The sequence below is a fragment of the Amblyomma mixtum genome, chromosome 8 (genome assembly GCF_055824585.1).
Source record: "Amblyomma mixtum isolate Tamu chromosome 8, ASM5582458v1, whole genome shotgun sequence".
NCBI classification, from domain to species: Eukaryota; Metazoa; Arthropoda; class Arachnida; order Ixodida; family Ixodidae; genus Amblyomma; species Amblyomma mixtum.
In genome coordinates this window covers 133,552,836-133,798,537 of record NC_143019.1, presented here as the reverse complement: position 1 = coordinate 133,798,537, position 245,702 = coordinate 133,552,836, and the positions used below count along the sequence as shown (strand labels likewise).

The 245,702-nt window shown below is 48.7% G+C and overlaps 2 protein-coding genes across 2 annotated transcripts; both read right to left on the bottom strand.

The window, feature by feature from the left end:
• Positions 1-41,927: 41,927 nt before the first annotated feature.
• LOC149334524 (saccharopine dehydrogenase-like oxidoreductase) lies at positions 41,928-127,825 on the bottom strand. The gene is made up of 13 exons (XM_089555160.1): positions 127,293-127,825; positions 105,052-105,158; positions 95,225-95,305; positions 70,923-71,052; positions 68,337-68,386; positions 63,706-63,848; positions 52,573-52,690; positions 50,886-51,005; positions 49,248-49,304; positions 45,860-45,983; positions 44,799-44,880; positions 43,218-43,349; positions 41,928-42,202 (listed from the first exon to the last, which is right to left on the bottom strand). Exons 1-12 carry the CDS (start codon positions 127,468-127,470, stop codon positions 43,247-43,249), a joined length of 1,293 nt encoding a protein of 430 aa, XP_089411286.1. The 5' UTR covers positions 127,471-127,825; the 3' UTR covers positions 41,928-42,202; positions 43,218-43,246.
• A 17,644-nt stretch (positions 127,826-145,469) lies between these two features.
• LOC149334523 (saccharopine dehydrogenase-like oxidoreductase) lies at positions 145,470-224,766 on the bottom strand. The gene is made up of 13 exons (XM_089555159.1): positions 224,390-224,766; positions 184,398-184,504; positions 174,571-174,651; positions 172,112-172,241; positions 170,706-170,755; positions 169,396-169,538; positions 164,132-164,249; positions 160,864-160,983; positions 157,075-157,131; positions 153,345-153,468; positions 150,029-150,110; positions 148,761-148,885; positions 145,470-145,779 (listed from the first exon to the last, which is right to left on the bottom strand). Exons 1-12 carry the CDS (start codon positions 224,565-224,567, stop codon positions 148,795-148,797), a joined length of 1,281 nt encoding a protein of 426 aa, XP_089411285.1. The 5' UTR covers positions 224,568-224,766; the 3' UTR covers positions 145,470-145,779; positions 148,761-148,794.
• Positions 224,767-245,702: the final 20,936 nt, after the last annotated feature.

Genomic DNA, 245,702 nt, shown 5'->3' with positions numbered 1-245,702 from the left:
ACCGCTATTGCGATATACAGCCACCTTGCTATATTTTCTCGGTATATCAGTTACTCAGTTCCATAAACGTATGCACCACAACACGATGAATCATTTGACACCATCCAGAATCCCCTGCGACAAACAGTTCGGCCGTAATGGCCACCTGAAGGTCCTCGGAATGCATGGTTTGGGGGCGGAAAGGTATTCATACAAATCTCAAACATATTTCGGGCTTCATCTCAATTAGTAATTTTATCTTCGGGGACATGCCAAGTCATTTGAAACCACTTGGAACATTATTTGTCAAACGAGTGGCCCCCAAGTTTTATGCAAATGGCAGTAACAAGGGAGGGGGGATCCCATTTCGATGGTCGCTGTACTGGCTCATATACAATGGATCCGAAGTATAGGTATCAATTGAGGCGCTACGCGCCTACTGTTGCTGTGTGATATATTTTGGTCACGTGGTTATTGTTCGGTCAATTTGGCCACAGCAGACAGACGTGTCCCTGACAAACGTAAGTGTTAAGAGCTAGCGCTCTTAAAAACAAAAATTGAGTTTTGAAAAAATAGGAGCAGTAGCTATCGCACCACACTGAGGGCATCAACCACGCCGTGAGGAAAGGGAAAGTGGGAATGGAAGAAGAGATGCACCGTAGCGACCGTAGTGGAGGGCTGCCGTTTCTCACTCTTGTTTTGCCGGCGACCGGGTTCTTGCTCGGCGGCGAGCACAATAGCGCCATCTCTCGACGCTCCGAGAACTAAGTCCTCCATGTTGGTACGGTACAGAAAACGGAACCGCTGCCCAGCGTTGTGTTAAAACGGCTGCGCTTCGTTTGAAAAGTAAAATGCGGATGCAGTGTTGCGCATCCTTCACTGTGAAAAGACACTACGATGCGCGTTCCAGCTTTTCGCTTTTCTATTTTTTTTTACTCCGTCCCAACGTTTTAGTAACACAAAACGTCATGCGAGGTATCGTGTCAGCACGCGAATCGGTGCGCAGCTTCGCTTTCTGCGCTGATTTTTGACAAATCTCTCGAGGTGATTTACGTTTAAATTAAGATATGGACCACAGCCTTTGTTGTCTCTGATCAAAATTAGAAGCCGATTTCGTGAATTTATCAACTCTCCGGTCGGGTGTGAATATATATAGACGTACGTAATAGAGAAGGTAATTATTTTAAGCGGGCCAATCGCCCGTGCCGTGGCGAAATAAGTTCACTCGAAGAACCATATGCCGATTACTGCTTAGTTTGCTACGTGTTCAGTTTTTCCCGTGTTCAATTAGTTTTAGAAGGGCGAGCAAACTCTCTGGACCATATGTTATGCGCGTTAAGGAGCCTTTGTGAAGAAATACACCCTACGTAACTGAGGTGCGAATGCTCTATTTCTTGAGGATTCCTGTACCTTCGATATCTGCGGCGACGAAAACCTAAAAAAAAAGAAGCGAATAATATAGCTACTTTATTATGAAGGAGGGACGCATTTCTAAGCTAGAAAGTACGTGCAACAGTGTTCTGCAAACGCTTCAGGCCATCAGATTTTATTATCGTTGTGGCAAGCTCCAACGTACAGCTTGCTTCGCAACAAAGCCATTTGTCCACGTTTGGGAGTAAGCTAATTAAGTTTCGGAAGCAACCGAACATGCTAATTTCGCCCCTGCACACACAGCTTGACCAGCGTATCGAGCCCGTGCATGCACCTACAGCGCTGTAGCATCTTTCTCTGATCAAGGCGCCACTGTGGCTCAGTGCTTATCTGAAAAAAAAAAGCTGCGTCTTTTGCATGCCTACTTTCCTCTTGTTGATGTCGACTGACTGACTGCGTAAGCAAAGGAATCGAATTACGCAGCTGGTCGAGGGTCTTGTGATTATACTGCAATGCACGAAGCTGGCGTCGGCGCGAACGAAAGTTCGCACTGTCACAGAAGTTCGTCAACATACGTGCGCAATCACCGCAAAATAACCGCTCGCTACCCTACCAGATGAATTCGCGTCCACCTGGGAATAAAATAGTCATGATAATGCGTGATGCTTGAACTGGTGCTTTAATGCGAGCATTAAAACGACAACAGCACACGGTCACGGTTCGACTTTCCAACCCACTTTCGAGTGCCGATTATTACGATCATCAGCGCCAGACTTCAAGCGAAGCTGAGGACGCGGTAGGAGTAAGCTGGCGCTTATTGAAAGCACCTACATTTGGTCAAAGATCAGCTGTGAAAACAACGCAGCAGCTGAAGCTTTCCTGGTGAAATTCCACTCGCAAGAAGAAAGTACGCATAGCAAAAGATGCACCAGCTCGACGAGCTCGACAGAACAAGGACTATGACAGAACCAAGATGGAAACCGGAAGTTGTGGGCGCGGTGTTGCCAGACCACCAAGCAATTTCGCATATCATCTATTGATCTTTTGTAGCGAGAGCTACACTACGCCAGCTCTTCGAGCCTTCAGCGTGACACCCCTTGAGCTCAGTTGCGGCGTCGTGGCCTTGAGTCGGTTGGTCACGTGGTGCGGAGCAGCTGCTGCATACGACCGCGGCGCGCCGGCAAATCCGAGCTGCAACAGCTGTGCGCATGCTCCGTGTCGAATGAGGGGGGGGGGGGGGGGGGGTAGAGGTGTCGCAGCTTTATAAGTAGGCGGCTTGGCGGACCCGCCTGGGTGAAGTGAGGTGAAGAAACTTTATTTCCCTCATAAGAAGACCCGTGCCCCTCTGGGTCCGCGCGCAGGCGTCCTGGGAGGGGCAGCGTCGCAGCTGGAAGACTAGCAATCCAAGCAAGCGCCGATATCCTTCGGACGGCCGACAGAGGTCTGTTTCGGATGTTCCGTACGTCCGCTGAACATCCGCAAACAGCCGGTAGACGTCCGTCGGCCGTCCGAAAGGAAGTCAAAGGTATACGGTTCGCCCGCCGACGGACGTCCAGTTGAGTATGTCCATTGGCGGACCTTTCTCGAATACTCGCATATATGGTGCATGCGTGCTTTTTTCACTCCGCGCGATGCAATAAAATGATTTGAGATTACAAACATCTTTATTTCACCAATATTCTCAGAACATGTGGGTGGGCCGTCTAGTCCGGTAGTCCACTGGCTGCTGCTGCTGCGCTGGCCCTCCCCACCAGCCAGTGCTGACGGTCAAAACAATTTGATGCATAGCAGGCATATTTTATTGTGGTTTATGATACATCAGCAGAGCTATGGGTTATATTCGGAAAATTTCTTAACTGTGACTCTTCAAATGTGGCAAGCTAGGGACACACATCCATAACCTTCCTACCCACAGGATTTCTGAAAAAAAAAAACGCGGCAAACATCAGTCATGTGAAACAAATGGAACAATGTAGTAGCCCAAGTAAAAACATTGGAACCAATTAATATAAGTGTTTAATGCTGCAAGTATAATAGACAATGCACTTTAATAAACACCTCAATATAAGGCAATAACAGCTCTCACCTTTCCACACCATATTTGACAATGAATCTGTTCTTCATTTATTCTCATGGGCCTTAAGGCACTAACCTGCGCAGCACTGTACGCGACTGTGCACAGAAACCCGCAAAGCTTCCGTTGCGAACCACTGCGAACTACACGTGCTCCCTATGGTCAGCCTTTTGCGCGTTGGCTCTCTTTACATAGAAACAGTGAACCTAGCAATGCGTTAAAAATTAACAAGATGCGAAAATACTCCGTCCCGCAACTTTGAAGGGTGGGAATTAGCCGCGCGAGTTGGCTCCCGCAGCTGTGGGATGTAGGCTCCCGAAAGTGTGAGAACACTTGTGGAAGCCATCTCCTCGCGCTTACTGCTCCCACTGTCCCGTGAACGAATGTTATACGATCATGCTGTATTGTCCTAAAAGCAAGTTCTAAGAAGTGTACATACCTTCGTAGGCAATCACATGTGCACTAAGCCTTCTTTAAACCAAGGTCGACGCTGTACGGCATTCCGGTGTTCCAGAAGAGTTTCAGGCGCTTCTCGTACCTTTCGAATTGCTTAAGTTACATACTACTTTCGTCCACAGACCGAACAAAGCCACGCATTATACGCAACAAATCAACAGCGCTACGAAGCCGCACTGATGGTTTGGATTGGATTGGATCTGGGGCTTATCCCTTTGTAACGGGCGGACATTACACGAACGTCCTAGCCAACTTTGTGACGCTACGGTGAAGTCTGTCCCGCCGTGTCGTCACCACCACCTAACGCTTCAGTCCACTCCAATTTTCAAGGCGGCGCTTTGTTGTTTCGACCGCCCTGGCCTTGAGAATGGCTTCCTGGTTGTTCATTTCACTGTCGCGCTGCCGGTTGCCCTGTGTCAAAACCTAGCGCCTGCGGAAGGGTGCATCCATTCGGTTGGCAGGGGTGGAGCGATCGACATGACAGCACCACATGCTCGATCGTCTCCTCTTCCTGCCCACACATCGTGCACAAGAAGACCGCATTGTCCTGGCCGGCAATCCGGGCTTGCCACTTCTTCGTGCGCTGCACTCCCGCCCGAGCCTCGAAGAGTAGGGCACTGCCGGGAGTTGTCGTAGAAGCGCTCCTGCGCAATCTCTCGTTTGTGCGCAGAGTACAATCCGAGAGCTGGCTTGGCTTCTGCGTTGGTCTTCCACAGCGCTGTCTCCGTCGCCACTACACGCTGCCGCACCTTCCCTTTCTCCAGCAGGTGCCCTCGGTGTCGGTGATCGTAGGCAGTGGCATACCGTATTTGCTCCCCAACGCTCGTATACCTCCTCTTCCAGCGCATGCACATACCAGAGTACAGCAGACACCGCTGTACTTTATGGGCCCAGCGTTCCTCCCCAAGCGTCCACGAGCGCATCTCGAAATTGAGCTTCGCCGTCGCCTCCCGTGCCTCGAAGGTGGACCACCCCACGTCTCCCTGCACGGCCTCGTTTCGGGACGTACGGTAGGCACCCAGAGCCCGCCGTCCCACCTCTCTGTCGTCGCTCCAGAAATTCACGGGTCCCCGATGAGACACATAGCACAGCGTTCGCATAAGTCAGTCCCGGCACCATCACCGCCTTCCAAATGGTGCGCAGTATTTCCAGTCTGTTGAATGACCATATATAGCGCCTTGGCTCTCAGGACACATTGGTTCCGAAGCGCCTTCGCGCGGAGGCCACTCTCATATAGCTCCAGGTATGCCCGCTGTGTCGTGAGCATTCCAAGGTATCTGTAGGAATGCTCCCACGGTAGCTCACGTCCCTGTAGCAGCAGCTTCGGCTCCACGCCCGTCGGGGCACGGGACCATGCACAACACTGCGCTCTTCCGTGCGCTGCATTGGAGACCCAGCAGCTTCTGGAGGCCTGGTTCCGAGCCCGCTACCAGCACGATGTCGTCAGCGTACAACAGGCCTGGGAGGACCTGTCGCACCACCCGCCCATCGCTCATGTAGGTTAGGTCGAAACCTGCACCACACCGCTCCAGTTCGCCTTCCAGGTCGTTCAGGTCGCATAAAGAGCAGAGGGGAGAGTGGGCATCCTTGACGAAGGCCCCGCTGTACCTCAATCGGACGAGACCGGAGGCCCTGCCACTCTACAACAACTTTAGTGTGTGTTTAGAGCGCGCGCAGCCGGGAGACTACCTCTTCGGGCAGTCCTTTGAGGCGTAGCCTATTCCAAAGGATCCTATGGTCTACGCAGTCATAGGCCTTTTCCGCGGCCAGGAAGGCCGCCCACAACTCTCTACCCTAACCTGTCGCGAGTTCTATGCACTGGGTCAGGATGAACAGGTTTTCCTCCAACCGCCGTCCCTGGCGAAAGCCGTGCTGCAACTCGCCCAGCACCTTTCTCGCTCCGCCCATGCTTGAATCCGTCTGCGCAGGACTTGAGAGAACAGCCTGTATAAAACTGGATTCACCGTGATCGGTCTATAGGCCTACTGCGGTCGCCGGAGCCCTTGTACAGGAACAGCATTCTTCCAAGTTTCCAGCCCGCAGGTATGTATCCCACACAATACACTGACAAATGCCCTTGGTGCCAAGAACCACCCACGCTGTACCACATAACGTGGGCATGCCAGAGGATAAGCATGGTACCAGTTATAACAAACCCGAGTGCGGAGCAATGGGAGGGAGTGCTCTCCAGCGATCGCCGAGTCGACCAAGAAGGTCTGATTCGGCGAGCACATCTAGCAGCAGCTTCCAGCGGAGCCCTGGACTAAAGGCAGCCGACCTTTGTACAAGCAGATGGACGAAGCCATCTGACAGCCGCAGAAGAAAAGCAAATCTAGAGCTTAATAAAGTTGTTCACTCACTCACTCACTCACTCACTCACTCACTCACTCACTCACTCACTCACTCACTCACTCACTCACTCACTCACTCACTCACTCACTCACTCACTCACTCACTCACTCACTCACTCCTGACTCCAGGCAGGTACTCAGGGTTTCTTTCAGTGCCTGTCGCTGTACCGGGCCTAACTTCTTGAGAAGCGACGCTGGGACGTCATCCGTGCCAGGTGCAGAATCAGTTGAAAGTAGCCCGATAACATTCTTCAGCTCCTGATCCCCGACTTGTCCCGACCATTCTCGTACGTCCGGCCCCGGTCCAATTTCCGGATCCGGCCCCTCTTCCGGTAATCCACTGCTGCTACAATTCTAGTACACTATAGCTGCTACTGAACTTTGCTGTTACCTGCGTTGCCACCAGCTCCATGCTGTCCTCGGGTGAGAGCAGTTGAAGTGATTGGCGGTCGCGTAACTACTGATATCTATGATGATGGTGATAGCAGAATGCGCGGGAGTTTTGATATTTACGAATGGTTTCCATGGCAAGTTTAGCTAGCAAAACGGTGGACATGTCGCACAACTCCACTAATTTGTAGAAGTTTTATAAATATAAATCTAGTCATTGAGTTCCTGCAAAATTCTGCAACACCTGCTTCTCCTCTTAGATAAATTTAGCCCGTTGGCGGCTCTTGCACTGCAGGTAGGAGTGGAATCGCACCAATTTACAAACATCTTCGCTTCAAGCCCTCCAACTGATGTAAACAATTTCTTGACATAAGATTTGCGGATAAGTCTTTCGTCGTCAAAAAAGCAAACTGCATAGTATACACACTGTACATACATGAAAGGCGCAAATTTTCAGCGGAGAAAAAAAAAACGTCCATACTCATGGAGAAAATACTCTTCTTTACATCCTTCGGATGTACATCTCGTCTCTCATATTTATATACAAAAGTGGACACAGTCTGTACCTTCGACGGACGTACAGAAAATGATATCCGAAGCCGAAATGCGTTCGTATGTCCGACGGACGTCCGATCTCGGCGCAGGACGTTAGGATCTAGCTCGGACGTACGACGGATATCTGTGGTTGCTTGCGAATGATATAGTCGCGCAGCTTCTGCTGCCAGGCGGGTAGTGTATCGTTGTATGCTAAGGTCACGAAACGGTTACAACATCGCAAATCGAAAGGCTAACATCCACACCCGCAGGAAGGAAGTATACCTATAGCTAGCGGAATGGGTAATCGTAGATAACACAGTGAACACTAGAACAGATCTTCGAAGAGAAATAAGAGAGCATCTTATTATCGCTCCCATACCCAGACACATGCATCCCATCCATGACACAGGCAGAAGGAAAAGCAGGGTTGCACAGCTGGCTGCTAAGCTGGGCAAGATGTCACTGGAAACCGTGGCCTACACTGAGGCCGCGGTAGGCACGCTAGGAGACACCGTCTCCGTAGCCGTCGGAGACGCAGCAGGCCGCCTCCATAGTCGATGCATATGCTGCCGACTGTGGTCTCCAATGTGCTCCCGCCAAATCAGAGCTTCTACACGTCAGGACAAACCACAAGGACAACACGTCTCTACACATATCTCTGTCGGGCGGTCCCACCAGAGAAGTGGCAGAGCTCTGGATCCTGGGCCTGTTCATCAATAATAAGCTTAGGCCGGACTTTACTATAGCGAAACTCAAGCGCATAGGTGAACAGGTAGGGCACTGCGGCGCCTGCAGACAGGAACTGTTCTCTGCCCTGCCATAGCAAAACACTTTGTTCCGAACACAGATGGGCGCTGCCCGCACTGTGGAGAGATCTGCGATATCTTTCACATGGTGTGGGCATGTACTCAGAATCCTCACCTTCCCCCACCCCCACCCGAGAGGCATGGGAGACTGCCCTCCTCAACTGCTCCGCACTGGAGTCCCAAAGGGCTCTAGTAAAGCGGGCGCGAGACGGGGCCTCGTCCTGCGGTGTCCCGGACTAAGGATACCGATCATGCAGCGGGGTTTTCTGACCCCCAAACTCTCTCTGAGTATTAAAGTTTTTCGCCACCACAGGCAGAACTTTAGGCGTTGTAGAGACTTAAAACCAGTTGTGGAGGAGGAGGTTGCGATAGCGATCGCTCTAACGCAGCCAGGTACCAAATGCGTAGTAAGCGACTGCAAAGCCACAATTAGAAATTACATCAAGGACGCATCCACGAAATGGCGGCTAAATATATGAAAGACTTCATCCCAGCCCACAATATTCTAATCATCTGGACCCCAGCCCACTCGGGTCTGGTTGGAAACGAGGCCGCCCACAGGCTCGCCCGCTCCTCTTTACGCCGGGGGGCCATGGACACCTCATACAAATTCAGCACTAAAGAGGAAACCAACACCTTTAATAGCATCACAAAGAGCAAAAGGATCTATCCTCCTCCGGATAGACCGCAGCTCGGCTGAGGCCTATGACTGAAGGACTCCCGCCTAGAAACTTCGCATCCCCGCTCTGGAGGAGCTGGACAGGAGGTGACAAAAGGGAGGATGCGGAGGTCTGCGAGTTCTACGGGCATACCGCTACACTCGAACACATATTATGGAGATTCCGCAGTGCTCCAGGATATGGCAGAATTAATAATGCAGACGAATGGGAGACCATACTCAGAAGTGCCGAACTTGCCGGTGAGGGGTTTCTTTCACTCTTTCCTCTCATCTTTTAACTCTCCTCTATTTGCACGTGGCATTGGTGGTGGCTTGGCTCGAGCCAGTCGGCAGGCTGGTCCACTTTCCTGTTCATCCTTCTCTCAGTCGCAGCAGCAGCAACCGCAGGGGCAAAGATGGAGAGCGGACGAAAGGACCAGCTGAGCTCGACGGCTCCGAAAGAAGCCAGGGCTCGGCGTTGGAACGAAACCAAGAGGAAACGGAGGAAGAGCGTGCGGTACGCCTCGATAAGCGGCGTAAGAACGACGCGGTTGGGAAGGCGCGCCTAGCCGCTTTTGAAGACGAGGGGGGTCCTGAAGATGACTGACTCGTTCAGCCCCGCAGGTCCCGGCTCCGAAGGACGGAGTCGAACTGAGTTATCGAGGAAACTGTACAGAAGGTTTATTTTACACATTTACAGTCGAGATGGGAGTGTCCCGGTCACAAAACAACATCCCGTTAAATAGGGTTCGTATTCCCCAGATCCCTGATTGGGGAAAAATTGGAGGCTTATCAAGGTTAAGCCCAGTGGATGCGAAGCATGTTAAGCAGCTGCCTCAGTGTGGATGGGGCTAAGTAACGGAGACGTGGTTTTAGGTTAATCGTCGTACTTTATTCTTTGCAGCCCGACAAACACACTCTTATGGTCCGTAAATGCATGACTCTTGGTTTGCACGTCACTTATTCTGTATTGTCTTTGAGCATTTCTACACAACACCAAGTCTAAACTGTTTCCCCACTGATTCGTTTTGCATTCCTATTATTAACGTCCTTAGCGTTTGGAGGCATCTTGACCGCATACACGCCCGGCTCAAAGACGCTGGCGCGGTTGCGGGCACGGAGACTGACGCGACAGCGGGCGCGCGCCGCTTCATCCCTGGCGTGACGTCACATATCAGGTGATGCAGCGATGGTGGCGCCGCCGCCGCGTCGCGCGCGACGGCGCGAACCGAAGCGTGGAGGCCTCCGCCGGGCGACGTCCGACGGCGCGATATGAGGCCCCATCTGCAGCCGGTGTGACGTCATCACGTGACGTCACATCATGTGATCTCACTTCAAGGTCAATGGTGGCCACCGCCGGGCGTCGCGCGAAGGCCCGAAACCTACGTTAATATGCTTCGCATAATAAAGTTCGGAGAACGATGACCAATCAGCAGGGCAGATGTAGACACTGGTGGTAAAACCCACGGCAAGGGGCAGTGCTGGGCTCTCTTGCTCTCTCGCAGTTAGGTCGATGGGAAGGAGAAGCCAGAGTCATCAAACACTGATGCGTCACCTTGACCACTGCGGCAAGTCTTCTGTGCGCTGCCTCCGCGGGAAAGCAGTCTCTTGCAGTCTCCCCGCAGGTGAATGAAGGTCCTGAACTCCCCCGCCGGATGTCCGAAGCACGAGACCTCTGTCGAGGACACAGCCGTCTTTCAATTAGCAGCCTCAGCTCGACCTTGTGTAGCATCACCCCGTCCGGGGACCCGAGGACAGACTCGGCCACACTACCACAGTGGCGGTCATCTCTGCTTCCGCCGCTGCTGCCGCCGGCGCCAGGCCTCGTCGTATATTTTGCTTCGCGATGAGTCACGTCCAGTAATAATTCTTCCCAGGACTGCGTTCCCCGATCTTAACACCACCGATAGTGAAACCACGTCCAGGGACGAAGATGAAGAAGGAACGCCCAGCGAAACGGAATTTTATCACCTAGTTAAACGATCGGTGTGAGCATGCGGCTGCTTCGCCCCCACGCTTCCTACACTCTTGCTCCAGCGCGGCCCTCCTAGCACGAACCTCCTCCGTGACCCAAAAGGCCTTGGTTCACCGGACGCGGGCGGCGTTGCTTGCCAATGGGGCCCCGGAATAGGGGCTCCACCTAGTATTGTTAGGGGAAAGGGCCAATAGGGCCTACCCCAATCACCTCTCTGTAAATATTTATTGCATTATAAATGTTTTTCACCACCACCTCCGTGACGGCAGTTCCGAAAGTAACGTCCGCCCTCTATGCGTCGTCGCCGCTGTTGCGTGGCCTTCGTCGCACGTCGTTCCTCGTTCCTACTTTGCTGGCGATCGAATTCTCGCTCGGGGGCAAGCATAACTGGATCTTGTCTGCGTCGAGCTTCACGAGCACCCTCCGCGTCACCCTTAGCAGTGCGGCACGGCAGCTGCTGCGCCATCCGCACGCACTGGTTTTATAGCGAAAGCTCTATTACTACGTCTCCCCAAGGTCAGTCTTGATGCACGTTTGACCTTGAGGCTCCGGAGCGCAGGAACCACGTGACTTGCCAGCTCCGCCGCTGTGATACCACGTGATTACGAGAGGGAGAGGTGCAGCTGCGCGCTTTAGTTCACAGGGGCGGGTGAAGGCACGGTGCGGCTGCTCAAGGCGAATTTCCTGTGCGTGCATAAGCTGCACAGCACAGTGACAAATTTCTGCGTAGTAAAAATTATTGCGATCGGACCAAGTGCTTCTCTATCACGGCAGAGCAATGCGCCCGTGTGAAGGCTCACTACGCACGCAGTCTTAGATCGCAGCTCCTAGGCGCCCGTTTCTGCGTTTCGCGGCGTTGGCGTTGTCCTTTGTAACCAGCAGTGGACACCCTTTAAGCTGCGAAAGCAATGGAACGGGAGCTTGGAAAATAGAAAATACAAGTGCAACATCCTCCCCTCCTTAGCAACCGGCGCGCCAGTGAGGGGCGCAGCTGTGCATAGCAACCAAGACGTCACACAGTAGAGGTAGAACGAGCCCGCGCGCGTCAGCGGTGGCAGCTGCACCTCCGCTCCTTTGCCAGACGTCTCGTTGCAGTCGAGTGAGTGAGACGGATGGCTCCGGCCGCTCCTTCGCCAGACGTCTCGTTGCAGTCAAGTGAGTGAGACGGATGGCTCCGAAGTGGCCCAGTGTGATTCCGCGCCAAGCGGTTCGGGCAAGCGGCAGTGGGTTGACCACAAGGCTTTCGCCAAGCACACTTTAGAATTTCCAAAGTGTCTTCGGTATTTTTTTGAGGAAAGGAAATGCGCAGTATCTGTATCCCACAGCTGCGAAATCAATAGAGCGAGGGCTTGGAAAGCAGAGGGTAAAATTTGCAAATTGGTTTTTGAGGAAAGGAAATGGCGCAGTATGTGTCTCACACATCTTGGTGGACACCTGAACCAGAGGGAAGGCGAATAACTGCCCTCTTGGAACAGTGGACACCTCAATCGTGTTTTAAGCTACGTGGCGGGAGTGACAGATGTGCGCTGCATGCTTTGGCATTGACAACGTTGTACCAGAAACGCTGCCACCTGCCAGGGTGGCAGGGTGGGCGGGGACTTTAATGTAGATATAAAGACAAGCGGGAATTTCTTACCACTTAGAGGAGGGGAGGCATTCGGTTTGCAGCCTTCGGGCTACGGCCGTGTATCTGTTTTTTCAGCCAGCGTCCGTTCCGCCGGACGCGGTTGTTGCGACGCGCGTCTTTTCTCTCTTTTACTCAGTCCTCTTATCTTTCAACTCTCTTCTATCTGCACGTGGCAGCGGTGGTGGCTCGGCTTGAGGTGGTGGTGGTGAAAACATTTATTAAGAATGAACAGGAGGTATGTTTGGATCAGCCCGTAAGGAACCGATCCTTACAAACACTAGGCGGAGGTCCCTAGTATGGGACCCCAGTGGCGGTTGCCGCCGCCCGGGCGCGCCCGACTAAGGCTTGTTGGGCCTGTAAGTCGTGGCAGCCGAGCAGGGTGGCCTCCCAGTCTTCCCGGGTTGGGTTGGGGATGGGGGGAGTAGCGGGGTTGGAGGGGCAGGCCCACACCATGTGATAGGTGTCAGAAGACACTGCACTACAGTGTGGGCAGCTGCCGCTAAAGGAGGGGTCAAAATGTTTTAGCGCTGCCGGGCACAGCAATGTATTGGTGAGAAGGCGGAGAAGGAGCCGCTCATCCGCCTTCTTCAGGCCTTTACATGGGCTAGGGTAAAGGCGGTGACAATTTTAATAATATGTTGTAATATCTTTGAATGTATAGACCGGATTGAAATCGGGTTCCTGATCGGATGGGGAGGAGAAAACAGCCCGGTGAGAGAGCGCGCGGGCGGCTGCGTCTGCTGCCTCGTTTCCTGCCAACCGTGATGAGCAGGGGCCCATATAAGGTAATGGTGTGCGGGGTCCGTATCCCGTATGCAATTTTGGTAGATTCGATAGGCTAGGAAGGGAGTGCAGCCTTGTTCGACGTTCCGACAGTCCCCTCGCGAGTCGGTGATTATGTATTTTGAATCGGAATGTGAACCCGCGAGAGCAATCGCGACCTCTTCTGCTTGTGTTACACTGCTGGCTCGGAAGGTGAGGCCGTTAACTGTGTTGCTGCTGTGAACTACCGCGGCCGTGTGCCATCCCCCGTGGTGAGGGCCGGATGCGTCCACGTAGTATACACCTGTTTTGTTGCCATAATGTCGGGCTAGCGCTTCCGCTCGTGCCAGGCGCCGACCATTATGGTCTTCGTGTGACATGTTTGCTGGAAGAGGCCGCACGTGGAGGGCACGTCTCCACAGTTCTGGGATGCGAAACCTGTCTTCCACTGGAGGGGTGTGTTGGATATGGAGTCGAGCAAGAAGGCGGCGACCCGACTCCGTTAGCGACAAGCGCGTGTACTGGTTTGTAAGGTGCGCCTACCGAAGCTCCCGGAAGGTATTCACCACCCCTGGAGTCATAAGCCGGCTGTTTGAAGTAGTGATGGGGAGGTCAAGGGCGCGCTTAATAATTTTGCGAAGGATGACCTCAAGCACATCCTCCTCTTGTTTCCGTATAGGTGGAGATAAGGAGTCGAATAGAGAATTCGACTGGTTACAAAGGCGTTTGCCAGCCGCAAGGCATCATTACTTCGTAATCCCCCGCGTTTGTTGGAAACCCGGCGGACCATGCGGCCCACCTGGTCCCCCACCTTACGGAGTTTGGCCAATGTAGTGTCTAGCCGCCTGTGTTTGTGGATGTAGAGTCCTAGTACCCGTATCTCGTCACTTTCGTGTATGGGACCACTCTCAAGATAGAGTTTTTAGTTGTGCACTTCTGCGAGGGGCGGAGGTGCACAAATTCCGATTTTTGAGGGGAACATTGAAGACCGCAGAGACGGGCGTAGCGGTCTACTATCGTCGTCGCTGTTTGGCAGGCCCGTGCACTTTTCCTTTTCATCCTTCTCTCAGTCGCAACCAACCTTACCACTTATGCGGGAGAACATCCCGTTCCCCTCGCTCGTAACGCCTCCCTCGGCTGTGACAACTTCGCGAAATACTTGCGCATGGATGGATGGATGGATGGAAAACTTTATTAAGCAAGCGAGTTTGGACCGTGCAAGGTCTCAGGGCCACCGCACAGCCCTCACATTACGCGCATGTGTCCAGGCCACGTAGCGCCATGGCACTGGCACCCCGGTTCACACAGCGAAGTTGCGCGTCCGGGTCGTGCGACGCAAGGAGGGCATCCCATTCCTTCCATGTACCGATGGCGGGCTGTCCCTGCGGGGGAGGATCGGCAGGGCAGCCGAAGAGGATGTGGTCCAGGGTGGCGTGCGGTTCTCCGCAGAGAGTGCACTCTGGGGAAACATGGCGGAAGTAGGAGAGACGCTGAGGGGTAGGAAGAGTTCGGGTCTGGAGTCGCCTCCAGAGGATTTGTTGGGAGTGGGATAGGCGGGGGTGGGGAGGGGGATAGAGTCGACGGGCAAGGCGTGCTTGTTGAGTTAGTTCTGCGAACGTGTGTGCCCGCTCCCTCGAGAAATCCCGGCTGTGGTCGCCATTTGCCCGGCAAATAAGTCCTCGGGCTATGTTATCGGCGGCCTCATTTCCGGGATTGCCAGAGTGAGCCGGCACCCACACGAGCTCAATACGCCTATCGGGATTTAGGGTGCACATTCTCAATATCTGCCACGCGGGGGGATGGATGCGTCCGCGGGCGAAGTTAAGAATGGCTGTTTTGGAATCGCTAAGTATATAAGCTGCATTGGTTTGGGCAATGGCTATTGCTATAGCTGCTTCCTCTGCTTCTTCCGGGGTACAAAGGGGGTCTATGAAACGGGTAAGTTGGGCGGCTGCTGGATGGTAAGCCACAGCTACTGAACGGTCTGGACCACACGCGGCGTCCACCCAGCGCACATCCTCTGAAGTGCCATATTTTTTATGGATAGATTCGGCTCGCGCGACTCGACGGGATTGATGGTATTCAGGGTGGACATTCCTAGGAAGGGGTTTCAGCATAAGCGCGGTGTGTATGGGGCGAGGAAGAGAGATGAAGTCTGTCGTGTGTGCCGGTATGCGAATTCCCAGAGAATCCAGTATATATCGTCCGGTTTCCGTGCCAGCAAGACGAAGGTACTGTGTGTAGCGATGTGCATCTATAAGTTCTTGTATAGTGTTGTGCATTCCTAATTTGAAGAGCCTGTCCGTGCTAGTGCTCTTTGGTAGGTTTAGCGCTGCTTTGGTAGCCATGCGGATTAGAACATTGATCTTGTCTTTATCTGCACAGGAGAGGTTCAGGTAAGGAGTGGCGTAAAGAATGCGGCTAAGCACAAAGGCATGCAGCACCTTGAGATTGTCTGCTTCGTCTATACCGGCTCGTGAATGTGAAACCCTTCTAAGAAGATGTATGACGGAGTAAGTGGACTGTTTTAGTGCTTTCAGGGTAAGGTTGTTTTTCCCCGTGTCCTGTAAATGCAGGCCAAGAATGCGGAGGGTAGGTGTTTGCGGTACGGGAGTGTCATGCAGGTAGATCATGATGGGGGAGGTAGGGACGTGCCGCGGGCGGATTATGAGGAGTGCTGACTTTGTGGGGGAGCATTCAAGCCCAATGTTTGCCGCGTGAGTAGCTATAGTTGTGGCGGCTTCCTGAAGGGTCGATTCTATGTCGCCATCCGAGCCGTATGTGGTCCAAACCGTTGTATCATCCGCGTAAATTGTGTGTCCTAAGTGCGGAATGCGGCTGAGAGCCTTGGCCAGGGGGATGAGGGTGAGGTTGAAGAGGAAGGGAGATAACACCGCCCCTTGCGGGGTACCAATGTTACCAAGCGTGAAGGAGGGGGTCTGTATATAATCTATATGCAGGGAGGCTGTACGACCGTTTAAGAAGGCCCGGATATAGTTGTAGGTCTTAGGCCCCAACTGCAGCTCTTGGATGCCCTGCAGGATGGCGCTGTGCGTAACTTTGTCGAATGCTTTGGTGAGGTCGACTGCCAGGATTGCCCTGGTGTGATGTAACATGTCATTGAGGATAGCGTGTGAAATCTGCAGTAGGGCGTCCTGTGCTGAGAGGTGGGCTCGAAATCCTACCATAGTATGGGGATATAGTCCATGTGATTCCATGTGTTGCGTGAGACGGGTGAGGATGACGTGCTCAAACAGTTTGCCCAAGCACGAAGTCAGCGAAATGGGACGGAGGTTTTGGGCGTTAATGCGCTTATTTGGTTTAGGAATGAAAATTGTTTTCCCGTGGTTCCATTCAGCAGGTAGCGCCCCCATTTCCCAGCACTCATTGAAGTAGTAGGTGAGAAGGGAAATTGAACGGTCATCTAGATTTCTGAGCATGACATTTGTGATTTGGTCCTCCCCAGGGGTTGAGTTTCGGAGCTTGATAAGGGCTGCTCTTACTTCAACCTCCATAATGGGGGCGTCGAGGGAGGGTTGATCGGGGCCTACATAGTCGGGATATGATACGGCTTGGCCCACAGTGGTATAAGTTGATTGTAGTTGGCGTAACAGTGCTTGATGATTTTGTCGATTTTGATGGGTAAGTCTTTTGAGCGTAAGCCGAGTTTGCGTTTTAGCTTGAGTGGGGTCTATCATATGTCACAAAAGATGCCAGGCCCTGGTGGAGGAGAGATTACCTCGTAATCCGTCACATAATTGGTGCCAGTTAGATTTACTGAGTGCGGCACTGTGCTCTTCTATTTGTTTCTGTAGTTGCGCTAATTTGAGCTTAAGTTTCCGATTTTGCTTCTGGGTTTTCCAGCGTGTGAGGATACTGTTTTGAGCTTGGAGTAGGTGCGCTAAGCGACTATCTGCATATATCCATCTATTTCTCCGTCCACAAAACTATCCTCCATGACAGTCAAGAACTGTTAGTGGAGTGTTTCTTGAAGAAGGAATATGTGTGACTAATAACAAGTTGTCTGTAATTGTACATACATGTCTTGCTCGAATTCTTTGCCTCAATCTATCGAAAAGCTAAACGCTGCCGCCGCGGTCGGGTTCGAACCCGGGTACTCCGGCTCGGTTGACGAGCGCCTGGCTCAGTGGTAAGGCGCTCGTCTACCGAGCCGGAGTACCCTAGTTCGAACCCGACCGCGGCGGCCGCGTTTCGATGGGGGCGAAACGCAAGAGGCGCCCGTGTGCTGTGCGATATTTAATGATCCCCAGGTGGCCGAAATTATTCCGGAGAACTCCATTACGGCACCTCTTTCTCTCTCTCTTCTTCCACTCCTACCTTCCTCCTTTCCCTTACGGCGCGGTTCAGGTGTCCGCCGAGATATGCGAGACATGCACTGCGCCATTTCCTTTCCTCAAAAGCCAATTTACAGTTTTATAGCTGAAACAGCTGATGAGCTATACTTAAATTTTGCATTAGGAAGTAACGTAATCTTCGGCAATTTTTTTTTTTTCCAACGCTAATTTCCATTTCTTGGTTTTGAAAAAAGTAACAGGCTCAGTAACTGCCTCTTTTCTCGGTGCACACATCCTTCGCGCCATGATTGGGAAGGAGAAAAAGAAATAAGAGACAAATGTGCACCGTGCAGTAGAGGTCTCCAGAATAATTTCTACCAGCAGGGGACCTTTAATGCGCACTGACATCGCACATCACATGGGCGGCTTTTACGTTTAACAATACATAATAATAATTGTTTTTTTTTTTGGGGGGGGGGGGGGGGCAAGGAAATGGCGCAGTATCTGTCTCGCATAGCTCGGTCAAAATTCTCATCGCCTTTACCCTAGCCCATGTAAAGGCCTGAAGAAGGCGGATGAGCGGCTCCTTCTCTGCCTTCTCACAAATACATTGCTGTGCCCGGCAGCGCTAAAACATTTTGACCCCTCCTTTAGCGGCAGCTGCCCACACTGTAGTGCAGTGTCTTCTGACACCTATCACATGGTGTGGGCCTGCCCCTCCAACCCCGCTATTCCTCCCATCCCCAACCCAACCCGGGAGGACTGGGAGGCGACCCTGCTCGGCTGCCACGACTTACAGGCCCAACGAGCCTTAGTCGGACGCGCCCGGGCGGCGGCAACCGCCACTGGGGTCCCATACTAGGGACCTCCACGTATTGTTTGTAAGAATCGGTCCCTTACGGGCTGATCCAAACATACCTCCTGTTCATTCGTAATAAATGTTTTCACCACCACCACCGGCAAGGAGAGATTATGGTTTATGCTTATGGGGTTAAACGTCCTAAAGCGACTCAGGCTATGAAGGACGCCGTAGTGAAGAGCTCCGGAAATTTTGACCACCTGGGGTTCTTTAACGTGCACTGACATCCCCAGCACACTGGCCCCTAGAATTTCGCCTCCATCGAAATTCGACCGCCACGGCCGGGATCGAACCCGCGTCTTTCGGTTCAGCAGCCGAGCGCCATAACCACTGAGCCACCGCAGCGGCCTAAGCAAGGTGGTGGTGGTGGTGAGAAACCTTCATCGTGCAATAAATTTTTACAGAGAGGTGATTGGGGTAGGTCCGGCCTATTGGCCCTTTCCCCTAACAATACTAGGTGGAGCCCTTGTTCCGGGGCCCCATTGGCAAGCAACGCCGCCCGCGTCCGATGAACCAAGGCCTTTTGAGTCTTTAGGTCCTGACAGCCGAGCAGGGCCGCCTCCCAGTCCTCTCTGGTGGGGTTGTGGGTGATAGATGGGTTTGATTGACACGCCCAAACCATGTGGAAGGTGTCAGCCACCTCCCCACAGAACTGGCACGTGCCATCAAAGGATGTGTTGAAATATTTAAGTACCGCTGGGCGCAGTACAGTGTTAGTAAGAATTTTGATGAGTTCGCGCTCGTCAGCGCGATCCAGTCCCTTACAAGGGGCCGGGTAGCGCCGGTGCTCCTCCTTGTAGTAATCGGTGATGTGTTTGAATGTAAGGGCCGGGTTGCTTCCAAGGACAGGGAGATAGCCCGGGGAGAGAGTGCGCGGGCGGCCTGATCGGCCTGATCGCTTCCTTGGAGTCCCTGGTGACCGGGGGCCCAAATCAGGTTACGTGGAGTTGGATCTTCGCATCGGCAGCTATAATTATAGTATGCGCCAGGCAAGCGGGGGAGCCCAGCCGAACTCATAGTTCCGACAGGCCCCTTGCGAGTCGGTGATGATGTGTTTTGACTTGGAAGTAGTGAGAGCCAGAGCATCAAACACGACTACCATATTGAGGAAAGGGAGAGAGTGCCAGAACCCTGGAGACACGCCCTCCGGGTCCGACCCCTTCCCCGCAACACGTCCAGAGAAGACCATAGCGGTCGTCGCCAGGCGCGCGTGGAAGCGTTGGCGCGATACTATGGTAACCAACAACATGTGTATTACGTGGACGTTGCCGGCCCACACCACGGGGGGGTGGTACACGGCCGCAGTCGTACACAACACAAACACAGTTAACGGGCTCACTTTCAAAGCCTACAGCGCAACACACGCGGAGGAGATTGCCATTGCGCTGGCCTAAGCAAGGAGAGATTATGAGTCGCTTATGAGGAAATAAAATACTCAGTGACTGTAGCGCTCCCAGTGGACACTTCAACCACATGGGGAGGGAAAGAATGGAGGTAGAAAGATGCAAGATGTTCGGACATGGTAGTGAAGGGTTGCCCGTATTTTTGGTGACGTCGGCGCCTTTCATGTACACTGACACAAGCTGCCTCCATCGAAACGCAGCCGCCGCTGCCGATACTGCATTCCGTGTCCTCGGTGTTTTCAGCAGAACTCTGTTACTGACCCACAGCAGTAGCGCAAACTTCCTGAGCAGCAGCTTCGCAGCCGTACTTCTACGCACACCTCAATAATTGTTGTTGTTGTGTTGTTGTGACTGAGAGATGGATGAAAAGGAAATTGTACGGGCCTGCCTACTGGCTCGAGCCAAGCCACCACCGCTGCCACGTGCAGATAGAGGAGAGTTAAAAGATCAGAGGAAAGAGAAAAGGAAAGGAAAGACGCGCGTCGCAGCAACAACTGCGTCCGCCGGAGCGGACGCTGCTGAAAAAAAAGTTGGAGGCTTATCAAGGTTAAGCCCCGTGGATGCGAAGCAGCCTTCGTTTTGCATTCTTATTATTAACGTGCTGAGCGTTTGGAGGCATCTTGACCGCATACACGCCCGGCGCGAAGACGCTGGCGCGGTTGCGGGCACAGAGACTGACGCGACGGCGGGCGCGCGCCGCTTCATCCCTGGCGTGACGTCACATATCACGTGATGCAGCGATGGTGGCGCCGCCGCCGCGTCGCGCGCGACGGCGCGAACCGAAGCGTGGAGGCCTCCGCCGGGCGACGTCCGACGGCGCGATATGAGGCCCCATCTGCAGCCGGTGTGACGTCATCACGTGACGTCACATCATGTGATCTCGCTTCAAGGTCAATGGTGGCCACCGCCGGGCGTCGCGCGAAGGCCCAAAACCTACGTTTCGCATAAAACAGATAAGCGGCCGAAGCCACGCTCGCCGAAGCGAGGACAGATCCCTCCCTCAATAAGGGTACAAACCATAGGATTTTTTATATTCGTAGAAGCGTAGGCAAGCGTAGAAGGGGGCGGCAGCAAGTTAGGTGGGTGGATGAGATTAAGAAGTTTGCAGGGATACAGTGGGCGCAACTAGCAAAGGACAGGGTTAATTAGATCTGGGAGAGCGTAGTCAGCATGATGATGATGATGATGACTATTGCCACGTACCATTCTATATTGTCCGTTCGTTCGCGCCAAGGCCGCAGGAACGCGGTGTTATCATTTTTGTTCGTGACGCGAGAAGCGACCGGACTAATCTGGATTGCTCACAGCCATGAAGAAGAACATCTACGTTTTTCCAGATTACTGTAGTTGCTTTTCCTTGCGGGCTTTAAATTGAGCGATGCAGCGAGCGGCGGGCATTCGTAGTTCGACGACTGACGAGCACGTTTGTTGCTAACTTCTCTTTCTACGCCACTGCCGTGCTGTTTAGTTCTTGTGCGGGCGCAAGTCAACCCATATGAAGAGCTTCGTTTGCAAGCCTTGTTGCTATGAGCCTGACCGCTGGACTGCCGCCACTACAACGTGGCATTATGCACAGATTTTCAGGTGGTCTTCTGTGCTGAGCTTGAATTACACGAAAAGGGCGGCAAGGACGACTGACAGCCTTGGGGCTTCGAACAAAACGAAAAGGCCCGCAATGAAAAAACAATTAGAGCTACGAGGGAAACATTTAATTCCAGAAGATACCTCGCACATCGCCAATGGTGCCAAGCAACCAAAGGCACCTGCGACTTCACATCAAAACGAACTTAATAACAGGCGTTGGTTTTAAGTTTTTTCCTCCCTGCAGTAATAGTTCAAATAGATATCGGCTTTCCAGTTATCTACAGTCTTCAGATGTCTTCCATCATTGAGCGTTCGGTTGTTAATTTTTAGAGTATGCAGTCGCACACTGCAGTGGTGAAAAAAAATTTGCTGTGGCTTAACAGAGTTATACCTGGATGTGCGCAGCGAGAGGTACGGTTTATAGGTTTATAGGGGTTTAACGTCCCAAAGCGACTCAGGCTATGAGAGACGCCATAGTGAAGGACTCCGGAAATTTCGACCACCTGGGGTTCTTTAACGTGCACTGACGTCGCACAGTACAGGGGCCTCTAGAATTTCGCCTCCATCGAAATTCGGCCGCCGCAGCCGGGATCAACCCCGTGTCTTTCGGGCTTTATTGTTTAGATTGGTTATCTCTACGGTTACATATTTATCGTTTAGCTTGGTACGTCTCAGTGTTTAGGTTTTGTTGATACCAATAGTTAAGTTATGGTTATATTAAAGACTAGACATTTTAAAAGTGTAACGCATTTGTCTTTAAGTCTCCATCTTGTTTCTCAATTGCCACAAAGACGGCCCGATGGTCGGTGAAGTAGCAAGCAGCCGTCTCAATCGCTCCGACACAGTACTGGCATCGGCCCCGGCACGACATGGCGAACTAGACGCTCATCTGAATCCACTCGCCTGGCCGTTTCGTACTTACGACGCTTCTCGAGCCTCCGCCTCCGCCTCCTCGGCTCGCTGCCTCCTCTTGGTTTCGTTCCGACGACGAAGCCTGGCTTCTTACAGTCTCTCCGAAACACTTTCCGTATCTGGCCGGCTCCTCCTCTGTTGTTGCAACGCGGTTTCACCAGCTCCTCCCCGAATTCCTGTTGAAATAATGTTTTTTTTCTTTCTCTCCGGCTCCTCCTCTGACATCATGCGAGATGGCGTGGCGAACGGCGCTGCCAGCTGCGGCGGTTGCTAGGCAACGGCTCAGATCGTGGTGCGGCCACCGACCACAGCGAAACGGCGAGAATACGGCGAAGAGAGAGAGAGAGAGAGAAACAACTTTATTGCCATAGATTGGCGGTATTTAGGGCAGGTGGGCTTGGTGTGGCCCCCAGGTGGGGGCGACTTCCTGGGCCCACGAAATGAGTGACAGTTGGATGCTATTGTCTGGCCTTCTGAGGAGTTGGTTCCATCCTTCTTTGGAGGGAGCTGGCAGTAAGGTTCGAGGGGGCGGATTTCCCGCGCAACCCCAGAGGATGTGTGCCTGGGTGGCGATTTCTCCCTGGTAAGAATTTTGGCAGACGGGGTCGTATATCCCGTCTGTGATGAGTGAAAGTCTAGAATGGCTAAGGATAGAGTGTGTCTGCAACCTGCGGAGCAAGGTGTCTTGCGCTCGATTCAAGTCAGGGTGTGGAGGCGGGAACTGGCGTCTCATCTCTGTGTAGAGGCTGGTAATTTCGGCAAATGTCTGGGGAGCCTCGGCAAGAGCATCTGGGTCCGTGGGGCCGGCCGCCCGGTTGGTTAGTCCTCGGGCTAGTCGGTCGACCCCTTCGTTTCCAGTTTCCCGCGTGGGCGGGTACCCAGACCAGGTTGATCTTATGATCGGGAGTGCAGCCGCGAAGGATGCGTGCAGCGGGGTGGCAGATAAAAGCTGCCGCGTAATTTTGTATCGCTCTTTTGGAGTCGCTTAGGACTGTGCGCGTACGTGGGTCAGCGATGGTCAGCGCGATGGCGGTTTCTTCTGCCGCTGTGGGAGAGTGAGCTACTACTGTGGCGGCGGTGACGAGAGTAGATTGTGGCGTGGTTGCAGAAGCCACGTATCTGTTTGCACTTTGCCGTGCAGCATCTACGTATATTGCGTGTTCGTCGGGAAGGTATATGGCATCTAGTGCTTGGGCTTTCAGCTGACGGCGCGTATCATGGCGGCCAGGTAGCATGTTTTTGGGGATTGGTTTTATAACTAGGCGGCTATAGACCCCTATCGGAATGGGCGTCGTGGGATGGACGTCGCCTATGGGGTTGATGTTGAGACGGTCAAGTATGAGCCGCCCGTGTTTAGTGCGGGAGAGGCGGTGGATTTGGGCGGTCTTGTGTGCCTCTATGAGTTCTCTGAGCGTGTTGTAGATGCCGAGTTGGAGGAGGTGTTGTGTGCTGGCGTACTGAGGTAGCCCCAGTGCCGCTTTGTACGCTGAACGTATAATACTGTTCACAGCTTCCTCGTCCTTCCGGCGGAGGTGATAGTAGGGGTAGGAGTAGACTATCCTGCTAATGAGGAAAGCTTGCGTGAGCCGACAGAGGTCATCCTCCTTCATACTTCTGCGGCGAGTGCTGATGCGGCGGATAAGGCCGTTGATCTGATTGGCTGTGGTGCGGAGGCGCTGAATGGCCTCCGAGTTTTGCGTGTTGTTCTGTATTAACATACCCAGAACGCGGATGGTGCGGACCGGTGGTATGAGATGTGTGTCGACTTGAAGCACAATAGGTTCTTGCGGGTCGGGGACGGGCAGGCGAACTCGTCTGTCCCTGTTGACTAGTAATTCGGACTTCGTAGAGGAGCATGTGAGCCCGTTCGCTTGTACAAAGGAGTGTACTTTATCGATTGCTGTTTGGAGGGAGTTTTGGATTTCCCCGTCAGAGCCAGAGTTGGTCCACAGGGTAATGTCATCGGCATATATTGAGTGTTTAATGTGAGGTATCTCTTCCAGGAGCGGAGGGAGGCCTCTCATTGTAGTGTTGAAAAGGAACGGAGATAGGACTGCTCCTTGTGGTGTTCCTTGGGTGCCTAGTGTCATCTTCTCGCTGTGGAGGTCTGCAATGTGAAGTTCTGCTGTACGGTTATGAAGAAAGTCGGCGATGTAGTTGTAAGTGCGAGTGCCTACATTCATTTGTGAGAGGTTTGCCAGGATGGAAGCATGTGACACGTTGTCGAAAGCCTTGCTGACATCTAGGCTTAGGATGGTTCGTGTAGCTCGGATGGGTCTCGGATCGAGGATGTCGTGTTGGATTTGCCACATAATGTCTTGAGTGGAGAGGCCGGTCCTGAAGCCGATCATAGTGGGGGAAAAGGTCCTCTTGGTCACGTGAGTGTGGAGTCTATTGAGTATGACGTGTTCCATGACCTTTCCCAGGCAGGACGTGAGCAAGATGGGCCGAAGGTTGCCCAGCTCGAGTCGTTTGCCTGGCTTAGGTATGAAAATCACTTTGGCATGCTTCCAAGTGTCTGGAAGGCGACCCTCATGCCAATGTTGGTTGAAGAGGTCCGTGAGTGCTTCGACGGACTGATCTTCGAGGTTAGGAAGCATCTTGTTGGTTATGTGGTCATCGCCAGCGGCCGCGGTGGTTTTAATCTGGTTGAGGGCGGCGCGGACTTCTCCTGCCGTGATGTCGGCGTCCATGTTGGTGTTCTGAGCACCCGTGTATCCTGAAGGGATGGGAATTTCAGTGGAAGTATTGTTGTACTTATCTTTCAGGGTAGCGAGGAGTTCCTCATTGGTTCCCTGAAAAGCGTGTATGACACGGGTGAGGTTCTTGTGAGATGTGGATTTGGTGTGAGTTGGGTCCAGTAAATGTCTGAGCAAGAACCACGAGTTTTTGCATCCTAACTGGCCTTTAAGATGGTCGCAGGTTTGATGCCATTGCTCCTGACTCAGTTTGATGGAGTAAGCTTCGATCTCTCGCTCGAGGCGAACGAGACGGAGCTTGAGGGGTCGATTGTGTTTTTGGCGGAGCCAGCGAGTGCTAAGACTGCGCTGGGCCTCCCACATGTGTATGAGTTTGGCAACGGGAGAGAGGCCATCCTCGTCCTGGGTAGTCGTGGAGGTAGCATTGGCGGTGTCTTCGAGCAGCGAGTGTGTCCATGTGTCCAGGTAGTCTATGGGGGCCGAAGTGCGTTTGGCGCGCACGTATCGGAAGGCGTCCCCGTTAGTGTGCCTGATTGTTCGGTTGGGGGCTTTGCTGTGTGTAGCCGTGAAGGTTGTGCTGAGAACATAGTGGCCGCTACCTATGTTCATGCCGAGGTTTTCCCAGCGTGCGTCTGGGATGTTGCGGGCGAAAGTGAGATCGGGGCAGCTGTCCTGTGTGATACTGTTTCCAATGCGAGTAGGCCTGTCGGGGTCTAGGAGTAGTGTCAGGCCCAGTGTTTGGGCTGTCTCCCACACTTTGGCTCCCTTACGACCGCATGCTTTGCGGGGGTAGCCCCACTAGGTATGCGGCGCGTTGAAGTCACCTGAGATGAGTAGCATCCCTGTTTTGTAGCTCTCGCTACAAAATTAGCTATGGTTCATCTACTGCTGAACCTGTTAGAGAGCGATATGGCGCATCAGGCAGCTGTACGCGGTTTGGCATCTGTAACGTTGAGGGCGTTCCGGACATTGGATAGTGGTGGTGGTGGTGGAAAACATTTATTTACAGATAAACTTCGGGAGGTGAGGTATGAGCTGACCCAAAGGGGGCCAGCCCTCACAAGTACTAGGTGGAGGTCCCTAGTTCGGGACCCCAGTGGCGTCGGCCGCTGCCCGGGCTCGCGCGACCAGGGCCCGTTGGGCCTGCAGGTCAGAGCAGCCGAGCAGGGTCGCCTCCCAGTCCTCCCGGGTTGGGTTGGGGTGAGGGGGGATAGCAGGGTTGGAGGGGCAGGCCCACACCATGTGGTAGATGTCCGAAGACTTCTCCGCACAGTGCGGACAGCTGCCAGAAAAAGAAGGGTCAAAGTGTTTTAGAGCTGCCGGGCACAGCAAAGTATTTGTATATAGGCGAAGCAGAAGCCGCTCCTCCGCCTTTGAGAGACCTTTACACGGGCGGGGATAAAGACTATGGCCAGATTGATAAAGTAAAGAAATGTCTTTAAATGAGTAAGCTGGAGAGAATTCGAGTTCCTGATCGTCGGGGTCGGAGGGGAATGTCCGGTGAGAGAGCGCGCGGGCGGCGGCGTCAGCTGCCTCATTTCCCTCAAGGCCCATGTGAGCAGGAGCCCAAACGATACGCCGGTGAGCGGGGTCCCCGGTATAGACGCTGTTTTGGAGAATGCGGTAGGCTAGATACGGTACCCAGCCCTGCTCGACGTTCCGACATGCCCCTCGCGAGTCGGAAATAATTGTTTTTGAATTGGAATGAGATGCAGGCAAAGCAATGGCGACCTCCTCCGCTTGTGTTATGTCACGGGCTCGGAAAGTAAGGCCGTTCACTGTTTTGGAATCGTGGACGACTGCGGCCGTGAACCATCCCCCATGGTGGGGGCCGGAGGCATCCACGTAGAATACGCCGGGTTTCGATCCATAGTGGCGGGCCAGGGCTTCCGCCCGCGCCAGGCGCCGGCCATTATGGTCCTCACGGTTCATGTTCGCGGGAAGAGGGCGCACGTGGAGGGCGCATCTCCACTGGGATGGAATACGTACGCGCTCTTCCATAAGAGTGGTGTGTTGGATGTGTAGTCGGGCAAGAAGGCGGCGACCCGACGATGTCTTCGAGAGACGTGTGTATTGGTTGGTCAAGTGAGCTTCCCGGAGCTCCCGAAATGTGTTCACCATGCCCAGCCCCAGGAGGCGTTTGTTGGAGGTGGTCACGGGGAGGTCCAGAGCCCGCTTAATAATTTTGCGGAGGATGACTTCGAGTGAATCCTCGTCTTGCTTCCGCAGGTGGAGGTATGGAGTCGAATATAGAATTCGACTGGTTACAAATGCATGCGCCAGCCGCAAGGCGTCCTTACATCGTAACCCCCCGCGCTTGTTAGAAACCCGGCGGACTAAGCGGCCCACCTGGTCCCCCACCTGACGGAGTTTGGCCAATGTTGTTTCTGACCGTCTGTCTTGATGTATAAAGAGCCCCAGTACCCGGACTTCAATTTTTTCAGGGATTGGACCTGTCTCAAGAGACAATGAAATTTTGGCTGTGCACTTTGGTGAGAGGCGTATGTGCACAAATTCAGACTTTTGGGTGGAGCATTGGAGGCCGCAGCGGCGAGCATAACGGTCCACTATGGTCGCCGCCTCCTGCAGGTTGGCCTCAATGTCTCCAAGGCAACCCTGTGTGGCCCACAGGGTGATGTCATCGGCGTACAGCGCATGCTGTACACCGGTGACAGCGCCCAGCTGGGCCGGTAGGCGCATCATAGCCAGATTGAATAAAAGGGGAGAGAGCACCGCGCCCTGTGGTGTACCCCTGGTTCCTAAATGAAAAGGGCCATGTTCCTTATCCTGGATTCGAATGTAAGATTGTCTGTCTGTCAAAAATTGCCGAATGTATTGAAAGGCGTTTCTGCCGCAGTTAGTTTCAGAAAGTGGGTGAGAATGATCTCGTGGGTAACGTTGTCGAATGCTCCCTTCAAATCCAAGGCGCGTACGACCTTGTCATTGTGAGCGCATTCGACGGGGTCAAGGACAGCCCGATTGAGTTGTAGCAGGACATCCTGTGCAGATCTCTGTGGGCGAAACCCGAACATGGTGTCCGCGAAAAGATGTTTGGATTCTATGAACTCGGACAGCCTGTCGCGTACCATCGTCTCCATGAGTTTGCCCACACAAGAAGTCAGAGAGATGGGGCGGAGGTTGTCCGTGTTGATGGCCTTTCCAGGTTTAGGAATGAAGGTGACCAGGGCGGTCTTCCAATCGATGGGGAGTGGTACTTCCCCAAGCCAGATTGAGTTAATGTAATTCAGTAAAGACAAGTATGTCGGGTCGGGGAGGTTGGCTAACAATTTGACTGTAATTTTGTCCCGACCCGGAGCGGTGCCACGTTTCATTTTTGCCAGGGCCGCCCTCAGGTCATGGAGCTGGAACGGTTGATCCAGCTCAACGTTCTCAGAACCTGCATAAGAGTACGCTGGCCCGTGTGGGTCCTGGGTGGTGCACAAGTACTGGTCCCGGAGCTTGTGCGCCAACTGAGTTGTGTTGCCCTGAAAGCTGTGTATGGCTCTTTGGAGGTGTTTTTGAGTTTCCGTGCGTGTTTGCGTGGGGTCAATTAGGGCGCGAAAAAGTCGCCACGTGTTCCGGCTGGACATTTGCAGCGCGGCCGTGTTGCATCGTGCCACCCAGTTGGAGTCGGCGAGTTAGCGCACCCTCCCTGCCACCCTGGCAGGTGGCCGTTAATAGTTGATCGTGAGAGTTTGCTCACCCAATGAACGCTGCGGCCTATTGCTGCAGCGCCGCGTGTCTGCCACAGCGTTGTCGGCGCTAACGCATGAAGCCCACCTCTCTCACAACACCCCATTCCTCAAAGCGCGATTGAAGCGTCCACTGACCCAGGGAGCCAATTATGCGCACCTCATTTCCTTAAAATGATCGGAGTGTAAAACGCTGTCAATGCCAACTCCAATGAACACAACGAACACAAGACAATGAACGCCGATGGCCTCCGGCTTCAGCGCCGCGTTTCTGGCACAACGTTGTCAATTCCTGCAGCCCACATCTCCCTCTCTCGTCACCCCACGTACCTCAAAGCGCGATTCAGGCGTCCACTGACCCAGGGAGCCAGTATGCGCAATTCCTTTCCTTGAAATGGCAAAGGAGGCAGCGAGCGCAGCTGGTGGTGGTGGTGGTGAAAAACTTTAATCAAAGAGAGTTTGAGGGTAAAAAAACCCTGCTGCATGGTCGGTATCCTTAGTCCGGGACACCGCATGACGAGGCCCCGTCTCGCGCCCGCTTGACCAGAGCCCTTTGGGACTCCAGTGTGGAGCAGTTGAGGAGGGCAGTCTCCCATGCCTCTCGGGTGGGGGTGGGGGAGGGGGGAAGGTGAGGATTCTGAGTACATGCCCACACCATGTGAAAGATATCGCAGATCTCTCCACAGTGCGGGCAGCGCCCATCTGTGTTCGGATCGAAGTGTTTTGCTATTGCAGGACAGAGAAGGGTTCCTGTCTGCAGGCGCCGCAGAGTTCGCTCCTCCGCCTTACTCAGCCCCTTGGCAGGTGCCGGGTAGAGACGGTGGCTGTCGCAATAATAAATTAGGATTTCGCGGAACCGCAGAAGCGGTTTATGAGCTTCTGAGCCATGAGAGCTAGGATGAGGAGCCCGGTGTGTGAGCGCTCGGGCGGCCGCATCAGCGGCCTCATTGCCTCGTAGACTCTGGTGGCCAGGAGCCCAGATCACTTTTGTGCGAGTTGGATCGGCGAGAGCGCGTCTTAGAATTTGCGAGGCCAGAGGTGATATTTCGCCTGCAAGATAATGTTCACAGGCCCGGCGAGAGTCTGTGATAACCGTTTTCGATTTTGGATCGGCGGCAGCGAGAGCTATTGGACTTCCTCCGCTCGTGTTGAATTTGGGGCCCGAAAAGATAGCCCATCGACATTCATTCCCCGGTGGACTACGGCAGCCGTGAAGAATCCCGCGGGCGACGGCCCTGTGATGTCCACGTAATAGACGCCCTCGAGCAGCTGCGGCGCGGCGGCAAGTGAGGCACGTGATTTGACGCCACAGCCACACCTCCGCCCCTTCTCCTGGTTGAAGGTCATTGTGAAGCGGTTTTGACCTTGAGCTTTGCATGCGGAGAGTAGAGTTTTTCGCTCTAATACATCAGGGTTAACTTTTCTTCAGATCTTTCATGGTCTTTCCATGGTCCTTCCATTTAGATACCCGTCTTCAGGGTGTCTAGACCGTAATCTCAAAACTTCTCCCGCTAGCATCCGTAAACTACCTTCGTTTACTTTTATTCGTTTACAACTTGAGTTCGCTTCCCCCATTTGGTCTCCCTATTATAACAAAATGGTCACCATGTAAGAGTCCGTCCAGAACAGGAGCTGCATAATTCGTTTCAAGAAATTATAACTACCATTCCAGCATCACTCAGATCAAAATCGATCTTTCAATACACTCTTTAACCACGCGCCGTGACATTGCTCACTTAACATATTTCAGAAGTATGTTCACCTCGTTAGATCATGTGCGATTCACCTCAATGTTTTTCTCGCACGTCTAAGAGATTGCAGAGTCACCTCAGCGCCACACGGATATACGGTGACACATTAGCTATTAATGTATCGGCACCTCCTTGAGCGATCCGATCATGGAATGCTATAGTCAAAGTGAAAGTATTTTAGTCTGGCAAGTACAGATCCCCAGGAGGCAGACATAAAGGCAAGTTGATGCCTGACATAGTGTCGGCCCCCTTTTGCCCCCTCCTCCCCACACGACACTCAACAGCAGGTAGTAATATCCTTTTCCGAGAATATTTCTCGCAGTGATCACCGCAACACATCAAGAATAAATAAAGGATAGGAATAATTCATATAACGAAGAAATACACGACTGTAAAAAAAATTGACTGTGTTCTAAAAACACAAGCTATAAACGGATTCATAACAGAAACTACTGTTGCGTTAACAGCCTGAAAAAGAAAGAAAATATTCAAATTGTGTGCCCAGAAGGGATGCGTTTATGCTCTGTTTAAATACTTGGGCTGAGGCACTTCCAGTAACGATGCTCATAGCCGTGGGGTGCTTATTCAATAAATCGGGAATCTCATATGTTAATCTTGTTTTCCGGTACATTGTAAGAATCCTATCTTTGTTATAAGTGGTATGCCGGAAGTCATGGTGCTGTTTATCAACACATTTCTCTAAAAGGAATGGAGTATTCTGTTTGATTTGAGAGTATACAACTATTGCTAGATTTTTACGCAGGATATTTGGGATGATCATGACTCGGTGCTTTTGGAATAATGATGCGGAGTGAGGTAAACGCTGGGCATTATCTATTTGACACAAGAATTTTTTTTTGCAATACAAGTACGTTCTTTAAATTTGTTCTTGAGGTCGTACCCCATACAAGAATACAGTAGTTCAGACGGGAGTGCAATGAAGTACAGTATAACAGTTTTTGTTTAGCCGAAGGGGTACCAAATACTTTAGTTAGCAGGTGATTCCGATTGTTCTTCAGATACCTGTTTGAACTTTTGCGACGTTTTCAGACCAGTTTAGGTGTTCTTCAGAAACTAAGGTCAAGAAATTTATGTGATGTAACGCGTTCGATTTGTTCATTACCAAAGGGAATAAGGTCTGTTATAGATATATTTTTTGGCCGAAATACGACATATTTTGTTTTGTTCGTGTTTAGGGCTAACTCGTTTATGCCGAACTTCCACCGTCACCAATCGTACCGACACTGGTGCCCACGTGCCGCTGCGGCAGCGCCCCTATCGTGTGTCTGCAACCGAGCACCAGACTATTGAAGAGCAAGTCGACGGAATGCTTCAAAACGGCGTCATTCAGGCCTCAAGCAGCCCTTGGGCATCACCTGTTGTCCTTGTGAAAAAGAAAGATGGCTCCATATTCTTATGTGTCGATTGCCGCTGTCTTAAAAAGATTACGCGCAAGGACGTCTATCCCTTCCCACGCATAGACGGCGCTCTGGACTGTTTGCAAGGGGCACAACTCTTTTCATCCTTCGGTTTACGTTCTGGGTACTGGCAGGTCACCATGGAAGCGGCCGATCGCCCCCAAACGGCTTTCGTGACCCCCGACGGAGCGTGTGAATTTACAGTGATGCCGTTCGGCCTTTGTAATGCCCCTGCAACCTTCTAGAGAATGATGGACGCCGTTTTGCGTGGACTAAAGGGGAAGATGTGCTTATGCTACCTCGACGACATTATGATCTTTTCCCCCGAGTTTCAAACCCAGGTACCCCTCCTGAAGCACGTTTTGGCCTGCTTCTCTGACACCGGCCTGCAGCTCAGCTTGAAGAAATGCTGGTTTGCTGCGCGTCAGCTCACCATGTTAGGCCACATTGTCTCCAAGGAAGGCGTTTGTCCCGACCCAGCCAAACTTCGTGCTTTCGCTGCCTTTCCCAGACCTACTTCCATCAAAGACCTGCGCAGCTTCTTAAGTGCGTGCTCTTACTTTCGGCGGTTTACTCGCAACTTTGCTTCGTTTGCTGCGCCTTTAAAACAACTGTCCGGCAGTTCTTACTTATCGCCGTGGTCTCCAGTGTGCGACGATGCATATAACACCTTGCGCCGCCTCCTCACGGCACCGCCCATATTGCGGCATTTCGACTCGACCGCTGGTCCACACGGACGCCAGTGGCATTGGCCTCGTTGCCGTACTCGCCCAGCTCATCTCTGGTTTCGATGAATACGTCGTTGCTTATGGAAACCGCACATTTACGAAGGCTGCATCTCATTACTCCGTCAGTGAAAAAGAGTGCTTGGCCGTCATGTGAGCCCTTGCTAAATTCCGCCCTTACCTCTATGGCCGCTATTTTGACGTTGTGTTGGACCACCATGCGCTTTGTCGGCTTTCCTCCTTGAAAGACCCATCTGGCCTCCTTGCCCGGTGGGCTCTTCGTCTGCAGGAATGTGACATCCGCGTCGTCTATTGCTCCGGCCGCAAACATCAAGACGCTGATGCCCTGTCTCGCTGCCCACTTCCAGCCGAGATCGTCAGCCTTTCTACCTCTGACGCCTCCGCGCCGTCTCTTCACATAAGCGGCATTCCCTCAGCGTAACGTACCGACCCCGGGATCGCTTCTCTTCTCGACTTTCTCTCCAGTCCCATGGCTGCAGCTCCGTCACGTGCTTCCCGCCGTCATGCCTCCCACTTCGCGATTCGTGATAATCCCCTATATCGCCGGAATTACAGCTCAGACGGCTGCAAGTGGTTGCTCGTTATTCCGCGCCATTTGCGCACGCAAATATGCGCCTATTTCCACACCGACCCACAATGCGATCAAGCGGGAGTTTGCAAGACATACGCTTGCACCCGGCTGCGCTACTACTGGCGAGGCATGTACACCTTCGTACTTAAATATGTATTGTCCTGCCTCGCCTGTCAACGTCGCAACATATCTTTCATCGTTCTGCTGGACAGTAGCACCCGCTCCCTTGCCTACCACGCCCTTTCGACCGCATCGCCATTGATTTGTACGGCACGCTTCCATACACTGCGGCAGGGGACGTTTGGACTATCGTTGAGGTTGCTCATCTGACGAGGTATGCCGAAACCGCCCCCCTTCCGTCTGCTACAGCGACAGACGTTGCCTCCTTCCTTTTGCAGCGTTTCATCCTTTGTAACAGCGCACCCGTGAAATGCTTAGCGCCTGCGGACGCCCCTTTTTGTCCGATGTCGTCAAAGCCATGCTCAGCCAGTGCAACATATTATCGACCTACCTCCGCCTATCATCTGCAGACCAACGGCTTCACCGAACAATTTAATCGCACCCTCGGGGACATGCTCTCTATGTACGTCGCTTCCGACCACTACAATTGGGATCTCGTCCTTATTTATGTTACTTATGCATACGATACCGCTCGGCAGTCCACTACCGGCTTCTATACTTTCTTTCTTGTTTACGAACGTCATACGTCTGCTACAATAGATACCACTCTGCCTTGCCAACCTGACGTCTCCCAATATACTCCTGTTTCCAAAGCCGCGAGACACGCAGACGACTTTTATTTTTTATTGGTGCTTTTTTTGCTGTAAAACTGTAAAATGTCTTAATTTTTGCTACCACTAAAGGTAACGTCTTTTCCAGAATTTTAAAAAATTGAAAATTATTAAACTGAACATGTTTTTAATCTGAGTGTGTTTGAAATTTTTATGTTTAAAACCTGATGTGTTCTAGAATGTGTTTCGAATGTATTTAAAACTGCATGTGCTTTCATTTGGAGTGTTTTTGTTCTGTAGGGTGCAAAATTTTAGGTCTGAGATGAAGTGTGAAATTGAATTCTGTATGTGCACGAGCAATACTGCCGAACTGTACATAGAGGGGGCCGGGCTTTGTCAAGCCGCAGTTATGCGGCTTTTACCCGTCACCCCCTTTTCTCCTTGAGAGAGAAAATAAAGACGATTTGATTTGATTTGACTGTCGCCAAATCGCCCGCTCATTCACGACTGACACCCAGTATAACCAGAAATTCCGCCACGACAAAGCCCACACCACATCGGCCTTCTCTCCTGGCACTCTTGTGTGGCTCTGGATACTGACCAGTACTCCTGGACTGTCCTCGAAATTTCTCGCTGGAGCGCACATCTCCTGATAATTACGTCGTTGAACCCCTCATGCTGTCGCCTGATCTCCGCGTGACAGTTCAGGTGCAGCGCCTCAAGCCTTACTACAACCCCGCCATCTTACCGTCGCCGTAAGTTGCCAGGATGGCTCCTCTTCTCCCCGGGGGTTATTGCAACGAAGAAGGCGCACATTCATCACAAAGACGAAAATGGTCATCCGCTTCAGCCCTATCGCCACGCATGTCTGTGCTCGGCCTGGCTGACCTCGGACTGTTTCCGTCTTCCCAGTTCCTTTCAATAAACCCCACTCATAGAGTGAACGGAATTTTTTCATATAATGGAAGACTTCGCTATGACAATCAATATATCCGCAGAGCACCCGACGACAGACTTGCATTTTTATTATTAATGTTTTTGCTATCGTCAAAAGCGTTCTCCATTGGTTTTCTATGGCTGCCTTAACAGTTCGATGCGATTGATGGAAACACTTTAAAAGAAAGATTTTGCTAGATATCAGAAGAATGGACCATTACCTTCAATTTTGCCGTAACCGTATTTTACAATTTTTCAGTTTTAAAAATTTTTTTCCGAGAATGTTGGACATGTTTCCCAGTCGTTAGGTTTATTACACCGTGTTCATTTTTTTACGCGTTCATGTAATTTTGCTATGTACTGGAGTTTTCTTTTCGTTCGATTCTGCTTATTCTGTTACAAATTGTTTCAATTTGACGCCCCCTTTACAGAATGCCCTAGAGCCTGTAAGGTATTTCAAATAAATAAATGGATATACCTTATTCCGACCCCCTCACTCCCTTGGGAGTGGAGAAAGCCGGCCACTAAACGACTACCCCACACTTGCTCTAAGGTGTCGGGCATGTAATCTATAAGTTTGCGACAGCTGCTGAGACGTTCGACGCACCGGTCACTTCGCCACCTCCTGCACGTGCCTCAGGCTACTTTCGCTATCTTCGGGTATAAAGTGAGCTCCCCTACGGCTGTTGGCGCATGGCTGGTGGTGGTGGTGAAAAACATTTATGGGAAATTAAGTTCTTTACAGAAAGGTGATTGGCGTTGGACCCTATTGGCCCTTTCCCCTTACAATACTGGGTGGAGCCCCTATTCCGGTGCCCCATTGGCAAGCAGCGCCGCCCGCGTCCGTTGAACCAAAGCCTTTTGGCTCTTTAGGTCTTGACAGCCGAGCAGGGCCGCCTCCCAGTCCTATCTGGTGGGGTTGGGGGGGATAGATGGGTTTGATTGACACGCTCAAACCATGTGGAAGGTGTCAGCCACCTCCCCACAGAACTGGCACGCGCCATCAAATGATGTATTGAAATGTTTAAGCACCGCCGGGCACAGCACAGTGTTAGTAAGAATTTTGATGAGGAGGCGCTCGTCAGCGCGATCAAGACCCTTAAAAGGGGCCGGGTAGCGCCGGTGCTCCTCCTTGTAGTAATTGGTGATTTGTTTGAATGTAAGGGCCAGATTGTCTGATTGGGAGTACCCTTCCAAGGACAGGGAGATAGCCCGGGGAGCGAGTGCGCGGGCGGCCTGATCGGCCTGTTCGTTTCCCTGGAGTCCCTGGTGACCGGGGGCCCAAATCAGGTTGAGTGGAGTTGGATCTTCGCATCGACAGCTATATTCCAGTATGCGCCAGGCAAGCGGGGGAGCCCAGCCCAACTCGTAGTTCCGACAGGCCCCTCGCGAGTCGGTGATGATGTGTTTTGACTTGGGATTAGTGAGAGCCAGAGCAATGGCAATCTCCTCCGCGTGTGTTGCGTTGTAGGTTTTGAAAGTGAGCCCGTTAACTGTGTTTGTGTTGTGTACGACTGCGGCCGTGTACCACCCCCCGTGGTGTGGGCCGGCAACGTCTACGTAATACACGTGTTCTTGGTTACCATAGTATCGCGCCAACGCTTCCGCGCGCGCCTGGCGACGACCGCTATGGTCTTCTCTGGACATGTTGCGGGGAAGGGGTCGGACCCGGAGGGCGCGTCTCCAGGGTTCTGGCACTCTCTCCCTTTCCTCAATGTGGTAGTTATGTTTGATGTGTAGCCGGTCCAAGAGGCGGCGACCGGACGTGGCTGGTACGCAGTGGTGAGGCTGTAGAGGCAAGCAAACAAGGCGGGCTCAAACTGTGGCCCATAATCTGTTGTCACGTGCCGGTACAATCAAGGCGAGACACCCACGTAGAGACGAAGGCGCGGGAGACAGTCTCACCGGTGATGTCGATGACTGATACTACTTCTGCCCAGCGTCTCAAACGGTCGATCATAGTGAGAAACAACGATAACCCTGATATACAGGCAGGTGTCCACGATGTCGAGGTGCACATAGTCGAAGTGACGGCCTGCTGGAAGAACGGCCTGGTGTGGCATCCTGGTATGGCGGGACACTTTCGTTGTCTGGGACGGTAGACACGTGCGCGTCCACTTGCGCATATCACTGTTAATTTTGGGCCATAAATAGAGCCGAGTGACAAAGCGCTGAGTGGTCCTTGTCCTGGATGACAGATGTGGAGAGAATGGAAAATTGCGTGACGGAATGGAGCCGGGACAAAAAGGTCGGGGAAGCATCGCTGAAATGTCACCGCGTAAGCATTCAGGCGTGCATGAATGAGGCGCAAGCTGCAGTCAGAGAGAACGGGGTTTTTCATGAAAAGACTTTAGTTCGCTGTCATCCTGGTCTGTGGAAGAGAATCCGGCGGAGTCGACACTGGATGGCGCACTCAACCGCAGCAGTACGGGATAGGAAAACGCTACCCCATCTAATAACGTTGAGGAAAGGGATCAGAAGCGCTGATTTCGGAACTCTTCACGTGGTGGATGTCCGTAATGTATTCAAAGATGAAAGCGAGATGGCAGAGTTCGCGAGACCCGCACTTCGACGAGTTTGTCCGGAAAACGTACGCCAGTGGTCAGTGGTCGGTCAGCACGTAGAACTGGTTTCATTCTGGAAAGTGTTGTAAATACTGAATCGGAGCGCAGATCGCCAGAAGCTAGCGGCCGAAGACATTGAAGCAAAAGACAAATGCTGCATTCGGAGTTAATTTATTGCTTAAGACTGCCCCGATAGCCACCATCGAGGCATCTACCATCAACCTAGTCGAGGCGGTGCTTCTGGGGTTTATCAGAAGCAGGGCGTCGGTGACAGTTTGCTTGGCAGCAGCAAAGGTGGCCTGGACTTCTGATGACCAGGACACGGCAGCTTGACGGACCGCCGGTTCTCTGAAGCAAGTCGGTGAGCGGGCAGAGAAGGTCGGCGTAGTGCGATACGAAGCGCGTGAAGAATTTCAGCTGCCCCAGGAATTCGCGCAACTTGCGCAGCGTAGTAGGCTGGGGGAATTTTCGTGTGGTCTTGAGTTCGCCCTTCATACGGTGGTTACCGAGCAGTGATATGTTATAACCCAAAAACCCGAGCTCAAATGCGCCGAAGACATTTGTTAGCATTCAAAAGGCTATTTCTGTAAGCGCTGGGAAAGATCACGCAGGTGGCTCTCGTGACCTTCAGACGTAGCACTGACGATGAAGACACCATCGCTGTATCCGGCCGCAACAGGCAGTCCTCTCGTGGCCTCAGCGATGAACCGCTGGAACGTTTGAGCAGAGTGATGAAGCAAAATGGCATCCGCATATACTCGAACAATCCGAACGACGTCGTGATGGCTGTCTTGGCAATGTGGGCGGGCTCGGGTTTACATTAACCAGGTCCACCTTGCTAAGATGGTGCCGCCGTCCAAGTGCGATATAAAGTTTTTGATGTGAGGCAGCTGGTAACTGTCGTAGACGGTTTTGCCAGGTCATAGCGGCATTGATGGTAACGCCTTAGCTGACGATGCTGCTCGATCGGCTCACGATACAACCAACACTGCCCGGATACCACTGACAAGAGCTGACGCAGCAAGGCACCTTCAACTGCTCGCCCGAAACCTGACTGTAACGTCGTGTTCTGCCCCTGGAGGTTGGACACCCCGCTCGCACCACTTCAACCTCTTGCTTCAACATCATATACCATTCGGCCTCCACCGCAGTGATACTACGCTGTTGTGCCGCCTGCGGCTGGAAGTGGCGTTCACGAACGCCTATTCCGATCTCATCGCAATGGCAGACTCTCCAGCGTGTGACCAGTGCGGTTGTGATGAAACGATCGGACACCTCCTCTGTGACTGCCCTCGTTTTGAGCGAGAGCGCGGTTTCCTAATTGCTACTCTGCACCGCTTGAACTCGCGTCCTTTAACAGAGTCCAACGTTCTGGGGCCTTGGACACAACCTTCCTCACAAAGGAAAGCGGTGAAAGCGCTCCTGAGATTCTTAAGGGGCTCGGGGTTGTACTCCCGTCTATAATTAAGTTTTCAGTACGCGCCCTCTGTCCCCGTGACATAGTGATCGCTGAACACTTAGAAAACTCATTTCATTGCTGCTCCTTTTACTTTTTTCCCCTTTGTTCCCCTCCCCAAGTGTAGGGTAGCCAACTGGGCATCGCCTGGTTAACCTTCCTGCCTTTCCGTCCTTTTCTCTCTGTCTCTCTATTTGGAGTTCAGCGCTCGATAGTCCCACACGGACGCCAGACGTCTGAGTCTCTCTTGGGAACGAGACGCAGCCGTGAAGCCCACACTCTGGATGTCGGGCATATAATGCCTAGCAGCAACACATATGGTCTAACTCACGTTCGCCTAAAGCCAGGTGATCACCAAAGAGGCGGCGCGGTCGTGCTGCGGCTGGTGACCGTGAGTGACAATGTGGAACGTCACTGTATGTTTAGAGGCAGCTGGGTGAAGTTTCACGGCTTCAACACCTCCGGATATTGTACCACGATCATCTAGAACGAAGACAAAGGTATCAGCGCACGAATGTCGGTTTGGGCAAGGCCGGACACGACTCTACAGACTGACAGACGAGTCAAACCGTCTGTCAGGCGATGACGCCACACGCTGACGTCCAAGTCGAAGTGCGGCAGGAAATCCGAGCCGATTATCGGCTGAACGACGTCAGCGATGACGAACACCGATTGAAAACTGCGACGGAGTTCCAAGTCGAGCATGAGAGAGCGAAGTCCGTAGGTCACTAGTGGAGAGGCGCTGGGAGAACGTAGCAACTTTTCCGTCGACTTGAAACGATTAGGTCTGGCTGGTGCACGACCAGGCAGGACTATACGCTCTAGTCTCGGTGAGAAACCGACCGTCGGAGATCTTGTCGGTTGCCATGGAAAGGCAGCCGGGACGAGGCGCACGCTCACATGAAGCTATCGTGATCTCGACGGGCGTTTCCCTACCAGAAACAAGGAGGCTTGCAATTTGTGACGCGATGTCGGAATCGCCGGTGGTATACCAGCAGACTGGCTGTTACGCTCGACGCCTGCCGGAAGGTCACCTGAGGACCAGAAATGAGCGGTTTCCTCGAGCCAGCCTCACTGCAATGGAAGAAAGAAAGTAGTGAACTTTCCCCCACGGGTACGGCCGGTCAGCGGAGGACGTGGCGACTAGACGCACTCGATCGTAGGAGCGAAGGAGCGTTCGTAGAAAGGCCCTTGCCCGGACGGCACTGCACGAGGAGAGCCACCTGCCTTGGCGCAGCTAAACAAGTTACAAGCCATCTGGATAGTGTGGCGGCAAATGCACAGTTGCGAGTCGTCGCCGGAGTCTAAAGGCATCAGCGCTCGTGTCACGCAGTTCGGTAACCCCCCTCCCCCCCTCCCGTGTGCCGTGCGTGGGCGCGATTCGTGTGTCATTCCAGCCAGCAGGCTGAGCGGTTGTGCCGTTCCCGCAATGCCCTGTGCGGCGGAAATTGGTGAAGACTCCAGCACTGATGTCCTTGCGCTGGTGCGATATGCGAAGGTTCACGCCCGACCTTGGTGGAGACGGCAGCTGGGCTGGCGGTGGTGATGACATCAGCGACGGCAACACAGACTCTTCCCAGAATTGGAGAACACGCAGATGAGGATCAGTTGTGCGATGGTGTCACCTGTGTAGCGAGGGTGTGTATCCGATGTAGATTTGCGGCCATTTCCGATGGAAAGGAGGAACATTGCCGGAGGGCGTGCGTCGCTGTCTCGGGGCTGAACCTCGGATCCTATTGGTAGGCGTTGTATGTGAAGGGTATTTGGCCATGTAGCATGCAAGGTTGGGGGGGGGGGTGGGGGGGGCTTTTGATTCGGGTGATGATGTGAACGAATAAACTTCAACCTGTAACGCGATGCCTCTCTGCGAAGTTTTTGCATCGTGTCGGCGTGTGGAAAGAACGTATGGAGAACTATGACTGTGGCTGAGGGCGGGGGCTGCGTGCTTGGCTTGCGATGTCTGCGATAGGGGACAACCACATTTATGTGGGCCTTAAGGCTTGAAATCGCTGGATGGGGAGGGGGGGGGGGGGGGGCTAGGCCTATCGATAGCGGTAACCAACGGGGAGGCCACCTCATTGTCGGCCAGCTTTGCCAGGCGGTCAATGGACAAGGCGAATGGGCTGCGGAAAGCGCTGTAGAAACAGCTCTCGAAGCAGCGCGGCATTCGTAGCGACATGGAGCCTTTCCAAGAGGTGTCGCATATGCGGTGCATCATCTGGGAAGGGCTCCGGTCCCCGAGGTCCTAGTCGGCAGGAGCTGCTGCAGGCGAAGCGTTGACACCATGGTTCGCGCCAGCACCTTGGTCTCGCGGCGCTGGTATGAGTCATACGCGCGCTTTTAAAAAGAATGTCCGCAGGTCGCTGGCCACTTGGGAAGTAAGCGCGGACACGACGTGTCAGTAGTGCGTCGTCTCAGAGGTGACGCATGGGAATGCTGGACCTTGGTCCAGAAGGGCAAGAAGCGAAGCCGCAACGTCGAGACTTCCTCCCGGTACGAGATCTCTTCTGAGGATGGGTTGCAGGTATCGGTTGTGGTGCTAGTTCTCGATCACCATTTGTGGGCGCAAGACTCAGGCATGAAGCGAAAAGAATGGCTCACACGCATCGAGGCTAGAACAAAACTTCCGTGCCGTGGTATCACGTGTGCACGACCCGGCATGTTTTTTAGTTTCTTCTTCGTCGTCCGACCGCGCTTTTTAGGCGCAGCGCAAGGGAGCTGCAAATTCATACACTACGCACAAAAACCAAGCATGACCCTTTTAATAGCCCATCATTGAAGACACTGTGTCAACAGTCTAAATAGTTTCCACATGAACGGTCCCCACAGTTAACATTTCTGATGTATACGGCCGTTGAAAGGCTGTGGCCACTTATGCTTTGATCAAGCATCTCTTTTCATTTTTGAAATAGTAGCCAGCTGCAGACCCTGGTTCAGTGCATACTTGTGGCGTGTCTTTATCCTAAACGAGCAGATGGTCCTTATCTTCGCGGCCCACGCTACTGTAGTCTCTTCTTCTGCGACATCAATAGTTCCTGCTTCAGATGCAACTGCCTCAGTTTATGATTTCACTACTTGCAGTAGCTCGTCTTTATCAAGTTCAGCCCGCCGTTGAGATGCACCTTCTGCCGACTGCTGGCACGCCCGGTTTTACTGAGGGTGCATGGCATTATTTCACATTTCAGTTCTTTTGCCAAATTGTTGGAAATATAACTGCTATGAACGCAACGCTGATGATGATTAGCGGTGATTACCGGTGGCATATAACGCTACATATAACAAATATCTACAAATACAACAAAGCATAAGAACAACTGAACGGTAGCCGCAGCAGTACGCATTTATTGGGGTGACGATGGTAACGGTGACACATTCTTCTTTGTCTATCTCAGAGATGAAGATAAAACAGTACAAAGTAAAAGGCGGTAGGATAAACACATCGTATTACTCCAACCAAACGCGATAATACATAAATGTCCAGCGTCATTACTCGGATGACATCCTGAAATGTAAGAGGCCTACTGGCGGCATCACGACGACAAGGAATGCCTACTGCTCCTCCTTCAGCACGTCTGATGAACACTTGTCCTTGCCCCGATCTGCACAGACAAAAAGATCATCAATGCCATCGCTGCAACACTCACTGCCACCTAAATGATAACACGAGAATGCTTAGTACAATTATTTCTGCGACATGAGGCAACTGCTGCAAAGGCTAGGGAGATGATGTTAATGGACAAAGCTGAGCTAGTCGTTGAATCTTAATGGTAATGTTCAAAAGGGTTGAGAATTGGGCGAGTTGGTACGAATTCACACTGCTGTAGCACCACGAAGACAGGGACGGAGACGGAGTGACGACAACGCAAGTGCTCACTAACAACTGACAGCTTTATTAAAAGCACAAAATATATAAACAAAACCAGCGGTTACATGCAGTCAGAACACGGTTACAAAGGCGCCAGGCAATAACACACGTTATATCACGACGAACCTACCTGTTATCATAGTTTAATGCTCTTTGGGCACTTGTGTTGTTGTCACTGTCTCCATCCCTGTCCTCGATGGTAATTCCCGACATGCGAGGAGACAACCACACTCGCGGATCTTAAACATATTTTCGTTTTACCATATGATGCCATGAAAACTTTGATGGAATTGCCCATGTTTTTTTTTCGGAAATTGCGCTCAGTTCAGGGAAAGCAGGCAGCATAAAAGGTTGCGGCGCCGCGACAGTGGAACAGGCAGACAGGAACCCGCCAAAAAGTCCTACTACAAGAACAAAATGTTGCACATCTGACAAGAAATTAAAATGCAGCAGGTCTTTGCCGTGGCAAGAAATGAACGCTCAAATACACACCAATCATTTGCACTCTGGAGCTATGCTAAACCTTGCCTGCCACTACACGAGAGGTGAGGAGTTATGTTTGGTTATGTATCTGCGCTTGAACCATTCGTGTCTGCAAACCGCCAGTCGACTCGTATGTGTACGAGTACGAGTACACCAGTAGGTGAGAAAGACTGCCTGCAGTGTGTGAGGTTGGCGCACCAGCTTACGGTGCCCATGCGACACAGCTATGGGTCAGAGACAATACGAACATAGAAGGCGCAGAGTACCTTGTGCACACTGTCAGGATGCACATCCCTCAGCTATGGTCAGAGACAACAGTCACGTTAAATACACGCTGCTGAACCCTCTGCAGATAGGACGTCCCGTCCAAGGCCACACCGGGACTCAGGACGCCACCTCTGAAAGAGAAAAAGCCAACATGTGAGAAGGCCAGATTTGCAAAAGTGCATTCAACACAGTATGGTTTTTAAGGCGAAAGCCTTTAATGCCTCATACTGTCGTTAGCAGCCGTGTCGGCAGATGTGTCCGCGTTTCGGCGTCACTGCTTAAAAAAAACTGTGTCGAGGCTGAGAATCGAACCAGGGCCTTTGGCATTTGAAGTCATTAACTACTCATTTGCCATTTTAACTAGTCATTAACCACTCATGAGTAGTTAGTCATGATTGGTTAATGACTAACCATGACCAATGACTGACCAGTCGTGACTAGTTATGACTGGTTAATGACTGGTTAGTCATGACTAGTCATGACTGGTTTGTCATGGCTGGTTAGTCATGACTAGCTAGTCATTAACCAGACATGACTAGTTAGTCACCAACTAATTATTCATGACTAATTAATCATTAGCCAGTCATCAACTATTTAGTCATGGCTAGTTAGTCATTAACCAGTTACAAATAGTTACTCAATAACCAATCATGAGTAGTTAGTCATGACCATCCAATCCAATTCGCCCCATAGCCGCCTCGTGTGTGCCAACGGCCGTGCGTCCAAAGTTGCGTGGAGAGGCTTTCCCCTCGCGCACTTCAGATCGTCAAAGTGGCCCCTGAATTTCTTCTTCCCCTGAATTTTTTGAGGTAACTTCTTCCTCGATGTGATGCGTGCAGAAAGTGTGAGCTGTGCCATGCTTACGTGATAGTGTGGCAGGTATGGTAGTTTATACACACAATGAACAATCCAATTTAAGGTGAGCATTGCATCAAACGATAGCGCTAAACAATGCTAACCTTCGTCATCGCAATTATCCTGAATGCTGGGAGCTAGTGGCCCAAACATGTGCGGCAAGCACATGTATACTAAAAATTTTTAGAAGCAGCAGGGATATATGGTGAACAAGAAAACAAAATCGAGGTTAAATAATTTCGCTTACTGCACGCTGTCATGAAAGGAGAACAGCAAGGGGTACACATTCCTGCTGTAGAACATGGCCACACACCACATTGAAACCACAGGTAGCATAATACAGAGATTTTGTTTCCTCTCCTAGCACTATTGCTGATAGGGAGTTTATCACTTCTTCTGTCGAGGACTAGGGTCGCTGTGCAGTCCCTGTAGATGTTTTATAGCACCTTTACTCGAGCATTCTATGCCCCGTTTATGCAATGTCTGTGCAATCATCTGGAGAGGAGGAGGGAACACAGTGGCGGTTGTCTTGTAAACTAGTGTACTGAAAAGGTAATTCCTGGCATGCCAGAATGCCTGTGATCAAAAAATTTATTGGAAAAAGTGAAGCGTCAGCAGCGACAGTTCGAATGGCGTGAGACAAGTTTCCCATGTATAGTACATACACGTGTACACAACTCCGCTTGAGGGGAGGTAGACTCCAAGCAACCAGAGCTAAAACTCACTTGACTATCATCTTGTCTTTCTCCTTCAGCACCACCACGGCCACTTGCACCATGCAGCTGGAAGTGGTGACATAAGTTGGATCTGCACATGTTGCGCAAAATTTAGTTACTTTCGAGAATATATATAACAGTTTCAACTTGCAAATGGACGGAGTTAGAGGTAAAGAAGTGATCAATTTGCAGGTGCTTCCCACGCATTAGTAAAATACACGCAAGGGAAACAAGTGAGATGAAAAGAAGCTTCCAGATATACAACAAGAAGGAAAAGAAATGCAAGATACAGCTTCAGTGGCTGCAGCGCAGGCAACATCGGCAGCAACATATTCATGCGCTTCGTTGGATAGCAACAACGGGAAGAAGCCATTTCTTCTAGCTAGCTACTACAGCGTAGCCACGAGCATTTTGAAACGCTGACTAGCATCCCGGTGTTCCAGAAAAAACCACCCGCACAGGTCTTCTCAGTGTCACATGTGGGCCGAATCGAGCGCTATTAGCATCTGCTTGCTCGCGTCAGTTCCTTGCGCAGGGACTAAAATGAACTAACTGTTGAAATGTTAGCAAGGCCTGCTCTAAAAAATGTTTGCATAATGGTATACTCAGTCGTGAAAAAAAAAGGTAATTACTGTTGTTAATTTTCGCCTGAGCACAGCCCTCTAAATGGGTGGCCTTCCTTGTAAAATGATTTGCAGCCTGATATGCGCATTCAAAGATACCTCTCTTACGTGCTCCATCATCATCTCTGTGGGTTCAATACAGACCTGGAGAATGTGACGGCCACTTGGGACAGCCCACAAACCCACACCGCGGGAGGCGCCCTCACTGCACCACCGGGACGATGCACCGCAACAGTTATGGTCAACGGAAATACTTATCCTGCCAGCTTCGTAGTTCTGTCGCGATGTTCCCGCAACATATACTTCCTGGTCGAGCACCAAGCGATCACCGACCTTCGATCTAGGCTCATCACACTTCGTCTGGTTGAAGCCAAACATTCGAAGACAACGTAGGAACAGAAAGTTGTTTTACTCCCCCTCTTCACTAACGAGATCCATCGTATGTACCTGGTCCATCCAGCCGGATGGTCATGGAGTGGTCCATCTGACCTTGATGCCGGCTGCTAGTCTCGGCCATTTTCTCCTTCCAGCCACGGCCGCGCATGGTCATCGAGAACGAGGCGGCCAGGGCCTGCAGGGACAACACGCTGAACAATGTCCCATTCCAAGAAGGGAGCACATGCTGACAAAAGAAAAGAGTTGCTACAAAACTTGTTCATGGGATCGCTCGCCCACAATTGCAGTGAAACGAATAGTTGGAAGGAAAAATTACGCCGGCACTTAACTATCATTATGCGAAGTGCATTAGAATTAGGTCTTCTTCTTACTTGAAATAAAGCTACCAGCTTGGAACATTGATCAGCCACAACTAATTTGAACTGATTGCTACAACCTCCACCTTCCACTGTAGCTATCTGTCTGATCGTTCCCGTGGCAACCACTCTATAGGGTTGAGCATTCCTCTGCTTGCTTCAGACCCTCCTTAGTCCACGGTAGCCACCCTCTCGGTTCTTCACGTGGCGGCAACCTTCCAGCCGCCTTCCTCTTCCATGCAAGTAGGGAGGAGGATTTCCCTCTGTGTGCGCTTCGCCGCCTGCCAACAACGGCAAGCGAAATGTGGTTGCCAGGTGGCTGGTAGTGTACTCGACTGTACAACGCCGGACGCATCTCTTTTCTACGGCGGGGCTTCTAGAAGTCGGCACCTCTCCTCATCTCTCCATCAAGTGGTGAACGGGACTTCTCACTCTTCACTTTGCCACTTGACAATCATGTCATATTGTTGGCAGGCGGCATGTGGTGTACACAGCGCTACAACGCCGGACGCCGCCGTTTCTTAGCGCTGAGGCGTCTAACGCTCACGCATTTAAACAACCGACTAATGTGGACAGCGTAAGCATGTTCTGCTAGCACTGTGAGAAGGGCTAGTTGAAGGCAGTTCGCGACGAAACACTTAATATTGTGCAAGTAACCTGACGATTGTAGAAGAAACGCATACATACATGCATACACACACACGCACGCACGCAGACACGCTGCCTCTGAACTATAGGGGCAGGTGCAAAAATCGAAGGCAAACCATGTGGTTAAGCGCATGAGTAACTTGTGCTAAAAGGCACCATGAGAAGCATGCCGTATCACTTAGGTTATTAAGATCTTAGTTAAAAGTCAGGGCCGTTGTGTGCCTAGTCTTCCTTTTGAAGCGAAAAGCTTCACTACGCCAGTGAACACCGCGCTTCGCGTGAGTCGGCGTATGTCAGAGCACGAGTGACGTCACGCACGGCGCAGGCTACTGCGCATGTGTGCCGCCGCTTCTCCTCGCCACCGTTTGACCTTTCGCCGCAGGCGTGCGCAGTGCACATTTGAAAGGAGGGGTATATAAGACACGCTTCCCGATAGAACAGGCGCACGCTGCCGCGCGCTATGCGTCGTCGTTTGAAGTTCGGCGCAAGCGCGTGTTTATCGCGGATCACCGCAGCTTTTCGCTTCGAGATATCCTGGCTTAACCTTAGCTAAGCCCCAGCCAATTTTTGTTTCCGTGCGTGAACTCGGGTTCTAGAGACTAGTAGCAACCGGCAGGTCAATGGCAACAGCGCAAAGGGTAGTGAACCTGTGACACATACGGAGGTTGGAGAGTGTCAATGCGAATAAATGGTCTCTGGGAACAGCCAAGTTGGCTTAAGGTCGCTCGATTTTCGGCCAGTACTTGGATTATTCAAAGCGCGTGCAAATTTGTGAAGAGCATTAAATTCACCAGGAAACTATTGCGCGATATAAAACAGGCGCATCGCATGCCGGAAGAGATAATTCGCAGTGAATTCTACGACAATGAACCCATCTAGCCAAGAAACATTGGCCCGCTATAGCTGCTCTAGAGAATTTCTCAACACTTAGAGGAGGTGCATACAAGTTGATCGACTTGGTCAGACAATTCGCAGCACTATTTAATAAGGCGAAGCATAGCATACAAACGATTGTACATTAAGCAGGGACCGCTCCTGACAGATGCTTAGAACGCAAGTCATACACAACAAACGGCAGACAAACGAAACATGTGCTTCGTTTCTGTGCCATTTGTTGTGTACGTCATGTGTTCAAGTATCTGTCAGGTCTGTACCTGTACAATGAATCACCAACAAGCTCCTGTTATGGCCGTGCATGCTAAGGATAGGTGTTGAGGCTCACGCTGTATCTCAAGATATCGGCCGCCGAAAAGCACTAAAACAGGTTTCCACAAGCAACGCTGTGAGTTTGTAATTGCTTCTGGCTGTTAGCGATATTAAAATTGCCCATACTGCGGGCAATTCCTCCGCTACTGCGGCACTCAAGTAGCAGAGTAAGGCATTATGCTCGAACGCTACATTTTTTGTTGGACTTAAATTTTTAACTGGGGCAGACAAAAAATTGCCACAATCATGACACAGTAATTTTTCTACACCTGGCGTGCAAATACTTCTTTTTCTCTGCCGTCATCGTCAATCGTCGCCCAGTTTCGCTTCGCACGGATATCGAAGCCGGGAAGCCTAGTATATCCGGTTCCGTCGCGAGCGAACGATGCCTTCCATTTCGGTACGTGACATTCGTGCCCTATTGAATAGCGAGCAGGACATCTCTTTCCGCGCCATGTTCTGAGGAACACTTAATATAGCGGCGTAGATTATCATAAAGACTGCACGTAGGTGGCAACGACAGCTTCACTCCCGCACTACAGTCTGAGTCAAGCCCATGCAGACGCAGTATTAAAATGCTCCTTGCTCTTTTCAGGCCCTTGGTTATACATAACTGGTTAGGCGGGGACCCCAGTGCTCTAAAATAGTTTGTCACCCTCTTTTGTGAAGCGCCTCTTGTTATCGTCAGGTGCTTTCTCTGCAAGCTCAGCGGACAGCGTTTCATGGACGGGCTGCGCACACCGCTAATAAACCGTTCCAGCACATGCTTACTGCTCAAGGTCTTTCATTGATACATTAATCCTACAAAAGTATGCATCATGAGCTCACTATTAGGAGACATTCGAGCTACGAACGATGTAAACGCAAGAACACAGCTGAGCTGGCGAGGGAACAGTGGCGGATGTACCTCGCTACGACTTAAAAGTGGCTTCCCTTTCAGTCTATGCGTGAAACATTAATGTGCCCCCCCCCCCCCTTACACACAACACATTTCATTTACTGGAGACTTTACTTGTGATGTCTCTCATGCAGCTGGGAACATGCCAACTAGTTGCAGGAAGATCATTCCAAGTCTCAAAGACCTCCATTTGGCTGTACTTCCCCCATTTACGCTGTCTTTCAGAGTGTCATCTAACCCACTACATCAATGTGGTCACCACAATGTTGTGGGTAGAATGCACCAGCTGAAGTCAACGAAAAAGGCAACGCGAGGCCCGATTTGTACCGACCTGTTCCCTTGTGGGTCCTCCTCTCTTCACCAAGCCTCCCGAGAAGAAGCCCGGGAACTGCATGCGAAGCCATGAAATACGCCAAGAACATCATTAGAACATGCTGTTGCACTACTTATTTAAGGCATAAAAATTTAAACACCTTTTGATAACGTTTCCAAGCCAACACAACCATAGACAAAGTGCCATCGCTTGTGCTTGTATCAGGCTTTGTTCATTTGTTCGGGTGAGGCTGCCAGCGATAGAGGAATTTCTCCTCTATAATTTTAATGCATAAATTAATTGTAGTCAGGGAACGCATTGCTGCCTTTCGACCGCACGTTGTCTACGGTCACTAGTGTTAAAGTCCGCGAACTTTTGCAGCAGTTGGTCGACGTAAACACAATTACCATAGATATAGAGAAAAAAAGAGGATAAAATGCACTTTCACATTTACGAAGATAAGAATCAATATTTTGCTGTTATGCTGATGGCCTGCAAATATTGCAAGAAAACAACGGTGATTTGTTGAACCCGAAGCCCCCAGAGCTAACAAAGCTTACAGGCAGAAAAAGTTGGAGTTTGGTGAAAAGACACATTTGCCACTATATCAAGGTGCATATAGCAATAAGGAGCTCAGACTTTTTCTTCCTAATGATGAATATAGCGCATTGCTAATGACCTTTAAATGCTAGCAGCAGAAAAACGAAAATGCCACAAGGTGAAAAAAAATCAATACACGTTCTACAGCAGGCACGCTGCTTATTTTGTCGCTGTCAATGTGGTAACATTGAATGCGCTCATGTCTATAAAGGAAATATGGCATTAAATGATCGTTTACAAAATGATCAAGAAATATTTACTGTTCAAGTTAATATAAGAAAAAATTGCTGGAATATGCCCACACACTTTTAGCAAAGCGTGGAAAAAAAATTCAGGGGGCACTTCTTTGGCTGTGTAAAGTGCGTAGAGGCAAAAGCGTTTTCCGCACCACTTTGACTGCCTCTGTGGCACTGGTGATCATCGCTGGATGACGTGAATCTAATTAATGACTAATTACCAATTAATGACTAATTCACTCGCTGACCTGACACCTAGTTAATGAATATTCACCAATTAGTGACTAATTACCAGTTAGTGACTGATTACTAATTAACGACTAATTTCTAATTGATGACGCTTAAGCTTCGCCTTTAGGAGTGGAACGCGAAAGCGCGTTGCAACGCTACCAGGGAGTCCACGGAACGCCACCGCCCGTTCGGCGCGATGCCTTGGTCGTTGGAAACACCTTTGAACACAACGCATCTTTGAGGAAATGAAATGGCGCACAGTAGTTCTTTGTCATGTAGGTGGACACCCGAACCGCACCGTAAAGGAAGGGAGGAACTGGGAGTGAAAGTAGAAAGGGAAAGAGGTGCCGAAATAAATAAATTGAAAATTGCATTTGAACGGAAATGACGCAGTAACTGTTTCAGATATCTCGGTTGACACCCGTCATCCATTTGATTGGCAGGTATAGTGTGACAAAATTTTGGCCAACAATACGAGCCATTAGAGGCTTTCACCTCAATAGTCGAGAAAGTGTTGCCCTCCGACCGTGCGTGCACGCACTCCCTAATGCAGAGGTTTAGTGTGTGGATGGACTCTGTGGGCACTCACCCGTTCAAGAAGCCAGCGACCACAGCCGCACATGGCGAAGAGACCAAACATGGCCGCCACGACGAGGAGTCGCACACCGGCACAGAAGCCGGAGAGCCGCAGGTACGTCTGTACTTGCACCTGCAGCCATATGGGGACAGAGCTGCACCCTAAAAAAACTTGTTTGCAGCGTGTACTTCACGAAATAATTCATCCGACATCTTCTAACTGGCTGCTTTACGTTCCGGTCTGCCCTAAATTCACTTTTGCAACCACAAGCCCATACGAAGAACAAGTCAGACTTTCGGTGTAATGAACTGATCAGTCTGTATTAATAATATGCAGCATGTAATGAATTTTGTCGCTTAATGCGCAGTTACATTCTGTAGAACTTACCGCTGCTAAACAGGAACATGATTGTTTGGCAGTTGTAATCTTTTGGATCTGTTTTAATCATATCCTGTGTTTTAATCTCTGTTCTTGCCCCCGCCTTATGTAATGCCCACGGGCCCTTAAGGCTTCAATAAATGAAATGAAATGAAATATGTATTACCTTTAAAATGCTCAACAGTGAAACACCTTACCATGTGTGTGATGTGAATCCTCTTTGTAAAGGTCTCGGAATTTGAGAGTCAGTAAATAAATAAACTACCTAGAAATGAAGCGAGGTATTTAAAGGGTGTTTAGGCCAGTATTTCAACGGCTTTGCACTTCGGTCGAAATTGTCCTGTTTCAGAATTCAGTGCTGGATGGTTTCAGTGCGAAAGCACAGGACTGACTGCACGTCGCTTTGGAACTGGAGCCGCATTGGGACGTTAAGCCCCAGTAAACAAACAAACTGCACGTTTTGTTTTTGGAATGCTTGTTTTGGACCATTTCTAACAATTTTGAAAGCATACTAGAGCTTCTATATTAATTTTCTCATCCGCATTTGGTTTCAGTCCCGTCGCCACTGCTCATGTGTTCTGGACGTCTAGCGCGATGTTCGGAACACCCATCATGTGCAACATTCATCCGCAAAGAACAAAAAAATGAAGAATAATGTAGCGCTCGTAACACAGGGACGATACAAAGAGGGCAACGCATACAACATCTTCGTTCCTTCCATGTGTTATAAGCGCTATATTGCTCGTCACGGGCAACCAACTCATCCAAACACCTGCCCTGACAAAAGAAATGAGATTGCATAACGGAAGACATTTCTGTCTTGAACTATCTACGCAATACACTCGATAAGACCTTCGCTGGTAGACTGGCCAAAACATTCATTTAAAAAAAAGTAAAAGGCCTTGGCGTTACCCTGCATACACTTTCTTTTTCATCATTCTGGCTCTCACTTGCGGAACAGGTACATGGTGACGCTTAGACTGCAACAGAATGCACTTCACATACAGACCATTTTCAGTAGGCCTTTTCAACAAATCCGTGCTAATGAACGGACAATTAGTAATGATGCGAAAATGTAACTAACTTCAAATTCGAACTACAACAAAAATAAAAGTTGTCAGGAAGGAAAAATAAAAATTATAAAACAAAAGCTCTTGGTCCAAAGTAACAGGTTCAGGGTTTATTCAAAAGTTCTGGACATGTAAGCATAGAGCATGCAGAAGCAGGTTCATGCAATGCTACAGCTGATCCGTTGCTAGACAGCCAACTTGGAAAGATTTGGTTCAAAGTGAGTAGTAGTGAGTAAAAGCCAGCGACTTACCGGCTTTGTGTCACGCAGCTGATATCGGAACATCTCGCTGTTCAGCATCACAGACCGGTCGGCACCCAGGAATGGTATGCACCAGCCCTCGGCCACATCGCTCCAGAACAAGGCATTCCTGAAACACACGGGTCCCTTTTTCTAGTAGAACAACTTAGGACATCAACTTTCTCTGTAGACTTAAACATAACTCACTGACCACTGGCAAATGCACCGCAATGCGCACTCTGCTCACAGCGTATCTGAACTGTTCTGGCTGGCTGGCCGCCTCCTGCCTTCAAATACTTCCCTCTGAGTGATTTGGAACAGATCTGTACTCGATGCGATGGTCGTGGCCGGCGGACACGTGGACAAAAAAAAAACTTCATCGGTCTGCAGCAAATGTGTTTTCGATGCACGTAGTGCTGCTGCTTGACGTCTCACCTACTCTTCCTACTTCACATACATAGAGCTCACCACTACAAAATGCCGCTCGCAGATTTCACCTTCCTTGACTTTGCCAATCAAATTGTAATAAACTATGATGAGTTCAATGTTGATGAAATTATCAAGTTTCCTCGCCGTTTCCGGTCTTCCAACTTCGGGGTTGACCAAATAGAAACACATTTCCTTGGAATCACTCCAGGTATCACGGCATATGCTTTTGCCGTGTATAGGGAGCATATTCCTCATACTTGGCTGACACGTTTGGAGGGTCTAGACTATCTTTCCTGCGAACCTGCGGTTCTCAACAAACGGCAAAAGTTCAGAAGCCTATAAAAAAAATCTCTGGCGGTTTAGCATTGCTAAGCAAGAAATATTGTGCGAAAGCACAGTTTTTTGCAGGTGGACGCCAACGCCATGTACGTGAAAGCGATTGAAGTGTCCACTGAACCATGGAGGGAGCCAGTTATGCAAGTCAACTTATTCATCGTCAATGCCAATTTAGACAATTTAAACAGGCGGCCTATGCGCCAGTGCGGCGTTTCTACACAAATGTTGTCAACATCAACGCGCATTGCGCTAGTGCCGTGTTTCTGCCGCCAATGCATGCAGCGCACACCTCTCTGTCACTGCCGGCACATAGCTCAAAGCGCAAGTATTGGTTTGTTGGTAGTTGGTTGGTTAGCCTCAAATAAAATGGTACATACCCACTACGGGAGAGTGGCCAGCAATAGTTCACGAAGAAGACGATGTGTAGGGCACAGCGCGAGATTGTGTTGCAGTGTAACACGAGGATTGTTCGTCTGCAGCAAGCATAGAGTTTCTTACTATTACCTAGAGGGAAAGATGGCAGCCCGTCTATGGGAGTTTGCATGGCGACCCCTCGAGACCACTTCAGCCACCATGGGCGCTCAAAGCATCATGGGGCGGTGAGCTACTTGTGGCGGAACTGCAACTTTTGGCCAAAAATTAATAGAAAAATAAAGCTGTTTGATAACTACAAACGTCCTAACATTCAATATCTTGTCTAATGATTGCAACAAACGAGCAGAAAAGCATTTAAGTTGTGGGGACGCCTTCGTCCCCTGCGTTCACTTTCCCGCACTACACCCCACTGTTGTTAGCTGCCCCCGAAAAGCACTCCCTTTAGTTTGGTTACTCTAGCTAACAGGGGAGGGCGCTCGCGTCGCAGCGACAGCAGCGCCACGGATGGCGTGTTTGGCCGCTCGCGCGCGGGGGAAGGCTAGGTCTCTTCTGCTCGGCGTCGGGAAGCGTGTTGGACGTTCACGCGCAAAGCTCCGCTCTTGGCCGCGGGCGTCCTCGTGTGGAAACTTCTTCCCCTCAGCTCGTTCCGTCGGGCCTCGGAGTTTATCCCTTTGCCCTACCGTGGGCGGACGTTCGCTCGTAGCCGTGCTGGTGAGTCGGACATCCTAGATTCCTCAGTGTATTTTGTTGCTAGCTGGCGTTATTGTTGTTATAGCAATAAATGCCTTGTTTGTGTCAGCCAGTGTGTCGTTCCTTTGTTCCCGTAGAGCACGGCCCGCCGTGGTCGGCGTGCGCTCAGTAGCGTACGCGACCACGGGGTGGGGTCCGCGCGGTTTTGAACTGTGTCAGCCGCGCTTAAACGGGGAATACGTGTTTATCTCCCCCATTTAAACCCCACATCTGGCAGCCCAACGTGGGGCCTGCTCTTGGAACATTGGACGACAGTCTGTTCGGTTCGAGGAACGCTCTTTGTCCGGACTTGACAAGTGCTAGGCCTAGAGTGAATTTTGATCGCTAGGAACTGCGGCATGCTTTCTTGAGTGCGAGGTCTATTGCGCTGCAGCATGTTTGAACTTTTCGACATGCTCAGCATGTTTTTTTGTGAAGTTTTCTTCCTGGAGTTTCTTCAAGAACCACTTGGTCCGCATCGAGGGAGCGCGAGGCCTAGCGCCCGCGGAGTTGCCGAGCCCGAAGCGAGTGAGTACGGAAGCCGCGTGGGTGGTCCGAGTTTTCTGTATATATTTTCTCGCTGTCTCTTTTTCGACTCTGGGAGTCGCGGCTCTGGGAGCCGGGTGGCCTGGGGCCACGGGTGCCGTAACGAGCTCGCTGGTATTGCAGCTCGGCACCGGGCGTTCCGACACCGTCCGATACGGTGGGCGCCGATCACTCAGCAGCTGCTTCGTGCAGTGAGCGGGGAGGACCACCCCACAACGCTGATGTCTCCTCGCGGCTGCGCGCACGAAACCCGTTTCGGGTCTTTCTTTTGTTGGGGGTCGTCGACCTTCACAGTGGTAGTGAGGCCTAAGGCTATTCATAGCGGCCTGCGCCATGTCAAAAGTGACACGACCACCGGACCGTGGTGTTGAGAGGGGGCGCACTTTGCTGGCCGCCTGTTTTTTTAACCTCGCATGAACCGAGCATTCTCGTTCAACTCAAGAAAGGGCTTTGTTCACTCGAACTTTGCGTTGCACAGCCGCCCGACACGTTTTGCTAGCGAGTTGAGCATTGAGCCACCAGGCCCTTGTGTACACCGTTTCCCCTCCCGTGACCTACGTTAAAGGCATGCGGAGTGTGTTTCGGAAATTTTACAGATCTAGAGCCACTGCGGCTTGCTGTCCTGTGCACATCGTCTCGCTGCCGCCTGCTGCGACGGAGCGGCCTGTAATCCTGTTCGCCGCATCCATCCGGGGCAGCCGTGGCGAGACCAGACAGCAGCCACGTCTGGCTGCTGCTGCCCTGGCGACTACTGCGGAATGTTGGCCTGCAGTGGTCAACCGGCCCTCCTCTTCGCGGGCCTGCGGGCACATAGCCCGCGGGCCATGCGAGTCGTCCCAGCGGAGACCTTCACGCCGCCTTCGGAATACCGCGGAAGACTGCGTGCACCCTGTCGGCGTGACCTCCGCTGCACGACCTGCCTCAAGTGCATGAAGACCAGGAGACTCCTCCATAGCATGTAACTTGCAGGCGCGTGGGTCTATTTAAGGTTGGGGGGATGTGGGGACGCCTTCGTCCCCTGCGTTCACTTTCCCGCACTACACCCCACTGTTGTTAGCTGCCCCCGAAAAGCACTCCCTTTAGTTTGGTTACTCTAGCTAACAGGGGAGGGCGCTCGCGTCGCAGCGACAGCAGCGCCACGGATGGCGTGTTTGGCCGCTCGCGCGCGGGGGAAGGCTAGGTCTCTTCTGCTCGGCGTCGGGAAGCGTGTTGGACGTTCACGCGCAAAGCTCCGCTCTTGGCCGCGGGCGTCCTCGTGTGGAAACTTCTTCCCCTCAGCTCGTTCCGTCGGGCCTCGGAGTTTATCCCTTTGCCCTACCGTGGGCGGACGTTCGCTCGTAGCCGTGCTGGTGAGTCGGACATCCTAGATTCCTCAGTGAATTTTGTTGCTAGCTGGCGTTATTGTTGTTATAGCAATAAATGCCTTGTTTGTGTCAGCCAGTGTGTCGTTCCTTTGTTCCCGTAGAGCACGGCCCGCCGTGGTCGGCGTGCGCTCAGTAGCGTACGCGACCACGGGGTGGGGTCCGCGCGGTTTTGAACTGAGTCAGCCGCGCTTAAACGGGGAGAACATGTTTATCTTCCCCGATTTAAACCCCACAAAGTGCAAAGTTTGCCCAAAATAAGAGACGACTCGCTCTCCTATTGGCCAAGCATTGAACACTATAAAAGCTAATATTTCGTAATTAACAGGCACATTTTTAAAAGTAGATATGTTTTCAAAAAAAATGCTGTTGCTTAGATACTTCAAAAAGTTTTTTAATGGCATTTCGGAAAAGTGAAACCTTTTATTGGCGTTGTGTGTCTATGCGTTTTTACTACTATGGTTTTTGCACACTGCGTTCGCGTGAAAGTCGTCTGCGCACACACGAACAGCGTTTTCGGAATGAAACATCTCAGTAGTGCCACTCCGTGTTCCCGATAAACTACGACTGTCTCGCAACAAGTAGCTCACCGCCCCATGATGCTTTGAGCGTCCATGGTGGCTGAAGTGCAGCGCCGCCAGCTTTCCCTCTAGGTAATAGTAAGAAACTCTATGGCAGCAAGAGCCTATAGTATACTCTGGCCAATCCCCCGCCGTGGGTACGTGCCATTAAGCCTGAGGACATTATCATTATCATCAGTACTCTCGCACAGTGGCCAGCGAAGCTGATCTGTTCGTGCCGCCGCGGGCTCGAATCCCAGTCGCAGAAATTTATTTTATTTCTTCTCACAAACACCGCAAGACCTTCCTCGGGAATTGCCCGTCGAAATAGTGTTTTCGCATTGATAAACACGCCGCGCGACCTCCCTCTCGGTGCGAAGGGCGCACCACCCAGCCCCTGTCCATAGACTGGTTCCCCATTTGGGAGAGCTGGGTGCCTCGTGGCGGTTTGCGGCTGTGCGTACCAGGTCTGGGTTTTAGGAAAGTCACCAAGGGCACGAAGCTGTCGAACGAGGCCACGGCGGAATCCAGTCGGGTGGCCAGTAAACGCCTAAACTGGGGAAAGCCTGGCAGTCAACACCAAGTAGCGGTTAGTAAGCCCGCCGAAACACGCACTGGAGCTTTAGACTGTCAAACAGTCCCGGGAACCCGTACCTTTGTAAGTACGAAACATGACCAGCGAGGACAACAAAAAAAAAAGGAAGCCTGTCCGTCAATACTGGTGGAAGGTGGGGTGGCTGAAGCCGGTTCGTGGCTCCTGTTAGGGTTCTATGTGCCAAGGTTCACTTGTGATCGGAGTAAGCTTGGAGGCTGAGGGCCGCAAATTAAGGCGAAAGCCTTTAATGCCTCATCGTTGTCGACAGAAGGTTGTGAGCAGAGGTGTCACGCTTTTTCTAGTCAGACCAGAAAAAAAATCTTCGTGCACGATGGGATTCGAACCACCGTCCTTCTGTTCCGCAGCCGAGCGTGCTAATGGCTATACGCTACTTCCTGCCAACGCACATGTAGTTCTCCTTGTATAGGACGCTGGAGAGTGTTTGCAGAAAGGCGTCGAATCAGACGGATGCCGCCCACACACCCTCCAGTGTCTCCCAGCATTTAAGATTCACAAACAATTGTGTACTTAATTAACATCTTAACCACACATCACTGACACAAGCAGCAACACCATGCTAGAGGCTTTCGCCTCACCGCACTTTAGGTCAACAAAGTGCCTTCCTGAATTTTGTCTTCACAGAGCGAGTGTTCGCCGTTTGTAGAGACCTGAAGGGAGCTCGACTAAATTACCATGCTCCATTTAGCAGCATGGTAAATTACCATTTACCATGCTCCTGCGCTCTCACATCCTTCCATAACCGCGTCTATCACCCCAATTCCGTTGCATTACAGCCTATCGCCGTCTTCTGCTTCCCAGGGGAGATTAGGGGAGTTTCCCAGGGCCTGATCTTCAGGCTCCGGTGTCGCTAAGCAGCATTGTCTCTATCAATACGGGTGCGTTAGGGGTCCTGCTCAGCGGAAACCTCGGCGGCGACGGCGGCGGCGTGGGCGAAAAATTCCCAAAGAAGTCCCCAGACGTCACCTTGTGATGTCACAACAACCTGCCCACAACCTGCCACGGTGAGCAATGTGCCCACCGTGGCAGGTGGCAGTCAAATTAGTGATTGGTTGTGACAGGTAGCTCGGAAAGAGCAACATGAACCTCACATGCCCTATCGTGGCTGCGTTTGAAACGGCCGCCTACTGGGGCAGTGGCGCGCCGCTTTACCTCTGCACTACTGTTCAAGGAGTGGTTTGAGGACTCACGTCGATCTATGAATGTAAGGCTAGCGAATGGTCAATTCCGCCTATATGGGCGTAATAAATTTAACGATGGTTCGTTTCCTTTGTTTGTAGAGGCTGAATCCTCTCCAAAGAGGAATAGAAGGCGCAGATTCAAATGGTGAAGCGAAGAAATGTATTTACAAAAATATACAGTAGCAAACTGCAAGTTACAGAAGGGAGTCACACAGACAATTTCAATAACAGTGACTTAAGCGAAATATTCTCACAAAGTGAAACAACTCTAGAGATCTTTACTTTTCGTCTAACGGTTGCAGTTAAGGGCTGTGTGCTGTAAACTTACGTGCTAAGCACGGAGCACTAACCTAGACTGGCTGTTTGATTCTTTTAACCCAATCTACTGCATCAATCCTTGATTTACTGATTACAAATATTGACACACATGTTTGTCACTCCGGTACTATAGCATCACACATTAGCGACCACTGTCCCGTTTTTATGACTTATGTAGCGAGACAAACACACAAACAGATGCGCCCTGAGCCCCTTCAGATTCAGTGTGTATCTGAAGCAGCCCTGGAGTCTTTTAAGGAAGAAATATTGCAGCATGATTGGTCGTTTGTATCGCGAATACAAAACGTAGATTATGCCTATGCCAAGTTCCTGGAAGCGTTCACACGCATTTATGCTAAGCATTTCCCAATGAAAATTCTTAAACCATCCAAAAAAATAAGAAAACCATGGGTTACTCGGTTTCACTTAGAAAGAATTAAGAAGAAAAATCAACTATACCATTCATTCCTTCGCACTCGATCTCCGGTGGCATTGCAGGAGTTTAAAACGCACAGAAATAAACTTAATAGCGAACTAAGGCGAGCGAGAACAGCTTACTATATCAACATCTTTGCTGATATCAAAAGAAAAGAACCGGACGCCACGTGGAAGGTGATCAATCGTGTTCTAGGCCGCGAAAGAATGAATTTGGCACCTGAAAAGACAACAGTCAATAACCGAGATATTGCTGGTCAAGAACTGGCGAATGCTTTCAACACGCAATTTTTGGATAGCACTGCAACTCCCACTGCTACGTCTTTTTCTAATAACGCAGACCAGACCTTATGTGAAAGCTTGTTTCTTGCGCCTACTGACGCGCGTGAAATCACTGAAATATTCATGACATTAAAGAATAGTAAGGCCTTAGACATTAACGACATTCAAATGAAGCCAGTGAAGTATGTTTTAGAACTTATTGTCCCCGCACTTACTTACATATATAATTTATCGCTAGAGACTGGGGTATTTCCAACGTTAACGAAGATAGCTAGAGTGTCCGTTGTACACAAAGGCGGTGAAAAAAATCTACTATCCAATTACAGGCCCATATCCATTCTCCCAATTTTTTCCAAATGCCTTGAAAAAATTATTTTTTGTCGACTAACAGATTTTTTTACTAGGCATAATACACTCTCCGAAGCACAATACGGTTTCCGTAAAGGACGATCCACAGAAACAGCGCTACTAGCTATTAAAGAAGACATACTACTAAATATTGATAAAAATGTTTGCACGCTGGGACTTTTCATAGACTTCTCGAAAGCGTTTGATTCTTTAAATCATCACATTCTGATAAAAAAGCTTGCGTTTTCGGGAATTCGTGGACTACCTTTAGAACTGTTAGAATCATACTTGAAAAATCGCTCACAATCTGTGTGTTTGGGACGCCACCGATCGCATGTTCTCCCTCTCTTAAGAGGTGTGCCTCAAGGAAGTATCCTGGGTCCTCAGTTATTCAGTGTTTACATCAATGATATAGTGAATATCGACGAAACAGCTAAGTTTGTCATCTACGCTGACGACAGTAGTAAACTGTTCTCAGGACCTGATATTAACACATTAGCAACAAAATGTAATAGCGTGCTTTCAAATCTGTCCTCGTGGTCGCAAGCCAATCATCTTACCATTAATGCAAAAAAGACGAAGATAATAATTTTTAGATCAATAAATAAGCACCTTTATCTACAACACGCTATTACATATGAGGGAAAGGTTACTGATATCGTTGATCATCATAAAATTCTAGGCGTAACCTTTTCCTCGAACCTTACTTGGGACCTACACATAACTCAGGTATGTAAAGAACTTCCATCGGTCACTGGAGCATTGTCTCGATGCAGATCGTTTCTTCCGGTCCAAATCAAACTGCAAATTTACTATGCGTTGTTCGCTTCATATCTTAACTATTGTAGCCTAGTTTGGCTCACAACAACTAAACAAAATATGAATAGAATAAATGCTCTGCAAAAGAAAATCGTTCGCATAATCGCAAACATTCCATATTCCGCGTCCACATATGCTTTATTTCAAAAATACGGGCTAATAAAGACTGAACACCAACTCACATATCGCATTCTAGCATCTTTTCATTCCACGTCTACAGCACTAAAAGGCTTTTTAATAAATACTGCTTGTCTTACAGCTGGTGTAAATGATGCGCGTACACGTAGCACAGAACCATGGTTCGTGCCTCATTTTCGCACTAACTACAAGCGACAAACACTGCACTACTCTCTTCCTACCATTCTTAACAAGCATCAGGACACAGAACTTCTCACAATGAAACAGTTGCAGCAGTATTTTGTAAATATGTAACGTTTTTTTCTTACTGTGTCTTATGATTTCCTGTGTTTTTTTTTTATGTGATGTTAATCAGAGTACGACATCGTTCAATCTATTGTGTGTTGTCAGAATAGGTTCTTCAATGTTAAAAATCTATTTCTCATTATAAACAGTGATTCAAATCATCTGCTTTTCAGTTATATCTTGTATTGTATTATATCTGCTATTGTTTTTGTGATCTATTTATTGCGTTTCCACTGTTTGTCGTTCTGTAAAAGCCAAGTGAAGGCTTCAGTGGCCACGTCAAGCTGCCCAGAGCAGCTTTTAGCGCTGAAAGCCTTCCAGTGTAAACTGGAAAATAAACCTTGAAATTGAAATGTTGCATCCCATTTTAAAGGTTCTGTAAATAAAAGAGTTGGGACGGTCATTCCCGCTAACCCAACCCAGGCTTCCTTAGACCAATGAAATTCTCATACAACCCCTAGGGGTTGGGCAAAACCTCGAAGCAAGACCTCTCGTGATAAAAACAAACAAACAACAAAATATTCGAAACCCCTTTACAATAGTGAGTTTGTCCCTTTCTACTTCGCTGCCGGATGCCCTTTCCTCTGGCATACAACCACTCCTGCCCCATCAGCCCAGGAAATTGACGGCATACACTTACGTGAGACTTGCGGCAGTTAGCCAAATTAGCTAACTAGCGCCGATGGCCCCGGCGCTGTGGAGGAAGCAGCCATGAGGCGCTAGGATCGCGGCGCATTGAACGAGGGAGACGTTACGTGAATGACACAATACAAAGGGGACACTATTGCGTTCCTCGCTGTTCTCGCGGCTCCGACGACAAAGCCACCAACAAGTATTTGGCAACGTTGCAGCGGGCCGCTTGGACACAGACGATCAACAGCCACTTTTCGTTGCGCTTCGTTCGCGTTCGTTCCTTAGCGCTAGCGACGGACCCGCTTTCGTTGTGCAAGACGGGCTATTCCGTCATAGCAGCGCCGCTATGACTTCGGAATGCGGAGCTCTTTTGAGTACGCTTGCGCGGGCCGTACGGGCAGGGAGCTTCGAGAAGGTTCTGTGAAGTCCAGAGAAGTACAGTGGCCTCAAGCAAATATAATTAAAACAAAGCTAACGAGGCTGTAAATGAGTCGCGGCCTTACAGACATTCACCCATTAACGCTATTGCGATTGCGTCATATCGTTAATGCGCTGCTTAAGCGCTCGATTCGTTTTTAATTTATATCTGCACCTTCCTAAGCGCAAAACTCGTTTTTTCACTCTCGTATATAATTCTTTATCATAATTAGCTTTAAGACCGTTATCGGTCAATGGTGCGGGCGAGGCAGTAGTTTTCTTACTAATTTAAGAAGCCTTATGGTAATTTGTGTTGTTAACCACGCAAGAGGGTAGTTACGAGGCCTCTTTCAGAGTGCTTCCATAGCTTTTGAATCGAAATAATGTGCGACTATACTTCAGTACCTGTGTTCAGCTGCGGCCAAGAAACTTCGTGACCAACTTTATGGTCCCTTGCATTGTCTTCATTCGGTCTGCTCTAAAAGCATGATTCTTTCAAAATGCTAGCAGTAACTTCGCAGTGCTTACACAGAAAAAAAAAACAGAGCGAGAGACCTGAAGTAATGATGCATAGCTAGTATTCGTTCCTATGCTCACGCGAGTCATTTATCCCCAGAAAAACTTCACTGGGTAAGCACGAGATCGACAACTTTTCCCATATTCTGTTCCGAAGAGCAAAATGTGGACCAAAACCACTCCTTCGGGAGCAGTACCGAGATGGGCCGAGCCACTTTACAAATTAACTTTTCACAGCAAGACTGGTTAAATCCGAACAAACTTCAAGTTATAAAAGAACTTCAGTGCCCGGGGTGGAGCAGATAACGTCTTCAAAATGAAAGGCAACCAAAAAAAGGTTGCTTTGCAGAACTGTGGATGTGATGATACCCATCACCCAGTCGAAAAAAAAAGACGGAACCAGGTCATAAATACAACAAAATGTTTTCTGGTTTTGTTTTAACGACAGATTTTTTTGTAGTATTCTTCTGTTGTACTGTAGTTATGTCTGAAGTATTTTTTCTGCATTCTATAGTTCTATAGTAATTTCTGTAGTAACTACACAGAATTCTGTTGTAATTACTATAATTCAAGTTGTTTCTGTTGTTAGTCAAATACATTACATAATATCTGTTGCGAAGACAGAAACTTTTCAGTTGTGTTTTTCGACTGGGCAAGTCCTGAATGTTTTTCGTTTGATGAAGTTCCCAGCATTGGTAATATAAAGCTCACATTTGAGCCTTCTTCTATAGTTTTCTACTGTCAGCTTATCTCTCGCATTGCATCTTGGCTTGCATGGTGTGCTTGTATTCACAGAACATGCGAGCAACACGCAAGCAGCCTACCTGCGAGCCAGGCGTGATTGGCGTGGCGGAAGTGGCTTGGTGAAGAGCTTTTCACGGGTCCGCCTCCGCAACTCGGCCAGCTCAGAACCGTGCGCCGCAACATGAATGGCACTCTGCCAGGTGCCAAAGTTCAGCTTCGTGCCCTGCGTGCGCACAATGCGTATTTGTTGCTGCTCAGACTGTAGCCCAAGACAGTATCTGAGAGAGGCAGAGACACTTATACAGGGTGTCCAGGCTAACTTTAGCCATGGGTTAAAAAATAAGATATTTGAGGTAGGCCAGGGAAACCACTTACATACAACTACCAGCCGGCTTGCGCATCTAGGCATTTTTTTGTAGTGCTATTAATGAAGCAGTAATTAGGATATTTTTTCTAAATGCGTCAATATTGACTTTAGATGGCAGATGTGAATACCAAAGTTGGAGAGCGCCTTCAGAAACCCCCATTCTATTCATTTGCGATAAAGAAAGCCTCACTTGTATCTTTTTTCGAGCTCCAAAGGAAATTCGAGAAATACAAAAAAAAAAATCACCTGCCTAGCGCATTCGCGCGCCACGATTGTGCTGCTCTGAATCCTGACTTGAGTGAATGAAATCAGCTGCTGGCAAGGCGCGACGATCTCAATGTGCCGGCAGGCCGATATGTCGACGGTGGTTGCGACACCGTGGTTGCGCCGCAACTTGCGCCGTGATGCTTTCAGACTGGCTCGCGCGGGTGATTTTTTTTTTCTATTTCGCGGACTTTCTTTGGAGCTCCGAAAAACGATACACGCGAGGCTGTCCTTATCGCAGGTAAATAGAATGCGGGTTTCTGAAGGTGCTCTCCCACTTTGCTATTCACATTTGCTGTCTAGAGTCAATATTTACGCGTTTAGAAAAATTATCTTAATTGATAATTAATTAACTGCAGAACAAAAAATTGCCTATGATGCGCAAGCCAGTTGGTAGGTGTATGCAAGTGGTTTGTTTCCCTGGCCTACCTCAAATATTTTATCTTTCAACCCTTGGCTAAAGTTAGGCTGGACACCCTGTATATTAAGGCACGTGTGAATTGTTCTCTTTAAAATCGAATCGAATACGAATAGGGCATAGCACTCATCTACAGAATTGAGTGCGCATCGAACAGTGATAGAACTGAATCAAACACGAATCGAATATTTTTTGGAAGACACGCAAATGTTGCGCATATTCGTACACAAAGAATAACCGTACGAAATTGCGAAATGGTAGCGGCAGCTCTGTGGTGCGCCGTTATAGCTAATGGAGTTATATCTATAGCTGTCAAAAGACGCAACACTGATATCCTCTAGAGGGTACACAACAGTAAGTAGATGCCACTGTGACTTCACACGATAATGAAAATTAACATTTGCCCTTGATGACGACGGCGAATAACCTAGCGTCACATTACAACAAATGGAAGGAGCTAGAGTCACAATATATGAGCGGTGGTTTCCCAGATGGGGCATCAAGGCACGGGTTGCTAAACCTGCCTGAGCATTTCCCCGTAAGCTGTAGCCTAGCCTTGGAGGTCATGTTCTAGCATTATGCACGCCGACACACAATGGACCGCGTCGCGGAGCTGAACCCTCCATTACGCGCAGGTCGGTCGAGGTAGTGGAGTACAGGGACTTCAGAGCTTTCTTGAGTGCGCCGGCAGGAGTTCGACTTTATTTATTCATTTATTTACGGCACGTTTTATTTACTTAACAAATATTGTTGCGTTTATATTTCTTTCATTTTGCACTGTTCAAAGGTGTATTTGTTAATGCAAAGGAAAAAATGAAATACACGGTAGAGAGAGGGCAGGTAGATGGGTTTCTTTACGTGAACAAGGGAGGGTGAAGCCTCAGGATGCTTTCCCGATGCAAGCTTTATAAGATGAGCAGCTTTATAAGATGTGCACACTATATAGGAGCGATTGATTGCATTAAAAAAACTTTGTGCATAGTCTGTTTCAGTTGTGCCAATCATGACCATAAACAGGGGTCAGACAATCAAAGACTTCTGTAGGGACATGAATGGTTTAAGTTACTCAAACGAAATACTTTACGACTGGCTACGAAGCCAACTAGTTCTGCCGCATTGTGCTTTACTGTAATGATGTCCCAGAAATGAAGCATCTGTCAGAAGTCTGATTTGAGTGCACAGCACCATAGGAGGACGGGGGGGGGGGGGGAGGGGGGGGGGTTGCGCTGCCCCCTCGGAGAAAGGAGCAGGAAAGAAGAGAGATTGGCGGACTCCTCAACCCCCCCCCCCCCTTTCCTACTCTGGGTCCCTTGTTGCAATGGACACTTTTTAAAGCAGTCTTCCAACAAAACTATGGCGTGCCTTCTTCGAACCTGGTGCCAAGTATGCGCAAACTTTTCTAGAACTTGTAATTATATTCGATTAGCTTCGGATAATTCTTCAATGTGCACTACTTGATTCGTTCAGCGGAATAGGAAGGCATTCGATTCAATATACGGAAATTTAGAATATTCACGCACCTGTGTCATCTAGCATCCAAATTTTACACACCGGTGCCCTTTGATGGTGCTGAAAGTAAATCTAGTGGTGGCGCTACTCTGAATTCGATACAGCAAATAGTCGCAACAGACATCATACCTCAGCTAGGTTTAGGGAAGTGTTGCTTGAGCAAATCAATGTAAAGGTGGTGCAATTCAACCTGTGCCAAGAAGAAAAATGTGCCCTCTATTCCATTGCAAAAAAGTGGGCAGCGAAGCTCAATTAGAATGCATGATTAGCTCGTTCTGTTAAATTAGAGCGAGCAAAACGTAAAGAAACCAAAAAATTGCAAGGTTAAAAACTGTGGTTTTTAAGACTCCTCTTTTGACCCTTAGTGGTAGTCTGTTTCCAGAGCGCTACTGCAATGTAGCTTAAGTAGTCATGTGCTATGATGATGATAAAATACGAAAGTGATTTCAGAAGTGACACGCTGGTGCTATAATGGTATGACGAACGAATAAATCTAGGGCCGTAGTTCTGTAGAAGTTCTAGCGTATTAGCCAGACAAACTTGATGTGGGTGCCAAATGGGTGCTGCATATTCTAATTTTGATTTCACGAGTGATTTTATAGGCTAATAACTTGACATGCTCGGGCGCATCGCCAAGATGACGTCTTAGAAAAAAAAAGGATTTGTTAGCTGAAGATATGATTTAGTCATATACGCTTTCCTGGAGAGGTCAACGCACAAGGTTGCGCCCAGATATTTATAGGATTGCAATAGCAGCACGGGAACGGAAGCAATATGATAAGAGACATGAGCGGGTTACGGCGATGAAGAAACGATAGTATATTTCATTTTTGAGGGTTAAACTCCATTAGCTGAATTTTACACAAATCCTGAATCCCGATAAGGTCGTTTTGGGTGGATAATTGATCAGACATGTTAACATTTTGAGAAGGAACATAATAATCAGCAAACATACGAATTTTACAGGTCACTTACGAGGGTAAATCATTTATGTATATGAAAAACAGATGAGGGCCTAGAACGGAACCTTCAGGGACGCAAGATGTTATAAGGAGGGAGTTGAAAGTGTGTTCATTTATGAAGAAAGACTGAGTAAGGTTAGTTAGGAATTGGTTAATTAATTTAACAACATCAGAACAGATGTTAAGACAAGGTAACTTGCGTAAAAGGCTGTTGTGGGAAACTTTGTCAAAAGCCTTGTTTAAACCGACGGAACACAGCGTCATTTTGGAGGCTCAGAGGAAGATTGGCATGCATGTCATGGATAAAAAGGGATAGTCAAGTATCGCAAACAAAGCCTTTCCGGAACCCGTGTTGCGCAGGATGAAAAAAATTCTAACCTAAAAGGGCAATGATGTGGGAGAATATGATGCATTACATTACGTCCACCGCCACAGACAAGGGTAGCGCTGGTGAACTCTCAGGGTTAGGTTACATGCAATACGTAAAATACCCCCAAAAGCACTGAATAGCCGTTATACCGCCGTCGCCGTAGCTCAGTAGAGCACCGGGCACGTAATTAGGAGGTCGTGGGTTCGGTTCCCACCGGCAGCTTGTGGTTGTTTTTCTTGCGTTTTCCAATCAATTATTTTCATAAATGATTAACTTATTAATCTCTAATTGATGAACACCGCAAATATAAAAACGACCCCCATGCTCCTTGGTTTCTGTCACTGTTGGCTTCCGTCCTGTACATCATAACAGCACCTCTTTTCCCTTCGTTATTTGCTCATCATTTTGCAAGGCACACTCGTTAAAGAAATAAAGCGATAATTTAATGGATAATCGGTTCTTATTAATCTCGATCGAAGAGGTATGTCTACCGAGCCCGGTCAAAAATGACAAACTGGAAATTGTAGAAACACGTTTAGGCTCCACTGGAAATATTTTATTTAATCCCGCGGTTTGAACTGTTTGTGAAATTTCTATTTCTTGCCGAAAATGAACCTGCTAACATGACAAAGGTGCCAAAATTAGACTTGCATGTATCACATTTAAGGCGTGTAACACCACTGGACTGGTTGCTTATTTGATAGGTCAAGAAGTCATGGCTGCGCAGCGTCTGACGCCTCCCTGAAAAAAAGCGGGCGGAGTGCAAGCAAGATTGTCCAGCGTCTTCGAGCACACCAGCCCCGAACGTAGCTGCTCCTCACCTCTGGGCCTGTCTTGAAGAACACGAATGACTCCACCTGGTCCAAGTCACCTGCAAGCCAGCAGCGAAATCAATGGAACGCTGGGCTTTCAACAGAAGCCAGAGGACAAAAAAAAACTTGCCACTACTCTCAGATGACATTCTTAAGGTGAAACGTGCCAGCTGGGCAACGTTCAGGTGGAATAGCATTTGAACCTCACACACTGTTTGCAGCCCGTGTGTGTGTGCAAACAGTGTTTGTTTATATCACTTCTTCTCTCAATAAAGATCCCATTTTAAAAAAACATGCAAGTTTGCGCGCAATAAATCATTCAGCGCGAAATATTCCAGGAAGACAAAAATCAGCACAACTCGCAACGCCCCTTTACATGCCACGTATAGCAGCAGCAACCTGAGCCCAGGTAGCGATAACTTGTTGGCCTTTTAAAAAATGCATAAATGATGCGGAAAGAAGAAGCCAGTAGCGACACAATTTCTGCGTCGCCCACAGCAGCCGGCGTCCGCAGTTTTCTAACTTAAGCATTGTTCATCTGTTCTATGCGTTTTTGAACACCCCGTTTTGATAACTTTCAGAATAGAACGCAAACGTGACACAGAAGTGGTTGCCGGTGCCGCGATGTTATGCAGCAGCTATGAGCGTTGCTTCCCGCCTAGGTAATTAAGTAAAATGGAGGACATGCGCGGAACTTGTCTATATACAGAGACAAGCTTATCTGTGTACTTTGGTATTCAGCACAGCGCGCACACAAACGTGCGCTCTGAAGCATACAGCAACGCTAGAGGAAGCGAATACCGGCACTAATCGCTTTCCTTACGGGGGGTCAGCTGTTCGCCCACCTGAACACAGCAGTATCCCTACGTATCCACTCTTGTTCGCTCATAAACCACCCCACTACGCTCATGGCGCTTTAGGATGGAAGCAAAACGCAAAAGGTTCCGTGTGCTGTGCGATGTCAGTGCACGTTAAACATCCCCAGGTGATCGAAGATAATTCGCGACCCTCCACTACAGCCCCCTTTTTCTCTCTCTTCTGTCACTACCTCCTACATCTCTTCCCTTACGGCGCGGTTCGCACCGAGATATGTGAGACAGTTACTACGCCTTTCATTTCCTAAAAACCAATTTCTCTTCCACCACCCTTCACGCTCAGAATGACTCAGCAGTTAGTGCGTTCGGCTACTGCGCCGGAGTACCCGGGTTCGAATCAGGCTGCGTGAAGCCCACTACCTCACTCGCTCAGTGGTTAGTTCTGCTCGCCTTCCAGCAGAGTCCAAGGTTCTGGGGCCTTGAACACAACCTTCCACACAAAGGAAAGTGGTGAAAGCACTCCTAAGATTCTTAAAGGACTCGCGGTTGTATTCGCGTCTTTTAAGTTTAATCTTTAATGTTTAAGTTTAATCTTTAAGTTTTTAGTGCGCGCCCTCTGTCCCCTTGACATAGTGGTCGCTGGACACCTGAAAAACTCATTTCAGTGCCGCTCTTTTTCCTTTTTTCCCCTCTGTTCCCCTCCCCAAGTGTAGGGTAGCCAACTGGGCATCGCCTGGTTAACCTCCCTGCCTTTCCGTCCTTTTCTCTCTCTCTCTCTGTGCTCGCCTTCCCTGTAGGATGGCAGGTGACGCTGGCCATCGAGGCATCCAAGCACCCTACTCCCCAGTCTTCTACTCCACCCGCCGCGGTGGTTCAGTGGTTACGGCGCTCAGCTGCTGGCCCGAAAGACACGGGTTCGATCCCGGCCGCGTATTCGCCAACTGCAGCCTGTACAGCCACATGGCTTGAAACCACGGTGAATTGATCACGGTGACTGAAGATTGTCACAAAGGGTTACCTAAAAGGGATAACAAATCCTCTTAAACGGCGTTATATGCCACTAAGCATCACGATTTGCGACCTAAAAGGGAAAAAATTGAAAAAAAATGAAATTAAAAAAACAATAAAATTACAGTACAGAGAGCGGAGTCGAACGGCCGACCTTCCATACGCAACACGTGCCTCTAATCCACTGCGCCATAGCGGCGATGTCAACCCCTCGTTCTGGATGAATATTTATAACCAGCCTTAATGTGGCTGCTACCTGCCGGTGGGCGGCGCTGTCATCGCTGGCTGTACCGGCTGCATTTGGCGAACACGCGTCCCCGGCCGCGGCGGCTGAATTTCGATGAAGGCGAAATTCTAGAGGCCCGTGTGCTGTGCGATGTCAGTGCACGTTAAAGAACCCCAGGTGGTCGAAATTTCCGGAGCCCTTCACTACGGCGTCCCTCATAGCCTGAGTTGCTTTGGGACGTTGAACCCCAATAAACGAAACCAAACCAATCTTCTACTCCCTTCTCTCCATCTTTATTCCCTCAGTGGATCGCGCCGCGACCGTGGAGGTGGTGGTGAAAACATATATTAAAAGGGACAAGAGGATGTTTGGATCAGCCCTTAAGGGACTGATCCTTGGCGCCGCGATTCTGCGTGGACGTTGCCGACGCGAAGTCCAGAAAAAGCAGACCACACAGCTGTCTCGCTGTAACACTACTGCTCAAGTGCCTGTTTTTTTTTCTGCCCTTGCCTCTGAGCGGAAGCCGCAAGTAAAGAGGATACACACCCTGGAAGTGCTGCCGCATGTAGGAGAGGCACATCTCGGCTGGGATGCTGTCGAAGCCGCACGCGCCCAGTACCACGACTCCCTTCTCGCTGGCCTCGTCGTGGAAGTCGACCCGCATCTGCTCCAGGTACTGCAAGAGACGTGGAAGAGAGGCAGCAATGGAGTGGGCATCCCAATATGCTAGTTCATGATCACATCGCCGAAAAACTGCAGTACATGGTTCTTCCCACAGCTTTGGCGCCACAGTTCAGGACGAAGTTATTATCGTACAAATCTTCCACTGCAAGTGACAGGAGCTGCTGCTATCAAAGCTAAGTCGCGTGAACAAGTGCTTTATTTGATTTTCCTGTTTAATCCTCCTTCATTTTCAGGAATAAGAGAAAAGCAAAATCTAAGCGGATAAGTGTAATCTTATTGTTGTTCGTCAGCCACGTGGAGAGTTCTTTTTGGGCCGTAAATAAAATTTGCTGTAATATTGATGTCCTTGAAGCTATTCCTGCACACGTCTTCAGCAGGTGACGGGCATTCCCTTCAGTGGTCGGCACGCAGCATTTCGGGGCGTCTGCCGAGTCCTGCATCTTCTTGAGAGCCCCATTGATAAGTCACCGTGGGAGTAAGTACCGCCTCAGGCGTTATCCTGCCAAGAAACTCCTCCTCCAGCCTCATTAAGTTCTCAGGGATAAGGAAAGTGCACGGAGGAGTCCGGACATCACTACTTTTCCTTACAGAGAGTGTGAAGACGGATGAGGTCCTGCCTTGGTGTTTGAACTCATACCTCATGCCTGGTCGTAGTTGGGCTTTTGTGGCAATAGTTGAAGGCCTGCTTAATGGACATACTTTTCGAGTGTGTTTAAGCACTCTTGTAAATGTTCTGCATCTCTATAGCTGTTCACGAACAGACAAAATCGTGACATCATCTGTGTAAATAATCAGCGGCGCCTGTTGTAGGCCACACTTCCCCGGAAGTATTGTTGACTAACTCAACCGACACCCAAGACACTGAAGAACGAACCTTTTGTCTATTCAACAGAAGAAGTAGTCTTCTTTGTGGACGCTCCGGGTCCTGTACAAGGAATATCAACAATCTCTGTGGTGCACCAAATGCAAGTCGTGCACGGTGTAGTGCCGGCGCCCACATTTCGCTGGCTGGCCTCTCTGGAAACAAGCTCTTCGCGCTCGGACATGTCGCAACGTGCAGCGTGACTCATCCCGCCAGGCCGGCGCCGACACGGACCCTTCCTCCTCCCCTCCTCTCCGTCGGTGCGGGCTCCTCCGACGCGTCATCGGCCGTCGCCTCTCGACCATTGCTCTAATTTGAACGGTGGCCAGTGGCGTGACCTGATTGGAGGATTTGAACTGCTGGCTGCCGCAACTGACAGCGGTGGTTTTAAAAACGGAGCCGCGCTGAGCCCGCGCAACAGACGGGCAGCAGAAGAGCCATCACGCCGGAGCTACGCTCGCCGCCGGGGCCGCCCTTCTTCTTTGTGCTAGCCCGTGGTGCTCTTGACCCTTGTATCATGTAAAAGCCCTTGTACATACTGTACATAAAAGTCACTTTGACTCACCGTCGCCTCGACCGTTTCCTGGCTCGGACACGCAGTCCCAACAGTGGTGGCAGCGGTGGGATGCCAGTCCCAACAGTGGATGGCAGCTGTGGGATCGACCGGCGTCAGCTACCTCGGCGCGGTGAGTGCCTGATGTTTTCCCCTCAATTCGCCAGACTGCTCTAGCACACGTGATTGTAGTTTAGAGTAGGGCTGTGTGTTTCACTGGAGAGAGCTTTGCTGTTTCGAGCCAAGTCGGAGCGCTTTGAAACGAAAGCTGGTGCAGAGGGAGTAAACGAGGCGTTTTGGAAAGAATTACTTGCGCGTGTCATGCTTGTAGCGCTATAGTAGTGAACGGCAAGGAAATTCTAAGAAAAGGGCAAACTACAAGAGGCTATTGTGAGCGATGGAGAACTTCAAAGTGAAGGAACTCATCGAAATTTGTGAAGAGTTGGGCATTGATTTGGGCCCCGCAAAACGAAAGCATGCGATTCTTGAGATCATGCGGGCAGAGGAGGTAACGGCTGAGGAAGCCAATGAGGCCTGGGGTGGGATGCCAAAGTCCCAACAGTGGTGGCAGCGGTGGGATGCCCCAAAACCCAACAACGGGCTTTCAGTTCGTAACGGGGATACACAGGCTATGGAGGAACTAGCGATAGCCCTAGCCGCAACGCACTCCGCATCGAAATACATCGTTACAGATTCCCAGGCGGCTTATAGAAACTATGTGCGTGGCAGAATCACGCCGCTAGCCTGCAATCAGCTGAACGGAAGGAATTAATATGGGTACCAGGTCACCGGGGAGTTGAAGGAAACGAGCACGCACACGCTTCGGCCCGAGCTTTTCTTCCCCGGAATCCTTCTACGTCCTCCCTTCCTGATTCAGGCTCCCCCTCTCCGTTAACAACATATTCAGAAGTATTACAACATTTGCGTCTTGAAAGGCAGACACTCCCGAGGCCCGCTAAAGGTCTTAGTAAATCAGAAGAATGTCACCTTCGCAGGCTACAAACTATGTCTTTCAATAATCCAGCTACACTTCACGCCATTGAGCCCGAGTCCTTTTCGGCACAGTGCAAATTTTGTGGCCAGAAGGCAAACTTGTACCATAAGGTATGGGCTTGTCAGAAAAATGACAGCATTGACATTATAAATCAGCCAACGCGGGAGGGCTGGGAGGCGGCCCTGTCCAGCTCGGACCTCGAGGAACAACGAGCCCTCGTCGCCAGAGCACGGGCAGCGGCTTTTACCAACGGCGTCCCGGACTAGGGACCCGATCAGCCTTCCCTTCAATAAGGCATTGTGGCTTTAATAAACGTTTTCATCATCATCCTAAGTAACATGAACAAACGTGGCTATGGTGGAAATTTCTTTATGTACAGTCGGCTAAACTAACGCTAAGAAAAAAAAAATATCATGGCTGAGCAGTAAGGAACGAGTAACTAGACCCTTCTGCAAGTCATCAGATGAGTGGCAACAGGGCCGGATTAAGAAAATGGGGGCCCAGGGCTAATGCGCATGTAGGCCCCCTCTCCCTTTCCCTCCACTGACCCCCCTGCTACACTACTGGAATATATCCCATGTTTCATTTTAATTCCATTTTAATTCCACCTAATTAAAAAGAACGAAGTGCGATCAATGGGATTCATGCAACAGTAACGCAGTAACGTTAGTTTTACAGCGCACAAAACACAACGTCATTCTGAAAAACCTAACACTCGCCAAGAAATTCAAGAACAACAGGGTAAAAACCAAATGACGTTTCGGGACCCCTACGGATCACTTGTTCACATATGAAAACGAAAAACTGTTCGGCCGTGTTTAAACGAGTGAAGGTCGCTGTAATGAGCATGCGTATGCTGCAGGCATGGGCCCACGTGTCCGATTAAGAGTGTGTGGAGTTGATTGGACATGGAATGACTTTAGGAGTGGGCGGGATGATAATGACTTCTCTATGGATATGATACTGGCTGCGTCCCAGGCCATAATGTGACCGGTGCTTTTATGGTCATCTGCCAAGGCGTTTTCCTCAGTGCGCCCCTAGGCAACGTCATTTTTATGCTCCCTGAGCCGTCTCCTGTAATCCCCAGTTTCATAAATGTAGGCTGCGTCGGAATCCTGGCAAGGAATCTTGTATACAACCCCGGGGTAACTATTGGTTTCCAGCTTGTCTCTCACTCGCACAAGTTGCTGTCTGAGCTTGTTTGTAGGCACGTGACAGATTTGAATATCGTAATCACTGAAGATTCTTGCCAGTGTTTCGCACACACCAACCGCGCAGGGAATGACGGCTCGCTTCCGTTCTGTCTTCGGTGCCGTGGGTGGATTTGAACATCGGCGTTGCATTGGTCGAAATGGTCGTAACGTCACAGTGCATGAATTTCAAACGAGGCCAATTATACTTTGCCTTGTAACCATGCAACCAATTAAAGGAATCGTATAGTGATGCTCCAAGTAAATTCGTGAGTTTCGTTAATTGCTTAATTGGGGGAATCGAACGACGGTCTCCGGAGTGCGAGGGGAGCACGCTAACCACTCCGCCATGCCAGCTTTTAAGCATGAAATGCTTTTAGCTCCCGTTGTCGGCAGTGAGGTGACGTCACGCCGAGACCGAAATCCACTCATCCGGGCTCTGAAACGAGAACATCCGGGCACCGCACGAGACTTAACGAGATTTAACGAGACTCTCTAAGCCCTCCTACGCGACCGGCATGCAAGCGCCGGTTGGTCTCCAAACGAGTCACAAAAAATAATTGCTGCCAGTGCGTTCTCAATGTTTATGAAGATATCAGTCGAGCTGGCATTTAATAATGCACGGAATTATAATTTCCGATTTCTAATACCGCGTGCAAAAAGCACATACATGCCACAATATTTAAGAATGAAATGCTTTACGGTGCGGTTCGGGTGTCCACCGCGATGACAGAGAATTACTGCTCCATTTCCTGTCCTCAAAAAAATCTCTGCCTCTCCCATAACCGAGAGTAGAGTAAGCATGAAATGTTTACGGGCCTAATGTCATCTCGGTGGACACCCGAACCGCACCGTACAGGAAGGGAGGAACGCCACCACCCGTTCAGCGCGATGCCTTGCCATTTGAACGCAATGTTTTTTGAGGAAAGTAAATGGCGCAGTAATTCTCTGCCATCTCGGTGGACACCCGAACCGCACCGTAATGGAAGGGAGGAACGCCACCACCCGTTCGGCGCGATGCCTTGCCCTTTGAACGCAGCGCTTCTCCCCCGGGCGCCTGTGCGCCTGCGCGGCTTTGCTTCGATGCGCGAAGCCCCTAAGAGATCACGTATGACAACGAAGTGTAACGTAGCAAAATCTCTGCCTCTCCCGTAACCGAGAGTAGAGTAAGCATGAAATGTTTACGGGCCTAATGTCATCTCGGTGGACACCCGAACCGCACCGTACAGGAAGGGAGGAACGCCGCCACCCGTTCAGCGCGATGCCTTGCCATTTGAACGCAATGTTTTTTGAGGAAAGGAAATGGCGCACTAATTCTCTGCCATCTCGGTGGACACCCGAACCGCACCGTAATGGAAGGGAGGAACGCCACCACCCGTTCAGCGCGATGCCTTTCCATTTGAACGCAAGGTTTTTTGAGGAAAGGAAATGGCGCAGTAATTCTCTGCCATCTCGGTGGACACCCGAACCGCACCGTAAAGGAAGGGAGGAACGCCACCACCCGTTCGGCGCGATGCCTTGCCCTTTGAACGCAGCGCTTCTCCCCCGGATCACGTATGACAACGAAGTGTAACGTGGCATTTATGTGCTTTTTGCAAGCTTATTAGAAATCGGAAATTATAATTCCGTGCATTATCAAACCCACAGCTCCACTGATATCTTGATAAACATTGAGAAGGCACTGGCAGCAGTTATTTTTTGTCTCGTTTGGAGACCAACCGGTGCTTGCATGCCGGTCGCGTAGGAGGGCTTAGAGAGTCTCGTTAAATCTCGTTAAGTCTCGTACGGTGCCCGGATGACGGGAATTCAGTGCCCGGATGACGGGAATTCAGTGCCCAGATGACGGGAATTCAGTGTCCGGATGAGTGGATTTCAGTGCCCGGATGAGTGGATTTCAGTGCCCGGATGATGGCTCTAGGTCTCGGCGTGACGTCACCACACTGCCGACAACGGGGGCTAAAAGCATTTCATGCTTAAAAACGTTGCGTTCAAAGGGCAAGGCATCGCGCCGGACGGGTGGTGGCGTTCCTACCTTCCTATAAGGTGCGGCTCGGGTGTCCACCGAGATGGCAGAGAATTACTGCGTAATTTCCTTTCCTCAAAAAGCGTCGCGTTCAAAGGACGAGGCATCACGCCGAACGGGTGGTGGCGTTCCGCGGTCTGCCTGGCAGCGCTACAACACGCTCTCGCGTTCCACTCCTAAAGGCGAAGCTTAAGCGTCATTAATTAGCAGTTTATTAGTATTTAGTCATTAATCAGTCATTACACACTAATCAGTAATTTTTCATTACTTCGTCATGAATTATGTGTGACGTAATCCAGTGGTAACATCACCAGTGTCACATACGCAAAGTGGTGCTGGAAACGCTTTCGCCTCTACGCACTTCGGACAGTTTCGAACGCGTTGCATGTAGCACATTCTTGTCAGGCCTGCGTCTCGTCGAGTCCGCGTGCGCTTCGCATTATGCCCGTAAACATTTGATGCTTACTCTACTCTCGGTTACGGGAGAGGCAGAGTTTTTAAGCATGAAATGCTTTTAGCCCCCGTTGTCGGCAGTGTGGTGACGTCACGCCGAGACCGAGAGCCATCATCCGGGCACTGAAATCCACTCATCCGGGCATTGAAATCCACTCATCCGGGCATTGAAATCCACTCATCCGGGTATTGAAATCCACTCATCCGGGCATTGAAATCCACTCATACGGGCATTGAAATCCACTCATACGGGCACTGAATTCCAGTCATCCGGGCTCTGAAACGAGAACATCCGGGCACCGTACGAGACTTAACGAGATTTAACGAGACTCTGTAAGCCCTCCTACGCGACCAGCATGCAAGCGCCGGTTGGTCTCCAAAGGAGACAAAAAATAATTGCTGCCAGTGCCTTCTCAATGTTTATCAAGATATCAGTGGAGCTGTGGGTTTGATAATGCACGGAATTATAATTTCCGATTTCTAATAACGCGTGCAAAAAGCACATAAATGCCATGTTATACTTCGTTGTTATACGTGATCCGGGGGAGAAGCGCTGCGTTCAAAGGGCAAGGCATCGCGCCGAACGGGTGGTGGCGTTCCTCCCTTCCTTTACGGTGCGGTTCGGGTGTCCACCGAGATGGCAGAGAATTACTGCGCCATTTCCTTTCCTCAAAAAACCTTGCGTTCAAATGGCAAGGCATCGCGCTGAACGGGTGGTGGCGTTCCTCCCTTCCTGTACGGTGCGGGTGTCCACCGAGATGACATTAGGCCCGTAAACATTTCATGCTTACTCTACTCTCGGTTACGGGAGAGGCAGAGATTTTTTCATTGTGAAAACAATACTACTCGCACTTTCAAGCCTTCGCGTGACACGGTCGCAGTTACGTTTGACGTTTAGCGGAGTGAATATGGGCGACCAACTCGCTCCTTCAGATAGCCCGGCTGCAGTTACGCCGCGCACCTGTGGCGCTACTGCCGCTGTGACGTCATACCAGCTGTAGATTATGGGCGACCAACTCGCTCCTTCAGAGAGCCCGGCTGCAGTTACGGTGTGTGTTTGCCGCGCTGCGCACCTGTGCCGCTGTGACGTCATACCACTGCCGCTCTGACGTCATACCAGCAGTAGATTATGTTTTCTTTCTCTCAGTCGCCACAACATCAAAAACAAAGTATAAAAAAAAAATACCGAAGACGCTTTGAGTCGTCGCGCAGCGGCGGCCGGTAGCCACGCGTGACCTGTAGACGCGGCGCACTGCGTTCCAAGACGCTTTGAGTCGCGCAGCGGCGGCCGGTAGCCACGCGTGCCTGTAGACGCGGCGCACTGCGTTCCAAGACGCTTTGAGTCGTCGCGCAGAGGCGGCCGATAGCCACGCGTGACCTGTAGACGCGGCGCACTGCGTTCCAAGAAGCTTTGAGTCGTCGCGTAGCGGCGGCCGATAGCCACGCGTGACCTGTAGACGCGGCGCACTGCGTTCCAAGACGCTTTGAGTCGTCGCGCAGCGGTGGCCGGTAGCCACTTTGACCTGTAGACGCGGCGCACTGCGTTCCAAGACGCTTTGAGTCGTCGCGCAGCGGCGGCCGGTAGCCACTGTGACCTGTAGACGCGGCGCACTGCGTTCCATGACACTGAGTCGTCGCGCAGCGGCGGCCGGTAGCCACGCGTGACCTGTAGACGCGGCGCACTGCGTTCCATGACGCTTTGAGTCGTCGCGCAGCGGCAGCCGGTAGCCACGCGTGACCTGTAGACGCGGCGCACTGCGTTCCAAGACGCTTTGAGTCGTGGCGCAGCGGCGGCCGGTAGCCACACGTGACCTGTAGACGCGGCGCACTGCGTTCCAAGACGCTTTGAGTCGTCGCGCCGCGGCGGCCGGTAGCCACGCGTGACCTGTAGACACGGCACACTGCGTTCCAAGACGCTTTGAGTCGCGCAGCGGCGGCCGGTAGCCACGCGTGACCTGTAGACGCGGCGCACTGCGTTCCAAGACGCTTTGAGTCGTCGCGTAGCGGCGGCCGATAGCCACGCGTGACCTGTAGACGCGGCGCACTGCGTTCCAAGACGCTTTGAGTCGTCGCGTAGCGGCGGCCGATAGCCACGCGTGACCTGTAGACGCGGCGCACTGTGTTCCAAGACGCTTTGAGTCGTCGCGCAGCGGCGGCCGGTAGCCACTGTGACCTGTAGACGCGGCGCACTGCGTTCCATGACGCTTTGAGTCGTCGCGCAGCGGCGGCCGGTAGCCACGCGTGTCCTGTAGACGCGGCGCACTGCGTTCCATGACGCTTTGAGTCGTCGCGCAGCGGCGGCCGGTAGCCACGCGTGTCCTGTAGACGCGGCGCACTGCGTTCCATGACGCTTTGAGTCGTCGCGCAGCGGCGGCCGGTAGCCACGCGTGACCTGTAGACGCGGCGCACTTTCAGTCAGTTGGATTCGCTGCGCTTTTGATTTCGCAACCTACCAGGCTTAAACAAAGCTAAGGCTCCGCCAATTTTTCTCGATGGCTTGGAATGAACAAAGGCGCGTCTAGTGAATACGGTGTCTTCGTTCACTCCCGTCTTGCTCCCTTCCCGTTACGGCGAGGTTCAGGTGTCCACCGACATATGCGAGACAGATACATTTCCTTTCCTCAAAAACCAATTTACCGTTGAGCAAGGCATAGAGCCGAATGGGCGTTGGCGTTCTGTGGACTCCCTGGCAGCGTTGCAAGACGCTGTCGTGTTCCACTCCTAAAGGCGAAGCTTACCATCTTAACCACACATCAGTGACACAAGCAGCAACACTTAACGCTTTCTCCAGGCGGCCCCATACCTCTACCGCACTACACAGGACAAGCAAATCCCACACTCGACACCGACATCACGGAGACGGAAGTCAGAGCGGCCCTCCTGATTCTCCGAGCCAACTCCGCACCTGGTGCAGACCAGATCACAAACTCGATGCTCCGTAATCTGGATGACCAATCGATCACCCACATTACGAAATACTTCAACCAGTGCTGGAGGGAGGGTAACCTCCCGCAGTCCTGGCGCCACGCGAAGGTAATATTCATACCTAAACCCAACAAACCACTTACACTTCAAAACCTTCGCCCGATTTCGCTAACCTCATGCCTCGGGAAGCTCCTCGAGCATGTTGTGTTAGCGAGACTCAAAAGTCACATGGCGGACAACAATCTTTACCCGCATACCATGGTGGGATTTCGCCCCCATCTATCTGCACAGGACGCCATGCTGCAACTCACACACGACGTTTTCGACCGGCTTCTTCCAGGTCACACCAAGGCAGTCATAGCTTTGGACCGCTCCAAAGCTTTTGATCGCATTGAACATCAGGCGTTCATGACTGCTCTATCCCCATTGAATGTGGGTGCGCGCACGTATGCCTTCATTCAAGCATTTTTCACTGACCGCAAGGCTGAGATACACTTCGGCCCTCTGTCTTCCCCCTCCTACACGCTTCAGAGTATCGGCACCCTTTGAGGGCCCGTCCTTTCCCCCTTTCTCTTTAACATTACCCTCATCCCCCTTGCCCGAATATTGGCAACTATTCCTCACCTGAAGTACACTCTTTATGCCGACGATATCACCCTGTGGGCCACTCAAGGCAGTGACGGCGACATAGAGAGCACCTTACAGGAAGAAGCCACCCTCACCCAAAATTACGCACGGACCGTCGGACTGTCTTGCTCGCCAGAGAAGTCCGAACTGCTCCTCATCCGTCCTAAAAACCACCGCTGTCCCCGCTCCCCCATTGCGATTGAACTGAATGGTGACCCAGTACCTGAGGTTGGCACCCTCCGTGTATTGGGCCTGCACATCCATAACGATGGCAAAGACACCACTACCCTCAAGAAACTCCAGCAGGTTGTAGGCGCGATATCGTACCTCACCCGCAGGGTTTCGGGACGTCATAGAGGCATGAAGGAGCGCGACCTATGTCGCCTCATTCATGCCTTTGTCCTCAGCCGTGTGCTGTACACCACCCCATACTTACAACTATCCAAACATGACATAAACGCTTTGAATGCTTTGATTCGCAAGGCATTCAAAGTAGCACTTCATCTTCCCCTCAACACACCAACAGAAAGATTACTAGGTGTGGGCCTCCACAACACTATCGGGGAACTGGTGGAGGCCCACCGACAGGTCCAATATATCAGGCTGACACAAACTTCCACAGGTCGGTATATCCTGGACTCAAAGCGTCCACTCTACAAGTGGCCCGCATGATCACGCGCATCTCACACAGACGTCATGGCATGCGAGAGGAGGACACACTTAAGTTGGTCAGAAGCCTGGTAGTCAGCCGAGTGACATACAGCCTCCCCTACTATAATCCCATCAAGAGTGAGGTACAACAGGCGGACGTGATTCTACGCAAAGCCTACAAAACCGCACTCCACCTTCCTCACAGCACTTCAACTGAAAAGCTCCTAGCCCTAGGACTACACAACACTTTCGATGAATTGAGAGAGGCACAACTAGTCTCCCAACTGCGCAGACTACAACAGACCCCATCTGGCAGGGAGCTCCTAAAGAAACTGGGCCGCGCCGATCAAATTCAAGAAATACAGAGGACAGAAACAATTCCGGACGAATATCGCAACACACTAAAAGTAACGCCAATACCCCGGAACATGGATCCCAACCTACACAAAGCACGCAGAGAGGCAAGGGCTGAATACCTACAAAAGACATTAGCACCCCAAGAAACGACGGTATACGTGGACGCAGCCACATACACCAGAACAGCGGGGCAGCACAACAGCAATGCGGTAACAACGGTGATTGACTCAACCCTACGCGAGATCACCAGCGCATCACTACAAGACTGTACGATAGTCGAGGCTGAGGAAGCGGCCGTCGCTCTAGCGGCAGCGGAGGGCTATCGGTCTAAACGGTCTCTAAAAATCCTTACAGACTCACAAACAGCATGCCGCAACTACCTACGCGGCAGAATAGGGCACAGAGCGCTCCGCATACTCCGCTCTGGGGGCCACATAACACAACGACAAACAAACGGAGAACCAATCAGGCATACGATAGTATGGACGCCGGGACATACGGGAGTAACAGGGAACCAAGAGGCGGACAGGATAGCTCGAGGGTACACTTATTACCGAGCATCCAACGTAGGCGACCTCGAGGGGAACGAACCTGTACCCCAAGATTATTCGGCGATTCTAAATTATTACAAGGGCTGCAGAAAGCGGTATCCACCACCGGACAACTCCCTTAGCAGAGAGGACTCTGTCGCGTGGAGACAGCTACAGACGGGCTCCTACCCGAACCTACACGTACTCAACAAAATATATCCAACACAATACAATGACAAATGCCCTTGGTGCCAAGAACCCCCCACGCTGTACCACATAACGTGGGCATGCCAGAGGATAAGCGTGGTACCAGTGATAACAAACCCGAGTGCGGAGCAATGGGAGGGAGTGCTCTCCAGCGATCGTCGGGTCGACCAAGAAGGTCTGATTCGGCGAGCAAAACTGGCAGCAGCATCCAGCGGAGCCCTGGACTAAGGGCAACCGACCTTTGAGCAAGATGGACGAAGCCATCTCAAAACCGCCGAACACAATCCGAATCTAGAGCTAATAAAGTTTTCACTCACTCACTGGACTCCCTCGGCATCAGAATATCGGCCAACGACCCAACCCTCCTCGCCATCCCACGACCCCTTCAACGGGAGCTTCTCATTAGGCCGCTCCCGAGGAATATGCACCCGTCCCACCATGAGCTGCGCCGCAGAGCCAGTGCGAATGCACTCCATCGAGCGTACGGCCCCGAGCCGGACGCCGTATGGGTGGACGCTGCCTGCACGGGTGATGAAGCGATAGCAGCTGTGGTGGACTCTTCATCGACCCACCTCACACTACCTCTCCCTCCAGACACGTCCCCAGAGGCTGCAGAGGAAGCGGCCATTGCACTTGCCATCACTCGCACGGAATTCCGGTATATATTAAGTGACTCTAAAACTGCGATCTTAAATTTTGCTCGAGGCCGAGTTCATGTCCCTGCTTTTGGCATACTGGACTCGCCCGATGCACCCCCGCCCCGCCATGTGGAGCTGATATGGGTTGCTTGCGCACTCCGGGAATCCCGGAAACGAGGCTGCCAACCTTTTAGCCCGAGGTTCTTTAAACCGGGCTCAGGTGGCCTCGGATCGGGGATTCACGAAGGAGCGCATGCACACATTCAGTGAGCTGACCCAGGCATACAGAGCCTCACGCCAGCTCTACCCCCCGCCCCACCCCTCCCTAGATAACAGACACGCAACACTCTGGCACAGACTACAGACGCGCACTCTCCCCTCACCCCTTAACCTATCCCACTATCATCCCTCCTTTTCCACTTCCGCATGTGCCCTATGCCCAGAACCCTTCGCTTCTTCCCTCCACATCATTTCCCTCTGCCCGGCGGACCCTCCCCCGCGGGACCTAGAGAACCTCAAGACCTGGGAGGACTGGGAGACCCTGCTGCGCTCGGAGGACCCGGCCGTGCTGACCATCGCCACCGGCCGTGCTGCCAGTGTTATGGACCTCAGGAACATAAACACTTCAGTGCAGTGGGGTCGTGCGGGGACCCTGGGGCGTGCCCTGAATTCCTGTGTAAATAAAGTTTTTTTTTCTCTCTCTCTCTCTCGCGTCACCGCACTTTAGGTTAGCAAACTGCCCCCCTGAATTTTTTCAATATCCATGGGCGTGCACCACAGCCTGCTTTAGAAGCAAAATATGCCCAATTTTAAAAACTAATGGGAGGCTTGCATATTTTTCACAAAAAGGCCGCGCACATAACGAAGGAAAACGTATTGCATTAGTAGCAAGCATTCTTCTAAGAAGACACGGGAATTTTTCGCGACTCTAGAATGAAAAACCAGGTGCATATGTTTATGTCCTGAGCACTGGCGTTTTTCGTGATGTTGGCTGTTCGCCACCGCTAATAACAGTCAGGGCGTGTCTACTAACTGGCGCGTAACGTGCATAAGAAATCTGTAATTCGAGACACCACGCTATAGTCGTCGACCCATTTCGCGCAGCTCTGGAAAGGCCAAGCTGCGCGTGGAGCGGACAGCTGGCGCGCCGGGGCCGCCGCCGCGCGCTCCCTATCGCCTCGCCGACAGTCTCCCTCTCTCTCTCTCTCTCCCTCTCTGATGCGCAGTAGCGATTGCGCAGCACCAACTGCGTGGTTTCTGGTTTATGTAAAATTGGCAGTGGCTTAGCTCTGCTATGCCAGGGTATACGTAGCGTAAGGTGAGGGCGAGGCGTCCACATCTCAGTCGACACCTGAACCAGAAGGAAGGCGCATAACTGCCCTCTTGGAACAGTGGACACCTCAACCATGCTTTAAGCTAAGTGGCGGTAGTGCCAGGTGTGCGCGGCATGCGTTGCCATTGACAACATTATGCCAGAAACGCGGCGCTGAAGCCATAGGCCATCGGCGTTCATTGTGTTCATTGGAAAAGAAGGGAAGGCGAGCGCGCGCGGCGAGGCACGCCAGCTGTGCGTAGTCACGTCACTTGCTCCTCGCGCATGTGCAGTATGATCGTGCAAGAACACGCGAAACCGCGAGACTGTGGGCAATGTAGCTCGCGCAACAATATATGGCTACGCTCAGATGTTGCTTTCGCAATCGTCCAGATTTAGCCAGAGATAAACCACAGCCACTTTTTGCAGCTCGAGACAGAGAGAGAGAAAACTTTATTTCAACAGGAATTCGGGGCACGCCCCAGGGTCCCCGCACGACCCCACTGGACTCAAGTGCTTATGTTCCTGAGGTCCATAACACTGGCAGCACGGCCGGTGGCGATGGTCTGCACGGCCGGGTCCTCCGAGTGCAGCAGGGTCTCCCAGTCCTCCCAGGTCTTGAGGTTCTCTAGGTCCCGCGAGGGAGGGTCCGCCGGGCAGAGGGAAAGGATGTGGAGGGAAGAAGCGAAGGGTTCTGGGCATAGGGCGCATGCGGGAGTGGGAAAGGATGGATGATAGTGGGCTAGGTTAAGGGGTGAGGGGAGAGTGTGTGTCTGTAGTCTGCGCCAGAGTGTTGCGTGTTTGTTATCTAGGGAGGAGTGGGGCGGGGGTAGAGCTGGCGTGAGGCTTTGTATGCCTGGGTCAGTTCACTGACTGTGTGCATGCGCTCCTTCGTGAATCCCCGATCCGAGGCCACCTTAGCCCGGCTTAAAGAACCTCGGGCTAAAAGGTTGGCAGCCTCGTTTCCGGAATTCCCGGAGTGCGCAGGCACCCATATCAGCTCCACATGGCGGGGCGGGGATGCATCGGGCGAGTCCAGTATGCCAAAAGCAGGGACATGAACTCGGCCTCGAGCAAAATTTAAAATCGCAGTTTTAGAGTCACTTAAAATATACCGGGCTTCCGTGCGAGTGATAGCAAGTGCAATGGCGGCTTCCTCTGCAGCCTCTGGGGACGTGTCTGGAGGGAGAGGTAGTGTGAGGTGGGTGGATGAAGAGTCCACCACAGCTGCTATCGCTTCATCACCCGTGCAGGCAGCGTCCACCCATACGGCGTCCGGCTCGGGGCCGTACGCTCGATGGAGTGCATTCGCACGGGCTCTGCGGCGCAGCTCATGGTGGGACGGGTGCATATTCCTCGGGAGCGGCCTAATGAGAAGCTCCCGTTGAAGGGGTCGTGGGATGGCGAGGAGGGTTGGGTCGTTGGCCGGTATTCTGATGCCGAGGGAGTCCAGGATATACCGACCTGTGGAAGTTTCAAGCTCTCCCCAAACTGATTAGGCTAAACGAAGTTACATAAGGTGGGGACCCATATCCTCGTTCTGGTTTTCTCGCTTGATACGTGTCGCTGAAAGTTCCATTGCCCACGGTTTCATATGCTAAAAAAGTTAGAATAAATGGGCCCCTTCTCCTGCTGTCGGAGGTGAGGACTTGGGCTGCAGCCCCCTTAGACCCCCCCCCCCCTTAATCCAGGGCTGACTGGCAAACTTCTGCCTCCGACTGACACGTGCCTTTGCTGTGACGCTTCACCCGACCTGTGCCATGTGGGACACTTGTCGCGGACGTGCCCAGCCACGGCTTTTGCGCGAAAACGTTTTTTCTGGAAGCTGGGCTTGGTGTGGAACAGCGAAGTGACCACGATAAGTAGAGCATGGACAATCGCTACAGTGGCAACCTTTGCGACTACCTGAGCAAAACTTGTCGCCACGCCTTCTTCTTTCTCCTATATTCTTTTTTCTGTTCTCACTGTGCCTTATGACAAAATTTTCAGATAATAAATAACTAACCTAACCAACCAACTTGCGCAAGATCACATGTTGCACACCAGTCTCCTCTGTCCAGCTCTATCTAATGCACGCCAGACATGTTCCTATATCACTGAGGCGCCCCATCCCTCTGCGTTAGCAGAGCTCATTGCCATCCGTGACGGCTTGCCCATCTTAAAGGACCTCCTCTGTACTCCACCGAACTGTCACCTCCTATATACTGAACACGAGCAATAGGGGCTCTACGACACGTAGCCTGTCCCCTGGGCATTCTTGCCGATGTGTGCACCATTGTAAAATCATATTCATGAACTGTTCGAGTTGTGCGGGCTCGGCGCAACGCGCAGCATCTTAGGGAAGCGGACAGTGCTACCCATCCACTGCAAGTGCCAAACCCGCTTCATCTACTGAAATTATCCGCAGGAGACGGCGTACTGCCTAAAAAGGAATTTCTCCGCCGCTTCACGCGTGCTTGAATTCTACCGTGTAAATCCAACCTTCCCGGCGATTTAACTCGCCATGAGGAGGTGGCGTTTGAGGAGAATCCGGGTGGATGCCGCACTCACGCCTGCAGTCGGGGCCTCCGGGACATCACAGACCCCGCATCTGAACTGCCCCTTCTGCCCCGCTTCTGCTACAGAGGTGACGTTAGCTCACTTTATGCTAACTTGCCCCGGACTTTGGAAGGCACCCAAGCGACACCTTCACATTCAGGGTTAAGACCCCAGCCGACCACCAGACACTAGAGTCTGGAACCATAGGCACCATTACCGGGCCTTGTTGGCATTGGTAGCCGACACCAGCCTTCACATGTCCATATAACTGGCGTATTTGCGCAGTAATAATAATAATAATTCTTCAAGTCCTTCACATCTCCTTTCTTATGAATTAAGATAATGTTAGCGTTCTTCCAAGCTTCTGGTACTCTCGAGGTCACAAGGCATTGCGTATAGAGGGTGGCTAGTTTTTGTAGCACAATCTCTCCTCCGTCCTTCAACAAATCTGCTGTTACCTGATCCTCACCAGCTGCTTTCCCTCTTTGCATTGCTCCTAAGGCTTTCTTTACTTCTTCCTTCGTTACTGGCAGGATGTCCCATTGCTGTGCTTGACTGCCTCCCTCAGTAACTTGATGATTACATTCGCTACTGTATAGATTTGTGTAGAACTCTTCGGCTAATTCAACTATCTTATCCATATTGCTGATGACATTGCCCTGTTTGTCTTTTAGCGCATACATCTGGTTTTTACCTATGCCCAGTTTTCTCCTCACTGATTTTAGGCTACCGCCGTTCCTTAGAGCATGCTCAATTTTCTCCATGTTAAACTTTCTTATGTCGGCTACCTTGCGCTTATTTATTAACTTCGATAGCTCTGCTAGTTCTATCCTGTCTGTGGAGTTAGACGTCCTCATGCTTTGGCGTTTCTTAATCAGATCTTTGGTCTCCTGAGATAGCTTGCTGGTATCCTGTCGAACCATCCTACCACCTACTTCTGCGGCGCACTCTGTAACGATAGCTGTAAGATTATCATTCATTGTTTCAACACTGCGGTCGTCTTCATCAGTTAAAGCGGAAAATCTGTTTTGCAGCGACATTCTGAATTCCTCTACCTTCCCTCTTAATGCTAACTCGTTAATAGCCTTTCGCTTCACCAGTTTCCTCCGTTCCCTCTTCAAATCTAAGCTAACACGAGACCTTACCATTCTGTGGTCGCTACAACGGACCTTACCGAGGACCTCCACATCCTCTACGATGCCAGGGTGTGCGCACAATATGAAATCTATTTCATTTTTAGTCTCACCATTGGGGCTCTTCCAAGTCCACTTCCTGTTTGCTCGTTTGCGGAAGAAGGTATTCATAATCCGTAAATTATTTCTATCTGCGAACTCTACTAATAACTCTCCCCTACTGTTCCTAGAACCTATGCCATAGTCACCTACCGCCTTGTCTCCAGCCTGCTTTTTACCTATCTTTGCATTAAAGTCGCCCATCAGTACAGTGTACTGTGATTTTACTTTGGTCATTGCCGATTCCACATCCTCATAGAAGCTTTCAACTATCTGGTCATCATGGCTTGATGTAGGCGCGTAGGCCTGCACCACCTTCAGCTTGTACCTCTTATTAAGCCTAATTACGATAGCTGCCACTCTCTCGTTAATACTGTAAAACTCCTCGATGTTGCCAGCTATATCCTGATTAATGAGGAATCCCACACCTAGTTCTCGCCTATCTACTAATCCACGATAGCACAGTACATGCCCGCCCTTTAATACTGTATACGCCTCATCTGTCCTCCTAACCTCACTAAGCCCTATGACATCCCATTTAATACCGGCTAATTCCTCCAATAGCACTGCTAAGCTAGCCTCACTTGAAAAGGTTCTTGCGTTAAACGTTGCCAGGTTCAGTTTCCAATGGCGGCCTGTCCGGAGCCAGAGATTCTTAGCACCCTCCGCTGCGTCACAGATCTGACCGCCGCCTTGGTCAGTTGCTCCGCAGCCGCTGGGGACTGAGGGCCGAGGGTTAATTGGTTTGTTCATAGAAGGTTGTGGCCAAGTACTACACACCAGGGTGGCCAAATCCTGTTCTGGTGAGGAAGTGCGTTGTCGGTTCTGGTCACCGAAATCAGGCCGCACTCCAAGCCTGGTTATGCAATTCCATCGACACGCGGAGTTTCTTTTTTTTTTGAATCCGGTGGAGAATTGCATGGCACCGGGATTCGAACCCCGGTCCTCTTGCACAGAAAACATGCAGAAACATGCAGAAAACCAAAGAAATGTTCAACAGCCTAGCAAGGGAACAGCAGTTCGCAATTGGTAGCGAGGTGCTGGAAGTAGTAAGAGAATATGTCTACTTAGGGCAGGTAGTGACCGCAGATCCGGATCATGAGAGGGAAATAACTAGAAGAATACGAATGGGGTGGAGCGCATATGGTAGGTTCTCTCAGATCATGAATGGTAGCTTACCAATATCCCTGAAGAGAAAAGTATACAACAGCTGTATCCTACCGGTACTCACCTATGGGGCAGAAACGTGGAGGCTAACAAAGAGGGTTCAGCTTAAGTTAAGAACAACGCAGCGAGCTATGGAAAGGAAAATGATAGGTGTAACGTTAAGAGATCGGAAGAGGGCGGAGTGGGTGAGGGAACAAACGCGGGTTAATGACATCTTAGTTGAAATCAAGAGGAAGAAATGGGCTTGGGCAGGGCATGTAATGCGAAGGCAAGATAACCGCTGGTCCTTAAGGGTAACGGAGTGGATTCCAAGAGAAAGCAAACGTAGCAGGGGACGGCAGAAAGTTAGGTGGGCGGATGAGATTAAGAAGTTTGCAGGGATACAGTGGCGGCAACTGACAAAGGACAGGTTTAATTGGAGAGACATGGGAGAGGCCTTTGCCCTGCAGTGGGTGTAGTCAGGCTGATGATGAATAATAATAATAATAATAATAATAATAATAATAATAATAACTATAGCAGAACGGTGACATGTTGGTTCACGTAGGTTGACGAAGGTGACGTACGGTAGCACTTTGTCCCAGGTTTTATGCGCGACGTCAACATACATTGAGAGCGTTTTGTTCAGTCGTTCGGTTAAGCCGTTCGTTTCAGGATGGTATATGATGTCCGCCGGTGGGACGTATGACTGTGCAGCAAAATCTGCTGCAGCAGTTCAGCCGTGAATGCGGTACCCGGTCGGTGATTAGCATTTCCGGGGAGCCACGACGCAGAACAATGTGACGGACGAAGAATTTTGAAACTTCCATGGCAGAGCTGAGGTTTCCGCGTATCGGGTGAGGTAGTCCATAGCAACGATGACCCAGTTGTTTCCCGAGTGTGAACGTTGGACGGGTACCAGCATGTCCATCTGCTGGAAGGGCCTCAGCGGAGGTTCTGTGGGCTTCAAGAACCCAGTGGATTTTGTTGGGAGCACCTTGTGAAGCTGCCAGCTGCGACAAGTCCTGACGTAGTGGGCAACGTCTGCGTTAAGTCGAGGCCAGTAATGCTTTTCCTGGATCCGCGCAAGCGTACGGGCGACTCCTAAATGTCAAGAAATGTCCACAAGTTGGTTCATCGTGGGAAGCTTTTAAGATCTCATCGCGCAGACTCGCAGGTATAACTATCACACACGGCATATAGCGTGCAGAGAAATTTTTCTTCACCAGAACACCGTCGCGAATGCATAACGGTGGCAGCGCGCGCTTGAAAGCTCTCAGGACACACGCTCTTGTACCGTTTAGAACGTCCATGACGTGACGAAGTTCATCTTCGGCAGACTGTTGCTCGGCGAGGCACGCTGCGCTGACGGCGTTCAAAAGGATGACGTCGCCGGTAGTGTCATCGGTGGGGGATCTACAGGGGCGCGCGAAAGGCATTCGGCGTGATAGCGCTGGCGCCCACACCTGTGACAGTTATGTCGAATTCCTGAAGTCGTAGGCTCCATCTCACAAATGGCGGGCTGACGGGTCCTTGATGGTCGCCAGCCAGCACAGGGCATGATGGTCAGTGACGACATTGAAAGGTTTCCCAGAAGGTAAGGCCGGAATTTAGACGTCGCCCAAACCATGGCTAGACATTCTTTCTCGGTGGCGGAATAGTTAGATTGGGGCTTTAGACTAGGAATGACTTGCGCAAGCGATGACACGTTCGTGACAACCCTGGATTTGCACCAGGATGGCGCCCAGGCCTACGTTGCTTGCGTCGGTATGAAACTCCGTGTCGGCGTTTTTGTCGAAGTGGGCCAGTACTGGAGGTGCTTCTAGGTGGCATTGAAGATCTTCGAATGCTTTGACCTGCGGGGGGTCCCATGTGAAAGGAGTATCTGTCCGTGTCAGTCGCGTCAAGGGCTCAGCGATTCGAGCGAAGTCTTTTACAAAGCGCTGGTAGTGAGCACATAATACAAGAAATCGTCGGACGGCCTTATGGTCTTGTAGTGGAGGAAAGTTGGCAATAGCTGTTGTCTTCTGTGGATCGGGTCGAACACCCGCGTGACTGACGACGGGCCCCAGGGACGTCAGGTTGGTGTAAGCAAAATGGCATTTCTCATTTTTTTTAAGGTAAGCCCAGAAGACTGAATGGCTTGAAGGACTGTTCTGAGAAGCCGAAGGTGATCTTCGAAAGCTGGGGCGAAGACCACAACGTCGTCAAGATAGACGAGGAATGTCTGCCACTTGAGATCTGCAAGAACTGTGTCTATAAGCCTTTGGAAGGTTGCCGGTGCTGAGCACAGACCGAAGGGCATTGCCTTAAACTCATAGAGCCCATCAGTAGTAATAAACGCAGCTTTTTTTGCTGTCTCTTTCACTGATCTCAATTTGCCAATATCCGGATTTCAGATCCATCGAGGTGAAATATTTTGCGGAGCAGAGGCGATCTATGGCATAGTCGATTCTTGCGAGAGGGCAAACGTGTTTATTAGGAATTTTGTTGAGCCGACGGTAATCGGCCCAAAACCTCAATGTGCCATTGTTGTTCATTACAAGAACGACAGGTGCCGCCCACGGACTACGAGAGGGCTGAATAACGTCGTCGCGAAGCATCTCTTTCATTTGGCGGTTGATAGCTGCGCGTTCGGTGGGAGACGCACGATAAGGTGTGTTGCTGAGCGAGTTGGTTGGGGTACATCTTGAGAAAAGCAGCGCTTGCATACAAAGGACCAGAACGAGAAGGACACACAACTTCGCAGTTGTGCGTCCTTCTCGTTCTGGTCCTTTGTCTGCAAGCGCTGTTTTTCTCAACACGATAAGGGTAATGTCGAAAAGGAAGCACGCTGTCATCCGTAATAATGCAGTGCTTGGCTAAGTGTGTTCTGCCACCACCGGAAGGTGAGAATAGCCACATAGCGTTCGAAGAGATCTCGCGCTTGACGATGATGCCGTTCGGAAAGCGCGGAGTTAAATGTCGAACTATGAATCGGCGGCAGGCCTCTCTGGTTCGATCGACGACACCGTGGCAAGACCAGCGGCGTTTCGGATGTCAGTGATACCGGTAATGTGAGCCACGGCACTCCCAATACTCAGATGTTGATACGCGCCGCCGAAATTTCTCAGGAGCACGTCTGCTTTGCCGTCATGTCGAACGACCGCTCTGTCGACAGCATGGCTTCGCTCGAAAAGCAGGACCTCTTTGCCTTCCACGACGCCTTCAAAGTTGAGCACTGCCTTCGTGACGACGGACGTCATCACACTGAAATGGCTCGGGATGGTGACGTGATTGTCAAGGATGTAGAGTGCCGTCGGTCGCTCAGAAGCGCTGTGTGTTGCATGCTCCGTCGAGAAGGTCACTGACTTGGATTGAAGATCGATAACGACGCCATTTTCTGTTAAGAAATTAATGCCAAGGATGGCGTCGCGGAAGCACTGGGCGAGTACAAGCACGGCCGGTCTCGACGCGCTCGCTCGCTCGAGACCGGCCGTGGTACAACAAAGGTTGCCAGCACGAACTGATGGGCGAGTTGGTTATACATGGTATAATTTAAACAGCGCAAGGCCGAAGGCCTAAGAAGAGAGCAAAGAAAAGGAGGAAATGGACAACACAACGCTGAACTAACAGCTTCGGCGAGGTACTCGCATAGGCTGCTGGTGAAGTGATTGTCTATGTGAAGTGGACTATGGACAATCATTTCACCAGCAGCCTATGCGAGTACCTCGCCGAAACTGGTCTACACTCCTTCTTTTAACTTTCTGCAACCTACATTCCACTCCCCCTTTTCTCAACTTATGCCTCAAGGCAGACTTCACGAATAAAAAAAAAAAACTTATTTTCTTTTTTGGCACGCTGTGCGTATAAATACATTTTGACGCCAAAATAGGAAACACCGCAAAGAGCACATTCATACGCCCGGATCCCTGCGAGACGACACAAGCTAAGATGTGAAATTCAGGAAGCAAAATTCTTTTTGTGATAAAGGTACCGATGGAGCACTTACACAGGAATCACCGTACTTCTTCATCTTCGAGGCTTCGATTGTCTCAAGGCCGATTATATCAGAGGTTTCCAGGTACGTTTCTTCTTGGACCGTTACCCTGGAAGTGCATGTGCCGGTCGGCGTGATCAAGTGACCTCCGGCAGTACGAAGTTGCGGGCCCGTCCAAGGCGTAGTCACCTTTTTCAGAGTTGTGGCGAAAGGCCCAATAAGAACAGAGTAGTCGCCCACGAGCGGTGTTACGCCGGTTCCGCCGATGTAAATGTTCAGACCGATGGTTGCAGCTGTCAAAAGGCAGGAACGTCGCGGAGTCCAGTCACGGCTGCGGTGCGGCACTAATTGCATGGTTAAGTGGTTGTGGGGGGTCGGAGAACTGGGGCGTCGAGGCGGTGTATCAAGATCGTGAGTGTCAGGGCGTCGTGGAATTGTGCGGCCGTCGAGTTGCAGCAGCGGTAGGGGATCTTTGACGTTTCGCCACTGAGCAACCTCACCCCCCCCCCCCCCCCCCCCACCCTTAAGGTTGCCGCTTCTAGTTTTCCCGACGGGGACTAGGCGACCGTCTCCGCGTCACGGTGGAACATGGGCGTCGCCGAGACGAGAAATGTCGGGGGGACGGCGACTGGGTGTACTGATATGGTGCCCGAGACGCTACGGACAGGTAATCGCCAATCTCAGGGGCCCGCTGATCACGCTGCGGTCGTGGTACGCACGCCCTAAATCCCGGCAGGTATAGGCAGTTGCGGTACATGTGACCAGCTTCGCCGCAGTAGTAGCACAGAGGTCGATGATCAGGAGTGCACTAGACGCCGCTTTCGCGTGGGCCCATCGGAGGGGGTCGAGCAAAGGATGCTGGGCGGATGTAGACAGGGGCCTCCTGGCGGCGACTTGCAGGTGGGCCGGTACGACGAACGGCTGCGGCGTATGTCACTGCCTGTGGCAGTTTTGATTGAAGAAGTTCGAGTAGCGAGAGCGCTTGCTGTACCTCTTCACGAATTGTGCCCAAAAGGGATGGCACTTGCGGCGCCTGAGTCGTCGAAAAAAGCTTCTGGCGCTCCTCGCGTACTACGGCCCGTATGGTCTCACGGAGCACGTCAGGGCTACCAGCGTCGACGACGGCGGTAGTCACTAGGGAGGACGGACGCTCGTACTGCTTGCATTGTAGCTCGAGCGTCCTCTCTGTGGTAGTCGCATCAGACACAAATTCTGCCTTGTTAACAAGTTTCCTAACTACTTTTAATTAGAGTCTTTTCATTCCGCACACATCGTTTGGGTTACCGAAACATGGTTCCACGGCAGCGTGTATGACTTAAATTACTTCTCCTGGTTTCGATTTGGCTAAAGCAGGTAGAACACAGGGCAGAGGTGGCGGTGTCAAACATGTCAAATGCTGCTGATTGTTCCGATCTGTTTGTGTCTATTTTTTTTATCTCCTGCAGCCATAGCCCCATGCGAGCTGCAGTATGTGAAAATAAATACATAAATAAACTTCGCACGCACTTGTACACACTGATATAATTTAACAGCACGCTGCATTGGGCGAGTTCGAAGTAGTTCATATTGAAGACCAGCGCAAAGCATACAAAGGACCAACGAAAGAGAAGAAGACACGGGCGCTGTCCCACTCTAATATCGGAGCCAAGTGTCATCAGCTTACCCAGGCGTCTACAGGTCTCTCGTCTCTTGGGCAGAGTGGGCAAAACCAACCTGCGACCAATCAAGCACCGACGAATATTAGAGAAAGCGCCCGTGTCGTCTTCTCTTTCGCTGGTCATTTGTCTGTTTTGCGTTGGTCTTCATAATGCACACACGGATGCGTGGTTTCTATTCGGATCACTGTTTGCTCACAGATAATGAGTTGGCTCAGATATCGGACTAGATTGCACATGGCCAGTTGCAAGAGTTTGCGGACAGAAGAAGCAAAAACAGAGTTGAATTCACCTGAGGTTCTCCGCTGATGTCAATGTGATGGGTGCCATTCTCGACGCACGCTTTAACCACCTGGCGTCCAAAGAAGCGGTACTGGATCAGCAAATAAAACGATGGAAATAATTACAGCTGGGAAAGAACAAGGAACGTAATGCGTGAGGAAGAAAACGCAAATCAATTATATGCAATCACTGCCATCATCATCATCAGCCTGACTACGCGCACTGTAGGGCAAAGGCCTCTCCCATGTCTCTCCAATTAACCCTGTTCTTCGCCAGTTGCGGCCACCGTATTCCCGCAAATTTCTTAATACCATCCGCCCACCTAACTTTCTGCCGCCCCCTGCTACCCTTGCCTTTCCCTGGAATCCACTCCACTACCCTTAAGGACCAGCGGTTATCTTGCCTTCGCATTACATGCCCTGCCCAAGCCCACTTCTTCCTCTTGATTTCAACTAGGATGTCATTAACCCGCGTTTGTTCTCTCCCCCACTCTGCCCTCTTCCGATCTCTTAACGTTACACCTAGAATTTTTCTTTCTATAGCTCGCTGCGTTGTCCTTAACTTAAGCAGAACCCTCTCTTTTAGCCTCCACGTTTCTGCTGCATAGGTGAGTACCTTTTGAGTACAGGTATACTTTTCTCTTGGGGGATATTGTTAAAATGTCATTCAGCTTTACCGATAAATGGATCATAAGTTGTTCCGCTGGAAGTGGCCTGGCGTTGCTAGAGCCTAAAATAATTTTCACACCCATAATGGAAACTGGGCTCCACGGCTCAGTTAATTAAAGCTCTAATCTGAGCGAGTTGATTCATAGCTTGAAAGGGGTACGTACTTGCGCGAATGACGGGACGAATACAAGGAAACACAAACGACATGTACAATGCTCAGTTAACTGTTTGGGATGCTCAAAAGAAATTGAAAAAAAAATGATATTCAGTTTTACATAGTAGACAAGGCGCGGCTATATGGATGCAGAGAGACAGGATAAACACACAGTTAAATAAGTTAAAAACAGTCGGTATTCTTTTATCTTGAGCACGTACCAGAAGGACATTTATGCCAAAAGAGCTCTGCAGTGCGAGCCTCTGAGCAAGGTGAGAGCCTATACGGGTGTTTCACCTAGGACTTAACACAATTTTTTTAAATAGGCTTTTTTGTTAGAAGAGCACGTTTTTCGGCAGCGGTGTAGTACATCCGAATGCAGCTAATACCTGCTAAGGTCGGTCAACTAATATCGAATAGTTGACTTTTTAACCCTAAATGTTAGGCACCTCAATTATTGAGAGGCGTGTAGCCCACCGTAAGTAATATCCATATCAGTTTTTAGAATTTCGAAAACTCGGTTACCCTCGGCGCTATGGCTCAACAAATTTTTGTCTATTTCGACGAGTTAGGTGCACTGGAGAGGTTGCTTTGCCTGCAAAGTTCTCGAAATCGCATGTATTTTGGCGCGCTGTAGCCAAAATTTGCTGCGCCAAAACACCGAGGTTAACCGCGTTTTTAAATTGTAAAACGGATATGGCTACTACTTACGGTGGGCTACACGCTTCTCAATAATTAAGGAGCCTAGCAGTAATAGTTAAAATCTTAACTATTCAGTATTAGCTAACCAGGCTGCTCGGCAGCACGTCTTAGCAGAATTCTGATGCTCTACATTGCTAACAATGCTATGCCATGGAAAGAGTTCTTCTAACTGAAAAAGCCTGTTTTTTTTAAAACCGTGTAAAGTCTTGTGTGAAACACCATCTATATTGTCCACCTCATGCGTAGTGATTCGTGCACGTTTTTAGATCACTTCAAAATGTATAGCGCGAACACGATGTTGTGCTAATCCACTGCGGCTCCATCAAGATACCGTCATAGCTGCCCGCGGGGCTATGGTCACCAGTTATCTTTAACTGAGGAATTCCACATAAGGAAATACTAAATTCAAGGCTCACTGCTTCAATAAGCGCTGAAATATGTTTGAAAGGCATATGTTCAAAACTTCTGAAATCCTCGATATTAAAAATCTCGCACAGATGACTACTGTAAGTTTCAGTTTCCTGCCAGCTACAGCCATTTCGTACTGCTCCAAATCATGTTGCAAGATTATAGAAGCCAATATCCCTAAATACAGGGTGGCTTTAACGAGGAATTCTAAAAAGCTGCCGCTACGCTCATAAAATGTGAGGAGAGGTTACGCGTGGAACTGCGGCAGCCAATTTCACTCTAGGGTAAGTATATATGAACTCTGTACAGAAGTCACTAATACAGGTAATTACTTTGTTTTATCACTATAAACTGCGTACATTGACATATCAGCTGCTAACGGGACGAATGAGAAATGGATGCTGTTTCTGAACGAGCATCAAGGGCCCAAAGGACTGCAACTCATTAGCATCCGCTGCCAGATCACAACCACTGCAGGACCGAGGCCCAATAAACTGCAATTAGCATTTTGCTTCGCAAGCCATATCCACTGCGTCCCATCAAAATTATTGATGTAACCTCCCTGTGAGCGCCATCGGCTACTTTTTTTTCTACAAATGTATCTTCTGTCTAAGGTAAGGCTGCAGGCTAGTCGGTCATCTATAGACGAATAATTGCACCGCAACACATAAAAAACGACACACAAACCGAGGTTCACCTATCGCCTACATGATGTGTCCCCCCAAAGATTTTTTTTTTTTAAGTTTCGTAGAACATCAATAACTTCAGTCGGCCACGCTGCGCACTTTCTTTCTCCGAAGATCCCTATATTTGTCCTCTCCACCGTGCGCTGCGGATTTAAATTGGTAAATTGGTTTTAGAGGAAAGGAAATGGCGCAGTATCTGTCCCACATATATCGGCGGACACCTGAACCGCGCCATAAGGGAAGGGAGGAAGGTGGGAGTGAAAGAAAGAAAGGAAGAAAGAAAGAAAGAAAGAAAGAAAGAAAGAAAGAAAGAAAGAAAGAAAGAAAGAAAGAAAGAAAGAAAGAAAGAAAGAAAGAAAGAAAGAAAGAAAGAAAGAAAGAAAGAAAGAAAGAAAGAAAGAAAGAAAGAAAGAAAGAAAGAAAGAAAGAAAGAAAGAAAGAGGTGCCGTAGTGGAGGTCTCCGGAATAATTTCTACCACCTGGGGATCTTTAACGTGCACTGACATCGCACAGCACACGGGCGCCTCTTGCGTTTCGCAGAGAGTGCACTCTGGGAAAACATGGCGGAAGTAGGATAGAAGCTGAGGGGTAGGAAGAGTTCGGGTCTGGAGTCGCCTCCAGAGGATTTGTTGGGAGTGTGATAGGCGCGGGTGGGGAGGGGGATAGAGTCGACGGGCAAGGCATGCTTGTTGAGTCAGTTCTGAGAACGTGTGTGCCCGCTCCCTCGAGAAATCCCGGCTGGGGTCGCCATTTGCCCGGCAAATAAGTCCTCGGGCTACGCCACCCTGGACCACATCCTCTTCGGCTGCCCTGCCGATCCTCCCCCGCAGGGACAGCCCACCATCGGTACATGGGAGGAATGGGAGGCCCTCCTTGCGTCGCAAGACCCGGACGCGCAACTTCGCTGTGTGAACCGGGGTGCCAGTGCCATGGCCCTACGTGGCCTGGACACATGCGCGTAATGTGAGGGCTGTGCGGTGGCCCTGAGACCTTGCACGGTCCAAACTCGCTTGCTTAATAAAGTTCTCCATCCATCCATCTTGCGTTTCGCCTCCATCGAAACGCGGCCGCCGCGGTCGGGTTCGAACACGGGTACTCCGGCTCGGTAGACGAGCGCCGTACCACTGAGCCTGACCGCGGCGGGATTTCTTTCAGCCTCATATAGGGGTTCACTTGCAAGAACTGCTACACATTTTCTCTTTGTAGAATATGGGCAATTGGTTATTGGTGATGTAGGAGTGCCTGCCACATGCACTCCAACGTAATCTTTTTCTCCTGGTAGTGTTTTTTCTCCTGGGGATAGAAACAAGGAGAAAACGTCCCTGAAGATGCCCCCAAGACTAGAGTAAAATAAAATTTTCCCTTCCTTCTTTCCTTCCTTCCTTCCTTCCTTCCTTCCTTCCTTCCTTCCTTCCTTCCTTCCTTCCTTCCTTCCTTCCTTCCCACTGTCTTAGATACATGCACTTCCCAGTATTTCCAATATACCTCACAGCCTGTCTTGAACAGTTGCTCCAATCTCGTATTGCCAAGAATTACTTTCGTATCTTTTATATTCGAGCAAACAACTCAACATTGTTTTGGCCTTCAACCATCAACCATGATGCATACCTTGAATCCTTTGACACGGCAACGTCTCATCCAATGGGACGCTACCGCATCATTCCTGAAAATCGTCGGCACAGTTCATCCTAACACTTACCGTAACATGCCATCAGCGTAGATAAACAATAAAAATAAAAGACAAAGTGCGAACACAGCGTTGTGTCCTGGCTACTCCATCCAATCATCTCTCCCTCATTTACGCGTTTGTTATGAAAAAACAATTAGCTGGCCCAGCTTTTTTTTTATGTAATCACACTAAAACCCATATATGCCAAAACTTCAGCCGTCGCGGTGGATCAGTGGTTATGGCACTCGGCTGCTGACCCGAAAGACGGGGGTGCGATCGCGGCCGCGGCGGCCGAATTCCGATTGAGGCGAAATACTAGAGGCTCGTGTACAATGCGATGTCAGTGCACGTTAAACAACCCCAGGTGGTCGAAATTTCCGGAGCCTTTCACTACGGTGTCCCTCAGAGCCTGAGTCGCTTTGTGACGTCAAACCCCCATAAAATCCAAACCAAGCCAAAACTTTAGGAATTGAAAAATTAAAACATTTTTCCATATAAAATGTTCAATTCACTTCAGAATTCAGAGTAATCCTTTTATTGGCGGAAATATGTTTCTCAAATCCGACTCCTGAGTCATCTTACAATGTAGAATACTAGACAACCGCGAGACCTTGTACGTGTGGTAAAGCTTCAAACATCTGACACCGCCTTTAAAATAACTGCTTGCCACGCGCGGTAGCTTCCCTATGACAATGCGCTATAATTACTTGTTTTCCTTGCAGAATTACAGCAAAGTCGACGCGGTCGAATTAAATGGCGTCCAGAGAAGACGGTACGATCTTTATGAACGCATATAGCACAACTCTTGCACAAGAGAAGTTTAGACACTCATAAACCTATGCTAGTGGGCGCAAGCCTTGACGCAATAAGCTTTTAGAGTTACTGCACATAAAAAGCGGTGTCCTACATGTACGGCGCTAGGCATACCTGGGTTAAGAAAGTTGACACACCTGTTTTGTGCCCCACAAGAGACTGTACGACAAAACCAAAGAAACAAACGACGCGCAGATTTGGTAAATTGGTAAATTGGTTTTTGAGGAAAGGAAATGGAGCAGTACCTTTCTCACATATAATGGCGGACACCACAACCACGCCTTAAGAGAAGGGAGGAAGGTAGGAGGGAAAGAAGAAAGAGAGAAAGAGGTGCCGTAGTGGAGGTCTGCGGAATAATTTCGACCACCTGGAGATATTTAACGTGCACTGACATCGCACAGCACACGGGTGGTGGTGGTGAAAAACTTTAATATGCAAAGAGAGTTTGAGGGTCAAAAAACCCTGCTACATGGTCGGTATCCTTAGTCCGGGACACCGCACGACGAGGCCCCGTCTCGCGCCCGCTTTACTAGAGCTCTTTGAGACTCCAGTGTGGAGCAGTTGAGGAGGGCAGTCTCCCATGCCTCTCGGGTGGGGGTGGGGGAAGGGGGAAGGTGAGGATTCTGAGTACATGCCCACACCATGTGAAAGATATCGCAGATCTCTCCACAGTGCGGGCAGCGCCCATCTGTGTTCGGGTCGAAGTGTTTCGCTATGTCAGGACAGAGAAGAGTTCCTGTCTGCAGGCGCCGCAGAGTGCGCTCCTCCGCCTTACTCAGCCCCTTGGCAGGTACTGGGTAGAGACGGTGGCTGTCGCAATAATGAATTAGGATTTCGCGGAACCGCAGAAGCGGTTTATGAGCTTCTGAGCCAGGAGAGCTAGGATGAGGAGCCCGGTGTGTGAGCGCTCGGGCGGCCGCATCAGCGGCCTCATGGCCTCGTAGACCCTGGTGGCCAGGAGCCCAGATCACTTTTGTGCGAGTTGGATCGGCGGGAGCGCGTCTTAGAATTTGTGAGGCAAGAGGGGATATTTCGCCTGCAAGATAATGTTCATAGGCCCGGCGAGAGTCTGTGATAACTGTTCTCGATTTTGGATCGGCGGCAGCGAGAGCTATTGCGACTTCCTCCGCTCGTGTTGAATTTGGGGCCCGAAAAGATAGCCCATCGACATTCATTCCCCGGTGGACTACAGCAGCCGTGAAGAATCCCGTGGGCGACGGCCCTGTGATGTCCACGTAGTAGACGCCCTCTTTATAACCATACTGCCTCTCAAGCGTGCGAACCCGCGCTTGTCGTCTGCCTTCATGTGAAGCCATGTCCATGTTACGAGGGAGCGGAGCGACCAAGAGCATGTGGCGCCACAGCACCGCGATGTTCTCCGTCCCCTCTGGTATGCATGTGTGTTAGATGTGTAAGCGGTTTAGCAGGCGGCGCCCAGGAACCGTCTGCGTTAGCCGCGTATATTGGTTCACGAGGTGGGCCTCCCGCAACTCCTGATAGGAGTTTACCACTCCCAACGCCTTCAGTTTGGCGTTGGAGGTAGCCACCGGGAGGTCCAATGCTCGCTTTGTTGCCTTCCTGATGATGGCGTCAATGCGCTCGTCTTGTTGTTTGGTGGTGCGTAGGTACGGCACGGCGTAGAGGATCCGGCGCGGCCGCCGCGGTCGGGTTCGAACCCGGGTACTCCGGCTCGGTACCCCCACCCGAGAGGCATGGGAGACTGCCCTCCTCAACTGCTCCACACCGGAGTCTCAAAGGGCTCTGGTAAAACGGGCGCGAGACGGGGCTTCGTCGTGCGGTGTCCCCGACTAAGGATACCGACCATGCAGCAGGGTTTTTTGACCCTGAAACTCTCTTTGAATATTAAAGTTTTTCACCACCACCACCGGCTCGGTAGTCGAGCGCCTTACCATTGATCCACCGCGGCGGGTAACACGCAGATTTCCTCGTGCTTAACTAGGGCAAATAAAGAGGCTGAAGCATGAAACACCTTTCATATGGCATGAAACACACTCCCCAGATGTGCGATTCCTCCTCCCCATGATCAGTGTCAACCATATTACACAAAGGCATTTTAAGGATGGGAAGATGTGGCTTGAAGGGAATTGCACACTATAGATTTTTTTTTTTAATGTCAAGTCATATAGGTGCCTCCTTTAAAGTGAGTCTCGGTCATTGCCTGCTTCCAGCGAAACGTATTGAACACGTTTTAAACAAGCTGAGACATGCGTTCAAAAGATTTCTATCAGGTATTATAATCTCTTTTCACACAACAGAAGACACGCTGCATTTACACTACAATAATAACCACAAATAGCGGACAAAAATAAAATTTGAACCTTCCAAAAACTTGTCCAAATCTTAGGGAGAAAGTAAGCACTACAATGCACCTTAGTACGGCGTAGATCCATCAATGAGGGGGCATTTGTCACATCTTCTGTGTATCGCACAACACGGCTTTAGTTTTCGTAGATGATTATGCAGAAAATTTTTGATGCTTTTTAGCATTATGAAATCCTACACGTACTCAATATACCTTAATGGACACGAATATGGCAAATAAGGCAACGGAGAGTAAGTGAACATGACAGGTGTCCGTTGCCTTTGCAATATCAACCCATATTCACGGTCCACACCTTCCTATTCATTCCAACACCTTGTACTGCAACATATAACTGTACACGTAATGCTGACTCACTCTATTCGACATGCTAGCCGGATCCTCAACAACCACACCTGCGGCACGCATAGGCACTGAATGCCCGTGCAGGCGACTGCGGCCAAAAATTAAAGGTGCACTTAAGCCTCCTTGAGTGCGGAGATGTGAAAGCAGTTCGACTTCTGTGGCCTCTTCTGTTACCGAGTAATATAATTAATCACTGATGGTAATTATTTCATAATTAATTAATTAATCAATTAAAGTAATTAGTTATAGGCAACGCCTGGAGACATGCGCGTGTCACCAGCGAGGTAGGGGGGGCTAGATCGCTGCTGCCACGCACGGAAGTACTACCAGGAGGAATTACTACTAATTCACCAATTTAGTAAATTACTCGGCAAAGTTTGCGTAATTAATTGCTTTATTATTTAACTAATTATTTTATTTAGTAATTCGGCCATTTAAGCCTTCCATTCAATCATTGTTAATCTTCACAAATTATAGTTACATTCTTACTGGATGATCGACAGTTCATGAGGGCACGCTCTGTCCACACACCGTGGTGACTCCAGGCCGGGGAAATCTCCACCCTGGATGCCATGATCCGAACAGCATTTAAGACAGCACTACACCTACCCCCAAATACCTCCACCGAAAAACTCCTCCAACTAGGCCTGCACAATACGGTAGGGGAGCTTATCGAGGCCCACCGACAGGCACAATACATACGTCTCGCGAAAACCACCACCGGCAGACACATCCTACACACCATCGGTATCCACCTACCAGCCACGGATCCCACACAGCTGGTCCCCCGCCACATTCACCGCGAATTGTTTATTAAACCTCTCCCCAAAAACATGCACCCCACCTACCACGAACCCCGCCGCAGAGCTCGCGCACGGGCACTCCACAAACACTATGGCACGGAACCGTATGCCGTTTGGGTGAATGCCGCATGCACGGGTGAGGACGCGGTTGTAGCCATCACGAACCCCTCCCTTCAACCGATTGCCACCCTTCACATAACCCCTACTTCCACTTCGGAGGAGGCCGAAGAGGCCGCCATTGCCCTGGCCATCACACGCACGGAGGCCCGATATATTCTATCCGACTCTAAAACTGCCATACTAAATTTTGCTCGCGGGAGAGTTCACGTCCCTGCATTTCGCATACTGAACTCCCTCGCCGCACACCCACTCCGCCACATGGAGTTGATATGGGTGCCTGCCCACTCCGGGAATCCCAGAAACGAGGCCGCCAACGCTTTAGCCCGAGGTTCTCTCAACCGGGCACCGGCGGCCTCCGACCCGGGGTTCTCGCGGGAACGCATGCACTCATTCAGTGAAATGACGCAGGCCTGCAAAGCCGAGCGTCGGCTCTACCCCCCACCCCATCCCTCCCTCGACAATCATTGTCAGACACTTTGGAGGCGGCTCCAAACACGCACTTTACCCTCCCCTTATATACGCTCGCGCTATCACCAAGTCCACAAAAAACCCTCCTGTACCCTCTGCCACCACCCCAAAGCCACTCTAGACCATATCCTTTTCCTCTGCCCGGCGGATCCTCTCCCGCGGGGCCTGGAGCACCTTACCACTTGGGAGGCATGGGAGACCCTACTGCGCTCTGAGGACCCGGCCAAGCAAGCCATCGCCACCGGCCGGGCTGCCAGCGTCATGAGCCTCCGGGACATGAACGTTTGAGTGCAGTGGGGCCGTGCGGGGGCCCACGGACCTGTGTGTCCCAAACTCCCCCGTTGTAAATAAAGTTTTCACCACCACCACCGTGGTGACACATCCTGTCTACGCCACTCAAGACGCGAGAAATGCTTTCGTGTTGAAAACCGGTAGTACCACCGGCCAAATCTTTAGCTGGTGTGCGTGACGGCCGCGTTTTCCGTGCTCCTGCAGCTTATGACGGAGCAAACTTGCGAAAATATCAGATCTACGCGTAGTTTCATTAAGCCCTTGCTTAATATTTAGCTTTGCGCAAATTTGCTTAGTAACAAAGCGCAGGAGCGCAGAAAAAACAGGCTTCGCGCATGGCCGACTGTACAGTCGGTGCACCATACTGACCGGCCCGACAGTGTTGAGCACGAGACGGGTCTGCTTCGCCATGGCCAGCAGGGAGGCCTCGTCCGCCACGTCAGCCACTATCAGCGGCACTTTGTCCAGGGCATCCTCTGCACAACACACTCGGTCGCATTAGTAGACTTGCAGGGCGTGCCACGCACACAGCGATCACACGTGTAAGACTTCAAGAAATCCTTATACGTCCGAAAGGAGCCATTCTCGCAAAACAAAAAATATATACGTGGTGTAGCGCAACAAATCTATTCAGTTTCTATTTCTAATATACGCAGCCCCGTAGGTGCAGAATTCTACATATAAAGAAAAACTGTACAGACCTGTCAATAGGGCCCTTGGAAAAGTGGCCCAACTACCCACCCCCCCTCCCCCCTCCCTTGCCTTGCGTCACATCCTCATGACCTGCTGCACTGCGAAGCTCACTCTCGTACGAAAAAAAACTGAGGGGGCACTTTGACTTCTACAGTGCGCATAGGCGAAAGCGTTTTCGGCACCACTTTGACTGCCTCTGTGGCACTGGTGACGTCGCACATAATTAAGTACCAATTTCTAAGTAATTACTAATTACTAAACTAATGGCTAATTACGAATTACTAGTTAAAGAAAGCGGCGACTGGCCGGACGTGGCAGCTCGTGAGTGCAGCCGGAGCAAGCAAATCGTGGAGTGGGCATATCTACGCCCCCACGGCAGCCAGCAGAGGCGGCATCCTACCCTGCATACACCACCCTCTGCGGAGTGGGAGGCTTTTTTCACAGGGTCGGTGGCGTACATCACGCAACCTTCTTCTCAGCTGTATTTGTTTGTTTTTTGGATGAATGGATGCTAAAATCGCCTCCTTTGTTACGAGGCGGTGCGGACACCACCCGGATCGGTCTTTTTTCTCTGACCTTCAGAAAATCAGAAGAAATGTTCAGAATAAGCCATAAGTCTCACACCCAAAAAATACTTACACCTATACTCGTAGTACCGATTTATGGCATACTCTTAATTTGCGCACAATCTACAAATTTCACTCAATACAGCACCGCCTTCCAGAAATACACAACGTCAATATGTCGAACTAATTTCATTTAAAGGATTTCAGGAATCCTTTTCGAACCTATAAATAGTAGAGGTTTGATATACGTTTGCTTCGGTGGTCTATTATTTCTCTCACCTTTACATTATCCTGGGTGCAGTTATGATTGTATCAATCTACAGCTTTATCCAAATATACGTATAATATATTCTTGTATTATTTCTGATAATATTGAAAACTAAGCTTCGTTGTGTTTTGGATAATTACACGAAATTATTATTGGACAGTGTCTGCTATTATCCATCTTTCCATCCTTTCTGTTAACTATTGTTGTTAGTACCGTATTTTCCGGTATATAAGACGCGGCTTTTTTTTCAAAAATCTTGCTGGTGCGTCCTATACAAGGGTGCGTCTTATATGCGACTTTTTCTGTTTTTTTTTTTTTGCGAGTTCAGAAATTACTCAGGTCCATGTTCAAGCTTTTTTCACCGAAAAAACATCACTACCAATAACGCGGTTTTAACACGGTTAATACTTCAATACGGGGACCCCCGAGAGCAACTTTATTAGGTGAACTTTATTATTAAACGGTGGGGATGCCGACTTCCGGAATCATAAACCCGCGGCCGTCTCGCAGGCACCAAGCAAAAATAATATGAAATGCCAAAAGATGGCGACAATCGCGTTTCTCGCCATTGTCAAGACAAGCCGGCGTTTCTTTCAGTCACCCTTTGCAACTTCGTTTGCTCCGTGTACGTAGTACGCACGTAGTGCGAAGAGAATGTTTCAGCTGGGTCGCCTCCAGAAATGGGCGTGCTTTTTGATAGCGCATCTTAAGATGAATACTTCCAAGGTTTTAAGTTAATATAAAATGTTCTTATGTACATAAGGAGAGTTCCTTCGTTCTTTTTTTCTTTTTTTGCTAAAACGTGGGCGGGTATGGCGTGAGTGTTGCCTTTTTCGATCACTTAGCGGTGCTTAAGACCTTCTCACAGGTAAGGTGCATTTTGCAATGGTCGCACAAGCATGTTTAATTAAGCCTCACTAGCCTAACTGGGTAAATTGGGATGCGTCTTATACACGGGTGCGTCTTATATACCAACTTTTTCAATGACAGCCTGCATATAAGGGGGGTGCGTCTTATACAAGGGTGCGTCTTATACACCGGAAAATACGGTAACTACGTCGGCACTGCCGTCGGAGGTTTTCTGGGCATGTCAAGGAGTGTTTTATGATCTTTAGCCCAGATACCCTTCCAAACTTCGGGTAAGATAAATTGAATTGAACCTCATCAGTGATATACTGAATTTACCTTACTCAGACGCAGATTCCAATTGCTCTTAGATCCTCGAATGTTTTCTACTGGCGTCTACATGGCACTTTCACGTCACCTTCGTTGTCCCAGAACCTAGTGAGTGACAGATGTTGACCTTGGCGTTATCGACGCCTGGATAAATAAACGCGGAAGTCGAACGAAACATGTTAAATAAGGCTGCGATTTCAGCAAATCGCTGCTGATTCACGGTTTACCATCCCGGGAGGACAAGGCCTGTGTTCCTCGTGTTGTCATGTCTCCCAGCGCTGGTAAAGAAGCGTGTAGCGAATTTTGCTTGTCCCTCTCAGCAAAACAGCGCAACGACAAAGGATGCAGCGAGGATCAGTACCCGTCCTGTCTACTCGCTGTGCTGTTTTGTTGAGAAAAATCACGGACCAACTAGCTCAACTAGTGTCAAACTTCTGTTATGCAATGCTCTTGTGTTACCGCTCCTTCAATACTGTACCTTAATTTCGTGTACCGCAGGAGTGACCAATTTATCAAAATTGCATTTATTATAAAAGAGAGCCGTACGGTAAATTGCTGGCGTAACCTAATGCCATCCAAACAATGAGGTTTTTTGAGATAAGATGCACTTTGTTTTCCAGTTATTTGATTTTAGTCTTATGATAAGTTATAAATATTGCATCAAATCTAATGATATTGCTATCATTTCCCACACAGAGTTAAAAGAACATCTTAAAAACAGACAAACACGACAGAAAGAAATATGTCTCGTTACCGTACCTCGCACATACTCACATGAGTCATTGCCTTTCACCGTGCCCAAGTTGTTAAAAAATTTGAGTTGTGCCGAATTCTATCCAGTTTACGTACCAAACCACCAAATTGGCGTTTTTTGTCGGGAAAAATTTGTTTGAATTTAAAACTATTTTGTTTACACTTCCTCATAATATCTTTGTCTATTATTGTTCTATCAATACATGTTGTTGGGCTAGTTGGTTTGATGATGTCTCAGCAGTTCTGCCATTTTCTCTCTGCATTTTCTGTGCTGTGTTGCATAAACTGTCATTGTGTGTACCCAACAAATAGTAAAAATATAGACCTGTTTAGTGGTGAACATGAAAATTGCTTTCCTTCTGCTTCACTGCTGTGCTATTTTATCCCGTCAAGCTGTTATCACACCTTTTAATCCTGGTCCCACCTTTTTCTTGCTTACATGAAATGGATATACTTGAGCTTCAACTCGCCGTCCTACTACTAAAGTATGTTCTCTCTAGCACCACAGAACCGTCCCTCTTACTCTAGAAAAATATACAACAGCTGTATCTTACCGGTACTCCCCTATGGGGCAGAAACGTGAAGGCTAACAAAGAGGGTTCAGCTTAAGTTAAGAACAACGCAGCGAGCTATGGAACGGAAAATGATAGGTGTAACGTTAAGAGATCGGAAGAGGGCGGAGTGGGTGAGGGAACAAACGCGGGTTAATGACATCCTAGTGGAAATCAAGAGGAAGAAATGGGCTTGGGCAGGGCATGTAATGCGAAGGCAAGGTAACCGCTGGTCCTTAAGGGTAACGGAGTGGATTCCAAGAGAAGGCAAGCGTAACAGGAGGCGGCAGAAAGTTAGGCGGGCGGACGATATTAAGAAGTTTGCGGGGATACAGTGGCCGCAACTGGCAAAGGACAGGGTTAATTGGAGAGACATGGGAGAGGCCTTTGCCCTGCAGAGGGCGTAGTCGGGATGATGATGATGATGATGATGATGATCTCTAGCACTTCCCTCCTCCTCCTCCTCCTCCTCCTCCTCTTACGTGAGAACTGGAGGGCGAAATGCAAAACACGCCCATCAGCTATGCTATGAGAGTGCACGGTAAAGGACCCCGGGTGAGCGAAGTTGTTACGGATCTCTGCGCTACGGCGACTGAGCCTCACTCCTTCAGCACCCTTCATTTCTTCCCTCGTGCTCCCAGCCGTTCTCTCTCGTCGCTGAACGCTGGCGGGTTGCGCGACCTTCGTGTTTCGCCGACATGAACGCTGCTCCGGCGAGACCCGTTATTACTGCCTAGGAAGCCACGCGCATCGACCGTTTGTTCGCGTGATCGCCTGCGAGAGCCAAGACGAAAGAGTGAAGAAGCCAATGACGACAGTTGAGAAGGCGATGAGGCGTCGAGAGGGAAGAATTAAGAATCAGGACCTTCAATGACGATGGCGAGGAGGTAGGAAGAGGATTCCGAGGAGGAAATGGTAAGCATCAAGCGCGGCGGCAGCACCGTGCATGGAGGCCATGAAAGGGAGCGCACGGTGTGCTTGCTTGGCGGCGTGGCCTTGACGCTGGCGCAGAAAGATACGGATCGCCGCTGCGTTTGTGGCGCGTTCGGTGTACGGTCTGGACAGAGTGTGTCGCCGCGGTCGACATGCGACGCGAGTACCAATGATGCCGAGCAACAAGCAGCTCGCGAATGAAAGCGGACTTAAGCTAGTCGCCTCAGGTGGGCTCGCAAAGTGACGTGCACGGCACACTGATGAACGGAGAGAGGCTGCTGCCAGCAGGATGAGCGTGCGGCTTGTCAGCCTTAGTGAGGCATAGCGGAAAGGGTGGTCAGAGTGCTGTATACAGCTCACATGAAATTATTCACAAGCAATCGATAACTGCCGGACTTCTATTGTACAGTTTCTAGGCTCAGCTTTAAAATTCAGCGCTCGTAAGCGCATCTGTGTTGTCAGCTTGTAACTTTCTACTTTCATAGCAGGATGCGCGCCTGCAGTTCGATTGTGTGCAGTTTATGTGCAGTATGCCTTACGGCGCCTTGGTTATTGTCATGGCTCCTTTCCGGCACACGGTAAGAACGGGAAATGTTTTTTTATGGCGAGCCTCAAGAATTACCGTGAAATGTGAAGAATCCAAAGGGCGAGCTATACGAAGGGATGCGCACCAGCTATCTTGACTGGACGGACACTGGTTAGCTCTCGCTTACGCATGCAGCGGCTAGGCCTGGACAAAACACAGAGCGAATAACTGGCAACACAAGCACCAACTCAAGTCTCGACGGAGATGCGCAGGAGACACATTACATCTTGGTTTTTATTTTAAAGGAGGAAACTTCTGCCTTCTTCGCTGTGACTTTGTATAAGTATGCGAGCCGTTACGTTCAGAACCGAAATTCATTCACGCGGACTCGGCAGACAAAGCTTTGTTCACTGACAAAACCGCAATCGTGCCCTAAATTATTTCCTGCAAGTAAAACAAAGGGTAATGAGACGTAGGTTGCTTCAGGGGGACGCGGCAATAGGGGCTATTTCTGGTTAAGATATAGAACTTTCTATGCCCACTTCGGAATGACACTTAACTTTAAGCTAGTTTTGGTAACTGCTGAGTCATGGCAACAAACACCCTCGTTTAGCGAGATATCCTATCCATTTGCTGGTGTCTGTTGCCGAGCGCCATATGCAGAAGATGAAACACGCCTGTAGTGATTCCCCTGTCAAGACTGCAAGAGTCAAAAGAAAGGCTGTAGCTGTTCAATACGTTCACAGTTTACCCATCGGTTAAAGAAAATTGGCAATCGAGATGGCGTCGATGTTTTCTCCCCACCTGAGGAGGAGCTCAGTATCTGCGTGAACGTGTCAAGTAGGAACGTGAAGAAACCGCAGGTTGCACGATCGACTACGAGAATCACTTCATGAAATGCACGGAATGCATTGTGCATGTGGTCATGTTTATAATAACAATAATAATAATAATAATAATAATAACAATAACAATTTATTTCCGGTCACCATACATTAAGGAAGGGGATGGGAATAAAAGCAATTAACGCTTGACAAAGTTCCCACCCCCTTCACAGCAACTGAGCAGTGGCTTGCGACAGCGCTTCTGTCACGACAGCAAACAACTAAGTGAAGAAGAAAAAAAAAGAGAAAAGGCAAAGTTCACTTAAGCGTGAGCACGAACCAGCAGTTCGCTTAGGAAAAGAAAACGCACATCAAAACAACAACAATCATTGAAACTAATATAACGCTTGTAAGACCCTTGCTGTACAAGAGAACATTTACACACGCATCATTATGCGTGTGTAAACACTGAGAAAGACACTGAGAAAGGAAGGTTTCGCGGAGAAAGAAGTCGAGAAGGTTGGAGTAGCTAACTCTGTCTGTTTATATTCGCATCGATCAGTTTGTTGAGCAGTAGTGAAAGTTGAAATGCAACCATTTGGCGTCCATAGTTTGTTCCCATCCGCGGTAATACCCAGTGTTGATTGTAACGGCATGGATATGTACATTGAAATAACTGAACGTGGGCTAAGTCCGATATATTGCTTACGCATTCTCGTTTTTCTATAACACAAGTGCGCAGGAGTCTATGAGCATGAGGACTGAAAATGTTTATAAGCTTATACTTGGAAAACAAGTCTTTAGTTTAGTGTCTATTTGGACAATTCTGAGAGCCCGCTTTTCAAGAACAGCTAGTTTTTTTTCAGACTGGAGTGTAGCAATGCCCCACACTAATGGGCGGTAGTTTAAATGTGAGCGAAGCAATGCGTGATAAAGCAAGTTTTACTTGTTTCGGCAGACAACTTCTGAAACGGGCCATAAATCCGTCAAACTGACAGGTGCTCCAACGAGAAGCCAAAAGAGTCCCATAAGGATGCGAACAGAGTTGTCAGGGGCAACGTGATGCTTCACTGCTGAAAATCCGGTCGCATGCGGAAACCTGCACGGTGTGAGCCGGAATTCACGCAATGCACTGTCCTTAACCGGCACAGAGAAAAAGATACGGAGGCTGCTGAAACCTCAAAGAATCATGATCACTGCGTTAGCAGCCCTTCTGTCGGGCTCACAGGGGAGCTCGTGCTTTCAAAGGCTTCGCAATCTTGTTTTTCCTGTTTTAATTTCTGATACCTCCATTGTGGCTGTGACAAGGTGCCTTTTGGTTGGTGTTTCTAGGCTGCAAATGTATATGTGCTTGACGTCCTTTCCAATAAACCTTGTTGAAAGTCAGCGCTCGTGTCGTCGTGTTCTTATATGCTTCCGTCACAGCGAAGTTCATTGGGAAATGCCAACGGGATGAGTGATAGCATCTGCAGAAAACGCTAAAGCCAAGAACATCAACCTTTCAGTATAATACTTTGCCACATTTGGGGCAGAAACCATTTCAAAAGAATGGCCTGAGGGGCGAGTTGGTGCATGATGAAATGAACGGCGGCGCAACAAGGACACTAACAAGAGAGGGGACACCACATGCGCACACTACCAACTGTTTATTGCATGGAAAGGTGGCATATTTAAACATACAGCTCAGGCATGACACTCATCGCATTATCGCTCAGAACCCAACACGTGGAAAAGAAACAGCAACATCAGGATAAAAGACAAGAACCCTTAACCTCTGCAGAAAAAACTAAAAGATTTTGATAACAGAACTTTTAGCAGGCCATCTCGTAGCAAAAGCAGAGTCAAACCAGCGTAGCATAAGCAGAGTCAAACAAGAGAAGCAAAAGCAGTCAAAAAAATATAATACAATCGTAGCAAAGGCAGAGTCAAACGTATTAAGCAAAAGCAGTCACAACCCGAGAAACAACAAAACGGAAAGAAAAAAACAGTAACAAAGTTAACAACCCGCCTAAAACAAACAACAGACGGCCGCTAGAAATGCAGGGCTGAAAAGATGCACAGCACATGGCGTTACAAAAAACTGTCAAGAAAGGACACTTCATTTCTACGGAGGGATACTGAGGAGTCGCTAACACAAGTGCTTCCCTTCTTATTGATCATAAAGGCCTCAAGAATTTCGCGTGCCACCTGATCGCGACTCCTGCCGAGAATCCTTATTCCGTTAAGCACTGGCTCACACTTGCAATCTTTACAATGTAGGGGCAAATTCGACCCGCCTCCGTTTTCTAACGACTTTTCGTGTTCCCCTGTTCTGTCGTTAATGCAGCGACCTGTCTGGCCTATATAGACCCCCCCGCACGTCAGTGGGATTTCGTACACCACTCCGACGGCACAAGAAACGAAATGCTTGCCGTGCCTCTTTCTGCACATGGCTTTCTTCTCTTCGCTGAACCGCGAGCATAACCCGCTCAGCTTTCTTGGCGCAGAGAAAACGACAGGAACGTCGTACCGGCCAGCAACTTTCTTCAAGTTGTGCGCCACACGGTGTATATAAGGGACCACTTGTGGTCGCTTTGATCCCGGCTTAGCATGGAATTTTTTCTTCTTTCCTTTCATTTTTTGAAGGAGGGTCTCCGCTACGCTACAAACAACAGAACACGGGAAGCCAGCCATTTGAAGCCTTTCGATCCGATTGTTAAAGCTAGCCTCAGCCATGTGAGCACAGGACTTAAGCAATGCGGACTCGAGGCAAAGGGAAGCGATCGCCCTTTTTACTGTCTTAGAGTGCGCTGATCCGTACGGAAGAAGTTCCTTTTTTGCTCGTGGGGAATACATCCAACAAACACGTCCTTCTAAAAACTTGATATTAATATCTAAAAACTGCAAGTTGTTGTTGTCAGGAAGTTCGTGAGTAAAAGCCAGCCCTTTTCCCTATTGTCTGAAAACGGATAAGATTCTTTCCACTGTGCTGGGGAGCGTCAATGCAGAGTTAGTACTTTTTAGTATTACCAAGAAGTCGTCCACGTATCTAAAAATTCGCAGGACTGGGCCACTGTCAAGGGAAGAAGCTAAAGCACGGTCAATAGTTGATAAATATATATTACACAATGCAGGGGCGACACAGGAACCGATGCAGATTCCTCTTCTCTGCAAGTACATTTCAGTTTCAAAGGAAACAAACGTAGACCTTAGGTAAAATTCTAGAAGTGATAAAAAATTGTCAACACTTAGTCCAGCTGAGTTCTGAAATGCGATGGCCCCATTAGATTCAATGCACTCCCGTACGGATTTGAAAAGGTCACTATGAGGAACTGAGTAAAATAAATCTTCCACATCAACAGAAAACAAGTATCCAATAGAAGACTGGTCTTTTAAAAAAGCTGTCACATCTGCAGAATTCTTGGTAGCGAAGGGATCGTCTACTTCCAATCCTTTCAAATGCTTCAGGAGAAATTTGCTCACCTTTTGCTGCCAAGAATCCCGCTCACTAACAATAGTTGTTGTTTGTTTTAGGCGGGTTGTTAACTTTGTTACTGTTTTTTTCTTTCCGTTTTGTTGTTTCTCGGGTTCTGACTGCTTTTGCTTAATACGTTTGACTCTGCTTTTGCTACGATTGTTTGACTCTGCTTTTGCAACGAGATGGCCTGCTCAAAGTTCTGTTATCAAAATCTTTTAGTTTTTTCTGCAGAGGTTAAGGGTTCTTGTCTTTTATCCTGATGTTGCTGTTTCTTTTCCACGTGTTGGGTTCTGAGCGATAATGCGATGAGTGTCGTGCCTGAGCTGTATGTTTAAATATGCCTCCTTTCCATGCAATAAACAGTTGGTAGTGTGAGCATGTGGTGTCCCCTCTCTTGTTAGTGTCCTTGTTGCGCCGCCGTTCATTTCATCATGCACCAACTCGCCCCTCAGGCCATTTTTCTGAAGTACCTTTCTTGTACAGTGGGCCCTTTTATGTGTTCAAGTCCTTCCTATGCTCAAGTACATGCGCTTGTCTCTCACATAGCTGCTTCAACCTGCCGTGCAAGATTCATTTCATTTTGTCTCCGCAAGGGACTTGTTCCCTCAGAAGTGAATGCCTTTTTTGGTGTGATTAAGCCTTCCATTGGACACGTCAAACGGCTTTGCCGAATTCTGAAATCCGAACTGTGGAGTCAAGTTCGATTGTTTTATGACTGGCTGCGCGTTTTGTGCTTCAATCTTAAGCCTGTCTGGCTCGCTGAAAAGGAACTGGCTGCTCTAAGACTTCTCGCAGCGCAATCCACAGAGTTTTTATGGCAACGTTACCTTACTGTTCTTCCGCGGAAGCCTGAAAAGGAGACGGTGAAGCCTAGGAGCCTGGTCGTCCTTGGGAATGCCTCCGTTCCAGAAGAAGTAGCCGCTACCCTAACGAAAGGGCCGAAGTACAGTTGTCCTCCAAGAATCCCAGCCTTCGAGCTACTGTCCCTGAACAGGAAGGTGGCAGATAAAGCCGGTGAGGACCGAGAAAGGTGCCTTTTGGATGGTGTTGACGGGATACTGAGGACAGCCCGGAAAAAGGACCTCTACCCAAAGGAGCGCACGCGACACGTCGTGTCGTTCTTCAAGGACAACGACCTAAGACTTCTTCAAGCAGACAAAGAAGGCGGTTTCGCGGTGGTTCCGGCTGGCGTATTCAAAGAAAAGGCGACGCAGGCCATTTTGAAGAACTTTGTTCAGGTGAAGAAGAGTGCCTGTAGAGTGAAAACGCAAGCCATCTCGTTGTGCAACCAGTTGCAGCTTTCCGGGCTGGCCAAGGGAATCAGCGACTGCAAGAAAGGGTCTCTTGATGTCTTTTTTACGGTGGAAACCCATAAGCCAGACATGCCTTTCAGATCTATTGTTAGTGAGCGGGATTCTTGGCAGGAAAAGGTGAGCAAATTTCTCCTGAAGCATTTGAAAGGACTGGAAGTAGACGATCCCTTCGCTACCAAGAATTCTGCAGATGTGACAGCTTTTTTAAAAGACCAGTCTTCTATTGGATACTTGTTTTCTGTTGATAGGGAAGATTTATTTTACTCAGTTCCTCATAGTGACCTTTTCAAATCCGTACGGGAGTGCATTGAATCTAATGGGGCCATAGCATTTCAGAACTCAGCTGGACTAAGTGTTGACAATTTTTTATCACTTCTAGAATTTTACCTAAGGTCTACGTTTGTTTCCTTTGAAACTGAAATGTACTTGCAGAGAAGAGGCATCTGCATCGGTTCCTGTGTCGCCCCTGCATTGTGTAATATATTTTTATCAACTATTGACCGTGCTTTAGCTTCTTCCCTTGACAGTGGCCAAGTCCTGCGAATTTTTAGATACGTGGACGACTTCTTGGCAATACTAAAAAGTACTAACTCTGCATTGACGCTCCCCAGCACAGTGGAAAGAATCTTATCCGTTTTCAGACAACAGGGAAAAGGGCTGGCTTTTACTCACGAACTTCCTGACAACAACAGCTTGCAGTTTTCAGATATTAATATCAAGTTTTTAGAAGGACATGTTTGTTGGATGTATTCCCCACGAGCAAAAAAGGAACTTCTTCCGTACGGATCAGCGCACTCTAAGACAGTAAAAAGGGCGATCGCTTCCCTTTGCCTCGAGTCCGCATTGCTTAAGTCCTGTGCTCACATGGCTGAGGCTAGCTTTAACAATCAGATCGAAAGGCTTCAAATGGCTGGCTTCCCGTGTTCTGTTGTTTGTAGCGTAGCGGAGACCCTCCTTCAAAAAATGAAAGGAAAGAAGAAAAAATTCCATGCTAAGCCGGGATCAAAGCGACCACAAGTGGTCCCTTATATACACCGTGTGGCGCACAACTTGAAGAAAGTTGCTGGCCGGTACGACGTTCCTGTCGTTTTCTCTGCGCCAAGAAAGCTGAGCGGGTTATGCTCGCGGTTCAGCGAAGAGAAGAAAGCCATGTGCGGAAAGAGGCACGGCAAGCATTTCGTTTCTTGTGCCGTCGGAGTGGTGTACGAAATCCCACTGACGTGCGGGGGGGTCTATATAGGCCAGACAGGTCGCTGCATTAACGACAGAACAGGGGAACACGAAAAGTCGTTAGAAAACGGAGGCGGGTCGAATTTGCCCCTACATTGTAAAGATTGCAAGTGTGAGCCAGTGCTTAACGGAATAAGGATTCTCGGCAGGAGTCGCGATCAGGTGGCACGCGAAATTCTTGAGGCCTTTATGATCAATAAGAAGGGAAGCACTTGTGTTAGCGACTCCTCAGTATCCCTCCGTAGAAATGAAGTGTCCTTTCTTGACAGTTTTTTGTAACGCCATGTGCTGTGCATCTTTTCAGCCCTGCATTTCTAGCGGCCGTCTGTTGTTTGTTTTAGGCGGGTTGTTAACTTTGTTACTGTTTTTTTCTTTCCGTTTTGTTGTTTCTCGGGTTGTGACTGCTTTTGCTTAATACGTTTGACTCTGCCTTTGCTACGATTGTATTATATTTTTTTTTTACTGCTTTTGCTTCTCTTGTTTGACTCTGCCTTTGCTACGATTGTTTGACTCTGCTTTTGCTACGAGATGGCCTGCTCAAAGTTCTGTTATCAAAATCTTTTAGTTTTTTCTGCAGAGGTTAAGGGTTCTTGTCTTTTATCCTGATGTTGCTGTTTCTTTTCCACGTGTTGGGTTCTGAGCGATAATGCGATGAGTGTCATGCCTGAGCTGTATGTTTAAATATGCCTCCTTTCCATGCAATAAATAGTTGGTAGTGTGCGCATGTGGTGTCCCCTCTCTTGTTAGTGTCCTTGTTGCACCGCCGTTCATTTCATTGCATTTAACCATTTCAGCATTACCAATATTAAGAAAATTGAAAGAATCCAAAGAAAAGCCGTAAGATTTATTTATTCTAAATTTTCACCCTTTGATTCTCCGTCTGAGCTAATGAAATCTAACCGTATCCAACCTCTTGCGGCAAGGAGAAAAAACTATTCGCCGAGAATTCCTTTCCTTCCTCATAAATAACAAATTGGCGCTTGATCCTGCACCCTATTTATCGTTTTTAGCTGCACGCATCACACGTCACCATCATCCTGGTTCACTTACTCCGTACTTTGCTAGAACTGACTCTTTTAAATTTTCCTTTTTCCCGCGTACCATCAGCGAGTGGAATTTCCTGACACGATAAATGTCAGCGCATAGTCATCCTGCATGCCTTTTTTATTTTTAGTTTTTCTTTTTATTTACTTGTTTCCCATGTATCTGTAATATCTAATATGCATTTGTTCTGCTTGGATCTGTAACATGATCTGGAGTATGAAATCAATAAAAATACAAATGCAATAGTACGGCGGCGACGGCCGCCTATGCAACTAAGTGTCACAGAAGCTAAAAGAAGCCGTTATAGATGCAACCTGGCCGTATTTCACCCTCGCATACGCTGAAGACTCCAAACACGCCATCGAAGCAGATGGACCACAGCAGACGACACGCGCGCATCCCGCAGTACCTTGAAGCGCACTTGTCAAACGTGCTGCCAATGCGTACGCGCCTCAGCCAATGGACGTTCTCTTTAGCTCCCACGTGACTCAAGCAGCCGATCGCAGCGCCGCTTTTTTTTGTCTATAAACGCGAAAACATTAGGTGGCTTATCGACACGAAAACCCTGCGTGGCCCAAAAAGTGCCGGCGTTACAAAACTCGCGATTGTTAGAAACGGTGTGACGTCATCAAGAGCGGGAAAATACGAAATGTCAGCTAGTAATATGCAGTACTAGTATTTACAAAAAAAATTAGACAAAATCATAGAAATGAAATAGAATTATAATAGAATTGTAATGTTTTCGCGTCACTGCCACGTAAGTTGTCGCCGGTAATTTTTTGATCGCGTCATTTACTTTTTTTTTTGCTGAGATATATGCGTTATTGCGGGCATCGGAAGTTCTGATTTCTCCCTTCACGGCCATACAAAGATGACGGTGCTCCGTCTTTGGAAAGCAGCAGCGTCCGCCACCACGGCATCGCACTCTCAGTAAATGACAACGCAGCTGTGGAAAGAAAAATTATAGTTGTACCGTTAAGAGATCGGAAGCGGGCAAAGTGGGTGAGGGAACAAACGTCGGTTAATGACATCCTAGTTGAAATCAAGAGGAAGAAATGGGCTTGGGCAGGGCATGTAATGCGAAGCCAAGATAACCGCTGCTCCTTAAGGGTAACGGAGTTGATTCCAAGAGACGGCAAGCGTAGCAGGGGGCAGCAGAAAGTTAGGTGGGTGGATGAGATTAAGAAGTTTGCGGGGATGCGGTGGCCGCAACTGGCAAAGGACAGGGTTAATTGGAGAGACATGGGAGAGGCCTTTGCCCTGCAGTGGGAGTAGTCAGGCTGATGATGATGATGATGATTATAGCTTGGTCAGGGTCACAAAATGGCTCATGCATATTTGATTTTCGGGCGAACAAGTGTGATGTGGGCAAGTTTCTTCAGATGTGGGGGAGCATTGTTTGAGGTTATGCTTCAGAAGGCCAAGAGAGTGGTTAGCGGATGCTAAAGTCAAATTAATGTGATGATGCCAAGTTAAATCTGATTGCAGGTGAATCCTGAGGTATTTATAAGTAGTAGCAAGCTTGACAGAATCGTTAATTAGGAAGTAACTTGACGGCATGTACGAAGAACAACGAGTGAAAGAGATAAGCTTTGTATTTTATTTTGGGCACTTGATTTGTAAATAATGAGATCGGTTTTATTTGGTTGGTTAGGGTCCTTGGAATATACTGCCAAGATACCAAATGCTGCAGCAGATTTTTGGTTATGATGATGTCAAGGAAGGCCACGCCCCTTTTCACCCATAGGACCCATTAGTACGAATCGAAAAAAAATAGAGAAAATAGGAAGTGCAAGCTCTGCTGTAAAAAAAAACAAGAGCAGAACTCGGAACAAGTGTAATGTGCAGCATGCCCCTTATATAGTGCCTACACTTGATGTCTTCACTTGATTGCTTTCTCTAATGGCACAGCAGTTATATTGCCGAACTGATGGCGGTAGGTTATGACGCAACTTTGTGGGAAACCTTTTTTAATATCATATAAAAGCAGGAAATTCTTCGCCTATCTTAAAAAACATATTGTTTTATGTTAAAGGGGCTCCGAAAGGAGCTCTAATAACGTTGCGGTATGCCTGGGATATTAAAGCACGCCGTTTCAGGAATATTGTCCAGTAAGAATTTTGTCAATGCCCTGCGTAGAAGCTAAGTTAGCTGTTGTCAAAATTCGAATTTGAGCGCCTTCCCCTCTCCTCTCATCCGCTTTTGCACGCTGGAAAGTCGGCGCTCCTCCGCCGGCTCCACCTCCGGGGGCGAAGCTTCCTGATCCGCCGGAGCTACGCGACTGATTGGCTGCGGCCATGGGAGCTGCCTGACGTCGGAAAAATCTAACCAATAGCTACCTCTCAACTTGCATACGCAGGAGGGAGCGACGGAGGAGGGTGCGAGCATGAAAAAGTCGCCGGGAGGGGCTTGCCAACTTTCGCGCGTGATTGTGGCTTCTCTGTGTAGAGGTGTATTACTTGGCTCAGGTGTTCATGACAACACAACGCAGTGATTGAGCGAGTTGATGTGCTCTCCTCGGAAGGTGTTTCAGATCTCCTTTAATCAAAGTTTTGGTCAAATGTTTCGGGGAATCCCCTAAGGTGGAGTGGAAAAAGCAAAGTGGTAAAGCAGAAAAAGAACATCTTCATATTTGTATTTTTTTATCTACTCAATACACATGAGATGCCAGCGTTCATAAATTTAACTTAGTTCAGTGCAGTGCAAACTGCTTTTGCACTTGTATAGATAAAAGCATGAGCTCTGCAAAGAACGAAAATATCAAATCAAATGAAATCTAATCTATATTTTTTCATCGCAAAATGCAGAGGGCCATGGGCAAAAAGCGTCTGAATGGGCTTGACTGGGTCCACGGCCCGTTTGGTACATGGCAGCATGGCATACAGCAAGATTTAACAATTTTTTTGGATTAGTGGTAACAGAACTATATACTAAAATGTACATACAAATGAATGTTCACAGAATCAGTGGCATTCCAACTATATGCATGTACAAAAAACACAAACTTTGTTACACGGGAGTTCATGATATGAAATGTGGCACATATATGAGACATCAGCAGCATGCCTGTTTAATGAAAATGCAGGGTGCAAGATTACAAATTATAAGCGGATACATCTGCCTATATCGAAATTCTAAATATATATATATATATATATATATATATATATATATATATATTAGATCGGTCTTCCGATCGAAACGTCGAGTAGAATAAATATGTTTCCTTTAACGAAGCGTATACTTCGCTATATACTCTTGTAAGCAGTCAAGTACTCCATGCTTTCGCAACCTATATATATATATATATATTTATATATATATATATATATATATATATATATATATATATATATATATATATATATATATATATATATATATATAAAGTATGAAGGCAGGAGATGACGCAGCATTTGAAGTCCCTAATTTGTTCGCGATTGTGGAATTTCTCGGGTTTCGGCATGTCGGGTAGTACGAATATTTGTTTTAAGCTTTAGGTTAGCGATGTTACCTAACGTGTTATTATTACCTTCCACACCAGTTTCATAGAGCCTGAGCAATTTGGCTTTGTGCGCATGTCTGGGATGGGAAGTAAGTTTAGTCCAGTAAAAAGTGGTTGCATGTGACTGTCAAATGGTGTGTTCATGATGGCGCGAATCGCTTTCTTTTGTGTAATATGTTTATTACCATTTGAAACAGTAGTTCAGCCTCATACTAATTGGCAATAGTCTACACTGGTAGCAAACGGATTATTCTTCCGGTTAACCTCCCTGCCTTTCCTCTTCTACCTCTTACACTGGACATAAAAAGTGATTAATATATTAGAAGTTTAATGCTTTTTGCTAAATATGATCGTAATTTTGAAAGAATGCCAGACACAAGAGATACCTTTGTTGTTAATATCTCTACTTGCGAGTTCCATTACATGTGTTCATCGAAGAATACACCACGACACTTAACTGCAGATACAACATCAACCACTGAATCGTTTAGTTTTTGAGCAGGTAACTGGCCTAGTCTACGGTTTTTTGGTAGAAAAAAAGGCTTTTGTTTTCTTTGTGTTTATATTGTCAAGGGACAACGACGAAGACAGTGCTAGGCTCGTGCTCAGAGCGCGAAGAGGACGAAGTGTGTTGCGTGCGCCGTTGGCCAGTGGTGGTTCGACTGAGCTGCCGTCAGCTACCTCTCTGTGACTATGCGTACTCCTCGTGTGCGTACGTCTACGTAACATCTCTTGGTGGAGGTGCGGGGTAAATCTACGTAGGACGACGTTGCCGCCGTGTTCGGCAACCACGTGAACTGGGGGGAAATACGGCGGCTCTTCGCTTGTTCAAAATGGCGGCATTCTTTTAGGGTTGCGTCAACCGTTCCACAGTCCTTGTACACCAGCAAGTTGAAGGCGTCTTCTGCCTTGAGAATGTGACCGACTTTGTCTCTCTCTGACATGGCGGAATCAACTTTCATGCAGAGGGCTAAAATGTCCTCAATGTAGCACACATAGGAGGACGATTGTGCGCGGCACGCGAGCTCCTTCGTCGCGGCCAGCTGACGTCCGAATGGCTTGCCGAACAATTCGGTAAGCTTCTGCTTGCACAGGTCCCAACTGGTTAGTTCTTCCTCGTGGGTCCCGAACCAGACCCTTGCTGTGCCCGTCAAGTAGAGAATGACGTTAGCCAACTTCATCGTCGGGTCCCACAGCTGTTGTGACACGTACAGTGGTGAGCAGCCTTGTCTAGAGCGCTTGAGCAGTGCGCACTTGGTAACAAAAACCGAAATTAGAGAGCAGCCCCTCACTACAGGGCAAAGTTTTCGTGCCTGCTTTGTTTACGAGGCTATCTGGCGCTACTTCCGTGCAAGCGTTGCAGCTGGACCCTAGAGGCTGCCACAAAATCTGGATTTGTTTGCAAGGAAGTGCACCGCCCGAGCGCTCTAGACAAGGCTGCTCACCACTGTACGCTCGTACAGCGAGAGCCAGTCCTCGACGTCCACGCCATCGGTACCGCAGAATGTGCCCGGGTCGCGAGGGTGGGCCACGACGACAGTTGGCGTGGCAGGCGCAGACGGGGGGGCAGCGTCGATAGCTATTGCGACGGGTCGGCTCGTCGGCTCGTCGGCATGTCGGCTCGAACCCGCGACCTCCACCAAGAGATGTTACGTAGACGTACGCACACGGGGAGTAGGCGTAGTCACAGAGAGGTAGCTGACAGCAGCTCAGCCGAACCACCACCGGCCAACGGCGCACACAACACACTTCGTCCTCTTCGCGCTCTGAGCACGAGCCTAGCACTGTCTTCGTCGTTGTCCTTTGACAATATTTAGTGAATTCACGGAACTCCAGGATGACAGTTCTATGAGTACTTGATTTGCGTTCGTAATTTGAGCCGCTAAGAAGCATAGTGCAGTCATCAGCATAGATGACGAACTTTACTGCTAATGGTAATGAGGCAATTAACGTGACAAAATAACAGAGGCCACAATGACCTTGTGGTCATCATCATCAGCCTGACTACGCCCGCTGCAAGACAAAGGCCTCTCCCATGTCTCTGCAATTAACCCTGTCCTTTGCCAGTTGCGGCCACCGTATCCCCGCAAACTTCTTAATCTCATCCGCCCACCTAACTTTCTGCCGCCCCCTGCTACGCTTGCCTTCTCTTGGAATCCACTCCATTTTAAGGACCAGCGGTTATCTTGCCTTTGCATTACATGCCCTGCCCAAGCCCATTTCTTCCTCTTGATTTCAACTAGGATGTCATTAACCCGCGTTTGTTCCCTCACCCACTCCGCCCGCTTGCGATCTCTTAACGTTACACCTATCATTTTTCGTTCTTGTGGTACACGTGCGCAAATTAATGTCATGTCGGAACGTTTATTATTTATGACGACCGTCTGCTTACGGTTATGCAGGGAGGACTTTAATAGTTGAAGGAAAGTGCCACGGAAGCCATAATGGCCTAGTTTTTCCTGTAGAGTGACGTGATTAATATGGTCAAAGGCTTTAGAGTAATCTACGAATATACCTAACGTGCATAACTGTCGTTCGAAAGGCTCAAAAATACTTTCATTTCGTGTTAGCAGAGCAGTTTCACCCGACACGCGGTTCATAAAACCGAATTGAGCGCAAGTAATGATATTGTGTTTTGCGACGAAAGATATCATCCGTTGAACTTAGCAAAGCGCAATTAAAAGACAGGGACAAGAAGAAGAAGCACACAGGACAAGCGTTTGTCCTGTGTGCTTCTTCTTCTTGTCCCTGTCTTCTAATTGCGCTTTGCTAAGTTCAACATGTATTACCAACTCGCCCAACTTTCTGCATTGCTTGATATCATTCGGCTGTGTATTAGTTTTTCTAGGCCTTTCGAAAAGACTGGAAGTATTGAGATCGTCCTGTAGTTGGAAAAATCATTTATATGCCTCTACATTTGTGCAGAAACAGTGAGTTTTGCAACCATGAATTTCATTGGAAAGGTTCCGTTAGTTATGATTAGATGAAAGACAAGTTCTGGTGCGTATGCAATAATGTCTAAGACGAGTTTCACAGGTCTAATCTGCAATGCACACGCATCACAACAGTTGCTATTTTTATAGATTCAAAGATGCTATATACTTCGTTAGCTGTGGTAGGACAACAAAACGCACTGCCGGATTTGATCCTAGGTTTCAGGTAATGCATGTAGTTCTGATTATGGATGCTATTTGCTACAGACACAAAGTCACCGTTGAAGCAGTTCGTTAATTTTGTATTGGAAATAATCTCACCTGCAACAACATTCGATACGTGTCGTTTAGTCCACGACTTAAAATATACTATGTAAAATAGTTATGATACCATCAAGTGTCATGTATAATAGCGGAATGAACAGAAACAATAGCTCTTGTACGGGCATTTTTTCGAGAAAAACGCAGCGATAACAAAAAAATATGCACGATTCTAGTTGTGATTCATTCCTCACCTATATAAACAAATACTCCCGGAAACAGAAGACTGGACAGCCGTAGCTCCGTTGGAAGAGCACTGGACGCGAAATTTGGTGGTTGTGGGTTTGGATCCCATCTGCGATATGCGGCGGTATTTTCTTTTACTTTGTAATCAAATATATTTAAGTGATAAAATAATTACGCTATTAATATCCCACTGATCAGCATCACAAATTTAAAGAACGTCCCCTACGCTCCTTCGTTTCGGTGACTGTTGGCTTCCTTATGTGTGTGTGTGTGTATATATATATATATATATATAAGAAATAAGTGTACGAATTTTCAGTAAACATTTTTTTACAGGAATAAAGTCAAAATTCTCTGCTAAGAATGAATAGCAAAAAGTGAGTTTTGAGAAAAACGACAAAGAAAATGAAAGATTGGAATAACAATACCGGGTGTTTCACCTAAGACTTTCTGCAATTTTCAAAAATAAGCTATTTCATAGATGCGCGCTTTTTCTGGCATAGCATTGTCAGTGGTGTAGTACATCATAATGCAGCTAAGACGTGCTAACTAGCAGGCTTGTTAACCAATATTTAATAGCTAACTTTTAAACTATTACCGTTAGGCTCCTTAATTAATGAGAGGCATGCAGCCCATCGAAAGTAATGTCCATACCCGTTTTTAGAATTTCGAGAACGCGATTATCCTTGGCGCTGTGACCCAACAAATTTCGCCTACATCGCGCCAAAATACATGCGGTTTGAGAAGCTTGCAGGCAAAGCAACCTCTCCAGTGAACCTAACTCGTCGAAATAGCCAAAATTTGTTGGTTCACAGCGCAGAGGATAATCGCGTTCTCGAAATTCTAAAAACGGATATGGACATTACTTACGGTGGGCTACATGCCTCTCAATAATTAAGGAGCCCAACGGTAATAGTTTAAAAGTTAACTATTAAATATTGGTTAACAAGCCTGCTAGTTAGCACGTCTTAGCTGCATTATGATGTACTACACCACTGACAATGCTATGCCAGAAAAAGCGCGCATCTAATTCAAATAGCTTATTTTTAAAAATTGCAGAAAGTCTTAGGTGAAACACCCTGTATATGCCATAAGGCAATGTCCAGGAGAGTCAAAATACACCATTTTCGTAGTTCCACCTCTGCTTACTCTTGCTTTTCCGTGCTTTTTCTAGTGTGGCAACTCGTTTTCTTTCTTCTCGTGTTTTTTTGCGACATCCGTAGACCTAGATGAAGATGTACAGATACGCTGTTTCTCACCTTGCAGGCAAGCTCTCAGCGAGAGCAGACAATACCCGTTTCACTGCCCGTCATGCAACAGCGCCAAACAAACTCTATACCACTCCATGTATAGAGTGCCTTAAACCACCCCGGCAACCTCACAACGCTATTACGTCCTCATGGGAAGCTGCTCTACCCAGCTCTGGCATGATTGATCAGCAGCGGCTGATCTTTTTGTATAGCAGGTGTCTGTACGGTGGAGGGCGTTGTGTTGCGTATTTATGTTCTCTGTGTTGTATGCTCGAAGAGGCTTGTTCATTCTTGGGCATATATGCATTTTTTCTTCTTCATTTTCCCTCCCTGTAATGACCCTCAAATGATTGTTGACAGTATTCGTAAAAAAAAAAAAAAAGAAGCAGAAGCTGTCGGAGTCCTGGAGTGAGGACCCCGCCCACGAGGACCGGTCTAAGCCTTTCCAAATAAAGTTTTTCACCACTACAGCCAGGTTTGATCCCAATGTGCTTCAAAATGTCCAGGGTCCCTCTGTTGCGATTCTTGGAACGATACACGCCAGCATAAAAAAAAAATTCAGTGTTGGTACGCCGGCATAACTATCCTTTCTGATCGAGTTGTTCCAAAACGCCTTGCGTCGCTTCTATGAGCGTTGAAGTTGTTAAATGCAAGCAAAGCGTCATATATGGTAAAAAACAATTATTATTAGTCTAAACTGAAAAATTAAGAAACAATAAGTGCTGCTCTGAAAAGCAGGCAATTATTTTAACGAAAAAAGTCGCAGTTTCGGTTTCGTGAGATGCGCAACAGATTACATCGTGGGATGTACCTTCGGAACGCTGTTAATCAGAAACATAATTTTTGTCGCAGTTCCTTCAGGAATGAATGGCTGTTTTGACGAAAGAAAATTTTAAAAACTTCTTTTTCAAAAATTTTCAATTTTCAAAGTGGCATCGTACCGCAGACCGCCCGCATACTATGTTTACACGTTTACTCATCCTTGCAGCTGCACAGGTTGTGAAAGTGCACATATCCCGCGACGCAGCCCCGCGAAAACTCAAACCAAGCCCGGGAAACCGAGCGTATCCGTCTCGCTCACCTTCGAGCCCGAGGTTCTTGGCGGCGGCGCGCAGCGTCTGGCGTAGCTTGTCGGCGCTCCGGCCGGCGACGCCCCAGCGCAGACCCTCGGAGGCGCGGTGCAGCTCCTCGACCACGTACACGCCCGTGACGCCCGTGGCCCCGAAGAGGACGATGTCGAGCTCCCGAGGTGAGGACATGTCGCCCGAGCGTCGCTTCGCACTTTCCGCCTCGCGTATACCAACACCAGTCAGCACGCTCGCGCAACCGCTCTCAAATACCGGGTCGTCCTGCGCCGTTTATCCGACCCGCCTTCCGTAATACACGCGGAGGCGAGCTCCAGATTGACCTTGGCGGGCGGCGCATTCGTTAGATCAAACCCGGAAATTTCAAGAACGCCGCGCAAAGCGTGCTGCTGGTGCAGTAGTGTACAGAGGGACGTAGCACTATAGTTAGCACCACGCGGCGAAGTTCTTCGCATGAATATGAGTGTGTTGATGGAATGAACAATGCCTTGATTAGTCTGTAACCATCGATGACGGAAGAGGTGACTGAAGTGTACTGCAAATGTTGCATGTGGCGTCAATTGATGGCGCCACCTACCTGACCGGCGTACCGCGGCTACTGCGACGCGTCACGCGCGTGCCTTCGTGGGTGCTTGGTTTCATTCCCCGCATGGGTTCACACATGGGAGAGGCAAGACATGAGCGAGGGGAGGAGGTCAGCGTCTCTGGTGATGACAATCAAAGTCCCCCTCCACTTGAAAGTAGATGTCGGCACCCCGCAATGGACCCCTTCAACGGAACGGCTCATTGGGAAGTCGTATCACCTACTTGGCGCCGAGTCGGGCCTGCGGCCGATCGAATGCCGCAGTCGAGGTGTACCAGCAAGAATCGGCTGGGAAATTTCTTGAGTCGCTTTCTGATTGAGACCAGAGGAAAGCATCAACAGCCAGCTCGCTTTCTTTTTTTTTTTTTCGTCACGCGACTACTGGGTCTTCTGCCATTTAGAAAGGAGGTCAAGCGTTCTCCGGGTCTTTTTCGAATGCGTTCACTTCTGACTTTGGATGGGAACTTCGGTCATATAAACTATAGTTATTCTTTAGAAGTTGGTCCGAGCTTTTTTTTTATAGGATTGCTGTTTTTGAGTAGCCATCTGCGTTTCACCCTATACTATTAACCCATCCACTCTTGAGCTCCTTCGACCTCGCGTCATCCTCCGCATCGTCTTGCCACCTCTTCATGGGTCGTCGCTTCAGCCTCCTCCCACCAACTTGGATTAAAGTTTATTCGCATCAAGTACGTAATATATAATCCAGGAGACACGCGGAAAAAACTGCCACAAAGGAGCCTCACGCCACCGAACTGACATTTGCGCAACACAAGCAGAGACTTGGAACCTATGCAACACAAAATCACATTATTGGTCAAATGTTTAGGGGTAGCCCCCAGGGTGGAGTAGATTTGTAATAAGGGAGCAATTTCTCATTCGGATGCCAATCAATGCCAATGAGTAATTACTTTCTTATTAAAAATCACAACATTCTTGCATTGCCATGACATTTAAATAAAAGAAGAATAACTGAACAGCTTGAAGCTGATTAAATGTCATGTTTCATCACCTTCTTTGCAATGTATTCAAAGGGCATCCTTATATCACAGAACCAATCCATAGTAGCCTTCCTTCTTTAATCTTTCGTTCACTACCTGTGACTTTGATTGCCCCTCGTATGTGAACGTTCCGGATTCTGCCCTTTGCTGTCACTCTGCTCATCCATTTCAGCATCCTCATTTCTGCTACTCTGACCTTTTGCATTTGTCTTTCTTTGAGGGTATCGCTTCGGTTCCACTAAGATTTATAACTCAAGCAAATGCCACTTAGGTGTTTCCCGCCTGTAGCTGCAACCTTGTCATCGTCTAATATTTTTTTCTTCAAGTATAACTCTGATCACATTTGCTTACTTTATTTTTAATTACATCAAGTGGAGTAAAGGAGTACTGCTACGGTATCCCTCTCAGTTTTGCTATTTTCTTCCTCTGGAGAAAGCAATAATGAACGCAGCTGTGCTCAATGCGGAAGGCTTGCGAACGCCATAAAGGTGTTTTCACTCGGTGTTTACTTTCTTCATCGTGGACATGTTGTGAATGTGTTTACTTTGCTCTTAGCTGGAATGTCTCAAAATACGACCATTTGATTTTTATTAAAATTGCAGTGGACGTCGCAGTGATCACGCAGATTTTCCCCTCATGTAGCCCAGAATATGATAGAAGACGTCTTTAACTAAACTATCAAAGACGAAACCGACGTTTAAAAAGCGTCGGGAGAAAGTCTGCTTTCACGTTGGTCGTCTAATGTCCGAGTAAAAAGGTGGCGCAAAATATATTTCAGAAGTCATCAAAAAACGTCTAGCAACGGGCTACAGCGAGACCTTATGATTTCCAATAGGTGCTTCAAAATCGCAATTTGAGACCTCTACAATCCATCTTTAAAAAACGTAGCGCGAAAAAACGAGACACGGAAAAGGTGAAGACAGGACACGAGTGTCTTCACCTTTTCTATGTCTCGTTTTTCGCTCTACGTTTTTCAAAGATGCACTTGCTCCGACTAGCCCAGTTTAGCTTACTTGTGCTCTACAATCCGATTCTATGGCCTCCATTTTTTTAGCCGAGAGTTTCGTTACGTCGCCCAGCGAATGAGTAGCCTTGCTACATCAACCTCCCACTGTGCACTGCACAATAAACCAGCTACATGTAAACTGCCATCTTGACAGTATCGTCGACTGCTCCTGCGCCGCGTAAATAAAGAAATATCGAACAATACTCTTTGTCGTCTTCAACAAAACAGCACGTCCAAGAAAAACAGTAGACGCATAATATGAGCAGGATACCTAGAAATTAGTGGTTGTTGAGGGAAGGACATGGAGCAGTAACTGTCTCACTTCTGGGAGGACACTTCAACGGCGCCATGAGGGAAGGAAGGAAAGTCGGAGTGAAAGAAGAAAGAGACGAAGAGGTACCGCAGTGGAGGGCTCCGGAATAATTTCGACCACCTGGGGATCTTTAACGTGCACTGACATCGCACAGCACTCGGGCGCCTTTTGCGTTTCGCCTCCATCGAAACGCGGCCGCCGCAGTTGGTTTAGAACCCGGGAACATAGGCTCCGTAGCCGAGCGCCCTAACCACTGAGCCAGCGCTGCTTGTTGGATACAATGAACGGTACGGCAGAAACCGCAAGGCTAACCCCACCTGTAGCTTACAGCATATCAACTGATGACAGTAGCATTCTTTATAAAGGTGCAGATCCAAACGATTTAGTTCTGCAGTGCAACCGAACGCTCGAATCCCTATCAGGGTGATCCCAGTCTAACTGCATAATAATCAATCCCACTAAGACTGAGGTTTTACTATTTAGACCAAGAAATGAAGTTTTCACACTTCAAAATAAGGTCAGTTATAAGAATAAAGAATAACAACAGTAGATGAGCATAAGGTTCTTGGCGTTACTTTTAATTCTCATTTAAACTGGGATCACCATATTAATCACGTCTGCAAGAAGCTGTCTGCTGTTGCAAGCACTCTGTCCTATTGCAGGAACCTGATTCCCGAAAGAGTTAAACTCCTGTTGTACCAAGCGTTATATGCACCCCACATAAATTATTGCAGTCTTGTCTGGAGCTCAACAACAAAAAGAAACACAGATAAAATCAATGTTCTCCAGAAGAAAGTTTTCCGCTATGTGGCTAATGCTGGAATACACGCATCTACAAATAACCTATTTCCGAAGTATGGGATCATTCGCTTCCAGCACAGTTATGAATATCAACTATTAAATCGGCTTTATTATTCATCCGCTGAGTCTGCAAATTTTCTTAAATCTGTTGCAACATTACAACATCGAACAACAGATGTATTGACTAGAAATCCCCCACACTGGCTAGTTCCCTATTTCCGCACCCGAAACAAATTTCAGTCATTAAAGCATAATGTTCCAACGCTTCTAAACAAATATCCAAAAGGGTTTTTTCCATCTAAGAAAGAATTTAAAAATTATTGCTGTAACCTCAACTGAACTCCTACGTGTAACCCTGGTTTGTTGTGCCTTGCCTTAGTTTTAAACTAATTGTCCTTTGGCCGTGTGCTTCCATGTCAACAAATGATTTTTATTTTTATTGTCTCACTGTTTGTTTCATGTGTATGTATGCTTTTGAGACCTGCTTCATTACCCACATGTTTTCAATATGATTTTTGATGAGCGCAGTTTATTTTGTTAATCTATGTCGACTGATGTCTTGTAAGATGCCTGGACCTTCATCAAGTTGCTCTGTGCAACTTTTAGTACAGGGGACCATTCAGAGTTTGTATTTGTACCGCTCTGGAAAATAAACGAATTGAATTGAATTGAACTCAACTCAACTCATGAATGGTACGGCAGAGAAAAAATACACCAATGTGCTCTAGACGTGCATGTACTGTCAGCGCCAAATGGAAAGTTACCAAGGCAACTGTGACGCAAAAACGAACTCAAAAATATTTTCTGCAGACGACGAATACAGGCAGAGCCCATTAACACTTCTACGTAGCTGTGTTATGCGCATTAGAAGTGAAAATAAGTGCGCTACTATGCAGTCTCTCAACAAAAATCTGGTTTTGCTCTTTCCGCGTTTCGATGGCGGCGGAACACAAAAGGTGGTGGTGGTGGAAACATTTATTGCCAAGCAATGCAGAGGGGGCAGACCCTGCCCCCCATTACGTGGCACGAGGCAACCCTTAGGGGGTTGCCCTTAAAGGGCAACTCCGGCGATTTTTCAGCCATTTTAAGTTAATGGCTGATTTGTGTTCCTAAGAACCTCCCGTAATGTGTACGATAGAAGGTTTTCAAAAGTGACCCTAAAATAATTTTTAAACAGCAAAAAACGCACAACTCGAAACCGAAACCGCAAAACCGAAACCGGGGAGGTGCCTTCGTGCGGTATTGACTGTGACGTCACTGACGGGTTCGCCGCGCTGCGAAGTCCCCGAAGATATCAACTACCCTGAGCCACGCTGTCAACATGACTGAAAGCGCGGAGAACAGCTTTTCCGAGACCAGCGAGTCTTTAGAAGACGACTCATTCGACGATTTTGGACTGGACGAGTCGCCTTTCAGGTATGATCCACTGCCGCGCGAGCCCGCCGAGTCACACCACAGGCCGCGTCACCTGCAGCATGGAGACGGTCTGAACTCGGACAAGTTACTCGAGTCATTTACTTGACTTGAGTCATTTGATTTATTACTATTTGATTTGATTACTTGATTTGAGTCATTTCTCGTGCATGCATTTGTGACACAGTCGTCAGAACAAAAGTTAATGTGATGCTCCAGCTGACAGCTGTTCGTGTGGCGAGTGCCGGCCGACCCAGCCTGATGAAAGAATCTGCGCCCGAACGTTGCCGCGGTGCGCAACGTCCTTACAGGGGCATGCACCAACAACAGTGTTCTCTTTGCGAAGCTTTGTCTCGACGGCGAGCTTTTGGAAGTGAGTTCACGCCATAATCCAACATACCGCTTCCTCTTGACGGCCGCGCTCGTTCAGTTGGCCGCTGCGATGGGCGTTTGTACTAGAATAACGTTGGCACAGAACATGCCTTCAAGCGTCGGTTGAACGAACCCTTAGCGAGTCGAAAGCTCTCTCTGAAGTACACGCTGTCTTCATAGCAATCTGGCGCGAAATGTTCCGAGCACAAGCGGGAATGCTTCCTCGGAGACCAGTTGACACGGCGGACAGCTCTCACCCACTTGTCGCGAAGGTTCTTATTACTAGGAAACCTACGGTAGATCGCGCCCGTTGTCACAGATTAAGAATTTGTGCACCCTACAGCACAACAGAAGTTGCCGTGACCCATCACTCTGGTGTACACATCACATCAGGCACGTTGAGATGGCGCGAAACTGCACAGGCGGTCGAAATAATTCCGAAGACCTACACTACGGCACCAAGCTGTTTCTTCCTTTCTTCTTTCACTCCTTCTTACGTCGCGGTTGGGGTGTCCGTTACTGCGCCATTTACTTTCCTCAAAACCAAGTTCAGTTTTCCCCTCCACTGCCAACGCCAGCGCGCGCCCGACCAGCTTGACACGCCGACTCGCCAGTGACGTCACACTACAGGGCGGCCTGTAGAAGTTGCTCGATCAATGGGTGCCTCTCGCGTCGAGGAGCGCTTGTCTTCAAAATTCACTTGCGGAAAAACTACGCCGCTTTCAGGTGCGAAATTTTACATGAGACATCAGACTACCATATAGAATACAGACTTAAAATTTCATTTCGATCGATGAACATTGAAAAATCGCCGGAGTTGCCCTTTAAAGGGAAAAGGACAGCCCTTGGAGGGCTATCCGCTTCAAGGCGTCGGTAATTATCCGGCGCTGGTCAGCAGCAGGGAAGCTGGCCAGGTCAGTCTCCCAGTACGACTCCACCGTGGTAGGGGATGGAGGGTGTGGGAAGGTAGGGCATGTGAGAAGAATATGAATAAAATCTCCCGTTTTCCCGTAGAGCTTACAGGAGGAAAGGAACTGATCGGGGTAGCGGGCATGAAGAAGAATAGGGTAAGGAGCAGTACGGGTCTGGAGTCGACGCCAGTGGGAGGCATGGGTTAGGGTTACGGAGGGAGCAGACGGTGCGTAAACGCGCCAGGTATCTCGGTAGTTGGTAAGGATATCTCTGGAGGTAAGCAGACGCTCCTGGGATGGCGGAGGGGGTCCAACTCCAGCTCGGAAAGTGAGACCTCGGGCAAGGGAGTGGACCTCCTCGTTACCCGGGAGGCCTGCGTGTGCGGGGGTCCAGATAAGGGTTACAGGGCGGGTGGGGTGCCAGAAGCGTAGAAGCCGAGCCGCGGTGCAGGATATCAGGCCTTTAGCGAAATAGGATAGGGTGGATTTTGAGTCGGAGAGAATTTGGTGGCAGAGGTGGAGATGAGAGCGAGCGCAATGGCTGCTTCCTCTGCTATTTCGGATGAGTCTGTAGGGATGGAGCCTGATGCTAGTAATCGGGCCTGATTGTTAGCGACGGCGAGAACCATGCGGGAGCCCGACGACTACGCTGCCACGTCCACGTAGGCTACATCGGAACTGTCGTCGTACAACTTGTGCTGGGCTTTGGCGCGGGCTGCCCTGCGTTCTCCGTCGTGATCGGGGTGCATGTTCTTAGGGATGGGATGGATGATGAGATGGGAGCGTAGGTCTGAAGGTAGGAGGGCCTCTTCGGTAGGATGGGTGATCGAGGCGATGCCTAGCTGACAGGGTAAAGTGCGGCCTCAAATGTGTTGTGGGTACCGAGGTTGAGGTTTCGGGTAGTAGAGGTGCTGGGGGGTGGACGGAGGGCGACCTTCGTGCAGCTCCTGAGGAGCGCGTTGATGCGGTCCCGCTCCTTTTGCTTTAGTGTTCCGCTCTCGCAGACCTGCGCGCCGGTTCGTCACGCGCCGGATTAGACGGGTGACTTGCTGGGTTTGGGTCTACAGAGCTTGGATGGTGTCACCGTGCGCGCCGTGGGAGTGAAGGACGAGGCCCAGGATGCGAATCTTTCAGACTAGGGGACTGGGTGGGTCTCTAGCGTAAGTGAGATGGGGGGGTTGTCGGGATGGTGCGTCCTGGAGCGGTAACGGAAGAGTTCTGATTTGGAAGGGGAGCAGGCTAGGCCGCGCACGCGAACGTACGAGTCGATGATGTTGAGGGCTGACTGTAGGTTGTGTTCTCTGTCGCAATCACTGCCTCGATTGGCCCAGACAGTGATGTCGTCAGTATAGAAGCTGAAATGTATGTCGGGAACTTGGGCGAGTTGGTGGGGGAGTTGGAGACGGGCTATGCTGAAGAGGATAGGAGACACCAAAGCACCCTGACGCGTTCCCCGTGCTCCCAGTGAGACACCGGGGAGCTGGTGATCGCCCAAGGTGAGTGTGGCTGTGCGTTCGAAGAGGAAGTCGCGGACGTAACTATACATCCGCGGGCCTACGCCTAGGGCGTGGAGGCCTTCTAGGATGGCTGCGTGGATAACGTTGTCGAAAGCTTTTGCCAGGTCGACACCGAGGATAGCCTTGGTGTCCCCCGCGGGGGAGTCAAGGATGTGGTGTTTGAGTTGTAGAAAGACGTCCTGGGTGGGTGAGCCTGGGCGGAAACCAAACATGCACGAAGGCATGAGGTTGTTGTTCTCCAGATACCGGCTGAGCCGGGTGTGGAGAACGTGCTCCATGAGCTTTCCCAATGTTGCCCGTTTTATTTACAAAAAGTATAATGGGCAAGAGGAAAAGAAACAAAAATAATATTGGCCAGCCCGCACTCGTTATATTCACAGTAGCCTACAAGGCTCGTTAGTTTGACCCCCCTTAATTCGGAAATCCGGATAATTCGAACTGCCGGCTAAGCTAGGTCCCGGCCAACTCCCATGTAAGGGTCTATGGCGTCGGACGCTCGATGGCGCTGTCTATGGCGTCGGATTCTGGGTCTCCAGGGCGTCGTCAAGCTTTCAGCTTCTAGCCCAGAAGAAGTTTCCAGTTTTTGGAAAAAAAGACTTGTATGTGTGTTACGGGTTCAGCACCGGTTACTTCGAACGGGCTCCCGAAGGGAGGCCGCGTCCAGGCATGACCGGTGCGGCAAAGGATTGTCATAATATTCTAAACCCGACTACCAAGCTGTAGAGTCGCTTGCGCACCTCTCACGTGCGCGCGACGGATGACGAACGGACGGCCCCGCCTCCGAGAACACTCCAACCGCGTAGTTTCGCTTTCGCTCTTCTGAACTTCGCGCCAGCCCGCAATAGCCAGCTAACCTAGCTCAGTCGAGCACCGTTATTTTGCAACTTCTTCGGTACTTGCTAGAATCAGGACAAACTAGGTCGGTGGCTCAAGGGCAGCTGAAAAGATTGGTTCACAAATACGAGGGCACGGCCGAGGACCTAATAGAGGAACTGAGGAGCAGATACCTTAGCACAAACAAAGGGGGCTGATCTCCAGAATACAGAGGAGCAGAGAACGCAAAGCTGGATGAGGACATTTCGATAGCGGAGGTATGGAGAGCAATTAGTCAACTAAGAGCCACGTCTGCGGCGGGAGCAGATGGGGTAACCAACAAAATGCTGAGGAACCTAGATCTCACCTCGGTCTCGGCAGTCACAGACGACCCTAAACGAAACATGGAAACGAGGTAGTCTACCTTCGGAATGGAACCACGCCAAAGTTATCTTGATTCCCAAAACCGGGAAGAAACTTGAAGTGTGCAATCTCAGGCCAATGTCGCTAACATCGTGCCTGAGGAATCAGATGGAGCATGTAATGGTAAAAATACTGCAGGAATATGCAGATGAAAGGGAGGTATTTTCCGAAACAATGCTAGGATTTAGGAGCAGGGTGTCCACGCAGGACGTCATGCTGCAACTCAAAGCAGACGTCATAGACCCACGCAATAAAGAGGGCGCCAAAACTATTCTGGGCCTCGACCTACATAAAAGCCTTTGATGACGTCTAGCACGAGGCCATATTAACTAATATGGTCGAGACTGCTGCTGGAAAGAGGTCCTATGATTACGTTAGGGACTTTCTAACCGAAAGAACGGCAGAAATGAATCTAGGAGGCATCAAGTCCGATACTTTTAAGCTAGGAGACAAGAGCATCCCGCAGGGCTCGGTGCTTTGCCCTTTCTTCTTCAACCTGGCGTTGAAGAACCTGCCACCTCTATTGAAGGCTGTCAAAAGGATAAAATCCACGCTATATGCGGACGATATCACAATACGGGCGTACACAGGCAACGATGGGGAAATAAAGGAAATGCCCAACAGGCGATCGACATAAATGAGACATGGGTAGCCATAGTGGACAAAATCAGGGTCCTGGGACTGATAATCCAGGACAATAGAAAGAACACATAGAGAACAAACAGGCTTAAGTCGACAATTAACATGACGACCAGGCTGATAAGGCGAATAGCCAACAAAAGACGAGAAGTCAAAGGGAAAGATCTCTGCCGAATGGTTCAGGCTTTTGCGATAAGCAGAATAGTATACGTCATCACCTACGTCAACTAGGGCTGGCGGAAAAGAACAAATTAGAGGGTATCATAAGGCAGGCATACAAAGCAGCCCTGGGGCTGCCCCACTACACCCCTACAGAAAAATAGGGGACGCCTCAGCTCCTCCTTAAGGGTATGACGCGGTAGCTTTATTGGGTCCCTTCACCGGCCTGGGGTTCTCTTAGCCTGTCGCCTCGTCGACTCGTTCGTCCTCTGTTTTACACTTATAGATCGTTGGTAGATCTCACACAATTCCTGGCGCAGTGGTTCAGCCGTTAAAGGGTCCCTGAAAAGAAAGTGGCTGTAAAATGCTTGCATTATGTAGAGTACAGGCCACCGAGCGTTCATGCCGCGTACAAGACCTCAAAATCGAGCCGATAATTTACAATACAGTTTTAAGAACTCCCGTTTCAGCGTCTCGCGGCGACCTGCGGTGCCGAGCTTTCGCCCGAATCCGCGCGCATTGCGTCATGTAGCGCTCTTTACGTCAGCAGCGGAATGTCATCATTGGTTCGCCGCGCCAGCGCTGTCGACGCCAAACCAGTTTAGGAGGCGTTGACTCCGCCTCCTGCGGAATTCCCGCGAGCGTCGGCGGTCGGCGGAGGGCCGAGTGCGTGAGGCCAGCGGATCGACATTTCAGTGCGCAAAAAGTTACGACAGGAGAGGGAAAGGCGCAAAGACGCGGAAATTCAAATTTTGACTACAAATAACTCAGCTTCCACAGAACCCATAAAAAAATTGCTGCGTCCTTTAGCATCCTAGGCATATCGCATCTTTGTTGAGACCCCCTTTCACAGCCCCTTTAAGCGATGCTCCATGGCCCCGGCAGGTGGCTGCTTCGAACGCTGCCACCGGTGGGACTTGTGAGACCCAGGTTGCTCTCTCCGAGAACCTCTCGCGACCAGTCATTGATTTCACTGCCACCTGCCACGATGGGCAGGTTGCGATGACGTCACAAGGCCACGTGACCTGGGTGGCAGGTGGCTCATGTTGCACGCGCAGCGACATCCGACTTTACCTAGCAGAGTGAAGCTATCTCTTCAAGACTTCTTAAATTGGGGTCTACAACAACACCACGGAACTGTGCGAGGCGCATTCAGTCACACGATTAAGGAGGCTCGCGACCCCACCCGCGGGGTGGAACATCCTGTGCATAGAACTAGGCGACAGAATCCCGCAAAGAAATGCGTAGGTAAAACCATCGACCGAAGTGAGGAACTTACTTACTATTAAGCTTATCCCAAAAAACATGCACCCTGCTTTTCACGAAAGCCGGAGGAGGATCTTACTAATCGAACCGAAGCTATAGAAGTCTCGGAATACACAGCCCACGTAGACGCGGCGGAATACGAAGGAGTATGGCAATGGTCAGCACCAAAGCAGTCACCATAATTGGCGACTCCAAAGTCACTATAAACAATTTCGTGCGGGGTATGACCTCCACGGAGACAGGACGAATCGTTAGACACCAATACTGGAACCGAACAGAGGTGGAACTAATATGGGTGCCGGCACACTCTGGGAACAAGGGAAATGAGTTGGCCCACAGCTCGAGGTTATGACCGCCGAGCAGTCAGCCGAGCAGTCAACGATAAAATCGAGAAGCCAGCAGTCAGAGGCAAATTGAGATAAAATGCGATAAAACGGCGCCTTCGCGTGCGGCCCGGCTGACTAGCGGCAAACCGAACAGCAAACGGTTCGGTAGTTTCGGATTCTGGCTCCTGCCGGAGGTTACCGGAAGTTTGCTCCCGCAACTGTTCCTAGCTGATCGTCCGGAAGAGGTGCATGCAGGGGCTATTATTTTTCATTCTTTTATTTCGTCTCACCCTAATGTATGTTTGTCCAGGAAAGAGACCGCCAGCGCGGGCGAGCAACGGCGCACCACTCACACATTACGCAGCCGCACGAAAGTGAAAGTCTCGTAACGTGTTAGCGTTAAAGGCACCGCGTTGCAGAAAAACGGGCTCCAAACTCATGACCTCGCGCGGGTAATTCAAATACCCCCTTTGCGATCACGCTCCTATACTGCAAGAAGCGGCGTCTATAGTTGAGAACTACGCCCTAGATACAGGACTGTATTGCTCTCCTCAGAAATCTGAACTGTTCTCAATGTGCAGCAAAGCACAACTAACCCGAAAATCCCGCCTACCGCACCTACATAAACCAGGGGAGGTATACGTGGGAGGGAGTACGGTACCAAGAGTCAGCACCATTAGGATTCTGGGGTATTTCCTACAGCAGAATGGGAAAAACACCATTATCCCTAAAAAAGCTTCAGACGTATATCGACCAAGTAACGGGGATAATCAGGCGAATCTCCCTCAGGAAAAAAGGCCTCAGAGAACATTGCCTAATAAGGCTGGTTCGTGCCTTCATAATCAGCAGGGTAGTTTATGCCACTCCCTTTCTCAATCTCCACCATGCCGAAGCGAAGTTAGACATAATGATCAGAACGTCAATCAAAAGGGCTTTGGGCATTCCCCCCAACTCCTCGACAGAGAAGCTTCTAGCTATGGGAATGCCTAATACCTGGGAAGAGATTTGCCAAAGCGGTCAGGGAGGCGCAGATCTGGCGGCTCAACTCCCCTGTAGCTGGCCGAAAAATACTACAAGAACTACGGCTTCCGTCAGGAGTACCACCTTATGTTGCTGAACCCCTGGAGCTTGAAACAAGGAAACTTCAAAATTGCACCGATTCCTAAGAATATGCACCCTATCCATGAGAAGGAACGAAGGGGGCATAGAGCAAAATTTATTCAAAGTAAACTAATGAAAGACCCTCCTCAGGACTTGCTAGAAGGGGCCGCAGTCATAGCTGTGGTAGATGGGAACGACTCCCGGAAGGTAACTGGATCCATTAATACGCGTAACGCTTTAACAGCTGAAGAGGCTGCGATAGCGCTAGCATGCGCAGGTACCGGAGCCAAAACTATTCTCTCAGATAATAAGGCGGCTGTTAGGAACTTCGGCAAAGGCCTAATTTCCATGCAGACGGCCAGTCTACTGAGGAAACACCCGCTAAACCGGGAGGTTTCAGTCATCCGGGTTCCAGCTCATGAGGGTCTACCAGGCAATGAGGCTGCCCATCGCCTCGCTCGAAATGTATACACCCGAGCGGCCGTAGAAACCCCGCTACCTGGAGACAAAGACCCCCTCACCACCTACAAGGAGCTCTCTGAGACTCCCAGACTAGGCCGAAGGATCTATCCATCACCAGATAGGTTCCTAACACCCAAAGAATGTAGGGTCTGGCGAAAAATGCAGGCCCATCGCTTCTTCCCTTATGTTACTCCGCATAATGAGCTTACAGGCGACCCGGAGGCTTGCAATCTCTGCAACTTACCTCTGAGTGAAAATCATCTAACCTGGCAATGCTCCGAATCTCCGGGAGCTAAACAGATTGATCCCCTTGATCAAGTTGCCTGGGAGTCCTACATCCGCAGCCCAAATGCGGATGTACAGAAGATCGCCCTGCGCATGGCGGAGGAGGCTTCCTCCAAGACCTTCTCTGCGGCAACGGCGCAGGAGGGCCGGCAAGGGGGAGACCCTCCCTCTGGCTGAGCCCCTGCCCCGAGGCCCATGTCGGTGTGAATTAAGTCGTCTCTCTCTCTCTCCTATACTCATGTAGTCAAGACAAGCCATCGCAGAGTCTGCAGTTCTCTACCCAATCTCCGTGGGAGGCCGCGCTGCTCAGCTCGGACCCGGAGGTTCAGCTCCGAGTCATACAGCGGGCCGAAGAGGTCGCCGAACGACATCGTCGGTCGACCACCTGGCGTCCGGCCTAGAAGAGGAGCCGACCGCGGGGAGGGGAACATCACCCCAACCCACGCCTAAGACCTCTTCTTTAATAAAGTTTACCTCCTCCTCTTCTTGCTTTCCAGGGAAGCGCACCTAAAGTTTGCCCCCACTGCACCAGCGCCGCCTCTCCCCTGGCGGTCATTCCCGAACTTCTGTCCGGGCACGTCGACGGCGGAGCGCCTCGACTCGACTAGACTCGACTCGACTGGTACGCCTGCTGCTCGCACCGCTGGCACTTTCTTTCTCATTGTGAGCACGTGCCATCCTGCCCGCAGGTGCACAAAAGAGGTGTTGCCGCTCGTTGTGAGTCATGGCTGGGATTTCGCAAGGCTCAAAGAATGGAGAAACAATTATTGTTGTGTCGGCAGCTGTCACAACAGCTCTCCGAGCACAAGGGCCAAGATCTACGGGTCGAATTCTGCGGATTTCCTGGAGATTCATTTTTGGAAAAAAAATTTGAATATTTGAAAATTTAAGGTACTGTAATGGAAATATTGAAGGTAATGGTCCGTCATTTCGATGTGTAGCAAATTTTTTCCATCACTCGAATCGATCAGTTGACGATAGCAAAAACGCTAAAAAAATGCAATCCTGTTATGGGGAAATCTTCCAATACATGAAAAAAAAAAATGTGTTCATACACTCACGTTCAAAAATGCTTTTGTCCGGAATTACTGCGTATGAAATGGCTAAGAACGAGAGACGGCAAGCCTGGCAGGGTGAAGTAGGCTTTTTTTCTGTTGCTAAACATTTTCTGCATGTTGGGCGCGTGTAATATTATTTCTGACCAGTTTTTGTTGTAATTCACTAAGCATGCGGTGCTCGCGCTAACGAAACTCACTTTTTTTGCCAGTAAAGCCCTCCGTCGGTCAGGTAATGCAAAAAATTATTTTGCAGACTGACACCAACAGCTGTGTTATGGAAGTCTGTGATCGCCTCATTGTTCCGATATGTGACGCCAGGCTCGAAGTTACTTTGCTACATGCAAAAATTTTCTGAAAATAAAAGTAGTCAAAATGTTTCCTTGCACATGAATGAGCATTTTTATATGAGCGATATGGCTCTGCAAATAAATTGTTTTGGGGATGGGCGTACGTGCGCTGTAATCGGCATTAAAGGTGCACTGAAGAGGAATCTGAACTCGTATTTTTACTGCTGGATCTCGATCTACATGTTCCGAGCGTTCTTGGAAACCTCGAATTATCGCCCTGCGCGGCCGATTTCCCAAAATTAAATCGAATTAACGTCGAGCTGCCGCCATTTTTATTTAATTCCCCACAAACGGTGGGAGTAGTCGACCAACTTTTCACCCAGTCCCGTGGCGGCTTGCCGCTCTGCCATCAGCGAAGTGATATGTAGTGATCGGCGAAAGCAGAGTCCACGCGTATTTTTATTTCCGTGGGCCTAATTTGCAGCTGTGTAGTCTCTGACTACACCTATTTATTCACGGAAACCTAAAAGAAACAGAATAAAAGCGAAAGCAAAATCGCCACGCGTCTGCCTGAAAGGCACTCCATGAACTGGTTGACTCCTCCCACCGTATGCGGGGAAGTAAAAAAAAAATGGCGGGAGCCGAACGTCAATCCGATTTAATTAGGGAAATCGGCCGGCCGCACAGGGCAATAAATCAAAGTTTCTAGGAGTGCTGGGAATGTGTGGATCGAGTTCCCATGGCAAAAAGACGAGTTCAGGTTCTTCTTTTAAAACCACTTCTGTCAGTGGTAGTGATTGACGAAATAGAGCATTTTTTTGTGTTAGCCATGAGAGAGCAGCTGGTAGGCGCATTTTGTGCATATTTTCGCTTTTCTCTTCAGCCTCGCGCGTCGCCTTACGGGCACTTTATTGTATGTTAAAATGAACACACTTTCATTATTCAGCGAAAAACGTAATGAAATCCGAACACTTTGGCCAACAAAGTTGCGTGCACCCCGTGCACCGAACTGTTCAGCCACCCAACGAAATTGAGTATTCTGCGAAAATGACCGTACCAAAAAAAAGGTATTTACCTCGAATTCCGAGTCATAAATGACCTTACTTTCGACACACATTTCGGCGCTAGGTTAAAGGCCTTTTCGTCAGCAATCCGCTCCATGGTGTGGACCTGATCCGCTAGCAGCTTGAGATCTTTCAAGTTTGCGCGGGGAAAAAAAAAATTCACTCTCCACTATTTGAACCTACATCTCAGAGGGCACTGTCGCGATAGGAAGAAATGCGAACAGCACGGCGCCCGCGCTCTGCTGTTGGAATTTATGCTCGTCCCCCTTATACTTAGCTCGCAACACAAATACACTACAAATATCCATGATGCAATAATAGACCACTCTAGCGTGTTTTTTTTGTCAACCAGAGCGCATAGCAGATAAATTCTATCTGCGCAGCTCGTGGGAGCCGCGTTGTTCGCATTTCTTTCTATCGCCCCTATACATTTTCGTGATCCTCTGACGCTCGTCAGCGTTCAAGCAGGAGGGAAAAAGCACGCGATGCAGATTTGCAGGCAGGCCAACACGTGCAAAGTATGTGCAGAACTGGCCTTTTTCAAAAGAAAGCGCGCTACTCGCATTGCTACTAAATGGGAGGCGTGACCGCGGTTCTGCCCGGTCAATTTGGGGAGTCGGCCGGAGGGGGCGCTTTTCACTGGCGCCTGCAGCGCTCCCCCCCCCCCCCCCCCCCACCTGCGAAGTTGCGGTCCTCTTCTATTGAGGTGAACAATCTCTTCTATTTTGCTCCTGATGTACATTTACTTGTTTACGGAGTGTGAAAACTGCAAGAATCGCTGATGAATATGCGAACGCCAACCATGGAAAGCTCCATAGCCAGAATCTTGACATGAAGATCCAGTGTTTTTCGCTCATTGCAACTGCTTTTTCAGTTGTGTCCAATACTTAAAAATTTTGTTATGTAGAAATGTTCGGCGCTCATTTGCAATAATTAAAATTTTCCACAAGCGACGCCAATGACCGCTAGACAACTGCTGGGCGCCTGCAGCTTTCGGTCGGCAGACTGGGCTACACCGCCTAGCAGTGGTGCTTCCCGATCAATGCGCATCCCAAGAAGCAAGCAGTCTATAGTCAATTTCAGGCCACTGCTGTAAAAACTATGATCGATGACCATTTTGGATTGTGAACTCGCTCTCCACAACCGCCAACATTGCACGTACGAACCCCGTGGACTCGTTAGGACTATTCACACTGCTGATTATTGTCGAAGAGTGCACATATGAAATGTCAGCAGCAACTACTCAGGTCATCGTCTCATGTGTTAAGGTTTCGCTCGGCTGCCGATGCTGGTGCATCAGTGACTGCATATATTTGCCGATCAGACCGCCGAATATAGGACACAGTGCCTGGCCGATATCGCACATCGCCATTCATAGTATAAGTCACTAATAATCACTGATATCATTCCCATGGTCACACGTCAACAACTATAGAGATATCGGTGGGTCTTGATCGTGAGAAAGAGCCTTTAAGGACTCATTGGAGCTGAATTGAAATATATTTAAGCATTTGTTTTTTTTTTGCGTGAGTGTGTTGAACATCCCGAAGTGACTCAAGCTATGAGGGACACTGTAGTGAAAGGCTCTGGCAATTTCGCCCGCCTGGGGTACTTTAGCATGCATTGTCATAGTAGATACAGTACACGGGCCTCTAGCATTCCGCCTCCATTGAAATTCGACTGCCGTGGCCGGGATCGAACCCGCGTCTTTCGGGTCAGCAACCGAGCACCATAACCACTGAGCCACCGTGATGGCTTTAAGCGCATGTTGCATCGAATACTTCGCTGCGGGTGACCTTACATAAAGAGGAAGCCCATAACAAGCTTTTGATAGTCAAAAAATTTCATCCGTAACCCCTTTAAATGCGAAGCGTAAGCATTTTCAAACTTTTGTTATAAACCCAGGTATTAAGTTATAAGGACGCACAGATTATGAGAGCAAATAAACGTTAGATTATGTTCATCCTAAACAGAGCAATTGCAAGCTAGGAAGGTAGGGTAAAATGAAATAGGTACTACAGGTGTTATCGCCATCAGCAGTTTTTGCAAGAAAAGTACGGTGACTTCAAGAGTTCTCTTTTTTTCAAGCAGGTCTCCAAGACTAGGCTATGCTGCCGTCCACATCCAAACTGTGATCACTGTCATGACGTCACAAGTTTGAATCAAGTGGCACGGCTTTTTAAATAAAATTTTTTCAGTGATAAAACAGTCTCTTGCTTCCAAGCCAACACTGTCGTAGCCACAAAGAGTTACAGAACAGATTTTTACACAAAAAAAATCGAGATGTATGCTGTTCTCAGTGTCTCTTTAAGGTTACACATGCAATCCAACTTCGACCAAACATTTTAAAGTGAGCCATATTTTAAACGAGCATGACACTCAAATATAAACTTTATTAATACCCGAAATTCCAGGAGTGGAAGCATATATTAATGGTACAAGGCTAAAGGTGGCAAAATACATGCATCTTACAATTGTAACCAGAATTATTGCACACCTTTATGACAAAAGCGTTATACCGCCAAGCACTACATCAACATCATGTGCTGGCACAAAGCACCACTCCTCTTGTGACGCGCACACTAAAAACTTTGGAAGCCAGCTGTAGAGGTCACGGTGACAATAAAAGCTTCACGTGGTCCCCCTCTCAGCATGTTTGGTGGAGACCTGTCTGCGTCGTGAGCTGCACCAGGAGAAAAGTTGCACCAAATTTGTCAATGCCACATAATAAATGTTGGTAGGGGAAAGAACAATGCGTCCACAGGTCTAAACTTTTCCGATACATGACACCTGTTGCAAAGAAAAAGCACAGTGTTATATGAAGACTAAAGCAATAGAGCACAGCACAGTATAGTATAGTATAGTATATGGTATAGTATATGGTATAGTATATAGTATAGTATATAGTATAGTATAGAGTATAGTATAGAGTATAGCCCACCTAACTTTCTGCAGGGGACAGTAGAAACCACATGGTGATTTGTGTATACTAATGTATGTAATGTATTGTGTATGTAATGTGTATGTAATGTATTGAATAAAACACACACCCATAAGTTACGCATCTATACTCCTTTAAGCATAGATAATTCTGAAGACATTTTTCTTTTTTTTTAGGCAATGCTGTCATCACGAAGATGAGATTTTAATGGCACAAGTGTGGCATGGTCTAACAGCATCATGGCTAATATATCTAGCTTGCATGATGTGGGGTCAAACACCCACTGTCTCTGGCACAAAACGGAGATCACGGAGTCCTTTTTGGTATAGAGGCGACAAGTTTCAATCGAGTGGCGGGAAAACATTTAGATGAAATTTTCCCTGCAATAAATTAGTCTTTTGCTGCCAGACAAACATCAACGCGCCCAGAAGGGGTCATAGAATCATTTTTTATTGGGAGCAAAAACTGCATGCAGGGGTCATTACAGTCCTCCTAAAGCGATCAGACACTCCGTGCACATATAGCAACGCTACAGGCTGCCTGTTCTGTTTGCTCCTGCCTTTATCCTCAGGACAATCCCCAATCTTGCCCTCGCTTTTCCTGAGACCCTCTCACAAAAGAGGGCCCTTCAGCAACCCATATGAGTTTAAGGGGGGAGACTGGTCTTGAACCTATTTTCCTTATTTACCAACCAAAATTGGTGAAACTTGATGTGCTCCTGCAGTTTTTTTAGTTCAAAACTGCAATTATTTTATTGTGAACCAATTATTTTTTGAGATAATTACACTAATTGTTCCAATTCTTGCAAGAACAATTGAAAAATAATGACTGAAGAAAAACTTCACGTTAACACATTGCTAGACACAAGAAAGAATAAGGAACACAATGTTGCAAGCAGTTTTTTTATATAAGAATTATTTTTTATTTTATTGCATAATGAAGTCCAATGGTCAAAAAACAGCAATGGAGTGGTCACAAAAAGAGCTATTTAAACAAATTTTCAAGAAGAAATTTATAAATCTGCTTGCAACATTGCGTGCTTCTCATGTTTGGCTTCATGCTGAAAAAAAAATTATTATTCTATCTGCAATAGGTGCCGAAATATTGAATTTGCAGATTGGCTCGGACCCCAAAATTCAGATTTTGAGAAAACGGCAAAAACAAATAGAGGTCATTTTTTAATCCGTATGTGCTAAAACTTCATAAATTTTAAAAAAATTATTGATATAAAATGTTTATTTCACGTCAGAATTCAGAATCATCCTTTCAATAGTAGAAATATTTTCAACACCAACTTCTGAGCTGTCCTACAATGTAGGATACTAGGCAAATTGGATACCTGTTTTGTCTAGTAAAGCTTCAAACATTCGATCTCAACTTTAAAATCGCATTTCTCATCATACCCGGTGATTGTTTTCTTATGACAATGCCCAAAAATTATTTGTTTTTCCAGCAAATAGCAATGCAGTCAATGGGGTCAAATTCCACAAATGGTGTCCACAGAAGACTGGAAAATCTTTCTGAAAGCACACAATGCACAAAGCTGAACGTACACACCACAATCCTTGCAGAGGAAATGTTTAGAGTGTCTTAAACTTACACTAGCGGGCAGAAGCTATTACACAATAAGCTTTCAGAGTTGCTCTGCAAAAAAAGCACTGTCCTATATGTAAGCCACTTGGGTTAAGCAGGGACACAAAAGCACTGAACAGTATAGCCGTAGTTGGCATGAGTAACTGCCCTTGAGATTTACATGAGGCGAACTAGGGAGCATGACAGGCTTTCACACAAAAATTAAAACACAAGGAAGCGAAAGATGACAACAACTGAGGTGCCATATGGGAGCACTATAGCAAAAACTAGCAGGCACTAGCATGCGCAATAACACCTGTAAATGCCACTGGCAGAATGAAGAGGACTTCTTTGCCCTACCCACACTTGGCATCACACATCCTTAGTTCAGTGCAACCGCATGAAGTCTGAGATAAGATGGGAGATGTTTGACCCCAAAGTCAGACACAGAAGGCCCCCGGCATAACGAGATATCAACAATCCAAAATGCGTTTCTATCATACTCACTATGTGGCTGACTACAGCGCTAATTCTTTTTGTCCACTGCCCACATCATCATTGTCTGGGAATGTTAATGCTGAAATTAATTTAATTTAGTTCGATCCCCAGACTTGCCTAGCATTGAGAAAATAAAGCTCAGGAGTTTTGTTTCCTCATTTTCCTATGCCTAAACCATTCATGCATGCCAAACAAGAAACCCGAGAAACCCTGCAGTGCGAAAATAGTGCACGCAACTGATGGGTGTGAGCACGGAAAGAAAAATATATGGAAATATATGGAAAGGAAAATTATAGGTGAGACCTTAAGAGATCGGAAGCGGTGGAGTGGGTGAGGGAACAAACGCGGGTTAATGACATTCTGGTTAAAATCAAGAGGAAGAAATGGTCGTGGCCAGGGCATGTAATGCGAAGGCTGGATAACCGCTGGTCTTTAAGGGTAATGGAGTGGATTCTGAGAGAAGGCAAGCGTAGCAGGGGACGGCAGAAAGCTAGGTGGGCGGGTGAGATTAAGAAGTTTGCGGGGATACAGTGGCCGCAACTGGCGAGGGACAGGGTTAGTGGGAGAGAGACATGGGAGAGGCCTCTGCCCTGCAGTGGGCGTAGTCAGGCTGATGATGATGATGATGATGACGCAAATATACGCAGAACTACCTGGAGCCCACTGCCACGACGCGAATTCCTCAGCCTAGACCAGGGCCATCTGGAAGCCATGCTCTTGGACCCTGGCCAGGTAGGACGTCCCATCCAGGGCTGCACCAGGACTCAGGACACCACCCCTGAAACACCATGGCCACCATGTAAGTGCACAGGCCTCATTTGTACTATAACTGCATCTAGACCATCAGGGGTAATGCCCCACGTGTTGCCAAGTAAAAAGCACTAAGTGTGCCAAGCTTATGCACCACAAATGTTGACATAACGAAATCATTAACAAAATGATTTGTGCTGATTTGGGAGCTGTTTTTATTACACGAGGTACATTACACAGCGGGAAATCACTTTTATGAAGTCTTGGTTTGGTTTATGGAGTTTAACGTCCCAAAGCGACTCAGGCTATGAGGGACACCGTAGTGAAGGGCTCCGGAAATTTCGACCACCTGGGGTTCTTGAATGTGCATGTTCTGGAAATGAGACTCCACTGCAGACGACAGATTATGCAAACTGGAAAAACAATGCCAGTGGGCAAGACCTTGGTCTAATTCCAATTCCAGCAACTTAATTCCTGCCACGCTTAATTCCCTGTCACTATCCCTGCACAAGAGCTGATGCAGTGTGTGGGCTTCGTTCCTTGAGGCTGGAGTTCACACTTTTAGTGTGGAACATGGGAGAGTTCTGCAACTGTCGCCTCAGGGCATTGGACCCTGGACTGCGCCTCCATCTTCCATGTGATGTAGCGCGTCGTGAAGCAACATTACTGTGTCGTCTACGGCTCGGCGTTGCCTTCACAAATCAGTATGCTTTCCGGATCGCGATGGCTGACAGCCCTTCTTGTGTAATCTGTGCCTGTGAAGAGATCTCTTGTGTGAGTGCCCTGTCTTTTGAACGAAAGACGTAAGCTACTTAGTGCTCTGGACCGCCTTGATCCCCGCCCCTTCACAGAGGCCAGGATCCTCGGTCCGTGGCCACAACAGTCGACTGCCATCAAGGCTTACGAGGCACTGTTCTGTTTTTTTGTGAGAGACTGCCTTGATTGACAGATTGTGACTGTTTCCCCGTTCCTTCTCTCTTCCCTCTTTAATTCCCCTCATTCCCTTCCCCTGTGCAGGGTAGCCAACCAGAATCCTTTCTGGTTAACATCCCTGCCTTTCCCCTCTCTCTGTATCTCTCTCTCTCCAACAACTGAGGTGGACTCTGTGGTGGCATTCAGACAGAGGCAGGTGAGCTCTGCAACCCGGTCTCCCAGTGGCAACAGAACTCACTTGATGATCATCTTGTCTTTCTCCTTCAGCACCACCACGGCCACTTGCACCATGCACATGGCAGTTGTCACATATGCTGGGTCTGCACACAGAGCATGCAATTAAATTCTGCATGATTTACAGCTCAGTCTGGGTACATCGACCTCAAAGGGAATCGTGGAATGGTTCGAAATATCAATAATTCAATACATAAAAAATGGCAATAGATGAGCTTGTCTGTAACCTAGAAGCTGCAAAACCGAACAGCCAATGGTTCGAGCACGGTCAACTGTTGGTCCGAGAAAGCGACCACCATTTCCAGGAATTTTTGACCACCTGAGGTTCTTTAATGTGCACTGAGATTGCACAGTACATGGGCCTCCAGAATTTCGCCTCCATCGAAATGCGACCGCCGCGGCGGGGATCGAACTCGCACCAGCAGCCAAGTGCCGTAACCACTGAGCCACTGCAACGGCACAACCTCTTAATGATGTGACCCACACAGCATCATGTCTCACACTTCAAGACTGTCTGCTTTACAAGAAACGCTATTTAATCGACAGTAATTGCACGCCTCAGGTTGTCCCAGAAAGCCCTATGAAGCAGTATGATATAACAGCTGGTCACCTTGCGTTCTTGTGCAATCCAAAACCATGTCCATCGGCACTTCTACTGGCCCAAACGGTTCCAAGCAACAAAGTACTATGTTGCCAGCTGTGAGCAATGTCATCACCGTAAGCTCCGCACAGCCCTTCTGGCAGGCTTTTGTAGCCAGTAAAACTGTGTCGTCTACTGAAAAAGGTGAGCGCCAATGTGCTTGGAACAATTTCCAAGTCTTCGGGCAACTATCCCTGGATTATCGGTGAGTGGTCGATTTGATAAGTAATCAGCCACTCTCATTTCCAGCCGAGCAACAGGTCTCATCCTTTCTGCTGAATTCCATCGTTCTCCATCACGGTGCTCCTCTCACTATTGTCACTGACTGTGGCTGGTAGCTCACTGCTGATGTTGTAGAAGAACTACTGTATTTACTCGCGTAATTTGCACCCGCGTTTAATGAGCCCACCCCCCAACTTTTTACCCAGATTTCTGAAAGAAAAAAAACTTCTACGCAAATATTTTGCTGGTCAAATGTTTTAGGGGAATCCCCCAAGGTGGAGTAGATTTGTAATAAGGGAGTAATTACTCATTGACATCCACCCAAGCGCAGCCGTACGGCTACAAAGAAAAGCTATACAGCTTTCTCAGAAACTTCGTAGTTAAAGAAAAATTCGTCCTGGTCCGGGGTTTGAACCCGGGACCACCGCTTCACCGGAGCAGTCGCTCTACCAACTGAGCTAACCCAGACGGCAAGCTCATGGTAGGGCGAGAGCGAATTGACCAATAACTCGAAGTGGGAACTTCGAGTTATTTTGCGCTCTCTGCTGCACTAGGCCACCAGCATGTACTCGGGTGCTCGCCAGGCAGACTTGGGAAGATCGGCGTCGCCGTGTTGCCGCGTGCAGCTGCGAAAGGTGCGAGTGGCCAGAGCCCGAGTTGTGTGCCGTTTAAACGGCCCACTCACACTGGGGGTCGCTTCCCCGGGAGAACAGTTGCGCGCACGTCCAAATCCAAAACTATCGAACCGTTTGCTGTTCGGTGTGCCGCTATACTCGGGGACAGCTTTCTGTGGCTATGCAGTGGAAGCTACGAGGGCAAGGCACAAGGCTTTCACAAGTGCGCACTTATGAAGCACTCACGGGGGAGAGAGATGGGCATTTAAACCCTTTCAGGCGCTATTTTTTGTTCTGATGGAAGTCTATTTTTTTCATCTCAGTAGTATATTCAGGCCTCGAGAAAGGGAAGTTTTTGAACGTGAAAGACCAGCAAGTATGTTTTTACAACTATGTGGAGAATTCCGTATAAAGTGTCAGATTTGTTACAAATAACAACAACAAAATGTTCTCGTGTGTCAGGTAAACACCCTAGGGATCGTGGAATCCCTTTATGTTTCGAAGACTCACATTACGCTCGTAATTGAGCAAAAACAATCGATGTTTTCACTCGTGGCAAAATCTGTCTGCACAATAACGGTGGACAGTGCTATCTTGCTCACTCTTATGTCAAATATTATCTACTGCATTCGCTACATGGTACAAAAAAGCATGTTATTTGCAACAACAAGGGTGCTCAATTTCACTGAAATAATGAAATCACTGTTAAAAACTCCATTTTCTCACAAAAAGTTGTATGTTTGCCACTTACGCAATTGTGTACAAAGCGCCTGAAAGGGTTAACCCTTTCCTGGCAGTCCATGCCCGTCATCTCCTTTGCCTCCTACTGCTGGCTTCCCCATTGTATCATTGCCTGTTTATTGCTTTGAGCTGTGCACGCACAGTCATGTGATCCTGTGGGGAACTGCATAGCATCACACCGGGTGGTACTGGGCACACGTTTTGTATTTGAAGTCAACTTTTTTGTTGGCAATGAGGGTACAGGCAGCAACACACCTTATGTATTGCGCGTCATGACCTCCTTTGTTAAGTTTTAAGAACATGTTGAGAAAATTTTCGCGTGATTTGTGTGCCCTCTATTGGAAGACCTAGTTTAAAGAAAAAAAAGTGCACAAATTACGTGAGTCAATAAGGCACTTCAAATCTGCTGTTCAGACTGTTTCAATAATAACCAGGATGGCTAGTATACCCATTGATAGATGGTCTTGCAAGGCACACAAACCACACCCTTACGAACATTTACGAACATATTGTGAATGTATGTCGGATCAAAACATCAGAAGTGGCACAGCCCACTGTCACTTGTGACATATGCTGCAATGCTGCCAAGTGTGGGAGCAATAGGTAAAAAGAGCTACTGGAGCTAGTTGGAAATACATTCTTGAAGGTATTGGCGAGCACTATCAAAATATGGAAAGGGACGAACACACAGGACGAAGAATACGAAAAGGGACGAACATACAGGACGAAGCATTTCGTCCTGTGTGTTCGTCCCTTTCCATATTTTGATAGTGCTCGCCAATACCTTCAAGAAGCAATGGGTAGTATTCACCTTTTTTTTTCCTATTCTATGTTCACACTAACTCCAAGCTTTCTGGATACGGATCCCCCATTGTCATCTAATGATGCTGCCTCAACCTCACAGACTTGCTCTCATTGAAGAAGTTCCATCGACTGGCTTGCCTGCACCTGATGAGAGACCTGCCTAACTGAGAAAGCTAAGAAGTCAACTGCATGCCCCCACTGAACTCTTCCATGCTGTGTTGAGCTGTAAGAGACGGTGGCTTTGGTTGCACATTGGTTTGCAGTTCAGCAGGCTTGGGATTACCGGTGTCCTACCATACCTGGTCCATCCAGCCGGACGGTCACGGAGTGGTCCATCTCGCCGCTGTGGCGGTCGGTGGGCTCGGCCAGTTTCTCCTTCCAGCCACGGCCGCGCATGGTCATCGTGAATGAGCAGCCCAGTGCCTGCAGACAGCAGACATATACTCATCATCATCACCATCATCAGCCTGACTATGCCCACTGCAAGGGAAAGGCCTCTCCCATGTCTCTCCAAATAACCCTGTCATTCCCCAGTTGCCGCCACTGTATCCCCACAAACATCTTAGTCTCATCCGCCCACCTAACTTTTTGCCGCCCACTGCTACGTTTGCCTTCTCTTGGAATCAACTCCGTTAATTACCCTTGAGGACCAGCGGCTATCTGGCCGTCGCATTGCATGCCCTGCCCAAGCCCATTTCTTCTTCATTTCAACTAAGATGTCATTAACACGCGTTTGTTCCCTCACCCACTCCGCCCGCTTCCGATCTCTTAACGTTACACCTATCATTTTCCTTTCCATAGCTCGCTGCGTTGTTCTTAACTTAAGCTGAACCCTCTTTGTTAGCCTCCACGTTTCTGCCCCATGGGTGGGTACCGGTAAGATACAGCTGTCCTATACTTTTCTCTTCAGGGATATTGGGAAACTGCCATTCTTGATCTGAGAGAGCCTGCCATATGCACTCTACCCTATTCTTATTCTTCTAGTTATTCTTAGTTATTCTTCAAGGGAACCAAATAACTTGACGAAATCATAGTTGCGTAACAGTCGACTTCGTACCAACACGAACCAGCACGAGAAACAAGACATGCGAAAAAGAAGGGTGAAAGACGAACTAGCAGAGGTGGTCATCCTTTTTGTCACAAATGGATAACGTTAAACACACATCGAACACTGTCACGTGCAACTCTCTCTACGTACATGGGGATGACTGTACAAGGACAGACATCTTTTTTCTATGTTTTCTTGTGCATGAGTCAAATGTGTGCCACTTGGCAACCCTCGCACTTTTTCTCTCTCTCTCATCAAGCGAACGTGCTTCTGAGCTAGAATTTCCAGACAGCGTGGAAGTGAAAGGCCTCCGTAAACCACACCATGATGTTGAAATGTCCGCTGCACCCTATCCTGAACTTGCATGCTTGATTCTGTTTTATTTTCTTGCTTTCAGGTTGTTTGTTTATTGTGTTGCTTTATTTCTTCCCTTTTTTTTTATGCCACTGTTGAGGTATTAGCGGGGTCGCAGCGGAGCGCCAGACAGAGACGACCAGCGTGGCAGGCTTCTAGTTCCGGACTGCGCGTGCCGGGCGTGCGCTCCGAGCACGCGCTGTCGTTCTTTATTTTCTTCTGTCGCGGGAACGCCGATCGCAGCGCCTGCGCTTTATAGCGTCGCCGGGCGCTGCAGGGCCCCCCGCCTAGACGGAACGTCGAAATATACGCGCCGACGGGGCAGAGATGGAGTAGCCACGGCAGGCAAGCAGGCAGCTGGAGTAACAGTGTCCCCACGGGGTCGCTACAAGGTCCGGTAAGTTCATGTCGGGGGCCGGGAAGAGCTGTCGGGTGGAGTGCACGGGCTCAGGTGGACGAGCCTGGCTGCTGCGCAATGGGCGAATGATGCAGGGTGCCGAGCTGACAAAGCATATTAGGGCAATGGAGGCCATGGTGGGGCCGTCACCGACTGTAGGGCTGCCCGCTGGCACAAGTGGCATTGGTGCTGGACCGTTGCAGCTGATGTCCGCGGGAAACTGGCACACAGAGTACGCCGTCACAAGCAAGGGAGCGGTCGAAACGGCTCCGTGGACAGATGTGGTCTTTAGCGTGGTGTCGTGTCGCTGCTGTAGCGCCAGCTTCAAGTCGTCCAAATAGGTTGAAATGGCTGGCTTACATGGCTCAGGTGCCCCTGATGTAGGGCGCGAGCAGTGCGGTCCGGCCACTAGGGTTGGCACAGGTGTGACCGACGCGACAACGGTGACAGCTGTGGTGATGACGGAGGAAGTTGCTGGGTTCAATTCCAGGTGCTGGGGTAAAGCGGGAGTGGCCGTCCGGAGCGACTGGCCAGTGCTGATGCGCGTGTGGGCATGGTCGGGCTTGAGAGCAAGCGCTGACACTGGGTCAGGAACTGTTTCAGGCAAAGTGGGGCTGGAGGCGATCGCCGTGCTTGTTACTGCTGTCATCGGGTTGGCTTTCTCATCCTGCTCCTGATGACGAGTAGTGCTCTGCGGACCTTCTGAGGGGCTGGGAGTGTGACAAGCAGGCTTGGTCGTTGTCGAGGGCTCTTTAGCATCAGCGGGCGACGGCTTCAACCTCACAGAAGAGGCCGGCAGAGCTGTTGGCGGTAGTGACGAGGTAGATGGAGATGTCGGCACGGCTGCTGCCGCAGAGTCGTCTTTGGCTGCAGGAGGCTCTGGCGACAACGCCACTGAAGCGCAAAGAGGCAGGGCCAGAGACGCGGGTACGATAGTAGTGGGAGAAGGACGCGAGGCGAAGCTCGTGCGGATCCCACCTGGTGTGGCGTCGAGAGAGACAGCCGGGCTGGAGACGCTGGACGGGAGTGGCGGCGATGCGGCGAGGGGCTGCTGAGGCGGGCCGGGTTCTGATGAAGGCTGCGTGGGTGCGAGCGAGGCCGGTGCAGGGCCAGAGGCTGGCGGCGGCGAAAACGGGTCCGCTGCGTCGTAGAGCGGCGGCGGAACGTAGTAGGCGCCGAAGTACGCCAAGACGGCCGCACGCAGCTCATCGTATGGCCGGCCGCCGAAAGCAGAGTAGGTGAGCCGACGCAGGAGGTCGGCCGGGAGGATGTCACAAAGGACTTCGTGTTTGAACGGCTGGATGGTGATGCCGTTCAGGTACATCGCAGCCTCCAGTTGGGCGAACCACCCGCCGACGCCTGCAGGCTGGAACGCCGGGAGCGGCGGGTCGAAACTTAGGTGCTGCCAGTATGCCATGCTGGAACGCCGCTGAGATAGAAGGCACGGTTCGCCAGGTCGCCACTGTTGAGGGTTTGCGGGGTCGCAGTGGAGCGCCAGACAGAGACGACCAGCGTGGCAGGCTTCTAGTTCCGGACTGCGCGTGCCGGGCGTGCGCTCCGAGCACGCGCTGTCGTTCTTTATTTTCTTCTGTCGCGGGAATGCCGATCGCAGCGCCTGCGCTTTATAGCGTCGCCGGGCGCTACACCACTACCCCCCCCCCCCCCCCCCCCCACTTGTACATATGCCGCCCGCCTTCGGGCCCTTAAAGAGACAAATAAAATGAAATGAAATGCATCGCATAACCATGAGAGATACCAGAGAGATATGGCGAGATACGAGAGGCATCAGGCATCTGCGGTTCCTGTTCATCTCTGTTTACGCTGGACAATGTGGTCTATCAAGCAGTCTAATATGACAGATGCTATTGGCTTGTGAACTGAGCTAGTGGCACACACGCTCCTGTTTTCTTGTGTCATTGCATGCTCCGATCACATCTGTCTTGCACGCAGAAAACAGCAATTTTATTTAAGGTCCCTTTTCAGCAAAAAACCTCCCCGTGAGTAGCACACAACACCAAAGACCATATTCTCAGGCTAGTGCATTTGTTTAGCTAAAACTCTGCTAGTGACCACTGCCGATGAAATTCTGAACATGCCATGCGCTCGTAGCAGGAAAAATGTAGCCAGTGGTTTCCTGTCCCTTTGTGTCATATCACGCTCTGATCACATCTGTAAAACAGCTGCTCAGCTCCGGCAAGAAAAAGCAAGGTTAGGCCAAATTTGTGCAGACCTGCTCCCTCGTGGGTCCACCTCGTTTCACCATGCCTGCCGAGAAGAAGCCTGGGAACTGCACGCAACAAGAAGCAACCATGAAATATCAGCCAGAGAGACACAAACACAGGATTACAGACTGGCTGGTGTTCAAATGAGTAAATTAACCCTTTCTTTAAGACACTTTCTGCACAACTGCATACAAACTGAACTCTCAGCTTTCTCCGAGAGTGTGCTCCATGGGGCCGTAATTTTTTTTTTTGTTCCAGGTGAATTGAGCATCCCTCAAGTCATAAATAAGAGGCTTTTTTATGCCGTGTAGCGAACGCAGTAAATAACATTTTGCGAAATAGTGAGTGGGATGGCATGTCATCCACCAGTTTCACGAAGAAAGATTTTGCCACCAGTAACAACATAATTTTTTTTTCTGCAAGTTGAATGTGTATCTTCGATATAAAATTTGATTCCACAATCTGAGTGTTTACTTGACAAGTCTCTGCATTTTGATGCCGTTATTTTCATCAATTATGACACTTTGTACAAAATTTTTCTGATCCCTGTAAAATATTAACCACTGATACGTATTCTGCGCTGAAAAACTAACAAATTATTTGCCTTGAGGCCTGAATATGCAATTTGGGTGGAAAAACGTTTTGCTTCCGATGGAAACAAAAAATGGCATCTGTTAGGGTTAAAACCTGTGTTGTTAAAGTTCCCAGGCAGAATAGACCCACACTTTTGCCCCAAGACACCCTAGGCTGACGTGTGGTTGCATGCAAATGTTAGCAATAATGGCTTAATTCACTGTAATAGAGAGTAAAAATTTCACTGATTTTCACTTCTGTTCATAGAACTGTATTAATCACCAGCATAACTGCACAAACAGTCTTTTCCAATGTATCTATCACAAAAAAACAAAAAGGTCTAAGTGTGCTCGCAACCAGATATGCAAAAGGCCTGCTGAAAAAAAAAAATATATATATATATATATATATATATATATATATATATATATATATATATATATATATATATATATATATATATATTCATGCTTTTAAGGCTGAAAGCTGGGCAGGCTTGTGTTTAGGTAGAGAAGACATGGCACTAGCACTAAAGCACACCCAATGGGCACTGAAACTGCTCTGGACATCCTGTAGACATTCATGGGACGTCCAATGGAGTTTGTGCCCATTGGGCAGGGACGAAGGGAGAGCAGACAACAGAAACGCTGGTGTGTGTGTTGTCTGCTCTCCCTTCGTCCTTGCCCAATGGGCATTGAAACTCCACTGGACATCCTATGGACGTACCATGAATGTCCACAGGATGTCCAGAGCCGTTTCAGAGCCCATTGGGTGTGGTTTAGTGCTAGTGCCTTGTCTTCTCAATCTCTGGCTGTAATGCTGCAGTGGGAGGTGGTGGAGCAGCTTTGAATCCTGCTCTTGATTGTCATATCCCAACACTCCTTTTCTGAGCAAATCTAGATTTCTGCAATGAAGACACCATTAGTGATGAAGTCATGGAAATTCATTGCTTTAATCGGATATTTTCAATGCCTGGGCACTACAGGGTTGATACATTTCATTTGCACGAGCTCTCTCGAGCCATAGCGCAATCAGTCCTTGATGAATTCAATGGCAAATTTGCTAGCGGTGGCAGCGTGCCATCGTTTGACCGAACACTCACTGCAGGCACTGGTACTTGGGCTTGCGGATGAATGCAGTGGTTAGTACATATACTGACAGTGCTACTTAAACATAGACAAAAACGTGAATGAGACATGTCTTGTTCCTATTCACTGCACCATAAACAGAAGCAATATATATACACTCAGACAATGGTACTTTGGCCAAACGCAAACAGTCAGTTTAGAACTGAGCTTATATACCTGGAAAAAGTTGGTGTTTGGTGAAGGACACATCTATCACTACACCAGGGTGCACATGGAAGGAAAGAACGACACTCTTCTTTCTCATTATTGATGTGCATGGCTATGCATCGACAGCACCAGTTGGGTGCTAGCAGCCTACGACATAAATGCCACAATGAGCATGAAACAAAAAAAATCCAAACATTTCAAGGAGGTCATGGAATGATGCTTAATGTACTATTGCCTGGTGTGTGTGTGTGTCCGTGTGTGCGCACGTGTGCGTGCAGCGTGCGCGCGTGCAGCGTGCAGGAGGGAGGGGTTGAGGCTACTACAGTCTTCGTGTCCTATAGTCGGATACAAGAGCAGAAAAAAAGTGGCTTTTCCCCATCAAAGGACCCCTTTCCAGCCAATAGCATCCGCAGATTCTCATGAAGCTGCTAGTGTGACAATGCAAGGAGTGGCAGATCAAAGGGGATAGTCCCTTCCCTCCATGGTCACACTCAGGTTCACGAGAACCGGCACACATGTCTAGACAGGGAAAAGCAGCCTTTTTCTTGGCTTGTATCCCACCACAGAGGGTATGTGTTCATTCATCTGAAAGCACAGTGGAACTGTGGAAAATGGTTGTTGACATGCAAATGTCTTACATGAAGCAGTGAAGAATTACAGAAGATTTTTGTTTCGAGAAATAAAGGCATGTGGATGAAGGTCAGGACACACTGTTGTGGTTTTTTTTTCCATGCCCTGGATAACCAGACATTCGGTTAAATCAGACATTTTCTCTGGTCCATCACACTTGTTTCAGATACACACAATCCAGGATGGATGGGTCTTCACTGCTTCAGACAACATGTTTAAAATTCTTTGTTGTAATTCCTTAGTAAGTACCTTTCAAATCCACATCAGCTTTTCATCAAGTTTCCAACCTTTGATTTTTTCATACCATTTACTACAATTTCTTGGATTTTTCTGAAAACACTTCAAAACTGGAATGACATTCTACATTCCCCAGACAGTAGAAATCATGATTAGATTTTTACAAGTTTATCCAAAACCATTCAATGTAAAAGTTCATTAATTCGACTCCGTTAATTAAGAAATCGAGATAATTTGAACTGCTGGCTCGGTCCCGGCAAAAACCAATGTAAGTCTATGGCGACAGACCCTTGGTAATTTGGATGCAATGGGCCTCACATCGGTTAACCTGAATGGCTCCAAAAGCTACCGTGCCCATGTATGACCAGCACGGCAAGAAATTGTCAAAATATCCTCACTCAAAACCTGAGTGCCATGCTGCAGAGTCACTTGCACACTTCTGATGTGCATGTGATGAGAGGCATGACGACAGACGGACGAAGCAGCCCTGCCTCCAAGAACAGTCCAACTGCTTAGTTTCAATGTCGCTTTTCTGCTAGTTTTGCGCCAGCTCTCAACGATGGTGGCTTGACCATCCAGCACCAGCCATTCAACTTAACCCAGCCGAGCACCATTTCGGGTGCAGAGTCCCAGGTCACTGATGTTTTCTTTGGCCATTTTTGTTTTTTGCTGCCCACTACGATGCCACTGAGCAGTTTCCTTCGCTTCTGTCCGAGTAGTTCCATTATTCCAATGCATCGAAACTGTGCACATGGCCCTTTGTTCTCCCGTCACTACTGCTGTGCATGTATTTTTCGTTTTAGAACTTTTTATCTTACAATTTTCTGCTTTTTGGTGCATTCGCTGTATCCCCGATGCTCCTGCCTATGTAATACCTCCCCCGGACAGCTTTTCTGAATACTGTGAATAAGTGAGTAACCAGCTATTTGTATTCACTAGTCTCCCAGGCACACTAATGGTCTCCCAGGCACGCCAATCACCTGCCAATCACGGAACACACCCTCGTCTCCCCCAGCACAGAGATCGATCGAGAAATGTGGCAAGGCTCGGAGCCGCACTCACCCGTTCGAGAAGCCAGCGGCCACAGCCGAACATGCTGAGCAGGCCAAACATGGCTGCCACAAAGATGAGCCCCAGACCGGAGAGGAAGCCGGGCACCCGTAGGTATGTCTGCACTTGCACCTGCACCAACAGCCACAAGAGATCCTTTCCACACTCCCCGCACTGTTATTTGATGCACTGTTTTTATGTTTTGGACTGCTCTAGGCTCCCTTTTGCCACACCAAGTTTATGAGATGTAAAGCAGCCGAGACCTCTGAGGACAGAAACTGCTGCACAGAAAACATGCAAAGCACAAGAAACTTTGTGAATTTGTGCACACTACCCAGCAACACTCGGGCTGTCTGCAGCTGTTTCCTTACGGGGGAAGCTGGTCTTGAAAAAAAAAATTTTATTAATGAAGTCACACTTAAGCTATCTTCAGGGAATATTTATGTTTTTGGGTGCCGATTCTAAGTATGTCATTTAATTTCATGTAAAACAATTCCTTGAGCACTTATGTAATTTTAATGTAGGCATTTCGTGAAGAGCTCTGAAAAATATTTCTTGCGGGAAACTTGCTGAAATGTATGCCATTGGGTTCTTCTTGACACCAAGGAATGCAATAAGGGTAAAATTGTCTTCCTGCCTATCATCGAACTGTAGTTATAGGGCTTTGAAGTTCTCGCTTCATAAATGAGAAGAAAAGTGTGCATTCCTGTACGTTCTTGAAGTGGCAGCTTCAGTACCCCATAACTCAAGTTCTATGATAGCCAGGATTATAATGTTACCCTCATTACATTCCTTGCTGTGAAGAGAACCCAATGGCATACATTTCAGCAAGTTTCCCACAGCAAATTTTCTTCAAAACTCTTCGCAAAATACTTGCATAAAAATTACATGAGAGCTCAAGGAATTGTTTTCCATGAAATTAAATGACATATCTAGAATCAGCACACAGAAATACATGTGCCCTGAAAATTTCACAACTCTGACTAGATTAATAAAATTTCTTTCCAAGACCAGGCTGCCCCCTTGAGAAAAGATGCTGGCAGCCCCCCACAGTGAGCTGCCACCCTGACGGGTCCAATGCTGGACCTCTTCGTCCTCAAGATAGGTTCTCGGCTACTCACAAACTGACATCTCTACCTCAACACCTGGGCGAATATGCTAGTCACACAGTAAGCTGTAAACAGCTGGCTGGTTCTCAGCCACAGCCGAAATAACCGCGCTAAGGCTCCCCTCAAGTGGCACAGGAGGGGTGCCTAAGTTGTTTCAGTCAGATTAACAGGTGTGCATCGCTGCTGCGCATGAGAGCAATGCCCACCTAGGGCTAACCTCGTAGTTTCAAAAGCTGCAAGAACACCTCATTGTTCAGAATGCTGCTATGGGAGAGTGACCCTTGCCAAGAAAAAGAAGATAGGCTTGCTTAAGACATGCGACCAGACACCTTGACACAGTGATTATGCAGCACCAAATGATCTTAAATGCCACGCCCATAGAGTTTCTTACTGTTACCTAGAGGGAAAGCTGGCAGCCCGTCTATGGGAGTTTGCATGGCGACCCCTCGAGACCACTTCAGCCACCATGGGCGCTCAAAGCATCATGGGGCGGTGAGCTACTTGTTGCGGAACTGCAACTTTTGGCCAAAAAATAATAGAAAAATTAAGCTGTTTGATAACTACAAACGTCCTAACATTCAATATCTTGTCTAATGATTGCAACAAACGAGCAGAAAAGCATTTAAGTGCAAAGTTTGCCCAAAATAAGAGACGACTCGCTCTCCTATTGGCCAAGTAAAGAACACTATAAAAACTAATATTTCGTAATTAACAGGCGCACTTTTAAAAGTAAATATGTTTTCAAAAAAGATGTTGTTGCTTAAATACTATAAGAGGTTTTTTAATAGCATTTCGGAAAAGTGAAACCTTTTATTGGCATCGTGTGTCGTTGCGTTTCCATTACTATGGCTTTTGCACACTGCGTTCGCGGGAAAGTCGTCTGCGCACACACGAACAGAGTTTTCGGAATGAAACGTCTTAGTAGTGCCACTCCGTGTTCCCGAAAAATTACGACTGTGCCGCAACAAGTAGCTCACCGCCCCATGATGCTTTGGGCGTCCATGGTGGCTGAAGTGCAGCGCCGCCAGCTTTCCCTCTAGGTAAAAGTAAGAAACTCTATGGCCACGCCGGGCTGATGCCAGGACCAGTGTTTCTAGCAACAGATCCTTTTCTATAATCAGTTAAAATAAACTTATGCCCTCTAAGGATAAATTAGAAATGGCCAAAGTGCACTGTCATCATCATCATCATCCTGACCACGCCCACTGCAGGGCAAAGGCCTCTCCCATGTCTCTCAAATTAACCCTGTCCTTCGCCAGTTGCGGCCACCGTATATCCCTGCAAATTTCTCAACCTCATCCGCCCACCTAACTTTCTGCTGCCCCCAGCTACGCTTGCCTTCTCTTGGAGTCCACTCCGTACAGATTCGTAAACATTCATTAATTTCTCAGAATATACATTGAGGATTCATGTAGGCTCACATCATCTTACTGCTGTTGTCACAGCACTGCCTTATTCATCATACTTACAGTTCTCATACATCTGCTCACACACTGTTGTTTCCATAATTTTTACCAAATATATCCATCAAATAACCAACTCATTACCTAAAAAGGCCACTGAGGCGTTGCCACCGTTGATACTGTTACTAAACAACACTAAAAACAGCAATTCTACCAAAAGAAGGCTTAAATATCATTGCTGTCTATTAGAAACATAGCTAAGTATCCAGAAACAGGATTAACTGCTGGAAGAGTTTTCAGACTAATAATTCACTAGCTTCAGTATTTTAGTTCATGTCGTGTTTGGCACACCTAGCATTGAATCACTTGAGTACTGAAACAAAGCCCCGACTGCATGTTGTTCGAAATATCTACTCTTGTCAGTGTGCTGTTCATCTTTGTAGCAAGATGCACGACCAAGATAATGGTTTTTGGTTTGTTGGTTTGTTGGGCTTTTAACGTCCCGAGCGCCGTAACCACTGAGCCACCGCGGCGGGTCCCAAGATAATGGAATGCACATCACATGCATATGATTTCCAATATGACCCTAGCAAAGCAGTGCTTGTTAGAAACTGTCTTCCAATTTGAGGGTCAACCGGAATAGAGATAGATGCAAGAAAGGAAAAGCCGAACAATAAAATGGATGAAATTCTGCTCTATGCAAAGGCTACCCACAAGCTGTGGCTACACGGCTGTTCCTTGGGCGCAGAGTGAGAGGCAACGACTGACCGGCTTGGTGTCACACAGCTGGTGCCGGAACATCTCACTGTGGAGCAGCACGGACCGGTCACTGCCCATGAACGGCAGGCACCAGCCCTGGGCCACGTCACTCCAGAACAGGGCATTCCTGAAACGCAGCAACAGTTCCCCCTTCACCACTCCTGCGAACCAGGGTTAGGTTAGGTTTACGGGGTTTAACAACCTAAAGTGACAAAGGCTGTGAGGGACGCCATGGTGAAGGGCTCGGGATAATTTCGACCCCCTGTGGTTCTTAAGGGGGGACACTGGTCTTTGAGACCAAAAAATGACCAAAGAATCAGTTTTCAAAAAATGACATTTGTGGAATCTACAGTTGTTATTTTCCAAGTGTACCAGTTTTTTCCTTCAAGAAATCAGCCCTTTGATCGTAATATTAAATTCAGATCATCGTGTGGGCTGAATTTACGCAGCAGCAGGCAATTTAAAGGCATAGAAATTCTGGACATCTGGATGCCTTAGTATGCCGATACCTCAACATCTAGGACAGACGGAAATGTCGTGTTGTTTGTTAAAGGAAGCTGAAGGCACAGTGTGTGCAATAATCGAGGCAGATTTGTTCAATTGCACTTCAAAAATTTATAATTTCACAAACTTTATCGATGCATTACATTCACACCTTAAATATTGATATTCCAAGTGCTGTAAAATTACTAATGAGGGCAAAATAAAAAAATGGTTTTGATTATTGAACTCTTTAATCACCATACTATGCAGGCATGGATTAAAAACAGCTTTTTATTGAGTTTTTTTGCACGGAAGTACTAATGAATGACTAATTAAATCTAATTATCTTAGAAACCGACTAATTTATGAGAAAGGTAATTTCATTGTTGAAATCAATATAAAAAACTGAGCAAGATGGTACAGTTTCATTAGGATTGGACTGAAAATAAGGAAAATAGGACTAAGACCAGTGTCCCCCCTTAAACGTGCACTGACATTGCACAGTACACGGGCCTCTAGCATTTCGCCTCCATCGAAATGCGACTGTCTCAGCTGGGATCGAACTCTCGTCTTGGGCCAGCAGCCAAGCACCATAACCACCGAGCCACTGCAGTGGCACTCCTACAAACCATGATGTCTCTGCACACTTCAGAGCAACTCAGTTGGTTTGGTTTGGTTTGTTGGGGGTTTAACGTCCCGAAGCAACTCAGGCTATGAGGGACGTCGTAGTGAAGGGCTCCAGAAATTTCGACCACCTGGGGTTCTATAACATGCACTGACATCGCACAGCACAAAGGCCTCTAGAATTTCACCTTCATCGAAATTCGGTCTCTGTGGCCGGGATTGAACTCGCGTCTTTCGGGTCAGCAGCCGAGCGCCGTAACCACTGAGCCACCGCGGCGGGGCGAGCAACTGAGTGACCACTGGAAGATACTACAACGCTAAAGATATGCCTGCTATGTCAAGCTATTTGGCTCTTGCTTTCAACTGTTCCTGGCTCTGTGTTTTGGAAACAACTCACTGCAATGATTACAAGTGGTACACATGTGGCGAGAAAACTGTACGGCTCAGCAGTGAATGCAGAGCTCCTACTTGGTGTCACAGCCAGTCTGCTTGTGTGCATCACTTGAAAGTACTGCTCCCAGAATTCACCTCTCCTGACTTGGTTGTCCAAGTTTTCAGAAACTATAGAGAGTCCAATGTTTCCAAAATTCTCATGTTTTCCGGCCAATCCAGATTTGTCAGCATTTTGGGTGCCAGCTCGAAAGGCCTCTCCTAGACATCACTCTAGTCAGAAGCATCACTCTAGTCGTGGCCACGGAGATAGAAGGCTTTTAGGAGGCGCAACTCCAGGCCCCCGCGGCCGGCGCGGGCGGCCAGAAAACGTCACGTGGAGGAGAGGAAGGGAGGTCGGTTTCCGTGGCGCGCGGTAGATGGCGCTCACGCGCGGTGCCCGCTGTGCCCGCTTGGGCAGCGCGAACCGCGCTGCGCGGTGCATGGCGCGGTTTCGGGACGATTCTATCTCCGTGGGGACGGCGGAGCGTGCAAAAAAAAAGCAGTGCGGGAATATATTGGCGGGGTGTTACAGGGAACCCCTCCGTTTGTGGTCTGGGGCCGCTGATGGGGTATCAAGAATGTTACCATTCCAGCCGGCTTGCACGGAGAACGGCGGCTAAGTAGTTGTAGACGCCGTGCTTGTAGCTGTGGCTAAACTAGCCAGCTCACGGACGGGCTCACATTTTTTTTTTAACATTGCACCGCTCCCTTTTCATCCCCTGCGGTCAGAGGGACGCCGAAGTGGGCTTCCAAACGCTGTACTTTCCCTGTAAGGCGGGTCGAATCCCACGATGAACGAGCCCAGCTGGCTGCTTATCTCCCCTGCCTCTTTAGCTGCAAGGGCATCACAACGCTGTCACTGCTAATTGGGCACTGCACGTATCGATACGGCTTCGTGTCACCGAGCGGCCTCTTTCATCTTGTTGTGGAGCGGTCCATTGTAGCTAGTCATGCTTGAGCTCTTCTATTTGGGTATTCGGGTGAAAATGGGCTAACACAATGCGTCGCTGCCTGTCACAAAGTGCGCGCATGCTTTATCTTTCTTTTTTCTTCTCCGACCAAATTGGCCACGGCTGGCCACGGCGCCGGTAGTATGCGGGCATGTCGCGATGCAGCGGCGATGACTTAGCCTCCCCCCGCGTGGGCATTGACCCCTCGCGACGCTGGGGGGGTCAAGACTACGCCGCCCCCCTCCTCAGGATTATCGCCGGGAAGAGAGTGCTTTCACGAGGGGGGGACGGGAAGCGGCCGGTGAAGGCCCTAGCACCCGTCCCAACCTTGAGAAGTTAACATCCCTCCTCGTTAGGACCATACCTTTCCTTCGCGTCCCCTTCAGTTTCTTCATGCTTCTTCTCCCCCCTTCTCAACATCTGTATATCGTTGGTGCACGGGGCCGAGAGGATTCGTTTGCTTTTATTTGTTTTTTTTTTTTTGTGGTTTGTCACGTGAACACGGTGGCGGGAAAATCACGACCGAGTTAGTTGGTCCAGAGATTTCGGTGCGTGCCGACGTGTGTGGGGTCAGCCAGGGCAGTGGTCGGCAAGCGGGCCTAGGCGGTGTCTCACGCGTAGAGCGCGGCGACGGCGGCCACGAAAGACGCGTGGAAGACGCGTAACCCGTGGCCCAGGTCGCCCGTATCCGCACCCCCCCCATCAGCACCGCGCGCTTCCGCAGCCCGACGCTCCCTGCGACTGGACCTTGCCACTACGCAGCTAAGTCACCGATTCTCACCACTCGCTCCACTCTTTTCTTTGTTCTGTCGCTGTTCTCGTCCTATTCTTTTGTACATTGCTTTAATCGTGTAACCTTGTTGTATAGTTCTCGCCCTGTTATTTTTCTTCTTATTGTCAATAGTTGCTTGTGTTCTGATCCTGTGTTTATTCGCGTCGCGCCTGTGTATTTTCGCAATATTGCTTGGTTTATTTTGTAGCCGTTTGTTCTTGTTCTTACCCAAGTAAAAGGGTTGCTGAAGAAACTTGCCTATACGCCTCATGCCTCCGGTCAACGGCTAATCAGGCGTGGCCCCTATCGCCGGTCAGCAGTCTAACCTCATCTTCCGCACGCGGGGTGGAGAAATTTGTCGCTCCACCCCCTCCTAAATTTACGGAGAGTGCAGTGGTGGGCAGGTTGGCCCGATTAATTATAACTTCGGCGCCAATCAAACATCTAGTCTCCGACCATATCGTGACACTGCCCCGGTCAGACTGTCTTGAGAATGGCGAGCAAGACAGCCCTGCTTGTGCACAGTGACGGCTGGGAAACGCCCCCCCCCCCCTCACTCCCTGCAGAGGAGCTCCGCCTAATCTTTTAGCAGCTTCGGACACAAACTGGCGGAAGACAAGAAACCAAGAAAAAATAAAAAATAAGGAATACACTGTAACACGTAACACCCTCGAAACAGCGAGTGGGGTCGTGTGTTCTAGTCTCCAGAAGCTGTGTGACCGGCGTGGTAGAGTGCTCGCGCTCGAGTCCTGGTCTATATATATCTCCGTGGACCTGGTACGTCTTACTGCCTCGTTATAGCATACGATGGGACGTAAGTGCTTTGTTCCGAACTGTAATAGCGGATACAAGTCCTGCAAAGAAAGTGTCATCTCCTTCAAGGCTCCCAGTGACCAGCAGCGATGTGTATCCAACGAATTTCTTTCAGGACCATCAAGTAAAAAAGGGCAGCCATCGCGCGCGGCAGTGCCCACCAATAGGCGGAAGAGCGCCAAGCCGCAGGAAACATCAACGGTTAGAATTCGAATGTCGATTGCCTCCCGTACTACGAAGCCACGTTTTACCGCACGATAACTCAGGGCAGCATGACATTATTGTGAAGAAAATGTTGGCCGCGCAAATGCTCTCCTGCGGAAGCACTGAAATGCGCGCGACGGCGCGAGCGCGCGTCGTCCTCGGGGAACCTGACGAGGGCGGCATCCGGCGGCGGTCGAAGGAAGCAGACAGCGCCTGTGACTCTCTGCGGTCGCGGGAGAGAGGCGACTTTCGCCTCCTAAATGCTTCTATCTCCGTGGTCGTGGCACCCACGTTTTTTGTGCACAGAAGACACCAACATTATGCCATGCCACCATCGGCAAGACTGCTGGGGCTGGCAGTGTTTGGCATTGTCCACGCCCTAGAGGGGCAGTCCGTTTTCATGCGACCAACTTCTGAGGAAGGATTCACCTGTTTGCTACTGCCAGAGCTCTTTCTGTCAATAGGCACCACAGCTAACCCTTATTGTCCATTCGAGTCGTATTTGAAGTGGGCTGTTGCAAAATTCTGCCAGTTTTTGACCAACACAGTTCCCACTTCGAGTTATTGATCAGTTCGCTCTCGCCCTACCAAAAGCTTGCCGTCCCGGTTAACTCAGTTTGTAGAGCGATTGCTCTGGAGAAGCGGTGGTCCCGGGTTTGAACCCCGGACCAGGACGAATTTTTCTTTAAGTACGAAGTTTCTGAGAAAGCTGTATAGCTTTCCCTTGTGGCCATATGGCTGCGCTCAGGTGGATGTCAATGAGTAATTACTCCCTTATGTTTCATTACACTTCAGACTCGACTCCTGGCCTTTTGTGAAGAAGGCCTGCTCTTGAATCCTGACTGTTGCAACATGTCTTAACTTCTCAGCGTTTAGCAGACACTGGAGACACAGAACCCAGGTTATGATGGAAACTGTTGTTTTGACATCAGTCTTCAGTGCAGGTTTTCATGGCACATATAAACATCTGAATGCAGCACGAAGGTCACGCATACCGGCGGGCCAATCGTGTGTGGCGCGGAGGCAGCGGCTTGGTGAAGAGCTTCTCACGGGCCTGTCTCCGCAACTCCACCAGCTCAGAGGCGTGCGCCAGACCATAGATGGCGCTCTGCCACGTGCCGTAGTTGATCTTCATGCCCTGCACACATGCACACAACGTTTATCAGAGCCTGAGACAGAATCCAAGAACCTGACATGCAGCGGTGCGTATCAGGTGCCTCACTTTCGTACCTTTACTCAAACTGCAGTTAGTGATGATGTTGGCATGAATTTGACAAAGTGAAAAATGCTCAAACAAACTACTGCTCAGAAGCGGTTAACCGAATGCTGCTAAAAATTCACCACAAAAGGCAGTGACAATGCCATCCATCAGGAGGGAAAAAAAATTACATATCCCTGAGACATCATGAAAAAATGCACGAGTATGTGTCTTGCTGACTAATAAGTTAGAGCAAGAATACCAGAAAAAAAAAAAGATGACCACAAACCAGCCTCCGGTTGGTTCTGATGGTAACCACTTCCTGGTTGCGGTCCTCCACTCTCGTACCCTTTCCACGGTAACCCCACCCAGAGGTTACTATAGCAACCACCCTCCGATTATCCTGACTACTACTCCTACCATATCGACATGAAAACCAGGGACGAGCACTTAACAGCTGTTGCTGTCAAACATAACATAGGTTTACTGACTGTCCACAGAGGACCAGCCTGACGACTAGTCCCCAGTCGAAATGTCAGTAAACCTATGTTATGTTTTTCAGCATGTGTCAGTCTACTTCCGGAATCCTATAGCTTCTCGTTCATTGCCTTCCTCTTTACTAGTTACGACTAACTACCCCTCCCCCCCCTCCCCCACACACAAACCACAGGAACCGCAGGGTACCGCAGAACCAAGTTTGCAAACCCCTGCCATAAGGATCGTGTGCAAACCTACAGAACAACATGGACACAATGACCGGACACACAGCAGAATGCCATTGTGCTAAAACTGTTCTGAAAGTAAACGACATCAGTGTTGCAACTGCAGCTATGAACAAAGTAAAACATCCTGCCTTCTGGGGGCATGTAATGACAGTGCCATGTCTGATAATCTGGGCAGACATGGTGCAAGTCATATAAGCAAAGCGAAAAGTTGGGCAAGTTGGATAACATTCATGACGTAACGTTCATGATGGCAAGTTAGCGCTTGTCTGCGCCGTTTCCTTTCCGTCCCTCGTGTTCCTTTTGCGCTTTTGTTACATCATAAAGTCATATTACCCAGCCTCCCCAAGAGCCCCACCCAGCCCAAAAAGCACGCACTCCTCACCTGTGGACCTTGCCTCATGAAGACAAACGACTCCACCTGGTCCAAGTCACCTGCAAAGCAGCACCGAAAAGAATGGGACCCTGCACTTGAAACTACACCCCGAGTGCACAGGAAAGCCTCGGGACTGCTCTCACATGTCAGCACTGAAGCACCATGACGGTAAACAGACAACAGAATGAGAAACGCGATGCTCGTGCTCGCTCATTCGGACACTCACTCTAAGGAGCTAGAGTTAAACGTACAAGATTACCGCATATGTTTTTTTGCACCAGCACCAATTGCACACAGCGCTCCATTATCATCTGTTCCTGGTGACACTTAGGTGGGACAGCCCATAAATCTGCATACACGTGTGCCTTAAAAAAATGAGGAGAATTATTTGGCAGATCAAAAGCCACCAACTGCTTCACCCTTTTAGACCCTACATTGTACTGGGCAACAACAACCTATGCCATGATGGGGAGCCAAGAAGTACTTGCAGACACAATGGCCAAATCTGAGAAATGTTAAAAGAGGAGTGCCTCCCCACGCCCAGACTCCTCTTATGAGGGTGGCAGTCAGTGTAGGAGATAATAATCTGTGTGAGAGTGGCATGTCACAAACGAGGCTCTCTCTTCTCTCTAATTATTCATGTTATTCTAACATGACGCTCACGAAAAAAAAACCTTAAATCTGCCACACCTTGCTATGTGCCGCAAGTGTGCTCGCCTTTGCCTGTTTCCTAAAATATATTACTTTAATCCTTTCCTGAATTAAAATCTTTTCACCACACCTAGTCACATCTCTTCCAGCATTGATCACATACACATAAAGTTGATGTGCCATTTTGGCGCACAGATATGTACCATCATTCCATTTTACCAAGAACCGTGACTGAATGGAATGTACCATGTTCCTGCCTTTGCAGTCTCTATCTGTGACAGCTCTATCTTCAAGGTCACCGTTCAAAGTACCGTACAGCTTCATTTCTTACCTATACTGCAAATAAAGTAATAATTTCATCATGATCGCCTTCAAAGTTCCTGCTGCTTCTCTTTACTTTTTTACCCTGTACTGAAAATAATATGTTAACTTCACCACTCTTTCTTATGTGGCCACTTCAAGTATGTATAATAAATAAATAAACACAGAATGCAGAAATAACCAAAAAGAAAAGGCCTCATGTGACAAGGTTGTGAATTACAAATGCTATGGCGTTAAACCTGCCACAACCCAATCCGTGCATGTGGTGGTATGTTTGCACTAGCACACTGCAGTGATTGCAGTGGAGTATGCCCATGAAGAGCATACTGGCAACAAGCAGTATGACTGCACTCTTCTTTTAGTCCGATTTCTCACCCACTTTCACAGACTGGATCTGCAGCCTATGCCTCTGAGCGGAAGAGGCAAGTGCGGAGGACACACACCCTGGAATTTCTGCCGCAGGTAAGCGAGGCACATCTCAGCCGGGATGCTGTCGAAGCCACATGCGCCCAGGATCACAATTCCCTTCTCGCGGGCCTCGTCGTAGAACTCCACCTGCATTTGCTCCAGGTACTGTGGGGGGACAAGAGCAGACAGGCAGTGATCCCAACAGGACTGGTGGTCATCACAGTGCACAGATGCCTATAATTCTCCTGCCAGCCTTAGTGCTACAGGTGCTTCTGAACTCATCAACATGAGGCACAAAGTGAGACAATCCAGAGAGAAACACTGCAGGAGCAAAACTCCAAAGCAAATGGCAGGAGCTGCTGCCATCAGGGTTAGGCTGCGTGGACGAGCAACCACTGTTATGCCGAGCTACTCACCCCTGGACAGCTAGGAATCCCCCGAACAGCTAGGATAGCTACCCACCCCTGGACAGCTAGGAATCCCCCAGACAGCTAGGATAGCTACCCACACCTGGACAGATAGGAATCCCCTGGACAGCTACAACAGCTACCCACCCCTCGACAGCAAGGAATCCCCCACACAGCTAGGATAGCTACCCACCCCTGAACAGCTAGGACAGCTACCCACCTCTGGACAGCTAAGACAGCTACCCACCCCTAGACAGCAAGGAATCCCCCACACAGCTAGGATAGCTACCCACCTCTCGACAGCAAGGAATCCCCCACACAGCTAGGATACCTACCCACCCCTGAACAGCTAGGACAGCTACCCACCTCTGGACAGCTAAGACAGCTACCCACCCCTGGACAGCGAGGAATCCCCCACACAGCTAGGACAGCTACCCACTCCTGGACAGCTAGGAGTCCCCCGGACAGCTAGGATAGCTACCCACCCTTGGACAGCTAGGAATCCCCTGGACAGCTAGAACAGCTACCCACCCCTGGACAGCGAGGAATCCCCTGGACAGCTACAACAGCTACCCACCCCTCGACAGCGAGGAATCCCCCACACAGCTAGGATAGCTACCCACCCCTGAACAGCTAGGACAGCTAAGACAGCTACCCACCCCTGGACAGCGAGGAATCCCCCACACAGCTAGGACAGCTACCCACCCTTGGACAGCTAGGAATCCCCTGGACAGCTAGAACAGCTACCCACCCCTGGACAGCGAGGAATCCCCTGGACAGCTAGAACAGCTACCCACCCCTGGACAGCGAGGAATCCCCTGGACAGCTAGAACAGCTACCCACCCCTGGATAGCGAGGGATCCCCCACACAGCTAGGATAGCTACCTCCCCCTGGACAGCTAGGATAGCTACCCACACCTGGACAGCTAGGAATACCCCGGACAGCTAGAACAGCTACCCACCCCTGGACAGCTAGAACAGCTACCCACCCCTGGACAGCAAGGAATCCCCCACACAGCTGGGATAGCTACCTCCCCCTGGACAGCTAGGATAGCTACCCACACCTGGACAGCTAGGAATCCCCTGGACAGCTATGACAGCTACCCACCCCTGGACAGCTATGAATCCCCTGGACAGCTAAGACAGCTGCCCACCCCTGGACAGCTAGGAATCCCCCGGACAGCTAGGAATCCCCCGGACAGCTAGGATAGCTACCCACCCCTGGACAGCTAGGGATCCCCTGGACAGCTAGAAGAGCTACCCACCCCTTCCGGGTTCGAACCCCGGACCAGGATGAATTTTTCTTTAACTACGAAGTTTCTGAGAAAGCTGTATAGCAGCCGTATGGCTGCGCTTGGGTGGATGCCAATGAGTAATTACTCCCTTATTACAAATCTACTCCACCTTGGGGGATTCCCCTAAACATTTGACCAACACCCACTCCTGAACAGCGAGGAATCCCCTGGACCACTAGGACAGCTACCCACCCATGGACAGGAAGGAATATTTGGAGTCAACTCCGAATAACGTGGGAAAGAGAAAGGCAAGCAGTACAGCAGTGCACAGTTAAAACAGGAGCAGTAAGAAAACTAGGAGCGACTTCAAGGCATCCTGCATTACCCTGGCAAGTCACAGCAGCACACTGCGTAGCACCTGTCCAGTTTGCATAAGCAGGTACTCAGCATATATTGAGCCGGTATCTGACTCAGTAGGTATTTAGAGAGATGAATAGACCTTTCAACTCTTGCTCAGTAAGGTGAAAAGGCATGGTAATGTTCTGTATGTTTTTAAGGTACTTCAAGTGAACAGATGCTATGCAGGAAAAGAAGACATGGTGACTCAGTATCTGTGTGCAACACTTTGCATTTGAACTAGTTTTTCTCTTGGCATGTAATGTCAAGTCATTTCCAAATTACGTAAATAACCAAGAACTATTCTTCTAAATTGGCTGTTTCCTTTCATATTGAGGGGACCTGTGCATAGATTGCTGGTTTGTACACATATAACTGGCTGTTTGCAAATAATGAGTTCCCTCAGAGATCAGACTGCACTGTGCACAGTCAGTGGAACAGAGTGCCATTGTTCACCTGAGGTTCCCCGCTGACGTCAATGTGGTGGGTGCCACACTCGACGCACGCTTTAACCACCTGGCGCCCGAAGAAGCGGTACTGGATCAGAAAAAGAAAAAAAGAAATGAAGGCAAGGATTACAGATGGGCAAAAACACACAGAATGAATAAGGGAAAAAATAATTGAGTGCATCAGCTATAATGTCAGCAATAAATAAAAATATAGTCCAAGGTTCGACGGAACACCATCTGGTCAGGGTGAAGCATTATTTATTCACAAAGGAAAATTGGGTCACTGACCAAGGTCAGTGACCCAATTTTCCTTTGTGAATAAATAATAAATAAAAATGTCACAAGTTGTTTCACTGGGAATACCCAGGTGTTCCTAGAGATTCATACTACTTTGACACCCATTCTTGTGACTGGACTCTGGAGGTCAATACTTTGGGACAATAAAAAAGGACTAAAGAAATGTGTTCACAGGCATAATAAAAACAGCATGGCTACAGTGACAGAGAGAGGAGAGGGGCAAACACAAGTGTAAACTTTTGACTAACGCCCAGAAAAAAGTGCTGGTTTACAATTATGACTGCAACACATTCGCAGTGCACAAGGCAGAACTACGATTCATGGTGTATGAGGTAGCACAAAACGGGACAGGGCACAGAGAGAGACTAACACAACACAGGGCCCTTGTCCGATTTTGCGTTACCTCACACACCATGAATCACAGTTACCGACTCTACCCTTTCTGCCCTTGTGAAGGCGGAACTAGCTACACTCACGAAATAAAAGCACCTTGGGATATGGATAAATGGTTGGAACGACCCTATATGCAAGAATAGAAAAAAATTAACAAGGAAAGCAAAGCAGCTTTTTGGGGGGTGTATTAAGCATAAACTGATCCACAAAATCTAGAACAGTGCAACACTACTGGGCTCACATTTATAAACGCTCTTGCATAGTGAAATCTGGTCCCAATTCTACACGCAAAAGTGGAGAGAAGGTGTGCTGGCTTCAGGCACATAAGGCATGAGTACTGAATAAGCTCAGAGTGCAAAGTAATACGTACAAAATCTGAAGTGTGCAAGGCAAAAAAGTAAAATTCAGCATGAAGGAGGCATGGGTCAAGCGGACGACCATAAGGCAACATGCATTCTCAGGTACTTGTGATGCAGTAGGGCTGACGATCACAAACAAATACAGGTGTCAAGGCAAAGGACAAGCTACCAGGACAGAATTAAAAAATACATGTTTTTAGATTTATATTTAAAGAATAGGGCTGGATGCTTGGAAATGCAATGCTGTAAGCAAGAGGCAAGAGTTCAGAAAAGTCGATGGCATCTACTGCCACTACATAGAAGAAAGGCAGATGATAGAATTAACATTTTCTAATACATCTCCAGCCCAGATCTTGCTCAGATCAAGCACAGGTCCAGCTTAGATCCAACTTGGCTGGTAGCGTGAATCTTGGACATTTTGGTATTTATAAACAAGCAAGGAGTGTTTAATGATCAGGAGGAGACTGGAGGTGTGGTGGCAAAGAACAAGAGGCTTGGTCGTGCGGAAAGAAGGACAGAAACACAGAGATTCAGGAGCAGAAAATGCTATGACACCATGGGAAAGGGTCCAATGTCACTGTGGTCGCACAAGAAGAATCCCTATTCAATGCCTATCTACAGAGCCAGAGTTCAAAAATTAGGCAGTGGCTTAGCTGTGGTTAAGCCTGGATATACAAGCGAAAAGCTGCAGTTATGCTTGGTTTGACGTCATGGCTGTCGCAGTTGGCGCACAGTGCACTGGGAGCACCACGATAACGGTGGAGGCGCTCAGTCATCCACACGCTGCCTGTACGGAGGTGGAGGAGGAGACGGTAATCGGCGCGGTTAAAATTCAGAGGGCACTTTGGCTCTCTGAAGTGCTGCAAGGCTTCTCCTTCCATGGCGAGTGCAAGCGCCTATTCTCTGACAAGCGCATTTATAGCCCAGCAGCGTGCCTGCTGCATCAAAAGGTCAAAGAGTGCTGAGGAGGAGTAGCACGCGCAGCGGCAGCAGTGGTGTACATGCACAGTAGCGCGTGGCTGCGGCGAAAGGTCAGGCGACGGAGTCAGCAGCTGCGGCTATCTGCGCCGCATGTGATGTCACTCGGTTTCGTGCATGCGCAGAACTGGCAAATCTGTGCACCGGCTCACGCGAAGCTCGGCTCTGACCCTCGTCAAAAAGGCAATGAGAACTTTTATCTTCCCTTTCTTGTCAGTATGGCTAATGTTGCCAACACGCCAAGAGGAGCAAGAGCCGGAAGTTTGCTAAAGTGGTTGCCACAACTATTCTCCTTCTCTGTGCTCATCCTGATAAAATGAGAGAATGTGCTAGAGGCACGATGGGAGAGTTGAGTGCTCTGCTGAAACACCCTCAGTCTGCTCCAAGATAACAGCACATTTCCTGTTAACTCAAGACACAAAACGAATGCCAGCTGCATTTTCATTTCACGAGATTCATCGTGACACCTACGTACTGAAGAAGAAGCAAGAAGTCAAAGAAAGGCATAGGTGGTCACTGAAAATGACCTCAGTCTAACCAACACTCCACGGCCTGCCTTTGTTACTCCACATTACTAGGAATTCAAAGGAGAGCCCTTCTCCGAGGCTTCATATGCTTCAGAACAGTTTTCTACATTTTCTCATTTTCAGACGCTTCTGAAGAGCAGGTGTTCCAAAGAGCTAGACTTTTACCTTCACTTCACACCAGGAGTTGATCAGGAGTGTTATCAGGAGTGTGGTCAGCACAACAGTGGGAAATCACCACCACCACCATGATGGGCCACTGCCAAAGCTTTCGGAAACATCGCGCTGGCAGAGTTAGTTAATAAGGGCATGCTCAAGGCATGAGCCGCAAGATGCCAGTGACAGCTGCAGCTCTGTATGCTAACCTTTGAACATTCACCATGGGAGCTGCCAGAAGTGCGAACCAGAGCTGTGCAGCTGGTACCACAGTAAAAAAAAAATACTGAGTGCATCACTCTATCCTAGCTGCTAGATTAAAAGAAGTTGGCTTACACTATGTCGCATACACAACAAAAAGGCTTGCTTTTGCCAATTAGATTTCTGATCTAAAAGGTGTGTGTGTGGCAATAACATTGTAAACAAGCTGAAAACGAGTGTGCAAATGACAGCCTACCACCAGCCCAGTCTCTGCATGTCACTCTATTCATCCAGGCAGGCAGTCTTTCCTCCACTATGGCTATCCGTACATGCAAACCCAAAGCCCAGCTGCATCCTTGACACAGAAAAACACATTATCAGACAGAAAATGTCACATAAGTATGTGCACTTAAGCCAAGAGGAGGCAGCTAAAACCCCTCCCTATCTGCGGCAACAAGAAAATGCCACATTCACACCCACTCTGCACAATAAGCCGAGGCTACAATGAGGACCAGTGCAATGAAAGTAGGAACATACAACAGTAACCACAACCACGGAAAGCAGTGAAAAGTTCTAGTGTTCAAGAATTTTTAATTTAAATAAAGGGGACCTCACCTCTGATTTGGTCTGACCCTATTGCAAATGAGCGTACGATATTCTGCAACTTAGCAATTACTGCCACTGTTCCCCTATTCCATTTTCATGACTGCATGCAACCTAGCCCTGACACTGTTACCCAGCAGTGCTCCTGACTATGACTACGTGTGTAGAAGGCCTCAAGAAATTTAACCGTACAAAAAAAAAAAAACTAAATTTCTTTGATGAGCTTGTTGGTTGGTTGGTTTATGGAGCTTAATGTCCCAAAGCAACTCAGGCTATGAGAGACGCCGTAGTGGAGGGCTCTGGAAATTTCGACCTCCTGGGGTTCTTTAACGTGCACTGACATCGCATAGAAGATGGGCCCCTAGAATTTCTCCTCCATCGAAATTCGACCACCGTGGCCGGGATCGAACCTGCATCTTTCGGGTCAGCAGCCGAGCACCATAACTGCTGAGCCACAGTGGCAGCTTTGATGAGCTTGTAAATAATCTTCTTATCACTAAATTAAATGAACACAAAACCCAAGCAATGCAGACATCCTTAAGCCATTTATTACTGACCAAAGCTGTTGTTGTGACAACCATGCTGGCTGACTTGGCTAGCAAGCACATACAAACAAGCATCACTGGGTGGGAACTGCCTGTTTACTGTCAACCATGGCCCATCCATATATGCACCAGCAAGCCCGCTTCCTCGCTTGCATGTACAGACTTGAGGAAGGCGTCAGTGGCTGGTGATGCCTGCGTCACCAGTTTCCCCAAATGATGCATGCCCTGAAAATGCCCCACGCACACTGCCCTCCCTGCGTCACCAGGGTGCAACTGCACTCGAAACAGACGTCATCCAGGCATGCACCATTAGGCATGCACCATCAGTGGTGACGCACGCGCCTCATTAATACCCTGATATACAATAAAGGTAACTTATTCGGACAAACAGTGCCCACATCAAACCTTCCTTGCTGCATTCATGGGACTAAGCACCTCAGCTGGCAGCAGAGAAAAGTCAGGTCAATGTATTAATTAACCCATTGAGTCCTGTTCATCATCACTACGGCAAGGAACCGCTATTCTGTGCGCTCGGACATCATGAAGAAACGCCACTGCCATGTACACTTAGTGGAACATTTGTTGGTGCCATGTTCTCTAGTCCGGAGTGCTGGCTCTGCACGGAAGCGCATTCAAAGCCTCCTTCTGGGTGGAGACTGGGGTGTTCGCTATGCATCTTGCAGTGAAACAATGTTTCTTAACATATTCAGGTTTAACTAGGGCCAACACGAGTAGACACACACAACGCTAACTTCCAACGTTTTGTGTCTACTCGTTCTTGGTCCCTTGTCCTGTTTGTGTTATTGCTCCAAAGTATGAACCAACAAGCCCGAATTTCAACGTTGTAATAACTAGGGCCATCAGGTAAGCTTCCTGTGGCTTTTTTCACACGGAGGAATTTACTTGTCCTTTTAGAAAGAAATAACCTACATTGTCTCAAATCACATGAGTCAGTCTCGTAAAATGAGAGCACTGAAAACATCCTCATGACTGGCAATGGCACCAAAGTCTACCAGTCCACTTTGTGCTTTTCCTCAAGACAAAAACACAAAAGAAAAGAAATGCGCATTGCAACAGCCCTCAAAAGATGGCGTTACATGCCAAGCAAGAAAGGTACAAAACAGTGGGAAGTTCAGAAGACGAAAAGGTGTAATCCAGACTATGGATGCTACCTGACCACTGGAATGGAATGGCCACTCTCTGCAAAGGGTTAGTCACTGTTTGGGTCACGGTGCCAGTCTTGTACACTGCTGTACTCATATGTAGCACGCACAAGCCACTGTGTTGGCCGTAGTATGCTTTTGCCTTTTCTGTAGAATTTCTACAACATCTGCTAAGAACATTTTAAAATGAACTGTGTCACGCGAGATTTTTCAGTCAGGCTAGAGCCTGGTGTGCAGTGTACCTCCCAGGCTAATCCTATACGACTCATGCGTAAGTTTTGAGCAACAGTTTATCAAAGCAGGTGTCTACTTCATAGACTTTTTATTGTGTGTTTTCTTATTTAATTGATGTGTTAGACATTAATTAACATGTATCACCACATGATATTCTCCCATGACCGCCAAACAATTTATAATTTAATTTCTTCTTCATGTTTTTCCAGCTTTGGTTTCATCAACCAAATGATGGCTGTGACATGAAGTGGGCATTTACATCACATGAGGCACAAAAAAACAGCGATATAGCAGCTGATAAGTGATTTGTTGTCATTTCAGCTCTTGAAACAGGCTGGTTTAAGTGTTGTATTGAATTAAAACTACACATGAACGTTCTTAGTGGAATTTTTTTCGCGCCTCACGTGACCTAAAGGACGACTACACATCACAGCCATTGTTTGATTGATGAAACCGAAACAGAATGAGAAAAGAAATCCAATTATAAATTAGCAGATGAAGGTGAATAACACGCTGTCATCCATGCATTCTAATGTCTAGCACATCATTTGGTAGGAGAAAACTCTCAGCTAAAACTAGGCGCCAATAAAAATTACATAAACAGTTTTATCGTCTATGGAACATATCAGAAACAACAGTTGCAAACCCTGTGCCAGCATAAATTTCCCCATTAAACTACAGGTGGCTTTCTGAGGGCAGCACGAACTCACTACGGACACAACAGCAGAAATGGAGAACAACAGACAATTGGAGAAAGTGACTGAGATAGAACACTGCATCATGTTCACTACACCCAATTGCCTTCTACGCTTCACTTCTGTCCATATGTCGACAATGGAACAAGTTCATCAACTGTCCCAGCATCGCTCCATGTCACAGCACTCGATAAAAGCCATGTCACAGCGCTTGAAAAAGCTGGCATGCTTTTTTTCTGCCTCAGGAGGGGCATCAAAAAAAAAACACGCAGTTCAATGACCCCCTAACTCTCCTGTGGGAAAAACAAAGCCTGGGCATGAAACACTATTCATGGTATGAACCACACGCCTCTGCTGCATGACGCCTTCTACATCAAGCACACCTGTCAAAGACATCACGAGAAAATCAACGTCATGGAACATTAAAGTGTGCTTAAATGGCATGGCACGTGTCCTCCAAAACAACCTTGGTTTCTTGCTTGTTCCCACATTGACAATTGCTCCAGAACACTGCCCATGATTGTAATTTTTATTTGAAGTTCTTTTCCTAAAGATAAACTACATTAATTGTACCTACGAATAGCTAAAAAATATCAAACGTGAAACTAAACAAAAATTTTTGCTTTTTTTCATCATAAAGAGAGCTTTGCAAAAAAAACTATGCTCCAACATGCACTTGGGTCTAAGATACAGCCATCAGTGAGCATGAGTATTTCAGTGTGCACAGAGCATTTTGGTTTTCGGAGCTCATCGCAAATTAAAAATTTTGGTACACTATATTTTTATGATCCGACTTGTATTATCCTAAATGGCAATCGGTGATAGGTGACCCACTTCGATCGGACATTTGGATCTCCGATGGACATCCCATTATTATATTAAAGTCAACCCCTGGACATCTGTCAGACTAGATCCGATACAAGGCCACAGATCACAGAGTTTATCCATTAGATGTCCGAAGATGGACGTACGGACATTTCTGGGATCATTTCTGGGATCATCATGTGGCAGCCGCTAAAATGTTCTAAATAAGCATTTAAGTAATATTTCGTCAGCGTTATTGAAACGCTCGGAGCAAAATTAAATAACATGCATGCAAATTTAGTAAAAAGCAAAAGCAACCCTGTGCTCATGAACATGGCAGTCATAGCATAGTACTCTTAATTACCAATTAATCAGTTTAATCAATCTGTCAAATACTTGATATGCAAGGGGCAAAGAGGGCAATATTAGAGCACCACAGCAAAACCAGCACATATACAAATCTCACACTGACCCTGCAATTCATATCATGCCCTCATCCTCATATGCCCAGCAACGAAGAAATTACAAAGAAACTCAGTTACACGCTAGATATACCGGGTGGTTAATAAGCAAAGTTCTTTAATCTACATATTAAGGCGGAAACTTGGGCTAGTTGGAAAGCTTTTGGATTCATATTTCCTAGTGCTCAGTGAACACAGTTGAAGACTAGCGTGAAGACTAGCACAGGTGAAGACTAGCGTGAAGACTAGCACAGACTAGCACAGGTGAAGACTAGCGAAGACAAGAGTTGAAGACTAGCGTCTGTCCTGTGTATTTGTGTTCTTTAAGCTAAATTTTTCCACTGTACACAGACAATGGAGAGCACAATCAAAGACGCTTAACTGCAAAATTCTTTAAACTAACTTTATTACTGCAGTGAAAAAATATATTGAACACAATGCTTGAATCAGTTCACACTGCAGATTTCATTAAAGATCCTTCCTTTCTCATCCTATCTCCTTCCCAGGAACAAGAAACAGCAGGAAATTTGTAATGGGGTGGTGGAGAGACGGGTAGGTCAGATTAAATTCTGGGTTTGTGTGGCCTGGAAATTTACGAGGTGGCAGCTGCCACCGGTTGCCTCGCTTTGGCACCGTCGCTGTTACTTCCATCGACTGGCTACGTATCAACCGGCTTACTGCCGCCGGCGATGGGATTTTTCTGTCAATTCTGCTCTCCTGATGTCATTTAAAACTTATTCCGGAGCAGGAAGTCTCCTGTAAGTCCTGTGCAGATGTCTCAATGTCGTCATTTGTTCTTGGACGTGTTTCATTCTTCCCGTGATACCAAGATTTGGCTACGGACGTGCGAGTCTTAATCCCATGAACAGGAAATGGTGCGAAAAACAGGACAAAAGAAGAGACGCATGCTCGTCTGACGTCGTGGCCTATGTGGGATATATGTCTCATTGGACATAAATACACAGAACACATGGCAACAGAGTAATACCCCTGTCAAGCACACAACTTAATTGCACTTATGGGGAGTGGGCTTTGGCATTATTAACTGACACTTTAGCCTATGTGGTTGCTAAAGGGGAAAGCTAAGTGCACTCATGGTAAAAAAAAATGGCGACACAAAATGAGCGCAATTTTTTAAGAGGTCAGTGAAAAAAAATGTATCTTAAAAATTGATTGTTTGACGTGACAGCAAAAATAAAATGAGCCTCAACACTTTTTAACATGCTTTTTAGTGATGAAAAAAAAAGAACTGAAATAGAAAAGAATTTCCAGAATTTCAACAGTAAACAAGATGGCGGCGTGCAGTGAAGTTGCATCTCATCGCGTTCCTTTGTTGTGTTGCTTCGCTTGTAGCTAAAATGAAGAAATTTTTTTAAAAAACAGTGTTACAGAGTGTAAAAAATAAACTTGTAATTTTTACGCACAATACATATTGCGCCTTCAAAGTCGCTGCTGGCGAGGCTACGCACTCGGCCCTCAAAGTGTTTTCTGTGAATGCACTCCGACCTGAGTGCACACTTCTGTAAGTGCACATATGTTACACGGTTTAGCTGTGCTATAGTCGGATACAGCTTAAGTCTGCAGTGAAGCTCCGCCCATATTTACCCTCCGCGTACAGAATTTCTCCACGACGAAAAAGTAGTCCGCTGCTTATAAAAGTTTCTTATTACCTAAACAAGAAGCTTAGAACAAGAAAAAAATATGAACTCTAGAATTTTGATACGTGAATTGTTTGATACAGTCATACATTAAAAAGTTGATTTCATTTACTGTTGCGATTGGCCAGTGGAGTATTACAAGACGCCACGGACCGCAGCCCAGTGTTAGCAACTGCTGTTTTTTTTTTTTAAGTTGTATCCTACTATAGAGTGCACTTTTAGCAAGTGACACTCTTCGTAAGTGCACTTTATTTTGAGCGCTTGACAGGGGTATAACTGAACAAGACAATGGGCGCTCTTTGCCTTGGGCCAATTTGCAGTACACAGGTTCATCATTCTATAGTACGATACAACTTAAAAAAACAGCAGCTGCTAACACTGGGCCGTGGTCGGCGGCGTCCTGTATTACTCCGCTCGCTAATCGCAACAGTAAACGAAGTCAGCTTTTTAATGTTTGATTATATCAGACAATCCCTGTATCAAAATTCTAGAGCTCATAATCTTTTTCTTGTGATAAGCTTCTTGTTTACGTAACGAGAAACGTTTAAGCAGCGGACTACTTTTTTGTCGTGGAGGAATTCTGTGCGCGGAGGCTGAATGTGGGCGGAGCTTCACAGCAGACTTAGGAAGTTGTATCCGACTATAGGTAGTACAGGCTCAATCTGCGCGACACTAATGGAGCTCCACACCAGCTACTCCTGCAGCAAGCAGGCCCAGTCACGGGACGCCCGAGAAGACAGCCAATGCCAAACAGTATACTGACCGGCCCGACAGTGTTGAGCACAAGACGGGTCTGCTTCGCCATGGCCAGCAGGGAGGCCTCATCCGCCACGTCAGCCACAATCACCGGAACGTTGTCCAAGGCATCCTCTGCACAACACACACACTGCTGCATCAGTAACAGCACACTTTTTCTAGAATACATAACCAACTGAAAACGTAAGGCACCAACAAATTTTTATTGCGAAAGCAATACTGCTCCCAAGAATGCCTTTCGCGTAGTGGCAGCCACTTGGCACGTTTGACCTTTAGAATGACGCCTGACGTCATGCCTAGTGACGTCACAGCGTGACGTCATACCAGGAGCGAGAGAGGGGCTACCAACTCGGCTCGTCGGGTAACGGCGGCCGCTTGGCACCGCGCGGCGCTCCTCCCGCTAGAGGCGCTAGTGACGTCACAGCGTGACGTCATACCAGGAGTGAGAGACGGGCTACCAACTCGGCTCGTCGGGTAACGGCGGCTATAGTGCCTAGAATGTATTCTAGGCACTATACAGCGGCCGCTTGGCACGGCCCGCCGCGCTCCTCCCGCTAGAGGCGCTAGTGACGTCATACCAGGAGCGAGAGACGGGCTACCAACTCGGCTCGTCGGGTAACGACGGCTATAGTGCCTAGAATGTATTCTAGGCACTATACAGCGGCCGCTTGGCACGGCCCGCCGCGCTCCTCCCGCTAGAGGCGCTAGTGACGTCATACCAGGAGCGAGAGATGGGCTACCAACTCGGCTCGTCGGGTAACGGCGGCTATAGTGCCTAGAATGTATTCTAGGCACTATACAGCGGCCGCTTGGCACGGCCCACCGCGCTCCTCCCGCTAGAGGCGCTAGTGACGTCATACCAGGAGCGAGAGACGGGCTACCAACTCGGCTCGTCGGGTAACGGCGGCTATAGTGCCTAGAATGTATTCTAGGCACTATACAGCGGCCGCTTGGCACGGCCCGCCGTGCTCCTCCCGCTAGAGGCGCTAGTGACGTCATACCAGGAGCGAGAGACGGGCTACCAACTCGGCTCGTCGGGTAACGGCGGCTATAGTGCCTAGAATGTATTCTAGGCACTATACAGCGGCCGCTTGGCACGGCCCGCCGCGCTCCTCCCGCTAGAGGCGCTAGTGACGTCATACCAGGAGCGAGAGACGGGCTACCAACTCGGCTCGTCGGGTAACGGTGGCCGCTTGGCACGGCGCGCCGCGCTCCTCCCGCTAGAGGCGCTAGTGATGTTATGGCGTGACGTCATACCAGGAGCGAGAGACGGGCTACCAACGCGGCTCGTCGGGTAACGGTGGCCGCTTGGCACGGCGCGCCGCGCTCCTCCCGCTAGAGGCGCTAGTGATGTTATGGCGTGACGTCATACCAGGAGCGAGAGACGGGCTACCAACTCGGCTCGTCGGGTAACGGCGGCTATAGTGCCTAGAATGTATTCTAGGCACTATACAGCGGCCGCTTGGCACGGCCCGCCGCACTCCTCCCGCTAGAGGCGCTAGTGACGTCATACCAGGAGCGAGAGACGGGCTACCAACTCGGCTCGTCGGGTAACGGCGGCCGCATGGCACGGAGCGCCGCGCTCCTCCCGCTAGAGGCGCTAGTGACGTTATGGCGCGACGTCATACCAGGAGCGAGAGACGGGCTACCAACTGGGCTCGTCGGGTAACGGCGGCTATAGTGCCTAGAATGTATTCTAGGCACTATACAGCGGCCGCTTGGCACGGCCCGCCGCGCTCCTCCCGCTAGAGGCGCTAGTGACGTCATACCAGGAGCGAGAGACGGGCTACCAACTCGGCTTAAAGGCGCGTTTATGGATCAGATTTTTGAGCCTCTCCTGGGCGCGGCCATTTTGCACCGACTGGCGCGCCGCGGTGAGGGCGTTTCTTTGGGGACTGCGGGGCTGCGGCAGTTCCGCAGCCGCGCCTGCATATAGCCGCGCTTCGGGCGCTAAAAAAACATTGTCGAGCATACTTCCGCTGCGTGGCTGTGTTGCAGGAAGTATTTACGTTATCAAAGCGATAACATTGACGCGTTTTAATGACATTTAGTTTGACATTCAGGTTAATTGTGCCGGCGCTTAGAACGCGCTCGTGCTTATATCGAATTCCGTCTTGGTGCTCCACCGCAAAGAAACTTTTTATTCAATATCAAGAATTAGGTGTGCGGCTAGTATGCAGTTCCAATTCCCATGCACTCTTATTCCTTCCTGCCGGCCATAAAGCCCCGCCCCCCCCTTCCACAGACGGCTTTCTTGTCGTCGCGCCAGTTTATCAACAAATTACCGCTGTGAGCTCAACTGAGTCGCAGCGCCAACAGAAAACAAATTTTGTCATGGTTTATGCAACCTGGTGCATAAAAACGTACTTTTGCTTATTTTATAAAAGCTTGAATGGATATGAGCAGCTAATCCAGCTTTCACTAATTCTGAGGTCCGAAGTCGCGTTATTTTATTCAGGAGCTCTCGCCGCGTGTGAGAGCGTTGCGTAGGCGTTTGGCTAAGTGTGGAAAATGTAATGAAATCGCGCATATTTTCACATGAATAATGTAGATACCGCACCGCTGCGGTGGCTCAGTGGTTACGGCTCTCTGCTCTGGCCCAAAAGACGCGGGTTCGATCCCGGCCGCAGCGGCCGAATTTCGAAGGAGGCGAAATTCTAGAGGCCCGTGTACTGTGCGATGTCAGTGCACGTTAAAGAACCCCAGGTGGTCGAAATTTCCGGAGCCCTTCACTACGGCGTCCCTCATAGCCTGAGTCGCTTTGGGACGTAAAACCTTAATAAACCAAACCAAGCTAAGGTAGATACCAACAGCAGAATGATACTATAGATAAACCTTTACCCCCCAGATACCTCTGACATGCGTGCGGAAAAAGCAGCTGAAATCGGTAGCGGTCGTGCTTACAATCCTGTGCATGAAATGTTCTTAATGGGAACAAGAGCAAGCTCAGCGCAAGGATGCTGAACACGTACTGGTGATCGAAAACACGCGCTCCGTCGGGACAACCTTCAGTCTGCAGCTCACCTATCCAGTTACTACTCCACTGAGTCAAGTCAATAGATCTACATTCTGATGCATAATATTATCATAGATGATATCGCACGTAAAAGGCGACAACAAACGACACGACAGCGCAGAAATCTGCTTCGAAGTGTCCGTACACTACCTGGTCGACTACCCTCGGATGCCACGTTAACGAGTAACTGCGCACAAGATAACTGCAGCGCTGTCTGGAAGAGGGCAAATGTGAGTAGTGACGCACAGCACACAGCACAAAACGGCAGAAGCGAACTCGTAAACATGCGTTCTATGCGCGGGGCCGGCGCGACCCGCAGTCCCTCGGGCCGCGCGCGCCGACAGATGGCGACTGGCGTCGAGAGTAGGCGCGCGTCCGCAGCCTGCGTGCGAGGGTAAGATTTTTGAGCCTCTCCTGGGCGCGGCCATTTTGCACCGACTGGCGCGCCGCGGTGCGGGCGTTTCTTTGGGGACTGCGGGGCTGCGGCAGTTCCGCGGCCGCGCCTGCATATAGCCGCGCTTCGGGCGCTAAAAAACATTGTCGAGCATACTTCCGCTGCGTGGCTGTGTTGCAGGAAGTATTTACGTTATCAAAGCGATAACATTGACGCGTTTTAATGACATTTAGTTTGACATTCAGGTTAATTGTGCCGGCGCTTAGAACGCGCTCGTGCTTATATCGAATTCCGTCTTGGTGCTCCACCGCAAAGAAACTTTTTATTCAATATCAAGAATTAGGTGTGCGGCTAGTATGCAGTTCCAATTCCCATGCACTCTTATTCCTTCCTGCCGGCCATAAAGCCCCCCCCCCCCCCACTTCCACAAACGGCTTTCTTGTCGCCGCGCCAGTTTATCAACAAACCACCGCTGTGAGCTCAACTGAGTCGCAGCGCCAACAGAAAACAAATTTTGTCATGGTTTATGCAACCTGGTGCATAAAAACGTACTTCCGCTTAATTTATAAAAGCTTGAATAGATATGAGCAGCTAATCCAGCTTTCACTAATTCTGAGGTCCGAAGTCGCGTTATTTTATTCAGGAGCTCTCGCCGCGTGTGAGAGCGTTGCGTAGGCGTTTGGCTAAGTGTAGAAAATGTAATGAAATCGCGCATATTTTCCTATGAATAATGTAGATACCGCACCGCTGCGGTGGCTCAGTGGTTACGGCTCTCTGCTCTGGCCCAAAAGACGCGGGTTCGATCCCGGCCGCGGCGGCCGAATTTCGAAGGAGGCGAAATTCTAGAGGCCCGTGTACTGTGCGATGTCAGTGCACGTTAAAGAACCCCAGGTGGTCGAAATTTCCGGAGCCCTTCACTACGGCGTCCCTCATAGCCTGAGTCGCTTTGGGACGTAAAACCTTAATAAACCAAACCAAGCTAAGGTACATACCAACAGCAGAAAGATACTATAGATAAACCTTTACCCCCCAGATACCTCTGAGATGCGTGCGGAAAAAGCAGCTGAAATCGGTAGCGGTCGTGCTTACAATCCTGTGCATGAAATGTTCTTAATGGGAACAAGAGCAAGCTCAGCGCAAGGATGCTGAACACGTACTGGTGATCGAAAACACGCGCTCCGTCGGGACAACCTTCAGTCTGCAGCTCGCCTATCCAGTTACTACTCCACTGAGTCAAGTCAATAGATCTACATTCTGATGCATTATATTATCATAGATGATATCGCACGTAAAAGGCGACAACAAACGGCACGACAGCGCAGAAATCTGCTTCGAAGTGCCGGTTTCCAGTCCGTACACTACCTGGTCGACTACCCTCGGATGTCACGTTAACGAGTAACTACGCACAAGATAACCGCAGCACTGTCTGGAAGAGGGCAAATGTGAGTAGCGACACACAGCACACACCCTCATACGTTAGCTGATGGAGCACAAAACGGCAGAAGCGAACACGTAAACATGCGTTCTATGCGCGGCGCCGGCGCGACCCGCAGTCCCTCGGGCCGCGCGCGCCGACAGATGGCGACTGGCGTCGAGAGTAGGCGCGCGTCCGCAGCCTGCGTGCGAGGGTAAAAAATCGTGTTCAGTGCGCGGGCGAGCGTCGCTCGCAGTCTGTCGCGCTACGCCGGTTTCGCTGCGCCGGCCGGAGCGCCACCCCCTGTATACTTCGATGCGTCCAGACGCCGCGCGCCGCTTCGGAGCATGCACAGAACCACGGTGTAAGAATAATTTTCTTACACCGTGCGCAGAACGACCGCGCGCCGATCGTCGACCGGCGGGTAGTTTGAATTCCGTTCGCGCCTTTTTCTGCGTCGCCTCATCCGTTTCGCTCCATTCACGCCATTGCGGCTACTATATGAAATATGGCGAGGGTGTTATCCGCGCGACAGAAACTTGCTCTCGTGATACTAGTCCACTGCTTGCGGCGAAAGCGCAGGCGCTCAATGTATGTGCGAAAGATTTTCGCACTCACGCCGCTCGCGCTGGCATCCGCCATTTTTCTCCGCGCGATGCATTGTGGGTCGACGCGGTCGGCGGCGCCGGCGCGCAATTGGAGCAGGGGCCAAATCTGCGCCGGGCTCGTCGGGGCACGCTGGCAGCCGCCGGTTGCGTTGGCCGCTGCAGTGCGTCGAACTATACGGAGCTGTTTTACCAACGCAACGCAGCGTGCGCGCTCGCTTGCGTTACGTCGGACTGTATTCGCGGCGGCCGCTTGGCACGGCGGCCCGCTCTCTTCCCACTAGAGGCGCTGCATATGCAGTATACAACACCTGCTTTCGCAACCTACCAGGCTTAACCAAAGCTAAGCCCCCGCCAATTTTTTTATTAGTCCGCAAAGCACCAGTTTTGCAAACGAACAATATTTCATCTCATTGAACATTCAGTATTTTTTTTTTCTCGCGTGTGCAGACCTCACCCTATTAGCGTGAATTCAATATATATATTGTTATGGCGCAGCAATTAAGGTGAAGGATACAAGAGCATGTGAAGGAATTACTTCATGGCTGTGGGCGCAGCCCAAGCACTCTTCTCCACGCCACTGCCCGCTTTATCGCCTTCTCGTGACAACGTTTACAGGGTGTTTCAGCAAAATCTGACAGAATTTTTTGTTCAGGTACATCCAAAGGTAAGTGAGGTCAGATGTCAGAAAAATAAAAGGTAAATCGATCCTAGCTGTTAAATAGTGAGTTGCTTAAGTGAGTTTACATTAACACAGTTAGTCCCCTGTTTATAATATTACGAATTAGTAGGTGGCCATATCACTAATATAGTCATTTCAGTTATTCGAACTTCGAAAATGCGATTGCGCTCGGCACTGCAGTTCCGCGCGCCATTCGAAAATCGCGCGGCTGCAGCGCGCACAGCAGGGCTTTTTTTTTTATACCTACTCCAGTGCATTTCGCCTACCTAAAAAATTGAAAACTGGCTTTGATGAAAGGAAATGGCACAGTATCTGTCTCACATATCTCAGTGGACACGCGAACCACGCCGTAATAAGGGAAGGGATAAAGGAGGGACTGAGAGAAGAAAGGAAGAAAGAGTGGAGGAGGAGGAAGAAGAGGAGAGGCAGGGAGGTTAACCGAAAGGATAATCGGTTAGCTACCCTAGTGGAGGTCTCCGGAGTAATTTAGACCACGTGGTGACCTTTAACCTGCACTGACATCGCACAGCACACGGGCGCCTCTTGCGTATCGCCTCCATCGAAACTCGGCAGCCGCGGTCGGGTTCGAACCCGGGTGCTCCGCCTCAGCAGACGAGCGCCTTGACCACTGAACCACCGATGCACAAAACGAATTTCTTTTATGCAGAGTTTAGGATAAGAACTAGACTTAAATTGCCATACCGCTTTATTTCGAGGCGCAGGCTAGCAGAGAGTACAAAAGGCGGGCGTTTCAAACAACGGCACACTTGAAACGCCCGACGCAATTTTCTTGCGGCAGACATCGGCAACGGTTGCAAATTTTCTTCCGCCTGGACGACGGCAGCAACGTGTACCGGCGCATCGAAGACAGCGGAAACCCTACCTTCTACGCAGATAAGATCGCGCTTACGCGACTCAAAGTGCGCATTTGAGGCTGCTGAATGCTACTTCGCGTTTAGATAAGCCGCGTTCGTTCGGACGGCATCGTTAACGCTGAGTGACCCACATAAAAAAAATTCAGCTGCTTTGAATACATGGTCATCCACGTGTTAGTCTGAAGTCTAGCTACGCTGCCAGTTGCACTTTCCTCCACATGAGGAACATCATCGTCGGACTCTTCATTCGAAGAATACTGCTGCAATAAATTTAGCAGACCTGCTCGCAGCTCCATGTATTCGCTGAACAGGCGATACGAGAGGGGGGGGGGGGGACTGCTTTTTCCCTTGCTACATATTACGGTAATCTGCCATCATAAACGCCTAAAAATATTTATTTTGTAGTCAATTTCCTCATTCCGTATAGCTCCAAACATTTGCTCCGAAAGACGACGACGCTCGGTATAATCACGCTACCAGCGCCTACTTGTCATACCTTTTGCCCCACCCTCCATTTAATTACAGTGTAGCTTCAAAATATAGCCCTAGCAACGTTCCCCACGTCAGAGCACGCCACTCGAAGGCACTCCCGTCCCTGCAGCTCGGGACGGGAAAACGGTGACATGACACGTGCGCCTCCAAGTGACGTGTACAGGTTGGCGTTGCTGCGTGCGCTCCGTGGCCGCGAGGTTTTCGAATGAGGAGAGGAATGGTCAGAATTTGCTGCGCCAACAACACCAAGCGTGATAGCCTCCTCGAAATTCAAGAATTATGTCTATTATTAACCATTCTGTAATTTCTATACTTAAAACTGGCGCCGTTAACTAACGGTTTTATATTGGCACTTTTGCTGCGTCCTTCCTTCACTTGTCCGTGAGCCGCCGCGCTGTTTCGCAATCGTTTAACCAGTTAAAATGTTATAGCTATTAGACTTTAGTTATCAGCTGCTTGCTAGTTAACTTGATTTACTTGTTCTCTGACATCCGCCACCACTTACTATTTTCTTTTCTTCAAATTTAAACAGCGCTAACTTTTCAGACGACTACACAGATAGACATGACAGGACGGGCGCTGACGTGTCGGCCGCTGACATTCAGACAGCGCCCGTCCTGTCATGTCTATCTGTGTAGTCGTCTGAAAAGTTAGCGCTGTTTAAATTTGAAAAGAAGAAAATGCTTCACTAACTAGCCCCGCAACGTGTTTTACTGGTATTACTATGTTGCAAAAGCAAACTTCAGATTTCTCAAAAAGGTTTGTTTTCCAAAATTACTGGAGCACTATGCAACGCCCTGCATATATGCTTCTGTCTGAAGCAGTTGTTAGTAACGCCTGTGTTCATCGCTGTCTAAATGTCGAGTCTATTTTATTCGCGCTAAGCCGGTATTAAAAATGAGACAGACCAGCCGTAAATGATGTTCTGTTGTAAATGTAACCAAGTTTGTTTTTTTTTAAGACGGAGAAACCAACTGAGTGCTGTTGGAAGCCATATGTGATCTAGTCTGCAACATTTTTTTAATTCTTTAAAGTTATTAGTTAACTACAGTCGGATAAAACTTGAGCCTGCAGTGAAGCTCCGCCCACATTCTGGACAGCCGAACAGAATTCCTCCGTGAAAACGTAGACCCTTGTTAAAGCTTTTCTTCCCGCCGAAACATGAAGGTGATCACGAGAAGAAATTATAAGCTCAATAACTCTGATGCCTCTGGCTTGTTTGACACAGTCGAGCATTAAAAACTGATTTCGTACATTGCATTGTTAGGTCGGTCACCCTAGTCACGCCGCAGACCGTGGCCCACTGTTAGCAACTGCGGTTTCTTTTTATTGCGAAAGCAATACTACGCTCATGAACGGCCTTTCGCGTAGCGGCGGCCGGTAGCCACGTTTGACCTTTAGAATGACCTCTGACGTCATACCAGGGTGAGAGATGGGCTACCAAGTCGAGTCGTCGCGCAGCGGCGGCCGGTAGCCAAGCGTGACCTGTAGACGCGGCGCACTCCGTTCCTTCAGTTGGAGGCGCTGCGCTTTTGCTTTCGCAACCTACCAGGCTTAACCAAAGCTAAGCCCCCGTCAATTTTTTGAAGTTATTATATAAAAAAAGTCGCACACCACTTAAGTCTGCAGTAAAGCGCCGAAGTCCGATTAGCAACTGCAGCCGAGAGCCCAAGATTTCCATTGACGCTATTGTTCTTTAAGACACTCGTGCAGCACTTTTCCGCTTGCACAAATGGCTTTCCATGCGCGTTGCCACATGCCTGCGGGCGCCATCTTTCCTGTTTGTGTGCGTAAACGGCTTCTGTAGATGAAGGGCACCCGACATGGCAGTAAACAGATGACGACCAATTCCATATACTTGTTTCGTTTTTCGTCCTTCGTTTCTGCCAACGTGGCTTTTTTTTCCTTACTTAAAAAGCGTTCGGAAAACGACGTCCATTAAAGGACAACAAACAATAGAATTTTTGAATCAACGAGAGGACCACCGCGGCTCCGTTTCGATGGAGGCAAAACGCAAGAGGCGCCCACTACGGCACCTCTTTCTTCCGTTCTTCTCTCAGTCCCACTTTCTTCCCTTCCCTTACGGCGCGGTTCAGGTGTCCGCCGAAATATGTGAGACAGATACTGCGCCATTTTCCTTTCCTAGAAAACCAGTTCAAACAATATAGAGCATAAATTTTGGCCCTTTTGCTTGGTCGTCAAGCCACCAGTACGTTGCAAATTATGAAATGCTTAGTGCATGGATAGCGATTTCGCGAGAGTAATTTTGTAACACTGCAGCCAAACCCAGAAGGACGTCGAAGCTGCTTTGATTTGGAGCCGTAGACCACACTTGATTCGTGGAGTTGCCGTTGGATAGTCCACCTTGACTTTGTTACGCCTCCGTCTTTTGTAAATTGTTTACACAGAAGAACACGTGTGCGCTCAGCATCAGCGTTCATTAGAAACTGGAACTTGCCAAAATTTTCAATGTGCCTCAGTTGCGCCAGGTGCGGAAAAGGGCATTCGCCGCAAGCGTCAGTACGATCCCGCTGCGTGCCACAATCTCAAACATGATGTGTGATCAAGTTCACGCTAATTGCTTGCAGTTGCCGCATCTCCGATATAGCTCAATGGAGAAACAAAAAATAGCAGACCGTTTAGCATGGCTAAGCGCGGAATATAGTGTACTAGCACTAGTTACGGCTGGCACTTAAGGTCCTTAAGTGCTAAAGGAATTTGACCTAAAGGCCTTTACCATAAAGGCTTCGGGCGGAAGGGCCTCTATTAAGGGCATTTACCACGAAGGCCTCCACGCTGAAAGCATTTAGTGAAACCTTTGACCTAAAGGCCTTTACCCTGAAGGCAATTACCTTGGAGGACTCCACCTAGGTAAGGCCCACAACCCGATGGGCAGGTACGCCGCCTTCTACAAATAAGACTACAGACACGCACGTATGCGTACGCCCGAAATCATAAAATGCACCTAATACTATTCCCGCCCCAAAATGCACGGCAAAATGCCTTTACAGCTCTTCGCGTTTTCTTTCATCAGGATTGATGGCATGCAGCCTCCGAAGTGCAGATGCGGCATTTGGAAGGTAGGAGTTGTATGACCATTTGTCTCAAGAACTGGAAGCGGCCCCCTCTCACATGCCCTCGGTCTAGTAAAACCTGCTCCGTGAAAATGTCACCTTCCTTGATGCGCAAGCGCGTGCCACTTCCTCAGCGGGTCCGACGATACAAGGCTCCCTCCAGGCAAGTGTATTTCGCTTTTCTTTGTATGTAACTACTGCAAAGCTTTCTTATACATGAGTGATGTATAATACTGAGTTACCTAACTATAATTTTTTTAATTTCCTTCATGAGCCCTATAGTCGTTCGTAAGAAAGGTGGGTGAAACCCTCCTCCTCCAACTACAACGCTGATTGTCCTTCTCTCACCCGTATACTATGACAGTGAACTAAGGGCATGGCGATGCGTAAAAGCTCAACAAACACAAGGACACAACAGAGAAGTGGACGGGACGAGAGCTCGGCCCGTGCAATTTTCTGTTGTGTCCTCGTGGAAAAAAAACTCCTACCAACCGGTCCAAATTGCTACTCTTCTGAATTAAGGGCTTCTTCGTGCGCGACTCGAGGCCACTGAGCGAGATCACTTGTTCCCCCGGTGAAGACTGCTCCACCAGACCAGCAGCGACTCCGGCACGTTCGACAGCGCTTGCCAGGATATACGAGGTCTGTTAGAAAAGTATCCGACCTTTGGCCGTTGAAAAAGAACTTGCATAACTGGAGCGTTGCAAACCTAGTCATCTTTAAAGTAGTCTACTTGGGACTCCACACACTTCTCCCAGCGGTGCTGCCATTGTGGGAAGTATTCCGAAAAGGCCCTTTTCGGAATGGAGTTTAGCTCAGCTGTCGTTGCAGCCATAATGTTCTTCCTTGTCTGAAATCGCGCTCCTTTCAATGGCCTTTTGATTTTGGGAACCAGCCAAAAATCGCAGGGGCCATATCAGGACAGTAAGGAGTCTGTTGAACTACAGGAGTCTGGTTTTGCACCAAAAAAACTGATTCGAGTGCGAGGAATGTGCAGGAGCATTGGCGCGATGGGTGCGCCAATTTCCTGTTGACCTCAGCTCCGGGTTCTTGCGCCGCACAGCATCACGTAGGCAACGGAGGACATCCCTGTAGTACTCTTTGGTCATTGTTTGACCCTGTAGAGTGCGTACTCGTGGTCTGCCACACAGAGGGTGTCAAAGAAAGCAGTCAGCATCACTTTCACATTGCTGCGCAATTGGCGGGCCTTAAGTCTTGGTGACGTGGAATGCTTCCACTCTGACGACTGGGATCTGGTTTCCGGGTCGTACCTGTACACCCAAGACTCGTCACTAGTGATTATGATGTTGATGAAGTCGGGGTCACTGTTTGCGGAATCCAGCATGTCCTGTGAGACATCAACACGAAGCTGCTTTTGCTCCACCGTGAGCAGCTTCGGCACGAATTTCGCCGCAACTCTCTCCATGGCCAAATCTTCGGTGATAATGGAATGTGCGGAGAAATTGCTCATGTTCACCTCTTCCTCAATTTCTCGGATAGTCACGCGACAGTCCCGCATCACCATAGCGTTCAGTTCGGCAATGACCTGGTCATTTTGGCATGTTGATGGCCGATTGGAGCGTGGCTCGTTCTCCACCGATGTGCGGTCATCTTTAAAACAATTGTAACACTGCTTAAACTGTGTGCTGCTCATAGCATCTTCACCGAAAGCCGTCTGAATATTTCGAATGGTTTCCACTCGGCTGTCGCCAAGTTTATGGCAAAATTTGTTGCAGTAGCGCTGCTCCTTTCACTCCGCCATTTTCCTTGCAATAAAAAACCGACGAGAGCACTGCACACTGCCTCACTCAAACGCTGCTTCCCAGCGACTGACGCTATCGGCAGGCGGGAAAAAAATTCATGCATGCGCATGAAGGTTCAAGGTCGCCTGATGCAAGCGCGCTTGTCTCATATCCATCAGGTGTTCGCAAAAAAAAAATAAAGTCGGATACTTTTCTAACAGACCTCGTATATGCAGCAAGCGGTCCCGAGGAGCTCTGACGACCACCGCCGGCCATGCCGGTCACACAAAGGCCCAGGAGCCACGAGTTAGGACGTAACGAAATACAAGCTCCAGCGACAGAAGGTTCTGTGTCGAGGAGCTCTGACGACCACCGCCGGCCATGCCGGTATGCCCTATCCTGGGAGGTTGTGCCTGGCAAAGGAGCGATGACCGGTGCTTCGCAGTACACTCCACGCAACGTGCCACGGCACATCTGTCCCGTATGTATACGCGGACAATTAACAAACACATCATGTGGGTTTTTCGCAGGCTCTTCTGGGTAACACATGGACGCCGTCGTGGCGACCATGGCGGAGGACACGGATGAGCCCGCACTGAGCCCACTGACAGCGGTCCCGACCATAGCCTCCTCTGTTTTTCCCGACGCATCCTTGCCCCCGATACACAGCCAAACGACACAGGTGTGCGGGCGTGCTCCGCCTTCGTCGTCACCGCCGATAGGGCGCGCTTTGACAACGGCATCGGGACCAACCCATCAAATTTGGCCAACCCTTCCCGGGATGACCATGGCCCAACACCAGCTAAAGGCACCCCAGCAACGACATAGTCAATCGGTACACGTGCCACCACACTAGTATACAGGGTGTTTCACTTTCTGCAAGACTTCACTTTCACTTTCTAAGTAAGACTTTCTGCAATTTTTAAAAATAAGCTATTTGAATTAGATGCGCGCTTTTTCTGGAATAGCATTGTCAGTGGTGTAGTACATCATAATGCAGCTAAGAGGTGCTAACTAGCAGGCTTGTTAACCAATATTTAATAGTTAACTTTTAAACTATTACCGTTGGGCTCCTTAATTATTGAGAGGCATGTAGGCCACCGTAAGTAATGTCGATATCCGTTTTTAGAATTTAGAGAACGCGATGATCCTCGGCGCTGTGGCCCAACAAATTTTGGCTATCTCGACGAGTTAGGTTCACTGGAGAGGTTGCTTTGCCTGCAAGCTTCTCAAACTGCATGTATTTTGGCGCGATGTAGGCGAAATTTGTTGGGCCACAGCGCCGAGGATAATCGCGTTCTCGAAATTCTAAAAACGAATATGGACATTACTTACGGTGGGCTACATGCCTCTCAATAATTAACGAGCCCAACGGTAATAGTTTAAAAGTTAACTATTAAATATTGGTTAACAAGCCTGCTAGTTAGCACGTCTTAGCTGCATTATGATGTGCTACGCCACTGACAATGCTATGCCAGAAAAAGCGCGCATCTATTTCGAATAGCTTATTTTTAAAAATTGCAGAAAGTCTTAGGTGAAACACCCTGTATGTAGGGCACCTGAACCCCATCTCCACCCGATCCAAGGCTCACACCAGACAGGCCCACGTCGATCGCATAAGCGCTAAAGACAGAATAGAGACTTTAGAATAGGAGAAAAATTGGTAAATTGATTTTTGAGGAAAGGAAATGGCGCAGTAATTGTCTGATCTCGGCGGACACCCGAAGCGCACCGCAAATGAAGGGATAAACGAGTAAGTGAAAGAAGAAATAGGTGCCGTAGTGGAGGGCTCCGGAGTAATTTCAACCACCTGGGGATCTTTTCGACATCGCACAGCACACGAGCGCCTTTGAATTTCGCCTCCGCCGCATCTGGGGAGGGGCGTTACTGTTCTGCGCATGCGCACTGGCACCCTGCTGTTCAACTAATAGGGTCCCATCATTCTAAAAGTATCTAATGACCTTCGGCGACTAGCCAAAGGGAAAGCATGCGCTCGCTCCAAGCCCCCGACCTGACTCTGCTGAGCGTATCCGCCCGTCAGCGCTTTGGTCCGTCTGCACCTTGAAAGGCGCTTGTAAATATTGCACGTATTCGCGGGCAATAAACCCGTTCCGTTTATCATATCCATCTGCAGCCTTTTATGCTCCGTGCCGGCGACTCACAGTACGCCGCCGGGAGAAGAAGCCACGCGTTTCTCAAACACCCGCAACCTTTCGCCACCCGGCTATAGTGCTACTGTCCCGAGCTGCTGTGTAGGCGTTTTACTACAAAATGCAATTATTTTGCACTGATGGCCTAACGAAAATTAACCACTTTAAACTGCTGTAGAGCCCACTTATAACGAACTTGATGGTAACGCGGATTCCGTACGTTATATCCGATGATATAGGCGGACTACGTATACCAGCCAAAAAAAAAAGCCCCGCCGCGGTAGCTCCCTTTGGAGGAGATCGAGCGGCAGTGTCAGTGGCACGTGTGAGTGGTTACGGCGCTCGGCTGCTGACCCGAAATACGCGGGTTCGATACCGGCCGCGGCGGCTGAATTTCTGTGGAGGCGAAATTCTAGAGGCCCGGGCGATATCAGTGCACGTTAAAGAACCCCAGGTGGTCGAAATTTCTAGAGCCCTTGACTACGGCGTCCCTCATAGCCTGAGTTGCTTCGGGACGTTAAACCTTAACCAAACCAAAGCAGCCGAAAAATTAAGTCCGCCAATGGTGCCTTTTATTTTTTAAAAACTAAGTATGCGCGTCTACATGTTCAAAGCAGACGCTACCAGAGCTCTTTCCAGGCTCTGCAAGCGGTTATGTTCTCCTCGTTGAGTCCCTTGCTGCCAGCAATTAACTCTAGGGACGGAATCCTGCCAGAGTTTACAATATGGCAGAAGTGCATGCTGAGCGCTATACCAGACAGAACGCCCATGGCTGCCTCGCAAACATGGATGAAAAAAAACTGAGGAGGGAGCGTCCGGCGACAACCTTGAAGCCTAGTCTTAACAAGTAAAGATATAGCAAAAAAAAGAGAGTGTGTCCCCCCCCCCCCCCGTGATCGCACCACGTGATAGCGTGCGGTAAAGTCTAGCCCCGCTGCGCGCGCGCATGCGCCGATTAGCGCGGCAGACTAACTGTAGATCAACTTCCTTGTTGTAGACGCCCGCGCCGCGGGTCGCGCATACGCGCGCACTAAAACATACCGGAATCAAAACATAAAGGACCGGCTCGGAGAGCGAAAAACTGAGGGAGAAAACGACTTCAAAACACTCGGCTTGCGAACGCTGGCCGCGTGACGTCATGCTCCCTCCTTAGTTTTTTTTTCCTCCATGCTCGCAAAGCTGACGCGTCCGTTAGCTGGCGCTGCAGCAGGCGCCATGGGGGTACTTTAATAAATGTGGACAACTCTCCATACGTGCACGGCAGCTGGTGGCAGGTTGGCCGCATTATTCAGATTCCTAGATCTATAGGGGAATGCGCGTATAAACTTGGTTTGGTTTATGGAGGGTTTAACGTCCCAAAGCGACTAAGGCTATGAGGGACGCCGTAGTCAAGGTCTCCCGAAATTTCGACCACCTGGGGTTCTTTAACGTGCACTGACATCGCACAGTACACGGGCCTCGTATAAAGGGTGTTTCACCTAAGACTTTACACAATTTTTACAAATAGGCTTTTTGAGTTATAATACCGCTTTTTTTGGCATAGCATTGTCAGCGGTGCTAAGACGTGCTAAGTAGCAGGCTGGTTAACTAATATCGAATAGTCAACTTTTTAACTATTACTGTTAGGCTCCTTTACTTATTAAGAGGCTGTAGCCCACTGTAAGTAATATCAATATCAGTTCTTAAAATTTCGAAAACCGCTTACCATCGGCGCTGTGGTCTAACAAATTTTGGCTATTTCGACGAGTCGCGTACACTGGAGAGGTTGCTTTGCCTGCAAGCTTCTCGGAAGCGCATGTATTTCGGCGCGATGTTGGCAAAATTTGTTTGGCAAAATTCTAAAAACTGATATCGATATTATTTGCCGTGGGCTACACGCTTGTCAATATCTAAGGAACCTAACAGTAGCAGTTAAAAGTTTGTTCGATATTAGTTAACCAGCCTGCTGTTAGCACGTCTTACCTGTATTCTGATGCATACCTCTCACAATGCTATGCCAAAGAAATCGATATTCTAACTCAAAAAGCCTATTTTTAAAAATTGTGTAAAATCTTAGATGAAAGACCCTGTATACTTGGCGTTGAACGCCTTCGTCAAAGCAAGCGGTTCTGCGATGTTATGGCCCGCAGGAACGTATATAGCCATCCGAGGAAAGATCTGGCAAGCTATGCATCAACGACGCGCTTCCACAGTCTACGTGCGAGTGGCCACGTGCGTTTTCGAGACATTCATCTATTGTCCTACGCCAATGCAGCGACAAAAGTAACGCAGCGGCGGCACAGACTTATACCACGTGACCATCATGGCTAGCAAGACATTCCAACTCATATCGCTACTGTTAGCTGATCCACGACCATTGTCAGTAGCTTCGCTTTCGACGATGCCCCTGTCTCGCGCGCACCGCGCTTCTTCCATTTGGGAAGCTTTGGCCAGCCGGCGAACACGACGGCAATGATTGCCATTGGAGGGCATCGGCGCGCGCTTGGTGGTGCTCAATTACTGTTTAAAACGCCGCCTTTTGGGTCGACATGTTCTTTACGGGGGGCTGTCGCGAGGGCTGAGTGTCGCTCTTCGATCTCCTCCGCGCTTGCTGGAAGCGCGACCTCTTCAACTAAAGGGGAGGTGGGGGGGGGGGGGGGGGGGTAGTTTACGGCCCCTCCTCGCAATAGGCATTTGCCAGGAGCCGCCGCGATCGCTTAACAGCCGCGCCACCCAGAGAGTGGCGGTGGGAGTATACGGCAGGATCGCTCCGGCGCTCCTAATGGCACAGAGCCTCATTCCTCCAAATGAAGCGACCTAGGCACAATCGGCGAGGCAGACTGAGCAAGAAAAATTCAGAGGGGGGGGGGGGGGGGGGGGGGGGCACTTCGTTGACCTAAAGTGCGCTGAGGCGGAAGCCTTAAGCACGGTGTTGCTGCTTGCGTCACTGATGTGTGGTTTTAAGCTTCGCCTCTAAGAGTGGAACGCGACAGCGTCTTGCAACGCTGCTAGGGAGTCTACAGAACGCGGAAGCCTTAAGCGCGGTGTTGCTGCTTGCGTCACTGATGTGTGGTTTTAAGCTTCGCCTCTAAGAGTGGAACGCGACAGCGTCTTGCAACGCTGCTAGGGAGTCTACAGAACGCGGAAGCCTTAAGCACGGTGTTGCTGCTTGCGTCACTGATGTGTGGTTTTAAGCTTCGCCTCTAAGAGTGGAACGCGACAGCGTCTTGCAACGCTGCTAGGGAGTCTACAGAACGCGGAAGCCTTAAGCACGGTGTTGCTGCTTGCGTCACTGATGTGTGGTTTTAAGCTTCGCCTCTAAGAGTGGAACGCGACAGCGTCTTGCAACGCTGCTAGGGAGTCTACAGAACGCGGAAGCCTTAAGCACGGTGTTGCTGCTTGCGTCACTGATGTGTGGTTTTAAGCTTCGCCTCTAAGAGTGGAACGCGACAGCGTCTTGCAACGCTGCTAGGGAGTCTACAGAACGCGGAAGCCTTAAGCGCGGTGTTGCTGCTTGCGTCACTGATGTGTGGTTTTAAGCTTCGCCTCTAAGAGTGGAACGCGACAGCGTCTTGCAACGCTGCTAGGGAGTCTACAGAACGCCATCGCCCGTTCGGCTCTCCGCCTTGCTCGTCGGTAAATTGGTTTTTGAGGAAAGGAAATGCATCTGTCTTGCCTGTCTTGATGGACACCTGAACCTCACCGTAACAGGAAGGGGGGAAGATGGGAGTGAACGAAGACGTTGTATTCACTAGACGCGCCTTTCTTCATTCCAAACCATTTAGCTGGCTTGGCGGAGTGGTTAGCATGCTCGTCTCGCACTCTCCAGAGACCCTGGTTGGATTCCCCAACTCGACCTATTTCCTACTCGATTTTTTAAATTATTTATCTGGTCTCACTGGAAAGGTTAATTAGGCTTTGGTTAATTAACTAACTAAACACAGCCGCACTTACTGGAACATCACTATGCCATTCCCTTAATTGGTTGCATGGTTACTAGTCGAAGTACAATTGGCCCCGTTTGAAATTCGCGCACTCTGACATCACGACCACTTCGACCAATTGAAAACCGTGACATTTCTGTCGACAACTCCTGCTTACAACTATGAGGCATTAAAGGCTTCCGCCTTAATAGCGCGAAACCGAAGGCACCGCAAGAGAAAGCGTGCGGATAATTGTTTCGAAAGCAATACATGGCATCGAGGGTTTATTTTCGGTGCATTTTTTTTTCGTAGAGGAAGTTTAAAACGGGCCCGCGCTTTCTTGAATAAGGACACGTACGTCGCCTCTGAGATCACAGAGTAATGCATACCACCGACGATAAACACGCCACTGCACTTCCTCGCAATAAAAGCCCGTATTTTACATTCCTACAGATTTCTCTGTTTTTAGAGTGCTGCAGCGGTAACGCTTGGCTGTAGCTACCGTTTCGAAGTGTTTGCCCACATTTGCCTCTGCGATCGGCACGGCATTTAGTGTAACTACCATATGAGGGTGCTAAGACCGCCTACACCGAAATACTAAGTGGCCCCCGGCTGTACTGAGGAAAGCAAAATAATGCGAGCAATGCGCAGTTGTCGCGCTGTGCATGCACGCAAGATGCGAAGTTTCGGTTACGGATCAGCAGAGCACGAACTTGAGGCGTTGCTGCAGGTATAACGCCGTACAGAAAGCAACGGTTTGGTTTATTAGGGTTTAACGTCCCAAAGCGACTCAGGCTATGAGGGACGCCGTAGTGAAGGGCTCCGGAAATTTCGACCACCTGGGGTTCACTAACGTGCACTGACATCGCACAGTAAACGGGCCTCTAGAATTTCGCCTCCATCAAAATTCGGCCGCCGCGGCCGGGATCGAACCCGCGTCTTTCGGGCCAGCAGCCGAGCGCGGTAGCTACTTAGCCACCGCGGCGGGTATACAGAAAGCAATCGCGGCGCTGGTGGATAAGGAGGAGAGCAGTGAATGACGGGAGTAATAATTATTATCCGGCTCAGACGAAAATATCCGAAGTGATCAAAGAGTTGATTCCAGCTAAATCCAGCTGACACCAGCTGGAAAAAAAATGGCTGAGGCTTAGCTTAGGTTAAGCCTAGTCAGATGCGAAGCATATTGTCGCCGAGTTGCATATCGAGCACGCCGCTTGGCTAGACGTTCTTCACGCTCTTCATCAGTCTCTGTAGCACGCCGCAACTTTTGCTTCTCATTCCAACGAGCAGCCCTGTCTCCAGGAGGCATCTCTATCCCGTGTACGCCTAGCAGAGGCAGGCGCACCCCCTTGTATACCGCCGCTCCAGCATCACGTGTTCACTACAGCGCACCTAGCGGCAGAAGCAGGAAACACAGTGGTCGCGACGCCTCGCGCGACGGCGCAAGCTGGGGCCCCGTTTCTCCTATGTCGTTACGTCACGCATCACGTGGTCCTCTTTGGTCGCGACGCCTCGCGCACGGCGCCAGTTGGGCCCCCGTTTTTCATCTGCTGTGACGTCACGCATCACGTGGTATGACATGGAGGTCACGAAAGGTCAGTGGTAACGACACCGCCGCGCTTGAGGAGCTGGGTTGGGCTATTTTAGTATGCTTCGCATAAAAGGCTGCGTAATTCACTTCGACCACTCAAAATATTTTAATCTGGGACAAGAGGGGTGACATAGTATACCTCTGCAACGAGCTGTACGTATATCCAGCAGCAAAATAATGACGCTCTGTTAAGCAAAACGAAAGAAACCGTTCCGGAATGATGAGATATCCTCTAAAGCTATTTTTATTTGCGTAATTTTCCAACCCCACCCAAGCTTCCGAGTGATCCATGTGCAGTTCCTTTTTCAGGGCACTGGCTGAACTAGCATGCTTTATGCAGAAACAGCTTGCACAGCAGAAGCGCTTTTACCGTGTGCCACTGTTTTCTGAAATCACCATATGTCGGTTTCAGAAAGGGGCAGGGTTTCAACAGAACCGTTCGTGCTTAAAACCAGCAGTCTTAGCAAACTGAGAACAGCAGGATCGCAGCCCCTGGAGGTGCGCTCCTCACCGCGAGTGGCGCTCCCGTCGGCGCCGGCGAAGGGTCCCTCGACGCGCGCGCCCCCTCCAAGCGGCGGAGGGGGCGCGCGCATCGAGGGACCCTTCGCCGGAGTTACGTTGGGTGGTGCGGCCAAATTTCTTCACTGTATGTACAGTCTTTGTCAAAAGTAACCAGGCTGCATGGTTTGCTTCTAGCTTGTATAGTGGAGCGCTTGTGGCTTTCCTGAAGATCAAAACGTGTTGGAAGGTAAGGAGAGCCCCAGTCCTTGCCTTTAACAACCATTTCAGCTTGAGGGAGGCTGTAAGGGCTCCACTGTACGAGCTAGAAGCAAACCATGCAGCCTGGTTACTTTTGACAAAGACTGTACATAGTGTATATTCCGCCCTACCCCTATCCTTTCTTCTATCGCTCTCCCCTTTATTTCCTTCTCCCTGTCCTCTCCGTGTCATTTTATTCCCGCTAGCAGCAGCTCAGGTGCTTCAGGCTTCGATGGCAGATGTCGCGGCTAGCAACATCTGTTCCTTCATTTTTTATTATCTTATTTTCTTATTACCAATAAATAGCCACTAACAACAACAACATCTGAGACGAATCGCCATCGCCCTAATGCATATTTTGACGCTAGCACAGCCCTCGTTCGCAATAAGCGATGCGTCCGTTATATCTACGGCCGTTTTAAGTGGACTCGACTACATTGAACTTTTCGTAACGCAACTGTACACATGTACACAACAGGTCCTTCTGAAAGACATGTGCAGAGCTTTTATTACACCGGCTGGATGTCCCGCTGGGCAGCTTTAATGAACCCTGCGTCTATTTCCGATAGCGTTAATGAAGGAGTACAGCCCTCACACTGCCATGAAAAAAAAAGAAAATTAATCTTATCATAGCCGCCCGGCAGCGGGGCCTTGAATACGACATGTGGCAAATCAAATCAAATTAAATCAAAATTTATTCCGCAACAAAAAGTTACGAGGAGGGCAGGTAAAAGCTGTGAGGAACAGCTTGAGGAGCCCTGACCCCCTAGCACACGGGACAGCATACACTGTTAGCAAAAGCACCCAAAAGGGAGTAAATGGCTTGTCCTCTAACGCACACCCAAAAGGAGTTTTTTTTTACTCCATATGTATGGTGTTTTCTATTTACTCCTTTATACAAGGGAGTTATTTTGGAGTATAAAGGGAGTTATTTTGGAGTATAAAGAGAGTTATTTTGGGGTATAAAGGAGTAAATCTTTTACTACCCACAGAAATGGAGCCCATAAATGGAGTCATGTTTATCTCCATTCAGGCTCATTCTTACGGCAGGGACAGCGGCGGAAACGGGAAGTAGCTAGCTCTGCGGGCCGCCGGCAACCAAACTTGGGAAACTGCGCTGCGCTAAAGTAACTCCGCGTCACGCATTCTATTCGCCGTCTACAAGCCCAGCGGCGGCGTAGGCGGCGAGAGTCGTCTGCTTGTCGTCTCCTTTTGCTGTACGAGCTCGTTTTGTTCGCCATGTTTGTAGATGAAGCGATGTAACATTATAATCAGTAGTTCAAAACTGAGAAGGAGTCGCTGGGTAGTTTTCACGGTCATAGACCGCGCTATATTTGACTATAAACCAGAGCAGAAAAGTTGAAAACACCCCTGATGGTAGTTTGGAATGGTAGTATTTGCTTTCATATTCACTTCATTAAGGCTTGGCTTTTCATAATAAATGAGGAGCTCATAATGAATGAGCTCAATCAAGAGCTCAGCGTTGACACTGTGTTCTTTCAAAGTTTCATGTTCATGCAACACATAATCTGCTGCAACACACTGCGAGAACCACACTGAAAAAAGCCTGTGAGAATTAGGCCTAAGCGGGGGCTGTAACGGGGTGGCGACACAAACAAAGGAAAGTTAGGTATGGTTAGAGCACTGGAAGCTTCACAGGAGAAATTCAATTATGTAACGTACTGTAGCGGAAAACGGCGACAAGCCAATATCTTGTACCGCGGCAGGCGCCCGTGAAGGAGCAGAAGTGAGCAGAAATCCAGCGACGATGGTAATCAAGCGGTCTTCACTCACCGCCATTATCAGACGACTGACCAGAAGCAGACGAGACGCTAGGTGGCGCACTGCAAACCGGAAAACTCCCAAAAAGGAGTAAATGGCTCATCGCGTAGCGCACTCCCGAAAAGGGGTTTTGATACTCCTCAGAATAGGAGTATATCGTCTACTCCTCTGTTTGAAGGGGTACTTTCGGAGTGCTGGAAGGAGTGAAGTGTTACCACTCTCTAGACGGGAGTTTATTTAGGAGTAAATTTGCGATCACAAAGGAGTTAGCATGGCAATTAACAGAAGTATTATATACTCCTTTGCAGCTACTTTTATAGTACATTTCAGGAGTACGTGCCTGTTCCTGTTAAGTAGTTTTGACAGGAAATTTTTTTAGCAATTTCCCTTACTATAAGGTAACATTCATGATGCCCAGACGAGTTTATTATTTCACTTGATGAGGAAGCCCATTTGAAATGAAGTATTCCTATGGAAGGCTCATTTTAAAGCCTTCCCAGGAAAAATGCGTCGATGAAATTGCAGTGATTTATTTCAAACAATATTTTATTGTGTACAAAACATTTGAACCAAGTGTTCGGCAGCTTGCTTTCGATGGTTACAGAGAACCAATGTCTTGGCCCCTGTAGAAAAGAAGAAGAGTGCCTTAACCCGCGCTGTCTTTGGGTGCAGAGTTGAAATATCCCAAGGAATAAAAATAGAGATGCCACACTTGAAAGCAAGGAGGGAACCTTGAAATGCTTTGCTGTCAACATACGGGCATGTCATGCTATCGCTGGTTAAAAGGCACGACGTCAAAGGAGGCTCTTTCTGAAAGAAAGATTAGGAAAAAAAGTGCATCAGAGGAATTACACCTCTAAGCTTGAAGTATGATGTGCTTCAAGTGTAGAAGTCAAGTTCCCAAAGCAGTTCAGAGTGCACTTTTCAATAAAGTAGGTGTTGAAGTTTAAACGTTTCTCGTGACAAAAGATTAGCTAGTAGAACATAGTAGGTAATCAACTAGCTATAATACATATCTGTACCCAGTCGCATGACAGCGGCTAAACGCGTTTTTCAGGGAATCAAAAATTCCAGAGAGCCGCTTTCGTAAACGTTAAGGCAATACGGCGAATGGGAAGCAGCGTCGATGGGGAACATTTCTCCCGTAAAGAATAAAACTAAAAATATAAAATGGTCTTACTGAGGCACTTGCGCATTCGCGCTGCCTTTGTCTGCGTTCCGGCACTGCAAGAAGCATTGCGATATAATTTTCTTTTTCACTTGTCAGAAGGTTCCCCACACGTTCCAGGCACCATATCAGGACCAATTATTGAAATCAGAACATGCAAACAAAAGACTGCATGTGAGCTTCCACTGCGTGTATGCAAAGCGCTATTTCCTTGATGGGAGAACCCGCAGCCGTGCATTTTGAGGGCGTCGTCATTCTGTGTACAGGCACGGCCGCTTGATACAAAGCGCAAAGCTTGGTACAGGTCAAAGGCAGGGCAAGGGTGACTAACGTAGCAGGCACTGTTAGGAATAGAAAGCTACCACCAGACCCACCCTTCGCCGCCACCTGTCGTCTGTTATGCTTTGCCCTCACATTCGTTGCCAGGATTCAAAAGAAAACATTCTACACAGGTCTATCTGGCTGGGAAAGGAATTTAAGTAGGAAAGAACGCCAACAAAAAAAAAGCTAAAAAAAAAAACACGACGGAACCTTCTTGGTTCTTACCAGGTGTGACTGCGAGCGAGTCACAACGCGTTTTTTAAGCCTTCGATTAGTCATCCGCCGGGTCACTGCTCGTAGACAGTTGATGCAAGAGGGGGATAGGGTTTCTAGGGAGAGTATAACATTTCCTGGCGTCTGCTGAATGCGCCGTGACCCAAGTAAGAGCGTCCTGCGCGGGTGCGGCTCAGTGTCCAGCACAAGAGTTCCCTTGAAGTCAGTCTTGTCAACCCGCGCTTCGTTCCTTCATTTGTTTGACATCCGCTTTGTGCTGCTTCAATTTTTCGGGGAAGTGCTTGGTTTCGCCAATGTACTATGTCCAGTTCGAGCAGGGGATCTTGTATTCTAGCGTATGCTTTATTTTTTTTTCTTTCGCTACCTTCCCGGGATCAGCAGTCCGAACCGGAACGCTTGCCTCCACGAGTTTCACATAATGGAATGTGTTCGGAAACTGCACGCGAAGAGGAAACTTCTTTTCACATTTTTCAAATGCGAAGAGCTTACGAGATACCACATTTTGGAACTAGACGCCTAACGATCCAGAAAGGCAACGCTCAGTATGGTTGCCACCTCATGTCCGCTGCCGACAATCGCTGCTACGGTAAGACGCCACCAACTCGGAAAATGTAACAATTTAGGCAATCTGCTTGAGCGCTAAGGCTTCGCCATGTCCTGTGCTATGACTGAAAAGAAAAAAATCGCTTGCATTCTTTGCATAACAAGGCCCTCTTAAAACACAGGAAATGAAGCAACACATTAGGGCAGGCAATGTTTTGTTCTCAGCACTGTTCGTAATAACGTGACAAAAATTTCCGGACCCCAAGGCTGTGCATTTTCACCTGCTCATTGCCTGTACAGCTTTTCCATATTCATGGGGCGTGAACGCATGGAGAAAATTTGGTCCCTAGAAGAATTGACCCTACTTCCAGTCGTACATATTAACGTAAACAGCCACGACTGCAGTGCCACACTCTTTTTCAGCCGCATGCAACAACAAATTTCAAGATGCTTACTTAATGACCTCTGTGTGATCTGGCGCCTCCGGACGACGATGAAGCCTTTCGTCTCCGTGCACCCGTGGTTCACAGCAAGCCTTCGCACACTGAAAAGGGAGCGGCGTTAAGTGCATGCGCGTATGTGGCATCAAAGGAGAGTTTAATACTGCTTACCGCTATACACGACGATGATAATCCGGTCTTTTGTATTCTTGCTGTAATACAGCGAAAGAACGAGGGGCCGTCGGTGTCGAGAAAACTGATGCGTCACACACACACCGCCATGTCGGCGCGGCGAAATGGCAGCAGCCAACACTTGTACGCTGCGTAGACAATGAACGACCAGCCGCTGCTTCTGCACATATTGCTGGCTTGAGTGAGACGTTCATTGCAGCATCTTGCTGCTAAGGTCGATGATGTCCAGTCTCTTATGTCCCGACAAGCGCGCGAAAAGGAGCGGGCGGCAAGCTGGCGGCACCATGCTGGCGGCTGCGGGCAGGTCGACGCGTCACACACCGCCATGTTGGATCGACTGAGCTAAGCTGGCTAAGCCTCTCGCGGACTGCGTCGTAGGCGATGCAACACCAAGCGTCCTCCGAACACACTGCAGACTTCACAGGCACTGTCTGTGCAGAGCACACTGCTGCGCAAGGCTGCGACGATCCGGTGTCTTGTAACATGACAAACGGGCTTGAAGCAGAAAAAGCAGAAGCGAGCAGGCGTCGTCACCTGCAAGTGCAGCGAACCGGCAGCTGCCACTAGGCGGCGGGCAGACACTAAGGAGTGCATAAAGGGTCTGAAGGAGTATTGAAGCCAATATACTCCTGCTTGGAAAAGTAGTAAAATCATGTGAATACTTTATTTTACTCCTCCATTTCGCGACAGCGGTAAAAAAGGAGGATTTCCTCATCTTTACTACTTAAAGTCGATTGCGCAATTTTCAATAAGGAGTTTAAAAGCGGACACAAGCTATTTATACTCCTATTTGGGCTTATTTGAGTTTGCAGTGCGGGGCGGAGTGCACAAAATGGTGTTTTTTACTCCATTTCGGCACTGGTGGAGTATTCGGCACAATTAACTCCCTTTCTAGACTGGAGTATATGCAGGTAAATTCTCATTTTTACTCCATTATTCCCTCACGGGAGTAAAATGGACGACAGTCCACCTTTTCACTCCCTATTCATGGAGTAAATGTTTTCACAAATGGAGTAAAAAGGGTGGCTGCCACCATTTATACTCCCTTTTGGGTATATTTTTGTTTACAGTGTAGAAGCGTGCGGCTAAGGAAGTACAATGCACTTGGAAAAACACGAGTTAAGCAAAATCGCTAGAAACTGGAAAGCACCAGGCAAAAAAAAAAGTCAGGGGGCACTTTGACTGTCTAAAGTGGGTAGAGGCGGAAGCGTTTTCCGCACCACCTTCGCTGTTTCTGTGGCACTGGTGGCGTCACATATATTTGAGTACTAATTACTAAGTGATGGCAAATCACTAATTAATTGTGAATTACTGATTAATGCCTGAATGCTAATTAACTGATAATTAATGACGCTTGAGCTTCGCCTTTAGGAGTGGAACGCGACAGCGCGTTGTAGCGCTGCCAGGGAGTCCACGGAACGCCACCACCCGTTCGGCGCGATGCTTTGCCCTTTGAACGCAACGCTTTTTGAGGAAAGGAAATGGCGCAGTAATTCTCTGTCATCTCGGTGGACACCTGAACCCCACCGTAGAGGAAGGGAGGTGGGAGTGAAAGAAGATAGATAAAGAGGAGCCGTAATGAAGAAAATGAAAATTGTATTTGAGGAAAGGAAATTACGCAGTAACTGTGTCACATATATCTCGGTGGACACCCGTCAAAATTCAGGGGGGCACTTTTTTGACCTAAAGTGTGGTCACTGATGTGTGGTTAAGATGTTAAGCTTCGCCCCTAAGAGTGGAACGCGACAGCGTCTTGCAACGCTGCCAAGGAGTCCATAGAACGCCATCGCCCATTCGGTTCTACGCCTCGCTCGTCGGTAAATTGGTTTTTGAGGAAAGGAAATGTATCTGTCTCTCATTTGTCGGTGGGCACCTAAACCTCGCCGGAAGGGAATGCAGGAGGATGAGAGTGAGCGAAGACACCGTATTCACTAGACGCGCCTTTGTTCATTCCAAACCATCGAGCTGGCATGGCGGAGTGGATAGCATGCTCGTCTCTCACGCCGAAGACCGGGGTTCGATTCCTGAGCTCGACCAATTTCTTAATCGCTTTTATTTATTTATATGGCCTGACTAGTAAAGCTAATTAGGCTAATTGGGTAATTAAGCAATTAACTAAGCTCAGTCCCACTTGGAGCATCACTATATGATCGCTTCAATTGGTTGTATGGTTACTAGCCAAAGTGCAATTGGCCCCGTTTGAAATTCGCGCACTGTGACGTCACGACAGTTTCCACCAATTGAAAAGCGTGACATTTTCTGTCGACAACTGCTGCTTACAACGATGAGACATTAAAGGCTCCCGCCTTAAAAAGTCACTGCATGGCATCATTATACAAACATTTCACGCAGTTCTTTTGGTGATATACCAGATGTGTCAGTGTTAGTTTCCTTTAATACGCGATTTAGAAGTGTGCGCAGTAGACATTTCAGCATATGATGTCCATATTTGGTTCTGCATTTGCGACATACCACACTTCGGGATGGCGAACATTATAAACAGGGAAGTTTGCCGCTAGCCGTGCTGACAAGAGGATCGAAATTGTGGGTCGAAGATCTGTTTGCATACGTGCTTCCCGAACATAAACTCGTTTGCTTTTAACTATATCCCTTACGAAATAAGTTTTAGACAGTCTATAGAGTGTCTACAGACTTCTGTCTATAAAGACTATAGACAAAAGTCTATAGGCAACACAAATGCCATAGACAGTCTATAGACAATCTATAGATTTATGACCATACACTTTTAGTAGACTTTTCATTTGGAGCCCTAACCAAATCTATTAACATCACTAGAATCGCTGTAGAACCGAGCCACTAGATTCATTCATTCATCTTATTCATATGAGATCAGCATATCTTTAAAAGCGGAGTTGAGCCTAACAAACCTTGCCTGTCGTCGTCGCATCGCCAGTATGTGTTTATTTCAGAAGTTTTTTTTACAGCTCATTGCGTATTCCACCCTACATTAGCCCTCCAGCACGCATTTCACTCCGCCTTGGTCATCCCCTGCAAGTTTCCCGTCCACAGACTCATACCACAACGTTTGCTGCATCATTCTTTCCTCGCTCAGCCAAGGACTGGAACGGCCTTCCACACGACGTCGCTGCAACCACCTGTCCATCCTCATTTTTGAATTGTATAACTGCCATATTTAACGAATACCATCTTTGTACATAAAGTTTGATTCTATCTGTACCCACCCCTTATGTAATACCCCCTAACTGGGGGGTCTTTAAGGTAATAAAGTGAAGTGAAGTGACAGTCTATAGACTATGAATAGACAAAAAGCAATACCTATAGGAAGTCAATAGAGTCAATAAGAAGTCTATAGACCATTTTTATAAGAGATATGCCGTGACGGTGAACGGCAGTGGAAAAAGGCGTTCCCGTATAGAGTGCACGTGCTTGTGCCTCGACCAAGATTGGCGGGGTAGGTGACGCCTCCGAGTCACTACGAGCAACGCGCGAAATGTGTCGCCCCAAGTGTCTGCGGGCGCGCGATCCCAAAACGACCGAGACGAACGCTCTTCGCCAGCCGCGCGTGACCGTTCTGCTTGACGTATATAGCGGCATGTGGCTCCAAGAAAGCGGCGCCACGAAAACTAGGATGCGCCCGCCCAATATGAGCTCCGAACATGAAAGCGCCAATCCGCACCATGGATCCGTAGCGCTAGGCACGTGACCCGTGTCTGGCTACGATCGACGATAATTCGTTCGGAATGCAGGCGAATACGTCTAGAACAACTCTCGCGGAAACCCTCTCGGCAAGACAGAGCTCTCATACAGTTTCAGAGTAACACAAAACCGGTCGTGGCCTATCTGCGTACTACGCCCACCTACGGCGTTCGTCCCCGTCGCCGGCTCCGTTCTCGCTCGTCGCTTTCCTGGTTAAAAAAAGGCTGGTAAGAAACGTGCATAACGTACATGAGTCACAAAAATGCGTAACCGCGTGTGCGTCTCATCCGATAAGCAGAAAATAAAGCCTCGATATTTTTTTCCCCTGCACTGATGTCTCGGCCTTGAAATAAACGCCGCCCATATCCCCCCCTGCGGGTGTAGAAATGGAAGCAGGAAGTTTTCGCGGAAAGAGATGGCTGGAGAGAATGTGGCGAGGTCACTGCCTGCCCGTCACCTGGCTGGCGACGAGGGCGTAGTTCCGCCGCTCTGAGCAGTTAGTAGCTACATTCGATTGAGCTGTGGTGCACTGCACCAAATCCCTCGATTCAAACACCCCCTGCACCGCAGTGCGCGATTGATTTGCGTGCAGCCGTGGTGTCGCTTTGGTGCAAGGAACCATGACAGCAGCCACCGAGGAGGTGCAAAGAAGTTGTGCACATGGAGGAAGGAAATTTTTTTTCCTTCCTCCATGGTTGTGCACAACCGCCGTCTGCTTTGAGCAGACGGCTTTCGGCAGACGGCTTTCGGCAGACGGCTTTCGTTAGACGGCTTTCGGCAGACGGCTTTCGTTAGACGGCTTTCGGCAGACGACGCGCAGACGACGCTAACATGCTCGTAAATATTGAAGGTGAATGTAGGAACGTCTTCGCTCTTGTCGACGGGTCCGATGTCATTTTGCGAGAAAAAAAGCGTTGAAAACTACGCAACAGCAGGTAACCTTCTGCGTTTTGTGTTGTAGCTGCCATATTGTGAAGGCCGCCCGTGTGCGTGCGTGTGAGTTCACACAAAACTCTTTTTTTTTTTTTTTCAGACGACGCAAGAATGGTGCGTGGGCGATGGGCAAACTACGGGGAAGGCGAATCCGAGCGTGTTTTGTCGGCGCCTTTGCCTGCTGCGCTAAGCATGCAGGCAGATATGCTGCTCGTTCGCCGCTGCCAAGTCATACTGCTGCAGTTACGCGGAGGCCGGGACTCGCGTCCTTTTATAGTACTCCGGCATTCTACTGCGGTCGGTCCAAACAGCGAGCTGCGGCAAAAGACAACACTATCGGTTTCCTCATATTCACTGTCGGAAGAATAGAACAACTCTACAATAGTGCTTGACCTTGGCCAACTGTATATCATACCAGCTGTTTCAGGGAAATTGATTTTAGAAATAGTTTGTTTGTTTTTATGTTTGTTTTTTTTTTTTGGGGGGGGGGTAAAAATATGGCTTTTTCGGCGTAGTATTACCAGTGTTGACAGACACCGGAAAGCCGGTGAATTGTCATTAGTAAGCTGATCAACTAATTTCTGATAATTAACTTCTTAAGTATTAAAGCTAGGAAATTGGTTGCAATCAGAGATTTGTAGTCGGTCGTTAGTAGTGGTCATTTCGGTTTCTAGAATTTCGAAAACGCGATTATCCTCGGCGCTGTGGCTCGACAGAATATGGCGACATCGTGCCAAAATATACATGCGCTTTCGAAAAGCATGCAGGCAAAGCAACCTTTCCAGAGCACGTAACTAGTCAAAAGAGCTAAATTTTGTCGAGCCACAGCGCCCAGGGTATATTCTAATTCACTATAGCCCAGGGTAATCGCGTTTTCGAAATTCTAAAATCTGATATGGCTATTACTAAAGACCGGCTACAAGTCTCTAATTGGAACTAGACGCTTAACGCTAATAGTTAAGAACTTAGTTACTAAAGATTAATTAACCAGCTTTAAAAACTATTTGCCGGTTTTCAGGTGTCCGACAACACTGGTATGCTGAAAAAAAAACCCCAAAAAACTATTTGTGAGGATTGTTTAAACCTTTCCCTGAAACACCTGGTATGCACATCACGCTGCAACCAGACCTCCTGTACCTCGTCGTAATGTAAAAGGCTGCTTGGATGGAACGATCCGCTCTAGCTATAGCTGTCGTTCAAACGTTTCCACAACGTCTTCGTCGTGTTCAAGAGGTTACTACTAGTCAAAAAAAGAAAAGAAACGTACACACAACAGCGAATAGCATAGGGCACGGGCTGTATTCTCTGCTGTTCTGTTGTGTGCACGCCATTTTTCGGCTGGTAGTAGCCCTTTTCTAACAAGCATTACCAAGAGCCCCATCAACCCCCCAACCATTCAGCCTAGATTCGTTACGTGTCCGGTTATGTAATCGAAGCTTCGGTACGCGCTGTCCCTGAAGCCTTTGTCGCCACTGTGCTATATATACCTGGTATTAGCACAGTCGTTCACTGTGCCTCTGCGTGTCCTAATTAACTGAGCATTCCCTCAGGCGGCGCATCTTGCACACAGCTCCGCGCGAGCTGCGGCCATTCGTATACGACCGCTCTGACAGCAGCGCAACGTCTGCGCTGTGACACACCTGAGTCTGCGACCACTAGTGGACGTACACCACAAAATCGTCGGAAAGACAGCGCTTCCAATGTGTGCTGGAACTCGTGGTATAAGCGCTAAACCGAAAAATAAGTATAGGTTTGAATGAGCCAGCAAACAGAATTACGACACATTTGATTTGGGTTTGAATAGAATGATCTATTCAGACAGGATATAACACCCCAGTATGTCACATTTCAGAAACTCTTACCTTACTTTCTTTCTTAAGCTTTCAGTGATTTTTTTTTTTTTTTTACGCAGCGAAAGCCCAGTCGCTTTGCAGAATGCTAGTGTTATTCTGTTATTTCTATGTTTTCTTTTCAAGTGTCTTTGTCATGTCATTGTATTGTGTAGTGAGAATCCTTTATTTTTCTTTTGCTAAGTGATTATGGTTTCATTCTTTCTACACATATGTGCCAATATGCAGCTCTAATTAACATGTGTATATATTGTTCTTGGTTTCTTGGGGTTTAACGTCCCGAAACAACTCAGGCTATGAGGGACGCCGTAGTGAAGGGCTCCGGAAATTTCGACCGCCTGGGGTTCTTCATCGTGCACTGACATCGCACAGCACACGGGCCTCTAGAATTTCGCCTCCATCGAAATTCGGCCGCCGCGGCCGGGATCGAAACCGCGTCTTTCGGGCCAGCAGCCGAGCGCCGTAGCCCCTGAGCCACCGCGGCGGGTGATGCTTGGTTGTGCACAGACAGACGTGTAAGGGTCACGGTAAACAGAACCATAAAAAATAATGACACAAAACTCGACGTAAGGGCGCAAGCAGCTTCTAATGAAGTTCAATTACTAGTCGTCATCGTGCCGTGTGACTCTTGTTGGCTGCCACTTTCAGTTGCAAGCGCGCCAATTGACTGCAATGAGCAATAGACAGACCCCTGTGAAGCAACGCAAGCGCTTGCTTACAGCTGGAAATTTCCCCGCGAAACAAGCGATAAACTGACTCACTTCTGCTCGCACACATAACGACGCCACGTGAAACAAGGCCTGTTGGACGCTACACGAAAGCGGCCCACCTCACATTCAGGCAGCTGATTTCCACGGTTGAATGTCTCACACATAAGCGACGACACCCTTCTAGATACGATAAGCCGCTATCAGCTCGGCAACCGTTTCGCCTTTGTCCGTTCGCGGGATTAGACGCAGGGTTAACCTATTCAATAGAGTTACTCGATCGAGTGCAACCACCTCTATGGCAGCGCAAATTAAAGGTGCATTGAAGAGGAATCTGAACTCGTCTTTTTGCCGCGGGAACTCAATCTACACGTTCCGAACATTCTTAGAAACGTCTATTTACTGCCCTGTGTAGCCGATTTCCCTAATTAAATGGATTAACGTCCGGCTCCTGCCTTTTTTTTTTTTTTGAATTTCCCGCATACAGTGGGAGACCAACGCATGGAATGCCTTCCAGGTATACGCGTGTTGACTTTGCTTTCGCCTTTATTTTGTTTCTTCTAGGTTTCCGTGAATAAACAGTCTAGTCAGACTACACAGCTGCAAATTAGGCCCACGGAAATAAAAATGCGCGTGGACTCTTTGCTTTCCCCGATCACTACGTATCACTCTGCCGATGGCACAACGGCAAGCCGCCACGGGACTGGGTGAAAGGTGGGTCGACTCCTCCCACCGTTAGCGGGAAATTTAAAAAAAAGAAAGGCGGGAGCCCGACGTTAATCCGATTTAAATCATTGAAATCAGCCGTACAGGGCAATAATTGAAAGTTTCCAAGAACGCTCGGAACGTGTACATCGAGTTCCCGCGGTAAAAAGACGAGTTCGGATTCCTCTTCAGTGCACCTTTAAGGGTTCACAACGATCCATTGTGTTCTCCGAGGCGGTTATTCACGGAGCGCCCTGACTGCGCCGCGTTCGAGGGGACCGCAGAAAGGGGATGAAGATATGCGACACGCGACATCGCATGTCGCACAGCACGTCAAACTCAATATCAATTTATCGCCACTCAGAGGGCAAGCGTACTCGGATAAAATCGCTCCGCCGCTGTTCGTATATCTGCAACACGGCCGAACAAAGAGCATATACGTGAGCAGAGCGTTGGATGAAATTGTGCATTCGAAAAATTGACTGATACGTAGTCTTTGTTTTACCATTTCAGCGAAAGTCGAGTATGTTGGTTAAATTTACGACTCAAAAGTTATGGTTAAGTTTACTCGCACCGTTTCAGAAGCGTTAGAAAACGAGGGAAAAAAAACAAAAAAAAAACACTGTTATATAACGCTGCTGGCCTACCTGTAGGGTGTGCCCAACAAGCGTGCCCGGGCCTCAAGACTCAGGCATACAGTCGAACCAAGATATACCGGGTGTCCCAGCTAAATGTAACCAACCTTTTAAAAAAAGACTAAGTCTCCTAGTGCAGTGATACCAACTGAAGGTTGTTCAGAGTCGCATGGCCTAGTCTCGGGTATTTTTTAATTCTTCAAAGTTAATTAATTAGTTAAGCTTAATTAGCTAACTTTTTAATTATTGACTGGAGGAAAAAAGTGTAAATGAAAAAGTTTTAGATCGCCTCGAAAAACCGCTAGTAGTGCTGTTTCCATCACGGTACGATTTACGTAGCTTTATTTATTGGCCTTATAAGAAAGTTATCACGTGACCAGCTGCTCGCTCGCATCTCTGTCCCAATGTGCACCTGAAGTCTCATCGAGGAGAGGACTTCAGAAAAAACAGGATTTTATTCTCTAAGGCGCATCTTGGGACGTTTAGAGGCACCGTTGTCACGTGGAAGCTTTTTCTTATTGTCCGAATTACGGTTAAAGGCCGGTAAGAAAACTACTTTCCGTAAATAGTACGTTGCTGCAAATGTTTCAGTCAGCCGTTTTTTAAAGCGATGTACAACTTTCCATTTACAATAATTAAAAAGTTAGTTAATAAGCTTAAATAATTATGTAACCTTGAAGAACGAAAAAAAATACTGCAGACTAGATCATGCGACTCTAAAGAACCCTCAGTTGGTTTCAGACGGCTAGGGCATCCCATGTTTTTTAAAAGCTTGGTTACATTTAGCTGGGGCACCTGGTATATCGAACCTGAACGGGATATATATCGCTAATTTGATACATAAAAATTGGCAACAGATAAGTCATCGTGGGGGGTACAGCGCGAACAAGCCGAAGCACGAAGCAAGAAGACTACACAGACGAGCGCTGACTGACTCGAAACTGATTTTTTTTTATTGAAAGGAGCAAACATATAGACAACAATCACGTGGGAATACACAGCAAAGAGCATTGGTCCAGCAAGATCAACAACAATCGCAACTCATCCGCCACGTGGCAAAGTCCGATCGAAGGCCTACTTCATACCTCTCTTCCTCCCCCCCCCCACCCCCCCCCCCCCTGAAAAACCCAAGTGAAAAAAATAACGAATTATCTAAAAATGATACCTCTTTATCAACTAACGCCAATGAAGGCTGTATGGTTGACACACTGACTGCTTCTTTCTTTCGCGCTGTACCCCCCCCCCCCCCCCACGATGAATTATTACAAACTCGCCCAGCTATTCATCATCCTTCTGCAATAGATAAGCTTATCAGTAATCTAGAAGCAAAAAATACACGGCACCAACGCCAGAGGCGCGCTTTCAACAGCGACGTGCTACACGTCAGCACGCTGACAGCACACCGCTCGCTACACGTTGATAGGCCTAACCTGTTTGACATCGATGCCGCAACGGACGATGCTTTGCAATTAGGCACTGTCCATCATTCGATGTCTAATACCATTGCCAATACTCTGCAAATAAAATAATCGACGATTAAAATTGGTCTCCGCAGCGCCTTCGGCACAGAAGCGAGCAAAGCAATTAACCAGGCGAGGGGCCGTTACGCTTTAGTTAGATTGGCTTCACTGCACGACAGCGACGTGGCGTGGGAAAACAGCACTCCAAACTCCCAGAGCACGCCCCACGTCCACCTCGTCACGTGGTTTGACACGCGCCGCCACTCAAGGCCGAGCAGACGACCCATACGTCCGCGCGCGAAAAGAGAGCCATTAGGAGAAGCGCCTCTCGCAGGACCGCGACGCTCCTATCGAACGACCGGCGAGATTGGAATTCGATATGCTGCGCGACCTTCTCACGCTTTTAACAAGATTTTTGAAGGGGTGAGCTTTGTGTTCCATATAGCCAAAAATTCAAAATATCCGGAATCTACTACAACCGGCCCGCGTTTCGATGGAGGCGAAACGCAAGAGGCGCCGTGTGCTGTGCGATGTTAGTGCACGTTAAAGATCCACAGGTGGTGGAAATTATTCCGGAGACCTCCACTACGGCACCTCTTTCTCTCTCTCTTCTTTCACTCCTACCTTCCTCCCTTCCCTTAGGGCGCGGTTCGGCTGTCCACCGAGATGTATGTGGGACAGTTACTGCCGTGGTGCTCGTGGCTCAAGCGCGGTCCTAAGGCATGCCCAAATGCAGGAAGAGGCATATATGCTACGAAGGTGACTGACGTAAAGCTTGTCAAAGTGAAAAACAGGCTGTCGCTCCATTAGAAATCAGCCAATGCAGCTCCGCCACGGTGAATACATGGGTTTTACGCTTCTCTGTTCGCACACTTGCTGCCATTTAAGTGGCACGGGCCGGGACGCTTTATTTTTAATTATTTTTATTAAGTCCCACCTTTTAGAAAAAAATTCAGGGGGCACTTTGTTGACCTAAAGAGCAGTGAAGCGAAAGCCATAAGCGCAGTGTTGCTGCTTGTGTCACTGATGTGTGGTTAAGATGTTAAGCTTCGCCTCTAAGAGTGGAACGCGACAGCGTCTTGCAACGCTGCCAGGGAGTCCACAGAACGCCATCTGTTTATTTATTTTATTTATTTCACTTGTAGCATCACTACACCATCCCTTCGGTTGCATGGTTACGTTTGAAACTCGCGCACTGTGACGTCACGACCATTTGGACCAATTGAAAAGCGTGACATTTCTGTCGACAACTCCTGCTTACAACGATGAGGCATTAAAGGCTTAAAACACTTCCCCGATGCAAGGCACTTCCTTCCATACCGGGAGACGTAGACTGTTTGCTTATTTCCTTCATTTCAAACCTGTGTTTGTTGCACTACAGTGGCCGTATACGTGCGGCTATTAGGGTATACAGCTATACGCATATATACGCGTGCTTAACGAAACAGCCGTTCCGCGTCCAGCACGTAACATATCCGACAAAGCCGCCTCGTGAAGCCCACGCCCCGGCTACTTGCAGGGCACATATGTTTCGGCTTATGAAATGTGCAGCAGACGATGGAGAATGCCAGGTTCCCAGCCGCCTCGTGCTTTTCCCACACGCAGCCGAGAACAATAGGCAGGAAAGTGCAGGCCCGACTGAGCGGTGCCCACTTATATGCACCGAGCGCACCGAGCCGGCCACTGGAGGAAGGCCCGTGCTCAACCATGTCTGACCATTGGGCCGTGACACGCAGTCGGCGACATGGATGCCATCGGTTTGCGTGTGGGGGGGGGGGGGGGGGGGGGGGGGGATGTTTTTTTCCCGGTGCCTCATGCAAAAAGTTGTAACGGGCACAGTGGAGAAACCAGCCATGCCTTAGCGATTTTTGCGCACCCTATATATGCTTTAAAGGGGTACGTACTTGTGCAAAATACGGGACGAAAACGAGGAAACACAAACGACATGTACAGTGCGCAACTTGCAACTGGTTTATTTCATAGAGAGCTACACATTTACACCCTAGATGTCAAACACAGCGAAATGTGTAGCTCTCTATGAAATAAACCAGTTGCAAGTTGCGCACTGTATACATGTCGTTTGTGCTTCCACGTTTTCGTCCCGTCTTTTGAGCAAGTACGTACCCCTTTGAAGCTATGAACCAACTCGCCCAGATTAGAGTTTTAATTCACCTATATATACTATACATAAATAGTTTGCGCGCAACGTCACGAGCGCCATCTTTGGGATCCAGCAGCACACACAGACGAGGATGGACAGTGCGGAAGACGACCACAGCGCCATGTTGGTCCGTCATCGTCCATGTGCCCTATTTAAACTTACCAGCCACAACAAACGGCTCTTCTCATCTTTGGGAGGAGATACAGTGTACACCACTGAGCCGGGTGGCGATAAGCGGAATAGAAAAACGGTCCCGCTGTTGCCGCACTTTCTCGTCCCACACATGGCGGCCGATATAGCGCCTGTTCACACAAAAGATGCTGCGCAGTGGAGGAATTCGCATTAATTCCCACTACCCGGAAAAATCTCGGTACACGGCCATTTTTGCATCTCACCCACATCGCAATGCAGCCGCCGCGGCAGAGAAACGAAGCCTCTAACCGCGTGCTCTATCGCCATGTCCAACATTCTTGGGCAAATATTGTTTTAATATTAAAAATTTTTAAGGCACTGTTATGATAACACTGAGAGCAATGGTCCACTGTTCCAATGCGTAGCATTATCCTCTAAAATTTTTCCATCGCTCGCATGGAGCAATTATGACTGGCATAAGAAACCGATGGAGAGCGCTTTTGACGATAGCTAAACGTCAATAGCAAAAAAAAAAATGCAGGACTGTTGACGGGAGGTCTGTGGATATATGTGAAAAAAAAAATGGGTTCATAAACTCTTTCCCGTCCAAAAATACCTTTATCCGGAATTGTTGGTCATGCGCGCAGCTTCACAAACGAAATAACCCAATAATCAATCAATGAAATGCAAGCGTAGGGGAACGATCCTTTATTTTTTAACGGTGGCGTCGGTTAGAGCGGAATTTTAGTCGTGCAGTCCATTTGATATATCAAGTAGAAGATAGACAGCTATGCACCGCACTTGAGATCCAAACGCACGACCATGCATGTCGTGTGGAAGTGGGCCAAGGTGGAGGATAAAACCGTCTTCGTCCCACCTTCCGCATTTCCCATGAGGGTGGCAGCGTGCGACAACTGACACGGCCGCTCGATCTCGAGCGGCTTTTGCCCTCCTTATGCTTTTGAGTATAGACATCGGTAGCAACATATCCTATGTTTTTCTTAGTTTCAATGACTACGGTTCGCTTCCTTTTGAACATATATGCCCCTCATTTCTCTACCGCTGTCTCATCAAATTGCTTCATACAGTTTCACTGGTTTCACATGGTTACATGCTTCAAAGCCTCTATAGTGTAGCCCAAAAGCAGCGTGCTGCACTGTCGTAAGCACGCAAAGCGCGATGGGATCGAAAGCATCTGCACTGATCGTCGGCAACTTGTGACTGATTTCCCTGGTACAGTCCCATTCTAGATGTCCACAGACTAGCGGAAATTCAACCTTCCGAGCGTGCACACTGTCACCCTTCGTCATTCATGGTTTTAGAAAAGTAACAGAGCAGACCTTGGATGAATACAAGCGTAACCCATGCGCTGACTCACGTCTACGTGCGCTGCTTTGCGTACCGAAATCTTCCGTCTTAACGAATAACACCAGCTGCGGGTCGACGCCTACACTGTGCGTTCGTAAGTATTCACAATCGGCCGCTCCGACGATCGTCACCCATAGTTTATTTATCACATGCAAGCAGGCAGCTGCCAACCGATATGAATAGACGACACCGCTAGCAAAGTATTACACTGCAGCAAAGAAAGTACTAAGAACACAGCGTTCGTCAAACACGGTATGCTACATTCTTCTCGCGTGCGCGCTTCTGCTTGCATCGCGCAATACTTCCAATTCTTTCATGGTAACAATTACTTATCCTGTACTTGTACATAGTGTACACTGCACCCCCTACCCTTAATTATCCTTCCTTCTATCGCTCCCCCCCACCCCCCCTCCTTTCCTTCTCCCTGTCCTTTTATTCCCGCTAGCTGCAGCTCAGGTGCTTCAGGTTTCGATGGCATATACCGCGGCTAGCAACATCTGCCCCTTCAATTTTTATCTTTTTTTTTATTACCAATAGATAGCCACTAACAACAACGGTTCGGAAAAGTGCCGTCTTGAAACCGGGCAGAAGCATCAAAATTAATTAGCTGCTCCTTTCAAAGAACAGCCATCGCGAACGTGAGCGATTATCAAACCAATAAATTTGCTCATTCCGCAGTGAATGAATTTCGACCACCCGCGGGCCGGCGCACACCAGAACCCCGACCAGTACAGACCGGCGCCTGCATTTCACGTCTACATCGAAGACGCGCTGGGCGGCATAACCCCCAAAATATCTAGTCACGTTTTGCTAGCTCAGGTTTGAGCCTCCGCGGTTCCGCTACACGCTGCTTTGGCATTTGACGTGACATGACACCGAGTCTACGAACACGTTACTTCGACGTGCCAAGCGCGCAGATAAGCGGCGGAGCCCGATGAAACTCGACGCCAGTGCAGGAAACCGAGCGTATCCGTCGGTGATACGTCTCGCTCACCTTCGAGCCCGAGGTTCTTGGCGGCGGCGCGCAGCGTCTGGCGTAGCTTGTCGGCGCTGCGGCCGGCGACGCCCCAGCGCAGACCCTCGGAGGCGCGGTGCAGCTCCTCGACCACGTACACGCCCGTGACGCCCGTGGCCCCGAAGAGTACGATGTCGAGCTCCCGAGGTGAGGACATGTCGCCGCCGCCTCGCTTCTCCAGAGCAAGCCCGAGCGTCGCTTCGCACTTTCCGCCTCGCGCACCTACACCGGTCAGCACGCAACCGCTCTCAACTACCGGGTCGACCTGCGCCGTTTGTTTATCCCACGTTTCTTCCGGACTACCTACGGAGGCGGGGCACGCATTCGCTAGAGCGAAGCAGGAAATTTCGAAAACGCCATGGAAACGTAGTGACATGCGTAGTGATGATGCATAATGGCAGCATCGTAGAAGTGGGGTGGTCGCGAGCGCCCCCTTGGTAAATATTTTGGGTACTGATAAGAGAAAAAGATAGAAGCGGTGGCTAAGTAATAAATCGATGATATGAGATGCAAAGCTCATTAGTAGCACAGTATACTATGAGTGGGAGACACTTTTAGCACTTGATCTCACTCCCACTGCTCTCTGCGCATGCGCTGCGTTGCTATGGCGAGAGGCGCGCGTCGTCTGCTTCTCAGGACGTCGCGGCCCCAAAGCCGTTCGCGGTGCCATAGTCGGTCTCAACCATAGAGTTTCTATTACCTAGAGGGAAAGCTGGCGGCGCTGCACTTCAGCCACCATGGACGCCCAAAGCATCATGGGGCGGTGAGCTACTTGTTGCGGGACAATCGTATTTTTTCGGGAATACATAGTGACACTACTAAGACGTTTCATTCCGAAAACGCTGTTTGTGTGTGCGCAAACGACTTTCGCGCGAACGCAGTGTGCAAAAACCATAGTAGTGAAACCGCAACGACACACAACGCCAATAAACGGTTTCACTTTTCTAAAATGCCATTAAAAAACCTTTTGAAGTATTTAAGCAACTAAATTTTTTTTTAAAACATATTTCCTTTTAAAAGTGCGCCTGTTGAGCACAAAATATTAGTTTTTATAATGTTCAATACTTGGCCAATAGGAGAGCGAATCGTCTCTTATTTTGGGCAAACTTTGCACTTAAATGCTTTTCTGCTCGTTTGTTGCAATCGTTAGACAAGATATTGAATGTTAGGGCGTTTGTAGTTATCAAACAGCTTTATTTCTCTATTATTTTTTGGCCAAAAGTTGCAGTTCCGCAACAAGTAGCTCACCGCCCCATGATGCTTTGAGCGCCCATGGTGGCTGAAGTGGTCTCGAGGGGTCGCCATGCAAACTCCCATAGACGGGCTGCCAGCTTTCCCTCTAGGTAATAGTAAGAAACTCTATGGTCTCAACAAAGATGCGGTGTGCCTAGGATGCTAAAGCACGCAGCTTCACAAATATCCTCCGGCAAAAATTTTTTTGATGCATTTTGTGAAGCTTAGTTATTTGCAGTCAAAATTTGAATTTCCGCGTCTTCGCGTCTTTCCCTCTCCTCTCGTCACTTTTTGCACGCTGAAATGTCGGTCCGCCGGCTCCACGCACTCGGCCAAGCCAAGGGAGTGACACTCTCATAGAGCCAATAGTACAGTGTACTACCCATGGAGGTACTACCCCTATTCTAGTACACTGTACCAATAGGGACGTTTTTTTTTCGAAGACGATGGTGGCGGCAACTGGGAGAGGCGGTAAACGCATCAAAAATCCAATATGGCGGCGCGCGTTTAGGCGGCTGGTTGTGGCCGGTTGCTCGCGCTACAATGCACTGTACTCGCGCGTTCCTGGTGCTGGCGGCCGCTAGCTCGATCCAAGCTTTGTAAATACTGGGGATTAACTGCTCCCGCGCTGCAATCACGCTTTAATTCCTAAGTACTTACGGAATCTGCTCGCTCGCTTTTGTATTCCGATGTGTCCGTTGATGTAGCATGGTGCACGGTGGCGAGCGGCGCGACTGCTTAGCAGCTGCGCTCGCTCGAGAACGAAAAGCGTAAATGGTTTTGTACAAAGAACAATTTATTAAAAGAACATCAGCAGTGACAATCGATATTCAAAAAGTGATTATAGGCATCAGTGACATTGCAGTATCAGTAACAGGCATCCTAAAAATGAAAATAAAAAAACGCCATTATGTAAACCTAGAAGACATGAGCGCACAGAGAATATATAGGGGATAAAAAAAGGTATAGAGGTAGGTACAGTATAGATAATAAAATGCTGCATGACTGAATATAGGTTTGTACGCGACTTTGTAAGAGATTTAGGTAAATAGCAGGGAAGCAAAACATCTGACATGTATTGAAACGCATATCAGTCTGTGGCTATGAATAAACACACGCAGAGAAAGGCAGCGAAAATTTTCAACCTTTGACTTGTGTAGAAGAAATCACACTGCGTCCGGGCTAGGGACAACATAATATGCTGCAGTGCTAGTTCTTAGTATAAAGACTCCAAGAAAAGCTCACTGTGTGACTCGACATGACGCCAATGACGCTGCTGCAGTGCGAATGTCGCCGACGTCGCCGTTTTCGCTTGCGCGGCTGACCGAGCGTCGTCTGCTTGTCGTCTGCTGCCGCGTTACCCGCGTCGTCATCTTCGCAACTAATTTCTTTGACATCTTATTTTTAATACCTATGGCTGGTTATAATTTAGTTCATAAGCATGTTTTTATTATTGATAGTGGTCGAAAAATTTCACTTTTATTAGGCTTAACTGTAGCCGCGTTTACCGCCGATACCAGGATCGCTGCAATCGTTTCGACCATGGCGCCACCCTCGGCGCGGACGCGCAACTTGCAACATGATTGATTGATTGATTGATTGATTGATTGATGGATGGATGGATGGATGGATGGATGGATGGATGGATGGATGGATGGATGGATGGATGGATGGATGGATGGATGGATGGATGGATGGATGGATGGATGGGAGCGCCCCCTTTGAAACGGGGTGGTAGCAATTGCCACCATGCTCAGCTTTTCTTTATTATTTTTTTTGTTTACTGTGTTGGCAATTCTCATTAGGATTCTCCATCACCTTTGCCTACGGTTTCCTACAATTCTAACCTTATGCCACATCTCTGCTTTTCAGCCACCAATCCTCCAATCGCTTTTTGCTGACTTCCACTGCAGATTTATTTACATGACCATTGTTATCTTTAAACCCTAGGGCCTCAGAAAGAGTGACTGTGCCTGCATCGACACCCGGATGGATACCATCACATTTGATTATGAGGTGTTCAATTGTTTCCACAGATCTACCACACACTGCACATGTGTCATCTTCTTCGTTAAATTTCTTTTTGTAGCTGCGCGTTCTAAGACACCCTGATCTAGCTTCAAAAAGTAGGGCACTGCCTACAGGGCATGCCACAGCCCTGGCCAAGCCCCCCCACCGACCGCCGACGAGCATGGGAATTCCCCAGGGGGCGGAGCCAATGCCTCCCAACTGGTTCGGCGTCGACGGCGCTGGCGCGGCGAACCAATGATGGCTAATTATGGCTTTCCGCTGCTGACGTAAAGAGCAGTACATGACGCAATGCGCGCGGATTAGGGCGAAAGCTCGGCACCGCTGGTCGCCGCGAGGCGCGGAAGTTTTTAAAACTGTATTGTAAATTATCGGCTCGCTTTTGAGGTCTTGTACGCGGCATGAACGCTTGGTGGCCTGTACCCTACATAATGCAAGCATTTTATAGCCAATCTCAACCACCCTTTTCTGGGACCCTTTAAGTCTGCAGTGAAGCTCCGCCCACATTCAGCTTCCGCGCACAGAATTCCTCCACGACGGTGCGATGTCAGTGCACGTTAAAGAACCCCAGGTGGTCGAAATTTCCGGAGCCCTTCACTACGGCATCCCTCATAAACCAACCAAACCAAACCGAAAACATAGTCCGCTGCCTAAACGTTTCTCGTTATGTAAACAAGAAGTTTCATCACAAGAAAAAAATTATGAGCTCTAGAATTTTTATATATATGGATTGTCTGATATAGCCAAAAATTAAAAAGCTAATTTCGGTAACAGTTGCGATTGGCCAGCGGAGTAATACAAGACGCCGCGGACCGCGGCCCAGTGTTAGCAGCTGCTGTTTTTTTTTTTTAAAGTTGTATCAGACTATGCTATTCAGCTAGCTAGCCTCGCTGGTCCGTATGTTTGCCGCTCGGGAGACGACGCACGCGAGCGACCTTAGAGAGAGCAAAAGTCAAGTGCTTGAGCATTCTACTTGAGCAATGTCAGAGAAGGGTGAGAGAGTGGAGCCGTCTGCTTCTGAGCGCTGCCAGATCGCATGGATGGCTTTGCAGCAGCAGTGACGAAGGTCTGCGCAGAGTCCTACCCTCTTGGCGCTTCGGCGCGCGCAATTGTTTTGTTCTGATTTGCTTTCGTTTGCATTTCTTTGCGAAGGGCAAGACTTCGCCACTCCCCTTTCGCACTACAAAGCCGTGCGGTCATAGCGTCCTAGCGCTAAAAAAAATTCCAGATTACTGTGGTAACCCGCATTGGAGTAATGCGAAAGCAATGACGACTCCTCATTTCAAGTTGCTTTTTTAATTGGTTCCTTAATTACCCACTTCGTTCACAATTCATTTTATTTCCCCTCAATTCACAATAATTCATTTAATTCACCTTAGTGTACAATTAATTTACATTAGAACACATTAATTCACCTTAATTTCCAATAAATCACCTTTATTCCCAATTAATGTACCTTAATTCACTCTACACTTTCTATGATTATTAATTATTGATTAGATTTCGATTAACTGCACATTTTCCCTCGTTTCACCGCAGTATTCATTCCGGACTTTCAAATTTAGCGCCACGTGTTGGCTCCGCCCACACTTCCGGTCACGTGGCCCCACACTTCCGCTATTTTCAAATTTGACGCCACTTTTGCTCTGGCACCGCCCACTTTTTGAACATTTTTGGCTCTAATTAATAAACTATTGATCCGATTTCGATTTTTTTTCCCGCATCATCCTCACATCATCCTCTTTCGATTACAACCATTCGTTTGACGCTACCTCTTCTGAATTGCCCACAACTTCTGCCGACCCATTTTGCAGACACGACCCCGCCGACATAGCCTACAATCGCGCGTGTGGCACACTGTACGAGCAGCCAAGGTTGGACGCCCGGCATAATATCGTCCGAAGTAACACAAACGGAGCGTTCACGCCACGCGCTCACTACCTGGTGATGACCAAGAGGGATGTCAAGCCTGCCTGCTGCTTGATGAATGCACACAGGCTCACAGCACAGAGGCACACAGGCTCATGGGTGTGCACACTGCTGCACGGCCACAGGGACGCCTATAAACGGTCCCGGATGATGCCCAGCGCATTGCACGCCACAAGCATCTCGCGACGTAAACAAACACTGTGAACAAAAATCAATCCAAATGGAGTTTAAATGGTTACCATCCACCTTTAAACTCCACACTGTAAACAAAAATAAAACCAAATGGGAATTCAAATGGCGGACGTCCACCTCTAAACTCCATATGTGGAAACATTTATTTCATCAATATGGAGTAAAAATGTTCTAAATGACCTATTTTACTCCCTGCTCCCATTTCTAAATGGTTTCTTGGTCCTAATGCACCCCAAGTCCTCAATGGAGTAATAAAAACACCATTTTGTGCAATCCGCCCCGCCACCTAGCTTCTCGTCTGCTTGTGGTCAGTCGTCTGATAATGGCGGTGAGTGATGACCGCTTAGTTACCATCGTCGCTGGATCTCTGCTCACTTCTGCTCCTTTACGGGCGCCTGCCATGGTACAAGATATCAGCTTGTCGCCATTTTCCTGTACAGTAAGCTATATAATTGAACTGCTCCTGTGAAGCCTCCAGTACCATACCTGACCTTCCTTTGTTAGTGTCGCCACCCTGTTACAGCCCCTGCTTAGGCCTATTCTCACAGGCTTTTCAGTGTGGTTCTCGTGGTGTGTTGCAGCAGATTATGTGTTCAATGAACACGGAACTGCGATAGAACATAGTTTAAACACTGAGCTCCTGATTGAGCTGATGAGGCAACATTTTTTCCCAGTCATATTGAAAATCCAAGCCTTAATAAAGTGAATATGAAAGCAAACACTGCCATTCCAAACTTTCAGCTTTTCTGCTGTGGTTTTCAGTAAAATGTAGCGTGGTGCATGACTGTGAAAACTACCCAGCGACTCCTTTTCAGTTTTGAACTACTGATTATAACGTCACATTCCTTTATCTACGAACATGGCATGGCCAACCAAACGAGCTCGTACAGCAAAAGCAGACAAGGACGACTCCTTCCTCCTATGCCGTCGCTGGGCTTGCAGACGGCGAAAAGAATGCGTGACGCTGGGTCACATTAGGGCAGCGCAGTTTCCCAAGCTGGGTTGCCGGCGGCCCGCGCAGCTACTGCCTGTTTCCGCCGCTGGCACTGCTGTAAGAATGAGCCTGAATGAGGATAAGTAAACATGATGCCACATTTGGGGTAAATTTCTGTGGGTACTAAAAAATTTACTCCCTTCTACTACCTCCCTTATATAAGGGAGTAAATAAAATACACCATTTATATGTAATAAATAAACACCTTTCAGGTGGGCGTTAGAGGACAAGTCATTTACTCCCATTTGGGCGTTTTTTTTTGTTAACATGTAGTGTACAAACGCTGCACAGCGCAGGAGCCAGAACTCCAATGCCTCGACTGCACCGCAATCACATGAACGCTTCGCCGAATGAAAGTCCGCCCTGACGCCCGTCTTTCCCAGGGCGACACAAGCAGCCGACGCGCATTAGAAGGGTCATCGCGCGCTGACAACGTCAATGCGTTCTCCTTGCACGACGCGTCGGTCCGGGCGTTTTTGACGCAGCTAGATGATCGTGGATCACCGCACGGACGTCTTCCAGGGTGAGCGGAACATCGCTAGGTGGAAGGTGATGTGCGCTGCGGTGTCGACATCGTCGATCACCTCGTTGCCAGCGATGCCGCAGGGATCTGGGCGCCCACTGCTCACGCACGCATCCGTACTCTGTGAGGCGTACAATCTCGGACTATTGGTTAGAGGTCTGCACATTGTGTCGCAAGCCACGCGCATTCTTTTCATCGCGATAGTAAAATTTGCTTCATCAGATACCAGTCTTTCGCGGTGCACGCCGTATCCTTAATTATTTTAGCGTGTGCTTTAGAAGCTGACTCGACTACGCAAGCACAATATGTCAAGAGACATGCAGCAGGGATAACTGGCATACACGAATTAACCTTGCTTAGTCCAGAAAGCTATGTTGGTGGAGGCGAGGTCCCGTTCAAGGGCCACAAACGCCTCGCAAGATGGTGCATATTTTGAATGCTTCCTTTATTGTTTAAATCCAACAAATGTCAAGAATCTGTTCTTCAGATGCCGCTGACACGACGCCTTCATATGGCGAGGCGAAGTGCTGGTCATTGCAACGCGCTTTAGCCGTACCGCCAGAGAAATTTGGCGCGAATTCTAGCTTGGACTTGGAAGCAGGCCACGGCGCCGTGGGAAGCAGTCGACGCCACTCTCGCAGCCTTCGCCTCTGACGTTGCTCAAGCAGAATGCTCAAGCACTTGTACTTGTAGCATACGCTAACACCGGGAACGGCTTTGGGGTCGCGGCACCCTGAGAAGCAGCCGATGAGCGCCTCCGTCGCCATAGCAACGCAGCGCATGCGCAGAGAGCAGTGTGGGGTGAGATCAAGTGGTAAAAATCTCTCCCACTATGAGTAGTACCAGGTCACCTCGGTTCTATGAAACCGCACGTGGTTCTATATATATATGAAACCGCGACTACATTGTAACTTACTGATGCGAAAGGATTAGATGGCTTAATCTCAAGGTCACGTCCGCAAAACGTGACGGCAAAATGTGTCCGCACTATGACTTCACAACTTGAATGTGTGATTGTGTGTGAGTAATTGAGTAATAAATTAATGAGCGGTGTAATATGTCGTGATGAAGACTGATGACGTCATGTCGTTAATTATGGTTAATGCTAAGTAAGATTAAAATTAATGACGATTAACAAAAATAAATGAAGGCAATTGAGATTAAGGTTTATGGGTTATGGGGGTGTAACTTCCAAAGCGACTCAGGCTGAGGGGCGCCATAGTGAAGTGCTCCGGAAATTTCGACCTCCTGGGGTTCTTTAAAGAGACACTGAGGAGAAATTGAAGTTGGCTTGTATCGACAGAATACCAGCTCCTGATTACAAAAACGCCACTCATACTGACAACAAAGCTTTTGTAACATAGAAAAGAGCAAGAACCGAAATACAGGTATCGCCGCCACAGGCCAAACTCGCAAGTACAAGCGTGATGACGTCATAGGACTAAGCAGTGTTGCTAGAACCAATGGTTCTAGCAACTCTAGGACCCGAGAAGCCACAAATCCATGAGGCGCAGCCAATGCATGCGCAAATGTCGACCTCGCCAGATGGCGCCACGTGCCCGGCAGCTATGCGCGCTCCTGAAGCATCGGGACCAATGAGCGCTTGTTTTCCGGCGGTAGGCGGGCTCCCGGTATTCCGCTAGCGGTAACAATGTACACGGTATGCTAAAGGTGTCTATTTGCGAGAACTTCGTTGACGACTTCGAGAACGAGATCCATCGTAACGCTGGCAAAACGCCAGTGCAAACGCAATCGAAGCGACTGTAGCGACGGCCGCAATAGCCGATAGATGCCTTCAACGCGCGGCCGGCGGTAGCTTTCTTTTCGGTTGCTGCTAGGCCGCACTGCTGGCCGCCAGAAATCACGGAGTCTGCGGTACGTCATGCGCACGTCATGTTTCACGTCACTTAGTCCTGTGTCGTCATAGGAGAATCCCAAGTTTGAATCAGAGCGGCGGGAAAAACTTTTTCAACTTCGAATCCAAATTTCTTAGAAATAAATGCATCTTTCGCTGCCAGCCAAGTGGCAACAAAGCCATGACATGCCGAACTATCGGATTTTACTATAAAAAAAATATTAATAGTGCTCTCCTCAGTGTCCCTTTAACGTGCACTGGCATCGCACAGGACATGGGCCTCCAGAATTTCACCTCCATCGAAATTCGACCGCCGCGGCCAAGATCAAACCCACGCCTTTCGGGTCAGCAACCGAGCGCCATAACCACTGAGCCACTGCGGCGGCTAAATGAGATTTAGGACGATAACAATGGATGGAAGCGATGGTGATGATAAGTGATGACGTCATACAAAAGTCATGTGACAAGACAACGCAAAAATTTCGGTCTCGTGAGACATTGATGATGTTACATCAAAGTCACACAACAAAAGTTATGACGTCATACCGAAGTCACTTGACAAGATGACTTGCAGAGAGGAATTGTGAGAAAGTAGGTTGCATGAGTTGAACTAAAAAAAAACGCAACTTGATACAACACTAGTAGCAGTGATTTGCGAGATATCAATTTTGCACCCACGTACAGGCACGGACAAAAGTAAACAGAGCACGCAACTGTGTTCGAATATTTTTCACGCGTCACCTAAATGAAATTTCCAGCAGTGGTACGCGCATGCTGGTAGAGGAGGTTGGTGGGCTTTCTTATAGACAAACAACGCTTCTTTATAACCATTGGAGAAAGCATGATTGCACTTCGAACACAATAGCGTGCTCCATTTACTTATGGCCGTGCCTGTACATGCTTTTGCATTTCTCCATTGCGGGTCGCTGCAGTGCTCTCAAGCATTTTTAAATGAAAGTGCAAAAGCACGATCTGTAGAGGAAAACTAATGATCTGCGGTCTCAACTTTTGGGCCAATACAGCATACCCGACTGCTAAGTGCAAGTAGGATGACGGGATGCATGACGCTCATCTGCCCACTTAACTTTCTGCCGCTCCCTACTTGCCTTCTCTTGGGATCCACTCCGTTACCCTTAAGGACCAGTGGTTATCTTGCCTTCACATTACATGCCCTGCCCAAGCCCATTTCTTCCTCATGATTTCAACTAGGATATCAACCCGCATTTGTTCCCTCACCCACTCCGCCCACTTCTGATCTCTCAACGCTACACCTATCATTTTTCTTTCCATAGCTCGCTGCATTGTCCTTAACTTAAGCTGAACCCTCTTTGTTAGCCTCCACGTTTCTGCTCCATAGGTGAGTACCGGTAAGATACAGCTGTTGTAGGCTTTTCTCTTGAGGGATATTGGTAAACTGCCATTCATGATCTGAGAGAGAACCTGCCGTATGCACTCCACCCCAATCTTATTCTTCTAGTTATTTCCCTCTCATGATCCGGATCAGCTGTACTACCTGACCTAAGTAGACATATTCTCTTACTTCTTCCAGCACCTCGCTATCAATTGCGAACTGCTGTTCCCTTGCTAGACATCCAAAATATTGCAAGCTTTCAAGCACACAAATTCCTGGACAGTTTAAATAAATGCATGGCTTCTAGCAAACACGATACCAAGCGAAAGCGAGTTTTATTAAAGTAATGTTTGCGTAATTTTTTTAAAAAATGATGCATTGCATATGTGTGCGTTTCTAGGCAATTTATTTTCTTTAATTTTTTGCTACCGTTAGAGGTTTCTATTTAGTGAGAATTCACATTGTCTTCTGCTCATTCGTGACGCAGGCGGGTGGGAAATTTAAATGCCTCCGCAGCAGCACCACCAACAATTAAAAAGTAAAAATCGGAGAGAACATATAGAGATGGGAATGCGATGCACGCTCCAAGGGGTGGTAATGTCGTTTCTGATCTTTAATATATCCATGGGAGGCTCAATGTGATAGATGGCTTAAGACACGCCATCTAAGCGGATGACATCACTCTCATTGGGTGGCAATGCTGGGCAGATAAAGGACGGCCTACAGGAGACACCAACAGTGGTACAGCAGTATGCTGGAGAGTGTGGGCTTAGGTGCGCACCCATAAAATCAGAGCTCCTTCACAACACGGAGGACAAAAAATCAGCAAGCAAAATTCAAACACATAGAGATGGAACTGAAGGTCTCAGAGGTAGAAACCATCCGCGTGTTAGGGCTATAAATCAACAACAATAATGCCACATAGATTAACACACTAAAGTCCACATGCGAGCAAATCAGGATGATTGGCAGGGCACCTGGCAAGCACGGTACTCTTGGAAAAGAAGACGTTATGCCTGGTGGAAGGTTTCATCATTAGCGGAATAACGTATGCAGTGAAGATGTTCATAACAAGCAACAGTCCGGGAGCCCGTCGAGAACGGTTACGGACAGTAATGTTGATTTTGTCACCCTGATTGTTTTCATGGCTGTTTGTAAATGCTTTGTGCCATTGGACCACTTGCGATCTGGACATTGCTTCATTCCCACATGCTGTCTTGATCATGTCAATGTCTCAGTACGTGAATACTCAGTTTAATGCAAAGCTTCACTGCGTAGAACTGTTCCAACATTCGCTCAGTGGTTTCCTCGACACAGTGACGAAACAGTGGTACGCGCTGAAACAAGTCCACTCGCTTCGCCTGCTCAAAGCCAACTCAGCTCTTTGCATTGCATAGCTGAAGGTTCCCCTTCCTTCCTAGAAAACTGGTTTCCCGATCTAGCGCACGTGTGCGCCATGCCATGACTTGTCTCATTACTTTCAGGACAGACCCTGTAGTTCGCAGTGCCCTGTATTACTCCGCTAGCCAAAAACAACAGTAAACAAAATCAGCTTTTTAATGTCCGACCTAATAAAATAGGCCAAGTATCAAAATTCTAGCGCTTACAATTTTTTCCTCATGATTAGCTTCTTGTTTACGTAACAAGAAGCGTTTAAGCAGCAGACTACTTTTTCGTCGTGGAGGAATTCTGTGCGCGGAGGCTGAATGTGGGCGGAGCTTCACTGCAGACTTAAGTTGTATCCGACTATAGAGCTTGTTTGATGATTACGGAAATAGCTATTGCACAAAAACTACCAAATATGAAAATTCATTTTGGTGAATCACGCCAAAAATTAGGCTATGAAGCATCTCAGTTAGTGCGGACATGCGTTTTTTGGATAAGAGATCTCATTCAGAAGATTCACAGTGTAGAACATTTTTAGCACCTAAGCAAAGCCCACTGTGGGTGCTGCCTCAGTTATGACTAGAAATGATACATAAGCAGGCTGATTCGATTTATTACAGCCTCAGATGCACAGTTCCTGGACCAATTAGAGAACAATCATTGAGGTAGCAAAGAAAAAAAAATCAAGTCCTCCTTCTACCAGGAGGCAGTTGTTTCCAAGATTCCTCTAAATGTGGAAGGTTTTGTGCAACGTTTTGCAATTTGGTTTCTGCCTTTTTCTGTACGAAGCAACAAAAAGGAATAAATAGGGAAGAGTAATGGGATCCAAGTAAAGTCAAACTAATCAAGGAAATAAGAGATTCATACACAACCTGTACATAAATGTTGGAAATGCGGGACTTGTCAGATGGGATTTACACCAATGTATTTCCAGCATAGACAGCTATATCGCAACACAACAACAAGTGAAACATATGCGAACCTATGTGAAAATATCAAGCACGAAACATGAGGTCGCCATTGCACTTTTGCTAAAATTTCTTTACTTTATTTCTCGATTCTGTACATTTGTTTTGCATTTAAAAGGCATCACATGTAAGCTGACTCGGCAACCTTGTCCCTATCTGGTGCCTAGCCCAGGATGAGTTACAATACATGGGATAGGCACCCACTATGAAAATGTCTAGAACAAAGTGCGACAGAGCAGAAAAGAATTAGCAGACGGCTTAGCATGGCTAAGCACGGAACATCATGCAGTAGCACTAGTTACGATGGGCACTTACGTTCCTTACGTGCTAAAGGATTCTGACCCAAAGGCCTTTACCCAGAAGGCATTCGCGTCCCTGAATCCTGCTTTGTGCCTGGCTGAAGACCTTCAAGGTATTTAAATGCCTTCAGGCTAATAAAGGCCTTTGTGGTAAAGGCCTTTACATCCAATGTTGTTTGAGTAAAGGCCTTATGGTGAAGGCCTTCGTGGCCAGAAAGGTCTTCACCATAAGGCCTTTACTCAAGACATTTGATGTAAGGCATTTACCACAAAGGCCTTGGAACTAAAGGCCTTTATTACCCTGAAGGCATTTACCTTGAAGGTCTTCACCTGGGTGTACCCTTCACCCAAGTGAAGGACTCCCAGGTGTACACACCTGGCACTAAGCAGGATTCAGGGACGTACGAATATGTATGCCTGAAATCGGAAAATGCACCTGGCAGTGCTACTGCCTTAAAAAGTTTGAGCCTATAATTCATCTCAAGTTATTTGCAGCACCGTGAAGGCTGCCGCAATCTGAGCCAATCAAAATGGCGTGCACTGCAAAACCTGTTCCTCCGCTCCCCTCACCCCATGACTGGTGGCTCCATCTCTGGGAAGGAAAAAGCACCAGTGTCCAGCTGGTGCGTGCAGGAGACTGGGCTGACTCGGTGGACGGCATGATGTTTATGAATGGTGGTGCACCACTTCACAGCAGGCCTCTGGAGTAGTGATGCAAAACTATCGATAGTACTATCGATAGTTAAGTCATTATCAAACTATTGATGGTAAAAAAGACTCGTTAGTACTATCGATAGTCATATCGATACTACTTGCTATGTACAGTACTATCGATTCTATAAAGTCAACCACACGTACCCACTGCATCCTAAACTTGGTTTCCAGAGTGTGTGGTACGGAAGTGATGGTATGAGTAACTGACAGGACTCGCCCGTTTTCGCGGCCTATGCGTCACCAAGCTCTGCAGACATTCTCTACGTACAGTTGTTGGATAAAATGTTGGCGTGCGAATGTCCTAGTTGTGAAGCATGTGTGTGAAAAGCATTTCTGCAGCGGTTATGTCAGCAAGACTACGTCTGCAGTGCACGATAGTGTCGTGTAAGCCAGCACAACTTTCATCGGATGCAGTTCCAGGTATTTTTCCAAGCTGTCCCAGTGCACGTTAAAGAACCACAGCTGGTCGAAATATACCCGGAGACCTCCACTATGGCATCCCTCATAGCTTGAGTTTCTTTGGAGCCTCATAAGACCGTGGAACCAATCAGGTATCGCAAATGTTTTGGTTATATCACTGGCCAACAAAGGCATAATATCAATATTGTTAGTACCAATAGTCTTACCATCGACCGTTTCACTATAGATAGTCTTGCTATCGATAGCGGTACTGTCGCTAGTAATACTATCGGCAGTCTATTGATAGTAGCACTATCAATAGTTTTTTTTACACTATCGACAGTTTCAAAAAAGCTATCGATACCATCGATAGTCAATTTTCTGACAGTTTTGCATCACTACTCTGGAGTGCTGCGTTCGTGCGGACTTTCTCTGCTAATTTAATCTTCTCAATTACTGCAATAACTGTTTGAAAAAAAGTTGCAACACTGCTCAAATATTTGAGGGACTACTTTTTGTCCTCCTTTGCCTTTCATCGTGCTGCAAACGACTCAGGAGATGATGGAGAATAGGACAGAAGACAAACGTGGACCTGCCAGGGAAAGCAACACGCTGTGTACTGTGCCCATTCACCGCACAGCAAAATACCTGCGGGGACGTCTGTGGCAATGACTAAGACAGAGCCTTCACTTATTATTTTGTCTACTTCATTACGCAGGGCTAGAGCAGAGCTGGTCGACACGAATAGCAATTAGTGCTTCCTGGCAGCACAGTCGGCAGGTTGAAGAAAACAATTCTCACATCTGAAAGACGAAGTTCGTTAAGGGGGGATGAGGGTGTTAAAAACTTGTTTTTTATTTCTCTTCACAACTTGTTGAAACTTGGCATGCAGGTGTATCATAAAATGCTTATTTCCAATGTGCAATTAGATTTCAAATATCTTGCCTGGAAGAAAACTTGCTGCCAAATAACTTCGCAATTAGGCCATTTCTTACGGGCGTTTATAGTAATTTATCTTTCTTTTTTCCTTTAAACATGATATATTAGCAGTTAGGTCAAGTGTGGGCTGATTACTGGCACATCATTTTTCCCTTTCCAACTTTGTTATTTATTTATGATCAACCAATTGACTTTATAGACATTTTGTTAGCTTTAGGATGTGCTTTGGGCCTTTGCAAATGTCTGCTTATTCCTAAAAAATCTCTCTTTAACTGATAAATTATTATAAAGGCCCGCAAGAGATGACCTAATTAGGATATTTTATTTTGCCATACATTTCCTTCCAGCTGAAATATTTGAAATCTAAATGCATATTCGAAATCAGCATTCAGTGATATACCTAGGTGCTAAGTTTCAGAAAGATATGTTAACAAATAAAGAAAAAGTTTTTAAGACCCTCATAGCCTCTTAAAGAAAAGAGGAACCGTTCATTGCCACAAAGACACTGTGCAGAAGACATGGATGGGAAGCAGCAAAGAATAGGTGCGGCTCAGTGCTACGCCTGTTTGTGGAACAATAGTCTTTTCATGGTCGCTTAGCCTAATTAGCAGGGCACTGGTCACCATGCAAATTCACCGTGAAATGTGCGTGTCTAAGAAAATTGTGCCTTCAAGTGCATGACACATCTTGTATGCTCGCACAAAAAGAAAATTATCACATTTGTGCATCGAACATGCTTACCTTCAGCAATTTTCCTTTTAAACAACTTAAGCACCCAATTTTAGTTATGTGCTTTCCTCTTTCAAATGATGCATTAGACGTTAAATGATCTAGTGGTCGCAAGTAAATATCACGCAGTGATCCATGTATATTAATGTCTGATGCATCATTTGAAAATATAAAATACACAAGGAAAAATTTGGTCTCCAGAGTGCTTTAACAGAGGCAACTCTGAGCACGTGTGCCCCTCTTCATCTGGCCACTCCCAAACACCACCGGTTAAAAACAAACCAACAACTTCTAAATTACAATCCTGGTGTGAGCTAGTCTGCAGCGGGGCTAGAAGTAGTAACGGAATATGTCTACTTGGGGCAGGTAGTCACCACTGATCCGGATCATGAGGGGGAAATAACTAGAAGAATAAGAATGGGGTGGAGTGCATATGGCAGGTTCTCTCAGATCATGAATGGCAGTTTACCAATATCCCTCAAGAGAAAAGTATACAACAGCTGTATCCTACCGGTGCTCACCTATGGGGCAGAAACGTGGAGGCTAACAAAGAGGGTTCAGCTTAAGTTAATGACAACGCAGCGAGCTATGGAAAGAAAAATGATAGGTGCAGCGTTAAGAGATCAGAAGTGGGCGGAGTGGGTGAGGGAACAAACGCGGGTCAGTGACATCCTAGTTGAAATGAAGAGGAAGAAATGGGCTTGGGCAGGGCATGTAATGCGAAGGCAAGACAACCACTGGTCCTTAAACGGAGTGGATTCCAAGAGAAGGCAAGCGTAGCAGGGGACGGCAGAAAGTTAGTTGGGCGGATGAGATTAAGAAGTTTGCGGGGATACAGTGGCCGCAACTGGCAAAGGACAGGGTTGATTGGAGGGACATGGGAGGGGCCTTTGCCCTGCAGTGGGTGTAGTCACGCTGCTGCTGCTGATGATGTGGGCTAGTCTGTTCTAACCACTGCAAAATTCAAGCACCGTGGAAGTACCTAGGACAACGTAGGAACACAGAAACGACAGGCCTGCAGTGGTAGTGCTGTTGTTACTGCATTTCTCTGCGGTTGTAGTCTTTCCACCCTGTAGTGTGCATGTGCAGTTTGTGTTGGTGACAGGTGCAAGTGCACACTGTTTCACATGCACGGCTGGCACCTGTGGTGTCCACATGCATTTCCTTTCAATCAGTTTAGCAGCCAGATTTTGTGCACTACCCAAAGAGGGACCACATCTTATGAAAAAGGCAAAGTCCCACTGACGCCTCTATCCAATGAGGGATATCAATGAGAAATGAAATGGGCATGGCTCAAACCTGCCATAGATGCTCCCACTGGAGAAACTTATCGCCACTCTTGAGTCAAGAATGCCCCAAATGAGGGCAAGACATTAAGGGGGACACTAGTCTTAGACCTGTTTCCCTTATTTTACATCCAATCCTAATGAAAGCGTAGCATCTTGCTCAGTTTTTTATACTGAATTCAACAAAGAAATTGCCTTTCTCATCAATTAGTCGGTTCCCAAGATGATTAGTTTTAGTCATTCATTAGTACCTCGGTGCAAGAAAAAACTAAATAAAAAGTCATTTTTAATCCATGGCTATGTAGTATGATGAGTAGAGAGTGCAATAATCAAAACCATTTTTCCATTTCACCCTCATTAGTAATTTTACAGCACTTGGAATATCACTGTACAAGGTGTGAATGTAATGCATCGATAAACATTGAGAAACTATAAATTTTTGAAGTGTCATTCAACAGTTGTGCTTCGATTATTGCACACACTGTGCCTTCAGCTTCCCTTGGCAAACAATGTGACACCTCTGTTTGTCCTAGATGTTGAGATATCAACATACTAAGACAGAAATTTCCATGCCATTAAATTGTCTGCTCCTGCATAAATTCAGCCCACAAGATGATCTGAATTTAATATTACAGTCAAAATGCTGATTTCTTGAAGGAAAAAAAATTGGTACAGTTGGAAAATAATACCTGTATATTCCACAAATGTCATTTTTTCAAAATCTATTTTTTGGTCATTTTTGGTCTCAAAGACCAGTGTCCCCTCTTAAACTCAGCTGTGTGTGTCTAGGCACAAACAGGTGCCTTCCAAGATGTGCACATACAAGCCTCATCTCCTCTGGCAAATGCTGCCCTAAGGACGGCACCTTTTTGAGAAAGCATGTTCATGAGGGTGCATCAACTTTGTATTTCTAATTGCATGTCTAATGTACTCGGTCAAAGCACTATGTCCATTAAAAATATAGGCAAACAAATACTCTATGCTCTTGCCTGCAGTGTTTAATGTTAATGTTATTTGTTTCTGTTTCTGTTGTTTTTTGGCGAAACAAAGTTGACAAGTTCTGAAATCTATATTACCCTATGTCATGTACGGTATAGAACGAAAAAATAATGTTGATGCATTTTCGTTCCAGAAACTGCCTGCCGAAACTGTTGTGCTTAAAGATATGTGATGACTTTTGTGTTGCGTATGTAATTGGGCAAGCTCTGCGTCCACGTGAGTGACTTTTTCTTCCTCAGATTGTACTAAATACGATGAACATACAAGATCACTCTATGTGCCATTTACCCTTGATAAGGTACTGGATGAGATGTTATTACATTCTTGCAAACAAAGTAAAGAAATAATGTTTCATTTACCCACACCACTGTAAAACCTCATACTGTTGCTTGTTTAATTCTGCATTCCGAGTTGCTTTTTGTGCTTTACTGAACTTCCACATGCTTCCAAGTACTGAGCACTGCCACTCAAGCCCATGTTTAGCTTTCACGGGCTCGTATATGTTACCTTGTTTCGGTTTAAATTAAAGACTGATTGAGCTGAGTGCATTTAAATGAGAGGTTTCATTCAATGGTCTTCATATATCATGCAGCTCTAAAAGGGCTCCACAGCCATTGTTTTCACTGCTGTCACCCAATAAAGAAGAATATTTTCTTTCGTATCTTAAGCGCAACTGCATTTCGTGCAACTGTATGCCGCATGTGAAAGTAATTGCATCTCAGGTTCACAGGCTCTACACAGCTTGCGCAAGTGTTTGTGAACCAATTTAAGGTGGTTCACACGGAAGTCCGAGGAGAAATTCACAAAGATAGGCTCGGAGAGCTAGCAAGTTACACCCAGCAGAACAGCCACTACGATGCACTTCTGCCCCCCCCCCCCCCCCACCCCCCACCCCCCCACACACACACACCGCATGTCAGCTGGGGCAGAGCAACTGATGAATTTGATTTCTAAGTTCAGTACCTGTAACACAAACCTAAAAAGGAAAAAACACTGCATAATATTCATCTGTGTGATGGCCTATTTTTCATGACCACATTTGTTTTTATTCCAGTAACCTTCTCAGTTCCCGTTTCAGCTTATCAGTCAGGTATTGAAAAAAAAAACAACCAAAAAACATGCTGCTTTGGAGGCTGAATCAGCAACGTGCGTGAGAAACTCGTTGCACTAGTCAAAAGCCAGCAGAGTGAAAATTCCATTCGGAGGCGGAGGAAAAGACGCACACTTAGTGTTAACGTTTGGGCTGTTGGGCCGGCACCAATCAGGCTCGACCATGACGTAGACCATGACGTAACGTGGACAAATGTGACAGAGTTCCTGTTTCTTCACGAAGAAGTTGCACTATGCTTTCTAAAACAACATTTAAAAATGGCACTTTTCCTGCTCGTTGGCGAAAGGGGAACAAAAGAAAATTTTGGGAGCCTTAACCACATTCCAAGAAGAAAACGTGATAGCATTTAGCTTGTCTGATATTGTGTCTACAATAAGTGTCTAATGTTCTTACAATTTTCCCCCCCAAAACTCCGGCTGGATGCGGTTACATTGCCCTTATACCGCGTGTTGCGGAAATAAACGAGCGCAGTAGAATGCTCCTCTCAGCTCAATGGTTGGATTGTTCGAGCTCAAATTTAGCGCAGAAATGGCATTTGGTTGGCAGAATTGTTTCATGTGTGAAGAAGAAGATGGACCCCTTCGCTGGACGCCGACGAAGAAGAAGCAGTTGTGGGATTGCCATCACGCAGGTCGTGTTGGTCTTGATCGCCCCGCTTCCTCCCCCAAAGGTAGAAGGACGTCGGGGACGGCGTCCAGCGAAGGGGTCCATCTTCTTCTTCACACATGCTACATTTGTTTGGGTTACTTGCCTGAATCGATCAAAAAAAGTCGCATATTCGCATCGTCTGCGGCGACGGCGAAGGAAATCACGTCGTTCTGTCAGCGTTTGTTGGCCATGGAGATTCGGCAGAGATGGGGGGGTGTTTTGCGGGATGTCTGAAGACTCTCCTGCCCCAAAGAACTGAAATTAAGTAAAGTTTTGGCCAAACTGCATTTATTTTGATCACCGATAAAGCAGTTGAAAAAGCGTCTTCAAACCTTTGCAAAACCTCCCGAACCCCCCTTCCCTTGCCGAATCTTCATGGCCAACAAACGAGATGGCACCACCGGTGCGATTGTTGACAGAACGGCATGATTTCCTTCACAGTCGCTGCAGACGATGCGAATATGCGACTTATTTTTGATCGATTCAGGCAAGCAACCCAAACAAATGTAGCGTGAAACAATTCTGCCGACCACATGCCATTTCTATGCGAAATTTGAGTTCGAACAATGAGCCTGTTTAGATGGCAGAAGCATTCTACGGCGTGCATTTATATGCGCAACATGCGATATGGTATGCATGAGTCACCACCTTCTAGAATGTTCCGGCACCTTCCACTGGATTATAATAAAGGATTATACTAATTCAAACCCCCGATCCACCTTAATCCACCCCCAATTCAACCTTAATCCATTTTCTGAGATGGGCCCGCTTAAAAAATTTTGGGGGCCCTCAGATTTTGAAATTTGGTGCCGCCCTATGATTGGTCCACTGGTGGTCACATGGTGTTGGTGACGTCACAACCCTTTCAATTGCATTCACAGATCGCGGGCAGTCCTCCCACCACTACTGGCACAATGGTGGAGCGGTTAAGAGCTGCACCACTGCACCTGGCGGTGACTGTTTCAAATGTAGCAACCGGTGGGGCAGGTTTCGCCTGCCGAGCCCCTTAAGGTTTATGCGCAGAGCCACAGCAGACAGGAGGCACTTGCGTTGAATTTATCTGAATTAATTACATTGCCACCTGCCACGCGGCCTCTTGCGACCAATCATTAATCTAATACCCCTGTCACACGGGCGTTTCAAAGGCCCTTGAACCAATAGTCTATCGACTCAAAGGCAATCGAGTGCTGCTACATGGGCAGTTTGATTGGCCATCGAGATTTGGAGGGCCTCTGAGCGTTGTCCAATGTTGCCAGCATTGCTTCGAACGTGCCAATGCGCAGTTTCGTGCACGATACATAAGCATGAATAAACATTATTCTCTCAAACTTTAACGAAAGCAGTAAACTACTAGTCTGCACAATAATTAAAAATTGCATCGGTCTGGTTTAAAGCGCATTAATTTTATGCTCTCCATCACAGAAGCCGAACGTGTCAGTGTTGAAAGAGCCTTAGAAAATTGCAACAGCAGTTCGTCTTTCAAGACAACGCAACTGACCTTTAATAATAACTAATAACCTCCTATAGGCACGTTCACACTTGCCCAAAAAACTGGCGAGCGAAGTGGATTCAGCCGTTTCTGACTCCGACCAGAGCAGAAAGCGGCGTGGCGAGGCAAGGCTGATAGGTCCAGACTGATTTCCGCTGCACGGCGACAAACGTGGCAGCGCCCTTCAAAGCCGGACCCCTCGCTTCGGACTGAATTCTCG

What these genes read in the sequence shown, in the direction of transcription:
- LOC149334523 (XM_089555159.1), bottom strand. Translation starts at nt 224,567, where the DNA reads ATGTCCTCACCTCGGGAGCTCGACATCGTACTCTTCGGGGCCACGGGC. An exon ending in TCATGAGGCAAGGTCCACAG is followed by an intron (nt 169,539 to 170,705) that starts GTGAGGAGTGCG and finishes GCATGTGTGCAG; the next exon opens with GGCATGAAGATCAACTACGG. An exon ending in GTGGACCCACGAGGGAGCAG is followed by an intron (nt 153,469 to 157,074) that starts GTCTGCACAAAT and finishes TGCTGTCTGCAG; the next exon opens with GCACTGGGCTGCTCATTCAC.
- LOC149334524 (XM_089555160.1), bottom strand. Translation starts at nt 127,470, where the DNA reads ATGTCCTCACCTCGGGAGCTCGACATCGTCCTCTTCGGGGCCACGGGC. An exon ending in TGCTCAACACTGTCGGGCCG is followed by an intron (nt 95,306 to 105,051) that starts GTCAGTATGGTG and finishes TTGCTGATCCAG; the next exon opens with TACCGCTTCTTTGGACGCCA. An exon ending in CATGCGGCAGCACTTCCAGG is followed by an intron (nt 68,387 to 70,922) that starts GTGTGTATCCTC and finishes GCTGGCTTGCAG; the next exon opens with GTGACTTGGACCAGGTGGAG.